Source organism: Heterocephalus glaber, unplaced genomic scaffold (genome assembly GCF_053883595.1).
Source record: "Heterocephalus glaber isolate CG9 unplaced genomic scaffold, H.glaber_assembly_v1.0 deba00001594, whole genome shotgun sequence".
Classification (NCBI taxonomy): Eukaryota; Metazoa; Chordata; class Mammalia; order Rodentia; family Bathyergidae; genus Heterocephalus; species Heterocephalus glaber.
In genome coordinates this window covers 5,132,145-5,420,502 of record NW_028258369.1, presented here as the reverse complement: position 1 = coordinate 5,420,502, position 288,358 = coordinate 5,132,145, and the positions used below count along the sequence as shown (strand labels likewise).

At 40.4% G+C, this 288,358-nt stretch overlaps 2 protein-coding genes, 1 long non-coding RNA gene and 1 pseudogene across 6 annotated transcripts in view; 3 read left to right on the top strand and 1 right to left on the bottom strand.

Annotated features, from left to right (window-relative positions):
• Positions 1–46,724, top strand: part of Pola1 (DNA polymerase alpha 1, catalytic subunit) — a 303,336-nt gene extending 256,612 nt beyond the window's left edge. Inside the window, exon 37 of one of the 2 annotated variants that reach the window (XM_004872235.3) lies at positions 45,518–46,724. In XM_004872235.3, coding sequence (XP_004872292.2) covers positions 45,518–45,663 — 146 coding nt within the window. In that variant the 3' untranslated portion in view covers positions 45,664–46,724. The remainder of the gene's footprint in view (positions 1–45,517) is intronic. The other variant, XM_004872234.3, reaches the window with a different exon arrangement.
• Positions 46,725–53,100: 6,376 nt separating this feature from the next.
• On the bottom strand, positions 53,101–65,809 carry Arx (aristaless related homeobox). Its single transcript, XM_087193609.1, has 5 exons — positions 64,592–65,809; positions 61,999–62,911; positions 59,352–59,397; positions 56,296–56,624; positions 53,101–54,283 (listed from the first exon to the last, which is right to left on the bottom strand). The coding sequence occupies exons 1-5, from the start codon at positions 64,785–64,787 to the stop codon at positions 54,043–54,045; spliced, it is 1,725 nt and encodes a 574-aa protein (XP_087049735.1). The 5' UTR covers positions 64,788–65,809; the 3' UTR covers positions 53,101–54,042.
• A 17,987-nt stretch (positions 65,810–83,796) lies between these two features.
• On the top strand, positions 83,797–258,296 carry LOC110347167 (uncharacterized). Of its 3 annotated transcripts, XR_015444147.1 has the most exons (4): positions 83,797–84,228; positions 90,406–90,500; positions 164,234–164,304; positions 257,706–258,296. It is a non-coding gene; the product is annotated as an uncharacterized LOC110347167 (long non-coding RNA). The 3 variants fall into 3 exon arrangements; XR_002391597.2 differs by lacking the exons at positions 164,234–164,304; positions 257,706–258,296 and adding an exon at positions 93,235–93,292 and having other exon boundaries at positions 83,801–84,228; XR_002391601.2 differs by lacking the exons at positions 164,234–164,304; positions 257,706–258,296 and adding an exon at positions 90,735–91,434 and having other exon boundaries at positions 83,802–84,228.
• On the top strand, positions 184,325–184,745 carry LOC110347166 (methionine-R-sulfoxide reductase B1 pseudogene; annotated as a pseudogene).
• Positions 258,297–288,358: the final 30,062 nt, after the last annotated feature.

The following is a 288,358-nucleotide window of genomic DNA, read 5'->3' as shown; positions in this document are numbered from 1 at the left end:
GACTGTCTAGAATAGCACTGTCCAGTTGAATTTTCTACAGTGATAGAAATGTTCTGTATCTATGCTGTCTGGTGCCATACCTTCAGCCACACGCAGTATTGAACACTTGAAGGTGGGTAGTGCAACTAACGAACTGAATTTTCAATTTTACTTAGTATTAAATAATTTAAATTAAAACCCTTATATGACCAGTAGCTACCTTATTAAGCAAATGGGATTCTAGAGTTCTTTCCTGTACTGCATGGTCTCTGTGTTTTATTCCTTTTAATAAAATTCATCAAACATGTTTCTGCAAGGGCTTCTCTAGTTACTTACCCAAGTGCCAAGCCAAGTATTCCATTGGGAGTCAAGATGTGTTGCATATTTTCTCTATCTGCGTAAATTTCCTCCTCCATAAAGGCTTTCATTGTGCACAGTAGCATTCTTGGTAACAAAGTCAGGGGTCCCAGTGATGAGAATATTATATACAGAATCTCCTGAGGTTCCTAGTTCAGATAAAGGGCATAATTAGAGGTGTGTCTAGATATTCAACACACATAAATGACCAAGACAGTCTTCTTCCTTATGAACTAGAATACTAGTGGCTGTTACAGAATCATGTAGGAAACTTACTATTCTCTGATATCTACCTGGTTTGAACTGGACAGGAGTGACGGTTACTTTCTCTGTCAATTAATATTTATCATTAAATCTAAAATAGCACTGACTTAAGACACATCCTGTTTTCAGAGATATTAAATTGTGAAGGAGGTGATTCAACTTAAAATTGGTGAAATAAGGTTTGTCAGTGTGTTTCACCTCCTTTTGGTCAGCCTATAACCAGGGACAGCATTGAAATGCAAATGTGAGCTCCAGCTTTGCCCTGTGATTAATTAAACCCTTCATCTTCACCAAAACAAGATCCCCCACCCCCACCCCATTTCTCACTACACTTTGGCTACCTCCTTCCTCACTAACTTATCTTGATTATGATTAATTAACAGAAGGAATTCCTGGTGGTTAGGAGAAGGTTTTAAACTCTCGCTAGTAACAATTTGATCACTTTCTTTAAACACCTCCCTATCCCACATAGACACAGATGCAGACCAGGATATTTTATTATCATAATACCAGAGCAAGCTTAACCAATCACTTTCTGCACACAGGCAACTCTGCAGCACTCCTTTTTAGAATACCCCATGCTGTAATTCAAATTATCACATCCAAACGCACCATTTGTTTTTAAATACTGGAGTGTTTACCTGAATTGTTCCCCCTTTTCATCTTCCTGCCCTACTTCACTGGTACATTGTCACTGCAGTGACAGGTTTATTTATGTGCCTTAATATCTACACATTCTGTTATTTTAAAAATATATACCTATTTCTTCATAATAGTCTTCTTGAACATCTTAAAATACTTAGCTATTGTGGAATAGATTTGTGTCTTTTTTTTTTCTTCCATGATACCCTTTTGAATCTTGCCTTTATTCAGACTTTAAAATATTTAAGCAAGCATTTCTAAACTCCTGTTTTAAAATTTTAGTACCCATTTTACTCTGGAAACTGAGTGTCCCTTCTGAAATTTTAACAGCCTTCAAAAGAAATTTGGGTGTTTGAGTCCAATGAAAATAGAAAAATATATTACCTGCAATAGAGCCTGGAACCTAATAATTACCATTTCAAGCTCTGCTGTGCAAAACCTCCAAATACAAAGCCATTGAGAGTTTACACTTGCATACAAAACTCAAGCATGAGTTTGGAAATGTCATTTATTTAGTGACAGAAATCTAAGTGCTTTGGTAGACATGTTGGTTTGAACCTTATAAAATTGCTGACATTTGACCATTGTTGACCTATAAAACATGGCAGCTTCACATGGTCCATCTTAATATTACAGTTTCAAACTGGACCAGCTTACATAAATTGTTTTCTCTACTTTTGCTATGTTCTCTTATTCTTTTTTCAGTTAGTACTTTTATTTCAACAACCTTCTCTTTGCTACCACCCCTTTGTATTTCTAAGTTAATAACATTTTTTTCTAGTACCCTTCTCTTCTCAACTAATTCCCCAAATCTATTTAGCCTCAGAATTAGTAACACAAAGAAGGCTAGTTGCATACTACCTCCATGATGCAATCAGTACTTACTACTTCAAGTGTTTGACCTGTTTTGAGATTTTCATTATCCTAAAAGAGTAGTGTCATTGAATACATTTGCTTCCCAATAAATAAGCCACCACACCATAGTTCCTTACTTTTCAGATGAAAAAAGGAGAAGGCAAAACAGCTACTTTTTTGTTCAACATTGATAGAAGCCATGCTATGTGATGTCTTTGTTATGACATGATTTGGCTAAAGTATCTCTAGAGAATAAAATTAACTAATAAGTACCTTTTGTTATATTCACCTTTTGTTCAACTAAATGTAAATTAATAAATTCTTCTAGTTTTGAATGGTTTATTGTCTTTGGATCTTTGTCTCAAAAAAGAGACAGGATATTTTACATTTTATAATTAAAAGCAATAAAGACATCAGCCATCACTTGCCTTGAAACTGTAGAGATCATACCACTTTTATGTTGTCCATTTGTAATCTCATTTCCAGGGTAATAAAATGAGTATTCATTTATTCAAACTCATCCACATTTTTCTATTAAGTTGCCATTTTTATTTAAAGAGGGCTTGTCAGTAGTTGGTGATAAGTAAATAAAAATAAAGAATTTAAATCTCTTTTTATCGAACCATTCACATCTCCATTTTACAGATATGAAACAGGTCAACTGAAGTTATTTTCTAGAACGGTAAAGTAAACCTAGTACAGACCCGTAACTGAAACTTGGGACCAGCAAACTCCAAAGAGTTTTTGGCCCCCCTGTCCTTCCTCTGTGGTATGCTTGTTGGCTATTTAAAAAGAAATTCTTAAACATCTGTTCAAATTTGTGTGTAGCAAATATTGATTGCCTACCATGTACCAGACATCCAAGGTATCGATTCCCATGGCACGTTCTACAGAACAAGAGAGAAGGAAAAACATTATTTCATATAGAACCAACCCCTAGAGCAGTGGTGGCAAACCTATGGCATGTGTGCCACAATGGGCTGTTTGCTATCTGAAAAGGTTTACCATGGCTGAACTAGAGTCACTAAAGTGAGCTGGTTTGATGGAAGTAAATAGGAAGTCCTAAGAAGATAGGTTTTGAGCGGAGCCTTGAATGTCAAGAAGCCAGCCATGGGAAATTCTGGGAGTAGGACATTCTATACCAAGGGAAAAGAGCCTGAAGCTAGAGCATCTTGCCACACCAGGGAGCAAGTGTTGGGGGCAACAGCAGGGGGAAGTGAAAGAAAATGCAGTTGGAGGCAGAGGCTCAGGGTAGATCTCAGAAGAAGAGTTTGGGAAAGGAGTGGGATTATTACCCTCAGTACAGTGGGAAGCTCTTCAAGGCTTGTGGCTAGGGGAGTGGCATAATCTGATGTAGGACTTATAAAAGAGCACTCTAGGGGATGGGGTGTAGCTCAGTGGTAGAGTGTTTGCTTTCCTTGCACAAGACCCTAGGACAGTGGTGGCAAAACTATAGTACTCATGGTACAATGGGCTGTTTGTGTCATTGAAAGCTCTAAAAGGTTCACCATCACTGCCCTAGGGCCTAGGCCCAATCCACAGCACTGCAAAAAATGAATAATTAAAAGATCACTCTGGCTACTGTCTAGTGAGTGACTATAGACCAGTTTGCATATATTTCCACTGTGATACCCTTTTAGAAGGGCCCCCTCCACCAAATGTCCAACTCCTGAAACACCCCATGTTTTTCCTCTAGAAATGATACATAGAAAGAAGCCTGGTGGAAAATACTAAAGCCTTCAGAGTAGTGTATTAATCAGGAAGATTCTGAAGAACTCCACAACTTTAAAAGGTGATGAGGATGATGCAACTTCATTCCCGCCCCAGCATGTTGTTTGTTGCATGCTCTGCTAAGCAGCTTCTGGGAGCCTGAAGACAAAGCATGACAGTGACTACATTTGTAAATTTTGTTGCCTCAGTATATAGTAGGGATGGACATCAAGAATAATAATCATACATAAATTCTTGCTAGATACTAATAATCAGTACTGGAGAACCTTCCACACTAGTTCTAAGACCTTTTGGTATTTGTTTTCCTTGGGTACATTTGAATATGTCACCAGCTTTTAAAATATATGTATATGTACACTTTTCATTTAAATTTGTCTTGAACTTTTGAGTGAGGGTTGAAATTTTTAGGAAAGAGATGTGTTTGGGTTTGTTTTTAATTACTACTTTTAGAGATGCATCGAGGACTTCTGGTAGTAGTAGGAAATATTAATTCCTTTAAAAATCTGGCTGTGTTGCTAGATCCGCACTTGCTTTTCTGTTTTTGTGAACAACTGATCAAAATTAGATTCGTCACTCTTGGCTTGTGGTGATTTGAAATTGAAATGGAATATATTAAAGCAGCCAACCACACTGATTACATCGCAAGCCTCATTTAATTTCATACATTCACACATTATAGTGAAAGGCAGCATTTTTTAATGCATGATTGTGACTATACCTTGAGCAACTCCAAAGGTCATCTGTAATGGGTGCGTAATTTGTTAGTGTTAGATATCTGATTTGTGGTAGGTGTTCCTCAGCCTGATTTGTACTAGTAGTAAATATGGTGAGTATCAGAAATCAAATCCGTAAAAAAAAAGTTCAGCCTGTAACATTTGGTGGTATTGTCTTATTCTTCATTGGTCAGTAGACCACAGTAAATCACAGAATAGCTGTCATCCTTAAATCAAGGTATCAAGCCCCTGTAGCACAGGGGTTAAATGAGCTATTGTTCTTAAAAGGGCAGGCTGGCCCAGGTGAAGGTTGTAGAGTATTACCAGCACAGCTAACAGCACTTACTCACAGCTACTTGAGCCGCAGTCCCAAAAAAGGCTTTAAGAGGACTTTTTCAGTTTCTAAGAGCTAGAACATTTGTGAGCTTGCTCTTTTTCCCCCTTTTCCATATTAGTAAGTTCTGCTAACTTCATTTCCTCTGCACCTTCTGTGTGGCAGGCACTGGGTTGGCTCCTAAAGATCCAAAGCCGGATTAAGGGTAGCCTTTGCCCTTAAGAAGAGGACAATTGTGTATCATGACCATTTGTCCCACTGCATGGTTTTTATGACATGAATTGTCCCTTACTCCTTTCTACAACTCAGGAGCAGGGGTTGTGTTGTTCATAACTTGGTCGCACATGGAGGTTAGCACTGTGCACAGGGACCAAAGCCTGTCATGGGCTTTTTGTAAGAACTCTCAGCTACTTTTGAGAGCCTGGCTACAAAGTTGCCTTTTAATTTGGCTATGACAGTAAAGACTTCTTCACTTAGATCTGCTGTTACTTGCAGGTGTAGATTTGTTGTTGGCTTTGGTCAACCAGTTTGTTATTTTTTAGCTTTCAGTAACAAGAAATACAAAAAAAAAACATTTTTGAGTTTTATTATTGAAATTCCTGAATGGAAAAAAAATAATAGAACAGAACCTAACCTCTCTTCTATTGGAAGAATTACTTTTAGTAACTTTTTCATAAAATATAATGCAAGATTTCCTAGGAAGGTAACATAGACAATGTTTACAGAGGAAATAAAAGTTAAAGAATCATTTTACTCATAGAAGAGCAGCATTCTCAGTCTATGTTCTATATAATTCTCGCACCGCTACTAGTATTCCTGGGCGTAACAAAGTTAGAAAAGCCACGTTTTGGGGCTGGAGATGTACCTCTGGTAGAGCACTTTTCCTAGCATACATGAGGCCCTGGGTTCAATCCCTAACACAAAAAGAGAGAGAATAAATGCTACATTCCATGTCCTCTGCCCCTTTGTTGTTTTAAGTGTGTATTGGCATATTTAAAGCTCAAAGATATCCTGCAGTAGAAAACTCTATTCCATTTTATTTATTTATTTATTTTTTATTTTTGGTACCACGGATCAAACTTGGGTCCTTGCGCTTGCGCAGCAGGCGGCGAAACCACTGAGCTAAATCCCTGGCCCTTTTTTTAAAATTATTTATGTATTTATTTTTATTTTTATTTTTCTATTCCATTTTAAACCAGTTCTCTCCATATTTACATGGCTTCAGGACATAGTTTGGAAAGTACCAGAATAGAATTTTGGCAGTTTCTTTTTTTTTTTTTAAACCTCTCATTAATAGATAAAAATTCAAGCCCCCCACCTTGTTTCCTGAAGTAACTTACCCAATATTTATTGAACACCTGTTATGCTCTTAGCCACCATGAGAGGCAGAAAATAAGTGTAAACATGATCCTGACTGAGCCCTGTAATTGGCACAGTGCACAGTAAGCCCACTACCATGATACATCAGTGAGCTGTGTGGAAAAGTGCCTTGGGCAGCAGCCTGCAGCAGAAACAGCCAGGTGGCTCTGGAAGCCAGAGTTTTATTTGCCTGGAAATGTCTATAAAAGGCCAAAAACATATGGGAGAAGCAAAGTGTAGCTATGAACTAGAATTAATAGTACTAAGGGATTATAGATAAAGAATAGAGCTAGTGAAGAAAAGACTGAGTCTTATGGGGGAACAGACAGGACCAACCTACATATGGGACACTGCCTGTGGGTGGTACCAGCTTATAGATAGCAGGACTCATGGACACCAGCATGCCATGCTGAAAGCTGTCACCTGGAGTGCTTCAGTGTTTTGTGGGGATCACAAACTCAAATCCCTCCGGGGAGTTGGGCAAGAAAGCTGATGAAGCAGACCAGGTGTAAGAAAAATAGTAGTAGATGGGACTGAGGTAAAGAGCACTTGCTGTTTTCATACAGAAAGCATGGGCTCTGTTTTTGCCAGACATTCTTATTTTTCAAGCAGAGCAAAAAATAAGGATGGTCGTGAAATTATCTGATGTTTAAACTCTGGTTCAAGTTTTTGTTTTGTTCTCTTTAATAAACACTGGGGAATGCTGGGTGAAGCCATAACAATTCTTTTATGTTTGCTGATGAGAGTAGTTGTTGTAAGAAATATGGCAATATTTAGTAAAGTCAAAGATGTGTAGAGGACCCAGCAATTTCACTTCTGGGTATATGCCCTGGAGACAGACCCCCAGGTACCAGGCCATAGATGTGTTTGCATGAGTGTCTTGGTACTACTTATCATAGTCCCCTGGGCTAGCAACTCACAAACAGAAAATACTACACGTGAGATGATTTATATAAATTTTATAAGTGACATTAAAGTAATATCTACATTGTTTATGCTTACACAAATATGTAGTAAAAATACAATATGCAGGTAGGAAGGAGACACATCAAATTCAAGAGAGTTGTTACCTATAGGAAATGGCAGTGGAGAAGCAAAGGGGACTGGAAAGCCATTGAAGACTTTAAGCAAAGAAGGGGAAATGACATGATCTGATGTGTGTGTAAAGATCACTCTGGCTGCCACATTATCAGGTGTTGTAGCTTATGTCTAGATGGCCCTCCCAATGCCTCATGTGGTCATAGGTGGGACTTTTTCAGAGGTAGCTGGATCTGGAGTGTGTGATGCTGGGATTGATTCATGGTGCAATGCTAGGTTAAGGGCACTAGGATTAAGGATGTGAGTGCTACCCGCCCTAAGTAGCCTGGATAAGGTAGAAGGGATAGAAAGAGCTGTGGTCGTCCCTTGTTGCTTTTGCTGTCTCTGCCCACCATGAATTGTTTTCCTTCTGATGCCACCTGCCTTGGAGCCAGCCAATTATGGACTGAAACCTCTACAAACTGAGCTAAATAAGCCTTTCCTGCCTTAACTTGTGGGTGTTGGGTATTTTGTCTCATCAATGAGAAAAGTCACTAAGACATAGGGAAACAAGAGAAGCAGGGGAGCACTCAGAATGTGTCACAGTCCTCTGGGTCCTAGTGGGAGAGAGCTGGCCTAAATTCCAAAATTTCAAATAGTGCCGGTTGACTCAACCTTGGCACTATTGACATTTTAAGCTGGGCAGTTCTTTATAAGGAGGCCTCTCATGTGCATTTGCAGGATGTTGAAGAGCACCACTCATCCCCAGCTGTGACACCCAAATAACTTCTGTCCAAAAGCCCCAGTTGAGAATTGCTGAAGTTGTATTGGGGAGTTCAGAGTATAAGTTTTGATCCATTTATAAAGGATTAGGTAGAACTCAAGTTAGTGGGGAAGGATTTCATGGAGGATATGAGATTTGAGGTGATCTTTGCAAGGAGATGGAACACTCATTCCAGAGACACTCAGCAACAGTGTCAATTGTCAAAATTGTTGAAAGTTTTAAAATTTAAGAAAACAGAAAACTTTTGTTTAATCTCCAGTTAGTTTATGCTCTGCTCCACTTCTTTACATCTAAGATTCTTGTGAGAGAGCTAAATACTTGCTGTACTTCTCTAGCTTTTCTTTTCTTTTATCTTTCTTTTACTGTTCACCTCTCTACCCTGTTTGTCTTTCATTCTTAAAATGATTTACCTTTACATAAAAGTGTAGACCATAGCTTATATTGAGACATTAATTCGTGTTACTATAATTTGTAAAGTTCTTCTGTATAATTAAACTCACTTTCACAGAACATATATAGTGTGTAGAGAAGTGTTACAGCATGAATTACAAAAAACAGGTTTCAAGTCTTTGTAGTCAGTATACTCTTACCTATAGTAACACACACACACCTACGTTAATGCACATCAGTTTAGAAAAAGGCTGACTGGCAACCAGTCTACTACTAAGCCATACCCCAGCCCTTTTGATTTTATTTTTGTGACAAAGCCTCTCTTAAGTTGCCCAGGCTCAGGCTGTCTTCAAATTTGGGATCCTCCTATCTCAGCCTCCTGAGTAGACAGGATTATAGGTGTGTGCCCTGTGCCCAGCTAATGTGTCACTTTTTTCATTGATGAGGCAGTATGTACTAAAAACATCGGTTTCTCTAGTTTTCCCTCTCTGCTCCTTCTCCATGTATGATCTCATTTGTATCCTACATGCCAAGGATTCCAAATCAGACTCAACTACTTAATAATCTCCTGGATATTCCACTTAGATGTCCTATGAACATGTCTCAAAATCAGCATGTCCCAAACCAAAGTCACTGTATTCCACTTTCCCCACCAGCTATTTATTTTGCCCTACCTTACATTGAGACATTAATCTCTGCATTGCTATAATTTGAAAAATTATTCTTCTGTATAGTACAAAAGCATTACAACTCATTTTTACAGAGCATGTATAATGCATAGGGATGTGTTATAACATGGAACCCATCAACTGTCCTGTCACCTAAGCCAGAAGTCATCCAACAGACTCTTCTTTCCCACTCTCTTCACATCAAGTCTATCTCCAAATTTGTAAGCTGATTCAGTCTACAAGTCCCACCTACAGCTCTCTCTTTACCCCCATTTTTCCTTGGTGCTGCCATAGCTCAGGCTGTGCTCTCAACAGGATTCCTAGGTAAGTCTTAATGCTCTTTCTACTTCTAGTCCTGTTCTGCCCATTGTGGCAGCTGTGGCCACATGAGCCTACTGGGCACTTGAACTGTGGCTAGTTTAAATTAAGTTGTGTCGTAAGTGTCAAATGTACCTCATTAGTATTTATATATTTGTTACTGAAATAATAATATTTTTAAATGTTTTGAATAAATGAGAGATTAAAATTTACCTGTCTTAGGATTTTTTAATGTTGCTCCTAGAAAATGCAAAATGACATGTGGCTTGTGCTATATTTCTAATAGACCACGCAGTGGCCAAGCATCTGTACCTTCTTTGATTTATCCTCCACACTGCCGTCAGAATTATCTTGTTGAAAAACTCCATGCACTATAAAAAATCTTCAGATGTCCTTTGAGATAAAATTTAAGGTTAGCTTAGCACATTGTGCCTTCCCTGCCTCCCCCCACCCTAGGACTGGGGATTGAACACAGGACTTCACACATACTAGGCAAACGCTCTCCCACTGATCTATGCTCCCAACCCTCAAACACTTCTGAGCTATCCAGCTAGATTATCCAGTTAGTAGGTTGCCAGTGTTCATCCCCTGATCCAATGACTATCTATCATCTCTTTGGCACCTTTACCTTCACATACTTCAATAGCTGTTAAGCAACTGATATGCTGTGAATATAGACTGAAGTGGAGGTAAGTGTACCAGAAAGTTCCCTGTATAATTTCTGTGCTCATAGGGTTTGAGCCGTGTATCTCAATGGTAGATCACTTTGCCTAGCATGCACAAGGTTCTGGGTTCCATCCCTAGCACTGCAAAAGAAATCTAGATTCAGGGCTGGAGATTTAGCTCAGTGGTTCCGCCACCTGCCTTGCAAGTGAAAGGACCTGAGTTCGATCCCCGGTACTAAGAAAAAAAAAAAGAAGAAGAAGAAATCGAGATTCATTCTAAACTAAGTTTCCTGCAAACTCATAAAGAATATATCTTTCTAGTAGGCAGGATTGTGATTGGGTGCTCTGGGGATACTGAAGTGGCTGTGAGAACCCAGCCTCCACTTATAGCTGATTGTAGGTGAACCAGCTGGGGACGGAAACTCCATTGAGTTGACTATCAGAAAGATTACAAAGAAGTTACTCTGAAAGACTGATGCCTGTGAGATGATCTTTCTTTGAGAGGGGGACATAAACAGGACATTGGATAAAATGCTCCCCCCAAAAAAGAGTTCTGAAATAATAAAATTAACGGTCATACCCTAACAGTACTTTGAATCTCTGGAGTATGTTTTGTCTATCAGTGTGTGTCTGAGATGGCCAGCAAACTTAGAGAATATATCTGGGATATTTACCAAGGGGGAACATTGCTAGGATGTGTCAGAGCTGGCACAGTTTGATAAATATGCAATGATGGGATAGCCACAACCTAGACAGAACTACAGTTATTTTCACTACTGTTTTTACTTTGGCTCTGATCTTGAACGACAGTTTAAGGCTTGCCTTTCCTATCAGTATGTGGTCCCCACCACCACTACCAGGGAACCTTAATATTTTTGCATCTTCCAAGACCAGTGATGTAATGTCCCCATGCTCTGAGGTGACAGGCACTTGCTGGAAGTTTTTGGCTAGCCCTTCCTTCATAATCTTGTGATCACTTCCATAAACATCCATTCCTACACAACTCCTTTTTCTCCTCCTGCTGCAAAACTACAGGCTTCAGAATACTGGTCTTTAGTTTGCTTGGTTTCGTTTTTTTTTTTTAATTAGTGCATGTTTGCAGTACATATTGATTACAGTAATCATGGGGAGTAAGATATGTTATGGGGGGGTACCTAACATATCTTAATTTTTATCTCCCTTCACCTCCTTTCCCCCTCCTCCTCCCTTAATCTCAAGGTCCTCTTCCCATTTACTAAAACTCTTATCTCCCTATTTCTTATTGTCTGTCCTTTCTTTTGCCCTTTAAATTATTTATACTTTGGGCTTCACATATAAGAGAAGTTATGTGATATTTAAGCTATGTGATTTATTTAACATTATGGTCACTTTTTCCTCATCTTGTTCAGGTGACATCTCTTAGGTGTTCGGAGCCCTACTGCTGTCTGTCTTTCTCCCAACTTCTAAAATAAGGAGAAACCTATTTACACTTTTCAGTGAATGAAAAGATTTCATTTATGATGCAGTTAATTACTCTTTCCAAAATTATATGTATTGTCAGCCTTAACTTTCTTTTCTCTTGGGAATGTTAGACGTTACCAAGTAGTGGTGGATTATATTTGTTCTATTTTTTGTGGTTTTTTTGGTATCGGGGATTGAACTTGGGTCCTTGCACTTGCAGGGTAGGCGGCAGAACCACTGAGCTAAATCCCCAGCCGACGGATTATATTTGTAACAGAGATAGTTTCCCATTGTTTCTAAATTCATGTAGGCCCAAATGCTAAAATCACACTTGGCTTCTTTCCCCTTTGGGTACCTGAGAGGAGTGAGAAGGAGCATCTTCTCTACTTCTCTCCTCCTGAGGGAAGCGGACTCACTAAAGCTCCTTCTGACCATCCCTGGGTTTTACCTATTCACAGCCCACCCTCCCACAAAGGCTCTCTGCCTCAAATGCTCTGTAAAACCTAACCTAGGAGGTTTCTTGTAACCCTAATGCCCAGCCTGGTTAAATCTTGACTCTCTGGAGAGGGACTCAGGAATCAGAATAGTTTAATTGCAATGTGCAGTGACAGTTGAAAACCACTGCTCTAAAGTTTTACCCACCTTCACATCTCTCAAAGCTTGTTCCTAGACTTAAAGTTTTTGAGAATGACCATGAGGTTCCATAGCGGAAACGCATTGTATTGTTTGCCATGACAAACTATAATGCTGCTACCCACTGACAGCTGTCATTTGTTGATCAGTTATGTGTCAGGCACTCTGCTATGTCTCTGTGTATGTTATCTTTACGTTTTTACTACATCTTTATATATATTATATTTACTTTGCATACTTTACTGTATTTTACTATGTTTAACCTTAACAATGAAATAGGTCTTATTACTATTTCAGAGAGGAAAAGGAAATGTTAAAGAGGATAAGTGATGTGATCAAAATCACACAGCCAGTATGCAAGAGGAAGCAGTTGGTAATATTGAGCACATATTAGATCAAGAACAAAGAAGGGGGAAACTAAAAATTTTTTGACTGTGTACTAACTACCATCAGCTATACCAACCATTTATCATTTGTGCTTAATCACAATATAGCACAATAATGATTATTATAAATACCATTAAATAGATGTTATATTGACTTGGGCAGATTATAAATAGGTATGGAATGAATAGCTATTAACCATAGTTAATATTTTATTGAGTGTTTACTGTACGCTGGGCATCCCAGTAAGTACTTTACATTCATTTCATTTAACCTTTAAAAGAAGTAAACTGAGGTCAGGTCAGTGATTATCATTAGAGGAGAGGAACCTTGGGCTAGGATAGGTTGAGTAGCTTGCCTGATAAACGCCATATCCAGACTTTCCAGCCATGAGACACAGTGGCCATACTGTTCACCTTTTCAGTTGTCCATCTCTGTATAGTATTTGCAAATTAATGGAACAGTCCAGGTGTGCTAAGCCTTTGCATCTCTTACTAATGCAGGCTGGTAATTATTCAAAACGTGTTTTGTTTTGTTTTGTTTTGTTTTGTTTTGTTGAGATAGGGTCTTGCTGTGTGGTCCAGGCTGACCTCAAACTCATGGCAATCTTCCTGCCTCAGCCTCCCAAGTGCTGGGATTACAGGCATGCACCCTCACACCCAGCTCAAAACTTTTCACAGGGCTTGTGAAATAGGTATAATTATTTTAAAAGTCTGTAAAATTGTTTCCTTCTATGTTATTAATAGTTTTAATTTTGAATATACCTAATAGTAACCCCAGGAAATGTCACTACTATAAAAGAACAATTTCAACTTATTTGTTCCTACTTTCCCTTGAATGACATAAAAACAACCTGTCTTCTTAGGTTAAATAGTAATGATATTATCATAATAACTTCCAGAGTCATCTTAGTTCCTTGAATTGTGTGTAATTCACTGAGGACTGATTTAGTTTGTGACCAGTTCAGTTTGCAACCAGAATTGTGAAATTAAGTTTGTGAACCGAGGTACCACTACAGAACCTTTCCATAGAAGTCATTTTCAAATCACTACAACCTAAAAGACTTGATATTTGAAGGAGTTTGTGCTGGTGTTAGAATATTCCCTGGGTGCTAATTGAATAAAGTTTTTCCTACATTATGATCTCATCCAAGGGTTGCAAACCTAAGTACTTCCATTGGTCAAATGTCAGGATGTCAGATCATAGGAAGTGCTGATTGGTGGGGAACTGAGGAAAGCATGCTCTACTGAAAGGCATTCATAATTTTTTAAAGTAAAGCGCCTGTCTATTCTAGCTAGACAGACAGACACACCTTCTAGCTAGATTTTGCTAAAGATCTACCAGCTCACAGATGTCCAGGTAATAAGTCTCTTATAATTAATTCCACCCCCAAAATGGAAATAGTTATATGCCACTCCATAAGTGTTAATAAATTGACTATATGTAAGAATTGAGCATATCAGAAAGTTCACATTCAATTATAGTTATTGAGGTTCAAATGAAAATGTTTTTATAACAACCACCCAAAGTGACTTCCTTATCTAAATTTTGCTGTTCTTATACACATCCTAGAGTTCTTAAATTTTATAAATGTGATTACGGCATTTGTATGTCTTAGTTTAGCTTATGGCCCTACATATAGTAGGCACACAAGAAGTGTTAAAAATAGGTTATTGACCCCAAATAAATTCTTAGGGCTTTTCACAACATGATATTATGGATTCTGTTACTTTTACTTATGAACATTATTAATAACTAGTGCACTGTTGGAGAGGTATTTTATGCTAGCTAGATTGCGTTCACTTAGACTAATTCTAGGTAGTGCCTCAAGATTCCAGGCAGAAAGGGTATCATTCAACTCTCATAATCCCATTGGCAGTTAATATATCAAGGAAAGGGCCTCACATTTGTAGCCATCCTCAGCCAAGTACCTGCTATTTGCTGGGCACAAAACAGGCCCATTTCATTTGTCTCAGTTGGCTCCTGACTGCTGCTAATGCTATGAGGCAATTTTGTCATTTCACATACTGCAGATACAGGGCCTCAGTGAAATTCCCATGTGGACAGTGACAGACTTTCCTGCTTCTAAATACTGTGCTGGTATGCTATCTAGACTGGAAAAATATTATCAATAAGGACATCAGTGAGTAGACTGGAGCAGTTGAATGAACCTAGTTAGCCTTGTGATTCCCCTCATGTCAGATTGTCACAGGGAAAGAGAGATTCACTCTCTTAAAATTCTCAGTGGGAAATGTGTACCCCCACTGACCAGTCTGACTGGATAGCAAACAGTCTGGAATCTGCATACTCCGTGTACAGAATCGATATATACTAGACTTACATACAACAAATTAAAAGCCTGCTCATTATTGAAAATGTTAACCAGGAAAGCTTGGTAAACAGAAAATTGGTACCTATTCTTCCCTAAGTTAAACTTCTGAATTTTCTTCAGACTGTCCTCCCACCTCTGTTCATGCTCCCACAGCTCAAATGTGGCTCCTTCCATGAAACCTTCCTGTGGGCCTGCAGGTGGAGTTAGACATTCACCTCTTCACATAACTCTTTGTGTGTTTGGTCACATCTGTTTCTTCCATGCATCTCTCTTCCACTAAGTGTGAGTTCCTTGGAGCCAGAATTAATTGCTTTTTCATCCTTGTGTTGCTAAGCACTGAGTCCAACAGTGTCTCATGGTAGATGCCAAGTGAATGAACGGATAAAACCAATAAAACTGCCTGACCTCAGCACCATTACTCTCACCCATCTTTTAGTTCTCTTGGCAAGCCAGAAAGTCAGACCTGTGGCTGAGCTCACAAAAGTCCAGCTATATTTTGGAAATTAGTACCTTTGCCTTCACGGTTTAGGGGGGAAAGAAGGTAGCCAGCCAACCAAATGCCTGCATTAAAAACAGAAAAAAAAAGGCCTGGGGATTTAGCTCAGTGGTTTTGCTGCCTGCCCCACAAGCGCAAGGACCCAAGTTCGATCCCCAGTACTCCCAAAAAAATTGGGCCGGGAATTTAGCTCAGTGGTTCCGCCGCCTGCCTCTCAAGCGCAAGGACCCGAGTTCAATCCCTGGTACAAAAAAAAAAAAAAAAAAAAAAACTAATCCAAGGAAAGTTTACTTTTTCTCCTGTATGTTTTTGCAGCATTTCTCATCATTTCCAAAATTGAATCTGGAATCCTTTCATTAAGAGTTCCCAGTTCTTAGGGCCGAGGATTTAGCTCAGTGGTGCCGCCGCCTGCCTCTCAAGCACCAGGTCCCAAGTTCGATCCCCAGTACCAAAAAAAAAAAAGCATTCCTGGTTCTTAAAAGAAATGAAGACACCAAGAAAAGTTCTCTTGCCTCTGTATTCTCATTTCTCTAATTGACAGTTCAAATGAGGAAAGCTTTTAAAACTACCTCAAGTAGATTGTAAGATGGCAAAAGCCCTATATTTAGTGTCTGAGGTTTGTTTTAATAATTGAGATAATATTCTACTTTGTATTATTATAAAGTGTTTATTCCTCTGAGGTCTCATTTTTAAATTAATTTTATTGGTACATTTTAGGTATACAATATAATGACATTCATCATTGGAGATTCATGCCTGTGCATAATCCATCTTGGTTCTTATTTTTTCCCCATTCTGCTGCCCTCCCTTCAACCCCTCCATCCCTCCCTATTTACAAAGACTTTGTTTCCATTTTTTCATTTTCTCATTAATTCCATTCCCTTCTTTCCTTTCCCCTACCCCTCCCACTTCCCCTTCCCCTTTGCCCCTTTTCTTCCTATTTCACATTATACCTTTTAGTCCTTATTTACACTTTCAGTTTTTCATACTGGATAAACTATTCGGTATTTACACATGTGTGTCCTATTTATTTCACTTAAAAACTAACTGTCTTGGGCCAGGGATTTAGCTCAGTGGTTCCACTGCCTACCTCACAAGCGCCAGGGCCCCGAGTTCAATCCCCGGTACCACGCACACACAAAAACAACAACAATTAAGTGCCTTAATCATTAAGCTGTATCTTTCTTCAACTTTCTAAAAACATTTCAACTTACCAGACTTGAACCCTTGAATGTTAGACCTGTCTAGTAATAAAACATGGTTTCTTTCCAGTGCCACTTAATGGAAGGTTACTTCGGGTTCCTCAGCAGACAGCTACTGTAGATGTACCAGAGGTATATTCTCATTTTCTAGTGGAAGGAACAGGAGAAAACACCACTGCTACCACTCTGCCCTTGAAGCCAGGTATACTACGGGCCAGGGATTTAGCTCAGTGGCACTGCGCATACCTGGCAAACACGAGGTCCTGAGTGCAATCCCAGTAAAGGGGGTAGGGCAGGTATACTAGAGAACTCTAAGTCAGACTTCCAACCCTACTCTCTGGTCTCTGGTTCCCCCCCCTCCCTTTGGGTTTATCAAATCTTTTTTTTTAGATTAGTATGACAAATGCTTAATGTTATAAAAGCTATATGCATATTTTTGATGTCAGAGTTACAAAATACATTTTAAAAGGACAGGAATAATCTGAGTACAGCTAGATAGCATGGCAAAGTCTGACAGCAATCATTTCTTCACTCCTGCCTCATTTTTCCTAAGCAAATACACTTAGGATACTCTTCAGTGATAGTGTGTATAAAGGCTGGTCTCCAAAAAGAGATTGGCAGCTTTAATTTGTTTGATATGTGCAATCATAGTCCGTGTTAAATTCAAAATGCTTGTCCAATCAAGGATTCAATATAGAAAAGAGGCAGTAACAAGCATGCTGCACACTGTAATAAAGGAATCTGTTGATTGAAAACAGTTTGTATATTTTGGAAATGATAGGGAATGTAATTGGTAAGAAAGAAAAGGATAGGGCTTCATAAATAATAGGAAATAGAGCATATTTTTTACTGATAATACTAACTTGATTTAATAACATTTTGGTGTTGAATTTTTGTGTTCCAGAAAATAAGAAAGGTGGCTTCTTTCTTGTAACTCTAAATGTCATGATTAACAGAGTGACCTTTTTTTGGTTTTGCTTTCATTGAGAGCAGCTTTAATGGGGTGAATCTGATGCAGCGGTGGATGATATGGTCCAGCTCTTTGAGAACATCTTTTTTTTTTTCATCCAAAAAGACTGGACATACTTTTAACCATTTTATAGGTACAAGTACCACATGAATGAATTTTTGTGGTGAAACCAAACAGTAGCAAGGTGTAGAAAACCCTAATGGGCATCCTTCCAACCTTTTTGTACATAGATACCAAGATAGAGATTTGTATGCTGACCATTTGGAGGGTTGTAGTACTGAGGAACTGGATTTTGCTTTCCACGTCATTCTCAGATTTAGTTTGTGTTTGTGTGCGCACGTGCACATTACTAGAGATTGAACCTAGGACCTTCACACTGAGCTATATACATACAACCCTTTTTATTTTTTACTTTGAGACAAGATCTCCTTAAGTTGCCTAGGCATGGCTCAAAGTTGCAGTTTTCCGACCTCAGCCTCCAAGAGTAGATTGCAGGCATATGCCACCATACCTGGCTTTAAATTTACTTTCTTAGGTCCACAGGTATTATAAATATATACATAAAATTACTCCCCAGAGGGCTAATAGTAGTAGCTCTCCATTAGAAACATGTTGATATGGACGTTACCATCTGTACCTGGCATGGATTCGCTAGCACCCTTTTCACCAACCACCACCCTAGGTTACAAGCATCCCTCTGGGGCTACTCAGCTCAATTGGCCAATATCCAATTTTGTCCTCTGAAGAATAAAATCACCAACAATTTAACTTTGATTAGAACTGCATTTATTTATTAGCACTTTTACCTGTCCCTGTTCTCCTGTTTTGCAGTTTCTTTCCCCAATAACTTAAAATCATGAGCCAGATGTGGCAGCACACTCCTGTAGTAACTCTGGAGACTAACGCAAGAGGATCACTTGAGCTGGAGAGTTCAAGGCCAGCTTGGGCAACATAGCAAGGCCCCATCTCGAAAAAGTGAAGTAGAATGAAATCCTACATTTTGATGTAAGGTTAGTCATCTCATCTTGTACACAAATCAGACTATTCAGAAAGTTCTGAGGCTGCAAGTATAGATCAGTGTTACAGGTGCTTAGCATGTGTGAGGACCCAGGTTCAATCCCCAGAACCAGAAAAAATTCTGACTAGAAGTTTTCACTGTACCATAGTGAAAGGTATTCGTAATGATAGAATACTACCTTACTCATGAAAGACATTTTGTAGAATATAGTTTTGTTATCGATACATTATTAACATCTTAAAATCTGGTCAACAATTCTTCATTATTTCTAGTCCATTTTCTGTTATTATTTTTTTAAAAACACAAAACTAGCTGATTTCTAAAGAATAAAAGCTTACTTTGGCTCAGAGTTCTGGAGCTGGGAAGTCCAAGAGCATGACACCACCATCTGGCCAGCTTCTCGCGAAGAGTAAGTGGGTGCGTGCAGAAAAGAGCAAATATGAGGAGCAGCCTCTCTTTAGAACAACCTGCTCTTGTAGTAACTTATCCACTGCCACAAGAGTGAGAACTCCGACTCCCTCAGAATGAACCCAGTCCCGCAAGAACAGCATCAGTCTCTTCATGGGGGCACACACTACTCTCATGCTCAGACACCGCTTAAAGGCCCTGCCGCCCCTCAACACCACTATCTAAGCAACCAAATTTCAGCGTGAGTTTTGGAGAGGAAAAACCACACGCAAACCATAGCATTTGCCTTTCCATTAACCATCTTGTTGCAGTAACCAAAATACACAGTTCCCTTCAGCTGTTCTCAGTGAACTGCATTTTACTTTGTAAAAGATGAAGTTACTAATAAAAGATAAAGTGATACATTTAGCATATGGCATCACATTAAGTGTTGGATATAAGAAAAGCCCAATTTATTGGCAAGCTCTTTTGTATTGGACTGCATTACTCCCTCTCCAGTCATCTAGCAATGTTTTGGGTTCATCATACTTTCCTCCGGTATTCAATTTCATTAAACATGTATTGAACATCTTCTCTATGCCATACCTTGTTCTAAGACAGAAGTAAGAGAGTGCTTTTGTTCTCTGAGAGTCCATACTCTTAATGATGGAGCGGAGGCCTGCACAGAAACAGTATTCTTGTAAAAAAAAAAAAAAAAAAAAAACCAAAAGGAAAAAAGATTCTTAAAAGAAACAAGATTCTTAATTCTGCTGAAATGGCAAAGTGCTTTATCTTCCACTTGTAACAGTGTGTCAGTGAAGAGGAAGACAAAGTAAGACTAGTCTGAAATCAGAGATGAGAAAACAGGCAAACCCCTAACCCCCAGAGATCCACTTCTAATGACAAAATCCATCCCTGAAGGGAGAAAGTGAACCAGAGTGCTATGCTATTCTATGCTTCAGACTGTACTCCGAAGTTTTAAATTTTCATAACTAGGGCCGGGGATTTAGCTCAGTGGTTCCGGTGCCTGCCTTGCAATCCCAAGGTCCCGAGTTCAATCCCCGATACCAAAAAAAAAAATTTCATAACTATCATTAGTCATCTGCCTATAAGTGTACTAAAACACTTGGCGAAAAATCTACTTGTAAAGAGAAAGGGTTTATTTTAGCTTATAGTTTCAGAGTTTTCATCCATGGTTATTTGGCCCCTTTGCTTTCGGATCTGTGGCAAGGCAACCCATCACAGCAGGAGCATATGGAGCAACCACTCACCTCATGGTGGAATGTTCAAAAGAAAAGACCAAGGAAGCACAAGGACCCAAGTTCGATCCCCGGTACCAAAAAAAAGAAAAAGAAAAGAAAAGACCAAGGGCCTGGAGTCCTGCAATCATCCTTGGGGCCTGCCCCCAATGACCTAAGGCCTCCAATAGGTTCTCCTTCCTAAAATTTTCATTGCCCCCCCCCATTGCCAAGCTAGGGACCAAACCATTAACACCTGGGCCTTTGGGGGCTCTTCCAGACCCACAGTATTCCAATATCCTAGCATTTGATTTCTTTTTTACTAAAATCTTTCCTACTTATATTTTTAATGTATATACTTATATAGGTAGTTTGAAAGAGCACCACTATAATCTTCCTGGGTAAGGTAGCTGATGGATCATACACAAAAGATGCCTTCGTAAGTGGATATGAGTGAGAAGCAGTTTTTTAAAAATATTTGCATACTATGTTCAGTACAGGCTTTTTTCCCCCCCAGAAAACTTGTAACAGTCCATTTTGAGAGGTTTAATTTAGTTCAAAACAAATTTGATGTAGTTCAAGCCACTTAGCTGGGCAAACAGAAACTTTACTGTGACCTTCTGTGCCGAAAGTGAACTAGCTTGCGGACCCTTCTGTCAAACCCTTGTCCTTTCAACTGAATGAAAAGTACAAAAAGAGAAAAGGATACTTCCAAACTCACGCTTCGGACCACCCTCAGGATCCACCCAACCAGTAAATACCAGAAAATCTTAGGCTCTTTGTTTTAGATTTTTTAAAATAAAAATACATAGAGGTATTACTCATTTCTATCCATGGCTCATGTAGCACATACATCTGAGGTACCATCAACACACAGACTGAAAGATGTACTATATAAGTTAGTTCACAAGGTTTGTGAGCTTCCATAGCTGTCCTCTGATTTCAAGATGCTTCTTTCCTGGTCATGGGCAGAGGGTCAGACAAGCACTGCTTGGAAAGGCTTAATGCAGGAAAACGTTGATTAGTCAATTCTGTCTTAATTTAAGTCCTCTCCATTGTGATACCCCACTGCTGGGAGGACATGTGTTTGCTCTGAAGCCTGTGGAGCCAGGGATGCCTTTCATACGTGACACACTTATAGCATAGACTGTCGTGTTCTTGAGTGAATGAAGCCGAGGTATCCATTTCTTAGCTGCTTTTTGTTGAAACTACCAAAAGGGGTTTGGCTTCTTTTGATGACCAAACACATTCAAACTACAGAGGTATATTCAGCTTGATAGTTTTATTTTATTTTTTTTCTGGTACTGGGGATCAAACTCAGGACCTTGTGCTTGCAAGGCAAGCAAAGCGCAACTGTGCTAAATCCTCAGCCCAGTTTTATTATTTCTAATGAGATACGACAGTGAGTGACATGTAACTAGTCCCCCCCCCCCAAAAAAAAACATAGTATAAATGGGTTTTGAGCATTTTCTTTGCCTCATGCTATCTTTCACAAGCTATTAAAGCCATCTTGGCAGTGCTACCAGCCTCCCCCCTACCAGGTACCTCTGAATCCATCTTCACCCCCCAAACACATACACCAAGCAGATATGCATTTAATCAATATGAGAATAAACCAGCTGGTTTTACATTTAGTAATCATAAGGTAAGTACTATCATTGTCAGTAAATCAAAAATTTTATCATTGTAAATTTTTACTAGTATGACTTACAGAATGTAAAGGATGGATTCATCTCCCTCCCCTTAGTATTACTTTACTACTCTAGTATGCAGGCCAACACATTATTCGGCATTTGACAGATAATCAGAGGAGAGATTTCATAAAGAAGGAAATCCATTGTGGAGGGTTTTTAAAAGTACTTAGACCTTAAAAGTTGTTTTGGAAGAACTTAAAAAAACAAAAAGAAGTTAAGGGACATTATGAGCATGGATCGTGTCTACAGTGAGATTTCTGGTGACTTTTCTGACCTCTTCTACCTCTCCACCCCACCTCTTTCTGTGCACCTGATCTTGTTGGACTACCACTGTGTGTGGACTCTTAGTTAGACATAACAGGAACCACCATGAGAGAAGCTCATGGTGAGGATCCAGAGACACTCAGGGCCAGGGAAGCCACCTGGCCTTGTTGCCATCTCCCACCTCAGCTTCTCTGTGTACATCAGCTTGTTCCCCCTTTTTCTTGAGATAGATGGACTTCTCTACTTAATAGGGCCACATATTGAGCAGAATATGCTCACTCTGCAGTTCTCAATCTTATATGACACACAGGCCAGCGACCTGAACTCAGAAAGGACCTCTTTCTCATTTTTCATCCTTAATATAATCCTTGGAAAAGGCTTGCAACATTACCTTGTACAAAATAATTGCTAGGGCCTTATTACATAGATGAAGGAGGAGACCCACTGTCCAGAAAAGGTTTCCTACAGACCTGGCTATCATGAGTTTGCAGATTACTCTTTATCTAACCATGATCTGGATAAATCCCTTTCTACCTTAGTTCTGACAGGATAAGAAAGTTTGTTGTTGTTTTTTTTTTGGTACAGGGGATCGAACTCAGGTCCTTATGCTTGTGAGGCAGGAAGCGGAACCACTGAGCTAAATCCCCAGCCCCAGGATAAGAAAGTTTTGCAAATAACCCTTCCTAAGAAGTCAAGTGTGTTGGTCAGGTTTTTCCTGTTGCTAGGACAAAATGCCTGACACAACAGGAAGAGAGGTTTATATGGCTCACAGTTCCAGTGGGTTCAGTCCTTGGTTGACTGGCTCCAAGGCAGAAATGACACACTGGGAGGGCATGGTAGAGAACCATGGCAGCCAGGAAGTAGACAGAGAAAGGAAGAAGGGAGGAGCTGCAGACAAGAATACTGTATACCCTTCAGGTTATGCCCTCAATGATCCACCTCCAACCAACCCCTACTTCTTAACAGCACATTGAGCTATGAACTGAATAAATCCACTGATGAGTATAGTGTCCCATGATCCAATCACCTTCCAAAAGCCCTGCCTCTGAGCACATGAGATTTATGGAGGGACATTTTAGATCTAAATCATAATGCCTAGGAATCTATAAGAGCCAGCAGACTTATAGGATGAATTCAACTTTTTTCATCAACGGTTAGCTTGCCTGGTGATAATTAGTTAGCAGTAGTAGACAAGGCATTCAGATCCTGATTTGTTTTCCTTCCATCAGCCACTTCTGGCCTAGATAATAGAGAAGGGACCCCAGACAAAGAAACTTAAACTTTGCCTGAAGAAAGTGTAGGGTGGGATCTGTGACCGACCATAGTAAGAAATTTCTAAGTTTTGTACCGGGGTCTGGGCCTCCTAGGTTGTCCCTCACTGGCTGTAGGCTGGTGTCTATACCAAAACAATTCTAGTCTTCGGGGTCCTTTCTGGGCCTTTGTCATGGTATATCTTCAGTAGGTCCTCCCTCTACCTGGAATTACCCAAGACCTGAGTGTAGAGCCTATAGTAAGCTGCTCCCTCTCCTCGTCTTCCACTCACTGATAATATAGTCATTCTCCAAATTGAAAGGCAGGCTCTTCCCTCTCATTGTTCTCAGCTGCCTTCTCCATGAACTCTTCCATGGTCAGGACTCCTCCGTTGGAGCCACCATCTTTCTTGGGCAGTCATCTGCATTGTATTGGCTGTTGTCACTAACCAAAAGCAAACCTGCATGTCCAGTTTCCCTCATTAGAGTCCCCTCCCCAGTGCGGTTACTGTCCTTTCCCCTGGGGGAATGCCTCTTGTTCTCCTGTTTTTAGGGCAGAGACACCATAAATTTGGTGTTTGAACAGTTCTTTCTTAGACCAAGATTGTCTTGAGTAGCTCATCCTGCATTCTCATTCTGGTTCTTTTTTCCCATTAAATCCCCATCTTCCCAGGAAAGTGGTAATTGCATTTTTAAAAAGCAGTTACCTGAAAAAAAAAAAAAAGTAGTCACCTGGCCAGATGTGGTGTTACATGCCTGAATCCCAGCGCTTGAGAGGCTGAAACAGGAGGATCACCATAAGCTCAAGGCCACCCTGGGCTGCATAACAAGACCCTGTCTCAAAAAACAGAAACAAAAACAAAAGTAGTCACCTATCAATTGCATGACAGAAACAAAGCCTCACCCTAAAGAAGAGTCCTGGTGGTTATTGGGCACTTGGGAAAAGTGAACTTTTGTAACAGAGAGAATGGTCATTTTATGTGAGTATGTAGTGGTGTGGGGTTCTCAACCAGGATGACTTTGTCTCCCAGACGATATTTGGCAAAGTCTGGAGACACTTCATTGTCACACTTAGGGGTGACAGGAAACTGCTATTGGCCTCTAGGTGAGTATGTCTACAGTGAACACAGGACAGCCAACCAATAAAGAATTATTGGTCTTAAATGTCAGCAGGTCAAGAAATGCCCTCTTGGGCTGGGGATTTAGCTCAGTGGTTCCACCGCTTGCCTTGCAAGCACAAGGACCCGAGTTCGATATCCGGTACCAAAAAAAAAAAAGAAAAAGAAAAAGAAATGCCCTCTTAGAGCTGGGGAAATATGTGTGAGGGTGAGCTGGTGAGGAAGGGCTTGGGGCCCCGATGCCAATGCTGAAGGACGCTGGTAATGATAAATGTAGCTATGATTTTCTAGGCATGAAGAAGGCAGCCTCTTGCTACTTTGCATAAGTGATTTTCTAGAAAGGCAGCTGTGTGGTATTGCTGTAGCACCAAGGTTTATTAAATAAATTGACCTTAAATTAATAATAAACTCATTACATGTTACCATAAAAGCCTATCTAATGAAAATAACTTTATGTCCAAAACAAAAGAAAGATGAGAAGAGGAAGAATTGCTTCACATTTCTGTAGATCTCTTTTATCTCTGCTTAACCAAAGGCACCCAATTTCTCATTGCTGTTTCTGCATTTGGTGTGTGACAGCAGCAGACATCATTTATTCCCAGAAACTCCACTGAAGGCTCATGAGAGAAGGAGAGTGAAAAGGTCAGGGCCAGTAATGTCTTAATATAATTTTTTTTTTAACCAGGGATCAAACCTCAGGACCTTGTGCTTGCAAGTCAGGTGCAGTGCCACTGAGCTAAATCCCTGGCCCTGTCTTAATATAATTTTGAAGAAGTTTTGACCTCGAGAATCCCTGAAAGGGACCCAGAGTCTCCCCAGAGACCCTGGCCCATACTCGGAGAACTGCTGTCCTAGAACCTAGGCGGTCCATGAACCAGAATGGGGAAAAAGTTATGTTTTTATTTTCACTAATCTCGTAACTGGAAATTAGCACTCTCTTCAGATATGGAAGGAGGCATCTATAATGCCTTACTAAGAACATACAATGGAGGGCTGGGGATTTAGCTCAGTGGTTTCGTCACCTGCTGTGCAAGCGCAAGGACCCGAGTTCGATCCCCGGTCAAAAAAAAAAAACATACAATGAGGCTGAGGATTTAGCTCAGTGGTTCCACTGCCTGCCTCACAAGCATAAGGTCACGAGTTCGATCCCCAGTACCCCCCCCCAAAAAAGAACATACAGCGATGCCTCGGTTCATGAACATTTTTGTTTGTGAACAATTTGGGTGGCAAACAGAAGTGTTTGGCAAAATTTTGTTTTTGTTTGCGAACTCTGCATTGGATGATGAACATGACTGTGACCATCTTCCCACACAAACAGGAACGTGGCCATCTTTTCCAGAATCATGGAACGAATTATGTTCATGAACCGAAGTACCACTATTACTCTACTACAACTGTGTTCTTTAAATATTGTGGTAAATGTATTTTAGTATAATTGCTTAACTTTGCAGTCCTGTGTATTTTATTTTACCTATTTAAAAACACTCTGAGGACCTGGGGATGTAGCTCAGTGGTAGAGTGTCTGCCAAGCATGCAGAAGACTCTGGGGTTTGATCCCTTGCATTGATATTAATGAATGAACAAATGAATAAACCTTCTCAGATGGGATCCACAGCACTGCCAGAGGTGTCTTTGGTATAAAACACCTTCAACAACTCTGGCCTAAAAAGTTAAAAAAACAAGTGCATTCCTTGGCCATTTGTGGAAGTCACTGACTCCAGAGCAAGGCAGCATCAGGGTGTATAGCCACAGCTTTAGATCATTACAATAAAGTGTTCATAATGGACACTCCCAACTTTCAAAAAGTTCAGCATTCTATAATGTATACATTTTGGAAAGGTTTCTTTTAGAAGGTCTCATAATTGGGCTGGGTATGTAGCTTGTTGGTAGAGTGCTTGCCTAGCATGCTCTAAGGCCCTGGGTTAGATCCCCAGCATCACAGGTAAATACATAGATAATAAATGTTCTCATAATTCACATAATAAACTCTACCCTCTCTACAAACTCAGCAACCCCAAGGGTCCCAGATAGCCAAGCTGCTTCTGTCAGTTTTACCAACTAATAAAGTCGCCCAGATATTCCTGGACAGACACAGAAGTGGAGGAAAAAAATGAGTGCTTTAGGGCCAGGGATTTAGCTCAGTGGTTCTGGCACCTGCCTCACAAGCACAAGGTCCGGAGTTCAATCCCCTGTACCAAAAAAAAAAAAGAGAAAAGAAAAGGGGTGGCTAGAAGGCTTTTTGTTGTACCTGTACATAATTTATCAGTTGTACCTGTACATCATTTTGGTTTTCCCACCTTATCTCTAAATAATAGGCAGTGAATGCAGTCTCCTACAATGGGAGAGGCAGCTTTAGCTCCCCACCTGCACCCCACTACCATCCCCACCCCACCGTGCTCTTCAGACAGGGATCACCTGATTCTGGCAGATTAGCAACCAATATTGGTATGCAAAAAAAAAAAATTGGCATGCACCAGTTCTTCCCCTGCTTTTCTAAACCTGCCCTTCACCCATTTCACACATCTTGGGTATTCTGGGCTGGTGGCCCTCAAGGCCAGATGCACAGCTGTTATCCTGGCCTTCTCCTATCACCTATTCAGAGTCTTTGTGTCCTAGATTTTGTCTTTTTTGTTTGCCACTCCCCTTTTGGGGAGAGGTAAAAGACATCTTCATTAGCTTCCTGAGAAAAGAATATGTGGCAGATGAAATTTTTGAGGCCTTTCTTATCTTCAATTGTCCTTAACCCACACTCTCAATCAGTAGTTAGATATAGCATTCTAGGTTGAAACTCAGCATTCCTCATAATTTTGGAAATATTGTTCTACTCTCTTTTTTTTCCAGTGTTGCTATTGAGAATTTGAAAGGCTTTGTGATTCCAAATCCTTTTGGTATGTGACCTTCTTACATTGTTTGTTGTTTTGGTTTTTTTCTTTTCTTTTCTTTTTAGAAATTTAGAGAATTTCCTTTGTACCCAGAGCATGGACACATTCCTGTTGTTTGTCTTGGTTGGGACAGTTTTCGTTCATTATGCTGCCTACTTGGTGGGTTCTTTCTGCTTAGAAAGTCAAGCTCTGTTTCCTTACCACCATTTCCAATTATGTTTTCTTTTTCTATTAATAATAATTAATACCTTTAATTTCTAAGAACTTTTTCTTGTTCCAGAAGTATACTTGTTCCATGGATGTAACTAGAGGTCATTTCTAATAGGCTGGTCAAACTCCCCAGAAAAGATCTCCTAGTCTCCGCAGAGAGGATTAGCCAGTTGCCAGCCACTGGGGGCAAAGGGGCTCAGCTGCGCACAGATAGACTTAGCACAGTGTGCCTGTGACCGCTCAGGTCAGACACCCTCAAGGATAAGCCTTCTCCCAGGCTGAATGAGGATCTGAGGTCTGTTTCTTAAACACATGCAGCATGATAAAAAAAAAAATACAGTGAATGTTTAATTTAAAAATTCATTACAGTAAAAGACACATTGTTATTAATCTCTCAAAATACCCTCCCTCACTTTGAACATGCTTATCTCATCATTATTGCCAATATGTCTTTTTACTATATTAAGATTTTTAAATTTTTTTTTTAAACATTCACTGTACAGTTTGATCACTCGTAATCCCAACGCGGTCTTTACCCATACTTCCAGAGATAGCTTGGAGCACCAACTCATGAACTCTGGGGAGTTCTGGGGGGTGAACCAGGCCTCCTTTCGACTCTTCCCACTCCCAAGTTACAATACTGATAAGATGTGTTAGTTCAGGGCCAGGGATTTAGCTCAGTGGTTCCGGCGCCTGCCTTGCCAAGCGCAAGGTCCCGAGTTTGATCCCCTGTACCAAAAAAAAAAAAAAAAAAAAGATATGTTAGGTAAATTATCTCTTAATCTTTCTACTTTGTAGCTTTTGCTGCTGGTACCAGTACTTCCTCCTTGGAGTTTATGTTCATTTTTTTTTTTAATCCCTCACTGTGATTTTAGTGAGGATTTAGGCATTTATAGAGCTAAATATGTGTAGTTAACATTTGTTTAACAGTAAGCAGCAGACACTATTTTAAGCATGTTCTATGTTTTAACTTATTTAATTCTCCTAGCAACTTTATGAAGTTGGTACTGTTGTTAATCTCTACATGTCAGATAAGGAGCTAGAGATACAGAAAGGTTAATAAAACTGCTCAAGGAAACACAAGTTAAAGGCAAAGTCAGAATTTGAGCCCAGATGATCTGGCACTAGAGCACATATTAAACTTAACTACTGTGTAGACAATGCTAATAGTTTGTAAATTGTATAAATAACTAAAAGTGATGCCCACAACTTTCTTGCACATATCCCCAAACTATTTTAATTGACCGGTTGTCATAACTTCACCAACATACAGCTCTTTTTTCCACATAAAACTTGCCAAAATGTCTTTAGACTAAGGGGAACATTTTTTAACTGTTTACTTCAAATAAACTATCATTAGCAGAGAATTGGTTGGTATTAAGATGATTGCATAAAACATGATTGTCATTGCGTGAACCCTAAAGTCTAAAATAGGATTAAGACATGTAAGTGATAAAACATGACAGTGTTTCTCTTTTTCTCTTTGTTAATAACTAATAATAATTTATTGATTACTTAATCACAAAAGATTACATAAGTGTTTTAGAAGAACTTAGATTTTCTTTACTAGGCAGTCATCTTCATTTTTATAAAACTGACGTCACTGTTAAACTGTTTTCACCTCAGGTTAAAATTTGACCTATTCTGTTGCTGACTGAGTCATACCAGGTCACTGAAACCTAAAATAAGTATGTTCTAAGCATTGGGTAAACATTATAACCTATTTAGAGCTAAGATCCACTGAAGTCATGTTGACTACTTTGCTACAACACATCCATCAAAAGTGTGCTGGTTATTCTTGCAGAGAAAGATGCCAGCAAAATGTACAGAAGTAAATTCAGTGGAATCTCTCAGGTTCAGAATTAAGACTATTGTTCTACATGTCAGCCCATGTGTTGCTAACAGATTTTTTTACAAAAATATGTTTTGTGATTTGATTTGACCCACAGTTCATCTGAATCTAGGCAATTATGCTTGTAAAAGGTTCTGCTGTCTTTTTCCCCAACCTGAGAAATGTCAGAAAATACATATTCTGCATCTTAAGGAAACATGAAAAACAAAAATAAGAATACTTAAAGAGAGCTTTCACTTCATTAATCAAGGGGTAGCTGCTGCCATTACTGATGAGGTGCTGCCCTATAATTGGCTTAGCCAGACTACGTGGGACTCAGAGCAGGAATTTGGAGTCAGACAATGAGTGGTGCTGCCTCTGTGTTGGGCTGAAAAAGCCACTTTGGCAAGTACGATGAAAGTGTACAAGAGTTGGGTGAAATTATAGGGGACATTTTGCCCCTTGAATTTGGGATGGAGAAATGACCTACACATCACTAGTGGTCATGTACTATGGAAAAGTTTAGGACCCTGTATTTTTTCCATTTCTTCCTCTTATAAGATGATAATTTTCCTTTAGAGATCTGGGTTTCTCTGTTACATCCATTAATAGGGAGATAGAAAGAAAGAAAGAATCATGAATTAAAATCATTTTGTGGTAAATGTCTATGCCTTTTCAACTCTGTGCTTCTCTTTGTAGAATTAAGTCGGGAAAATCATTCAGGTGAAGGCTATGCATTGTTGTGGTTTTTTGTTGTTGTTTTTTGGTACTGGGGATTGAACTCCGGTCCTTGCGCTTGTGCAGCAGGCAGCGAAACCACTGAGCTAAATCCCTGGCCCAAGGCTATGCATTTTGATGTTAACAGTTCCACTCTTATGGGATAGACAACCAGTTAACAACGTGAAATGAGGTGGTGATGATTTCTGAAGTGAAATAATATTGGATGTAAGCTTGAATTTCTCTCTGAATTTTGACCATACTGTAGAAAACCTAGGAGGAGGGGACCAGCTCTGCAAACCAGAATTACACACAGGGAAGAAAAATTAATCTTAAATACTAAGGGAGAAGCTTCTGTTTCTTGCATGATATTTAGCAGCAAGAGCAAGGAGAGGGATGTTACTTTCTTTGTGTAATGTGCAGTAGTTACAATAAACACAAGATTTCCAAATCTCAGAGGACTCTCTTGACAGTTGCTTGATAACAGCTTTTTTCATTCCATAGTTTTGACAGTTTGTGTGTGTTGCCATATCTAGTGTAAACTAAAACATCACTGTCATTCTGTTTTTCTTTTGTATGTGGCTTTTTTTTCATCTTTAGGATAATGAAAAAGATGGGCTTTTCACTTGTAGACTAGAGTAAGGCAAGTTGTGTGCAGAGATTAGCATGTGTTTATAAGTTTTGAAAGATTCAAGTTGACAGCAGAATACTGCTTTAAATTTTTTTTCTCCATATTGCTTCAGTAAAAGTATAAGTGGGATGTGTAAGTTTTCCCTTACTCTTTTGATAAATAGCAAATCTTCGGCATCTGTGTGGGTACCTATATTATTCATCAGTGCTTATTGAAAATGAATGAGTACCACAAGCATCCCTAGCGCTCCTGACTGCAGCCTTTGAGAAACTGCATGTACCTTATTGCTTATTGTCAGCAGGGCCTTGCCTGCCCCACCTTGCTGTTCTTCAGTACCCAAGGACACTTCCCTTTCCTTGATGTATCTCCCACCCACTTCTGGCAGGTTTATAGCTAAATTAAATCATTGGGTTGTTTTAGAAATAAGGAGGTGTTGTTGTTATTGTTGTTTATTTACCTGGTCTTTGTTTTTCTGGAGTAACTGAAAAAACTAAATTGCATCTGCACTGTTTGAGAGTCTGTGGGTAGATGATGGGCCAGAAGCACAAGTCAAGCTCAGAGCAGTCTTTACTTAGCAGATGTAAACTCTTGGGTTCCTCAGATCCGGAAGGGGCTGCATATCTGAGAGACCTTTCCTTCTCCACCCCAGTAACCTTTGATTTGTAGAAATCTCCCTGAGGTTATTTTGCCATCAAACCAAATTTGCTGTAGCATAGCAAAGCTCCCAATGCCGTCATCTGGCATGTTATAGACAAATTCCAATTACTTTTCTACTTTGAGCTATTGTTAAACACTACAAGCTAGCTGACAGTAAAATTATAAATACAGGTGTTGTCACACTACACTATAATCAGAATTTTAATTTGAATTTTCATTTGTAAAGCCTTTTTTTTTCACATGAAAATGGGAATAGAATTAGTTTTATTGACAGTAAAAAGACATTTTGAAAGCTTCCTAAATCATTACCTGTATTTAGCAGCAGGAAAAATTGTATATGTCCATGTAAAAAGAAGAGTTTTATTATCACATATTTACTCATTATATTTGGTGGTAAATAAAACGAGGAAGACATGTTTGACAAATGATTGACGGAACTCGCTAGGTTTTTGCTTCATCAGAACAATAGACAGACATAAATATATATTTTGTTTTTGTTTTGTTCTGCTCTTACTAATGCAGACCTGCAGACAAAATCATCTTCGAGCAAATTAAGTACAGCCTGTTGGGAGTCTACATGCAATGCTAAACTTTTTATTTGGCAATTTTCTCTTCTTACCCAGATTCCTCATCTGTGGCACTCTTTTCTCTCCCTTTGCATGGTGGTTGGAGTGGGTTCCCCCTTCTCAAGTCCTTTTTTTTTTTTTCCTCAAGGCATTTAGTGTCGTGTCTGCCAGATTTCAGTGATGAGCAGCGAATTGCTTTTAAAGTGGGCATTATGCCAGTTCAGCAGCACAATGGAAAACCAATCTTCCACCATTCTACTTTTGATGCTGTTATTGTAGCATTTTAGATAACTGCTGCCACAAAAAAAAAGAAAGAAAAAAAAAGATGTGCTCAATTGCTACCAGTTAGTCAAGTTAAATCCAGAGTAGCATTAAAATTACTCTGAAAACTGTTTGTCAGAGGTCATGTGCATGTGCCATCTGTGGCTGCCTTACATAGGACGGATGTTCTGTTCAGGTGGAGGTTTTTTTCCCTTTATTATAACTGAGACTGACCAGCTCTCTAAATAGCCCTTCACTCCCTGTTTACTTATTGTCTTCACCTCCCTGTTGAAAAAATGTGTCAAGCAGAAATGTTGAAAAGTTTCTTTAAAGCGCTGAAAATAGCAGGAGAGTGAGTTGTTCAGGGTGCTAGAGTTTGTACAGTGTGAAAGCAAAAGAAAAAAAAACATAGGGGGAGAGCAAGAATATAATTCTCTGGTTTCTGTAGCAAGATTACTGTTTTCTCCTTTTTATCTTCACTTTTCAACTACTGGGTTCACTATTGTACTTTTTTTTTAATAGCACAAGTGGAATTTATCCTCTCTTCATCTCAAGCCCCTCCCCCCACTGGCTTTGCTTGTGAGTGAAAAGGATGCTTACCATGACTATAGGACCGATAGTAGCTATATATATTGTATGTGATGCATTTTGGAGCAAACCATAGTTTCAAATTCAGGACCAGTAGATGGTCTGTTTTGAGGGTAGCAATAACTGTACTTCAAGCCTGCTTCATTTCCTCATAATTTATTTAGATTTTTAAAATTATATAAATAACCTGTTCTCTATGTTCAAAATAATTTGAGTTATGATCTGTTAGCTGTATTGCAGTAGTAATAAAAGCGACACAGACTTCTGGACTGCCTTTCTTTTAAGGAGTTATGTTCCTTTGTATTAGTTTTAATGGATTTTTGTCTTTATGTTAATCATATCTAAAGTAATATCAAACCCTAAGCCTCGTGAAGGCAGGCAGTTTTGTCTGTTTTGTCCAACCCCATGGCTTAGAATAATATCTGGTATATAATAGGCACTCAGTAAATATTTGTTGAACGAATTAATAATTCTTCTGTGTGTGCATCAAATTTTAGTATATTTATTTGTATGTTTTTCTTTCCAGTTAAAATGCTAAACTGTGTGCCTGAAATATAGCAAGCATGCTTAGTTTTTTAAACTTGCCTCACATCCTATCCCAAATTGTACATGATACTTAGTACTCAATAAATAATGTGTTGAATAAACTAGTAGAGAAGCCAAACACAAGTTATTTGCTCATGAAGAATATGGTCATTTGGTGGTAGAGAGGAGGATAGATTAATGCCCCCACCAGTCATTACTTATGACGGGTCTACAAATTCTTAGCCATATATTATTAGTCCAGAGTTCTTTCCCAAGTATCATACTGGTTTTCTGAGCCTATTATAAGCACATTTAAGATCTATAGTTTTGTTCAGTATGTAGTTTAAGAGCATTTTACATTTGGCTAAAACATGGGAGAAAAGGCTCTGATAATGATGCACCCAGTATTTATAACAACCCCATTCACTAGTGCCACATAAATGAATCCACTGTGTGGATGGTCCTGTTGTAATGTGGGAAGGAAGCTACTCTGTGTAGTAGGATGCAGATGCGACAGCAGGTAGGCCTCTGGCACCAGTAGCCTTTTCTTGGATTGTAGTTTAGACATTCTGTCCTGTCCTCTACACCCTGCCTCCTGAAGCACTCTGCTTCCCTCTGAAAAATGAGGGTCTAGAGGCAGTTTAACAAGGTCATTGGCTTCAGAAATTCAGTGACTTAATCAGGAACTGTACCGTGTAAGACACACATTGCTTCCCTTTTTAATCATTGAGTCGTAAATGTGGCATAGCTTTAAATGGATAGCAACAATTTGCAAATCAGTAAGACCCATTTTGTAATTAGCTTTGGACTAAGCATTTAAAAGTATACCTTGGGCTGGGGTGTAGCTCAGTGTAGACCACTTGCCTAGCATGTAGGAAGCCCCGGGTTCCATCTCCTGCACCACCAAAAAGTGTGTGTGTGTGTACACATGCATACATTGAGGATTATGACAGTAAAATTGCAGAGTAGTATGGGCATTCTTTTTTGGCAGCTAAAAACATGGATATTAAACAAACAAGGTTGGTGAGTTTCTCTAGGCACTAATAATAGATTCCTTCAAAAGAATGCCTTGATAGAAGCCCCTCCTTTTTTTCTAAATAGCAGATAAAGGTTTTTCTTAAGTTTTGCTACAAGGGTTACACATTTCTTTGAGAAAAATCTGGACATTTCCTAACGTGCTCTTTTATCATCTCCGATATTATTTAACCTTCATCTAAGAAGAGCCAAAAAACAACCCAAAATAAAGATTCTGGTTTTTATTAGAGCAAATTTAAGCACATATAAAGTAGAACACCCTGTCTTTCGTGGCCTCGCATCCTGTATCAGCACTAATGAAATTGTGAAGACTCAGTTGCCTGAGCGAGAGATGAGTATGCTGAGACTTTGTGTCGGGGGGGGGGGGGTGTGATTAGGGACTGAACCCAGGGCCTTTGCACTGAGCTATATCCCAAATTCCTTTAATTTTTGAGATAGGATCTCACTAAGTTGCTCAGGCTGGCCTGGAACTTGCAATCCTCCTGCTTCAGCCTTCCAGAGTGTTGGGATTACAAGCATGCACTACCATGCCCAGCTGACCTTTGGCATTTTTAAAGATAAATCATGCTTGCTGGTGAGTAGAAGAGAATTTAGAGAAAAGAACATAAACTAGATGTGTGGCCTTACAGAAAGCCTCTCTAGTCTGGCGTCCTCATGAGTATAGTGGTTCTTCGGCTTAATTTATGAGATTGTTGTTAGGGTAAAATAATAATAGGATGTGTATCTTTTGTTTGGGGGAGGGAGTTATTTCGTAAAGAAAGTACAGACACAGATAAGTATGGTTGTATTTCAGTAACTTATTGACAAAACCACCAGACTAGATTTGACCTTCAGGCTATGGTTTACTAACCCTTGTTCTTAAATAATGAAACGTGTAAAACAAAATATCAAATATCTGTTTACTGCTTCTGCCAAGCAACCCCTAATTTGAGAATCACTCAAGGATATCATTGCTTGGCTGCCCTTGTAAAGAGGAACCCTAAAGGGAGCATTTCTTTCTAGAGAAAGCTACTTCAGTATTTTTTACAGTATTTCTAGCTTCCTAAGGTTTTGCTAAAAAACCTAGAGAGGATTTAAATTCAGTTGGGCTTGGATTTATCAGTGGCTTCACTTAGGCCACCAGTCTCAAAAGCCTCCAGCCTGTTTTCTAAGAAAGTCTTCCTTCTTTATGACAGTTTCCTCAGAGCCTTGATGTTAATCATTGTGGAGAAAGTATGCATGTATTAAAATAGCTAACTAAGGTGATGTGCTACCACCAATCACCTCCCCTGGATAATCCTTTAGTCTTTGGTCAAGGGAAAGAGTTGTCAGTGATATATCCTGTAATGTAAGGCACCACAGCCTTCAGGTTTCCAAGAGACAAAATCACATTGGTTCAATGGAGAATTCTAGACAATAGGGCTGGGGATTTATCTCAGTGGCACCCGCACCTGCCCTGCAAGTGCAAGGTCTGGAGTTCAATCCCCAGTACCAAAACAAAACAAAACAAAAATTCTAGATGATAAAGGGTACTAACCCTGATACCCTGAAAATACTGGTATTTCAGATTTTGTGGTTGATTCTCTAAGTGTCTGGATGGCTTTAATGTTTATTTAGACTGTGGGGATGGAACCCAGGGCCTCACACATGCTAAGCGTGTACTATTACCACTAAGAGATATCCTGAACCCGAACTTTAACCACTTACCAGGCCTTTTTTTGTTTTTTTCTTTTGGTACTGGGGATCAAACTCAGGTCCTTGTGCTTGCGGGGCAGGTGGCGAAACCACTGAGCTAAATCCCCGGCCCCCAGGCCAATTATTTACAGGATGACCAAAAATTGTATATTGTTATAAGATAATATAACAGGAAATATAAAGATGACAATTTTATTAAATTTATTCAGTACAAGAATTGACTGGTAGAAATGACACCTACCCGAACAACACTTGTGTTGTGGTCAGGGTTTGCAAGGGAAATAGATTTAATACAGGACACATAATTTATAGGATTATTTTATAATAGTCACCCAAAAAGTCAAATGCAGAAGAGTGCAAGAGATCTATCCACATACCAGAGACCCAAAGGATCTAGCCAAGGGCCTGGATCCTATAGCAGTGTTCCACACAAGTCCATCTAAAGACCTAAAGTCCAAGGCAACGTCCTCCATAAATCCAGCCAGTGGCCTAGAGCCCACAGCAATGTCTCATGCTTGTCCATGTCAAGGATCTTCACGGGGAAGGTCCAAAGGCCAGTGGTGGAAGCTAGAAAGCCTGCGTGGGTGTTTTGCACCAGGCTGAGGGATCTACACTGGAGAACAGCAGTCTTTCCCAGCAACAGTGAGGCCCCGAGCTCCTATGATGAGAGAACAGCCAAGTTTGCATCAGGAAAACCACCCATGGCAAGAAAATCAACAGCCCAGGATCTTCCTCTCCAGTTCTCTTTTTATACCATTGGCAGCAATCCTCAGGTGGGCCTTCCACGCCCAGGAGCACGGTGACTCAGTGAGGCTGGGCATTCCAAGTTGACCGTTAGTTAATCCACCACAACTTGGGATAGTCAGTATGTAAACAGATTCATTGCCTGAGTGATGCTGGGGGTAAACTGTTAAGTGGTTAATACATGCATTTTACATAAACATTAAATCCAGTGCAGCCAAAAAAAAAAAATGTGGTCAGAATTTGCGTTCTTAGATATTTCTTGGAAAATGGTTGTTATGATAAGCAGTCATTTAAAAGTCTGCCTTTGCCAGTATCTTTCTGCTTTCTCTCAGTGTTTGTTGTTTTTACCATGCCAGGGATCAAACCCAAAGCTAGTCAAGCACTCTACCACTGAGCTACATCCCTAGCCTAGTTCTCAGATTTCTTAGGACCTTAGATTTCCCCATCTCTTAGGTGTTCTGCACTGAGTTAATGAACTCTTTCTCAAACAGTGACCGTCCTTGATAGGCAGTTTCTAATATGGTACCCAGTGATCCCTGCCCGTTGGCATTCACTTGTGCTGTAGTTCCCTTCCCTTGAGTATGGGCTGAATCCAGTGACTCTTCCAACACACAAAGTGCAACCAAAAGCAATGCAATATCGCTTCCCAGGTTGGGTTACAAAAAATTGTGATTTCTCACTTTTTTTCACTGTCTTGCTCACTCTGAGGGAAACCAAACCAGTTGAGGCCTTTGTTCAGCAACCTGAAAGGAAGAGGAGTCTGCAAGAGAACTTGGAAGCTGATCCTTCCACACTTGAGCCCTCAATTGAGACAGCAGTCTGGCTGACACCTTGATTGTAGCCTTGTTTGAGGGCATTTTATTGTACAGCAGTAGTCTACTCATAAAATGCTTTAAAGTGCAGTGCTTATCTTATGCTTCTGTTTCTTATAGCTGGTTGTATAGTACTTTGCATATAGCAGGCAATCCATAAATATTTATTACTCAGTTTATACTAAATATATAGTCCTTTATTGCATTACTATTTTGCCAGAACACCTATTTGGTTGGATTAATAAAAATGTTAGCTTTTCTCTACAGTATATCTCAGCATCTTGGGGTATAACATCTACACATTTATGATACATAGTGGAGAGGGAATATGTACTAACAGTGAATGAATACAGAACCCAAGAGAGGCTCAGAGCCCATGGAATATTGTAGCTGTATCCATCTCCAGCATACAGCAGAGAAGGGGTGTTACAGGAGGCCTGCCTTAATGCCAGGATCTAAGCAGGCACAGCCTCTGCTCTATCCTCCATCCAAAAGGTGGTGGCAGTGGCTCATGGTGGAACGGCAAGGCCCTCATCGAGACTGCTCATAGCACAGCTGTTACCATCACATCCAATTATGGCCCAGCCATACTTCCAACCTTTTTCGTTGGTTACACCTATTCCCAAAACAGTAGCATAAGCTGTAAGAACGAGAGGCTCGGGAGAAGGGAAAATAACATAGAGTTGAGATATCCAGGTGAAGTCTAATGTTCTTACACCTCCATCCCCAAGAGCCTAGCTGGTAGTACAGCCTTTGGCCCCGGAAATGTAAAATCCATCCCCTTAGGTGCTCTTTTTTGCATATTTGCAGCACCTTGAGGCATTGGACCACAGCTTTGCCTATTATCATCAGTGTCATGGACTAACATTTGTTGAGCATTAATGGATCTGAGGAACTCCCAAGGCATTCTATTTCTGCAACATATGCATTCATTAAAATGAAAAATAAACAGAGGCTTGACATTCAGAAGTAGCCCAGAAATGAGTCCGGAATCTGATTCTGAGGCCAACACTAATCCCAAATCTACACTTACTGCATTTAACACATATGCATTTTCCCTTCCTCCCTTGGCCATCTTCCCTTCCTAAGATTTGTGTCCCAGCCTATGCACACACATCCCTCACCCTGTTAACTCTCCAGAGTGATTTCCAGATCCTGTGGGTATTGCATGACACCAAATAGCACATTCATCACTCTAAATTTTTTATGCACCAAGGTTTAAACACTGTGTAAGTAGAGATTAAGGTAATTAAACGTGATTAGAAATCATGTGAACAATAAAGATTGTATATAAGCCAGGTGTGGTGGCACAGGCCTGTAATTCCAGCACTCTGGGAGGCTGAAGCAGGAGAATTGCAAGTTCAAGCCCAGCATGGGTAACTTAGTAATTTAGTAAGACCCTGTGTCAAAATAATAACAGGGCTAAGGATGTAGCTCAGTGTAAAGGCCCTGGATTCAATTCCCAGCATAGCAAAAAGAAAAGAAAAGGGCCAGGGATTTAGCTCAGTGGTTTCGCTGCCTGCTGCGCAAGCACAAGGACCCTAGTTAGATCCCCAGTACCAAAAAAAACAAAAAAAAGATTGTACTTCTTGGATCTTGTGATTGTTCACCCAAGACTTGGCAAGTCTGAGGTCTTTAGGAAGAATGTAGTGGTGAAAAGTGTTATTTCAGCGGTATAAAGTTGTAAGAGATCATTGAAATGAGACTTGCCTGAAATTTTTACAGTCCTGGTTCTCAGTTGGAGGAAAAGGTTAAAATGATCAGAATCTGGGGACCTTTAAATAGCCAAGAAACAAACATGTTTCGCACCCTCTTTTTCCCCACAAAAACCCAAGAATGGGGTTGGGTGGTTAACACTGGATGGATATGTTGCCAAACTTCCCAGGGATTCTGCATGATTCTTTAAGTCCCCAATGCAGTTCTCTTTGAGCACCACTGACCTGGAGCTAAACATCTTTGGTTTTTTGTTTTTGTTTTTATTTTGGTACTGGGAATCGAACTCAGAGCCTCGAGCTCAAGCCGCTGAGCTACATCCCCAGCCCAGTATCTTTGTTTTTATCTGTCACCAAACATTAGTTAGACATTTAGAATATTCCCATTTTCTCAAGACTTCATGTGTCTTAAAAAGTAGTGTTCACATTGCATTTCATTGCAGTTGCTATGATGTCTGCCCCATTGGCTTTGATTAAATTATAAGTTTGTGCATGAAATGCTGTGAGGGGTTTTTGCAAATTGTAGTGATAGCCATGGTAGGAAGGCAAACATGTTCTCTGGGGCAGTCACTCAGGTCTCTAAGCCTCTGGCAGAGTTGATCCTTAATAAAACTTACTTTCTCGTTGGAAACTGCTTGTTGTTGAACATCAATATTTTGTTGCTACTTTTTCTGCCCAAATGCAGTATAGAACCATTTAGAGAATAAAATTTTGCTAGTTGTTCCATGCATCCAGAACAGAGTGCTGTTAGGGTGTACAATATTCTTGTATACTACAATGATGGCTCTTTTTAAACATTAGGGTAGTTTTTAAAGAAATTGCAATAATGTCATTGTAATTCATAGAACATGCTATAATACAGAGATACGTGTGAAATACAATCTGTGTACCTGATTGCAGGTAACAGAGTTAAATGTGCCAGCAATTTCAAGCTCAGTTTGATATTTCCTATAATAAAATATGATGCAAAAAAATTAAATATCCAATATCAATGGATTCTAAATGGTTTTGATATTTCTTTTTGTCCTTTCCCATGAAGAGTAATTTATTTCCCTTTTTAAAGTGTGGGCAGAATGATTACTAGCGCACTGTAATGTAATTGTGTTGCATTGATAAAATAAAAATTGTCCTTTATCTGTGTCCTGATAATGTTCAATTTACAGGCTGGCTTCTCTGCCACCTCTTCAGTGCTTTGAGTATTCCAGTTCTCCTCCCTTCCTGCTCTGAGAGCGCACAGAACTGTTTGAAATCCACTGGTACAATTGTCAAATCAATTATTCATTCTCTGCAATTATGCTCGCACAAAGAACATTTTGCTGGTCTGAATGATGATTAAATTAACAGCTATTCCAGCTGCCTGATAACATCTAATAGAATATTCATAAGCCCAAAATGGAATGAATTATCTCCATTAACTTCATCATGCTCACTTAATTACATGCTTGTTATTGTATTTACACCTTGTTAGATACCGCTGAAGCTGATCCAGTGGCTGGCCGGGAATTGGAAGCGTCTGTCATGGGGCAGTTGGAGCGCGTTTTGTAGGAAATGCTATTTATTTTAAATGCTCCACCTGCTGGGAGCCGAGGTTAGTCAGCAGCACTGAGATGAATTGGGAAACGGGGTGTAAAAAGAAATAATGTGCTTCTGACAGGCTCCGTGGCTTTTAAGTTGCTCTCATTCAGCCACTTCACAAAAAATTATTTTATTCCATCTCTCAGTGATGATGACATGATTGCTTTTGGGTAATCATTTACCATTCTGATTTTATTTTTTGAAGTAAATTGTCTGAAGTAATAGGTTCTTGGAATTACAGCGTGCCTTGCTTTTTTCTTAGAACTTTATTTAAGCTTGTCTTCCAGCATTTAACCCGAGTCCCCTCTTTCGTTTGATCTTCTAACTTTATTTATACAACAGTGCTTAATGATCCTGCACAATATGTTTTTTTTTCCCTCTCTGCATCCCCCCCCAAATTCTGTCCAGTATGGTTGACGGTACTTTTTATAACCTCAGCAAGGGGGCTGCATGGGCAATTTTCTTCCGACATGACAAATACAAACACCCAAAACCCAACCCTGATAGAATCGCTTCATTCAGTTGAAAGGAAATTTTTGATCTCTTTCAAGGTGACTCTTTCTCCCCTGAAACATGGTAAGGGGCATGACTCTCACCTTCTATTTTTCACTGTAGACATGGCATTCTTTACATCGCCTTACCCTGTATCCTCCCTTCTTTGTCGCCCTCTGCTCTTTTCCAAACTTCCGCTAGCCAGCGCTTGCTGGTGGTTGGGCCCCCGCAGCACCTCCATTTGCTTCAAGTGGGAAGGGTCAGCATTCACCACCACCAGGCTGCCTCAAGCCTGTGTTTATTGAACATGAACCAGACCAGTGGTGGAGAGAATTATAATCACACTTCTAAATACTTGTCAGATCAGCCTAGTAGAGCTCTTGAGCTAAACCATGGATATTTTATTCTGTTTGAAAGCTGTATTTTGGTATCAACAAAAAAGAAGGAAAAAAAGAAAACCACAGATAATTATTTATAAGTAGGAATGGAACTGAATAGTGGACTAACAGTCTCTTCAGCCCTCAGAAATATTTTTGCATCTAAGACATGATTTAACAGGCGAGAATGGTACTCTAGGCATTGGCTAGTCAATCACACACTATGTGTGCTTGGCACTGTGATTTGTGAATTCTTTTTCTAAATAAGAGTTGACTCAGAGATCTTTTAAAATTTATCTTGATTGAGAAATGTTTACATACTTGTCCTTAAACTTGGGACCCTAAATGTCTTTTTCTTTGAAGTATGGTGTCACTTGAGATCTTTCAGCTACTGTACCTTGCCCGAAACCACAAGACTCCCTTAAGGACTGACATTCAGGAGAAAGGCAGCCAGGCCAGATAGGTCGGATGGATGGCTCTAAACCGTAGAAAGCACAGAGAGAGGTGTGCTCTTCTCTCAAGATTCCTAAAGCCTCCTTGCATTCCACCCCTGCAAAGCTCATCTCAGTTGAGGGAGGGAGGCTATGGATTAGAAAAGGTGGGAGAGCTGAGAACTGTATGGTGGGAAGCCATGCAATTAAAAAACTGACTGAAATTATTACCTGATTTCATAATTGACAGAATATTTAATTCAGATATAGTAAATTGACACACCTCTACACAGAGACAATTATGACTGACTGTATAACACCTGACAGAATCAATTATAACTGACTGTTGTTTGATACCTTTGCACAGAAATAAATGAAACAGACATTCAGAACAGAGACGGCTGCTGCCTGTGTGCCTAAGCCTATCTTAATTAAAATAAAATAACCAGTAGGCGATGTAAAATGTCTTTGCCTTGTGGTTTCTAATTCAGTGTTTCTAAGTCCAAAAAGGATTTTATAAAGATTAAGGGTGAAAAGGGACTTTCAGTTACTGGGATGGAACTGAAATATGTGAAATGGAGATAATTCCCTCAGATGAGAAAATACTCCATTTTTTTCTCAGATAGTGCTAGCATTTTATTTGATCAGATGACTTTTAGATAAAATACTTAAACCAGCCTGTAAATGATGATCTAGTTGGTCCTAAATGGAGACTATTATAAATTGTACAATTTTAAGGTTTTGGATTCTAATTAATAAAAACCAACTTTTAAATTAGTTAGTTGTTCACTTGGTAATCTGATAAAATATTTTATGAATATTTTCTAGGCTTTCTGCCATTGTTGTCATAAGTTTTAGGGACAGAATTTTTTGATGATTACTTTAAAAGCATAAGGGTTCAGAGCATGTCAAAAGGACCAGAGTAGATAAGCATTTGATACATGTTCCTGAAAGGTTATTCTCAGTAAAAGTAAGAAAAGGAGATGAGCTTTGCTGGTGTGTTAAGATAAGTGACTTCTGAGTAGCACTTATAGCCATTAGAGTACCGTCTTGCTGGTGCATCTGTGTGTAGGAAGAGCATTTCCTTATTTCGAAGTTTGGGTTTTTGGTGCTGGTGGCCAGGACATCAGTAGCCATGGCCAGGGATTTCTCTGTGGACTGGGATGGGATGGCTGCAAATCTCTGCCTCTTGGCCAGTGGCCTGTTGGAATCTTTCTTAACAGTGTTGTCTTGGGTGCTAAGCAGCCCCTGCAGGGCTAGCACGCATACTGGCAGGCTGTCTTCAGAAGCCAGAGCTGGGGCTGGAGTTGGGGTTTCATTGGCCACATTAACTGGCTCTCGCCATTTCACATCAGTATTTTCTCTTCAGTTCTAAAGTGGTGAATGTAGTGTTGACAGAAACAGGGTAACAGTTTAATGTGAAGCCTAATGTGGGTGGCTGAAGTACCTAAAGAGGGAAGAGAAAACCAAGAAGAAAGGGTGACTCCTTGCCCTCCCAGTCCCTAGCTCCTATGTGGCCTGTGACAGCTTGTCCAGTTCTGTTTTCTGAAGGCCTTCCATACATTATTGATTAAATTCTCATTGGGGAAACAAGCAGGAGCTTTTATCTGCATCTCTAACCAACGTGGAATGGTGCCTGGGCCGTATTGACCGGCTATGGGATATGCTTGCCGTCACAGTTGTCTTTTACGAAGAAGAGCACCGAGTGATGCTGGTTGTCATTCTAACTCTGCTGTGTGGCAGCGTAAATAGTCCCCTTTCTAACCAACCTGGTGGGAAAAGTCAATATCCCATCAGCAGAGGAGGTAAACACATCAGGAGCTATGTCCTCTCTTCCTCCCCTGCTCTGTATTACTGCAGCTCTTTAAATGTGCTCTCCCCGGTCATCAGATGCATTTGTGTCATTCACATGCACAGGGTTGCAGGCCTGCAGTTCTGGCCTGCCGGGAGGCAGCTACACTGGTTGTGGCCTTTGTTGTATATTCCCAGACTCCGATAATTAGAACTTTCAAATTGTCTTTCTATAGTCAGTTAATGATGCGCCCCCTCCCTTCCCCGCCTTCGTTTTCTACCCTCTTTGGCCATTTAAATCCCCTAAAAAACTTTTTGTTGTTGTTTTTGGAAAGGCAGTGATGTAATTTAGAAAAGATTGTGGAGAACAAATGCGAATGTGTAGCTAAGGAACAAAAATCTTGAGACCAAGTTTTCGTTTTCCGGGGTTTTGTGGGCTTCAGTGCTGCTCTGTTGTTTCAGTGGGTTTTTGCTTTCAGTGATTGATGTGCTCTCCCTTCCATGTTTCCTTTCCTATTCCAAGGTGCTGGGCAGCCTCCCTCCCCTGAGGCACCTTGGCACAGGGGGTATCCGGGGCCCTCGCCTCCGGAACAGCTGGTTTCTGCGAGCAGCCCATCTCTGTGGAGCAGGGGCACTGGGGAGAGGGCACAGAGGTGAGCCTCTCCTTGGAGTATGCGCCAGAGGTCTGCTTACCTAAGTTTGCACATCTACATCCCTGATTACCTATTGGCTGACCTTGGGCAAGTAACTTAACCTCACAGTTTTCTCAGCCATAAAATTAAAAGTCAGCCTTGCCTATGGGGTTTGGGAGCGGCTTTGAACAAAGACATGTCATCTTAACCATGCTGGGCAGGGTTAGCTCCCCCAAAAGATCAGACCTGAGTATAGCAAGCAGCTCTACTGCTCCTTTAAAGGAACAAAGTGAAGAAGTAGCGGACTCTAGGGAGGGAAAGACAGAGATAGAGCCTTCTTAGCATAGGAAAGCCAGGGATGAATGGGTAGAAGAAGCAGGGTACAGAAACTGGGGTGGCTACGAGTTCACACCATGTGGACAAAGTCTTAGCAATGGACAGGTGCTCTCTGGGCAGCTCCCCTCTCCTCTTTCAGCAAAGGAAGTTTTGTTTAGCAGAGGGACACAGATGGAGAGACTAGAGACTGACTGGGCCCAGTTGATCTGGGACAGGGTATTTGCAGCCACATCCAGGTGTTACATGCAGTTGTAGACACAGGCTCAGAGTGGCCCCGGCCAGTGCACCTGGCAGTGAGGTGCTGGGAGGAAGGGACAGGTGGGCTGGCAGAGGAGAGGAAGACGGTCTTCTACTGAGTAATGAGTCTCAGGGTGCCCCTGGCATTGGACTGGCTCGGGGGTAGACCACGGAACCTTGGACATGGGGAGCTGTGAACAGCATCTGCATCCTTTTCTCCAGCACCTGAGGAATGCTAAATGGTCTTTCTAGAAGCTATCTCTGAGACTTCTAATCCTTTTGTTTTTATTTCACTTTAGATAAGTTGATGAAACAGTTTCTTACTCCCAAAGTTCGTCAGGACTACAAAAAACTCAAGAATACAGCAGAGCAGTTCTTGTCCCGGAGTGGCTACTCAGAAGTGAACCTCAGCAAACTCTTCGCAGATTGTGCTGTGAAGTCCTAAGCGGAAGGAGAAGCAAGCGAATGAGGAGGGCCTGAGGAGGGCTGGTTGCAGAATACAGCTTCCTGAGCACCTCCAGGAGGACCCTCCTTGTTCAGTGTCTCTTGTTTATGTGGATATGGGCTGGGAGGGAGGGGGGAATTGCAAAAATACAGATTCTAACAAGCACCAGAGAAAATCCAAACTGTCCTCTTAGGATATACTGCTCAGCTCTTCCCCAAGTACCTGAAGACCTAGCATGTTGGGGACTGGGTTTCTGGGAGAGGGAAATTGCCACTTGGAGAGTGGCTGGAATGTAAGTGACCCTAGGCTTTGCCCCAGGACTTTAGCAGAGTTACTTTCCAAAAGGGGGCTCCTGGAGCTTGAGGGAAACACTAACATTTTGCCTTTTCAAGAACCAGTTAAACCCAGTCTAAATCCTAATGCTTCCTCAGCCACTTGCTCTGGGAGTGGCTGTGCTTATCAGTCTGGTCTTACAAGTAGTGAGGGGGGATTTAAAAGCCTTGCACTCAGTAGATGAAACAGAACAAACTTGTTTGTTGACTTGCCAGTACACACTGAGCAGGTGTTTTACAGTCACGCACCTTTTTTCCCCTTAAATAGAGAGCTCTGGTAAAGGTTCATAAGACAGTGACACAAAAGCACATTTAAGATACTTTGATGTCCTAACATTTTGTTTAAAATGTGTAGGGCCAAGGATGTAGCACTTGTGACCCCCCTGGGTTCAATCCAGAGGACTACAGAAAAAAGAAAGAAAGAAAGAAAAAGAGGTCGGGGAAAGAATCACTGTGCTGCATCCAGAAAAATGAAGCAGGAAATGGTTAATTGGCCCTGGTGGTTCTTATTGTGTTCTCATTTCTTCAGAATGGTGTCCTCTTTGCTGGCAGCAAAATATTTCAATAAGTCAGTCTTTCCTTTCTTACATTATTTATAAGATTATACTAACAAAATATCTATTTCCCCTCATACAACTATGCATGTACTTTTTAAAATGTTTACCTGCTTTTATAAAGAAAAAATATGTTGTGCTTTTTACTTAAGAATAAAGTTTTCTAAAGGGAAAAGAGTTGTGGTGAATTCTTATCAGGTGCAAAGATTTGACTAGAAGGACAGCAGAAGTTTGACTAGAAGTTTGGCTAAAGTCCCCTTCCCAAATCTCAGCCCATTTTCTCTCAGCACCACCCAGTTCCAAACTCTGCTCAGAGGTTGTTCATGGGGTCTGTCCTGTTTTGAGTAGTTTTCAGTAGAATTTCCTTGGGTTTGGGGTCCTTCAAAAGATGAGCTGGGGGCCAGGGCAGGGGATGTAGCTCAGTGGGAAAGCTGAGTGTGAGCTTAGCATGTATAAGATCCCCAGCTCCAGTACCACTAAAAAAAAAAATGAGATGAGGTGTGTTTTCTGATGTTCTTTGCAGAGTTGGACAACCAAAGAGAGCTAAACTAAGAGCCCCTGGCATCTTTTTGAAGAGCAAAGCCCAGGTCTCCTGGGAGAAAGGTACCCCACATAGAGTGGCCCCTAAGGAAGGAGTAGTTATTTGGTAAACCTTTCGTCTGGTTTTGCCTTCGCTTTTCTCTCCCTGCCTCTCTCCTCAGGTTCTCACCCCACTCTTCTCTTTACACTCAAGTTCAAAGTAGAAACGCTTTGGGTTTAGGTTCCTGTCAGTTCATTAGCATTAAAAACTGCAGCAGGGGCCAGAGATTTAGCTCAGTGGTTCCACCACCTGCCTCCCAACCCCAAGGTCCCGAGTTCGATCCCGGTACCAAAAAAAACAAAACTGCAGCCTTCTCAGGTGGAAGCACCCAGGTTGCTTCAGGAAACTACGGGAATCATAAGGTTCTAGAAATGGCTCTTTGGTTTGTGTTTTTGGAGCCCACACCCTTGCTTGGCTTTCTGAAGAGAAGGCATGTTTTCCTTGATTTCTGGGTGCTAAGATATTAACTATAAACAGAATTATCCTAAACTGGGTCAGCAAGAAACTGGAAGGTGGGGCTGGGATTTAGCTCAGTGGTTCTGTCGACCGCCTCGCAAGCACAAGGACAGGAGTTCAATCCCCAGTACCCCCCCCCAAAAAAAGAAAGAAACTGGAAGGCTCAGTGGAGCATGGTGGTGCACACCTGGAATCCCACACTGGGGGAGACTGAGGCAGGAGGGTCCCCATGAGTTCAAAGCCAGCCTGGAATGCATAGCAAGTCCCTGTCCAGAATTTTATGGAAAGTTGAAACTGCACCTCTGTTTAAGAATTCCAGTGGGTCCCTGTTGGAAGAGTGGAATATCACCTCACTTTTCTCAGAGAAAAGTGTCTACTTGATTTGCCTAGGCTTGAAGCCATGCTGGGTAGAACTAGTGCTAAAAGGCCACCCGCTTCTTTTAAGGGGAGAGCATCTCCACATAGGTCCCCCTGGGCTCTGTAGCACTCTCTTAAGCTCAAATGCTAGAAGAAAAGGGATCAAGCTAGTCACCCTACAGAGTGGCACTGCCTGTCTAAAGGGAACAGCAGTGATTCTGAAAGGGACAGAGCCCACATGGTCCAGTTTTCAAGAGAAGCCAGGGATCTGAATAGCTCATAAAGTTTCTCAATTTCTAAACCTTGGCGACTGATTTTTTTTTTTTTAAGACAAAATCTTAACCACTGTGAGACCCAGGCTAAACCTCCAGGCATTACTGGAGCCGTTTGGGAAATGGTACCTTTAAAAGACCTTGCCTCTGAAAAAGGCACCTTTTCTGTTTAATTTAACAACTGGGATCTGACCTACAGTAGATCCTTGCACACAGGTTTGCTTTTGACACAAGTTGTTCTCAACTCTCATAAAGGCGGTTAGGGAAGGCCAGAAGTTGCAAATCCTACAGAATATGCCCCGTAAGATTTTATCTTGCCCAAAAAGTAGATGGAGTTAATCTCATCGCTGTTGCCCTGGTGGTGGGGGCTAATCAAAGTTGGCAGATTGGAGTTCTCTCAGGAGCTGTAGAAAGGGAATGGATTCACTGCCCCCACCACCACCTGCTTCTGCAGCCCTTGCCACCAACACGCGTGCACACGCGCACCTTGAGGTGCTTTTATAAACATATCGTTTAAAATGTGGCTTGCCAATCGCTTCTTGGCCTTTTGGCTAAGATCAAGTGTAAAATGAGGCTTGCCAGAAGATGAAAAGACAAGGAAACTCCCAAAACAGATTTCCCTATCTGTGTCAGGTTTTATGAAAAACATCAAACCCAGACCCTCTTCTCAGGATCCGAAACCCCTCGATTCAGTGCTATTCCAAGCTCCCATCCCAAACTCCCCAACTTAAATCCCCCCCCCCCGCCCCGTCTCTCCATCTCTCTCTCCCTCCCTCTCTCTCTCCTCACCTAAATATTTCTTAATTGAACAGTTTGCGGTGAAGCTTCCTTATAGCAGTTTAATAGATTAACTCATCTGAGCCAGCCTCAAATTTCAGATTAAAATTCCTCCATCCCGAAGGCAGCATTATCAGGTTGTTGGAGGCTGTTTTCAAACCTTGGTTTTGAATAGCAGCGGCTCTGCATTAATTTAACCACTAAGCTAATAAGTAGGTTTCGTTTTGTTATGCTAAGCTTTATTGCTTTTCTTTTGATCAGAATGGTGTTGTTGAGCAAAGCAGCAGACAAGGCATTCTTTGATGAGGGAATTAGCGCTCCATTCTTCCTCTATTATTCATAGCGCAGTGGAATATGTAAGTACCTGAGGGTGTCAAAGGAGCGCAGGTTCTATTGCAAAGTGCTCGCCTTGTTTCTCTCAATAGCTGACTATGAGATGATAAACCGCTTAATACACTGTGCTAATTGGATGAGAGCAAAAAGAGATGGGAATTAAGGCGAGGCAAAAGGAGAAAGTGCAACCAGCCTTCAATTCACTCTTTCACCACTTTAACAGCACCAAAGGAGGCACAAGCTTTCTATAAGCAGACTAGAGGTTTTGTGCAGAGATAAAATGAACATGTTAGTGGATTCAAGTAATACACTAATTATTGCACAGTATAAATACCACTACTGGTTTTATAACAGGGAGGTAAACTTCTTTTGAGAGGGTTATAGGATTGCTTGGCAGTGGTGTAGAACCTAATAAGAGCCCAGAGTAATAACCCCCTGGATTAACAAAATTGCTGCTTGTAGAAGTATGATTCAGGCTTTTACGAAGATTTCCGGAGAATGAATAAAAATGACTGAGTGACATTTCTTAATGTATAACTGGTAATCGCTCCCTTTTCTTTAAAGGAAAAAAAATGTATGCTTCAAACTGGACCGTTAATAACGTCCAGGGACAACACAATTTTTTCTTTGCAAAATGCTTTTTCCCAGCAGGTAGTGGGTTTTCTCCTCCCCGCCCCCCTCCAGCCAGGCTGCTACTATCAGTTAAATATGCAGTTGCTCTGGGGAACTGTGTGTTCCAAAATACCATTTAAGGCTCCATTTAAGACCCCTTTCATTCAGACACTCACTTTTGTGTACACACATACACATATCCTCATGTACACATTTTTCAGCAAATCGGGCTAACCTATGTATGATTTCCTCCAACAGCCCCTTTTTCCATTCTAGTGAGATCTCCGCACTCAAAACCACACTAAACAGAAAACTATAGGTGCTTTGACTCGGTATTGTAAATAAAAAACAACAGTAATAAATGTTTGTCCCCATTGGGAGAAGAGAGTAAGGAAAAAGGTGGGGAGACTGATGGGGCCAATACCTATAACTTTAGTTTGAGTTTCTCCTGACCAGTCTTGCTCCCTCACTCTACACCCAAAATGCTGGCCCTCATTACTGCCCACAGGCCTGGCCACGGGCATTGGTGAGAGAAAAACACGTAATATGCCAAGAGCTCCTTTTCTGCCTTTAGGGCCTCCTTCAGATCTGGCTAACCTGTCTGAAAATGTAGCAAATTGACTTCCCCTTTTCCCCTCAACCTTCCCACAGAGGTCAGTACAGAGCTCCCAATCACCCCTCGCCCCAAGATGCTGGGGGTGGCCCTGGGAAAGCAGGTGTTGGGCCATTCTGCCCTGGGTGTGCTAGGAGACAGTCCTGCCTTGAACGGACTCTCCCAAACTCCCCAGGGTTCCGCACGCACGGCCTCCTCCGTAGTGGAAGAGGTTTGCTTAAGGTTGGGGTGGGGGGGTCAGCCGCTCCCAGCATTGTGACTGCGTTCCCAGATATTGGGGCCAAATTGGGTTGCCATTCATTAATAATGCTCACAATAAGATTAAATCATTCTGGAAAATCTCATAAAATCCCCCTAAGTACGCTCCAGTGGCTCTTTCCAATCCCCATCATTCAGCACTTGGGGAGGTTTGGAAGGAGAAGAAAATTGGTTTCTTTGCTTTTAATGCTGCTTTGAAAAGATACTCAGAGTTTGTCATGCGTGACATGTCACATGTTTAATGTGGACTTGCTGGAAGTCAGGGGGTCTTTAGCGTGCGATATTTATGGGGAATATTAAGTGCAGAATGAGGTCCCTCCAGCTGGGGAAAGTTGAAAGAATAGGAGGCCCAGGACCGGGCTTGTTTGTGGCATCAGAATGACATAGGATTAAGAGTTTGTAAAACAAGGCGAGGGGTTCTCATTGGCCAGTAATAAATGTAATCCTTGGAGGTAATTTCACGCAATTTGCTTCTGCTCCATGGAAGGGTCAAATGAGAAAAAATGACTTAAAAAAAGAGTTCATTAACAGGAAGAATGGTACTGTTTCTCATATATCATCCAACAGGCAGCCTGGGGGGAGAAAAAAGAAGCCCTGCTAAACAATAAGCCAAAACCGTCGGAAAATTGATACTGCCCATCTAACTAAATAACTCCTTCCCCCTCGCCTGTCTTGCACTCTGAGGTTTCCTCCCAAATTCCCCAGCGCCCTGCCCACTCCAGGAAAGTGGTTTGCGCTCGGGGAGAGCCTGTGGAGTCTTGAGTGTTTGCGACTCTCAGCCTAGAGGAATGACCAAAAAGTTCCCACTGGGCCCAGTAAACCTGGGAAAGAAGTGTGGTGGGAGAAGTTGGTGGCGGCCGCTTCCCATGCCCCAGGCTGGGCCCCTGCCCGCGAGCACCACCCGGGCGAGTCCCGGGCCAGGCCAGGAGGGAGGGGACCCACCTGATAGCCAAAGTCCGAGAAGCAGCTGGCGGCCGACAAACCCCGGGGACACGCTCCTCGAGGCGGGCCGGGCCTCCGGATGCCTGGGCTGGGTGGGCAGCCAGGGGGGTCGGGCCGGCCAGAGCACCGCGGCTGCCAGGAGGGTTGGCCACCCCCCAACCCCCAGGGGGGCGCAGCGCCTGGACGGCGGCTGACCTCTGCCCGACCCCGTGCCTTCCCCCTGGGCCGCTCACACTTGCGCCCCAGGCCGCCAGGGGACACGGCCCCCTCCTTCCAGGGCGCGCGAGGAGCCCTACTGGCCTGGGCCCGGAGACACACCGCGCCCCCCGCGTCCACCGACTGGCCTTTGGCGTGGCGGGGCGGCCGGCCCCAGCTCAGGCGAGACGCTGGAGCCCCCCCCTCCGCCCCGCCTGCCCCTCTTCCCAAAGGTCCGGCGCTCTAATTACTGCAAATTGAAACTAATTAAGCTTCTCTTCCCTTTTCCCTCACCCTGGGAGCGTTGGCTACACCCAGCCCCCGCGGGCGGGCTTCCACCCAGTGGTCACCGAAGGGGCGCAGGCAGGGCCAGGGAAGGTGGAAGCTTCCGTTCCCGCCGCGGGAAGGGTGCGACGAGGGGGCTAAGGATCGCAAATCTGTTTGGGTCTCCTGGAGAAACCTGAGTTGTTTAGATTTTTAAAAATGTATACATTTCCCAATGCTTGGATAAGTGATGTAATGACATTTGTCGAGTTAAGACCTGCCACTTGGATACTCCTGGCTGCCTTTCCATCACTGTTCCTGCGCCTTCTCTCTTTCTCTCCCTCCTTCTCCCCTCCCCCTCCCCCCTCTCCCTCTCGTCTCCCTCTCCCCCTCCCCCTGGCTCCATCTCCTTCCTCCCAGCCTGTACCGCGGAGCCCGCCCCCTCGGAAGCAGCGCTGCGGCTTCTGGTTCTCGCCATTACCTGTCATCTCGGACTGCGCACTTCCTCGCTACGTGGCACTTTTCACGAACAGCTTCCTTCGCCTTCCCAGCTAAGACTCCCGCTCGCTTCAAACGTCTGACTGCACCGTCAGCAACGCCTACTATACACCCACCTACCCTGGAATACACCCCACCTCCGTAGCCCAGGACCCCCTGCTCTGGCTGCGACAGGACCCAGGGGAGATGAAGTGCACGAAAAGCACCTCGGCCAGGTCCTTAACCTTCGTAGGAAACCGGATCCCTGACAGAATCAGATTCAAACCAGGGGCCTCAACAGGGAAAATGCGTGTGCAGATCGATCCAGGCAGTGAGGGTGCCTGGCCCACCCCTGGCCCCCGTGGGGGGCCCTTCTAAGGTCCCCTAGGCACCCACAGCAAGCATCCACACTTCCTATTGTTAAACATATATTTTTTTTTTATTTTGAGCGTGACACTTCTCCACTAGATAGCAAGGAAAAGTGATAACAATTACACATTACACAAAAGTACTGTACCATTGCCTTTATCTTGAAGGTTTCGGAAGCCTCTACAGTTAATAAGTTAAATAAAGGGCTTGAGTACATAAATATTTGTCTAGGAACCCTACCGTATCTACAACACAGTAAGAATCTACAGGAGGACAAACTTTTAGCATACCACGCTGAGTGCAATTGCGTTATAACATTTCAAATATACAAAGCTCTGTTCTTTTTTTAATAACAATGGTATGTACAGGATCAATAATCACAGTTTGGTGACTTCAGCAGTCCATATTCTAGCAGAGTATTTCCCTTTGGTTTGATATAAAAACCTTGGTTGGTGTATGATGAAGAAGAGAACAAGAACAAGACGCCCCTTTCCTTTAAGTGCACTGTTAGCTATCTTACAGACTCGCATTCACTTCCCTGGCCCAGGCTTCTGGCCGGGCCGCGCTGGGGAGATCAACTTAGAGAGCCAAAATGCTATTTTAAAAAAGCTAAGTGGGGTGTCAGCAGGAAGAGGGGTTGGGCTTTTGAAAATTTTAACTTCAATAATCAGGCGTCTTGGGGAGAAAACCTCCCCGGTATTTTCAGCAAAGTAAGAATGGGAGAAAGTGGACGTTCCAGTTGGAACGAGGTTGGCAGTGGCGGGGACTGGGACGGGGACAGGGAAGGGGACGGGGAGGGTGGACAGCCAGCCGAGGAGCTGCCACGTCCGTTAGCGCCTAGGGCTGCCTTTCGCGCTTCCAGGCTGCTGCGAAGGCGGCTGCGCTCTCTCAGTGCCATCTCAGGAGTGTGCTGGTCCTCTGTTTCCATTTGGTCTTGAGTGGTGCTGAGTGAAGTGACCTTTCCGGGCGCGAGGGTGGAGGGCAGCCTTTAGCACACCTCCTTGCCCGTGCTCGTGCCCGGCAGGATGTTGAGCTGCGTGAGCTGCGCGGCGTGCTCCTTGGCCTTGAGCCTCAGCGCCGCTATGCTGGAGGCGCGTCTGTCTGCGGCCGCCGTGGCCGGGTCCGCCAGTGCGCCCGAAGCCACCGCGCCCTCCACGGCCGGAGTGGGCTGTCTCAGGAGCGCGGCCGCGGTCGACGCGCTGGTCAGGGGGGCCATGGTGGAAAAGAGCCTGCGGGGAAAGCAAACAGCGGGGTCACGGCCTCGGCGCGGAGCGCGGCTCCCGGGGCAGCGGTGCCTGCCGCCTCTCCCTAGGGCTGCAGAAGGCGCAGCCGCTGCGGCGCGGGCCTCAGGAGGGCAGCTAGCGGGGGCGTGGGCAGTGGCGGGCGTAGGGGCGGGAGAGCGATCGGAGGACTTCGCCAGAGCCGAGAACTGGCGGGAAAAGACCCTGGGACCAGAGATTCCAGAGGGGCCGGAGGCAGGCCCCGCGGCCAAAAACTCCTCGGTCCAGCTGCGCGGATCTGGCTTAAGCAGGGAGTGTGATCCAAGGCCGCGTTCTCCAATTAAACTATTTGCTAAGAGATCGTGTGGAGAGAGGAGAGAAAAAGGGGTGGGGGGAGACTGATCAAGACCTACACTACAGACTCTGAACTCTCGGGCTCCTTTTCAGCCTCAGACTCCCTTTGTCCCAGGCAAGCTGGCCTCGCTTGCTGGCCTTCCAGCCACCAACGTAGGCCCGGCCACCCTCCCGCGCAGGGATAAGCTGCCAGCCCCGGGCCAATGCCCGCAGGCTGGGAGTTGAGGGCGCCCGCCTGTTGATTTCCACTCTAGGGGCAGCGGTGACCTGCCGGCGGCCCCAAATCCGGGAGCGGCGACACTCTTTCCCCATCGCCCTCCAGCGCCTCTGCGACCTCTTGCCTCGAGACTACCGCACGCCGCGCCAGACGATGCTCAAGCCTGGGACCCATGCCAGGCCACCGCCTCCAGGCAGCCCCGGGATTGCTCTGCACCGCGCGTCACCCCTTCCACACAGGAGCGAAGACCTGCAGCTGAGGCCCGGGCTGGCCTGGGCTCCCACCCCTACTGCCTCCCAGGGCCCGCTGGGCTTTCCCAGCCGCCTCTTCCACGGTCCCGGCTCCAGGCCCCCGCGGGCCAATTCAGGAGTTCCACAATTAGAAACGAGCCCACCTGGGCTCTGGGAGCGCGTGCTCCTCCTCCCAAGCCTGCCACCCCCGTCCCCCGCCACTCCGTCTTCCAGACTGATCCCTCAGCCTGATGCTCTAGCCCTGCGGGTTCCCCAGGTTTTCCCAGTCATTTGTTGTCAAGGGGAAGAGTGGGGGTAAAGATACCCAAGATTTAAACTTTTTTTTTCAGAATGAAATGATAATGTGTGACGGGGGGGTGGGGGGGTGCGTAACATGCCTTGGTTCCATTAGGGAAACTGAGTCACTACACTTCAGTGCACTAGCTGTTTAAGCTTGTAGGTTTGTTACAAGAAACTAATTTTACTTCGTCTTATTTTTAATTTTCTGAAAGATGATTTTTAAGTGGCTGCGCAGTTGGATGATTCTATTATTTCTTTGTTCTCCCAATGAGAGATCGTTGAAGCTGCATTCAGTTTTATTTTCACTGCACTTCCCAACTTAATACATCCCTCCTTTGTTTCTTTGTGTGATTATACAGATTTTAAAATTTCATCATTTGATACTCATTTAAAGAAAGGGAGTTATCATATACGATGAACTTTCTTTTATTTCGTTGTCTTGTGTGCTATGGGGCTCTGGGGTTGTGCATGTGTGGAAACAGGTCACTTGAGTGACAAGGAATGTGTTCCTCAGGCTCCAGGATTTGGGCCCAGTAGGACTTTTGCAAAGCTTGAAAACTCATCCCTGCTCTACAGCCCACACCTGTCCGAATTTGCATTCATACCACTTAAGGCTGAGACGACTGTTCTTGCTTTCAAACGTACTTTTACAGCTTTCACCAGACAGTTGTCACCGTTGCTGTCACTGCCAACTGCCCTCCCCTTCCTGCTCAGTTCCAAGTCATTTCCTTCAAGTCTCACATTTTTTAAAAGTCAAAATTAGAGTATTTCCCTTGGCTAAGATCTCTTGAGGCTAGGCCAAAGGAAAAAGTGTGTAGCCCGTCTCTTGCTTTCTCCCTGACCTCCAGCCTCCTCAGCGTGTGTATGTGTGTATGTCAGACAGACAGACAGCCTGCCCGCCTTCCAGGGCTACACGTTACCTGCCGAACGCCGGGCTGATGAAGGCCGGGTGCCGGAACACAGCAGCTCCAAGGAAAGTGCTCAGGCCCAGCGGCGCCCCGCTGGGTGGCAGGCTGGCCGAGCCCGGAGGCGGAGGTAGGCTCGGGAAGGCGGCGGCGGCGGCAGCGGCGGCGGCCGTCCAGGCCGAGTCTAGCGCGGGGTGGTGCGGGGGGAAGGGACTGGCGTCCAGGTAGGGACTGAGCGGATGGGTGCCCGAGAGCGGCCCGGGAAAGGGCAGCCCCGGGGGGTGGGTCTGCGCGCCAGCCTTCTCCCGCTTGCGCCACTTGGCCCGACGGTTCTGGAACCAGACCTGAAAAGCGGAGAGGGCCAGGGTCGGCGCGGCTCCGCGTCTGGGCAAGCACCAGCCCCTTCCCTGGGCGCCCAGGGCCGCCCTCCCTTCCACTGCGGCCCGCGCCCACCTTGCCCCTCTTTGGCCTAGGGTTGCTCTCAGACACATCTGGGGCCAAACGAGCAGCGAATAGGAGCCCAAAGTTAAAGGCAAGGGGAAACAATGGCAAGCAAACCCTTTCCAGTGGATGTTCTAATTAGTCCAGTCTTCCAGGTTCAGGGAAAATGGTTGGTGTGTTCAGAGAGGGGGTCCACCAAATTTTAAATGTCTGCACTGTCCCTTCCTCACTGCAGGACTTTAGGCAAGTCACCTACACCTCTCTGAACCTCAGTTTTATAAGCTGTAAAGTGGGGATAGTAAGTTTTCTGTTGTGGGGAATGAGTAGAATAAGGCAAATGAAAGCACATATTGAATGGTGCCTCTAGAATGGGCAGCCACCAAGAGATGAATGACCTGTTTTGCTGCATATTAGTTATTGTCACCTATCTCAGGTTTACCCAAGCATGGGCAAAACCCCTGCTCTGTCCTGAAAAGGGAAGCAAACGATTGGGGGGTTTTTGCAGGAGTATTTATTGGACACCTAAATGTTCACCGTAATTAGCCAACAGGTCTACATTTTAGGGGATGAGTTGTCCATGAAATGAATTGGGGGGTCACAGGCTGCTCTCTGCAGGGGCCCTATGCAAAGGCAGGTTCTTTGCAGAAAGAAAACCACAGAGGAATAATGCAGTAAAACCTGGGTACACAGAAAGCAGAGGGCAGGATACCAGTAGACTTTTTCCCACCTTCATAGCTAACAGTCCTTTATTTCCTTTTGGGGATGTGGTTTAAATAGGTTATTCAAATAAGATAATTTTAGGTGTGGGGGAGGCTTTCAGCCCAAGGTATTTTCCTAATTCTTAATGCGAAGCAGTTTTTAATAGAGACCTTTGAAACATGGCAGCTACCATCATTAAAAATAACCCCAGGAGCATGAAATTATTTTTATGTGACCTGCTCATCACACCCACAGCTGAGAAGATATGCTCCTTCTACCCTGAAGGCATTAATATTTTTAGGGCTGGATTTATGACTGCACACAAATCTAAAAACTAAGAATGAACTCCAGGGCTATACAGAGTTATATTAAAATATAATGTACAAGATGCCTGAGGAATGTGTTAAAAATGTAAAGACGTTCATGTCTTTCAAATAGCCCTGGGGGAGAGGTTGTTGCTAGCACTAAGCAGCTAAGCTTGGTTTGACTTCTAGACAGCCAGCCAGGGCAAGAAAAATCAAGACTCCAAATCAGTTGATTACTTCAAATTCTGCTGAAAGGGGGCCCATCCATAAGACCCATCCCATGGTCTTCAAATAGTCTATTTGTGAACTGCAGAAACATGCCAGGGTGGAGACTGGGAGGTTTGAAAAAGTTAGGCTGTAGATGGGACCAGGCTGGGTGGGCAGCTTTTGTGCATGCAAATCTGTCTAGACGAGAATATCCGCGCCACTCCTCCATCACATTGAAAGGGGTAAAGGAGGGGAACGGGGGCAGTGGAGGCAGAATGCCCTTGAAGAACGTGGAAACCTTTTTGCAGACGATCCTCTCTCTGGCTCAACTGCAATTATCAAGATGTCCCCATGCAATTCCTCATTATTGAATTAATACCTCTGAGGCTCCCCAAAGGTAAACGAAAGGACTCTAATAATTCATATTCACTTAATTACATCTTCTCTAGTGAATAGGGGGAGAGGAGAAGGGGAGGGGGCGCTCTCTTTCTTTTTAAAAGTTATTTAACTTTCCCACGACTTGTTCCCCTGAGCTGAAAATGTGGAGTTGCTGTCACATCTCTGTTTGACAATGGAGAAATGTGTCAACAGAAAGGAGGGGACAGGCCTCATCATTAGCCCTCTAATGCAAGAAGCTGTTGTGTATTAAATGAGCCATATGGAATTTATTGTGCTTTATCAGTGCTTGATTTTGACTGTAAAGTGATTCACTCAGCTCCTAACCCAGGGACATCTGTTTTCTGTTGGCCATTGGGGCTGCCCAGTGTTGATCGTCTCTTTGGTTATGAGGCCTGGGTTCGGAAATGCACTCTGGTATGGGGCTGCAAACACCTTTAATAGCATTGCACTCACTCCCTATTAGATCAATGTGGGCTCATTGCTATAAAAAATGGGAAATCAAATAGCATTAGCCAGCTCCTTGTGCAGGGCGGAGGGGAAATCAAACAGCATTTTGCCTTCAAATGGCCCTGTTTGTTCTAGCACTAAGTGGGCTTTTATGAAGCCCGATTGGAGACTTAATCGCAGCCAAATACCTGCTTGGAGCTGAGCGGATTTGTCTAACAACCAAATCCATGCTCCATCCCATTATTTCAATCAGAAGTCCTCAGTGGATTGTTTTCTATAGGGGCTTTGGGACTGGGGGCTCCTGAACTGCAGTCTCAGGGTCCCTAAAAGCCCTGTTCTTACCCTACATCTTCCCTTCCCACCTCCTAAGTCTTAATTTTTAAATATCTTTGTGCGCGCTCGCACTGTGTGTATGTGTGTGTGTGTGTGTGAAAGTGCTTGGGTCTGCTTTTCTGATTCTGCTTCTCTTTAGGGACCGCCCTCTCCCCAGAGCCCACCGACCCACCTCGATCTCTCTCCCACTGTCCCCCCAGTCCTACCCCCTCCCTTCTTCCTTCTCCGTGTGCAGCTCACCTGGACTCGGGCCTCAGTCAAGTCCAGCCTCATGGCCAGTTCCTCCCTATAAGAAAGCAACACAGACAAGAGGTCACCTCGGGCCCCAGCCCCAGCGACTCCCTCCCTGGCAGGCCTCCTCTAGTCCCTTGGCCGCCTGCCCCATCTCCAAGTACAAGGACATCACCATCCATCCCCTCATTACTGCACTGCCTACTGTCTGACTGAAAACATGAAAACACATGTTGCCAGATGTAGAATATTATGTATTATAACATATTCAAGTGTGACAGGGCGGCTTCATGGGTCTATAATCCCACAAACCTGGACATGCAGATTCTCTCCCTCTCTTGGGTCAGAGGTAAGCAGGAAACATAAGCACACAGGCACACACAGTACTTCTGCTCTGTTTTGTCCTAATACTAAATGGGAGCAGAGCTCAGCCCTCAACTAAAATAATTTTTTCTACCTTCTTGATTTCCTTCTGCCTTTTTAAAAAAAATTCTCCCCTCTCCTCTTTCTGGCTCCCTTTACCCCCAACTCTGGATTTTTCTCCATTTCTCTCTCCCCTACCATTCTCCCTCACTCGCCCCCTTAGGTCACACTCCCCATTACCCTCTGGAGATATGTTAAGCTTATTAAGAGTTCATGGGGTAATTTTTCGATTAAACAAAATTCCGAGCACCTCCTGACTCCAGTGCCCACTACAAACCCTGCCCATCTCAGGGGAAGTCAATTTAGCTGAAACCCTACCCCGTCATTGCAGTTATTACTGCGACAATTAAGGCAAATAGAAAACCATTAAGATGCTGTAGAACGGCTTACGACCTGTTTACCGAAAATATGAGCGCGCCGAGAATAATTGGCTCTCGATTCGCTAATATGAAAGAGCTGGGGCTGCCAGAGCCTGGGCCCCGAGTCTGCGCTGCCAGGAGGCCCCGTCCACACCTGAAACTTCAGCACTAGGAGAAAATCGGTTCGCTGAGTGCCTCCCGTCGCCCCTCCCCTTACAGCGAGCACCAGCAGATCTAAAGCTGCAGTCCTGGCTGCCCCCCAGCCGCGCTACAGCCTAACGGCTCAGACACCTAGGCTGGAGAGAAGTGGGGGTGCAGAGGCGGAGAGCAGTGGCCCCTCCTGGCGCACTTTGGTCCCCCCTCCCAAGCTAAAAAAGGGGCTTCCCTGGCTCACTTTCTTCTTTTGAAATACATGTGTGTGATCAACACAAAAGCCGGTTGTCCAATTACCTATTTGATAGCACACACTGATTTTAAAATTCATTTCCTTTATTAAAGATAAGGAAGAGACTGGGTGACACAGGGGAGGAGCAAGTTTTGCTCAGGGATAACTAACTTTAGTGCCCTCGCCCCATTAAATACACTTAAATCCAATTGCCAGAGTTTGGCAATTGCTAAACCAACTACATTTTTGAGCTGGCTCAGGCCTTCTGAGTCCTAAATAGCGATTTCCCCTCTGGTTCAAAGGATCAGGCAGCTTTCCCCCTCTAAAAGACACATTGAAAAGCTGCACACGTCTGCTGCGAAGGAGCTGCCTGCGCTTGACAAGCCCTGTGCCAGGCAGACACAGGTCCCCTTCTCTCCTCCTCGTGGTGGTGGTGGTGGTGGTGGTGGTCTTGGGGGGGTGGGGGGGCATTTGCCCTAACCTTGGCTTCTTGCCTGAGCCCACACATTGATCTTGGGCTGGGAGAGAAATGTTCCTGCCCTGCCGGCGCTCCAGGTCCGCTGAAAAACCAGGGGCCCAGAGGCCCGGGTTACACCACCAGCACATCTTCCCCAGAAAAACTCTAGCCAGAGACAAGTGGAGTGTGATCACGCTGCACAGCCACCTTGGACACTCTTCCAAAGAGAAAATCCCCCCAACTGCTAGTCTACTGTCTGTCAGGCTTCCAGCAATCATTGGCTCACCCTTAAACCCGTTTCCAGTAAACACATGCTGGGTTTAATGTGTGTTGGGCTCGGAGGCAGGGGCGGGGGCGAGGGGAGGACAGAGACCAGAGGGCAAGATTCTGGCTGGTGCCTCTCAGGTGTACAGACACCAAACATTGACCAGTTCCGACTTCCTTCGGTTATTTTGGGAGCCCTCAAATGACAGAACTCAGATCTTTTTAAAGGCCTTCTTCGCAGGCACGGGCTCCAGCTTCGCTGCAAACAGCGTAACTGATACCCACCAGACTCTTGGGGCACCGGGCAGGGATGGCGAGCACACGATACAGTGGCCAAAAATAACCTCTGCGCTGCTCTGGCCAGGCGACTTCTCACAGGCTTCCTAGGCTTCGCCAGGGACCTGGCCCGGGACTCGGGGCCTGGGACAGTGCATGTGTGCGCCTCCCCGGAGTGGCACCTTCCCTTCGGGCGATCTTTGGAGAGGCTGCTTCTTTTTCTCTAACTAAAACTTGTAATTTGAAAACATTAAACTAAACCAACCTTGGGAAGTAAAGAAACTACCGAAGCCTGAACTTCAATTCGGAGGGGGGAGGAGGAGGAGCGGGCCGTTTATGGAAAAGCAAAGGTGGGTGTTCGGGAAGGTGAGCCGCCGCAGTCCAGGAGGAAAGTGCCCCGAGTTCGGGGGCCCCTGCCCACCCCAAACCCTGTCTGCAACCCTCGCGTGCCCTCCCGCCACGCCACTGCCACCGCGCCCGCCCCGCCAGTACCTGGTGAAGACGTCTGGGTAGTGCGTCTTCTGGAAGGCCCGCTCCAGTTCCTCCAGCTGGTAGCTGGTGAACGTGGTGCGGTAGCGCCTCTGTTTGCGCTTCAGCAGCCCCTCCTCCGAGTCGCTGCCCGCAGACAGGCACACGCTGTCCTCGCCATCCTTGCCCTCAGTGTCCTCCGGGTGCAGCAGCAGCTCTTCCTTGGGCGACAGCTCCCCGCCCTCGGTGGCCACGGCGGCGGCGGCGGCGGCGGCGGCGGCGGCGGCGGCGGCGGCGGCGGCTGCGGCCACCGCACCAGGGGCGGCCACAGCGCAGCGCCTAGGCTCCTTAAGCAGAGCGCGGGCATTGTCCTCCAGCAGCTCTTCCTCGTCGTCCTCCAGCAGCTCCTCTTCCTCGTCCTCATCCTCCTCGTCTTCCAGCAGCTCCTCCTCGTCGTCCTCCGCGCCCGTGCCGCCACTCGCCGCCGGGGCACTGCCCGGGCCGCCGGCGGCGCCGAGGCGCTCGTCCGGGTGCACGACGCCCCCGGGGCCGCTCAGCTCGTCCAGGGCGGGCGGCGGCGGCACGAAGGGCGCCCCGTTCTCGCGGTACGACTTGCTGCGGCTGATGCTCACCTGCGGCGCCTGGCTGATCTTGAGCGTGTCCCAGGCTGCGGCGGCCGCGGCGGCGGCGGCCACGGCGGCCCCCGCGCCGTCCGGCCGCTCCCCTGGCCGCACGGCTGGCGGTGGCGGTGGAGGGGCCTCCCCCCGCGGACCCGCGGTGGCGGTGGCCGAGGCCGCCGCCGCCGCCGCCGCCGCCGCCGCCGCCGCCGCCGCGGCGCCCTGGAGGAGGCGGCCCCCGCCGGGACCATACAGGCGCCGCAGCTTGGGCGGCAGGTGCAGCTCGGCCTCGAACGGGGCGCTGCTGCCCTTGGGGGAGCCTGCGGGCAAGGGACAGCGGTCAGCGTGCCAGCTCGCCCGGGAGTCCCCTCCGGAGTGGCCGCCCGCGCCGGCTAGCCGGCCACAGCCCCTCCGTGCCTAGGCCCAGGCGCGCGCACCTCAGCGGGCGCCCGCAGACTTCGACCCCTTCCCCACTTTTCTTGCTCTTTTTCTTTCTCTTCTTCTTTTTCTCTTTTTTCTCTCCCTCTTTTCCCCCGTTTCTTTCCCCCCTCCCTCCCTCCTTTCCCTCTCACTCTGCCCTTTATTTCCTTTATTCCTTCTCTTACCTATTTCTCTCATTCCCGCTTTCATTTTTCTCCCCTCTCTTCTTTTCCTCATCTTCCGCCTTCTCTCGCCTTTTCTTCCTTTCTCTTTTTGCGTGAATTCCCTTCCCCCTCTTCCCTTCCTTCCTCTTTCCTTTTTCTTCCCCCCTTGCTCACTCCCACTTTTTTTTCTTCCCGTTCTGAGGCAGAGGAGAATCCAAAATCATTCAACAACTTAAAAAAGATCACCATCACCCTGAAAACTCTGTGCATCTCTGCCCGCTGCTCCACCACAGGGGTGCCGCAGGCTAGCAAGAGGGGCGCTCCCCGCGGGGCGAAGTGGCCCTGAGCTTGACCTAGCCCCCAAAGCCCACCTCCGGAGGGGGCAGGAGTCCTAGCACAAAAGGCGGAATAAAATCATCCTAGTGAAAATGTGCCGGGAAAGGCCTGGGGTGGGGGACAGAAGGGGGTACAAGAGGCACAGGCCGTTCCTTCCCTTCGAGGAAGCGCCTGACACAGGTGCCACTGCAGGCTAAAAAAAGAAAGGAAAAAAGTCAGTTTTATTTTAAACGGTCATTTCTCCGCAGTCCACTCCTGTCTTCTCAGCAGCGTTGTGGCTGGACCGCTGTTTTTAGGATTTAAAAAAAAAACACAAAACTAGCAGTTCTTTCCCTACAACATCTCTGCGTCCAGCTCAAGGCGAAATTTGACTGTAACAGGTTCGGGACAAAACGATAGTTCTGGAATTTTTAATGAATAAACCCTCTCCCATATCTCTCCATTGCTCAACTCTTTTTAAAAAATAACAGCAGAGGAAAAAACAGTACCCAGCAGCCACACATTTCATACATTTCAAACACAATAAGGAGCTTTGGGGGAATCCCAGGGAAATGTTTTCTGTAAAGCTTGGGTTTAAAAAGTCACAAGTAACACACAATTTTAAAAAGATAGCAAACACTGCCTATAAAGAAATCTTCCAAGGAGGAAAGGCTAGGGCTCACCCTGCCTGGAGACCCCCATTCACCAGCCTTTGGGTTTCTCATCTTCATCAAGTTGTTGTACAAAGGTCTAAAAGGACAGGTACCTGCTGTTCCTCACCCACCGGCCCTCTTCACAGCACACCCAAGGCCGCCGAAAGCAGCAGTTAAACTACCTAACGACACTGAGAACCTAAGAGTTTCCAAGCCAAACTGGGCCTCTGCATTTTCTGGAAGCAGGGAGAGAGAGAAAGAAGGAGAGAGGGAGAGACAGCCCCTGGCGAGATGTTCAGAGCTCCTTTGAGGCACCAGGCCTCAGAGTTGTCCCCTCTCCTTCCCTGCTCTCCAACTTGACAAGCCTCAGGCCCCTGGCCCCCCAAACATAAAACATCCAAACCAGAGCCCAGCGCTCTTTGCAAGTGCCTGATAGGCACAGCCTTACCTTGCACGGCCTTTTCCTGGTCAGCGCGGCTGGCCAGCGGGGCGGGCAAGCTCTGCGCGGCTCCTAGCAGCCGCATTTTGCACGGGCTTCTCCGGCCCAGGATGCTGTCGATGCAGTAGGAGGAGAGCAAAGTTGGAGATTTACTTTTGCACTCCGGCCTGTCGGAGCAGCCCTCCTCCTGGTACTGATTGCTCATGGCTGGGGCTTTTTCCCGACACAGAGAGGGTCCGCTGGCTGCCTCTCCCGGAGGGTGGGGTGGGTGGGTGTGTGATGGGGCTGGGTTAGATGGTTGGTTATAACGGATATTACTGCGATCTTTGTGCCTCTCTGCCTCCCTCGGATGCCGACTGCTGGCTCCCTCCCTGCCCGCAGCCTGAGCTCGCCCCTCTCCGCGCTCAGGACAAGCTTTAACAAGTGTAGTGAGAAGCGGGCGCGGAGCGCTGGAGTCTCTCTCCTCCACGTGCTGAGAGCCGCAGTCTGATTGGCTCTCGCCAGAGGCCGGGCTAAATCGGGCTGTGGGCGCAGAGCAAAGCCCGGAGTGGATTTCGGAGGGGCCAGCGGGGTGTGTGGGGTGTAGCAGCAGGCACGCACCAGAGCCAATTTTTTTTTCTTTCTGTCTTTCTGTCTTTCTCTTTCCTTCTTTTTTCCTTTCTCTCTTTTTTAAACTAACAACTTTCCAAGTATACCATCCTTTTCCTACAGATCCTCCTGTAACTCTTTAGGGCTGGCCCAAAGCTACAGCTTATTCGAATGCCAGGCCTGTGGGTGCCACCTGGGCGTCGTGCGCTCCTTCCGCCAGTCCCTAGACCTCGCTCCCAGAAGGCAAAGCTCCGAGGCTCACGTTCAGGCCCACCTGACACTTTTCAAAGCCCACTGAGCTTCCAAAATAGCGCCTTGACCTCAGCGAGCGTCTCTGGTGGCAGCGTGCGGGGTCGCGAGCAAATACCTGCCATCTGGGAGTCAGGCTTTCTCTTGTGGCCCAACGCCCTGCGCAGTTCCACTTCGCCCCCAGCCTGGCTGTTATTCTCTTGCTAACAGCGTCTCAGGCGTACTCCTCTGGGTTTTTAACTCTGGAATGAGATGAGGCTCCCTCAAAGACAAAGCTCTGCCAGAGGCGCTCGGCCTTCTCTAGAGAACCGACAGAGCAGAAAGGGACTCCGGACTGTTAGCCTCAAGGAAGGAACTACTGGGACAAGCCTGGGAGTCTCCCTCATCTCCCAGGACTCTCCTCTTTCCTCCAAATTCATCTCAGTTAAGCCGTTACCACCAGGCTGTTGGGTCTCTAACAGAGCCTGGGGAGTGCAATTCCCGGGAACGGGGGCGGGGGGGGGTGGCTTCCGAGCACCCAAGGGTGGAAGGAACCCCAAACTCAGATTCAACCAAATTCATGCGTCTAAAATTCCGCATTCTCTTTACCTACTTTCCATTAGCAAAGGTGAGAGAAGTGAGCCCTAGGGAGAGCACGTTTCTTCTCTTTTAAACAGCTTCCTGTGCACCCAAAGCTGACAGCCAAGAACCAACTCTGAGAGAAGTTGGGTCCACCCCAGGCGAGGGTCTGCCCAAGGGACAGCCAAGGCTCTGGCGCTGGCCGGGTGGGGGCGAGGGTGGTGGGTGGGAGAGGGGTCGGGAAAGGGGAATCCACTTCGGGTTTTTCCCTTTCAATCCCCTCAGCGTGTCAAAGAGAAAAGCGTTTTACAAAGGATTATACTTGAATCACTTACAGTCAGTATTTAAAAATACAAGGATGCTTAACTGGAATTTTTCCCTAGCCATAAACATCTGCATAACTCTTGGATGTTAGTGGCTGGGTGGCAGACAGAACAGACTGGCTTGGCAGGCGCATTCAAGACACAACTTGAGGGGCATAAAGAGTTGGAAACAGACACATTAGCAATACTAATCCGAATGCTATACTACTACTACTACTATTAAAGGCAGGACCAAAAGGGTTTCTTTCTCTCTTCCTGTCTCGCTTTCTTTGCTTAGTCTCTCTCTCTCTCTCTCTCTCTCTCTCTCTCTCTCTCTCTCTCTCTCTCTCTCTCTCTCTCTCTCTCTCGATTCTAGCTGGATTCTCACCGGTTTTCGTACACTTGGATGATGGGAGCGGAGAGGGGGAGGAGTAGAGGAAAACCTGAGCTACCTGGACATTTGATTTTCTTTTAAACCCCCTTCTGTTCCAAGGCGCCTAGGATCCACTCTTGCCTTTCCTGCATTTTTTTTTTTCTTTTCGTCCTCACCCGTAGTCCGGTGGGACTTTTTATACTGTCCTATTGGGCTTTAAACTAACACTACGCGCGCTGATTCCCTCCCCCATCCTCTTCCGGCCCCGCAAACCCTTTCTGCCGCGCGGGTCTCTTCGCAGGCAGCCGAGAGGCACAAAGACTCATCGGTTTCCACCGAGCCTCCAGCCGCGGACCCTCGCCTGAGTCCCTGCGGCGGGTCGCTGGGGAAGACAGAGGCACTTTTCCCTCCCTGGCTGGCCCCGTGTCGGAAATCCACAAGACCCGGCTGCCAGGTGGCTCTGTGACTTCAGAGTCGTCTCCGCACACGCAAGGAGTGGGTTGAAAATGAGTCCAAGAAAGATCGTGTTGAACAAAAAGAGACACAAATGCACAAATCATTTCCGAGAGCGCAACGGGGTTTCAACCCTCTCCGTGGAAGACTTTTTGCCTCCATTCCCCTCCTCCCCCTTCTGCAGCTGTTCTTCTTTTAAAAGAAGTCGGACTTTCTGCTGGGGTGTGTTCTAAATTTAATCATCCACTGTAAAAGGGAGGTTAACATAGACTTTCAGATTCTGACTTAATGATCCCTGGAATTAAATCCAATTCTATGAGTGGACTATGAAGTGTTCCTTTGGGAGACCTGTCTGAAAATACTAGTTCTATTTGTTCTGCTTATTTTATGTTATTTATTTTTGGTATTTCCTAATCCACCTTCCCAAGTGAGGATGCTGTTGGAAAGGCACACCCATTCAACTACAGGAGAAGGGTCTGACCCAGCCCTACCCAGCAGCCCTGAGATTTGTCACAATTCAATACCCAACTTCAAAATCTATAACTGACTCTTGTGTTCCCCAGAGATTCAATTTTTTTTAAATTGCAGAAAACTTTTCTAAGGTACCGGATGAGCAGAGTCTGCTGTCTGTCTCCACAATATCTACTCAGAATATGGGTGTAAGATGTATGTGTGTTACCCTATATGTCATTTTAGAAATAAGATGGTACCTCGACTGTCTAGGAAGAATGTGATTGGTGCGCTGAATAGACAGACTTTTAAGAATTGGATACAGGACTTTGTGTAAAAGTATTTGTAGTTTAGATCAATTTAATATTTACTCTGCCAGTGAAATGACATTTCACTTCACTTTTCCACTTACTTTCTAATAAGAAATGACTTCATTTTAGTGATATTACTCATATTTATACTTTATTGTTTATAACTCCTGGGTCTCCTCTTTACATCTGTAACTGTTGGTTTGCTTTTCCTGGACTGGTTGGAAAACAGTGGCGTTTGGTTCATTTGCTTTTAAAATGAATCACTAAAATAAAAATGACAATCATGGCTGGAAGTGAGGGTCAAGAATGTTTAAAACTGTTGTTTATAGTAAAAAAAAAGGGGGGGGGAGCTTGTCCCCAGAAGTGGAAATAATAATTACTTAGAAGAGGTGAAGAAGAAACCCCTTTCTTTTCTGTGGTGAGAGAGCTAATTCTACATTGTAGTCTCAAAATTATATTTGCAAGAAATGCAGGATAAGGGGGTGGCAGTGAGATGTCATTATCCAGGGGGGGAAATGCTTGGAGGAGAGTTAACCTTAAACACTTTTCATTTGACATGTTTTAATTTATTGTGCAATATACACACAAATAAAGCTGTAATGGGCTTCCAGTCACACCGGATGGCTCAGGGCCCCTTAAATTATGCTCAACCTCTTCAAAACATATATTTAAACAATAGAAATAAACTTCATTGGAGTCTGGCGACCAATTTGGAAGCCATTGGAAAGGAAGACAATAAGTCCTGATTACACGCAAGGATTCTCTGTGATGTGATATCCCCTTTGCCAAGTCATTTTGCTGTTTTTTTATTTAATTTCTTTTTTTTTTTTTAACAAACTTTCATTCATTCATGGTCTTCCGCAACCTGCTAATTTAACACTGGAGCGCGTTATTGCAGTGTTAGGAGGAGAGAAAGAGGGAGAGAAAACAACAATACTTCAATGATCCAAATGATACAGTAGAATTATAGCAATTATAGTTCTACTTGTGGAAGAAAACCTTGCTGAGATCAGGCAAACAAACTGAAGCCTTGTGAGGATAACAAGCATCGGGATTGACAGCCGGTGCTGGGAAGAGCCGGAGGGCACAAACAGAAATATTTGCCTCCCCACACTCCCTTCACTCCAACCAGTCAAGGTTAACCTCCTCAAATGCTGCTTTCCGAGTCTTATCCACTTCAGGATATTCAATTTATGCACAAATCGCGACATCTCCTCCTGGAAGTCTGGTGATAGGAGGAAATGTAACATAATCCGCTTGGCTAGAACTTGTCCCTCGCCTTCTTTGCCCCCAGTTTGCCCTCCACTTTCTATCCCTGCTTCAGTTCTCCCCAGGCTGCCATCGGCGGATGGGGTGTTTGTTGATGTATTTTCATTGGAGCACCCTGTGGAAAGGTACTGTACAAAGGGGCCGATAGGGTGGATTTCCCGGGAAGATTCCCTCGTGTTTGCCAATGCTTCCCTCTTCGCTGTCCGCCTGAGCCGAGCCGTGAGTTCCATCATCAGGGCTCGGCTGGCCCGGAGAGCTCTGTTAGGAAGCAGCTTTTTTGGGAAGCGTCCCGAGGACCACGGCCGAGCCCTCAAGGTATGGACGTGTGGATGTGATTACTGTGTTAGGACAACTCCCTTTATTTGCAAACTTCGCCACTTTCTGTTACCCAGCAGCAGGAGGGGGAGCGGGTGGAGGAGTGAGAACTAGAAGGCAAACAGACACCTCTTCTTCTAACAGCCATCAGAGCAGCAACTCGGGTTTTTTCAAGCTTTCTTCCAAGCGTAAAGCTGGGCGAGATGGTCGCAGCCTCCAGTCTGCCCTCAGAATACCGGGCGTGCGTTCCCTCTAATGGGCGAGAAGCTAGTGGTTGGGTTCCGAGAGCTGTTGCCCTGAATCCTCCTGTAGCCACCGGCCTCCGCACCCAGGTCTCCAGACCTCAGAGGGAAACTTCTCGGCACCCTGTAATCACCGCCCTCTGCTTTCGTTGCTCTGGTACCTGACGGTTGGACCTAGGGGCAGCCTTTACTTTGTAGTTGCTGCTCCTGGCGACCCCGGACGGGGCGAGGGTGGGTGGGCACAGGTTAGAACTCCAGGAAGGAGCGACAAGGGACCCAATGCTAGTTTCAGTCCGGAGGCCCCTCGGACCCCGGCTCTCCGCGTCCAACCCCCCCCCCCTCCCAGCAACACCCCCTTCGAGCTCGGCTTTGTGCCACGGCCAGAGCGCGCCCCCTAGCGGGGGCTCCGGGTGGACCGGGCCCTCCCCGCCGCATCCTTTAGGGACTGAAGTTGGCAGATCCCAGTGATCCGGCAGGAATGAATGGGGGAAGAAAACAAAAGCCTTGGAAACATTTCCAAGTGTTCAATAAAAGACCCATCTGTACCTTTCTTCTCCAGCGCGTTCGTGGTTAATGTCCCCCCATGAGCGCGAGAGGGGAGATAATTACCGGGTGGATTCTTGCGGGCGAACCTCAGGAAACACTGGACCTAGAAGTGAAATAATTGGGGGTGGGACCAAGGCTAGCTCTGGGGAGGCGAAACCAGGCAGAAATCTGAGTCTGCAGTCTCCAGGGTGTTCCTGGAGGCCTGGCGGCCTGCACTTTCAGATCCCTCACTCCTTAGAGGTCGTCTGAACACAGCTACTCTGAGATTTCTTTTATTCGAAATCATCTCTGGGGTAGCCCGACACCGTGGCTCTGTGATTGCTCCCCACCTTGTGACTCTTGATTACTCCACCTTCTGATTGTAAGTTCCTCGCGTTCAGATTTTAGGGTCCCCACCTTCTGATTTTAGGATTCTCTACTTTCTATCTCCGATTTCTCCGCCTTTCTAAGCCCCCCCCCCTCCATTTCCGACTGGATGGCTCTGTACCTTTTGGAGAGACCCTGGCAAAACGCCCCCCAACTATCAGCATCTGCATGAGGGAATCCTCAAATCCCAGGTTCCTCTACTCTCGATACTCTTACATCATCTGCTCCTTCTTGATCTGGCCAGAAATCCAGAAAAGAGAAATAAATGTAAGATTGCTGCCCAACTACCTTTGATTTGTACAACCTGGAAATGACTGTGTTTCCTTGAAGTTCTTAACCTCTGGTTAAAAATGACCGATGAAGCTTTTTTACAAAGGCAAAAACTTCCTGTTCAAATCGATCTATAACTTATTACTTTTGCCCTATGTAAATCTCAACTCATTAACCAGAAAAATAACTTCTGAAGTCTGCAATCGCATGTCCTCAGACCTGTAGGCTTTTAACGTCATGCTAAGGCCAACAAAACATTTACTGGGTAAGGCCTAGAAGGAAGAATCCGAAAATAGGAGAGATAACAGTTCTTTAAAGTGCCTTATTTTGCACTGTCTTGCTAATTGGGAAGTTCAACCCGAGGCTTTCCCTGCCCATACAAGGCTGGTATTTCAGAGGGGGCGGGGGAGCAGACGGAAAGGGTCCTATGGGAAGGGAGGCGTGGGTGTTCCCGTGTTTAATTAAGAGTTGCATTGTGTGGAAGGGAGGAGGGAAGATGCCGGGGTTGCACAGAGCTCTGTTCCCTTCATCACAAAATAACCTGCAAGTGAAAAAAAAAAAATCCCGTGACTAAGAGGGAGCCGGCTCTGGAACAGATACCATTAGTACCACAGTGTTTCTGGAATAAAGATACCTCATTTCCTGCTGAGAAGCTCCCTTACCCGGTCAGAAAACACAAATAGCTCAACAGAAGGTTGGGGGTGGGGAGTGGGGGACAGAGAGAGACAGAGAGAGAGACCCTGGAATAAAAATAACTGCGCAAAAGGCTTGCATTTAACACTGCCAGCGACTTCTCCAGACCTGGGGCACTTCCGCCCTCCCCCAGCGGCTCCCACTGCGCCCCGACTTTCCAGCCCACCTAATATCCTTTCCCAGGACACCTGGCATCTTTGAGGAATGGGGGCCGGCTCCCAAGCGGAGGTTAGGAGAGCGAGACGGTGGCGGAGAACTGGAACACTCAGGGCCTAGGGGCTGCGTCCGCCCAGGCTGAACCGCCCGCACCGACGGCGAAACCCCAACCCCGGCCCAGGGCAGGGCCCTCCGCAGGGCACCGCTCGCCAGAGGCGGCCTCGGTTTGCCTTTCTCTGAGAGGGTGCTGGCACCTAGGGGCGTCCGTCCCGAGCTGCGCTGCGGGAAGGGCTGCCAGGACTCGGATGCCCCTTGTCTGGTCTCCTGGGTCTCAGGAGGAAGCAGAGGCAAGGCCAGCCCTGGGTGACCCGGGGGGCGTGGGTGACTGGGGTGGCTGGGGCAGAACGCCCACAAGGGGGCGCAGGCGGGGAGGCGGCCTTCGGGTAGGCTAGAGGCACCCAACCCAGAGCGGGCCCAGGTCAGAAAGGTTCCTGGGGCGCCCATTCCGCCTGCCCCTCAAAAATGACCAAAATGACCGTGGTAGCAGGTGCAGGGGTGGGAGTGGGGGGTGGAGGCGACAAAGAAGGAAGGAGGAGAGCAGATAATCTACTCGGATGCAAATGCACAGAAAGTGAGCCACAGCAGTTTTTCTTAGGAGGCTAAATGAGAAGATCTGAGATTTTGTTTTTGAGTGAGAAATCGCAGATTTCTCACAATCTCCTGAAATTTAGTGTAGCGGAGATTTATGCAGAGCTAAAGATGTTGATATACCTCCAATCAACACCACATTCTTTTCCTCCATTCAGACTTTGAGGGTCTTAGCACAGTTCCGGGCACCCGGGAGCAGCTTAGGAAATCTTTACTGAAAGGGTGAATTGCGTCGCGGCCGTGGGAGTGCAGAAGGCGCTTTGATTTGGGCAAATGGAAGGGAGTTTTCCTTTTCGTGGGGTGGGTACTGACGGATCTTTCTTTCTCCCCCCGCTATCCCTTATTTTTAGGCCTCATTTTCTTTCCTCAATTCTCCCATTACTTAATTGCTGTTGGGGCTATTTCATTGTTCGTTACTCCCCCGGTTTAAGGCTTGTAAGGGAATAAAAAGAAATTAAAACCAATGTATTTTTACTCAGAATCCCAGAAGGGCTGCAGAGAAAGGAGATTGAAACCCTCAGTTCAAGTGAAATTTAGACCTAGGAGTGTTTTTTACTTACTTCTTTTCATGGATAATAGAGAGTTGGCGTTATCTGTCACTGTACGCTCTCTCTAATAAATAGTTCCGAGACTATAATCTAACAGGTGTAAAATTTCCCTTTTCTGAGAAACCAGGAGACCACCAACACTATCTTTTAAATAGTACAAATAGAAAATGCTGTTGACAGTCTTCCACACTGTAGAATCAATTCCAAGGCTGCCCTCCCTCCCTCCCTCCCTTTCTTCCTAATGCCTTTTGGGGTAAGGTGATATGTACCCCACACAGTAAGCTGTAAACAAAGATGGTTGATTGAAATTCTGACCCCACCTTCACCCCCACAAAAATATCCAGAGAGGGCTTTTTGCTCTGCCAACTGCAAGGGGACTGACCATCAGAGAAAATGCCTGTCTTTCTTTCACCCATTTTCCTTCATTTCCTTCAAAAATAGGGCCTACTTAGGTATTAGTCATTGCAGGATAGGAGGGAAAGAGGAGAGGGCTATTTGAAGACTCATTTGAGGTCCCACTTCCATCTGGTGTAAGTTGAGTTCAGGCTTCCTCTCAGCAGGGGTCTTGTTCATGTTTCCTTCCTTCCTTCCTTCATTTCCAGGCACCTCTTCAACAACAGTCCCCCCCGCTTTCCAAGCACCCATCTCTCAAGATCGGCTCCCACTTCATAGAATGAAAAGAATATCTCACCCAGGAATGTTTTCTCAAACCCAGGAAATCCCGCCCTTCTGTGTTTCTCTCTACCCTTCTCCTTTCTTCTTCAGCTTTTAGGTTGAAGCATTTTGATGTTATTTATATAAAGGAAACGACGTTAGAGTAACCTTTTTATTGCATTGCACTAAGGGGAGATTGAACTATAACTTTGAAAATTGTGACATTCCAATGAGAGCTATATTAAATTGCTTAAAAACATTTTGAAGGCATCATTGGTATTGTCTGTAGTGGTAAGTGAAACAAAGGATTTCACAGCATGTCGAGTTTAATACTAAATATGCTCATATTTAAGTCTTTATGCTATTAAATAGAAGAGAGGAGAAAGGGAGATGGTGAAATAATAACAGAGGGGGATGGAATCAAGGCGCTACTTCGAAGACAATCCTAACAATAACAGCTGCCATGCATTGAGGATTTACTCCGTGCCAGAGGTTGTGCTAGGTGTGTTTTCACACTAATCAGTCAATTCCCCTGACAGCCCCGTGGGGATGGCTGAGTTATCATCTCTCTTTTACAGATTGGGAAACTGAGGCAGAGAAAGGGTGACCAATTCTTTCTGAGATTTTCCCAGCTTTCAAACTACAAGTCCTGTGTTCTAGGCAATCCCTCAGTCCTATGCAAAGCAGGCCAGTTGGTTAACATAAGCACAGAGAGAAGTAGTTTGTCCAAGGTCCCAGAGCTGGACTCAGGATGTGCGCAAACCCAGGCAGCCTAACTCCAAGTCTGCTGCCTCTTTTAGCCTATGTAAATCTCACCTGTTTCACAGACAGGTAACTGGAGCATCAGAGAGGAACTAACTTGGACCCACTTACACAACTTATTAGTAGTGGCAGAAGACTGCAGTCTACCCCTTGTGAGTCAGACCTCTTTCTACTCTCAGCTACCTTCTAAAAGAGTTTTGGTAGAAAAGTTGCTTTTTAAAGTCTTACTTTTTAGCTGAGTGTGGTGGCACATGCCTGTAAACCAAGCACTCTGGGAGCTGAGGCAGGAGATTGAGCCTAGCATGAACAACTTAGTGAGTTAGCCACACCCTGCCTCAAAATAAGAAAAAATAATAAAATAAAATTAAAAAGGGCTGAGGATGTAGCTCAGAGCAAAGGCCTCGGGTGGAATCCCTAGTACTGCTAAAAAAAGAAAAAGTCTTGTTTTTCATTTTGAGATGGGGGTTTTGTTTTTTTACCCAAGCTTGCCTCAAATTCTTACTCTCGAGTGATCCTTATGCCTCAGTCTTCTGGATAGATGTGACTACAAGTGTATCACCACACCCAGCTGGTTAGAAAAAAATATATATATATATATATATGTATTATTTTTTGGTTGTTTGAGACAGGGTCTCACTATGCAGCCCAGGCTGGCCTTGAAATCTCTACCCTCCTGGCTCAGCCTCTCAAATTCTGGGATTACAGGTGTGCACCACCACACTTGGCCCAAAATCATAGAGATAGAAGTAAAAAGCTACAAAAAGAAAGAAAGAAAAAGAAAAATGATAACATCCAAGATAGACATATACCACACTGAGCACATGTATCACTCCCTGGCAGTCACAGAATATGTAGGGAAAGGAGATCAGCTATATTCGAGACACAATTTATAATGAAAGACAATTTAAAAATTGCAATAAGCACACAAAGAAAATAATTATATGGAACATGTGGCCATTAGGCAGGGAACATTTTAACTCTCTGAAGCATTTGGTGTATTGTTCTGATACCATTATTGTTCAATAATGATGATCATTGTTCTACCTCATAACGTCATCAAAACTAGCAGCCCCCTGCAGCCTACAGTGTTTCCAAACAGCTTCTCAGGGGCTCTTTGGACAAAAATGCAAGAGCCAATTCTATTCTTTGAATCCAGTTTGTAAGCAGGTTGCAGAGCTGGTCATTGGCCAGGAGAGAGTATGTGCTCTTGTACTACAGCTCATTGTAAAAAGGCAGCTTGACATCAATAAAAATAATCACTATTTGATGTATTTCTTATAATTATGGGTCATCTCATGGCAAGGCTTCGCAGTTAGCAAAGTTGTGATTTGGCCTCTGTCACACTTCTGCGGGAGGCAGCTAGGCCCCGGTGCCTCTCGGAGTCCTGGCGAGCATCCTGCAAGCAATAAGCTTATGCACAACTTCAGGGAAGAAAACATTTTGGAAATGATGAGAAAACTGTGAGGGAGTTGTAACCATAAACAGCAAATGTGCTAAAGAGGGGAGACTTATGCAGAGCTAAAATAGGGCAGGTGGAGCATATTCTCAGTTTTTTAAATGTGAAGAAAACATTGGGCTGACTCCATTCTGGTTCCACAGAGCTAAAATGTGCCTTAGCGATTGTTGTTGTTTAATTTAACACAAGCACCCCAGGCTGTGTGAGGATCAGGGCTTGACGAGCCAAAGGAGTCTGAGAAAAAAAGCTGAACAGCTGTGTTCCTTGTCAAATACCAACCCTTAATCATTGCCTAATCATTCTCCCATATTGGACATTTGTGTCAATTTAGTTGTTTTGCTGTTACATCATTACAATGTAGCAAAAACTTCTGTACACCTAACTTACTCTTTTGCATCATTGCCTTTAAGTAATTTCTCAAGTGTCAGATTACTCATTAAAAAGCATGAACATTTTAGTGTTCCTTGAAATATTGCCAAAAATGTCTCCAACTGGTTGAACCAATTTTCACTACCACTAGCCATCTATGAATGTACCAATTTTGCTACAGCCTTGCCAGCATTATGTGTTATAGGTTTTTCCTCCTCAAAATTTGGTTGTTTATTTGTGTTGCAGTACTAGAAATTGAACCCAGGGCCTTTGCACTAAACTATATCCCTGGCCTTTGTTTTATTTTTTAAATTTTGTGACAGGGTCTTCCTAAGTTGCCCAGGCTGAGATTGAACTTTTTTGATCTTCCTGCCTCAGCTTCCCAGAATGCTGAGGTTATAGACATGTGCCACCATGCCTAGCTGGCCAGGTGTGGTGCACATACCTGTAATCCCAGAACTCAGGAGGCTGAGGCAGGAGGATTGTCATGAGTTCAAGGCCAGCCTGGGCTACATGGTAAGATTTTTGTTTGTTTGTTTGTTTTTTGGTACTGGGGATCAAACTCAGGACCTTGCACTTGCAAGGCAGGCACGGTGCCACTGAGCTAAATCTCCGGCCTGCTACGTGGTAAGTTTAAGACCAGCCAGGAATACACAGCAAGACCCTGTCTCAAAAAAAAAAAAGTAGTTGATACTTAAATCTAGTTCTGACTTCCACACTCAGTATCTTCTCCGATACCGTGGTTGAGCTTAATTGTGTTAACTTGATTGGCCTAAGAGCCTCCTAGGACAGTGATGGGGAACCTTTTAGAGCTTTCAGTGATACAAACAGCCGGCTGTGGCACGTGTGCCATAGGTTCACCACCATTGTCCCAGGAGATTAGTAAAGCACACTTCTGGGTGTCTCTGGCTGGGTCACTGAGGCATGACCTTGGGTACTATACTTGGTCTCTGGCTCCTTTCCCCTCTGGTACTCTTCCCCTGCTCTGCTTCCCAGCTGCAGTGAACTGAACAGCTTTGCTCCATCATGCCTTTCCACCATGATGTTTCTGCCCTAGAGCCAGCTGACTATGGACCGAATCCCCTGAAACCATGAGCCACATTGAACCTCTCCTCCATAAGTTGCGAGTGTTAGATGTTGAGTCTCAGTGATGGAAAAGCTGACTAATACATCCCCTAACTCCAGGATTTCTCTCCCTTACTTTTGTTTTCTTCTTTTCCTCATTCTCTCTCTTCTCTTCCTCCTCCCCCTGCTCCCTCCTCTTTCTTCTTTTTTGGCAGCACTGCAGGCTGAACCCAGAGCTTTTGCCCTGAGCTACATCCTCAGCCCTTTTTAAATTTTTTGAATAAAGTCTTGCTAAGTTACTAAGTTGCCCAGGGTGGGTTCAAACTTGTGATCCTCCTGTTTTAGCCTCCCAGAGTGCTGGGATTACACGTGTGTGCCACCATGCCTGGATCTCCCTTGCTTTTCTGAATGGCTTGGAGTATCAGTAAGAGATGGCAAGGAGACATGAGAATAAAGGTAATCCCGAGGGATTGCATATCTGCCATGCTCGGTGAGGTTATTGAATTCTGGTGGCAGAATTTGCAGTGTGTAATGCCTTGGGCTCTGGATTCTGTGAGACCTGGCTTACAGCCCATTTTTTCTACCTCAGTGATAGAGAACTTAGCATGCATGAGGTCCTGTGTTCCATCCCTATCACTGCAAAAGAAAAGTTTATATTGTGTGATATGAAACTGAAATGCACATTATTTGACATATATTTTGGAATAATTTTACTTTTTTATTTTGGTACCGGGGATCAAACCCAGCATCTTGCGCTTTCGAGGCAGGTGGCAGCACCACTGAGCTAAATCCCCCCCCTTTTTAAATTTACATGTTTTTAAATGGAATATTGACTGAGGACAGGAATTGTCCCATTAAAAGGCATCTATATGTTAAACTTCAGAGGTTTTGTTTGTTCGTTTTGATACTGGGGATTGAACCCAGGGCTTTTGGATTTAGCTATATCTCCAACCCTCTTTTAAATTTTAAAAAATTTGAGACAGAGTCATGTTAAGTTGCCCAGGCTGGACTCAAACTTGTGTTCCTCTTGCCTCAGACTCTCAGTGTGCTGGGATTACAAGTGTGTGTCATCAGTCCTAGCAAAACTTCATAGATCTTTAAACAATGCCCTTGAGACAGATCATTCCTCTTTATACCCCTACAAACAACACTGATAGCGCTGGGGATTTTCTTTTTTATTAACTCATATTAATTATACAGAGCAATGAGTTTCATACCTGCATATACATACTTTGATCACACACAGCCCTCGTTTACTCTTCTTCACCTCTGCTCCCCTTTCCTCCTCTGCTTCCTTTTCTCTAATAATCTCTCACTGGGTATTTTCAATTGTGTAAAATATTGTTAGTTTAATGAAGAACATGTAATAGCTTACTATCCTTTTATGTCCAATTCTTTCATTATTATTGAGGTCAAATATTGTTTCCTTGTGCTGAGTGGTCAATTATATTTCCCCTTCGATGAATGTCCATTCTCAATTGCTTGTACTGTGCAGATTACTTCATCTATGGTTAGTATATTTTATTTTTTTTGTTTTTTCATTTTTTTTTGTACCAGGGATCGAACTTGGGTCCTTGCACTTGAACAGCAGGTGGCGAAACCACTGAGCTAAATCCCTGGCCTGATCAGTATATTTTAAAAGTTTGCTATGGCTTTATGAAGACCTGGCATGAGAATCACTGTGAGATTGTCATTTGTTTTATCCTAATTTCCTATGGGTTCTTTTCATGAATTTTATATAGCCATGACCGTCTCTTAGACTTTTAGATGGTTTGTCTTGAAGGGACATGAGACAAAGACAGCTAATTACTTCCAAATATCCATTCTCCTGGTGGTGCTTTAGAGAGGACTTTGCATTCTGTCACTCCCCTGACTGAGAAGGGAACTGTATTTCTCCTCTGCTTGAATTGGGCCTGGCACTGGGAGGAGTGCTTTGACCAGTAGAAGGTGGTGAAGTGCCATTACACCTAAGCTTTCGAGAAGACCTAGAAGATTCTTCCTTGTGTTTTTGGTCCCTTTTGTTGGAGAGAGGTTGAGTGGAGAGATCACATGGAGAGGCGGGACTGTGGGCATAATGAGAGACAGGCCCAAGAGTCCCGCATCTTAGTTGACTGCAACTGCATGAGGCCCTGAGTGAGACTGGTAGCACTGCGCAGCTGAGCCCACACAATCTACAGATCTGTGGGAGACAATGAGCCAGTTAATCTTAATTGTCAACTCGACTCCAGGAAGAGACTCTTGGAGAATTGTCTGGATCGTGGAGGTGCTGTTCCCTTCTCTGCTTCCTGGCCACCATGAAGTGAGAAACTTTGCCTTGCCACACCCTTTTGCCATACCATTCCTGCCTTAGAGCCAGCTGTTCATGGAATGAAACCTCTGAAACCAAGAGCCAAATTAAACCTCTCCTCCTTAAAGTTACGAGTATTGGACATTTTGTCCCAGCAATAGGAAACCTGGCTAATACAGATAATGAAATGGTTATTACGTTTATTTTTTGGTTGCTGTTACTTTAGGGTTGTTTGTTAGGTTGCAGTAAATAACCCAAACATCCCCTGTATCATTTAGTAAGTGAACTCTCATCTTTGTTTGGGCATATGGTAGTGCAGCTGACAGGCTACACTTCTTGGTTTTCCTTTCAGGAAGGTGTGGCTATTTGACTAAATTCTCGATAAGGACATATTTTGTGTGTTGCTTCCAGGATGTTACCTTAAAAGAGAGGCCCTTTTCTCCGTTTCTCAAATTTGCTATCTGGAACAGACATGATGGTTGGAGCTCTAGCAGCCATAATGAACCATGAAGACAAGAACCTCTTTCTAGGAATGGCAGTGTTTGGCCAGAAGGTACCTGGATCTCTGGTAACCTCATAGAGCGCTCATACTCCAGTCTCAAACTGCCGATTTCTACACATACTTAATATGAAAGGAAAGTATACCTCTTTTTTTTCTACTGTGGATTAAACCCAGGGCCTTTGAACTACATCCCTAGCCATTCAAAAATTGTTTTTAAATTTTGAGATAGGGTCTCCTTCAGGTGTAAGGAGACCAGTTGGCCAGGCTCCACCTTCCTCCCTCAGCTTCCCAGAGTGCTGGGATTACAGGCCTGTGCTATCAGGCCTGGTTTATATCTCATCTCTGATTAAAGCAAACCAGAACTTAATTCCAAATGACAGAGGACAAGACCAAATTTCAATATGAAGCATGTTACTTTGCCTTTGCAATAGGAACCTAAAGGGCCCCCGGGCACCGGTATGTGGGAGGGATGGTAGCTGAAAGGGCTCCTGAATATACAGCTTACAGGAAGGTTGATGACCAGATGGCTCTCTCCTCCCTTACATGTGTACAAGCTGGGGACTCTTAGGACCCTAGTGAGAGGAAAGATCGGTGACTAGAGGGCTGATGGGACACTGTCCTAAGAAATGGATGATGAACAACCTAAAGGGGCTCTTACTTCCACAGTATTCAAGCCATCGGTGGTCAGAATGCTCTTCAACTCCCCAGCTCAACCTAGGCTAAAATCTAGAAGGATTGGCTAATATGTGGCAGTTGGGCTGGCTGCTTGCCGAAAAGGCTACTGGGGTGCTAGGACACCAGCAGGCCAATGGCACTGAGGATCTCCAGACCAGGTCCCCAGCTCACAAGCAGACTGGTAACCTGGGACTTTCCTGCCACCAGCACCCTGGGACACCAGCTGAATTGGCTTTGGTTTAGCACAGGACAAGGTCATGCTGGGAGATCAAAGATTAGTAGAACCTGTTGTGTACTGCAAACATGTACTAAAAAAAAAAAAGAATCCTTTTGTGGGGATAGGTAGGTGGCTGGAAGAACCCTTAGGGCACCCATGTTCAGGAAAGATGGTGGACAAAATGGCTTTCACTTTTCCAGGTGAATAGCCTGTGGGCAGAAGAAAACTGTTTCCCAGCATGCAAGATGCTCTCAATAATACAGTACTTTGGCAGGAGAATTTACACAGTACTTTGGAGGCCTGAGGGTGGGTCTTTTAGCTCTATGCTCCTCAACAGGCCCTTGAAGGATCCACTGATACATGGATGTTCGGATGGCTAGTGCCTACAGTGGGCTCCAATTCCATCTATCTGGTAATCAGTGGGTACCTTGAAGGGTCCTTGATACACCAGCATAGAGGAAAGGATGGTGGCCAAGAAGTTCATACTTCCACAGTATACCCATGGCCTGGAAACGGAAGGCTCTCTGCTATGCAGTGGGTGAGAGCCATACAGTGGTCCAGAAAGTTCTCATTTCCATAACATGCAGCTTACTGATGGCTGGTTGGCTCTATTTCTCAGCACAATGGCAAGAAGGGTGGTGTTGAAACAACCCGTGGAACCTTAGCCAATATCCTGATTTCTATTCTTTTTTTTTTTTTTTTTGTGGTACTGGGGATCAAACTCGGGACCTTGCGCTTGCGCTTTTGAGGCAGGTGCCTGAACCACTGAGGTAAATCCCCGGCTCCAATATCCAGATTTCTGAGAGGAAAACCCTGTAGGATACCAGCACATGACTGGGATGGCAACTGGAAAAAAAAGTTCCTGGTTCCTCAAATTAAGCTGACACAAAGGCACAAAGGGCCCTTGGCCCTATGGCATGTGAGGCCAGTATGGTCTTGGTTCTTGATTGTACACCAATGTGCAGTAGAACTGCCTGCACGGACCTTATTCCACACTGTGCAGTGAGCCTAAGGGCTGAAATGACCAGTGGAACCCTAGCAAACAGCCAGGCCTGACCAGAAGGGCTCCTGGGACAGCAGCATGGGAAATTATGGTTGCCACAAGGGCTCTTGCTTCCATATCACTTGGAAGTCTGAGGCTACAGGCACGTTTAGTAGCCCTGTCCACTGCAGCATGGAGATTATTATTATTTTTGCTGTGCCAGGGATTGAAGCCAGGGCCTCACACATGCTAGTCAAGCCCTCTGTCACTGAGCTACATCTCCAGCTGTTAGCCTGAGGATCTTAAGGACCCATGAATGTGCGAATTTGGTTGGCTGGTGGCTGGGATGGCCTTCAGTTCCATTCTCTAGTTGGAAAACAGAAAGCAGCTGGAAGACTCTTGGTGTACCAGCATGGAGAGAAAGATGGTGGCTGAGAGGGCTCTTTCTTCTACAGAATGTGGGCACATTGTAGCAAGAAGGGTCCTTAGCTTTCCACTACGCAAAGCACAGTGGTCAGAAGGCTCTCTCATTTCCATAACAAGTCCATAGGCTAATAGCCAGTTGGCTCACAGTTCCCCAATCCCAGGAAGGCTGAAGTTGAAATGACTCGTGGAACCCTAATGGGTGGCTGTGTTTGTGTGTTTGTGGTCAGTGGGGCCACTCTAGCCCCTGTTAACCAGTGAGGAAGGACAACAGTTCAAAGGAGCTTGTGTTCATGGTACCTGTAGTTCGAGGCCAGAAGAGCCCTTAGCTCCCCAGCACACAAGGCCCATATGGTAGAGTTCACATTCCACAGTACATAATGGCTAGTTTTTCCCAGCATGCAGGCTCAGGGTGCGTGCGTGCGTGCGTGCGTGCGTGTGTGTGTCAGTAGAACACTAGATGGCGCCAGATTTCCTATGGGCAATTTCCTTGGGAAACCAGCAGGCAGGAGATAGCAGATGAGTCCTGCTTCCTCAAGACGTGGTTGGTGTGAAGTCAGGAAGGGTCCTCTGCTCTACAGCATAAGGGACTAATATGGTGCTCAAAATGGCTCTCAACTGCACAGCTATGGGCAGGAAAACAGTAAGAATTGTCCATGGGTTCCCAGCATGCAGGGAGGCTGAGGACTAAAATGACCTGTGGAACCCTAGAAGGGAGTCAGGTTGGTGACTAGAAGGCCCTCTGGGGTACCAGCATGCTGGGAAAATCCTGGCCAAATGCTGTCTGTCTTCCACTGCATTCTGGACCTAATGGGGATGATGGCATATCCCATGGAGATCATGATCTTTTATCTGGATGCAATGACCAGATAACACTGATGTTTTGTTTTCGTGGAGAGGATGAATATTGTCCATGTCTGAGACGAGGCATGACCAGAGGAAGGAATGTGGCAAGACTGCTTTTAACAATGTTATTGTTCTCTTCTTCCTGGGCCCTAGCTTCCCTTGAAGTTAAATGTGGCCATGTGACTAAATTCCGGCTAAATGAATTTGAGTGGATGTGATGTGAGCCACATCTAGGCCTGGTTCATTATAAACTTCCCATGTGCCATCTTTTTCTCTGTCCATAGTCCAGTGGAGAGGATTTTGTACTGTAGATCTAAAGAAAAGTAGATTTGTAAGCAGGAACCTGGCCCCGTGAATGACTCTGTAGAGTAGACCCCTCTCCCCAAACTTCTCTGGGCAAGTGACATAAGTGAAAGAAAGCCTTTTATTTAGTTAAGCCACTGAAAAAAAATTTTTTTTTTGGTATCCGAAATCGAACTCAGGGCCTCTTGCTTGCCAGGCAGGCACTGCACCGCTGAGCTACATGGCCCTGAAAATTTAAGTATTATCTCCTATAGCAGCTAAAGTTATTGAGGTAGGAAGATAGGCAGGTAGATAGGACTTCCCAGCTAAAGCTAATTGGGAAAGGTGTGGCAAAATCCCTGGACGCATGCGCAGAACCATTCCCAAAGCCCTGCACGTGGACTTCTCGCGAGAACTCAAGCAGGTTTTTGATAGGATGACGCAACGTGACCTCAACACAGGAAATATAAGGAAGGGGCAATTGCCATTAAACTCTTGCTATCTTGTCTTTTCATCATAGTCTACTCTATGGTGTCAGATATATTTTAAAAATTTGTTTCTTTTTCCTTTTACTTGGCCCAAACTCACTCTGCAGAGCCTGGTTTTTTTTTCTCCCCCTACCTTTAATGTGAAACTTTGCCATCGTTTATGCTTGTTTCGTTCAATTCTTTGTTCGGGGCAAAACAAAACCCTAGAAATCCCCTCTAGAAGTGTTACAGTTGAATGGGCCAAAAATAGTCCAGGTTCTTGTGTATGACGAAGAAAGAATTGACAAGCTTAAACCTCTTGGTAAGTAGTAGCTACATTTATTGAAGATCAGGGGACGGTAGCAGCAGAACAGGCAGAAGGGCAAAGGGCAAAAGCAGGAAGAGGAACCAGCAGTTTGTAGGTCATAGGCCAAGCTGCTGTAGGTGGTGGAGTTGACTCTGTGCACGAGTGGGGCTGGCACGGGGTGGGGGTGGGGGTGAGGGTGGGGGTGGGGGCTCCGGGAGGAGGAAGAGGAACCCTGTTAACTCAAACTTTCAGTATTTAAAGGGTTAGAGGGGCCGGGGATCAGCTCAGTGGTTCCACGCCTGCCTCCCAAGCACAGGGACCCGAATTCGATCCCCAGTACCAAAAAAATAAAAATAAAGGATTAGACACCTTTAAGTCCACGTGCCTCCTATTGTGGTCAGATACCTCTGATGCCAGGTGCCTCCTATCTATCTCACTGGTGTCGATGATCTGCTGCTTAGGGCATTGCGACGTCCTAAGCTTAAATGCCGATAATCATTAGGGTGGTGTTTTGCCCGTAGTCGAACGAAGGAAAGGTAGTGGCTCCTCCAACCTTTTTGTTTTTAACTGTATTAGAAGGACACCACCCCAAGGCCTGGCAACATCTTTTCATTAATTTTCTTTTCTTTCTTTACTTTTTTCCCTGGATATTAAACTCAGGACCTTTGCACTGAGCTACACCCCCATTCCTTTTCAATTTTTTTTTTTAAAGTGTTTAATTTTGAGACTGGTTCTCACTAAATTGCCCAAGCTGGGCTTGAACTTGGGATCCTCCTACCTCAGTCTCCCAGAGTGCTGGGATTACTGGTGTGCACCACCACCATATCCAGCTGGTGGTGTTACTGTAACCAAACAACTGGGCATTTAGGACCAGGTGAGTTTTCTGAAACCCATTTTTAGACTTTAGGAGCCTTGTGGTTGGATGTGGTTTGGAGGATCGGCCTCACACTGCCGAACCTGAGCCTCTGGTCTTTGTTGTTGACTTCAACTTTGGTGAGTCTCTCCTTGGAGCTATACTTTCTGTGCACTAAACCTAAAATAAGATCTTGGTGGGCCAGGGATTTAGCTCAGTGGTTTTGCCGCCTGCTGCGCAAGCAGAAGGACCCGAGTTTGATCTCCGGTACCAAAAAAAAAAGATCTTGGACCTAGGCTACTGTCTAGGCAGAGAGCATATCCAGCTGGATGTTTCAATAGCCTCAAGGGCTTGTCTAAAGGAAAGACTATTTCCTTTTTCTTGTTAAAGTCTTTTCCCTAGCCCCTTCATTTTTTTCATGTACTGTGAATCAAATAAGTCAAAATTGGTCTTTACCTTTGTAGAAATTACACTGTGCGGTGGAGACATGAAGCAGATGGCAGCATAAATATTTAATGGATAGTACTTGGGGCATAGATTTTGAAGTATTTTGTTCTTGGAGCATAAATAGCAGGGGATCTAATTTATTGTGGGGGTTAGAGAAGACTTCATTGAGGAAGTGATAGACCTGAGAGATGAGCAGGAGTTATCTGCACTGTTATCGAGACTAGTAATTCTTATACTTGAGTGTGCATCAGAATCATCTGGAGTACTTCTAGAGCACCCATGGCTGGGCCCCATCCCAGAGTTGCTAAGTCACTAGCCTGGGGTGGGGGTGGTGATTTCTATTGCTAACCCATTCCAAATGTTACTGATGCTGCCCTTCAGGGACCACACTTTGAGAACCACTATTCTGGGCCATATCTCCAAACAAGTGTGCTGGGCCACAGTGGTGGGAAGTAAGTTGTAAGTCAGCTGAGAAACTGTTCTCTTTGGTTTTCAAGGGTAGCCAGGCTTAGAGGCTGGGGCAGAACTAAAAAGTGGATGGTCTCATGAATTCTCCTAGCATGTGCTACAAGCATTGTACTTATTTTCTATGCTGGCCAAAAGGCTGTGATAGTTTGGGAAGGACTAAGTTGGTCAAATGAGGAGAGGTGGCTAAGTATTCAGTAGAGAGGAGTTTGTCTGAGGGCCTTGGATCAGGAAAGAATGCTGCATCTTCACAGAACTGAGAGAAATCCAGTGAGGCTGTAGAGAAGATCCAGGGAAGATGGTGGAAAATGAATTTAGAGGGTTGCATCATGAAGGGCTTGGAGAACCTCATTCATTAAGGGTGCAAAATAATGGGAAGCTATTGGAGAATTGTAAGCTAAGGAATGGATTGGAAGTATGCAAGTATGCATGTGGGAAGACCAGTTAGGAAGCTACTGTATAGTCTAGGATAGAAATGATGGTGGGATGGTCCACCATGGGTAAGTGAAAATGAAAGCATTGGAAAGATGTATTGGAGGTCAATCAACAGAACTTAGTGATGATTGGATGTAGGGGTTGAAGAATAAGGAGGTATCTGATATGATTTGCAATTATTTAGCTTAAAATTGTTGTGTTGTTTTAGCAATGAGCCACACTGGTGGTCAGATTTGGGAGAAAGAGCAGTATTAGAGATGCCCTTGTTTTCATCATTTACTTGGAGATGTTGGGTGGTAGCTGAATACACAGCCCTACACATCAGAGGATGTTACTATAGTTTGAGTCTGGAATGTCCCCCAAGGGCCTGTGTGTTAAAGACTTGATTCTCAGCTTGGTGAAATTGGGAGGCGAGAGAAACCTTTAAGAGTTGGGGCTTGGAAGGTTTTATGTCATTGGTCATGTGTCCTCAAAGGGACCATGGGATGCCAGTCTCTTCCTCTCTCTTTGGGTTCCAAGCTATTAGGAGGTGAGCAGCTTTTTTCTACCATGTGCACCCACCATGATGTGCTGCATCAGCATGGGCCCAAAAGCAATGGGGCCAGCTGCTCATGGACCAAACCTCTGAAACCATGAACCCAAATAAACCTTTCTTCTTGTAAAGTTGATGAGCTCAGGTATTTTGTTACAGTGATGGAACGCTGACTAGCACAAACATACAGGATATGTGGTATGTGGTCTGGACCTAAGAGGGAATGCAATAGGTGCATGAGTTTAGACTTCAGAAAATGTCAGGATTGAGAGGAAGGGGGATAATGGGATGTTGGATAATAGGTACCAAAACATAGATGGAAGGAATAAGTTGTGGTGTTCCAAAGCACCCAAAGTTCAATGACTATAGTTCACAGTAACCTATTATATATTCTATGAAGATCTGGAAGAGACGAGCTTGAAGGCTCCAAACCTAAAAAAAATTATAGGAGAGGGAGAAGCTAATTACTCTGATTTGGTCAGTGTACTCTGGGTGCACATATTGCAATGGCACACTATGCCTCATTAATATGGACAGTTATTACATATTAAAAGTAAAACCAGACATGGTTCCATGTGCCTGTAGTTCCAGAACTTGAGAAGTTACAGTGGGAGGATCAACGGAGTCTAGGAGTTCAAGACCAGCCTAGGCATCATATCAAGACTCTGTCTCAAAATGAATAATTGATAATTTGAAATAGGAAAAAAGGTCCAAAGATGAAGGAGTGAAGGGAGGGGAAGGGGAAAGGAAAAGAGGGAAAGGAAAAACTATGAGAAAAGAAAAAAAAATGGAAATGAAATCTATGTAAATAGGTAAGGGCGGAGGGGGTGAAGGGTGCACAGGTAATGGGGAAGAAAATAAGAACCAAGATATATCATGTACAGGTACAACACCCAATGATAAATGTAAATGAATTGTATACCTAAAATGTACCAATAAAATGTACCAATGAAATTAATTAAAAAAAAGACTGTCTCAACCTACAATGTAAAAATTTTTAGCAGCTGTACCTTAGACAAAGGACTACTATCTGGAATATATAAATAACTGAAAAAAATCAGATCCCCCAAATTAAAAAACCCAGTTCAAAAATGGGCATCTGAAACGAACAGATATTCCTCAAAGAATTAAAAGCAAATAAATATATGAAAAAATATTCAACATCACTGATCATTTGAGAAATGCAGATGAAAGCAACACTGAGATTCCACCTCACCCCAGAAAGAATGGCTGCTATCAAGAAATCAACCAATAACAAATGCTGGCGGGGGTGTGGGGAGAAAGGAACCCTTCACCATTGTTGGTGGGAGTACAGACTGGTGCAACCACTATGGAAATCAGTATGGAGATACCTCAAAGTACTAAGACTAGAGGTCCCATTTCACCCAGCTATTCCCCTGCTGGGGATCTTCCCCAAAGAATTAAAAGAATCATGCTACAGCGATATATGTACACCCATGTTTATAGCGGCACAGTTTGTAATAGCTAAAGCTTGGAAACAGGCCAAGTGCCCATCAACTGGAAACTGGATAAAGAAGATGTGATTTTTTTTTTTTTTTTTTTTTTTGGTGCTGAGGATCGAAGTCGGGACCTTGTGCTTTTGAGGCAGGCGGCAGAACCACTGAGCTAAATCCCTGGCCGAATATGTGGTTTTTTAATAAAATGGAGTACTACTCCACCATAAAGAATGAGACACTAGAGACACTTATAGCTAAATGGATTCATATTGAGGCCATACTCTTAAGTGAAATAAATAGGACACACGTGTAAATACCGAATAGTTTCTCTAGTGTGAGAAACTGAAAGTAAATAAGAATTAAAATGATTAAAACAAATAATTGATAATTTGAAATAGGAAGAAAAGGTCCAAACGGGTAGCGGTGGTGGGAGGGGAAGGGGAAAGGAAAGAAGGGAAAGGAAAAATTATGAGAAAAGAAACAAATGAGAACAAAGTCTGTGTAAATAGGGAAGGGTAGAGGGGGTGAAGGGTGCATAGGTAATGGGAAAAACGAACTAAGATACATCATGTACAGGTACAAGCACCCAGTGATAAATGTAAATGTATTATTTACCTAAGATGTACCAATAAAAGAATTTAAGAAAAAAAAAAGACTGTCTCAACATAAAATGAAGCTAGGCATGGTGCATGCCTGTAATCCCAGCATTCAGGAGGCTGAAGCAGGATTGCTGTGAGTTTGAGCCCTACATAGAGTTCAAGGCCACCCTGAACTACATAGTGAGAGCCTGTCTCAAAAAGCAAAATGCAAATAAACAAAAAATAAAATGAAAATAAAAATTAAACTAAATTAAAAAAAAAAGACCAAGCAAATGTTCAGCAGTTTTTAGTGTGCAGAGCAATGGTCCATGAGTCCATGGTAGGTATGTAGAGCAGAGACTGAAAATTCCAGTGAGGGGGCCAGGCAAGATTATACCTAAGTCAAGAGTTGGAGGCCAGCCTGGGCAGCCCAGTGAGACCCCCATCTCAAATAAAGAGAGCTGGGAAATAACTCAGTGGCAGAGCTCTTGCCTCGCATGTGCGAGCACCTAGGTTTGATCCTCATCCCTGCAAAAAAAAAATCTTACAATATAAATATGACAAGTTGATATGAAGTATCAGTATAGCATAGCAATATGAAGTTTAATGTTCCAGAATTTCAAGAACTCAACCTGGGCATCCCTAAATTATGTTTCCCGATACTTGCTTACTTATGGTAATAACGTGGAACAGCTCCAGTGAACTATAGAACTTACCCAAACCAGAGCACTCTGGAGTGTGAAAAGGAGGACTTTTAAAAGTGCTCCAGGGAAACAGGAAAAACCCAGAACTGTCCTGGCTAAAGTGGGTCACACAATCATTCTTGAGAGAGGTACACAATTGCACTGTCAGATCGAGTGGTGACAGAAGATCTTTGTATGCAAAAGTGATTTTCCCCTGAAATCTCATTCGCCTACATATACTATAATAATGACACCTCAGTTTCACAAATAGGAGTCTTAGGCTAAGTGAGAGAAAATAATAAATACAGAATTTACTGTCTCCAGTTTCTTTGTTCTAAAGGGCATTTAGAAATTCAGAAGGATTTGCTTTGGTGTAGCCTTTTTAATCTTAGGTAATTTGGGCTTGAACTCTTAGAGAAGAAGACTATGAGGGTAAAAAGAAGACCAGATAAGTCTTCACTGAAAAGAAATGAAAATATTAACTAGTGGAATTAGTACACAAAAGAGGTAGGTTCAGTAGGGTCGTATCCTAGCAAACTAATGTACAGTGCATTTATATTCTCATGCAAGTAGATGAGATTCAATGGTATGCACAGAATTTAAATGTTTCAAATGACTCATCTGGAGCTTAGCTATAAGATCTAGCTGGCCCCTTTAGGCCAGAATGATTTGGGGAATGGTAGGTGAGATTAACAGGACGGTAATTTACATGTTTTCATTTTGTGTTTTTTATCTTCTCAAGTTTGAGGTGGGTCTCATACCTTTGCTAGAAGTCTTACTGGAACGTGAGGCACTGTTAAAAGACATTGGTACAGATGGACATTTCTGAGTAATCGGGTAAGTAGGCAAGCTGGCCTTTGTTCTCTGCATAATCTGACATGCACACAAAAAGCAGCATGTCTGGATTGGCAAAGAGATCTTTATTTCTTTTCCACAATGCATCGAGAACAGGGAGAAAGGGAATCGGAGTGTGAATTTCTGCCTTTGGGAGTGTGTGCCAGCAGGTTGAGCATAGGAAATGCTAATGGAAGTTATTCCTTCACGTCTTGTGTTGTATTACATTTTGTGCAGGGTCAGAAGCGCAGCCTCCCACTCCATGGGCTTGAGTGGAGCTAGGAAAAGAACAGCTGCTTGGGAAAGGAAATGTATCCATCTTCAGTGCTGCTCAGCTCCTGGCTGAAAGGGATAGTGCCCTTACCCCAGGAGGGCCATGGCTTTCCCATTGAAAAGATTTTTCATGTCTAGAGAGGTAATTGACATAATAAAACTATTAACACACTAAGTTCTTGAGTGTGTTGAAAGTTGCTGTCTTAATATTATCTTTAAATAAATTGTGTTAGTGTAGCATTTGTTTTCTGGACCAAGATGCTGTATTCTCCTGTGTACAGGCAACCCTGCTGAAGTCAATGGAAATATTTTGGGCACATTTAGATATTGATGATGGGGTCAGCAAAATAATAGTCACTATCACCGTTTTGTGTCTATTTAGTAACTGAACAGTGAAAATAATGAATTCTTCCTTCATTGTGGTATTTAGAAATTTATTCAAACTACCTTAATTTGGGGTCATGATAATGGTTCTATTCAAACCTGTAGCATTTTGTTACTTCATGTGTCCTGGATGGTGATTCTTATGCTGAATGGTGGAAGTCTATTACTGCTTGTCCAATTTGAAATTGATTTTAAGGGCCCAAGTTCATAGCATGCAAAACAAAATTCTTTGAAACTCCTTTGCTCAAATCTCGAGGTTCCTTCAATAAGTTTAATAAAAAATGAGCATAAAGTTATGAAAGCATTTTCTTCTTTTCTTTTTTCTTTCTCTCCTTCCCATTTTTTTTTTTCTAGATGGGATGGAGATGGGGTTTGATTATGCTGCCCAGGTTAGTCTCAAACTGCTGGGCTCAAGCGATCTTCCTGCCTCAGTCTCTTGAGTGCTGAAACTATAGACCATGCCACTGAGTCTGGCAAGCGTAACTTTCCATTACCCTTCCAATGTTACGTTGCTTTAAAGATGTTTTATGTCAGAAACCTGTAGCAGTTCAGGGCAGCTCCTAAAGCACTTGATCAAATCCAAAGGAGGAACTTAACTCGGGAAACCACATCTGGGGGCGGGGCATCTTGGAGCCAGCATTTCTTGTACAGTGTCCAGGCAAGTGAGCTTTGAATTCTAGGATCTGGAAATGCAAGTGGGAAAATTGGGGCATCTTGTTAAGTACCAGATTGCCAGTGTAAGTGCAGCTCCTTCCTAATCCAGTCCTTGCTCGTGTTTGGAGCTCTGGGCAGGGAGCAACCGTTCATAAGAAACACGGGAAGTTTTAAAGCCATTTGTCTTTCAGCAAAGATATTTTTGTCTTTTATTTTGCATACAGAACATTCAGCACATACTTGTAAGAATCTTACTGGCTATTCAGACATGTAAATTCCTACCAAAAGGCTCTTATATTTGATATTATGTGTGGATGGGTCAGACTTAACTATGGTGTGATTTAGTTCAGTTCCTGGGGCTTCCATTTCCTCCTGCCTACTTTGGAAATCATTTCCTGGTGTTCTAATTCTGTATCTTGCCAAACAGCAAAAACACGGAGCAAAACCCCGGAAGTAGCTTATGGTTAAATTTCAAGTTTTCTGGCTCTTATCCAAACACTTGCGAGCTTCATTTGTGTTCACATATAAGAAAAGCCAACTCAGATCTCCTAATAATGCTTTATTTAGTGCTTAAACTTTAATTGCAGGGTATAAATGATACCATTAGGAACTGATATCAATACTAATGCCACCTATATTATTATTTACTCGGCTGAAAACTAAGCTTGTTGAAATATATTAACGCTGCACACTAGAACTACATGTTTAAAGCTTAATTCTGTGGCTGTTCATGAATTCTCAGGATACTACAGTGTCGAGGGCTTCCTAGCTTGAGCTAAATTCATTGTGAAATTTAAAGGATGAAATGTGTTTAGGGCATGTTTTTTTTAGGTCACAAAAACAAGCTGCTTTATTCAAAGGATGAACCACTGTGGAATCCTACCTAGCCCTTTCAGCTAACAAACAGTTAAATTTGGCATTTATGATGCATAAACTTTGCTCCTTAGCATCAAAATGTACCTTATTCATTCCGTAGATTTCTCTTTCAACCATGGCTATTGTTTGTCACTAACAGCTAGCTTTTGTGAAGTTAATAAATGTGCATAATAAGGACATAAAGGTATGGAGAAGTAATACAGTAATCCTTTTGTTTGGATAATCAGTCTAATGTATGCAAATTAAACCTTATTAGTACTAGGGTTTTGTGTCTGCTTATCAAAATGTGCCATTTTCATGAAAATTGGAAGTCCATTATATAAAGTTATTATTAACAATCATTTAGGAATTATATACGGTATGCAAATTAAAGTTGATTACAACTAATTAAGGGCTTTCTTTGTTATTTGACCTTGTCTGCTTTTTATGTAAATATGTTTCTTTTGGTCTGGCATATTTTTAGACTCAGAAAAGTATATTAAGACAAGTTACATTATGTATTTTTTAATATATCTTTGTATTGCCATTGTCTGTGCCCCTCATTTTGCAGATGCACATATGATATGTTAGAGCCATGCATCTTGCTGTTTGGGGATGTTTCTCTAGGTGAGTAGAATTTCAGAATCAGAAAACAATCAAATTTCCAGGTCCCTTCAATAAATTTAATGGAAAATGAGCACAAATCTAGTATAACATATAAACAGTCTTCATGCCAGAATACCCTTTTTTCCACTATTTATTGACTTCAGTAAATCTTGAGTTACAGATTTCTAAACAGAGCTATGCAATAAATGATCATAACTTGCTTACAAGGTGCCTTGCAAAACCTAATTGTTATATATGAAGATATTCAGCTAAAGATAAGAGACTTCACCACAGAAAATTTAACAGGTCCAGCACCTTAGACCTTTAGGAAGAACTATATGTTGCCGGTGAGAGTGGGGAGAGTTTTTCATTACACAAAGAGGAAACATTTGGAGTGAGGCTTTTCAACAGTTATTAAGTTATATCTTTCTGTTAGTGAAATTGTTGTAGTGGTTTTCTGTGTACAAAGAACCATCTTGATACAGTGGCTGGAGCAAAGGATCCTAGGATACTAGATTTAATTGCAGGATAAAAAAAGACCTGTTAATCAATAGCTTTTCAGTACCTAAATGCATATGAGTAGAAAAAGAAATGGGAAAATAATTAACCTCAGAAAAGGACCCAGGTTTTTGCAAGAGTGGAGAAAAACAGATAGTATCTAGATACAAAACGTGTCTAAATAAAAAATGTACAAGGTAGAAACTAAGAATCAAACTGAGGCAAGAGATTAGGGCATAGCCAGTCAGCTGGGCAAGTGAATGTGACCTGTCAGTCATGGAGATTCAGGAGACATGTGTGCAAGCCCTGTACCTGGGACCAATCAGAAAATGCTGTCTTGAGTTCTTCTGGTAGGAACTCAAGCAGGTTTTTGATAAGATAGCCTAGACCTGACATTAGCTTGGAGACTAGGGGATAAAAAAGAAAGCCATCATGGCTAGTGTGCTCTTTCTCTCCAGTTGCCTGTTCTCACTTTGCAGAGCATACTTCTTTTCCTACCTTTAATGTAAAAACCTTGCTACCTTTTGTGCATTTCTTGTCCAATTTTTTGTTCAGGGCAAGAATGTGGAAAGGACCCCTGGGAAGAGCAGAGCATCTCAGACCCCAGTAACAAAACTACCATTGAGTTCATCCAAATTTTTTGTTGGTTGGTTTTTGATTTTTTGAGACAGGGTCATGCTGTGTAGTCCATGCTGGCCTTGAACTCACTACAGAGCCCAAGCTAGCCTCAAACTCGTGGCCATTCTCTTGCCTCAGCCTCCAAAGTGGTGGGATAACAGGTGTGTGCCACCATGCCTGGCTGAGTTCATCCAAATTTTAAACATTCTTTTTTTTTCTACTTTAAAAAAATAGCAGTTTAATCTTTGAAAAATGTTATTTGATCTCATGATCTTTCTGTCTCAGCTTCCTGAGTGTTGGGATTATAGGTATGCTAAAAGCAACTATGTGCTGAAAGTAAACTTTAGTCAGAATGTAATATACAAACAACTGATTAACTTTTCACAAAGTCAGCACTCTGATATAACCTGGACCCAGATGAAGAAGTAGTACATTAACAGGACTCCAGTAGCCAGAGTATTGAGTGTGCCAGTCTATGAATATGGTATATCTCGTGTAAAGGGATGCTTTATGATTCAGTAGCCTCCCTGGAGAGTAAACAAATCAAGGTGACGCTAAGTGCATAGATTTCTCTGGGTATTGAGGGTCCCTGCTGAGAGCAGATGTTCTACTTCACCATATCCTCTAGAATGGATACAAATGTGCTCCTGGGCTTTATGGCGTGGTTAAAGGTTCCATATGGAGCCTGCAGGTATTCAACGTCTTCCTCCCTCCACAAAGGACTTCTTACTCACTTCTTATCACTTCTTATCACTTCTTACTCCACATATCACTTCTTACTGTTGGTCCAATTCCTCAGCTGACAGTTTTCAGTATAATACAGAGCACAGCTCCTTTGGTAGATGCTAGCTTTAGGTGCAGTGGTCTTAGCAAACATTTTTTTTGTTCCAAAAAGAAGCAGAGTTTGTCCTTAGGTTCAAAATATGCCCAGCTAAGATACATAAGCTATTACTTAGTTTCCTTGTATTTTTGAGGTCAAGGTTTTCTAATAGTTCTAGGCATTTTCTTTTCCCTCAGCAAAGTGTAGGACATTGGAATTCCCAATTCTGTGGATATTTAATAAAACCAAAAAGAAAAAAAACAAAGCAAAACCAAAAAACCTCATTTAGGCCAGGTGTGTTGGTACATGCCTTAAGCAAGAGGATCTCTGCAAGTTTGAGGCTAGCCTGGGCTACATAGTTCAAGACCAGCTTGGAATATATCATGAGACCCTGTCTCAAAAACAAAAAACCAAAACTTCTCATTTGCACCATAGCTCAGTAGGTACAAATGGAAAAAGGATCTCATGAGATGGGCCTCACAGATAATACAGGCTGTGTCTGTATTGTACTATAATAAAGGTGCTGCTGTGGGTGTAGCTTTCTGCCTTCTAGGAAGATCCTTTGCTCTTGTAGGTGTTGCTGGGTATGCCTGGAGAAGCTCCAAAAAGGTTAATGAGTGCCTGTGTAGGCAAGAGAGGGAAGATTGAAAGAGAACCCAGGAAATTCTCACAATGGTGCATGGAAAAGGAGGTAAATGCCAAGTCTCTAGTCAGCCTTGAGAACAATGTAGAGAAATATAAACACAAGGAGAGGTTTGGGTGACGCCCCCTTCTGTCAAGTGACTCGATGTGTAATCAGCACTTCTTTCCCAAGCGCTAACTGCCTCTGAGCCTGGGAATGGGAGGGAGGAACACAAAATGCTTTCACCTGGCCCTCAGCAAATGGCAAAACCAGACTGGGCTGACCACAGTTAAGCTGTATGAACCCTAAGAACAGGGTCCTCAAAGTTACCATCTTGCTTTAGAAGGTTTATCATTTTACATTTCTCAAAATAACACGGTAACATTATAGGCAACACAAGATTCAAGCTATGTGAGTCTCTTAATTCAGGCAGAATTTAATGTGTAATTAAGATTAATTAGACCATAATGGAATTGTAGACACATGATTATTGCATCATATTCCTTGCAGGCATACATCTTGCTTTCATATCATTTTCACTCTTCAGGATGAGAAGTGTGCTGAAAGGCAGAGCCAATGAAAGCCAGCTGCATTTTACAGGATATATTTGTTACAAGGTTGTTTTGGAAGTTAATTTTTGCCATCGGTTGTTTCAGAAGTGCTTGAAATGTGCTCAAATGTGAAGATCTTTAGAATACAGTATCTTGCTTTTTTGTTTGTTTTGAGAAAAAGTCAGCTTTAAAACATTTCCATCAGAAGCTGCAAGTATTTGTTTGTGTTGTTATCAAGCTTAGGAAATCACCTGAGTGTTTGGATTGTGTGTGAAAGTAAAAGGAATTTGTTTCTTGGCAATAAATTTAAATATGGTTAGGAGTTTGGACATGTTTTAGGATAGACCTCTTGCTGAATGAAAGAAGATGGGGTAATCCTTTAGGAAATTTTGACTTTCTATTAGAGAAAAAGAAATTCAAAGAAGGAAATTCTATCTGGTGCACACTTGTAATCCCAGATACTCAGGAAGCTGAGTTTAGTGTGGGCAATTTAGTGAGACCCTGTCCCAAATGCAAAGCAGAGGCTAGGGGCTGGGGATGTAGCTCAGTGGTAGAGTGCTTGTCCAGCATGCACGAGGCCCTAGACTGAATCTCCAGTACTGCCCCAAACCAAACCAAACCAAACCAAACCAAAACCAAAATAACAAAAAACAAAACAAAATGAAAAAAGGAGGGCCAGGGATTTAGCTCAGTGGTTCTGCCGCCTGCCTTGCAAGCACAAGGTCCCGAGTTCAAACCCCGGTACCAAAAAAAAAAAAAGGATATTCTTTTATAGACTATAGTACTTTATTTAAATATGTAACAAATATGGCAACTTTGAGTCAATACGTAAGCCTACCTAGTTAGACCTACAGTTTTTTTTAACTTCGATTTTGTTGACTTCCTCAGTACTAAAAGCGAATGTTTCTTAAAATTGAGTAAACTACATATCCTTTAATCCATACCTTTTATTATGGATGATTTAAAATACACATTGAGACTTTCATTGTGTGGAACTGGGGAGATACTGAAGGCCTTCGCACTGAGCTACCTCTCCAGCCCTTTTTTATTTTTTGAGACAGGGTCTTGCTAAATTCCCCAGGCTGTGCTTGAACTTGTGATCCTCTTGGTTCAGCTTCCCAAAGTGCTGGGATAACATGTGTGTGCCACTATGCCTGGCTTATTCAGATTCTTTGAAAAATATATTTTTTGCACTTTAATTTTTTTTTTTGGTACCGGGGATCGAACTCGGGTCCTTGCACTTGTGAGGCAGGCGCTGGAACCACTGAGCTAAATCCCCGGCCCTGACTTTAATGTTAATTCAAATTATTTTTATTATATGCTAACAAAAGATCAGTTATAACTCCTGCTTATGGCTCTTATACAAGTATAAAGTGTTATGGCTTGTGTTTAGATGTCCTCCTAAAGGCTCATGTAGTCTTTTTCAGAGGTAGTTGAATCTGGAATGTGTGATGCTGGGGTTAAGGGCATGTGGTTACTAAACCACTAAGATGAGTGATTGGTTTGGCACCACCCTAATCCCAGTAGTCTGGATGGGATAAAAGGGGCAGAAAGACACTGTTAAGGCCTCTTGTTGCTTTTGCTGTCTTCTACCTCCATGAACTGTTGTCCCTCTGCCATCCTGCCTTGGAGCCAGCTGATTATGGATTGAAACCTCTATGAAGTGTAAGCCAAATCTTTCCCCCTTTAACTTTGAGTGTCAGGTATTTTGTCTCAGCAACAAGAGAAAAGTAAGACATAAAGCCAAATCAACATATAGGAAATACTAGCAAATGTCTAACTCACAATATTTAAATTAACAGAAATTTAAAGTAAAGGATGATGTCATTTTTCTGGAACTACTTCTTAAACCTTCCTTTTCCCGCCACTAGGTCACAGCAATACAAGCCATCCTACTCTGGCTGAAGTGATTATAAATCTGTCTGAAAACCAGAACTCTAAAATTGGATAACAGCCTTCTCTAATAAGCCAGACTGTCCAGGTGATTCAGATCATCTACTAAGGTGACCTTTTAAATTAGGGATCAAAGGGCAGGGGATTTAGCTCAGTGGTGCTGCCGCCTGCCTCACAAGTGCAAGGTCCTGAGTTTGATTCCCAGTACAAAAAAAAATTAGGGATCAGAAAATGTTTTTTGTAAAGGACAAGGCTGGACAATAAATGCTTTGTTTTGAGGGCCACACAGTCTCTCACAGCTACTCAACTCTGCCACTGTTATTGGGTTCTGGGGTGCTGAGGACTCCTTAATAGATACTTACTAGGTTCTTTCTGTCCTGAACAAAGAATTGGTCAAGACAAGTGGAAAAGGTAGTGAGGTTCTGCATTTATTAAAGATAGTAAAAGAAACAGGGTCTGCAGATTGAATGTGGGCCAATTAAAACTAGGAAAAGAAGGGGCCGGGGATTTAGCTCAGTGGTTCCACCGCCTGCCTAGCAAGTGCAAGGTCCCAAGTTCGAGAAAAAAAAAGTAGGAAAAGTACACTCTGCAGGGTGAGAGCAAACCACTACGAAAGAGAGGGCATAGTGGCCTCTAGGTTAATGGCGGCCATCTTTTGTATCTCCCACTCCTCAGGTTGATGTCAGGTCTAGGCCAGCCTATCAAAAACTTGCTTGAGGGCCGGGGATTTAGCTCAGTGGTTGCGCTGCCTGCCTCACAAGCACGAGGTCCCGAGTTCCATCCCTGGTACCAAAAAAAAAAAAAGGCCAAAAAACTGGTTGAGTTCTCACAGGAAGAATTGAAGTTAGTAATCTGACTAGTCACAGGTGCAGGGCTTTGGGAACTGTTTCTCTGTGTATTTCCTGTATCTCCATGATTGACAGGTCATGCCCACTTGCTCAGGCAGTTTGATGCACTCTAATCTGCCTCACCATTGCTTTATGAAATTGACCACAAACAGTACTTAAGTGAATGAATGGGTGTGGCTGTGTTGAAGTAAAACTTCATTTACAAAAAACAGGTAAATAAAGCTAGAGGGTTTGGCAACAGTATAGATACCAGTCCCTAGTGCAAATGATAACAAGGTTAAAAATTCTTTGAGGAATTTTTTTTTTTTTGGTACTGGGGATCGAACTGAGGACCTTGCGCTTGCAAGGCAGGCGCCAGAACCACTGAGCTAAATCCCCAGCCCTCTTTGGGGAATTTTGTATGCCTCTTTTTGAAAAACAATCTATACCCCAAATTCTAGGAGATTATGTGTAATGTTGTATGTATATGTGCATGTGTATTTTTAAAAAGATTTTTAAAAATTACGTGAGTAAAACTTTTGTTTTGTTTTGAGGTACTGGGGATTGAACCCAGAGCTTTTTTGCTGAACTACATCTCTAGCCCTTTTTATTTTTTGAGATAGAGCCTTGCTAAGTTTCCCAGGCTGGGCTCGAATCTGTGATCCTTTTGTCTCAACCTCCCGGAGTGTTGCGATTACAGAAAGGCACCACTACACCCATAAAGTATTCTTACTTTTGACAAGTGAAGTGCTTTAGAGATACAAAAAGAAATATTATTGGGGCCGGGGATTTAGCTCAGTGGTTTTGCCGCCTGCTGCACAAGTGCAAGGACCCGAGTTCGATCCCCAGTACCCCCCGCAAAAAAAATATTATTAACCTTTTCCCTACTCTTTCTGTTCATGTCATACTCAATGCTAATAGCTTAATTCACAGCTAATACTTTTCTATATGGTTGGACATATAAATATATAGGTTGTACCTCTATTCCCCTCTCCTCCTTTTATGGGTCTGTTCTATACATGTTTCTCAGCAGTTTTTAAAAAACCTAAATGAAAGCTGGGCATGGTGGTGCATGCATGTAGTTCCAGCACTCAGGAGGCTGAGGCAGTAGGATTGTTGCAGGTTTGAGGCCAGCCTGGGTTACACAGTTTTTGAGACCCTGCCTCCAAAACAAAACAACCTCCCCCTAAAAATACAACAAAAGGAAAAAGACTAAATGATACATCACATATCTAGGCCAATAGATTTGTTTTTTTTCCTTCAATTTTTATTGTGAAAAGTTGAAATAGTAAGATGAATTCCAGTATAACTTTTTTTTTTTGGTACTGGGGATCAAACTCAGGATAAGGCCTTGTGCTTGCAAGGCAGGTGCCGGAACCACTGAGTTAAATCCCTGGCCCTCCAGTATAACTTTTGTCTGGATTCAATCATTGTTAACACTTTAGTATATTTGTGCTTTTGCTGGCCCTCCTCATTAGTCAGGTTAAGCCATGTAAAATTGCCAATACATACTCTTACAAAATGGCAACTTGATTCAGTGCAATCTAATATTTATTTTTTCCTGAATCATTTGGGACAGCATAAATTGGACATTATAATGTGTCACTCATAAGTACTATGGCATGCATTGCTTAAAAAATAAGGACCTTTCCATTCATACCCACAAGACTGTTAATCATACCTTACAAAATCAACAATTTTCTCATATCTTTTTTTTTTCAGACAGTATCTTGCTATATAGTCCATGTTGGCCTTGACTGTGCTGGCCTTGCTATGTAGCTCAAGCTGGCCTCAAACTCATGAACCTCCGCCTCAGCTTCTTGAGTGTTGGGGTTACGGGTATGTACTACCATGCCCAGCTTCATTTTATCATTTTATAAATTATCTAAAAATTAAAAAAAATTAAATTTGTCGTGGTAGGGATGAAATTCAGGGCCTTGTATATAGAGGTGTTTTATAAAACTGAGCCATACCCACATACCCTTGAAATTTATTTTTTAACTGACACATAAAAACATAAAAATTGTACATATTAAATGGGGTACCATGTGATGTTTCAATACATGTATACATTATGTAATATTTATTTTATTATATTTTTTTTGTGGTACCAGAGATTGAACTCAGGACCTTGCGCTTGTGAGGCAAGTGGCAGCACCACTGAGCTAAATCCCCGGCCCCCATTATGTAATATTTAAATGGAGTTAAATATATTTATCTCCTCAAACATTTATTATGATAACAACTTTCAAAATCCTTTCTTTTAGCTTTTTTTTTTTTGGTACCAGGGATTGAACTCTGGTCCTTGTGCTTGCGAGGCGGGCAGCAGAACCTCTGAGCTAAATCCCTGGCCCTCTTTTAGCTTTTTGAAGCATACAATATATTATTGTTATCCAAGGTGACCTTTCTGTGCAATAACATACCAGAACTAATTGGCTTATATCTTATATCCAGTTTATATTGACATTTCCTCAGTTGTGCCTAAACTTCCTTGATAGTCACTTTTTAGAAGCAGAAGTCAATAAAAATTTCACACATGTGCAACTTACTACTTTGTGCCTGTTTACTCCTGTAATTTAGAATAGATCTGTACCTCTTTTCCTTTTCTCCTCCCTTCTTCCTTCGCCCCCCCCCCCACCAGATGGCACCCAGGGCCTTGAGCAAGCTAGGCAAGTGCTCTAGTGTTGAGCTACAAGGCCACCTCCCCTTCTTGTTTAATTTGGCCTTTGGAAGCGACAAGCTTAGTTGTCTTGAAGAATATCCCACATTCTGTATTTTTCTGATTGTTTCCTCAGGAGATTGTTTAACTTTTTCCTCTATTTCCTGAAAACTAGAAGGTAAGTCTAAAGATTTGTTTAGATTTAAGTTTTATTATACTTGGCAAGATGAGTTTGTGGATAATTCTGCATGTGTCTACTGAATAAGGTCAGGAGGCATAAAATATAACACTTTTATAGTAAGCAGTTTGATAACTTGGCTTGAGGTGGTGACTGCAGAATCTTTTCCATTGTAAAGGTATACTTTTTCCTTAATGTTCTTTTTTTTTTTTTTTTTTTTTAGATAGGGTTTCACTATGTAGTTCAGGCTGGGCTTGTATTCACTGTGTAGCCCAGGGTGGCCTCAGACTTGTGGCAATCCTCCTGCCTCAGCCTCCTGAATGCTTGGATGACAGGCATGCGCTGCCACACCTGGCCTTTTCCATAATGGTTTAAAATAAGTCTAATGTTATTTGTATAGCCTGCTTATATGAATAAACATGGATAAACAAATTACAGTTTATTCAAGCATTCATTTATTGTTAGAAATTCAACTTCTTTCCAGTTTTTTTTTTTGTCACTGAAATGTCACACTGAGCAATCCTGTATTTAAGTATTCCTAAGTATTGATGCTTTTATTTCTTTGGAATAGATTTCTCATTGTGGGTCACGAAGCTTGCATATTTTTAATTTTGACATTTTATTTGACATTTAAATTTTTTTCTGACATTATAAAATTTCCAGAAAACTTGTAACTTATTTCTACCAACAGTATATGAGAGTACTTGTTTTTCTAAAATTTGAACATTATTCACTATAATTACCTTCTAATGCTCACCCCTAAATCTGATGGGAAAAAAACCGCCTGTGTTTTATTTTGCATTTCCATGACTACCAATGAGGCTGTGCAACCTCTTACATAATTTATGTTTATCGAGATTTCCTCTTTTCTATTCCTATTCTTTGCCTATTTCCCCAACATTTCACCTTGTTTATAGGCCTTGTGCTATAAAAAATGAAGATTTAAAAAATGTAGTCAAATATGTCTCCCCTTATGGTTCCTGAGTTACTTATCTTGTTTCAGGAGGTCTTCCCACACTAAAATAACATGAAATCAGTATAAATTTTCTTTTCCTATTCTATTTATTACATCTGAGGTAAATGGCTAGGTTTTTTTTTTTCATTTTGGATAACTAGTAACTATTGTCAGTGTCATGTATATTTAAAAAAGATTGGGCAAAGATTTGAAATTCTTTGTTGAAATTATAGTAAAGATTCCAAATTTCATCTTTGTGACATTTCTTCTCATGTGGTGAGTTTTTTGTTTTGTTTTGTTCTGGCACTGGGGTTTGAACCCATGGCCTCATGCGTGGTAGGCAAGCACTCTACCACTGAGCTCCAGCTCCAGATTTTTTTTCTGCTGCTTTAAAAAAATTTGATACTGGGTGTTGAACCTAGGGCCTAGGGCACTTATCTACATCCCCAGCCCTTTTACAAATTTTTGAGACAGGGTCTCACTAAGTTGCTAGGTTGCCAGGCAGGACTCGAACTTGTGGTCCTTTTCACTCATCCTCCCAGAGTGCTGAGTTTATAATCATCTACCACCATGCCTCGCTCCTCAGCTCTTTTTTGTTTGGCTTGGTTTTAAAAATGGGGTGCTGTGTTGTCTAGGCTGGTCTGAAACTCCTGGGCTCAAGTGAGCTCTCACTTCAGCCTCCTGAGCAGCTGGGACTGTAGGTGCGTGCTGCTGCACCTGACTATAAATTCTTTCTCTTTATAAAGTATCTGCTTCATGCTAAGCATGGTGGTGCATACCTGTAATCCCAGTACTTGGGAGCCTGAGGCAGGAGGATTGTGAGATCAAGGGCAGCCTGAGCTACATGTCACAAGACCCTGTCTCAACCAACAAAACACAGTCAGGCGTGGTGGCACCCATCTATAATTCTAATAGTCTGGGAGGCTGAGGCAGGAGGATCACAAGTTCCAGCTGTGAGAAAAGTAGTCTTTTTCTGTCAAAAGGGATATTTAGGATAAATCCATTTTTTGTGAATCTCTATTTTTTGTAAAATGTACATGTGCTTGTTTCACCATTTCTCAGACAAATCGCCATGCACCAGTCTACCTGCCATAAATTTTGTGTGTAACAAAGAAATTCCTCAGTCACAGGATCTGTTCTGCCCAGCAACTACCACAATTTAAAAACTAGCCAATTGGGTTAGACTTTACGACCACTCCCCGCACCGAGGGGGCGAAGCTTAGTTCGGTGGATTTGTCAGGGAATAAAAACCCAACAGATTGTTGTGTGTGCTGATCAGCTTTGTTTAGCTCAGCCATGCACCCTTGTGCAGAAGTAAAGCCTTGCTGAGAAACTAACAAAGTTTCTTCCCTTGTTCTCCCTGCAACACTGGAAATTTTGTGTCAAACACAGCCCAGCCTGGGCAACTTAGTGACTTAGTAAAACCCTGTCTCAAAATAAAAAATAAAGGACTGGGGATACAGCCCAGTGTGAAGTTCCTGGGTTCCATTCCCACTTACCACACACATATACACACACAAGAAAAGCTGTCTGCAACCAAACAAAATAAAGCACCAAAACAAAATAGTACTTGTCTTAGGCATTTCATTATGATAATAAAAAATGGTTTAATAGACTATATATACATAAATACATAATAAAATATATTAATATATAATAGATTTAGAAAAAATTAACTTTTTTGTGGTAGTGAGAATTGAAACCAGGGACTACATCCCCAGCCCTGTTTATTTTATTTTTTTTGTTTTGAGATGGGGTCTTGCTAAGTTGCTAGGCTGGGCTCAAAGTTGTGATCTTCTTGGCTTGGCCTCCCAGAGTGTTGTGTGCCGTCACACCTAGCTTGAAATTAACTGTTTAATGTTGAGATGAATCCGTATATGTTTATGTATATGCATAAATATAGATCATATGTATAGATACTTTAGGAAGGATTGACATATTAATGACAAGCCACATGACATTGAAATGATAACAAAAGAGAGACTTGATCTTGGTGAATTTCTATTCAAAGACACTGTCCACTTACTGAAAGATGCCCAAAAGTCACAAAACAATCTAGAGTTTTAGTCCAGAAGACAAAATTAAAAGACTTAGATGTCATTGTAGTGCAGTTTTTTTGAATTGTAAAAGGTAGTGTTTTTGTGCCTGCTATGGGAATACAAGTGTATCAGTTTATTCTTGTAATGTGTCAGTAATGTATTCCCAGGTGTGCTTGGAAATCTGTCTATATACTATTAATGTCTTAGGAAAACCATTTCCACCTGTCACACTACAGTGTATCCTTTCTGTGTCACCCTCAACATACAAATACGCATTTTCTCACTTCAGATTGGAGACTTTTAGCACAGGTCAAATACTACTGCAGTGACCTCAGCAGGCATGTCAAGTGTTTCCTGTTTCATTTGGTACAGTGTGGGGATCACCTTGCCAGTTCACGAACCCTGTTGCTCACCACTCGGGCCGAGGTTGCCCAGCATAGATGCAGGACCATCTCAGGGAGCTGGCATTTCTGCTATCAGCAGCAGGGCTTCTCTGGCTGCAGCTTTTCCACCTCGAGCTGCTTGCCCATGGGGGCCACAAACTTTGAGTAAAGCACACAGGAGCTTTCAGTAGGAATTTAGCAGTGATAGAGTAAACTGGATTTATTAGGAAGTTATATGAATGTTCTTCTTCTTCCTTTTTTTTTTTTTTTTTTGTAGTACTGGAGATTGAACCCATAGCCTTCACGCTGAGCTGCACCCAAGCAATTAAACATTTTTTTTTCTTAATTTGGAGACAGATTTTTGGTAAGTCTCTAAATTGTCCAGGCTGGGTTTGAACTTGTGATCTTTCTGTCTCAACCTCCCAGAATGCTGGGATTATAGGTGTGTGCCATCATGCCCCGTTTGACTGTTCTGTTTGTAAAAAATAGAGATAAGCCAGTATGAGAGGAAAGCCAAGAACTCTTGAACCCACTGTATCTGAGTTTGAATCTCATTTCCACCACTCCCTTGGCAGTGCCAGCTTGGGTGTGTGACGTAAACTACCCAATGCTGCAGTTTCCTCATCCACAAAGTAGGGGTTAAAATGGCACTGAAGTCATAGGAATGTTGTGAGGATTAAAAATTTTATATATGTAATGCATTTGAAATTGTGCCTGGCACATACTAAGTACTTTGTAAGTATTTGCTGTATTATTATTGGTGTTTGTGGTGCTGGAGATTGAATCAGGGCCTTCATACTATGCTACATCTCCATTACTTTTTGTTTATTTTTAAAAATTTGAGACAGAATTTTGCTAAATCACTAAGTTGCCCAGTCTGGGCTGGAACTTGCAATCCTCCTGCCTCTGCCTCTCAGAGTTCTGGGATTACAGGTGTGTCCCACCAAGCCCAACTGCTGCTGCTGCTACTGCTACTGTTACTGCCACCGCTACCACTATTGCTACTACTACCACCACCACCACCACTACTACTACTCTCCTCCTCCTCTTTCTCCTCCTTCCTCTTCTTCCTTCCTTCTTCCTCCTCCTCTTTCTTATTCTTTCTCTTCTTGTTACTGTTGTTTTTACTGGTTCCTTAAAGGAGAAATTGAACACAAAGACTGTGGTCATAGGGAAGAAGCAGAAAGGAGAAAGGGTTTATTGGTCTTAGGTAGGTGGCTGGAGCTTTAAAAAAGGCTGATCCAGGAGACAGCTAGGGTACCAAGCAAGAAACTGAGCCAGAGCTACAGTTGTCTGGGAGACTGCTCCAGGGATGAGGAAAGAACTGAATTGCCCAGAGCTCTGTGTGCATAGTTATTTTCATAGCACTCTGGATCCTGGGTAGGTAGCAGTGTTACCAAAGGCACACCTGACCTGCTGAGGGATTAGCCAGGAATAACTGAGTGACTTCAAACTGAAGGGCATCAGTGTGCTGACTGACAGTATGTAGCAGAATGTAAATCAGTGTTCTCCTTTATTTTCTCACCCTGAATATTTTGAAGCAAATCCCAAACATCACTATATCTGCACCTCTAAAAGATAAGAACTCTCTTTTTTATTGTGGTAAAATATACGTAACATAAAATTGTCCATTTTAACCACCACAGTCCAGTGGTGTTAAGTCCATTCACATTGTTGTGTGGTCTTCATCACTGTCCATCTTCTCCCCAACAAAATCTCCATACCCACTTCAAGCTCTAATTCCTTATTCACCCTGCCCCTGTGCCTGATATCCACCAAGCCACTTTTTGTCTCTGAATTTGACTACTCTAGGTACCTCATGTGGGTGGAATCATACAATATTTGTCCTTTTTATGTCTGGCTTTTTTTTTTTTACAACATAATGTTTTTAAGGTTCATCCATGTTGTAGCGTGTATTAGGATTTCATTCCCTTTTTATTCTTTTTATTAATGGGTTTTATTGTGACATTTTCATGAAAATAACATACTCATCCCTTTTTAAAAGCTGAATAGTATTCCATTCTATGCATGGACCACAAAGATTCTTTTTAAAGCATAAGTACAGTATAATAATTATATCTATAAAACAGTATTTTCTTAAAACCATGAAATGTTCCACCCATGTTTAAATATTCTGTAAATGTAATTTTATTTTATTTTTAAAAATTTTATTTTATTTATTTATTTTTTTGGTACTGGGGATCGAACTCGGGTCCTTGCGTTTGCGCAGCAGGTGGCGAAACCACTGAGCTAAATCCCCGGCCCCCTAAATATTTTATTATTTTATTTTTTTGGTACTGGGGATCGAACTCGCGACCTTGTGCTTGTGAGGCAGGTGGCGGAACCACTGAGCTAAATCCCCAGCCCTGTAAATGTAGTTTTAAATAGTCTGATTATTCAGAAAAAGGCTATTCATTGCAGGTTGTTGAAATGTCTTTTATTTCTCTTTTAATTCCTATATTTACATTTTAAAAAATTCCCAATTTTTTTGTTGGTACTGGAAATTGAATCCAGGGTCTTTGCACTGAGCTACATGCTCAGCCCTTTTCAATTTTTTAAAATTTTGAGATAGTCTTCTTAGTTGCTAAGTTGTCTAGGCTGAGCTTGAACTAGTGATTCTCCTGCTGTAGCTTCCCAGAGTGCTGGCATTACAGGAGTACACTAGTATGCCTGGCTTGAAATTTCCAGTTTATTTGCAGAAGAATATGGGTTGTTTGCCCTGTAGAATTTTTCAGAGTCTAGATTTTGCTAATTCCATGCCCAGTGTCATTTAACATCTTTTGTTTCCTGTTTTTCCTGTAAATTGGCAAATTGGTAGTTAGATACAGAAGCTTGCTCAGAATCAGGTTTGATTTTTTTTGGCAGGAATGTTTCATAAATAGTGCTGTACACAAGAGGCATGGGAGAATCTGTTGGTTTCTCTTTCTGTGATGTTAGCAATAATTAATGATCATTGTTTAGGTTCACTAATTTGTTAGGGGATATTCCAATTCTGTCATTTCCTCTTTGTTTATTAGCTGGAATACTTCTATAAAAAGAAACTATTCCTCATTTACTTTTTGGCTCCCCTGAGGTAGATTTTGTAGAGAGGCAAGATAAATGCTTGATTTTTTTCCTTTATTTTTCAGTTTTTTATAAATGAATTGGTTCTTTCACATCCTACAAAGGTGATCAATGAAGGTTTAAATATTGTTTTTTTTTCAGTAATTTTAAATGAAAAAATTTTAACTTTATTAGTACATATTTGCAGTTCATGCAGTTTACAATCATCTTGGGAAGCCAGGGATCTAGCTCAGTGGTTCCACTGCCTGCCTCTCAAGCCCAAGGAGCCGAGTTCGATCGCTGGTTCAAAAAAGACCGAAAAACCAAAAACACATATAATCATCTTGGGGAGTGGTTATATGTACATACTTCAGCTTGTTTCTTTTCTTTTTAATCCTCTCCTCAACCCTCCTCCAGTTTCCCTATCCTATTTTTTATTCTTGTTGATGTTACTAATCTGAGCTCATATTGTGGCATATAATGTTTACATTCATTGAGGTCATTAGGTTCCTGTATATGGCGTATCTTCTACTTCTTCCCCTTCCCCTCCTCTTCACCCCTCATGCTTTTTCTGATGGACCACTTCTCTAGTGCAAGAGATCCATCCCCTTGTTCCCTTCTATCCATCCTTTGTTTTTTTTTTGGTACTGGAGATTGAACTCGGGACCTTGCGCTTGCGAGGCAGGCACTGGAACCACTGAGCTAAATCCCCGGCCCCCTATCCATCCTTTATTATTCTCTTTGTTTGTACTTTGCCTCACTCAAATGAGAGATACTATACCGTTTTTGCGGTACTGGGGATCGAACTCTGGACCTTGCACTTGTGAGGCAGGCATGGTGCCACTGAGCTAAATCCCTGGCCCTACTATGTGGTATTTAAGCTTGTGTGCCTGGTTTATTCACTCAACATTATATTTTCCAGGGTTGTGTGTGTGTGTGTGTGTATATCCATTTTCCTACAAATGTTTCAAATCTGTCATTCTTTATAGTAGATTAGTATTCCATTATATATAGATACCACATTTTCTTTATTGTTGATGGGTATACAGGCTGTTTCCAGGATTTAGCTATTAGGAGTTGTGCTGCTATAAACATTGGTATGTATGTACCCCTGTAGTATGATGATTTAAGCTCCTGGGGAAGATACCTAGCAGGGGGATGGCTGGGTCATGTGACATTTCTCATTTTACTTTGAGAAATCTCCATACTAATTTCCATAATGGTTGTACTAGTTTATATTCCAGCCAACAATGAAGGAGAGTTCCTTTTCCACTGTAGCCTCACCAGTATTTGTTATTGTTTGATTTCCTAATGATTCTCACTCTTTCTGGAGTATCTTAGTTACTTTTCTCTCATTGCTGAGACAAAATACCTGGCACCCAAAGTTATAGGGGAAAGAGTTGATTGAGCTCACAGTTCATAGAGGTTTCAATCCATAATCAGCTGGCTCCAAGGCAGAGTGGCACGTGGCAGAGGGGTAACAATTTATGGCAGTGGAAGACAGCAAAAGCAGCAAGAGACCTGAACAGCTGCTTCCTACCCCTTTTATCTTATTCAGACGATTTAGGGTGGGTAACACTCACACCCTTAGTCCTAGTACCCTTGAGTCTAGCATTGCACCAAGATTAAATCACACTCTAGATTCAGCCACCTTTGAAAAAGCCCCACCTACAACTGCATGAGACTTTGGAGGAACATCTAGACACAAGCCATAACACGGAATAAGATAGAATCTTAGCATTGTTTTAAATTGCATTTCTCTAATGGTCAGAGATGTTGAGCATCTTTTCATATACTTGTTGACCATTTGTATTTCTTCCCCTGTGAAGTGTCTGTTTCTTTCCCATTTTTTGACTGGATCTTTAATTTTAGGTGGATTAATTTTTAAAATTCTTTGTATATTCTAGATATTAGTTCTGTTTCAGGAGTAGCTGGCAAAATATTTTCTTATTCTGTAGGTTGTTTCTTCACTCTGATTCTTTTCTATACAGAAGTTTTTTAGTTGGATATAATCCCATTTGTTGCTTCTTGCTGTTACTTCTTGTGGATTTGAGGTTCTCTTTAGAAAATCTTTTCTGGGGCAGGGATTTAGCTCAGTGGTTTTGCCGCCTGCTGCCCAAGCACAAGGACTGGAGTTCGATCCCTGGTACAAAAAAAAAAAATCTTTTCCTACACCTATGTCTTCAAATGTTTTACCTATTTTATCTTCCAGTAGGTTTAACGTTTCTCTTTTAATGCTTAGATCTTTGATCCATTTGATTTTAATTTAGGACATGGTGAGAGACAAGGGTCCAGTTTCACTCTTCTGCACACAGATAACCAGTTTTCCCAGCACTGCTTGTTGAACAGGCTACCTTTCCTCCAACATATGCGTTTGGCCCGTTTGTCAAAAATCAAATAGCTGAATATGTCCGGGGAAGTTTCTGTATCCTCAGTTCTGTTCTAATGATCTGTGTATCTGTTTTTATTCCAGTACCATGCCATTTTTATCACTGTTGCTTTCTAGTATAGCTTGAAGTCTGGTATTGCTATGCCTCCTTCTTTGCTCTTGTTGCCCAAAATTACTTTTGCTGTTCTGGGTCTCTTCTGGTTCCATATGAATTTTTAGGATTGTTTTGTTTTCTGGATTTGTAGAGTATGCTGCTGTTATTTTGATTGGGACTGCATTGAATCTGTATAACAGTTTTGGGAGAGTGGCCATTTTGACCATATTGGTTCTGCCTATCCAGGAGCAGGGGACATCTTCCCATTTTCCGATGTCTTCTTCAATCTCCTGTTTTTTTTTTTTTTTTGGTACCGGAGATCGAACTCGGGTCCTTGTGCTTGCACAGCAGGCGGTAAAACCACTGAGCTAAATCCCCGGCCCTTCATTCTCCTTTTTAAGAGTACTGTAGTTTTCTTTGTGGAGGTCTTTCACTTCCTTGGTTAAGTTAATTCCTAGGTATTTCATTTTTCTTGAAGCTATTGTAAATAGTATTATTTTCATAATTTCTTATCCTGTTCATTGTTGGTGTACACAAATGCTAATGATTTTTGTGTGTTGATCTTGTATCCTGTTACATAGCTGAAGTTGGTTATTCTAAAAGTTTTTAGGTAGAGTTCTTTGGGTCTTCTATGTAGAGTATCATGTCATCTGCAAATTGTGATAATTTGAGTTCTTCTTTTCTTCTATGTATCCCTTTTATTTCTTTCTCTTGCCTAATCGCTCTGGCTAATGTTTCAAGTACTATGTTGAATAGAAGAGGTGATAGTGGACATCTTTGTCCTGTTCTGATTTTAGGGGAATACTTTTAGTTTTCCCCCATTTAGTATGATGCTGGCTATTGGTTTGTCATATATAGCTTTTGTCATACTCAGGTATGGTCCTTCTGTACCTATTTTCTCCAGGGTTTTTTTTTTTTTTTTATCATGAAGGGATATAGGATTTTGTCAAAAGCCTTTTCTGCACCTATTGATATGACCGTATGATTTTTGGTCTTGCCTCTGTTTATGTGATGTGTATTAAATTTTTGACTTATGTATGTTGAACCATCGTTGCATCTCTGGAATGAAACCTACTTGATCATGATGTGTGATCTTTTTGATAATGTGCTGCATTCTGTTTACTAATATATTGTTGAGGATTTTTGTATCTATATTCATTAAGGAGATTGGCCCATAGTTTTCTTTTTTGGTTGGGTCCTTATCCGGTTTTGGGATCAGGTTGATATTGGCTTCCATAAATGAATTTGGGAGCACTCAATCCCTTTCAATTTCTTTGAAGAGCTTGAGGAATATAGATGATGTAGCATCCTTAAAGGTTTTGTAGAATTCAGCAGTGAATTCATCAGGTCCTGGGCTTTTTTTTAGTTGGTAGATTTTTTTTTTTTTTTACGGGGGACTGAACTCAGGTCCTTGCGCTTGCGCAGCAGGCAGAGAAACCACTGAGCTAAATCCCTGGCTATTGGTAGATTCTTTATTACTGTGTCAATTTCATTGCTTGTTATTGGGTTGTTAAGCATATTTAAGTCTTCTTGGGAGAGTTTGGTAGTTTTTATGAATCTGGGAATTTTCCCATTTCTTCAAAACTTGGTAATTTGTTGGAATATAATTTTTTGAAGTAGTTACTATCTTCTGGATTTCCACAGTGTTTGTTGTGATTTCACCTTTTTTATTTCTAATTGCATTAATGTGAGTCTTTTCTCAGTTTCTCTTAGACTGGCTACGGGCTTATCTATTTATTCTTTCAAAGAATCAGTTCTTTGATTCATTGATTTTCTTTTTACTGTTTTTTTTTAGTGTCAATTTCATTGATTTCCATTCTTTATAATTTCCCTCAATTTTGTCCTTGTGCTGGTTTGTTGTTGTTTCTCAAGTATCTTAAGGTTTCTCGTAAGGTTGTCTATTTGAGCTTACTCTGTTTTCCAAATGTGGTGAAATTAATTGTGGTGAATTTTCCTCTTAGAACTGCTTTCATAATGTCCCAAAGGTTTCAGCGAGTTGTATGGTCATTGTCGTTAACTTCCAGAAATTTTCAAAATTTCTTCTGTGACTCATTGGTTGTTTAGGAGTATATTGTTAATTTTCCAGGAGCTTTTGCCTTTTCTGAAATTTTTTCTGTTATTGATTTTTATGTTCATTGTATAGTTCTGCTTCATTGTGAAGTTCTGTATAGTTTCATTGTATAGTTCATTGTATAGTTCTGATAGAATGTATGAGCTAATTTCTATTCTTTTATATTTAAGCAGGCTTTGTGGACTACTGTGTGATCTATTCTGGAAAAAGTACCATGTGCTGCTGAAAAGAATGTATATTCTGTTGTAGAGGGGTCAAATACTTTGTGTATATCCATTAACTCCATATGTTCAAGGATGTGGTTCAGCTCTGAAATTATTGATTTTTTGTCAATCTCTTTGTGAAAATGAGGTGTTAAAATCTCCTACTATGATTGTGTTAGTGTTTATTTAATTCTTTAATTTCAGAAATTTTTGTTCAATGAAGATAGGTGCTCCATTATATGGTGCATATATATTTGTCAATGTTATCTCTTGTTAGATTGTTCCCTTAACTAGTATGTAATGACCTTCTTTATCTCTTCTAATCAGTTTTAGCTTGAAGTTTACCATATCTGATATTAGAATTGCTACCCCCTACTTGTGTTTGAAGTCGTGCTGCATGAAATGATTTTCATCTTTTAATTTTTAGTCTATGAATATCTTTTTGGATTAGATGAGTTTCTTGAATGCAGCAGACTGTTGGAGTCTGTATTTTGATCCAGTCTGCCAGTTTGTGTCTTTTAATTGAAGAGTTGATGCCATCACCTTGAGAGATGATATTGAGATGTGTTGGTTACTTACTATCATTGCCTCCTCTTTTTTTTTTGGTACTGGGATTGAACTTGGGCTTGCAAGGCAGGCAGCTGGAACCAGTCCGGCCCCTTATCATTGCCTTCTTTATCTGTTGGTGTATCTTTTTTTCTTTTCCTGATATTTTTGTTGCTGTTTATCCATTAACCTCACGAGTTTCCTCTGTATTTTTAGCTATGTCCAATTCATTATTTCTGTTGAGAATATTCTTAAGTACTTTCTCTAGAGCTATTTTATCCCTCGTATATCTTCTGAGGTGGTTTTTTTTTTCATGGAAATACCTTATTTCTCCATCTATTTTGAAGGATAGCTTTTTGCTAGATAAGTTAATATGGGTGGAAGTTATTTGCTCTTAGGGCTTGAAATACTTCACTTCAAACTCTTCTGGCCTTTAGGGTTTGTGTTGAGAAGTCTGCTGTGATTCTAATTGGCTTACCTTTATATGTGAGTTTTTATTTTTCTCTGAGTGCTTTTAAAATTCTGGGGTTTTTTTTTGTTTGCTGAGTATCTGGTAATTTAATAAGGATATGCTTAGGTGACCTTTTTCATCATATTTGTTTGGTGTTCTACAAGCGTCACTTACTTGTATTTTAAACACTTTTCCTATACAGTATTTGAGAAATATCCTTCTATGATTTCTATAAACATGTTAGTGAATCCATCTGTGCTGTCTTCTAGTTTTTCTCTAACTCCAATTAGGCTTAGATTGGTCGTCTTGTCATCTAGTAGCTACTGGATAGTCTTGTCTTGTTCTCTTATTTTCTTTTTGGCTTCTTTGAGCTCTTTATCATAATTCATATTTTGTCCTTAATATCTGACACTCTGTCTTCACATTGGTCATTTCTGCACTGTATGAATTCTATACAGCTTTTTTATTTCAGGTATTTCTATTTGACATCTTTTTGAGGATTATCCTTGCTGAATTTGTCATTCAGATTTTGGACTGTTTTAGTTAGCTTGTCCAGTTTTTTTTTTTTTTTTATACCTATTTCCTTGAAATTCACTATGGGCATATTGAGTGAAATTGCTGTGAACTTTTGATGCATTTCTCTCTGAACTCATCTATTTTCTTCATCCCCTCTATGAACTTTTCATAGATTTTTCTTATTGTTTTCTTCTCCCTTTATGATCCCTTGTTCTGCCTTGGGAAAGTTGAGATCATCTATTTCCTTGCTTCCCCATTCTCCTATGTGTATCTGTGGGTTTTTTTTTTTTTTTGTTTGTGTGTATAATCTTTTAAAAAACATATATGCCCCCCTCTTTTTCCCCCTCCATTTTGGGGGATTACTGCATGTTGGGGACTAGAGAAGTGAGAGTTTGTGGCTTATATGGAGATTTTTTAATAGGATTTTGCCTCCCCAAGAATAATTTTCAGTTTTTTATGTCCAGTGCTAGTATTTACTGCTTCGGTTATCTACTTTAAGTGATTTTGACTCTGTCCCTATGTTTTGCCAAAAGAATTACTTCTGATTATAACAGCATCCACAGGTTCATTCTTACAGCACTTCTGTATAATAGTCTTTGAAATTACACTTCCCATCTTTGTCTATTCTTAGTGGACACTGTAGTTGTTTATTATTTGTGGTTCTGCAGTGAGGTAGGTGAGATGGGGTGGGAAGAATGGAAAGTAGTTGGATGAGGAGTGTGGTGTTAGACACTAAAGGGAAGATTTGAAGGGGGAAATAGTGGTAGATGAGAAGAAAAGGTTGAAGTGGGGTTTGATTTTATTGGGGTACTTTTAGTTGAGTTGAAAGGTTAGTATTTAGAGTTTTCAGAGGATATATTGTGAGGGCGAGGGTGAGATGTAGGAGAAAGGGGGTTTACTTGTGATTGAGTAAAGCTATGTGGTTGTCAGAACTTGCTGATAGGAAGGACAATAAGCTAGGCATGATATTGAAGAGCCAAAGGCTTAGGATGGGAATGATTGGAGATTAATACTAGAAAAGATAGGAGAGACTGTGAGGGAGCCAAGTATGGGGAATTTAAGAACTTGAGAGGAGGAGCTTACTTGTTTGGAAAAAGAGTAAAGAAATATGTTAATATTGTTTTAGGGGTTTGAGGTGAAACTAGATATGGAGCCTGAGACAAGGGAATGAACCTAAACACCTATTAAACCAGAGCCAGTGAAAGAACAAATACACAAAAGTAACAACCTAATAAACAAAAGAAACCATTAAAGACCATAACATAACCTCACATTACTACATAAATCAAGAAATAGGGCCAGGGATTTAGCTCAGTGGTTTTGCTGCCTGCTGCGCAAGCGCAAGGACCCAAGTTCGATCCCCGGTACCAAAAACAAACAAACAAAAAAAGAAACATACAAAACTTAAACCTATAAAACGTCTGATGGGAACACATTAAATATTCCAACAAGACATTGCATATGTGATTCCCCGGTACTACTTTGCCGGAGAGTCTGATTGCTCACACCCCAGTAACTCCTCTGATCCTTCCACTTTAATATTGAAGCTAACTCAGACTCAGGACTTCTTTCTGCCAGGTTGCAGGCGTTCTTGCAGAGTCTGATCCAGTTTGAGTTCTTGGGTTAGGAACTCTTGTGCTCTCTCTACCTCTGGGTATGATGCTACATTCGGTATACAGATTCACTAGCACAAAATTGTCCACTGAGTTGGGGCTTATTCCTATGCAATCTAATCAGCTACAGTAGTAACAGGCTAATCTGTTACAGTGGTATCTATCAGGGCTAGTTGTGAAATAACATGTGGTGAGAGTCTGTTTTGGGTCTCCTTTTAGCCTAGAGAAAAAAAATCCATAGTTATAGTGTAAGCATCATAACCCAAGTCTTGACCCACAGTTAATGTGCACTAAATGCAATGGTGATGTCTCCTCTAATGGTAAAAAAACAGCTTTCAACAGTAATTTTAGGGATTCATATATCTGAAGTTCAGAGGGCTGGGGACTGGGTAATGCCAGAGGGAAGAAGAGAAGAGGAAAGGAAAAAAAAGTTTTTTTAAATTTATTTTTTTATTTTTTTAAGTTTTTCTTTTTAAAGTCCTGTGCTCTGTGGTATGGGAAGGAGGAAAAGGGGGGCTAAAGGGTCCTAATGATGGTAAGGGAGGGTATGTTATATATTTAGAAGGGATATCAGGGAAAACTGGGTGCAAAATTGGTAGTGAGAAATGGGGATGGGAAAAGATTCTATGACTGATATGAATGTTAGACAAAAACTTAAAGGGAGACAAATGAAAAGAGCGAGAAGAAAGAAAAGAAAAATTGAATGAATAAAACACAGGAGAAAAGTCAGGTGAGGAGATATGGATAACAGTAGAAGGCATACGAGGGAACAAGGGAGAATTCCCTTACCCTCTATACACTGTATTGGAAGAAAAAAGGCAAGAGGAAAAGAAGCATACCCACACAGACATGCTCTCAAAAAAAAGGTGAAATAATGGAATGAAAGTGTGTACAGATGGAGGGAAACATCAAAGAATAAAAATACAAATAAAGAATAGTAAAAGGGTTTCTATGTTTTTGACCCATGGCTCTTCTCCTCAGCCCAAGGTTAAAGAGCAGAGCTTAAGCCAGGACGTATTCTGCCCCAAGAGTGGCGCTGGCTGGAGAGATCTGCTTCCAACGGGAGCACGACGCCAATGTAAACTTCTAATCCTGTGTAACTCACGCTGTACCTGGCTTCTTACTGCAGGAGCTGGGTCCATGTTCACCAGCCCCTGGCCCTCAGGGGGTCTCCCCCAAGTCTGCTCTCCAACTGCCGGCTGTCTCGATTGTCTTGCTCTCATCCACTCTGGAAACTTGGCAGCCACGGGGCTGCACTGGGACCCAGGCTCAAACACTCAGCCCTTCCCTATGGTGGCGTTCCCACCAGCTCTTGCTCCGAGATTGTGACTGTGCATGCTGAACCACGGTCACTCGCCAACTGTTGGCTGTGGAAGGCCACTCTGGAAGCAGTGTCCCGTGTTTTCCTTGCTGGTTCCAACTGCAGGTGATTCTTTCTGTTCTGACACAGGTCTTGGTGAACAAAATTCGTTAGTTTCATGTTGCCTCCTGGCTGGCAGCTGGGCCGCCACTGTCAGTGGCGCTGCCTGGTCTCTCCTCTGCAGTGCGATCCATTTCTTCTGCACCGTTTAATACTATTTTCTTTTCCCCTGCTACTTCCCTCGTGGAGAACTCCTTATAACCACCACTCGCTTCGGTTCCTCTCCAAGCTATTGTTTTCCAGACTCTAGACACATTGTCCTGGAGAAGCTGATTTGCTGGCACTTACTACTCTGCCACTTTGGGACCAGTCTGTTTTGTTTTGTTTTGTTTTGGGTACCGGGGATCGAACTCAGGACCTTGTGCTTGCAAGGCAGGAACTCAGTGGCGGAACCACTGAGCTAAATCCCCAGCCCTGTTTTTTGAGTAATTTTATGAACTTGCATATTTTTCACATTTTAAAATCTATTTCAGTTGTTGTTCTTATTGGTATTCAGATGATCCCTTCTTTGGTCAATGGGATACTCTTCAAGTTGGCTCACTAGTTCTTTGGACATAACATTAGGATTATTATAGTATGAATCTCTGAAAGGACTCTTTTTTTTTTTTGGTACCGGGGATCGAACTTGGGTCCTTGCGCTTGTGCAGCAGGCGGTGAAACCATGGAGCTAAATCCCCGGCCCCTGAAAGGACTCTTAAATAAATATATCCATAATACCATTAGGGAACCTAAAAATTTCTTCATATATCAAATATCTAGACTATTGTGACATTACTATGATTGTCTCATAAAATTTTTGTCTGTCCAAATCAGTATTCATGTCTGTATTGTGATTATTTATGTCTCTTGAATGTCTTTTCATCAATTAGCTCTTCCACCATTTCTTTTCTTTTCTGTTTTTTTGGTACCAGGGATCGAACTCGGGTCCTTGCGCTTGCGCAGCAGGTGCCGAAACCACTGAGCTAAATCCCCGGCCCCTCTTCCACCATTTCTAATTTTCTTTGTGGTTAACTGACTGAAGGAACTGGCTCATTTCTCAGTCTCATACCATTTCCCAGTCTGTATTTTCCTAAGTATATGCCCACTTGTAATTTAACATATTCCTCTATCCCTTATCACTTCTATAAATTGGTAGTGCTCGCTTTGGCAGCACATATACTTCTATAAATTGGTAGAGTGAGAGACTTAATCAGATTCTGGCTACACATTTTGTTTGGCTAAACTATTTATTTATTTATTTATTTTTTTTGGTACTGGGGATTGAACTTGAGACCTTGGGCTTTCGAGGCAGGCGCCAGAACCACTGAGCTAAATCCCTGGCCCTGGCTAAACTATTTTAGGAGCCACATAATAGTCTACTCCTTTAAAAAACTTTAGCTTCATTATTTTGATATTGTTGGCATATAATAAACTGTGCATGAAGTGTATGATTTGATCAATTTTGATATATGTGTACACTGTGAAACCGTAACTATAATCAAGATAATGAATACAGTTGGACAAGGTGGTGGATATCTGTAATCCCAGCTACTCAGGAGGCAGAGCCAAGAGGACCATGAGTTCAGGTCCAGCCTAGGCAACAGAGCAAGACCTTGTCTTAAAAAAAAGGGCTGGGGATGTAGCTCAGTGGTAGAACACCCTTGGGGTCAGTCTCCAGTATCACAACAAACAACCAAACACATAAGAACCTTTTCTTACCAGAGGTGAGTATTTCTTCCATGAACCTGTGGTTTTCCAATATTTTAGCAAAGAAATTTTTTTTTGTGATACTAAGGATTGGGATTGAACCTAGAGACTTTGCATTGAGCTATATTCCCCGTCCTCTTTTTTTTTTATTTTTTGAGAAAGGATCTTGGTAAGTCATCGAGTTTCCCAGGTGGCTTCAAACTTGCAATCCTTTTACCTCAGCCTCCCAGAGTGCTGGAGTTAGAGGTGTGGGCTGCCATGACTGGCTAAGTATCTTATGTTTATGTATACCTAATATTTATACTGAATTGCTAAATGTGTTATACTCAGTTATGTACTTATATGTTTCGAACTCAGGATATGCTATCATAAACATGAAGACTATAGTCAACAAGTCCAGATTACTGAAATCAAATAATATATATATATACTATCTATATAGTGTATATATGTCCTTCGTATTTCAAGTAAGAAAAGTTTACCTTATATTAACTTTTTTTTCTAGTGCTCAGATTGAATGCAGGGCCTTTGCCCTGAGCTACAGCTCCAGTCCCATTAAAAACATTTTTTTTTAGGGCCGGGGATGTAGCTCAGTGGCACTGTGCCTGCCTTACACGCACAAGGTCCTGAGTTCAATCCCCGGTACCAGAAAAATTTTTCTTTTCTTTCAATTTGGAGTCTTAGTAAGTTGTTCAGTTGGCCAGGCTGGGCTGGACCTTGTGATCTTTTTGCCGCAGTCTCCCGGAGTGCTGGGATCACAGGCATTCGTCAGCATGCCTGGCTGGAAATAATTTAAATGAAATTTTATAGAGAACTCTAATATATAATAGAGAAGATGAGAGATATTTTCATGGCATAAATATGTTTTATGAATATAACCTATTTTATATATATCAATATGTTTATACAAATATGAAGTAACCAGTATAACAAATTACAGTGGACCCTCAAGTTATGACCAGCCTGACTTACGAACAACTTGGGTTAATTAGGTGAATGGAAATAATTTATACTGTGTACACAGGGAAACATCCAGGTCTCAGCTGTATTGACTTACAGCCAACTAGTGTTCCGACCAGCTCTTGGGAGCCAATTGAGTTAATAAGTCAAGGATCCTCTGTATTACTATTGATTTAATCATATTAAAGTATTATTTATATAAAATATTATTTGTAGATTAATGTGTATTTTATACCATAATTAGAATAAAACATTTCAAATAGGTAAACTTAGTCAATTTTTAATTGTTGTAAAATGCACATAACATAAAACTCTTAACCATTTCTAACTTTATAGTTCAGTAGTATTAAGCTTATTTATATTACTTTATATACATTCTCTAGAACGTTTTTATATTGCAAAACTGAAACTCTGAAGGTATTTTTCTTGTCTGTTATTTATCAATGATGAATTTTTGCCATACAAAAATGTTTGCATTTTATGTAGTTAAATTTAGTCCTTTAAAAAACTTGAAATTCTATACTCATTAAATAACTCCCCATTTCTTCTTCCCTTCATACCTGGCTCTCTTTTGTTTTATTGATACATATATTTATAAACAAGTATTGATTGTAAAAATGGATGGGTCTCTTGTGCTCGCTTCGGCAGCACATATACTAAAATTAATGGGTCTCACTGTGACATTTCCGTACATGCATGCACTTCTATTTTTTGTTCAACATGAAAGGAGAATTGTTCCCCTTTGGGGACTATTCTACTTTCTGTCTCTATAAATTTGACTACTCTAGATGCTTCATATAAGTGTAATCTCACAATATTTGTCCTTTGGTGTCTGGCTTATTTGACTTCGCATAATGTCCTTAAGGTTTATCCATGTTGGAGCATGTGTTTGAATTTCCTTTCTTTTAAAGGCAGGATTGTGTGTATGTATGGGCCACATTTTGTTTTCTCGTTCTTATATTTACAGTTGCTTGTGTTGCCTCCCCTTTTGGCTATTTTGAGTGCTGATGCTGTGAACATGAGTGTTCAGTTATCTTTTTGAGACCCTCCTTTCAGTAGCCAGTTTACTTTTGTATTTTGCTTTAGCTATACAGTATAAAAAAATCTTAACTCATATAAATAGTTGCCAATGATAACAGTTTATAGTAGTATCCTATGGAGTCTTATGGCTCATCCAAATGTAAATTCCTCTAGACTCATGTAAGAGGAATTAAGAGCTAATTTAGTTCCAAGGTTAATCATTAGTAATATCCAACTGGTGCTTTTCTTTTTTCAAAGAGTAAGTATACAATTTGGAAACTCAATGAAAGTATTTCTAGTCAGTTAAAATTTGTGTCTTACATTATGACACAATTTGTGATGTCTTTTATTTTTTCTTTCTAGTATTGAGGATTGAACTCACCCCGGGCTTTCACACTGAGGTACATCCTCAGCTCTTTTTAAAATGTTTTACATTGAGGGCCGGGGATTTAGCTCAGTGGTTTCACCGCCTGCTGCGCAAGTGCAAGGACCTGAGTTCAATCCCCCGTAGCAAAAAAAAAAAGTTTTATGTTGAAATAAGTCACTTCATTGTCCAGGCTGGGCTGAAACTTGTGATCCTCCTGCCTCAGCCTTCCTAATAGCTGGAATTACAGGCGTGTGCCACCACACCTGACTTTGTGATGTCATTGAAAAGAATCTTTGACCTCTCGCTATCCCTTGTTGTAGGATATTCTCTCAAATTTTCAGAGCCACCAAATACATTTTGTTCTTTTTGAGGATTCTGAACTTTGTTTCAGTTTCCTTTTTGACATTTATCTGCAGTTTTAAAACTTGGTAACAGTGTAACTCTGGATTGCTAAACTGGTTGCTCAGAATACTAAGCATCTTTTCAGCAAATATTTATGGGCTATCTCATGCCAGGTCCACAATTCAGAAATGATGAAGAAAACAAATATGATCCTTGGCCTCATGAAACTCCCAGTTTACTAGGGTTGGTGAGTAAAAATCTGTGTTTCCCTGAAAATAAGTCCTAACTACAGTTTAAAAATGTCAGCCCCAATCAACCTATCCTTGCCTCCCCTGCCATTAGAGAGTAGCCACTGAGCAAGAGAATAGTGACTTCTGCATGACAATGGCCATCCCTATGGAAATGACCAGCTATTTATTATGGATGAAGTTTATTTTCCAGTTAGGTTGTATTTTTGGGGAAACGCAGAACTAAATAATTATAAACTATGGATGTTTATGTTAGAAAAGAATGGTGTACTATGAGAGAGAATAAAATTGGGTGTTTGCTTTAGGTTAGTTGGGTAGGGAAGGCCTATCTGCAAAGATGACATTTAAGATACAGGCCGATACCGAGAAGGAAGCTGCCATAATTCAGGAGAAGACCATTGCAGACATTGGAAGCTGCACAGACAGTGGTTCTACAGCATGAAAGAGCATGACATGTTTCAGGAACTAAAACAGACCTGGGCACAGTGGCATGCACCTGTAATCCCAACAGTAAGAGAGGCTGAGCCAGGAGGATCACACATTCAAGCCCAGGCAGGGCAATTTTGTGAGCCCCAGTCTCAAAATAATAAATAATAAAAGGGGCTGGTGATGTAGCTCAGTGGTGGAGCACACATGGGTTCGATTCCCAGTGTTAAAAGAAAATTAAAAAAAGAAAAACTGAAACAAGATCCACATGGCTGAAAGAGTATACAGTAGTTTCCGCTTATATCTACCATTTCACTTTTTGTGGTTTCAGTTACTGTGGTCAACTACCTTCCAAGAACATTAAATAAAAAATTGCAGAAATAAACAATTCATAAATTTTCAATTGTGTACCATTCTGAGTAGCATTATGAAATCTCACATTAGTCACTTAGTAGCCATCTTGGTTGTCTGATCAGCTGTGGTGGTGCAGAGCATGTGTTCAAGTTATCCTCATTTTACTTTTTTTTTTGTTGTTTTTGAGACAAGGTCTTGCTATGCAGTTCAGGCTGGTCTTGAACTTGCAGTGATCCAGTCCCAAAGCACAAGAGTAGTGAAGCTGGCAAATTTATTACTGTATATTATTATAATTGTTCTATTTTACTATTATTGTTGTTAATTTCTTACTGTGCCTAATTTATAAATTGAACCTTGTCATGAGAATGCACGTATAAGAAAAAACATAGTATTTGCAGGGGTTGGTACTCTCTGTGGCTTCAGGCATTCACTGGAGGGTCTTGGAATGTATCCCCTCATGAGTAAGTGGGCAGAGTACTGCATTCATTTCCTCTTGCTTCTACAACAAATGATCACAAACTTAGTGGCTGAACACAACACAGATCTGTAGAGGTCAGAAGGCTGACCTGACTGTTGTAGGGCTAAAATCAAGGTGTCATCAGAGCTGGGTTCCATCTGCTGGATCTAAGGGAAAGGATCAGTCTCCTTGCCTTCTCTGGGTTCTAGAGGCCACTTACATTCCTTGGTTTACCGACCCTTTCTCCATCTTCCAAATCCATCATTGCAGCATCTGCTTCTGTCCACCCATCTCTTCTCTGACTTTGTTGCCTTCCTATTTTAAGAATTCTTATTATTGGGCCGGGGATTTAGCTCAGTGGTTCCACCGCCTACCTCACAAGCACAAGGACCAGAGTTCAATCCCTGGTACCAAAAAAAAAAAAAAAGCTTATTATTGCATTGGGCCCACATGGGCAATTTAGAATAGACTCTCCATCTCAAGATCCTTAATCGCATGTCACAAACAGTTTTTTGCCATGTGAGGTAGCATTTGTAAATTCTAGAGATTAGGACATGGAAGTTTTAGGGGGGTTGTTTTTCTGCCTGCCACATTCAGGGAGTGGAGAAATAAACAAAACTGTGTGATTGGCCGGGGATTTAGCTCAGTGGTTCTGGCGCCTGCCTTGCAAGCGCAAAGTCCTGAGCTCGATCCCCGGTACCAAAACAAACCACCCCCAAAGAACTGAGTGATGTACTATGTTCTGTTTCAGTCAGAGGAGTTTTTTTTCATTAGGGTTTAAACTGCTCTAACAAGACCCTGCACTGTTTTCGATTAAGCAAACTATGTTTTTTTCCTTCCTGTAATAGCCCTAAGACAGCCCAAGACTGGAAGGGTAGCTGTGTTCTACAAGACCATTCAGAGGTCCAGGCAGATTCTGTCTTATTGCTCTGTTAGCCTCAGCATGTGGGTTCCTGATCATGGTCTTAGAGGTTATAGGTTCACACTTCAGCTGGTGGGAAGGTGGACAGGGACCACAAGACAATATACCCATTCCTTTTACATCCACAACCCAGAAGAGGCATATAACATTTCCATTCACATCCCAGAGTAGAAATGAGTCACACAGTTGCACTTGATAGCAAAGGAGACTGGGAAATAGTCTTTGACTAAGTGGTCATGGGTCCAGCTAAAACTCGTGTGTTCCATTATTACAGGAAGATAGGGAAACCAGTAATCTGTCTCTACAACACATTTCTTTATTTGAAAAACACTGATTTCTTGTTTTAAGAATTGATGCTAGCTAGCACCTTGCCTGGAGCAGCCATTGGCCTTCAGTATAAAAGAAAAGAAATTATGATACTTGCTGCCCATATACAGTACTTACAAAGGTTCTGAAAAGTATTCAGTTTAAGAAATGCTCCTTAATAAAATTGGTAATTTGGATGGCGTTATTCAACCTTATTTTGAAAGATGTAGACGTGTTGCTAAGGCTTAGAGCTAGTCTAAATAGAATAAGAGCTACTACAGTTGAAAGCATTGTGTAATCAGCATTGATACAAGTTGCTACTTCTCCAGTTATTCAGTAAAGTGCCCATTACTTTATTATTAACTTTTGATAATAAATTGAACCAGTATACTCAATGATTATGTTCCTGTAGGACAAGGGACAAGTGGCTTATATACTAAAAGAATTCATAGTGATCAGAACATATATAAAAACAGGCAAGAGAAATGCACAGACTTATGCTCTTATCCTGGTGAATTGCAGACATCACATAACACAAGCCCTTGAATAAATTAATCAGAAGTGCATACTAAACTAAAACCAAAAGGAATGAAAGATCTAAATATTAGAACAGAAACACTAAACTGGCTGGAAGAGAGGTTAGGTAGAACTCTTGAAGACATTGGCATAGGAAAGGATTTTATGAACAGAACCTTAGTTGCACATGAACTAGCACAAAGAATCAACAAGTGGGATCTCTTCTTATTAAAAAGCTTCTGCACAGCAAGAGAAACCACCAACAGCATGAAGAGACAACCCCCAATGTGGGAAAAAAATTTTACCAGCTATTCCTCAAAGGTCCACTATCTAGAATCTATAAAGAACTTTAAAATCAGACCTCCCAAATTTAAAGATCCAATCCAAAAATGGGCATTTCAAACAGACATTTCTCAGACAAAAAAGTAGAAATAGCAAATAAAAATATGAAAAAATTTCTAACATCGCTGGTCATTTGAGAGATGCAAATGAAAACAATGCTAAGATTCCACCTCACCCCGGAAAGAATGGCTGCTATCATGAAATCAACCAATAACAAATGCTGGCAGTGCTGTGGAAAAAAAGGAACCCTTCTCCACTGTTGGTGGGAGTGTAGACTTGTGCAACCACTGTGGAAATCAGTATGGAGATACCTCAAAGAACTAGGATTGGAAGTCTCATTTGACCCAGCTATTCCCCTATTGGGTATTTTCCCAAAAGAATTAAAAGAATCATACCACAGGGATATATGTGCACCCATGTTCATAGCACAGTTTGTAATAGCTAAAACTGGGAGGGCCGGGGATTTAACTCAGTAGTTTCGCTGCCTGCTGCACAAGCACAAGGACCCGAGTTCTATCCCCAGTACCAAAATAAATAACTAAAACTTGGAAACAGCCCAATTGCCAATCAACTGGAGACTGGATAAAGAAAATTTGTTTTTAATAAAATGGAGTACTCAGCCATAAAGAATGAGAAAGTAGAGACATTTATAGCTAAATGGATGCACATTGAGGCAATACTCTTAAGCGAAATAAATAGGACAGACGTTTATATACTGAATAGTTTCTCTGGTGTGAGAAACTGAAAGTGTAAATAAAGATCAAAAGGCATAATAGATAATGTGAAATAGGAAGAAAAAGTCCAAAGGGGAAGTGGGAGGGGTAGGGGAAAGGAAAGAAGAAAGTGGAATTAATATGAGAAAAGGAAAAAATGGAAACAGTCTTTGTAAATAGGGAGGGGTGGAGGGGTTGAAGGGAGGGCAGGGGAATAGGGCAAAGATAAGAACCAAGATATATTATGTAAAGGTACAAATTTCCAATGATGAATGTCATTCTGTTGTATACCTACAATGTACCAATAAAATTTAAAAAATGCATGTCCTTGGATTCTATTTCCACTGTTTCAGATTGTGGTACTAATGTATTTGAAGCAGTTGTTTATCTACTGATCATTGTATAAATATCAGTTGGGCACCTACTGTATTGACCAGCTTTCCCATTCCTGGGACAAAATGCCTGGCATTCTCAACTTAAAGGAGGAAAGGTTAATTTTGGCTCAGAGTTTCCAAGATTTCAGTCAATGGTTGGCTGGCTGCAGCTCAGAAATAACGTGGTGGGAGGGCAAGATGGAGGAAAGCTGCTGACTTCATGGCAGCCAGGAAGCAGAGCACATGGGAAGAGCTCCAGAGAGGAAGGGACCAGGGACCAGATACAGTGTCCCTCCACCCCTGCCCCAGGTCATGTACCCATGACCCACCCAGAAGTGTGCTTTACTAATCTCTCAAGCTAATTGAGTTGAAAATCAAGATTAACCATCACAGTTTGGCCTTGTGGTCGGACATGGGTAGCAGCATCCAGCCACCGCCCCCCCCCCCCTTGCATCCAGGAGACCCTGAGGACAGTGGCCCTCAGGCCTCCAGCTTGGCCACCCGGGCGCACCTGTAACAACAGCCAGGTCCCCCGCCCCGGCCACCTCTGGCCTCTTGGCTGTGCAGCTACTTGGTTCCACACTACAGAGGCACGGGGGGACATAAAGGCCATTGTCCTGAGCTGCAGAAGTGAACAACAGACAGAGGGCCTCTCTCAGGCTCCTTGATGAAAACCGAAGCCCACTGGAAAAGTGAAGATAATCTCTGCAATATAGGCACACCAGACCACCGTACTTGGTAAGTTGGAGGGATCATCACCTCCCATTTGATCCTGGACCATTTTCAGGGAAAAGACAGCTGGAACCTGTAGCAGACCCTTGCAGAGTTCCGCCCTGTGGGAGGGCGGGGAGCTCAATTTGGGACTTGCAGCCGGAAGTCTGTCTGAATCTCACGGGTCTGTGACTGGCTTACTGGGACTCATTGACTTACAACTGACAGTACCAAAAACAAAAATGAAAAGACATTTAAGCAAGTCACAAACCCAGGTTTCCACCCCACAAAAGGCAATTTCTGGGGAAAATGAAGTGGAAAAGTCTGATAACCACCTGGACACCCTAAACTGATAGCACAGGAAGTAATAAAACAGATGAATGAGGCTCTAGAAAAATTCAAAGCAGAAATAATCTCCCAGATAACCACAGAGATGGTGAGCAGAGTGAAAGACATGATTAGAGGCTCTAGAACAGAAACAGATAAAAAAAATAGATGAGCTCAGAAATATGCTGGAAACCATGAATGCCCAGCATAAGAAAGAAATAGAAACCATCATTGTGCAACATAAGAAAGAAGTGGACGGGCCAGGGATTTAGCTCAGTGGTTCTGCTGCCTGCCTTGCAAGCGCAAGATCCCAAGTTTGATCCCTGGTACCAAAAAAAAAAGAAAAAAAAGAAATGGAATCCATGAAACAGATTCAAACAAACATATTTAGGAGATTAAAAACTCCATTGAAAGCATGCAGAGCAGATTGAGGGAATCTGACGATAGAATATCAAATATAGAAGACAGGATTGCAGTTAAGGACAATGAAAACTGAGATTTCTTCAAAATAGTAAGGGACCATGAGAAATCAATCCAGCAGCTGCTAGATGATGCAAAGAAGAATAACATAAGACTGATAGGAGTCCGCAAAAGACAGGAGAAAATACAATTGACATAAAAAACTGTTCACAGAAGTAATAGTAGAAAACATCCCAGACAGAGGTGGAGAATTGGACATTCAGACAAGTGAGGCATGTAGAACTCCAATTAGCCATGATCAAAAAAAAAAAATCTATGCCTAGACACACATAACAAGATCCCAGAAACCCAACAGAAGAACAAAATCCTACAGGCAGAGAAAAGAAACAAATCACCTATAAAGGAAAGCCTATCAGAATCACAGCAGACTTTTTGACACAAACCCTCAAGTCAAGGAGAGCCTGGAGTCAAGTATTTCAGGCCTAAAAGAAAATAACTTCCAACCTAGACTATTGTATCCTGCAAGATTATCTTTCAAAATCAATGGGGAAATTAGATACTTTCACGACAAAGAACACCTGAGAAATTTCGTGACTACCAAACCAGCACTCCAAACAATCCTAAGCAATATCCTAGAAAAAGACAATGGAGATCACAACTCCATGAGGCCCAACACAGGGAAGCCACCAGGCAAGGTAAGAAATTAAGCGAAAGAAAAAACAAAAGAAACACCAATAATAAAACATCATGACAAGGATGAGTCAATATCTATCAATTATAACTATCAATGTTAATTGCCTCAATTCACCAATCAAAAGAAATAGACTGACAATGGATTAAGAAGCAAAATCCAAAAATATGCTATATACAAGAAACACACCTAACTCAAAAAGAAATACGTAGACTGAAAGTAAAAGGATGGAAAGCAGTTCTTCATGCCACAGGAACCCAGAAAAAAACAGGGGTAGCAATTTTATTTGCAGACAAACTAGATTTCAAACGAAAATTAATTAAGAAAGAGAAAGATGGTCACTACATCCTTGTGAAGGGAACAGTCCAAGAGGAGATGACAATCAAATATATATGCACTCAATACGAATGCCCCTAACTATACAAAACAAATATTAATGGACATGAAAAACCAAATAAGCTCTAATACAATTGTAGTGGGGGATCTTAATACCCCTTTATCACAATTAGACAGATCATCTAGACAAAAAACGAAATTCTAGAATTGAACCAAGCTATTGAACAAATGGACTTAATAGATGTTTACAGAGTGTTCCACACCACAAAATCAGAATACACATTTTTTTCAGCTGCACATGGATCATTCTCTAAAATAGACCACATGCTAGCTCATAGGACATGTCTAAGTCAATGTAAAAGAATTGAAGTTACCTCCTATATATTTTCAGACCATAGTGCAATAAAATTGGAGATCAATGACATAAACTGCAAAACTCCCACAACCACATGGAAATTGAATAACACCCTCCTGACCAACCAGTGGGTTGCAGAGGAAATTAAAGAAGAAATTAGACAATTTCTACAAGTAAATGAGAGTACCAGTACAACATACAGGAATCTATGGGACACAATGAAAGCAGTTCTCTGCGGGAAATTCATAGCAGTGAATGCCCATGTTAGGAAAACAGAGAGGGCTCAAATTAATAACCTAATGCAGAACCTCAGGCTCCTAGAAAAAGAAGAGCATAACAAACCCAAAGCTCGTACAAGAGAGGAAATTATAAAGATCAGAGCAGAAATCAATGCAATGGTGACTAAGAGAACGATACAAAAAAATCAATGAATCAAAGAGTTGGCTTTTCGAAAGAATAAATAAAATAGATAAACCCTTAGCCAACCTTAGCAAAAAAAGGAAAGAAAAGGCTCAAATCCATGCAATCAAAAATGAAAAGGGTGAATTCACAACAGATCCAGGAGAAATCCAAAGCATCATCAATTCTTACTTCAGGAACCTGTACTCTAATAAAATGGAAAACACAGAACAAATGGACAGATTCCTAGATACATATGAGTTACCAAAGTTAAATGAAGATATAGAAATTCTAAACACCCCAATTACAATGAGTGAAATTGAAAATGTAATAAAAAATTTACCAACGAAGAAAAGCCCAAGTCTTGATGGCTTCACTGCTGAATTCCACAAGACATTTAAAGAAGAATTATCGCCATTACTCTTTAAACTCATCAAGGAAATTGAAAGGGAAGCAAGGCTTCCAAATTCATTCCTGGAAGCAAGTATTACTTTGATTCCAAAACCAGGGAGAGACCCAATCCAAAAAGATAACTACAGGCCAATCTCCCTAATGAATATTGCTGCAAAAATCCTCAACAAGACACTGGAAAACAGAATACAAAGGGTCATCAAGAAGATCATACACCCTGACCAAGTCGGATTTATCCCAGGGACGCAAGGATGGTTCAACATTCATAAATCAATAAACGTGATACACTATATTAATAGACTCAAGGACAAAAGCCATATGATCATCTCAATAGATGCAGAAAAGGCATTCGACAAAATCCAACACCCATTCATAATAAAAAACCCTACAGAAAATTGAAATAGAAAGTCTTTATCTCAACTTGATTAAGGCTATCTATGAAAAACCAACAACCAACATCATACTAAATGGTCAAAAACTGAAAACTTTCATGCTAAAATCAGGAAGAAGACAAGGATGCCCACTATCACCACTCCTGTCTAATATTGTTCTGGAAACATTAGCCACAGCAATTAGAAAAGAGAAAGAAAAGGAATCAATAGGAAAGGAAGAAGTTAAACTGTCATTTGCTGATGATATGTTACTTTACATAGAAGACCCAAAATACTCTGCCAAAAGACTTCTAGACTTAATTGACAGATTCGGTAGCGTAGCTGGATATAACGTCAGCACTCAAAAAACAATAGCCTTTTTATATACAAATAATAGACTCACTGAGAGAGAAATTTGGGAAACAATTCCTTTTACAATATCATCCAAAAAAAAAATGAACTATCTAGGAGTCAACCTAACAAAGGAAGCAGAAGACCTCTACACAGAAAACTAGCACTTTGAAAAAGGAAATTGAGACTATAAGAAAATGGAAAGACATCCCTTGTTCCTGGATGGGAAGAACCAGTGTAGTGAAAATGGCCATACTTCCAAAACTATTACATAGCTTTAATGCAATCCCGATTGAAATTCCAACAATATATTTCACAGAACTAGAGAAAGCAATCCAAAAATTCGTTTGGAACCAGAAGAGACCTAGAATAGCAAAAGAAATTTTAGGCAACAAAGATATGGCTGGGGGTATTCCCCAATTTGAAACTATACTACAAAGCTACTGTGATAAAAACATCGTGGTATTGGCAAAGAAACAGACCTGAGGATCAGTGGAATAGATTAGAAGACGCAGAAACAACTACAGATATGCTCAGCAACCTCATCTTTGACAAAGTAGGCAACCATCCTCATTGGAGGAAAGATAGCCTATTTAATAAATGGTATTGGAAAAACTGGATTTCAACCTGTCAAAGATTAAAACTTGACCCATGCCTATCACCATGCACTAAATTAATATCAAAGTGGATTAAAGATTTAAATATTAGGAGAGAAACACTAAATTTGCTGGAAGATAAGGTAGAAGTCTTGAAGATATTGGTATAGGAAAAGACTTTATGAACAAAACCTCAGTGGCACGGGAACTAGCACAAAGAATCAACAACTGGGATCTTATTAAAAAGCTTCTGCACTGCAAGAGAAACCACCAACAGAGCTAAGAGACAACCTACAATGTGGGAAAAAAATTTCATCAACTGTACCTTAGTTAAAGGACTACTATCTAGAATATATAAAGAACTGAAAGAAAATCAGACCCCCCAAATTCCAAGACCCAGTTCAAAAATGGGCATCTGAAATGAACAGACATTTCTCAGACAAAGAAGTAAAAGCAGCAAATAAATATACAAAAAAAATATTGAACATTATTGGTTATTCAAGAGATGCAGATGAAAACAACACTGAGATTCCACCTCACCCCAGAAAGAATGGCTGCTATTAAGAAATCATCTAATAACAAATGCTGGCGGGGGTGTGGGGAGAAAGGAACTCTTCTCCATTGTTGGTGGGAGTGCAGACTGGTGCAACCACTGTGGAAATCAGTATGGAGATACCTCAAAAAACTAGGACTAGAGGTCCCATTTGACCTAGCTATCCCCCTGCTGTGTATCTTCACAAAAGAATTAAAAGAATCATACCACAGTGATATATGTGCACCCATATTTACAGCGGCACATTTTGTAATAGTGAAAGCTTGAAAACAGCCCAAGTGCCCATCAACTGGAGACTGGATAAAGTAGATGTGTTTTTTTAATAAAATGGAGTGCTAAGCCATAAAAAACCAGAAACGAGACATTTATAGCTAAATTAATGCATATTGAGGCCATCCTCTTAAGTTAAATACATAGGGGACACGTGTAAATACTGAATAGTTTCTCTAGTGTGAGAAACTGAAAGTGTAATTAAGGATACACACGGATGAAATGGCCTAATATATTTCTCGGATTGTGTTTCCATCGTGTGTCATATGACTGTATGGAAATTTAAATTAGGGAGAAGTTTGGCTTATGTGGAGTCTGCTAACTAACTGGAGTTTTTTTCCTGACCACTATTTGTTCAGTGTTGGTTTTGGGGATCTTTCTCAAATTACATCCTCTCGTGTCTTGTTGGTGCTTGAGATGCCTTTTTCAGTTATATGGAAAAATGTTTAAGTGCTTTTCAGTTTTGTTTTGGTTGAGTTCTACTGTATTTGAATATTATTGCAGTTTTTTCCCCTTGCATTGTTCTTCTTCGAATGGTTTTAATTTTTTGTATGTGTGTGTGTTTGATAATGATGTTATTAAAAAGATTAACCATTACGTTGACTGTGTGTCAGACACTTGTAGGACTAGGTGTTCGGCGTACATTAATGATTAAGAGAGACAAATATCCTTCCCTTCATGAGATTTTTGTTTGTGTTGTAATATTGGCCAATCAGGATTTACTAAGCATTTTAAAAAAGGTGAATTTTTTCTTTTATTTAAAAAATACATTTTTATCTTTAATTGACACATAGTAATTGTACTATTTACAGGGTTTGGTGTGACATTTCAATACATGTATAGAGTGTATAATGATCAGATCAGGGTAATTGGCATATCTGTCACCTCAGATGTGTCGTTTTTTTGTGTTGGGAACATTCAAAATCTTTTCTACTAGCTATTTTGAAATATTCGGGGCTGGGGATTTAACTCAGTGGTGGTGTGCCTGCCTGGCAAGTGCAAGGTCCTGAGTTCGATCCCTGGTATCCCCCCCCTAAAAAAAAGATTCAATTAATTATTGTCAACCATGGTTACCTGACAGTGCTGTAGAACATTAGAAGTTATTCCTCCTGTCCAACTGTCCCCCTGTGCACAGTAATCATCCTTTCTCCATTCATCCCTCTCCACCATCCTTAAAACTGAATTTATGTTGACATATGCTATATATACAGAAAACTATGCAAATCATAAAGTCTGAAAAGCTTGATGAATTTTTCTAAAGTGAACAAGTTAGAGTGTCTAGAACCCCAGATGCCCTCTGTGCAGTAACTCACTCCTGATTTCTAACACCAAAAGCTTTTCCTGCTTTTAAAATACATTTAAATGGAATCATGTAGTACATGCTGTTCTGTGGCTGGATTCTCTCTTTCAGCATTTTGTCTGAGATCTGTCAGGTTATTTTGTGTACTTATAGAACATTTATTTTTCTGACTGTATAGTATTCCATTTTATGAATATACCATATTGTTCTGACTCATTCCACTGTTGATGGGCATTTGGTTGTTTTCCATTTTTGGCTATTATGGATAGAGTTGCTATAAGCATTTTTTTTTCCTTTTCTTGAGACAGGGTCTCACTGTATAGTTCAGGCTGGTCCTGAACTCACTATGTAGCCCAGGTTAACCTTGAACTCAAAGAGATCCTCCTTCCTCTGTCTCTGGAGTGCTGGGATTACAGACATGCACCACCACACCCAGCTAACTATAAACATTCTTGTACATGCCTTTGAGTAGGTATTTGTACATTTGTGTCTGGAAGAAGGCATGGAGTCATGGACTTATGAAATGCTTATGTTCAGATTTAGCTATTCATAGTTGTCCAGAGTGTTTGAGCTAATTTGTCTTTCAGCGATATAGGAGAGCTTTATTTTTGAAAATTAAATTCAAAAAAATTATTAGAATATGTGATACATGATAATTGCATTCTTCTTGAGAAATTGATACACACACACACACACACATATATATATGTATATATTGCATCTTGTTCATTGTTGCTCCTCTTCCAGCCCTGTCTTTTCCTCCCTTCCCAGGATCCTTTCTCATCTCCATAAAGTCTTATTGTCTTTTGGTTTTTTTTGTTTTTTTTGGTACCGGGGATCACACTCGGGTCCTTGCGCTTGCGTAGAAGTCTTATTGTCTTATCTCCCTGTTTTCTACCATCTCTCTTTTATTTTGCTCTTTAAATTATTTGCATTTTGGGTTTCTCATGTAAGAGAAACCATGTGTTATGGTGTTATGGCTTTTATCTAGCTGTTCCGTAAAGGCTTGTGCACTCATAGGCAGGGCTTTTGGGAGGTGATTGGATTATGGGGGTTTATAGCTGACATGCTGTGAGGAGGTGGGGCCTGGTTGGCAGAGAAGAGGCACTGGGTGTGTGGCCTGGAAATGTTAGGGTTAGAGTTAGGGTTATTTTTTTGGAAGGAGTATTTTAATTGTTCCAAATCCTTGTGAACACTTGGTAATGTGTAATTGTTTTGATTTTAGCTATTCTATGGATGTGTAGTAATATAAGATTACAGTTTTATTTATTTATTTTGGTACTGGGGATCAAACTCAGGACCTTGCACTTGTGAGGCAGGCACAGCACCACTGAGCTAAATCCCTGGCCCCCATAACATTACAGTTTTAATTTGAATTTTCTTGATAGTTAACTGGGGCCCCCTTCCCTATTTTTCTTATACTGATTTGGATATTCTCTTTTTTGAAGTGTCTGATCAAGTCTTTGGCTCATTTTTCGATTGAATTGTTTACTTCCTTCTAATAAGCTTTTCTCTATATGCATCATGGCATCTTGCTTTGAAAGATCCTATGTGTATTTATATAATCAGATTTAAATTTTGTTTGCATAATTTTTCCAATAACATTAAGCTGTTTAATTTATGCTGAAAGAACTAAGAGCCTTATTTTTATGCTCACTGTATGTTATTTCAAAATGATGTTGTAACTTGGCAAGGACCGCAGAACTATTTTGAAAAATTTTGCTGCTTCAACTATGCTGATGACTCGTGTACTATTTTAACATGATAAAAGCTTAGTGCCTATAACAAATTCAGCCACCATTTTATTTTACCTTTAAATGACATTGCGAGAGCATTTTAGGTACATTATTTTCATTTTATGTACTGCCAATTGCTAGAGAAAGATTCATTTGATTCCAATGTGCTATTTTTGTTGTTTCATCTGTAGCCCAATCAATCTCATCACCCCTATCAGTGAGTATTTGTTTAAAATGTCCTGTTTTTAATCTGAAATCATTTCCAGCTTTACAGGTGATAATTTCAAACTATCTGAAAAAATTGTAAATAATAATAGCTCAGAGAGACTGTCACATACAAAGTGCAGTTTGGTGCTTTATGTTTTAACTCATTTAACCCATATGGGGTTAGGTGCTGTTATCAGCTTCATTTTACAGATGATGAGATCAAGGCCCAGGAGAAGTCACTTGGCAAAGTCACAATGCTGGTAAGTGGGAAGCAAAAGATTTGAGCCCTGATGCCCAGCCCTCAGTGCCCCTGGCTGCTTTCCCTGGCTCTGTCTGCTTAATATGACAGATTTCCTATTACCAGTATCCTCATGATGTATTTTACATTTTCCCCCTTTGCTGATAGCATTATTAGGTGCATGGAAATTCTGCTATAAGCAAATGTTTGAATTGTCTAGATCCTCAAGGTTGGCCAGATGTGTCACGCATCGCATTTGCTGAAGTCCTGTATTCAGAGGTCAGATTCAGACATGTTTTTTCTTATTCTTTGACTGCAAAGCTTGGGCAACACATCTGCACTCTTTTGCCTCCTCCTTCCATGTATCAGACCCTGGCCTTCTTGCATATTGTGTTAGAATCCAGGCTTTCTGTCTCTTGTCTCACATTTGAATTTGGGAAAGATAGAGACCCTTTTTTTTTTTTTTTTTTGGTACGGGGGTGGGGTGGGGGTGGGGTGGAGTGGGTGGGTGGGGATTGAACTCGGGTCCTTGCGCTTGCGCAGCAGGCGGCGAAACCACTGAGCTAAATCCCTGGCCCATAGAGACCCTTTTTGAAGCTTGAGTTTCGGCAGTGCTCTCTACCGTAGAAAGCAGAGCTCTGTATCAGTATTTTGAGCATAAACCCAGCTAATGACAAAACTGTACTGTGACCTCCCATCTGCTGCTATTCCTAATGTAAATCTCAATGGGATAGCAGCAATGTTTTGGTCCATACAAATGATGCTGGGGTTATTAAATATGATTTTCATTTAGAAAGTAGAGCCCCTGGGTGGCTCTTATCTTTGTTTTGGGAAACAAATTGGCCCTTCTCTAGTGTTCTGAATATTAAAATAGAATTGGGTATGGAATTCTGTCTTGGACCTCATCCAAAGGATTCTAATTATCAAGGCATGCTAACAACCAGGTATAAAGTAGTTTTGCCAAGGTGGTCCTATGGTCTAGACTCCAATCATAATGTTAGACTAAAGCTTTGGATTTTTTTTTGTATTTCTCATAACCATGACTTCTTTGGGAAAACATTGATACTTCTTTCTTTTGCTGTGATAAAATGCCAAACACTTGAAAATATCTACGTTTTTAAAGAAAGGGGGGAAGGGAAATGCAGTAGGAAGAAAGATATTTTTTCCTTTTAACCTCAATAAATTGGAGAATATTTTGGCCTGTTTTTTTCCCAATTGCAGCACTGATGGCCCCATTCAGAACACAAGTAACTATGAGTTCGTCTAAATTGTATTCAGTGAAAATTATTAAGTGGAGACCTTGAGAGTCAGACTCACTTTCTGGAATTTGCTCTCTAACCTGCAGTGGTTTGCTAGCATTTTTATGAGCTGATTAGTTCCATAGTGTTCAGTCTATGAGCCACGTTTTAAAATATTTATTTGCCAGAGACCATGTCCTTGGAAAAGTGTGGGTGGCTTATGTTATGAGAACTGAAATCCTGACAATGACAAACAAGGAGTTTATCCAGAGCCATTTATTGTCTCTGGATATTGAATCTTTTTCACTTTTAATTTTTCGGAGTCAACCCAGTTCTATCAAGTGTTTAGCTTTCATGAATGATAGGCACGAGTTCATGAATTTGATAGTAGAAGAGCATTATCTTTACCCCATCAACTCTGTTCTGATCTTCTCATCTACTCTGTTCTTTGTTAATGGACTTTGGGTGGGGGATAAATTACTGTGATGGCAATGTCCCTGCCTCCCACCTACTGTTGGATACAGATAGAAGTGTGTTAACAGCAGGAATCCAGAATTCCTAGTTCAGAAAGAACTGTCAGGTTTCATACAGCTGGTTCTTCCTTAAAAGGATTTCTCATAGTCATTAGGGGGAGCCTTGTGTGTGCTCAGGAGCCATGATGCAGTGTCAGCCATGTTGTTTTTCCTCATGTTCTAAGCCTTTCTTGTTGATGGGTTTTGCTCATGACACTGCTTCATGATACCTGTAGTTGTCATTGTGCCATCTCTGGTGCCTCTTGTGAGAATGCCAAGGGAGTTGGCTTGAAGCTCACCGAAGCACTCACCTTCAGGAGCCATGGTGGGGCCTTACAGGGTACAGAGACTATCCCTTTCCCTGGTTCTGCATTGTGTTTCCTCATTGGAGAGACCCAAGGATTGCTTTTGTTCCTCCTAAGGCATCCCTCAGAATTTTTTTTTTTTTTTGATACTGGGGATCAAACTCCGGTCCTTGAGCTCGCGCAGCAGGCAGCAAAACCAGAGCTAAATCCCCGGCCCTGTTTTGTTTTGAAAAGAGATGGAACAACATTTATTTCTGTATGAAATACATTTAACTCTATCCTGCAACAGATCCATAGAAGTGTTGCCGGTCCTCTGAACTTGCTTTTGATTCTTAGCTCAGATCTCAAGGATTGACTGAAAATTTTATTTATATAGTCAACAAAGGTATCATGTCACTTGTTAGAATCTTTAATGAAAATTATTCTTGTAGTTTCTCTCCTCCTCCTCCCCCTCATCTCCTCCTCCTTTCCCCCTCCTCCTCTTCCTTTTCTCTCCCCTCTTTCCCCTTCTCGTCCCTCTTTTTTGAGACAGGGTCTTGCTGCATTGCCCAGGTTAGTCTTGAACTCCTGGGCTCAAGTAATTCTTTTGCCTCAGCCTCCCAAGTAGTTGGCACTATAGGTGTGTACCAGTGTACCTAGTTTCCTCTCTCTTCTCCTCCCCTGCCCTCTTCTCTCTTCTCTCTCCCTCATTCTGGAAATCAAACTCAGGGCCTTGTTTCATGCTAGGCAAGTAATCTACTACTGAATTATACTCTCAGCTCCTGCGCTTCTCTTGATTGGAGCCCATTGAGGAGCTAGTACTTAAGACATTTTCACTTGTTACTCATTCCTCTCGTACCATGGCTTAATAGCCCTTCCTACTTTATTAAAAAAAATGTGTTGGGGCTGGGGATTTAGCTCAATGGCACTGCACCTGCCTCGCAAGCACAAGATCCTGAGTTTGATCTCTGGTACCAAAAAAAAAGTGTCAACATCCAAATATACTACTGTAAAGGGGGCTGTGCTGGTCTCCCAAGCTACATGATCTAAGATTGATCGGGGGCCCATGTGGTGGCTAAGCATGCTAGATCAGAGCTCTTCTAGATCCCTTTGTTGGGCCTGGGATTTAGCTCAGTGGTGCCATGCCTGCCTACCAAGCACAAGGTCCTGGGTTTGATCCCAGGTACAAAAACAAACAAACAAAACCCCCCAGGTTCCTTTGTCAAAATCTTCAGGCCTTGAGAAGTAGTAAATATTGAGATGAACCCTGAAAACTTCTATTATACACCCTCTGAGTAGCCTGCTTGGCTGCCCTACCTGCTACTGTCTTTCTTGATTCTTCCTCTCTTGTTTCCTCTCTTCTTTTTCATAGATGAAGCATAAACTTTGGTGAAAGGTGTTATTTTTTTACCTATTTTCTGCTTTGCATCAGTGAAAGTTAGTATTTCCCCCTACCCTGTCCTTTGAGCATGCATTTAAGAATCAGCAGATTACACTGGAAATATTTTGAACATGACTGTCACAATTCATGTGATGCTGCCTTACTCTTGTTGCCTATAATGCAAGGCAGGCTGGGCTACAGTGGTTCTCATATCTGGTTATACATTAGAATATTCCCAAGAGCTCGAAAAGAATGCCAGTGCCTAGGCCCCACCTCCTCCAGAGGTTCTTCGATTTGTCTGGGGTTTAGTAAGGACCATGTGTCAGACCAAGACTTGATGCTAAAGAGATGGAGCATCTGAAAGAACCCTGACTTTGATCCCAGGGACTGCTTCATCCCTCAGAATCACCACACACATTTAACATTGCCTCTTCATGTGTTTTACAAAAAAAAAAATTCTGGGAACAACAAAATAGCTGGTCTAGACTGAAACTGCTGGCATCTAATTTAGCATACTTAAAACCATTTCATAAACACACAAGTTTTCCAAATTTCATTCTCATTATCTTCTCTCTCCAGTTTTTTTTTCTTTTCTGTGGAGTAGAATATTCTCTGACAACTCACAAGATTGGCATGAAGATGAGATTAAGAACATCCATATGCACAAGAATATGACATTTTCTGGGATTTAAGTTTAAATTAACACACCTGCAAAAGTGTCAGAAATAGGCTCCCACCCAACAATAATGGCCTTGTACATAGGTCATTATTGCAGCTGAATGCGGTGATTCTTACACAAAAAGGCAGTAGGGATTTGCATAGGGAAAGGTGAGGCCAGTGTGGGTCAATGACCACCGCCCCCCCCAGTCCTGAGAGTTCTGAATGTTTGCCTGGAGCGTGAGGTTGACGTGCAAGGACATTGGGAGCTTGAGGTGTTCTGTGGTATAGCAGCTCTGTGGGTCTTCTTGATATGTACATGCACATGTTGACACGGCAAGAACAACCATCACAACATTAACTCAGATTGTGATATAATTATGACTTATTCATAGCACTGCAGGCCGATTACAATAATGATTACATTTCTGTAACAGTTTCCTTCCATCCTCCTTCCTGTCCCTAGGAAGCCTAAAGAACTTTACTCATTTATTTTCATCACATGCCCATAGTTTAGTTGCATTTGTTTCTTTAAAACCACGAAGGCATGAACTGAAGAAAAAAACAAAAAAGAGTTGCTCAAATTCTTGAAATAAGACAGAATTAAAATGGTCCTAAGCATCATTTGCCTTATACCTGCTTATATTTTATTATATCATGAGAGAGTCATAAATGATCACATACTGTAAGTTCCTTTAAGCTGCCCTTAGGAGTTTCAGCAACAGAGAAAGGGTGATTGGAAGATGTGGGACCAGTCCTACAGGAAACATTGTGTGTTGTTAGACTTCTCTTTACAGGAACATAAATTAGTGAGAAGAGTTAGTGCTGGGAGCACATTAATGTCTGCCCTTGGAAATTGCAAACAAATAGGGGAATATACCCACTTGGAAAAATGGTTCAGTGGTATTTACTAAAGCTGAATATACATATACACTATCATTTAGAACTTCTATTTCTAACTACATGCCTGAGAGAAATGATTGCACATGTCCCCAAAAGACATGCACTGCAAGAATTTTATAGTAGTCTTATTCATAATAGCCTCAGAATGGAAATAGCCTAAATGCCTATTAATAGGAGAATAGGTAAGTGATTTATAATATATATGTAGAATGAAATACTACTCAGCCCCAAACAAACAAATTCTCATAGACATTATGACAGAAGCCAGATTTATTGCTAAGCTCAAGAACAGGCAAGCTAGTAGATGGGGATAGAAGTCAGAGTGGTGGTTATCTTTGAGGGTGAGTATTCTTTTTTTTTTTTTTTTGTACCAGGGATCCAACTCGGGTCCTTGCGCTTGCGCAGCAGGCGGCGAAATCACTGAGCTAAATCCCTGGCTTGAGGGTGAGTATTGACTGAGATAGGGCATGAAAGAGCTTCCTGGGTGTCGGAAGTATTCTAGATCTCACCTTGGTGGTGGCGAGCCAGGTAGATGCATGTGTCAAAATGTGTGGAGCTGCACACTTAAAATTAGAGCGCATTCTATACTGTATGTATGTTGTACCCCAAATGAAAACGAAGATGAAAATACAGAAAGGATAGTAGATAGGAAGAGGCATTGATGTTGAAGCATCACATTAAAAAAATCAAGAATTATATGTAGTAAAAAAGTAAAGGTTGATTTTACTCTTTGTAGTGAAATAATTTTATTTCAATGATGACAAATTATTTTTATGTGTTGGTAATTATTAACCCTCAAAATGATCAACTGGTAGGCAATTAGTAAAATCTGTGTTTTTCCTTATCTCTCTATCAGAAGATGCTCATCTGATTTTGCATTTATTGTAAAGAGATTTTCATCAGACTGTTCCGGTTGACTACCTAGCAGGCATTCTCAACCTTTTATCCTTTGTAGATTTCTTATAGATGTTGGAAAAACCAGATTCACTTTCTCAGCCTCTTTTGCATCTTGCCCCTTGATGCTGTCTCATGATGAGAATTCGTGGACATGTTTTGCAACTGTCATCTGCAAGTGATATCAATTATTCATTTAACTAGGAGAGATGGGAAGTGAAGTACAAGTTCCCTAGGTTCCATCATGCCTCTGTTTTAAGTTTTGGCCTGTAGACAGTTTTATGAGCCATTAAGCAAAAAAGGTGGGGGAAAGCTGTGGGGGAGGCAAGCCAACCGTGTCTGCCAGAGATTTTTTCCCCTCTTTTTGTTGGCCCAAACATTAATGGGTCAAACAAGAAGCTCTTTACAAAAAGGGATAACAGACAATGAGTAGAATTTTGAACAAAGAAAACCACATTTCTCTATGGAGAATTAATGCACTCTTGCAATTAAATAGCTTTAGAATTTGCGTAATTTGAGGGATGGATAAAATATAAATAACTTACATCTCTGGGATAATTGGATCATACTCATTGGGCTATTAAAAGAGAAGGGTCCCCACATTCCTTCTCTTCTCTTCTTAGAGCAAAACAAGCCAGGGTGGGCCTCGCAGCTCTTATCACTTTGTGTAAGAAGGCTTTGAACATAAAATCTGCTTAAAAACAGACAGAAAAAGTATTCATTCATTGGAACATTTAACTGGATAGAAGAATTTAGGGTGAAAGGAAAGATTTTCCTGAAATTAGAAAGGAAAATCGAGAAGTTTGGAAAGACAAGAACAAATCCATAATTAGATATTTATAATTAACTTGAAGTAGTACAGTATAGGATCTTACCTTATATTTAGTAATTATATAGAACTTCAGCCAGGGATTTAGCTCAGTGGTTTCGCCGCCTGCTGCACAAGCACAAGGACCCCAGTTCGATCCCCAGTACCAAAATAAATAAATAAATAAAATAAAAATAAGAAAAATATATAGAACTTCATGGTATATGCTTTTTTTTTTTGGTACCGGGGATCGAACTCGGGACCTTGCGCTTGCAAGGCAGGTGCCAGAACCACTGAGCTAAATCCCCGGCCCCATGGTATATACCTTTTCAGATTTTTTTGCATTAGTCTAACATCTATATACAGAAAATTGAAAAAATTGTTCTATGAAAACCCACATATCCATCAGCTAAATTCTACAATGAACATTTCAGTATATTTATCGTGTATCTATCTGCTTATTGATCCTGCTATCCATAAATCAGGTTTTTTTGGGTGCATTTTAAAGTAAGTTGCAAACAGTATAATTCCATGAGCACTTCAGCCATTTATTTTTTTACTTTTATAGAAAAGGCAGTTTGGGCAGAATTAGGTGTTTTTACTGTTATTCAGCTAATATTCTGAGGCATTATCATAGAAGTTATGATAATTGACAAGTATTGAGCACATCCTAGGTGCCATGTACATAATTCTTTGCAAAAATTCTCTGAACTAGACACGATTACTATTTTATAGATGATGACGCTGAGATAGGAGTTAAATAGTTGCCCAAAGTTGCATAGCTAGAAAGCAGGGGAATTGGGACTTGAACCTTTGCATTTTACCTTGAGAGCCTGATCTCTGAACCACTAAGAGGAGTAAGTAGGATTGCAGACATTGTGGCTGGGAGGAAAGGGCTGCTTTATGGTTTCCAAACCTGGTAAGAGTTCACCTTGGATAATGCACAGTACTGTTTTCATCCCTTGTATACAAGAGGGAACTGTATGATGCAGGAAGGATTTTTCTAAATCAGAATTGTTAGCTTTCTATTTTGGGGAGGGGTCTGATTTTCTCCTTGTTTTTGGCCACTATATAGGTAGTTCATATGTACATTTACTACCAAATCCTATGAGCAGGTGTTAGATTTTTTTTTAGTTCTTTTATTGGTACACTTTAGGTATACAATTCGTTTACATTTATCATTGGGTGCTTGTACCTGTACATGATGAATCTTGGTTCTTCTTTTTTTTTTCCCCATTACCTGTGCACCCTTCACCCTCTCCGCCCTTCCCTATTTACATAGATTTCATTTCCATTTTTTTCTCTTTTCTCATAGTTTTTCCTTTCCCTCTTTTCCTTTCCCCTTCCTTCACTCCTTCGTCTTTGGACCTTTTTTCCTATTTCAAATTATCAATTATTCATTTTAATCATTTTAACCCTTGTTTACACTAGCAGTTTCTCACACTAGTGAAACTATTTGGTATTTACATATGTGTGTCCTATTTATTTCACTTAAGAGTATGGCCTCGATATGCATCCATTTAGCTATAAATGACTCTAGTTTTTCGTTCTTTATGGCTAAGTAGTACTCCATTTTATAAAAAAACCACATTTTCTTTATCCAGTTTCCAGTTGATGGGCACTTGGGCTGCTTCCAAGCTTTAGCTATTACAAACTGTGCCGCTATGAACATGGGTACACATATATCACTGTGGTATGATTCTTTTAATTCTTTTGAGAAGATCCCCAGCAGGGGAATAGCTGGGTCAAATGGGACCTCTAGTCCTAGTTCTTTGAGGTATCTCCATACTGATTTCCACAGTGGTTGCACCAGTCTGCACTCCCACCAACAATGGAGAAGGGTTCCTTTCTTCCCACACCCCCGCCAGCATTTGTTTTTTGTTGATTTCTTGATAGCAGCCATTGTTTTTTTTTTTTTTTTTTTTTTTTTTTTTTTGGTACTGGGGATCGAACTCAGGTCCTTGGGCTTGCACAGCAGGCGGCAAAACCACTGAGCTAAATCCCCGGCCCAATAGCAGCTATTCTTTCTGGAGTGAGGTGGAATCTCAGTGTTGTTTTCATCTTCATCTCTCGAATGACGAGTGATGTTGAACATTTTTTCATATATTTGTTTGCTGCTTTTACTTCCTTGTCTGAGAAATGTCTATTCATTTCAGATGCCCATTTTTTTTTTTTTTTTTTTGGTACCAGGGATCAAACTCGGGTCCTTGTGCTTGCAAGGCAAGCAACGGAACCACTGAGCTAAATCCCTGGCCCTCAGTTGCCCATTTTTGAATTGGGTCTTTGAATTTGGGGGGTCTGATTTTTTTCAATTCTTTATATATTCTAGATAGTAGTCCTTTTGTCTGAGGTGCAGCTGTTAAAAATTTCTTCCCACATTGTAGGTTGTCTCTTAGCTCTTTTGGTACTTTCTCTTGCAGTGCAGAAGCTTTTTAGTACAATGAGATCCCAGCTGTTGATTCTTTGTGCTAACTCCTGTGCTACTGAAGATTTGTTCATGAAGTCTTTTCCTATGCCAATGTCATCAAGAGTTCTACCTAACTTATCTTCCAGCAAGTTTAGTGTTTCTGTCTTAATATTTAGATTTTAATCCACTTTGATCTTAGTTTAGTGCATGGTGATAGGTATGGGTCTAGTTTCAATCTTTGGCAGGCTGAAATCCAGTTTTTTCCAACACCATTTATTAAATAGGCTATCTTTCCTCCAATGATGGTGATTGGCCCCTTTGTCAAAGATGAGGTGACTGAGCATGTCTGGAGTTGTTTCTGCATCTTCTAATCTATTTCACTGATCCTCAGGTCTGCTCCTTTGCTAGTACCATGCTGATTTTATCACAGTAGCTTTGCAGTATAGTTTCAAGTTAGGGTCTGTGATACCCCCAGCCATGTCTCTGTTGCTTAGAATTGCTTTAGCTATTCTAGGTCTCTTATGGTTCCAAATGAATATTTGGATTGTTTTCTCTAGTTCTGTGAAGTATATTGTTGGAATTTCAATTGGCATTGCATTGAATCTATACAGGTGTTAGATTTTTATTCGTTTCCTAGTTTTGCTTAGAAGAAGCCCGTTTTTTTGTTTTTTTTGTTTTTTGGGTTTTTTTGGTACCAGGGATGGAACTCGCTTGCGAGGCAGGTGCTGGAACCACTGAGCTAAATCCCCGGCCCTGAAGCCCGTTTTTATTGGAGTATGATACACATTCAGAAAAGAATACTCATAACAAATTTAACACTCCCATGTATGATGATAACAAAGACATGACATATGTTGATACCTAACCATTTATATACAGGAGTTCTGCAAATTATACTACTCCTTTGCTGTCCCTACATTTTAAGTGGAGACCAAAGCAAATACTTCTTTCTGAACATTGATTACATAATCACTAGGGTTACTTATTAAATGGATAAGCACTGATAATATTTATGGATTAACATTACTTCAGATAAGAAATACACATTAGTCACATGTAAAAATCAAAGCTCTCTAGACAGAACTAAACCTGTGTTTTATTCAGTTTCTATTTTTTATTTGTCTTTATTTTTCTGTTCTTGACATTTTCTATATTATGTAAAACTGTTTTACCCTTTTACTTTCTATATTTCTAAGAACATTAATAAATAAAAGATGTGAAAACCAAATTGCTATTCAAATTCAATTGTTTCCAATTATACCAGGAACTAAACAGAACCCAGCAATTCATAGTTTCTTAGGGTGAAAGCGGCTCCACACTATTCAGTCTTGCATAAAAGAAATAAAGAAAAAAGGGGGAAATTCAGAGATACGAAAACACGAAGGCAGCTTAGTATTGTGAAGAGCAGATGGGCTTAAGAAGGCTCTGAAAAGTCACTGTCCACATTTGATATTCTGTGTTCCATGTCTGGTGTCATCAAGGCAACCATCTTATGGATGCTTCAGTTATTTTGTATTCATTTCTTTGTCTTTCTTTGATCAGGTAACAATCCATAGTATCCTTACATTGTATACACATATCAGGACTAACTATGACAGCTGTGAATACTTCTCATGTATAGAGGGAGGTAAGTCTTACAAGACTGGTAAGTCTCAGCGTTGGGGATTCTGAACCACCTCAAACAATTGAGTGTGTCAAAAGGTTTTATGAAATAAAACTGTTGTTAGCTTTCCTTTCTATAGACATTTAAAGGAGAAAAAAATATTCTGAAATGACTGCTAGAGGTACTTCTGCAGTTATTCAGGGGGAGGAAATAGAATGCTATTTTCAGATGAACTTGTGTAGCATTGCAGATTTTGATGAAGCTAGGTATCTCTTTTTGGTTGTTTGTATGTTTGGAGCAGAGATGGACAAGTGCCCTGTATCTTTATGAAGTCTTGTGGTTTGGAAGTTACAGAAAAACCTGTTGATGCATTGGATTTGGAAGATTCATTAGGGAACTTTAGCTGCAGTAACAAGTAATCCTAATATTTCAGTGTTAACAAAAATACTTCTTTATTTATCATCCATGGGTCTGCTGTTTGGCTTTGCTGTGCTAGTTTCAGCTGGGCTTGCTTCTAGGCTTTGGGCCTGATTCATGTCTTATGCATGTCCATGGGATTAGGGCTAAAGAATGACAGTTATCTGAGACCTGGTTTTTTGCATAGTGAATGACAGAATCATAGTAGTTACTGGAGGAAGCTTGCCTTGGCTCTTCAGGCCTCTGTTCATAACAGATACACTGTCACTTCTATCTACATTCTATGGGACCAAAAAAGTCAAAAGGCTAGGGCTTAAGCCAATTGGGTGGAGGTATTTACTTTGCAAACTCTTAAAAATGGCAAAGACTGTGGATTTATAATCCTATTGCAGGGAAGGGATGAGGAATTGAGAATAAACATTCAATGTAGCATAAAAGGCCACCATTAGAGAAAAGTCTTTAATGGAGTATGATTTTTTCCTTTTCCCCTTAGCTTAGATGATCTGAAGTGAAGTAAGTGACTTTTATAAGATTTTTAAAAATTTGTCAAGCATATTTAGGAATACTAAGATTTATACTAGCTTGAATTTAAGATGAATAGCTTGAAGCAGTTCATAGAGTGGACTTATAAAGAGTGAATTAACATGGATTTAGTAAGTGCTTACTGCTGCTCATCCTTTGCTAGATCTAGACAAGGTGGAAAATGTAGAAGAGGGCATAGAGATTTCTACGTCCTCTTAGAAAACAATTTGAGGTTTCAGTCCCGAGAAAGGGTCTGAAGACCCATCCTACCACACTGCCAGTGCACTGCCATGACAAGCCATTCATTTGGTGGGAACATGTCTCCACTGAAGATGGTCCCATGAAGATGATTGTGAGCAGGGCTCACTGAGTCATCCATCTGTGGCAGTATCTGTATCTCAAACTTATGCAGGCTCTTTACCAGGCAGGTGGCAGAGAAGAGCTTAGTTGGTGTGGTGTCTGTTGAGAACTGGACCTCTCTTCCTTTCTTGTGCTGAAATAAAGACACAACATCCCTTCTCCACTTTTCTTTCTTGGGGAAAGAACTAGCATTTCTCTTTTCCCTAGAGATGAGTTTTCCACAAGAACTTGAGTTCTTCCCACATGGTGAGCAGTTACTGCAGGGACGAGAGAGCAGTGAGTGCTAGTGATTAGTGGATCATTCTGCAGTAAGATTGCAAAGTGAGATCAAGCCGTGGGCTTGCATGAGACTTGGAAATCTCTCTTGAATTCCTATTTGGAAAATGTTCAGTTTGCCTAATGAATGTGTTTAAAGAAAGGTATTCCTGCCAGGTTTTCAGAAATGGAATAAATGACCTAATTTCTATTTGGACTACAATCAGACTCCAATCCCTGTTGGTAGAAAAATGAGCCTAGAAGAGACCTACAGCAGCCATTTATTCACACTTCTGTTTCTAAACAGGCGGTCTCTGTGCCGCTGTGCACCAGGCCTCTGTGGGTTTATCATGGATTTTCTGCTGGGCAAGGCACTGCACAGCTTGCCCTGTAACTGCTGCAAAGTGGGTTTAATACCCCTCTCTGAAAACTCAGCTGTGCTTTGTGTGAGGCCATTGTGTGGATAAAGAAATGGACTCTTTCTGGAGGCAGTGAGTTTTAGAGGCAGGTGCAGATGAACAGCCATCATCACATATATTGGGACATTTCCTGCCTTGATCTGTTAACACTCAGTTTGAGCTGGGGTATTGTATTTTCTACTTAGCCTTCCTTTTAGTTAGGGTTTTAGCCTTATTTGGAATCAAGGACTCCTTTAAGACTAATGAAAGACACGGCCCCCAAATGCATGCACATACATGCTTTAGACATTTTAATGTCAGGGGTTCACAGGACTCCTTAAGTTATGGTCCCAGATTAGGAGTCCCTACTTTAGATTCTCCTATATGATGGTGCTCATTTTAGGCTATTTGATGTATAGGCATTGTTTAATAAAAGGACAAGGTGGAGACACTTGGGCTCTAATACTGAAGCCATTATGTACTAGCCCCAGGCCCTGCGGAGCCTGAGTTTTTTCCTTTGTAAAATGTGGAGCATTGTAGCACCTTCTCAGGGTTGTTGTGAGAATCAAATGAAGCCATTTCCCTGGCTTTTGAGTAAATGGATGTTCAAGAGAGAGCAGCAATTGTTGTATTGATATATTAACACTCTTATGTTGGGGAGCTGACACATGCAAACTGCATCTGAGCATCTCATAGCAGAAGTGTGAATCAAATGATGTTCTCAAGGTTGCTGCCTTCTCTTGGGGCACCCAGTGCACTTAAGTTTATGCATAATTCTTGGTGTCCTCTTCTATGGCACCCTGCCAGGCTCGCATCATCTGTAAACACTTAGTTAAGCACTTATGGTGCATAATAGATGTTCAATAAAAATTCTTATGATTACTAGTATTGTCACTGTTGTCACTATTACTGTTGCAGATTCATAGGGTATTGTTCAGTGAAACTTTAGTTTTAGGGGAAAGAGGGTCTAAAGATGAATTTTTTCAAGGAGAGGAATATCAAAGTAATTGTGATAAGAGGAGCAAAAAAAGCTCCTCTCTCACTTTTTTCAATGTTAAAAATTTATGTCTTAGCCTTCCACTTACTTATTTCATTCAAGGTAGGCTGAAATGCAGAGACTTAGCAACCCCTTACAGAAAAATAACTAATTAAAAATGATGGGTTCTAGAGTAGAGCTTGGCAAAACAAGGAAATGTGCCAATCACATCCTCTCCAGTGCTGAGTGGGGCTAGCTGTAGGTTTTCTTGGCCAAGAAGACTGTGTGTTTAGGGGCTTTCTCCCCTCCTCTCTGGCTGTTTATCTATAGGCTCTCATTTCTCTTACTCCTTTAAACACAAATAAAAGGGTAAGAATTTACCATGTTTTTTTTTTTTTTTTTTGTGGCATAAGGGATTGAAGCTAGGGCCTTCACACGCACTACATCCCCAGTCTTTTAAAAACTTCTTCTTTTTTAAATTTGAGACAGGGCCTTGTTAAGTCACCAAGTTATATAGTTATTGCCTAGGCTGGGTTCAAACCTGTGGTCTTCCTGCCCCAGCCTTCCAGAGTACTGGGATTACAGGCATGCACCACCATGCCTGGCTTGTATTTTAATCAGAAATTAATCAGTTTAGGGCCAGGGATTTAGCTCAGTGGTTTCGCCGCCTGCTGTGCAAGCACAAGGACCCGAGTTCAATCTCTGGTACCAAAAAAAAAAAAAAAAAAAAGAAATCAGTTTAGGATTATGTCTTTGTGCACCTGGTGCTTGGCAAAGCCTCAATAAATATACCATGAACAAGATAAAGTAATTCAAATGGGTGAAATATTAGTTGTTAGTCTATGGGAATTTTTATTTCTGAAGGGCAAGGGATACTTTTTGGTGCTCTTGAAATCTCCTTATTTTTTCTTAAATTTTCTGGTTGTGGAGTTTTGGATATACTCTGTTATATGAACTTGAAACTCTTTTTTCCTTCTGCTCTAGGTTAGCCTAAATTCACTAATCTAGTAAGCTTTTTTCAAGGTGCCAGAGTGTGATAAGGGGGCTGGGGATTTAGCTCAATGGTTCTGGCGGCTGCCTTGCAAATGCAAGGTCCTGAGTTCAATCCCTGGTACCAAACCAAACCAAACCAAACCAAACCAAACAAAAAAAACCCAAAATCAGAGTGTGATAGGGTCTGATTTAAGACACCATACTGGTTAGATACTGCTATATAAATACTTCCTTCAAATATAGTGCCCTCAAACAAGATACACACACATATATACACATACACATACATATATATTTCTATTTCAAGTTTTTACAATCAGCTAAGCTTAGGTGGTTCTTCTGCTGAATTTCCAGTATTTAGTCATATGGCTGCATTCAGCTGGTTGGGTGTCTGGGGAGTAGGTGCAGTTGGAAACATGGGATTACTAGGCTTTTCTCATTCTCTCTCTTTATGGAGCCTCATGTTTTCTGCCTCCTGTGTACCCTGTCCACATGGTCTTTCTAGCAGGGCAACTGGACTTTCACAGGATGGCTCGGGGCTCGCAAGAACACACAAGTGGAAGCTGCCAGGTCTTCCGAAGGCTTAGGCCTGGTACTGGCACAGCATCATTTCTACTGCACCCCAGTAGTTGGAAATTATGGGACCAGCTGAGATTTTTTTAAGATGAAGGAACTACATAAAAGTGTGGATACAGCAAAGTGGTTCACTGGAGCCTACCTATACATCAGACTACTACAGACACCTAGACTTTTCTGCTTGGAGTAGAGGTATAAAGAATGCAGAGGCCGGGGATTTAGCTCAGTGGTTTCGCCACCTGCTGCGCAAGTGAAAGGATCTGAGTTTGATCCCCGGTACCAAAAAAAAAGAATGCAGAGAAAAAGTTCTCCAATTTATAGAGTAGGGACCAGGATACATTTTTTTTTTTTTTTTTTTTGGTACTAGGGATTGAACTCGGGTCCTTGAGCTTGCGCAGCAGGCAGCGAAACCACTGAGCTAAATCCCCGGCCCCAAGGATACATTTTTTTGTTGCCTTGGTTGTAAGCAGGAAGCCCATAAAAACCTTAAGGGGAGGAATATGAAAAGCAAAGTGCCCAGCACATGGTCTTTCAACTTTGATATGTTCAAGTCCACTCTCAAATGGTACAATACAGGTCTGTTTTTCACCCCTATGCAGCTTAATTTCTGATTAAATACTGGCTGATGTGGCTTTAGAATGAATTGAGTGGAGACCTTTCTGCTCTAACAATTGATACATTTTATCTTTACTTATGAGGGCCTAATATTTTTTATTGCATATATTTAAGGTACACAACATGATGTTTTGATATGCAGAGTGAATGATTATTGCATGTCAGTAAATTAATATATCCATTACCTTTTCCTTAAAAATAGTAAGTGTACCTAAAATATACTGTATGAGCAAATCTTCAGAATACAACACAGTGTCACAATGTACCTCCTGCCATCCATTAGATTATAGACTTATTCTATGTAACTGTATGTTTGTACTGTTTGACTTTCACATCCCCATTTCTTCTTCCTCCTTATGCCTGCTATTTTTTTTCTCTGATTCTGTATATTTGACTGTTTAAAAGACATATCAGTGAAGTCATGCGTATTTTTCTTTCCATGTCTGGCTTGTTTCACTTACTGTAATATCTTCCAGGATCATCCATGTTGTCACAAATGACTATGTATCCTTCTTTTATAAGGCTGAATAATATTCCGAACTATATGTCCACGTGTTTATGTACATATATAATGTTGTAATAAAAAGGGAGTGCAGATAACCCTATGAGAAAAAGTACTTGATATGCTTTTAGTCTTAATTCTTTTTAAGACTTATTTTGTGATCTAACATGTGCTGTGTCCTGGAGAATGTTCTGTGTATCTTTGAGAAGAATATGTATTCTGCTGTTAGGTGAGAAGTTCTGGGAATGCCTGAGTCCATTTGGTATACAATGTTCTCATTCACCATTTCTTTTACAAATATTTGTAATTTATTTCACAGCCAAAGCGTTTTTCTTTTTTATTGGTACATAACATTTATACAAGTTTAGGGGGTCTAGCATGCTAATTTAATACATGGATATAAGGTATAATGAACAAATCAGGGTAATTACACTTCCATCTTCTCAAACATTTACTATTTCTTTCTTTTTCTTTTCTTTTTTTTTTTTTTTTCAGTACCAGGGATTGAACTCAGGACTTTGCACTTGCGAGGCAAGTGTGGTGCCATTGAGCTAAATCCCTGGCCCTAAACATTTATTATTTCTATGTGTTGCGAATTTCGGACTCTTCTAGTTATTTTGAAATATGTCAGGGATTTTTTTTTTGGTACCGGGGCTCAAACTCATGACCTTGCACTTGTGAGGCAGGCACAATGCCACTGAGCTAAATCCCCAGCCCACATATCTTCATTTTATTAGGGAGAGTTTCTAGAGATTTATCTTGTTCTTTTTATTTGGAATGTATTTCCCTTAACACTCTGTATTGGTTTCTTTGTATTACATAAGATAATCACCTTTCCCAGTCTTGTCAGACAGACTTTATATAGGAGCTGGACCTAGCAATCAGTCCTGCCAGGGAGTCTAAGTGTCTCTCAAGTCTTTGTGTTTGACCAATCTGCTGTCTTCATTCTTAGTGGCCCCCAAGAGATGAGCATGTGCCAAGTCCTACCAGTGGTCTGTGACAGTAGAAGCCGATCTCTCATGAAGCACCTGGAAAAGATGGGTGTTAGATGTGTTGTAGCTGCTTCTGTACTCACAGAGAAGCAGTGAGCTGGAGTTTATCCACCATTTTCTCTGCACTAAGCCGGGGAGAGGATCTATGGCACAGCTATATTCTCATTTAGACTGCACGATCTCAACCTGGGGTGATAGCTTATGGAAGTGCACTGGTTTAAAAACTACCATTTTGAGGGCTGGGGATTTAGCTTAGTGGTTCTGGCACCTGCCTTGCAAGCGCAAGGTCCCGAGTTCGATCCCCAGTACCAAAAAAACAAAACAAAAAAACTACCTTTTTGGTAGTAGGAAGGTAGGTCAGTGGTAGAGCATTTGTGTGGCATGCTCAAGGCCCTGGGTTCAATCCCCAGTACCACAAAAAAACCATAAAAATGAATAAAATAAAGCTACTGTTTTGTTCTCTGCTCCCAGAGTGAAGCGCTTTATAAGCCAATCCCTTGGTGGCAGCTACAAAAGTTGAGGCACTTGATGAGTGCCCAAATTCCTTCCAGGGAGAATCTGTAGACCTGAATTTTTTGGAGGAGTCAGCCAGAAGCACAAAAGTACCAACACTCGGAAGAGCCCTTCAGACTCCTATAGATCTATTGTGTATTTCTCTGTTGGCCCAGATGTAGGCTAACCAGAAGCCTGACCATTGAGAAATAGCTGGAAAAGTCTTCAGACAAACCCCTTCCTGGGAGAAAATGGGAGCTGGGATTTTAGCTCTTTCTCTCTGGACCAATCCTGCAGGCCATGGCTGGTACAAGTGCTTATGCGCCCATTCAAAACTACCTCTTTGTTCTCTGTGGTCCAGGGAAGGTTTTGAATGCCAAGTCCCTTCCATTCCCAGGGTTTGATTTAAACGCCAAAGCCTCCAGGGCAATCATAAAAGTTGAGGTCCAAACCCTTCATTCCTCAGGGAAAAGCTGGGAGTTGGGGATCCCTTCCCACTTTTAAGGTGCTGTACATGGGGTGGCATTGTGTATGAGTATGTTTCATCTTTCCCTGCTTGTTATAGTATGGATGTTTTCTCAGTTTCCTGCTGTATGTGTCTCTTAACTGGTTTCTAGCTTTTTTTCTGAGGGAATTGATCCATGTATAGATATTTATTTGATGTGTCCATGAGAAAAGAGAAAGTAATGAGCTTCCTACTCTACCATCTTGCTTGTGTCTTGTCTTTTTTTTTTAGACAGGGTCTTACTATGTAGTTCAGACTGGCCTTGAACTTATTATGTAGCGCGCGCTGGCCTCAAACTCATGATGATCCTCCTGCCTTGGCCCACTGAGTGCTGGGATTACAGGCATATGCCACCATGCCTGGCTTCATGTTTTTTTAAAACTACAGTTTATTATTGTTTGAATTCTGTGTACTCAGAACTCTGATTGAGAATTGAGGACTTGGAAGCAAAGGTGTGTGTGTGTGTGTGTGTGTGTGTGGGAGAGAGAGAGAGAGAGAGAGAGAGAGAGAGAGAGAGAGAGAGAGAGAGAGAGAGAGAAAGAATGGGAGAACATGGAGTGCTTCTCCCTCATCCTTGCCTGTTGTGTAGGTGTCAGTGTGGGAATACATTCAATTAGCCCAACAGCTGGAGAAGGTTTAGGCTGTACCAGAAGTATAGAGAAAAAAAATATCCAGGTCTTGGATTTGATCCAGCACAGAAAAAGAAAATCCAAGGTAGCTCCTTGGAAGATCAAGTATCTACTTGCTCATACAATGAAGTATTTAATGAGAACTTGTATTTCAAGGCACTGTTCTAGGCACAGTTGGGAATAAATAGAGTTTATGATGTGAAACTCTCATTTTGTGTGTTATGATAAAAAATAGAGCAAACAGGATAATAATAAAGTGATGGTGGTCACTATTTTCTGTAAGATGGTCAGAGAATACCTGTGTATTAAAGTGATGTTTGATCAAAGAGTTGAAAGAGGGAGAATCAGAGCCAAGTAGATATCTGTGGGAAGAGTGTTTCTAGTACACAGAATAGGTAGAACAAGAGCCCTAGAGGCAGAGTGTGTTCAAATGCTAGGAAAGCCAGTATAGCTGGAGTGCATGTGAGGGAGGAAGGAGTGATGTGAGAAGACCATAGAAAGGTATGTGTATACATGTTGAAGAGGGTAGACCATGTAGCATCTGTACAACATAGTAAGAAATTAACTTGTCCCCCTGAGCAATATGGGAGCAGGGTCTCACTGTGTAGTCCAGGCTGGACTTGAACTCGCTGTGTGGCCCAGGTTGGCCTCAAACTTGTGGAGAACTTCCTGCCTCAGCCTCCTGAGTGCTGGGATTACAGGTGTGTGCCACTACACCTGATTAATTTCATTTATACTTTGAAAGGATTACTCAGAAATGGAAATCACATTTTTGTGAATATAACCCTGACTCTTAGAACTATGTAATACTGTGTTACACATAAGTCCCTCCCATAAAATGCATAATTAAAATAAATTGGGATATGAGGAGAATTTAAAACAACACAGACAAAGGGATAGTTACAAAGGGATCTACTTTATTACAGATTAGTAACATAACCACATTGTAGGAATGGGGAAGGCAAGAATTAAACAAGTGACTTTGAGAAACATTTATTTTGACTGTATAAGGCTAAAGACAAAAATGACTATCTAAAATACTATATTCTAGTTAGTCAATTTGCTTTTCACAGGGACGTGTTAACAATTTGAAAGTACTTCATGTGTACACTGGGTTTGAGCAAGTAAGCCAGCATATAGATAATGAGAGCTGGGTTTCTTCTTGTCAGTGTTACATATAGGGAAAGAGGGAAGTCTGAATGAACCTTGTGGGGTTGTATTGGAATTGGAGGATCAGTACGATCTTTTATTTCTTACTATAGATACAAGAGGGACAGATACAGAAATAATTAGTATCAATGAACGCATCTATATCTGTATGTCATTATTCAGTGAAAAAGAACCAGATTTCCCTGGAGATATGATTGATTCTCAAGCTAAGACAAGAAAATATAAGATTATCCTGGAAAATCTTGTGGTCTCAGAAAATAATTAAATGCTCACAAAATGATAGACAGATGTAGAAAGAACACGAGATCCATTGTGAAGGAGCTCCAAATGGTCAAATCTGAGACATAATAATAAATAATGATAGCAATGGATTATAAGGCATAAAATAAAATAAATATTCATGAATTCATAGTGATACTAATTAATGAAGAGAAAGGATGACCTTGACTCTATAGTAAAATTCCAGTTAATAAATGTGGACGGGATGAAGGAACTAGACAATAGACACTGGACAAACATCACAGTAATAATTATATTTTTGAGGTAGAGTCTGACTGTATAGTCCAGGCTGTCCTTGAATTTGCCATGTAGCCCAGGCTGGCCTTAAAGTCATGAACCTGCTTCAGCCTCTCAAGTACTGGGATCACAGATCTCTGACACCATGCTTGGCCAGTACATATTCTTTTTTTTTTTTTTTGTACTGGGGATCGAACTCGGGAACTTGTGCTTGTGAGGCAGGCACCAGAACCACTGAGCTAAATTCCCAGCCCACCAGTACATATTCTTGCAGGCAAGGATCATTGATGGATATTAAAATGTCAGTGGACAGAACATGGTGAGAAGTAGGTTATTTGCATTATCTTAAATCATCTCTCCAGTTAATTAAAAAGGAAAAACGGTATCTTACAGTGGAGAAACTTGCCAGACACCCCCTTTATCAAGTGATTGAAGTTGACATTACCAAAAAAACATACTTGCATCATTTACATCTGGTGTAATGCACTAAGAACACAACACTTCTGTGTTGTTCTTGCCAAAAATGCCTTTGTTCAATCTGATCATGGAAAACATCAGGCAAACCCAACTTGAGGGAATCTTTGAACAGTACTCTTCAGAAGTGTCAAGGACATGAAAGAGAGGACTAAAAACTGTTGCAGAGGCTAAGGAGACGTGATGACTAAATGGAACATAATATCCTGGATGAGATACTATATCAGAAACATATCTTAGGATTTAGCTCAGTAGTTCTGCTGCCTGCCTCACAAGCACAAGGTCCGAGTTCGATCCCTGGTACCAAAAAGAGAAACATATCTTATATCATGATATTGGTGGACAAAATGGTGAAATCCAAGTAAAGTCTGTAATTTAGTTAATAGTATTATATTAATGTACAGATGTTCATTGACTTTTGATCGTTATATCTTCATTATAAATTAAAAATATCGTAAGTTGAAAATGCATTTCTTTTTTTTTTTTGGTACCGGGGATTGGAACTCGGGACCTTGTGCTTGAAAGGCAGGCGCCGGAACCACTAAGCTAAATCCCCGGCCCAAAAATGCATTTCATGTAACAGCCAAGTGTTCTGTCTTAGCAATAGAATACACCGTAGAGAATTGGTTGTTTCCTTTCACGATTGAGTGACTGCCTGGGACTATATCTCATGGCTGTTCCCCAGTTTCTTAAGAGAATACTGCTTATCACTAGCCCAGGAAAAGATTAAACTTCAAAATTTGAAGTATGGTATGGTTTCTAGTAAACATACAATGTCTTCACACTATCATAAAGTTGAAAAATCTGAAGTTGAAATGCCACGATTTGGGGATTGTTTGTATATTTCTTGGTTTTTTTTGGTACCGGGGATCAAACTTGAGACCTTGCACTTGCGAGGTAGGCGGCAGAACCACTAAGCTAAATCCCTGGACCTATTTCTTGGTTTTGATAAATCAACTGTGGTTTCACCTTAGAGGAAGCTGGGAGAAGGTTATATGGAAACTCTTTGTACTCTCTTTGTGACATGGTTATAAATCTAAAACTATTTCAGAATCACTAAAAAAGTGAGGAATATACAGAACATACACTGTGTGTCTTTGTGTCGTGGAGCAAGGGCTGAAGTTGCAACCCATTTGTAATTTATTTTAAATTATCCAGGGAAGAAATTAGTGATTTATAAGGGGTGGTTGTAATAGAGGGATGAGATATTGGATGCTGGATATATTTGGAATATGTAGCCAACAGAATTTGCAGATGGATTGGTTTTAGGGAGAAGAAAAAGAGAGTTGAGACCACGTGGAGACCTCTTAGAAGGTATTTCCTTGACCGTCTCTTTCCTAGGGGACCCAGCCTCTTAAAAAATTCAAAAACTCTTGGAACAGGATACTTAAGTCAAGTGATAGGAGTGAAAGCCTGAGAAATAAAGAACCAATAAGCTGAGGACAAAAAATTGGCACTGTTGAAATGGAAATGCCAAGAATAGAAGGTATTTGCTACAATCTAAATCCAATTTTCATCTGTGACTGACACCGATCTCCTCCCTCTTACAAAAAGGACCTAATACAGTAATAAGAGGAAAAATGAGTTGAGAAAATAATGGCTAGTCAAACAGAGAAGGAACTTATCACGAGCCATGGTATCATTATTAGCCCACAAAACTAAAAATATCTGCTATATGGCCCATTACAGAAAAATTTTGCTAACCTGTACCCCAGGCAGTCAGGAGATAACACAAGTCACTATGTGTATGTGAATATGTTGTGTATGCTGCCTAACATGTTGTAGGGCAACTAACAGTGAGATACATGATGGGAAACCCTGACATTGAAAGACCACTTTATAATTCACCTCCATGAGCAACCTCTATCTGGTAGACAAAATCCTCAGCTCCATTGGCATCACTTTGAAGTGTCTATCCTTATTTCTAGGATAATCTCTCTGTGATAGAATCAAGACATCCATCTCCACTGTTGAACCTGTCACACTGTATTTATTTTCTCCTTATGCCTATTTTTGGCCCTCTTCTTATTTCTTTTCTATAATTTCCCCCTCCTTTGTTTAGTCTTTGTCTTTCTCCCTTAGATGCTCACCCGAGTTTGACAGCATGATTACTTAATACTTACCTGCCAAATTAACTGACTTATTTTACCAACTGGGTGGATATACAATACCTTGACACTTACTATTTGAGCATTTTACTGAATTTTTTTATATGTCCATGATGAATAAATAATGATACAAGTATTCAAATATTGGTAATTGGCCTATTTTGTATTAAAATATGCACCACAGTATATATTGTCTCACTATCTGATTTCAGTTCAGTGAAGATTAATAGGTTAATATTAAGATTAGTAATCCCCTCCATCCCTCTTTGCTTTCTAGACTCCCTTTTCATTTCTCTAAGTTGGAATGATTACAATGAAAGAGGAAAGTAGCTTTAGTCAAATGAGCACTGTAAATAAGAGTAATCCAGTTATTTGGAAAGAGAACATACTCTGATAGCTCACAAATACTGAAGTTTTGAAATGGCCCTTAAGTTTGTACCAAGCAAATATTATTGACAACCATCTGGTGGTGCTGTTTGTTTGTTTATTTATTTCATTAGGTTGAGTTATGCTTCCCGATACAAAACACACAGTGATCACTGAAACATATAAGACCCTTCCTTTGATCTTTCCTTCCCTCCTTCCCTGTCTTCTACCTTCCCTCCCTCCCTTGATTCTTTCATTCCCTCCTTCCCCTTTATCATCACTTACTCCTTACTCTTTCTCTTTCTCCTCCTGGCAGTGATTCCAGTGTGTCTAATATGTATATTCAAATTTGTATGTGGCCTTGAAGAATATGGATATTTTGTGGACATGTATTAAAGATTTACTGGAGGTTAGCTCAGTACAGTAAGTCCCCACCTTACGAACAGTCAAATTGGGAATTTTCACAGATACAAATGGACCTCGCATTATGGACGTTCGTAGATGTGAACAGATTGCAGAAGTAGCTCACGTGTCTGCTGGACATTGTCACAGTTGTGCTGCTGGGTGTTCACTGTACACTGTGGTAGTGTACAGTAGTACAGTGCTCAATAAGAGCCAAGATGTTTGCAAGGAGGAGGAAAAGCAGTGGTGATGTGGACAGGACTGCTAGGAAACTCAAAGAAGTACACATTGTATATTTGTGTCAAAGGTGTATAAGATTCATTTTGCTGGATTTACAAATATTCTCCTAGAATGGAACTTACTGTAGTAAAGCACTTGCCCTGGGTTCAGTTCCCTACCACCACCAAAATTTTTTTTATATTAATGTTTTTTCCAAAGAACCCATTTTGTTTCATAATTTTTTTTATTCAGAACTATGTCCTTAATATCTCTCCATGTTGTGTGTCTTAGTTACTTTTCTTGTTGCTGAGACAAAATACCTGACACTAAAGTTAAAGGAGAGGGCTGGGGATTTAGCTCAGTGGTTTCGCCTCCTGCTGCACAAGCGGAAGGACCCAAGTTCAATCCCTGGTACCAAAAAATAAAAATAAAGTTAAAGGAGGAAGAGTTTATTTGGCTTACAGTTCATAGAGGTTTCAGCCTATAGTTGGCTGGCTCCAAGGCAGAGTGACACATGCAGAGGGGCATTGCAGAAGAGAAACAGTTCATTGCAGGAAAAAGACAGCAAAACAAGCAAGGAAGCTTAACAGTTTTTTTTCCCTACCCTTTTTATGTTATATCTAGGCTACTAGGATTAGGGTGGTGCAAAACCAGTCACAGACAGATTTAGTGATCACCCACCCTTAATCCTAGCACCCTTAATTTTAGTGTATGTGCTGCTGACGTGAGCACATAGCACCCTTAATTCTAGCATTGGACCATGAGTCAGTCACACACTCTAGATTCAGCCACCTCTGAAAAAGCCCCACCTATGACTACATGAGGCTTTGGGGAGACATCTGACACAATCCATAACATTCTGTGTTTGCCTACTTTGTTGTATGAGCTGTTGCATGATATTTCACTTTTCCATTTTCCCCTAGGGATACAGTACTTAGGTTGCTCCAGATTCCTTTACACAAATAACACTCCTTATAAATGTCCCTTTTTGTGTTGTATGTGAATTTCTCTGAAATAAATTCCCAAAAGTGGCATTGCTGGATCATAAGGTAATGAATACTCTGATTAAATTCTGCCAGATTGCTCTTCATAATGATTGCATCAATGTGTGTGTATGCATGCATGTTCTCAGAGCCTAAGGTAAAATATTATACTTCAGTCAGTATCCTTGAAAATCCAGAGTCAGACTGGGGACCATTTTTTTGTGCAAAAGAAATGAAGGAATCACATTAGATTTTCTGCTGGAATTCAGTCTACATTCTTAGCATTAATAAGTAGGAAATAGATGTATCTTTGGGATACAGGAAGGGAACTGAAGGATGGAGGGAGGGGGATGGAAAGGGAGGGAAAATAAAAAAGGGGAGGGGGACTGTGAAGTGCTGTGTACATGCATCAAGTTCCTACAAGGAATGTGATCATCATGTACTACAGACACATATTAAAATACATATAAGAGAAGGGGACCAAGGGGTACAGGGAGGGGAGGGTAAGGTGGAAGGGGGTTAAAGAATTGAGAAATGTCATGTACATGTACCAACTCCCCATGTTGAATGTAATCAGAATGCACAACAAACATGTACCAGTAAAATAACTATCATAAAATGAACACTTAATGTGTACTGTTAACCAGAGCAGTCAGGCAGGAGAAAGAAATAAAAGAGATACATATAGGAAAGGAAGAAGTCCGAGTATCTTTATTTGCAGATGGAATGATCCTTTACATAGAGCCAAACATTCCACCAAGAGACTCATAGAACTAATAAATTTAGCAAGGTAGCAGGATACAAAAATCACACAAAAATCAATAGCATTTCTGTACAACAGTAATCAACCCACCAAGAAAGAAATGAGGGAAACAATACCATTCACAATAGCTTCAAGAAAATTTACTTAGTAATGAACCTAAAAAAGGGTGCAAAAGATCTCTATAATGAAAACTACAGTACTCTGAAAAAGGAGATTGAGGAGGACATCAGAAAATGGAAACATATCTCCTGTTCCTAGGTAGGCAGAAGCAATATTGTCAAAATGGCCATACTTCTAACACTGATATCCAGATTTAATGCAGTCTCAATCAAAATATCAATAACATTCCACACACAACTAGAGAAAACAATCCTAAAATTCATATGGAACCAGAAGAGATCCAGAATAACAAAAGCAATCCTGGGTAACAAGAATAAAGCAGGAGGCATCACAATCCTTGATTTCAAGTTATGTTACAAAGCTACAGTGATAAAAACATGGAATTGGTACAGAAGCAGACACGTGGGTCGGTGGAACAGAATAGAGGATGCAGAAACAACCCCAGGCACATTCAACCATCTGATCTTTGACAAAGGGGCCAAAAACATGCTGGAGGAAAGGTAGCTAGTTTTCCCAGTACCATTTGCTAAAGAGGCTATCTACAGGCAAAACACTGAATCTAGATTCATATCTCTCACCATGTACTAAACTAAAATCAAAGTGGACCAAAGATCTAAATCTTAAAACAAAAATACTTAGTATGCTGGAAGATAAAGTAAATAAAACTCTTGAAGACAGGCATAGGCAAGGACTTTCTGTACAGAACCCCAGTTGCATAAGAAATAACATCAGTAACCAGTGAATGGGATTATATCAAATTGAAAAGCTTCTGTACATTAAAACAACCAACAGAATAAAAAGACAGCTTACAGAACGGGAAAACATTTTTTTCTGGCTACTCATCAGATTGAGGACTAACATTTAGATATATAAGGAACTAAAAAAAGTTAGACCCCCCCCAATAAAAGACCCAATCAAAAAATGGGTAACTGAAGTGAATGGGTAACTGAAGTAAATTTCTTCTTTCTCAGAAGAAGAAATACAAGTGGCCAATAAATACATGGAAAAACTATTCAACATCTCTGGTTGTTAAGAGATATGAAAATTAAAAGAACACTGAGGCTGGAGATTTAGATTATTGGTTCCGGCTCCTGCCTCACAAGCACAAGGTCCTGAGTTCGATCCCTGGTACCAAAAAACCCCCACTGAAATTCCATCTCATTCCAGAAAGAATGGTAACCATCAAGAAATCAAATAATAACACGCAGGACGGGCTGAAGGGAAAAAGAAACCTTTTCACATTGTTGGTGGGAATGTAAACTAGTACAACTTCTGTGGAAATCTGTATAGAGATTCGTCAGAAAACTAAAAATAGAACCATTTAACTCACCTACTCCCCTTCTATTTTTTTTTTTTTTTTTGGTACCAGGGATCGAACTCGGGTCCTTGCGCTTGCGAGGCAGGCGGCGCAACCACTGAGCTAAATCCCCGGCCCTCCCCTTCTAGATATCTTCCTGAAAGACTTAAAGACATCATATTATAGTGATACATGCATACTCGTGTTTAGTACCACTCACAATAGCTAAATCTGGGAAGTGGCCTATATGCCCATCAACAGATGAATGGATAAAGAAACTATGATATTTATATGCAGTGGAGTACTATTCTGTTATAAAAAGGATAAATTTGAGTCATTTGTAGGAAATGGATGCACCTTGAGACCATAATGCTAAGTGAAATAAATCAGACACAGATGGTTAAATATCACATGGTTTCTATTATATGACAAACCCAAAGTATAAATTAAAGAGAAAAATAAAAGATAGATAATAGGAAACAGGGAGATAGATCTTTTGCAAATGGGAAGGAGACCAAGAGATGGAGGAAGGTAAGAGGGAGGGGAAGGAAAAAGACATAAAAAGAATTGTGTTGTGTTATGTGCATGTACCAACTCCCCACAATGAATATAATCATGATGAACTGCAAATGTGTACTAAGAAAAATTAAAACATACATGCTGTTATGATTTAGATCTAAAATGTCCCTCAAAAGTCTCATGTACAGAGGTGAGTCTTTTGGAAGGTGATTGATCATGGGAGTGCTATACTTAACCATGGATCTGTCCATTGATGAGTTCATAGCTGACTGTGTTGGTTGAACATGGGGCCTGGTTGGAAGAGGTGGGTCACTAGGAGGGGTGACCTGAAAGGGTATATTCTTGTCCCTTGTTTCTCCCTTTGCTCTCTGCTTCCTGGCCACCATGTGGTAAGCAGGTATTCTCTGCTTTGCAGTTCTACCATGCCATTTCTACCTTGGAGCCAGCCAGCCAGCCAACCAGCCTTGGACTGAACCCTCTGAAACTGTGAGCCAAAACAAACCTCTCTTCCTTTGATTTGTGGGTATGGGCACTTTATCCTAGGGACAGAAAGTGACTAATACATGTGCCAAGGACTATGCTAAGTGCTTTACATTCTTTGTCTTATTTAATTTCTACAGTAATGCTATAAACATAATTTTTGTTTCATTGTTGCAAAATCCTAGGTGAGAAAATTTTAGTGACTTGCTTGAACTGCTTTATTTCAGATCTGGGATGAAGCTCAGGTCTGTCTAAACCCAAAGCCTGTGCTCTTAATCACAATGTTACCATATCTTCCCTATCCTTTAGCCCAATAGACTTTCCACCATAAGTTGGTTTTGTAGGTTTTAGAACATCATGTTAATGGAGTAGTGTGGGAATGGGCAGGGAAGATTGAGAGATACTCTGGTAGACCACTGCTTCAGCCTTGGGCTTCTGTGTTCAGTATACCATAAGAGAATATATTTGGATTCTGTCTTTTAATGATACCAGTTTCTTTACTTTTTATAAGTTTTGATTTTTTATTGGCATATGTTTATGATACATAAATACATTCTTCATGAGGAATTGGTACATATACATATCTCATCTTGATCCTTTTTACTTCCTTTTCCCTCACCTGTATCCTGACTCCCCTCATCCCCAGATCCCCTTCTCATCTCTACAAAGTTTATCTCCCTCTATCATCTTTTATTTTGCTCTTTAAATTATTTTTACTTTGGTTTCTCAGATAAGAGAAACCAGGCAATATATTTAATGTTTTGTATCTGATTTATTTCACTTAGCAATATGGTCTTAAGGTGCATTCATTTTCATACAAGTGGCCCAAATTTTATTTATGACTGAGTGGTACTCCATTGTGTTTGCACACCACATTTTCTTTACCCATTCATCTGTTAATGGACATAGGCTACTTCCAAGATTTAGCCATTATGAGTTGTGCTGCTGTAAACATGGGTGTACATATATCACTGTAATGTGTTATCTTTAAGTCTTTTGGGAAGATACCCAGAAGAGATATAGCTGAGTTGAATGAAATTTCTAGTTTTAGTTTTTTGAGGAATCTCCAAACTGATTCCCATAGTGGCTGTATTAGTTTACATTCTGTTATGTTTTATACCTGGATTCCTCCCTATCAAGCTTTATGTGCTTAAAGGTGGGGCTTTTGAAAGGTGCTTGGATTATGGAGGTGTTATAGCTAAATGTGATGTTAGGAGGCAGGGCCTGGTTAGAAGAGGGTATCAGAGGGGGTGTGACCTCGAAAGGTGTATCTCCCTTCCTGGTTCCTCCTTTCATCCTCTCTGCTTCCCTACTACCACGGTATGAGCTCCTTCTCCTCTGCCATGCGCCTCTGTGATGCCACCCTGCCTTGGAGCCAGTTGATTTTGCACTGAGACCTCTCCAAACTGTGAGCCCAAATAAACCTCTCCTTCCTTAAGTTATGACTGTTGGGTATTTTGTCCCAGTGATGAGGGAAGTGAGTAAAACACATTCCCACCAACAATGTAGAAGAGTTTCATTTCCCCCACAGACTCACTAGCATTTGTTGTTTTTTGAGTTCTTGATGATGGCCATTCTTTCTGGAGTAAGATGGAATCTCAGTGTTGTTTTGATTTACACTTCTCTAATGGTCAAAGATGCTGAACATTTTTTTCATGCACCTATTGGCCATTTGAACTTCTTCTTTTGAGAAGTATCTATTCATTTTAATGGTCCATTTTTTGATTGAGTCTTTTATTTTGGAAGAGTCTGATTTTTTGGAGTTCTTTATATATTCTGGATATTAGTCCTCTGTATGAGGAGTAGCTGGCAAAATATTTTCCCATTCTGTAGGTTTATAGGTTAGTTACTGTGATGGTTAGCTTTAAGTGTCAACTTGAAAGTAAGAAATGCCTAGAAACCTGGAAAGGCCCTATTTTTGGGTGTCTGTGAGGATGTTTCCAGAGGAGATTAGTATGTGAGCTTGAGTAGACTAAGAGGGCAGGATCTGCTGTCAGTGTGAATAGGTGTCACCCAAACAGCCAGAGTCCAGGAGAGAACAAAAATAAACAAGTCACATGTCCCTATCTTACTGTTTTTGATGCTGAAATCTCAGAGGAATTTTTCATCAGAATTCTGACCTTAACTCTTAACGCATAGAAACAATAGCATTAAATGGCTCCTTATCACTCCTTAATGACATCCCCTTTGAGAATGTGGTTCTTAACTTTTGGAGGTCACATACCTCCTTGAAAATCAATGGACAAGCTGGAGTCAATGATGTGATGACACAGGTCTGTAATCCCAGTACTCTTGGGAGGCTGAGGCAGGAGTTTGAGCCTAGCCTAGCCTGGGCAACTTAGTGACATAGCAAGACCTTATCTCAAAAAAGATGGGCTGGGAATATAGCTTGGTGTGAAGGCCCTGGATTTGATCCTCAACACCACACACACACACACACACACACGCACACACACGCACGCGCGCGCACACCCCCCCCACCCCCCCACCCCCGCGTGCCAAATAAGAACTTTGGACCCTCTTCTCTACAAATACAATGCACATGGACTTTGCATATGCATTATGGGGAGGGGTTTTGGATTTCTTAAAGATATCCATGGATCCAGGTTGATTACCTCAGCTCTACTTGTTGCTGCATGGGAAGGTAGGAGGTCTGAGTTATTCTCCACCCTGCTATTAACCAGTTAGGCCACATCTGTTAGCTTTTTTGGGCCTGAGTGTCCTTATCAAGTAAATAAGGGGCTTGCCACATATTAATTGGTCACAGTCCAGTTCTACTATATAATTCTATTCTGACTTTCTAGTCATCTTTTATGAATAGAAATTTGGTTTCAATTTCAGAAAAGGCCTGAAATCCTTGTTTTTTGCTGGAAATAAGGAACAGTGGAAAGTGAATCCTGTCTAGAGACATTATCCTGTCCTGTCTTTTGTTAACATAAACATGTGTTGGGGGCCTGTTATGTGCCCAGTCATGTGCAAAGCGCTGGCGTCTCATGCATAAATAAGGCTTCATCCTTGCCTCTCAGAGTGGGGGAGGTTTCAATGCACTTACACGTACATTTTCTGTTTTTAAGAAGTGAGAAAAGACCAAGTTATGTGAGTTTCCCTGGGCCTGCATAAAAATCTGCTTAAATGGTCTCTATTCAGACTTTTCCTGGCAGCTATGTTTCTAATTCAGCTCTCTCCTTCAGGGGAAAAGCTAATGTATGGAGAACCAGGCTTCTTTGCCATTCTGCAGCTCAGTGCTTGCCAGAGACCAGATTTTAATTCTTAAAGGGACCAGGCCTTTCTTTGCAGAAGCCTTCGAAAACACCTCTTAACAGCACAGTTCACAAGTAGGCAGGCCATAGTTCCCTCACGCCCACATTGCTTTCCTGAGTTCCAAGCAGGCGGAGAAAGATCTGCAGGGTTGAGCTGGTTTATGAGGGATACAATAGGGCATTGAGAAGTTCTCATTTTTATTTACTTATTTGATAATTTGCTAGTTATTTTATTTTTCCTCTTTTGTTCAGTCTTTGTCTTTCTCCCTTTGATACTCACCCGATTCCGACAGCATGATTACTTAATACTTACCTGCCAAATTAACTGACTTATTTTACCAACTGGGTGGATATACAATACCTTGACACTTGCTATTTGAGTATTTTACTGATTGTAAAAAATGTCCCCAGTGATATCTTATCCAAAGGCGAAGCCCTAGGGCTCCTTTTATTTAAGGAAAAAAAAACCCCATTTGTTGCTTTTGTATTTATAAACTGCATTTGGTTATAATACATGTTCCACTATAAGATAGAGGCAACCAGTATTCTCTCTCTAGTTACAAAGGGTGAAAGATACATACATAAGCATATATTCCCATTGAATTTTGTGGAAATTGCTCTGCCATCCCCCCCCCCCCCGAAGAATATGGTTTTGTTCACAAAGATTCAGTTCCTGGATTGAGCCAATTAAGCTGTTTTTGTTTGACCTTTTTTTGTACACAGTCAGGCATGAATAAATAAAATATTTCCCAAATACCGTACACCTACCTTCTTTTGTGAGTAGAAGTGGGATTGATATTTTTTTTCTTTTTTTTTATCTTTCTGGAAAGATACCACTGGAGCACATATTTTTCCTAATATATATCTCCATTTCCTCAAATCTTAACTAAAACATGAGTCTTGAAATAATTACTCACATGTGGGGCTTGTAGGAGAATAGTATGTGGTAGTCAGCTTGTCTGACCTGTGGCCCACATGCGGCCCTGGACAGATAGTACTATGGCCCCACAAGATTATAAACTTAACATTATTATGTGATTTTTAGTGTTATTTTTCATGACATGATTGTGCAGTGCTCCATAGTAGACTGCATAGGTAACAATGGAACACTGTGTATGGGAAGCCACAGCGCAGCAGCGCTAACTCTGCCTTTTGTGCCTGCCATGGACAATTAGTTGAATAGGAACCCATGTGTTCCAGATGTCACATGGGCTTTTGTGACTTGCCAAGTAAAACAGGGTCAAATATTCTACTAGTTTTGTGTTTTTATTGCTCTCTTTTTTTAAAAAAAATAAAATAAAATATAAAAACAGTCATTTTGTTACTTTTATACATTAACTATATTATATATTTTGTTTGCTCAGTGTGGCCCAGGCAAGCCAAAAGGTTAGACATCCATGCTTTGCTTATAGATTTAGATATTTTGAATTAACATTTTTTTAGCCTTATCTGAGAAGACAGGACTTTAGTTACAGGTCCAGAAAAGATCAAGTGATGTGAATTTCCCCAGGACTGAATAAAATCTCTAAATGGTCTGCCAGAATTGGAGCCTTCCTTGCCTTGATTGATTTATTTGCAGCCATTTGTGTTTAGGCTTCTAGAAACAAGGAAGGAGAAAAACAGTATAGGAATATAAGAAGCTGAAGTGAGTCTTGGGGTCAGGTTGTGTGCCTTAGGGAACAAGGATGCTTTCTCTTTAATCCAGTGAAAACTAACCTTAAGTGAAATAAATATAATTCTTTAGTAGCACTTGGTGATCCTGGGCCTTCTTGATAAGCTTTATTGCCTCTGGATCTGATATGATTAGTGTGGTTTAAAACGCAAGATATTTGGGTATGGTGGCGCATTCCTGGAATTCCAGCACTTATGAGGCTGAGGCAGGAGGATCACTGAGTTTGAGGCCAGTCTAGGCTACATAGTGAGCTCAAGACAAGGCTGGAATGCATAGTGAGACCCAGTCTCACCCCCACCCCCAAAGCACAAGGTATTTCACAAAGGAGTATAGTGTAATTTAGACTTGATCTACCTGATTCCAAGAATCTATCGGCTTTATCTTTAAAAATTTCTATTTCCTAGAAATAATTTCAGCCTTTCCAATCTCTACTAACAGTGGTTCTCAAAGTGTGGTCCAGGGACCTCAGGGAGTCAGAAGATCTTTTTTTTTTTTTGGTACCAGGGATCGAATTTGGGACCTTGTGATTGTGAGGCAGGCGGCAGCACCACTGAGCTAAATCCCCAGCCCTGTCAGAAGATCTTTTGTGGGGCTATACAGCATAAAAACTATTTTATACTAATATTGCAGAATTATTTAATTTGTAAATTCTCACTTTTTAGTGTATAGTAGAGGTTTCCGCAGGCTTCATGATATGTGATACTGCAACAGACTAATTGCAGAAGCAGATATCTGAAGTAGTTGTCTTGTGTTAAACATTAAAGAGATTTGCAAAAAATGTAAAATAATGCCACTCTTCTCACTATATTTTGTGTTGTAAAATATAGCTATATTTCATTCATCACATTATTTATATTAAAATGTAATGGGTCTATTACTATCTTTGAATGAATAAAAAATACTTCAGTTCTCAGTTTGCATTTACAACATGGCAAATATCAATAGGTATACCCACATGAACCAAAGCTCTTTGGGATTCTTGTAATATTTGAGTGCAAATCAATAAATTTCAGAACTGCTGCTCTGTTATCATATATACGTGGTCTCATGCGGGGGGGGATAAAAGAAACAGATCGCAAGTTTAGAAAATCAACTAATGTGGAGTCTGAGGATATTTTTCTTCATAAGATGGCAATAACGTGTACATTTCAATGCTGTTGCAACTGTATGCATTATGAAGAATCATTGGTGTCTCTGTCATATGAACTTACTCAAATTTAGAAACTCAGGGCTAATTGTCATTGCTCTTTGTAATTTTTTTTAAAATATTATTTTATTGGTACATTTTAGGTATACAATATAATGACATTCATCTTTGGAAATTTGCACCTTTACATAGTCTCTCTTGGTTCTTGTTTTCCCCCCGTCCCCTCCCTTCAACCCCTCCATCCCTCCCTATTTACAAAGACTTTGTTTCCATTTTTCCATTTTCTCATATTAATTCCAGCTCTTTGTAATTTGATCTTTGTTGAGCAGGTGAAATTTTCTTCATTTGTCACTAAATTGGAATATTTAGCCATTGTTTCACAGGTGAATTAGTGGCATTTATCACTTGCTCTGTTTTCCCCATATTTTGTTGGTTCTGGAAGATAAACAGTATTTGGTGAATTGTTTAGTGCAATTATGTGTGATCATCTAAAATTCATAACTACTGTGTATTTGTTAATTAACTTAAAAGGTGGTAGCTTAAAAAATAACTGTTAATGGTGTTGATGAAACTGTAAAAAATTGACATTAGAGCTGGCACTCCATAATTCTTTTTAATTATGTTCCCTTTAATCTTATTCGCTTTTGTTCTTCCTATCCTTCAGAGGACTGTGTCCAGTTCTGAACAATTTAATCGAGAGCGTGCAGCATTTAGAGAGATATTTTACAGAAGAAAAGCTTAAATTAATTGAGTCTGTTTAGCCTGAAAAAGAGGACTTAACAGAAATCTTCAAGCATAGAGTGCCTTATTTTGCAAAGGATGAAAACCAGCTGTCCTTCAGCTCAAGGAGACTGGAATAAGAGGACATGGACTTAAAGTGTAATCAGAGGGATTTAAGACACAATGAACATGTTTCCACACAGCAAAGGCGAGTAGACCCTGAGTGGGGTCTCGAAGGCAGCTGTGGTGGGCTTTCTTTCTCCAGAGCCTTGGGAGTTTGACACTATTCTCATGTTGATCAGTTGTAGGCAGAAATTAGACGACTGCTTCCTAACTTCTTAAGACTTTGACACTTTGACATTTTGAAATTTTCATTTGAATATCTGAAAAGGGCAGATAGTCCTTCCTAAAATTGTATCTGAATATGATAATGAGGAGGGGGAAAGAAAGGGAACAGACTGCTAATACACAGAATTAAGCCACAGTGGTTTCTTCCTGTCCCCTTGCTTCCTTTCTTCTCCCAACAGTTCATTTTCTACCCAGCACTCACAATGATCTTTTTACTTATTTAAAAAATATTATGCCCAATATTTGTACTCTGATAAAATACACCATGAAACGGACCCTTTAGCCATTTAAGTGTACAGTTCAGTGACATGAAGTGCATTCGCATTGTTGCACAGTCTCTCTTCAGAATTTTTCCATTTTGTAAAACTCAAACTCTGTACCCATTAAACACTAACTCCTTATTGTCCCATCCTCCTAGACCCCGGAAACCTGTATTCTACTTCCTATCTCTATGAATCTGAAGAACCATCTTTTAAAAGGGCATATCACATCACATGATTTCCCTTACCTCAATCTTTGCTGTTGCTTCCCATTGCAATGACGGTGCATTCTCAATAGCTCCCTGTGGCTCTGCCTGCCTCTCTGGTCTTAGCTCAAGTACTTTCTCTCTTGTTCACTATGTCCCTTTACTTTGCCTTTATGTTTTTGGTCTTGCTGATGTTCCAAGATCATTCCCATTTTGGAGCCTGTTCCTTTGTTGGAGTGATTTTCCCCTGGAGCTTTGCATTGCTTCCCCTTTTCATTACTGGGGTGTCAGCTCTGGTCTGACCTCTTTGGAAGGCTTCACCTAAGTACTTAATGTAAAGAAGCAGCCTTTCAGTCCTCTATTTTCTATTGCTCTTATTTTTACTTTCTTTATTGTATTTATGAATCCCTGGAATTACTTTACATTCAAGATACAGTATATCCAGAACCTGGATGCTTCTTACCCTTCCACTCTTTTTTTGGTACCGGGGAATCGAACTCGGGACCTTCCGCTTGTGAGGCAGGCGGCAGAACCACTGAGCTGAATCCCCAGCCCTCCTTCCACTCTTAACTCCCCGCTCTAAGGTACCATCTGTCCCTAGGATGGTGATGGTAGCCTCTTCTGCCCTTGGTGATTTTTTTTCTCAACACATCAGCCAGTGAATTCTTTAAAAACAGAAATCAGATCACATGTATCTCCATTACTTTAGACTGAAAGCCAAAGTATTGGCCAATGACCTACAAGGCCCTCATGATGTGGCCCTTGGAGGCCTTTCTGACTATAGCTCTTATTGCCTCTGTCTCTTTCCTTGCCATTCCTTGATTGAGCCACTTGCCGCAGTCAGTGGTTTTGCACAGGTTGGTTCCTTTTTAACATTGTATAACATTTACTTATTTATCTGTCCTATTTATCTCTTATTTATCTCTGGAATATATGGATATATAGGTACAGAGTAGAGTTTTTTTTACCTATTTAACTTATTGCAGTATTTGTAATACCTAGAACAGTGCCTGCCACATAGTAGATGCGTATGGGTTGAGTTATGTCCCCCCAAAAGATAGATTGAAGTCCTAATCTCTAGTGGCTATAAATGTGATCTTATTTGGCAATGGAGGCTAATCAGGTTAAGATGAGCTCATTAAGGTGACCCCAGTCCATTGGGGCTGGTGACCTTATAAAAGGAAGAAAATGCTGTGCGATGACAGAGATTGAAGTGATGTGGCTGCAGACCAAGGAATGCCAAGGATTAACAGCCATCATCAAAAGCTAAGAAGGATAAGGATTGATTCTACAGAGTTGAAGGGGAACAAGGTCCTGCTGACACCTTGATTTTGCACTTCCAGAACTGTGACAGAACACGTTTCTTTTGTTTTAAACAGCCCAGTTTGTGGTACTTTGTTATGGCAGCCCTATGCAATACTTGAAAAGTATTTGTTGAATAAACATCTATTTTTACATGTTTATGACCCATCTCCTCCACAAGAAGGAAAGCCCATTAAGGACAAGGTCTGTGCCTTATTCTCCATTGTCTCCTTGGCATCTAGATTCATGCCTGGCATGAGGTTGCGTTTCATAATGTTTCAGAGCAGTGCATGGTGGGAGAAAGAAAGAATGCTGGTGCCAGTCATCATGGCTTCAGGTTCCAGCCCTACCACTTAACAACTGTGTGCCTTCAAGTATGGCTTCTGCAGCCCTGTCTCTTCATTTACAAGATGGGCTGCACACACAAAGCACTTAGAACAGTGCCCGAGTTATTAAGCACTCCATGCCTATTGTCTATCATTCTTATCAGCTGGTTTATACAGCTCAACAAGACAAAGATTAACAAAACCTACATGAACCGGGGAGTCAAGAGGCTGAGTATTCTCTATGGAACTGTAGGCAAGTGTCTCTCTCTTGGTACCTCTGTCTCCTCCTGTGCAGAGGAAAGTGTTAGATTGATGCTCCTAAGGTGATTTCCAGCTTCAGTCTTTTGTGAGTTATGCAGTGTATTGCACATACAATAGGCAAGACAGATGATACTTTCCAAAGTTAGATGGAAGGTATGTTCTATAGGGTTAGACACACGCAAGACTAAGACTTGATGGGTGTGTAGTTGAAGAGAGGTGTAGAGAAGGGAAAAGCTTGGTTTCCCCTCATACCCCCATCCCCTCAAGCAACACTCAAGTGCATCCTAATGTATTGGATGGAAATCCAGGTGACAATCGGGAATCCTTACAAGCTCACTGGGACAAGTTTATGCTGAAAATTATATTCTTGTGATTCCTTTTGTATTTTATCGATACAGACCCAATTTAACAAAGAACATCATCTTGGCACAGTGCACGTTACTGCTTTTACTTGATAGCATGCATGGACCATTATTATTATTATTATTACAATTACAAGACAGGTGCTGTAAATAGGTGCCAATGAGATTATGGATCACACAAAAGTCTTGTCAACAGTGGAACAAAGGTAGAATGCAGCACCTGTCATTTCAGGCTGAGACTACTTATATATCAGGCTGAAATATTAACTGAGCTGGTTAGTAATAGGTTAGTTACCACTCAGCTCATTCAAATAGTTAGATCTCCTTTGTGTGTAGACACATCATCTAGACATCCCAGATTTCAACTAATCCTCCCACTGGTACCATTGTTATCCTAGGTTTTATGCAGAAGGTTTATGAACAAGTGATAAATTTTCATATTACCATGTCAGGGAGAGAGAGAGAAAAAATTTAATAACCAAGTCAAATCCTATTAGATCACATTGCTTGTCCCAGAAGTGGGCAGTATCGTTGGGAATTATCAGTGGTAAAGGAAGCAGAAAAAAACATAGCTATAGTCTGAACATCTTGCCACTAACTTCAGGTGTGATCTTGGATAAGTCACTTAAAATTATTCATCTGTAAGTAGGTGGTGGAGGAACCTGCTTTACCTACTTTATAAGGTTGTTATAATCACAGAAGAAGCAGTATATGTGCTAGTGCATTATCAATTATAACATAATTAAGGCATTTAAACTCAGTGATGCATATGTGTAATAACCTTGTGACTTTATGGTGATTAGTGGCCCCAGGGCAACTTTAGGTGCAGTGGGCATTTAGAAAATTTGTGGAACTTTCAGTAGAGTAAAAGTTTCCTCCTCTCCTAATATAGAATTTTTTAACTGTGTCTTTTGTCCTGTGCCTTGTTGTCTTTGCAGTTTCTTCTGCATGTCTCATGTCTTCAACTGATGATGTTGGTTTGGCCATGGACTTGCTTTGGCTAATGAAATGTTAGCAAATAAAATGCCCTGATGTCCTTTACATGTCCCTGATGGTTTGGCTTGCTCTTTTGCATTTTTTGCCATTAAAAGAGCATATTTCCTGTAGTTACTGGTTGAAAGAGAGTGAGAAGTATGACTTGGTCTCTGCCTATAGCCTGAAGTCAAGCCTAGCCAGTTTGCAGCTGCAGAGATACCCAAGATGATCCTCAGAGCTATGAACATGAAAAACAAATCTTTATCAAAGGCCCCTGAAGTTTTGGGTTGTTATGCAGCAAAAACCTTCTTAATACATAGTAAAATAATCCATACTTTTTATAGCATGAACAAAGGGATCTCTATAAAATTGCCTTCATTGTTTTCCATGGTCATGAGAGGATTCCACCACCTCAATTAATCCACTGACAGCAGATTGACCTTCATAGCCACCATTTTCTTCTTTCTTCTTGTTCCCTTACAAGGGCTCAGGGTCTTTCCAACTTTTGCTGGCTTTGCAACCATCATAGTTGGGTCCTTGCACACTCATACCATCCCTAACCTGAGGCCTTACCCCACCATCCCACAAAATAGTTTTCTTCTAAACAATATCAGACATTGGCAATAATAATGTAATAGCAACTTTTGTTTTCCTTTTTTGTCTTGTAATAGGTTCTTAGGAAGAAAGAAAAATAACTCAAAGCAGAATTCAAATTATGGCTTGATTCATACAAGTACATGCTAGAGAAAGGATGATTATAGTTCTGTTGTACTGGTTGTCTATTGCTGAGTAATAACTTCACAACTTAGTGGCTTGAAAAGGTCACTTTATTTTGCTCACAGTTTTGTGAATCAATAGTTTGGGAAGGGCTCAGCTGGGTAGTTCATTTCTGATCCATGTGGTACCAGCTGGGGTAGCTGGGATGTGATGACCTATTTTGACATGGTTGCTTCACTCATATGTTGGGTACCTGGCTTGGGATAGGGACAGTTGATGCTGTCAGCTGGAAGCTGAGCTGGGATTGACATCGAAGGTGCCTATATACAGTCTCTTTATGTGGCTTGGGCTTCTCCTGCGATTGAAATGAAAAAACAAAAGACAAAGCAGGGACTAACAGTCTCAAAGCTTGGCAGAGACTGACGGTCTCAAGGCGCCCCTCCTGCTAAACCCATGAAGGTCACTGTGCCCGAAAGATGAACTGGCGAAACAACAGCTGCCTGTACGGCCCTATGTCTTAAAGATAAACTGTAAAAGCAACATCTGCCTGCACCTCCCTAGCCCTGCGCTAAGTTCTGCTTCTGTAAAATTCTGCTTGCTTCCCCACCCCGCCTAAAGAGCAAGATCGAAATGAAAACAAACTTAGAATCGGGGCTCAGGCTCTGGAAGGCGACTTCCACTGAGCCCGCCAGCGAATAAACCTGCCTTTCCTTTCAATTCTCTGAGCGCCGCTCTCTTCCATGGTCTGCCTGTCCTCCAAGTGCTGTAACAACATGGTGGCTGGATTGCTAGAGACAACATTCCAAGCGTGAGCGGTCTAAGAAACAGGAAATGGAAGCTACCAGACTTTTAGTGCCTAGGTCAAGAAGCTGACATGTCACTTATACTGTATTCTGTTGCTCAAAAGGTCACAGAGCTTTCCCAGATTCAAGGGGAAGGGACATAGACACTCCCTCACCATGAGAGATGTAACAAAGAATTTGCAGCCAGTTTTTATCACATGTATATGGACATTGTTTTCCTCAGAGAGATTTAAGAAATAAATGAGGGCTGGGCTATAGCTCAGTGGTAGACTGGTTGCTGGTATGCATGAAGGCCTGGGATTGATTCCCAGAAATGCGAGAGAGGGAGAGATACTGAATTGAGAGCTTGAGACTGGTAATTTGTTTTTGCTAATTTTTGAAGCATCACACTCCTTTTTATGCTTCCATCAAATGAAAACTTGGTAAACTGATAGTAAATTCTAATCCCTGTCAAATAAATTAAAGTAACATGCTAGCTGTGACATATAATCAAAAATATGATAAATGTTTAAATAAAATAATTAAAGTAAAACACACATTGCCCTTTTTCCCCCTCAAAATACTCTTCCTCACTTGGAACACACCTATCCCATTGCTCTTGCCACTTTCTGAAGCAGCTGTGGAAGTCTTTTTTCATGAGTGCCTTTAGTTGCACTGAGGTGCCTGCCTCGATGTCTGGAATCAATTCAAAACATTTACCTTTCATGGTCATTTTGACCTTGAGGAAGTGCCAGAAGTTACACGGTGCCAGGTTCAGTGAATAAGGTGGATGAGGACACCCTGTAATGCTTTTACGAATATGCCTTTCTGTTGGATGGCACTTGGCAGCAGCATGCACTATATTTTTGGTCATGCCTCATAAAGACATTTAGGGAAGTTATTTCAGAAAAACATTTGCATGTTTTGTCCCCTAGTTAACTTGAATTTTGTCTGAAGTTAATAATGCATTTATTGACTCTAAACCCCAAACAGCTTAAACTTGTTTTTTATCAGGGTCATCTTTTGGTTAAATGTAATTGTTCATTCTAAAAGAGGTATGTGTGTGTGTGTGCATATGTATGTTTGTGTGTAAATTTGATTCTTATAGTGAAAAAGCAAAGTTTCAATAGACAAATATAATGGAATCTAAAATCCTATTTCTGAATTGTTTCTGATGAAACTTTATATAGTGGCATAATTTATATAGTTCATATTTATTAACAATTTGCACTGCAGTTTCCCACCCCTTTGCCATTTGGAAATTTTAGGCTTTCAGGACAGCTGGCCACCTTTGCTGAGGCTGAGAAGCATGTTTTTTTGTGATTCACAAAGAAAACTGGTGTGTGGCCAGAATGGGCAGCGACAGGTGGGAGGCTCAAAGGTCACTCTTTGTACAGGTTCCCACCGTGACTGCACACACTCCACTTTTGTTATGTTAACCTTTTAATTACCCATAGACAGCCATGGGTGGTGAAGGAAATTAACTAAATTGACTTAGAAGGCTGCCTCACAGCCAGTTGAGACCCGTGGATGGCTCTATATAATTTTCTGCTCTGGGTGTAAACCTGAAATAGACTTCAGAGGATTCCAGAAATTCTAAAATAACTCAAAGGTTTGGGGATCATTTCTTAGAGCACAGCTGCATGCACCATTCATTAAACGGACAGATTTGTGCAACCTTCCTAAATGACCAAAAAAAAAATTTGGATTTTTCTAGTCCTTGGGTAATGTGTTCTTTGTTTAAGAGCAGGATATATATTTTTTAGTGTATGTATGTGGAAGTGGTGAGATTTATTATTTGCCAAAGGATTAACTTAGCTGGCAGTCTTGGTTTTAAGACAATGTTCTGTCATTAACATTTTTTTGTTCCCTTAGATTCAATACTGTGTTAAATTTATTCTTTGATAAAGGAGTTTGAAATAAATGACCTTCATCAAAGCAGACCAATTGCATATACTACCTAATATGAAGACTTTTAATGAACAATTTTCTAAAATTACTGAAGAATTGTTATAGTGATGCACCCTATACTCCAGCACACACACACACACTTATATATGAATCCTAATTATAATGTTATATATAATTTAAATATAAATCTCTAAATTAAAAATTTGATATTCTTGTTATTTTTTCAATAGATCTCTGAGAGGAACATTAATATTCATGAGCAAGGGGAAAATATACTCAATAGGAAATTTCTAGATTTCAAAAAAATCTTGGGCTGGGGATTTAGCTCCGTGGTTTCACTGCCTGCTGCGCAAGCGCAAGGACTGGAGTTCGATCCCTGGTACCAAACAAACAAAATCTTATAAAGTCAGATTTATCTTTATCTCACAGAAGAGGAAACTAAGGTGCTGAGAGATTGAGTAACTTGCCTCAGGTTGCAAAACATATAATGACCAGTTTAAAAAAATTGAATAGTGGAAAAACAGGGGTCCTGTTTTTCTGTCCAAACTATTCAGTTTTCTTTGTATTTCACTGATGGAAGGATCTGAGACTAAGGTATAAGATGGAAAATAAATTTCAGAAAAGCCTTCAGTATGAGTTTATTTAATAAGTCATGTGGAAAACCCTTGTTTTCCCACTTTTTGGGTGCTTGTGGTGTCTAATTGCTGGTTTGCTAGAGGCCTGGCTCTCTAACATAAATATTACCACTGTGAGTACAGCGAGTGAATGCTGTGGGCACTATTGATTTGTATCCTCTTCATAGAATAGTGCATCCAGTAGGAAGGCTTCAAAGTAAATTTTGTTTAGTATATATTTAGTCATCCATCCAACAGCTGTCCAGTAGATGAGGGTAGAGACACAAGGGTGATTTAGACAGTTCAGACCTTGACATGACCATAAACATGTACATAGACCATTCCAATAAGGTATATAATGGGAGCTATGACAGAGAAGCTAAACCCTCTGAGGGGAGATGGAGCAACTAATTCTCTTTAGAGGATTTATGGAAGGCTTCACAAGGTAAAGGCATTTTAGTGTGATTTTTGTTTTTTTTGTACCAGGGATTGAACTCGGGACCATGTGCTTGCGAGGCAGGCACCGGAACCACTGAGCTAAATCCCTGGCCCTTTAGTGTGATTTTTTAAAGATGGAGAGCTTGTTGGGCGTAGAAGAGAGGAAAGCAGAGGGGGCGAGGATGAAGTGCAAAGTATATCAAGGGGCATGAAGCATTTGGGGGAACTGTAAGCATTTTATGTATTTGAAGGTTACAGTGTGTCCATGTGTGGGACTTGGGGGGAGAAGAGCTTGGAGAGATGAGTTGAAACCAGCCAGTGAAGGGATGTCCAAGCAATGAGAAGCCGTAGAAAGATAGAGGAGGCTGATAAGATTTGTAGTTCAGAAAGTTGGGTGTGAGGAAAGGAAAGGAGTACTGATGAAAGTAGTAGCATTGGCGGGACTGAGGAGATGAGATACCCTAGAAACAACTGGGAGATACTGCTTGTTACATTTGAAAGTGAATTTTTTATTGTGGTGAAGGAAAATGTGAAGTGGATCTGGAGTTTCAGATTTTAGGCAAATCAATTGAAACGAGGAATTCCAGAATAAGATGGAGATTGGGAGAGGGATAGGGAAAACAAAGGTTTGATAGGTTGGGTTTAAGGAGTCTGAAATGGGGAGATGGAGATGAACAGAGGAATGTTAGAAAGTTGGCTCTGGAGCTCAAGAGAAAAAGGTTGCGTGGGATATCTTTTTCCATTCCCTTATTTTCAACTTACTTATACTTTTGAATTTGAAATGACTTTCTTATAAACAATACATAATTGTAATGAGCTTTTTCACCCTGACACTGTCAATCTCTACCTCTTAACTGGTATATTTAGACAAATTTATATTTATTGGAACAAATACAAATTTTTATTTAAGGTAATTATTTGCTAGGATTTAAGTCTTAAATGACTCTTGTTCATCTGTTATCTTTTCTTGCCTTCAATGGTTTACTTGAACACTTTTCTAAATTTTATATTTTTATTTTTGTTAGTACATGTTTGCAGTATATAATGATTGCATTCATTGTGCCGAGTTGCTACATGTATATAACACATCTTAATTCTTTTCAACCCCCCCATTTCTTGGTCCCTTTCCCATTTGCAACATTTCTGTCTCCCTGTTTCCTATTATCTGTCTTTTTTATTTTGCTCTTTATTTCTACTTTGGGTTTCTTATATAGGAAAAACCATATGATCTTTAACTGTCTGTGACTGGTTTATTTCATTTAGCACTATGGTCGCAAGGTGCATTTATTTTCCAACAAATGACTCAAATTTATCTTTTTTTATAGCAGAGTGGTACTCCATTGTATATAAATACCATGATTCTATTTTGGTTTTTAATAGTGTTTTTGAGTATATTTCTGTATAGTTTTCTTGGTGGTAACTCTGCATGTAGATGTGTCTTATCACATCCTACTTGTATCAGCAAATGAATATGTGGAAAATTTTGTTCTATTTAGATCTCTTTATATTTCTCACCCGTTTTTTTTTTTTTTTGGTAGCGGGGATCGAACTCCGGTCCTTGTGCTTGCAAGGCAGGCAGCGGAACCACTGAGCTAAATCCCCGGCCCATACATTTCCCACTTTTAAATATTGTCTTGAGTAGTAGATGGTTTTGGTTTGATTTAACAAACATGGTTTATAATAGTGATGAGAAAGATATTTTATTGCATGTTCCCATATTTCTCTCCTCTCCATGTTCGTTCTTCCTAATGCTTCAAGATTCCTTTTTTATCATTTTCTTTCTGACTGGAGAAGTTCCTTTGGCCATTCTTTAAGCATAGGGCTGCTAGTGACAAATTCTTTTAGATTTCTTTCATCTGAGAATGCCTTTATTTCCCATTCATTCTTTTTTTTGGCGGGGGGGGGTTGTTTTTTGTTTTGGTGCCGGGGATCAAACTCGAGAGCTTGCGCTTGTGAGGCAGATCCCGGAAGCACTGAGCTAAATCCCTGGCCCCTTCCCATTCATTCTTGAATTCTTGAAGTATAGTTTCAAGAAATCAGAGGACAGTTGTAGAAATCAGGTTTGAAAATTCTTTTTATCTAGCAGTTGGGAAGGTTATGCTACTTCCTTTGGGCTTCTCTGAATTTAGATGAGGTGTCGGTTGCAATTTGCATTGATTTTCTCTTATAATTTCTCTTTGGCTAATTTCAAGATTATTTGTCTTCAGTTTTTAGAAGTTTAATTATGATGTGTCTTACCATAAATTCACTTGGGATTATTTTATTTGAGGTTTTCTCAGCCTTGAATTTGTAGATTTATACCTTGCTCCAAACATTTGGGAAGTTTTCAGCTGGTACATTTATTAATACTCTTTTAACTCCATGTTCTCCATGTCTCTTTCTGGAGATGAAGGATAGGAATATTAGATCTTTTGCTATAACCCCACAAGTCCCTGAGGATCTGTTAACATTTTAAATCTAATTTCTCTTTGTGTATAAATTGAGTTCCAATGGTGTGTCTCTAAATTTACTGATTATTTTGTTTCTCCTCTCCATTCTGCTGTTCAGCGCGTTTATTAAGCTTTACATTTTGGTTATTGTGTTGTTGTTATTATTATCATTGGTTCTGGGGATAAAACCTAGGGCCATCCACATGCTAGGCTGTTTTTTACCATTCTAAATTTCGATTTGATTGTATTTTATAACTTCAGTTTCCTTGTTGAGATTTTCTACTTTTTCATATGTTGCAAGAAAAATTCTAACAGCTTTTTCAAGAATCTTTATCAAAGCTGCTTTAAAATTCTTGTCAGATAACTCCAACATTTGATTCACCTTGGTGTTGGCATTAGTTGATTTGTCTTCCCCCCTCAAATTGTGAGTTTCCTGGTTCTTGTATAATGGGTTACTTTTAATCCATTTGGAACATTTTAGGTTATTGTATTAGGAGATTGTGGATCCTACTAACTCTTTTATTTCAGCACACTCCCTATTTAGGTTATCATGCAGATTCTTTAGTGTTCTAGCATTTTTTTTCCTCTACTTTAATTTTTTTGTTGTTGTTTTTTAAAGACAGTGTCTCACTATGTAGTTCAAGCTCTCCTTGAACTCACTATATAACCCGGGCTGGCCTTGAACTCATGGTAGTCCTCTTGCCTCAGCCTCTTGAATGCTAGGATTACAGGCATGCATCACTACACCCGCTTTTCCTTTACTTTTTTTTTTTTTGGTGCCGGGGATCGAATTCGGGTCCTTGCGCGTGTGCGGCAGGCGGCAAAACCGCAGAGCTAAATCCCCAGCCCATCTCCTTTACTTTTAAATGCTGGTCCAGGGACTTGGCTCAGTGGTTTCGCCACCTGCCGCGCAAGTGCAAGGACCCTAGTTCGATCCCCGGTACCAACCCCCCCCCAAAAAAAACCCCACTTTTAAATACTCTTTTTTATGTAAAAGGGATCCACTGGGCTATAACATTTCAAAACCTAGACAAAAAATGGATAATTTTATTTAAAAATACCAATTAGCAAAAAATGACTTTAAAGGAAAATTTCAAACATGGAGAAACCCATACTCACTAAATGAATTTACTTAGTAGCCAAACATTTTGTCATAAAATCCCCCAAATAGCTTATCCTTCCCACCAAACATCGCATAGATACCAGGCCTGGGTGTTTTACAAATGAAGTCTACCAAGATTTAGAGGAACACATAATATCTATCTTGTAAAAACTATTCTAGAGGAAAGAAATCATGATAAAATTCTCCAATTCATTTTAAGTGGTTAGTAAGAAATGATGGGAAGGGAGTCTTAGCATAGAATAAAGCTCTGTGTTATATTTTGTCCATTTCTCAGTTGATGCATCAGTTTCAACCCCCCACATCTGCCAGTAATATCAACTGAAATTGTAGTACTGACAGTAGAAACTTCTTCAGATACCTGGTGTCATGCCCCAGGCTCTTTCTCTGTTGGGCATCTGGGGAAGCCACTGGTGATTGGATTGACCAGTGAATAATTGTGTAGCAGCCTTCTATTCTAGTGAACTAAAGCTTACACAAGGAAAGAAATGCCATGGTTTCTTCATGACTAAGGCCTACAGCTCTATGTGTCTCCTTGCCAGGAGAGTATTAGTTTCTGGCTTCTCATTGCTGGCTGTTGTATCTTCAGCTAACACTGTGACACTGTGTCTTCTGTTTTGCCACTCTATACTTTTGATTAAAACAAGTCTTCACTTGTATGAGACCTCATGGTTGGGATTGTTATTATTGACTTTAGAAAATGCAAAAGAGGAAATACATCCTATAGAAAATATAATGAATCAAATGGAAATTTTAGGGGCTGGGGATTTAGCTCAGTGGTTCCAGAGCCTGCCTTCCAAGCGCAAGGTCCCAAGTTTGATCCCCGGTACTAAAAAAAACCCAAACAAACAAAAAAAATGGAAATTTTAGAATTGAATAAAAGATAACCAAACTATAAAAACTCAGCAGGAAGCAGGGCAAGGTGGCACACACCTGTAATACTAGTATTCTGGGAGGCTGAGGCAGGAAAATTACAAATTCAAGCCCAGCTTGCACAATTTAGCAAGACTATGTCTCAAAATAAAAAATAAAAAATGGGCTGTGTATTTAGCTCAGTGCAAAGGCCCTGGGTGCAATCCCTAGTAACACACACACACACATACACACACACACACAGAGCAAACTGAAGAAGATAGAGGAAAGAATCAGTGGCTTGAAAATAGAAGGTTAAAGGCCATGTCTTTCTGCAGCTTCTTCGAGGGCGAGGTTTTCCAGAACCATTTTGAACCAGGTATCTATGTGTGTGCCAAGTGTGGCTATGAGCTATTCTCTAGCTGCTCAAAGTATGCACACTCCTCTCCATGGCCGGCATTCATGGATACTATCCACACTGATAGTGTGGCCAAATGTCAGGAGCGCAATAGACCTGGAGCCCTAAAGGTATCTTGTGGCAGGTGTGGCAATGGGCTGGGTCACGAGTTCTTGAATGATGGCCCCAAGCAGGGGCAATCTCGATTCTGAATATTCAGCAGCTCTCCGAAGTTTATCCCTAAAGACAAAGAAATTTCAGCCTCCCAGGGGCACTAGATGGGCAGCCCACACCCACCCCAGAAAGACACGCACTGTGACCTTAACCTGGCCATCACAACTTGACACTGGAACTCTAGACACTTAGATAGCATTCTGAACAGGGTCTGCACGGCAAAGCACTTGTTTGGAATAGTCCATAGCCTTTTGCTAGGATAGGCCTTGGGGCAGGGTACACGCTGCCGGCCTTCTTAGCCTCTGGCTTACAGTCTCCAGTCTGGCTTACAGTCTGTGAGCTCTGGGCTCAGCTCACCTTTGAAAATGTTGTGCTTCTACCTTTTCTATTTATCAGCTTGCTGCCCCTCTCCTTGGCTTTCTGGACCTCCCCCTTGGGGCCCTGGTCCTCACCAAAGCTTATGTCCATCTTCCCCAGGCTGTGCTATGACACAGAACTTAAAAGGGGACTGCCCTGGCCAGCTGCTTCAGCCCTGGTCACTGCATGATTTGCTCTGGATAAACCCCTTCTAGGCCAGCCAGGGTGGTGATGATCTGTGACTTGCTGGGGAGCGAGCTGATGAGCCACACCCTGGAGCATCGTCCTCTAGCAGAAGAACCTGAAGATGTTGCACAATCTGCAGATGGAGCTTGCTTCACTCAGGCTGGGGAAGCTGCTGTTGCACCATTATCTGATGAGCTCAGCAGGGCCTATGGGGTCACTCCCTCCAGTTCACACTTGCAGAGATGTATCTTCCCAAGATTTGCCTGCTGTGCCTTTCTGTGTCAGTGTCCAGAAGCTCTTGTCATCCAGGAGGGTGGGTGGTGCTGCCCTTCCCTCCCCCATCTTGAGTGCTTTCTGGAGTAATCAGGTAGAAATCAATAAACAGACAAAACCTGGAAAAAAAAAAGAAAATAGAAGGTTAAAATTATTCCTTCTGAATGACAAAGAAAAAATATATTGGAAATTGAGGACTCACATATTCATAGGACTGTACCAAAAGCTCTCAGGAAGAAGAAAGAAGATAGGACTAAAAAAGTAGTCATGGAAACAATGGCTAAAAATTCTCCTAATTTAGACATAAATCTACAGAGTTAAGTAGCTGAGAGTATCCCAAACTTGATAAACCTCAACAAATCCATAGCAAGCTACATCATAATCAAGTCTTGGCCGTGAAAAGCAGCCAGAGAAAAATGATACTACTTGTAGGAGAAAGAATTTGAATGATAAAATATTTCTCATTAGAAATCACAGAGTCCGGAAAGAAATGGTACATTTTTCAAGGGCTGAAAGATAAAAATTGTTAACCACAAATTCTATGTTCTGCAAAGTAAATTTCAGAAATGAAAGGAAAATAAAGACATTTTCAGACTCAAAAATAAAACCCAACTTAAAAGAATTTGCTGATAGAAGATCTACCCCTAAAAGTTGACTAACAGAATGTCTTGGAATGGAAAAGAAATGAAAGAATCTAAAGTATTAGGAATGAAGAAAAACCAAAAATATAGTTGCATAAAATAAGTTTCATTTCTCTTGTTGAATTTTGTTAACTATATTTGACAGTTGAAGCAAAAAGTACATAACATTTTATAATGTGGCTCTTGATGTACTAAAGAAAATATTTCAGATAATTATATTTTAAATAGGGGATGGTAGAAGGACTTAACAGGAGGTAAAATTTCTATGTTTAATTTGAACTGGTAAAATTTCTACATTAATAGACTGTTATGAATGTATCACGTAATGCCTAGAGCAACCACTGAAAATTTGTTTATGCATGCAACAACTTTCACAGACCTCAAGGGCATTATGCTGATGAAAAGAGCCATCTAAAAGGTCACATACTATGTGATTCCACTTATAAAACATTCTTAAAATGACACACTTAGATTGATGGAGAACAAATTACTGGCTGCTTAAGGGTAGGGCTGGTGGGTGGATGGATATGACTCAAGGGGTGGTGGCACGATGGAGGTCTTTGTGTTGATGGAGCAGGTCTGTATCGTGATTGCAGTGATGGTTACATGAATCCCCAGAGGAGATATAATGGCACAGAACTGTACACACATATTCAACCAATGGCTGCTTTCTGGCTTTAATATTGTACTGTAGTTATGGAGGATGTCGCCATTGAGAGAAATGGAGCGTATAAAGTATAGGAGTGTAGAGGACATGGGATACACTTGTTTTCCTTCTTTGCAACGTCCTAGAAATCTATGATTATTTTAAAATTTAAGAGATGTTAAAAAGAGAAAAAAATTTTACCATTTGTTTAATGAAAATATTTTGCTTTTATTTTTATTTTCATTTAATAATATCACTTCTTGGTCTTTTGGCTAAGATCAAGTGTATATTCATTTAATAGCTGTGTTTTCAAAATGAAATATTATTTCTTTTTTTTCTGTAATTGTGAAATTTGACTGTCCCATAGAAATCTTGGATGGCAGTAGCAAATTAAAACAGGAATTTTTTTCTCCTAAATGTTATTTTTCCATTTGAGTCTCTATGGTTTTCAGTTGGAGACTATTGATATCATTATTTATAGGAGAGGAGGATGACTCTCCCCTCCCTTCTGACTCTAGGCCAAGCAGGTCTGCTCTGTGGGGTTACATTTCAGTAGGAATGCTAAAAGGATTCAAACTCCTTACTATATCGGCCTTACCCAGTGGCCTAGTTTCATGAGCTGATTGACTATAGTCACAGTTACATTGGTGTCTGTGGAATGGAATTCTCCATGTACAAGATTAAGGTTAAGCAGCCTATATGATTCTCTTCCTTTTAACTTTGACTAACTGAACTTAGATTAACTGCAAGTTTTTTTTTTTTCTTGTGACTACCATGCTTTCTCCTAATTAATCAAAATTTCCGGAAGCTCTGTCTGTACAACTAACTAGACTAGATCTCTCTGCAGACATGGGAATAGAAATTACTCTGGGAATCTTGATTGTGTTACTGATTTGCATAGTATTAATGATTTGTATGTTAATGGGATGGGGCAGCCAAAGAACTGCATGTCAGTAGAACCTGTTTCCTATTTCCAGTTCTGGAGCAAGGCAGGGTCAACTTTGTCTTCTTTTGGGTTTTTTTTTTAAGTTCCTTTTTATTTATACTTTATAACTAGAATTAAACTTCTATCATTTATTCGAAAGATGACTTTGAGCTCTCGGCTACAGTGGCAGGTGCTTTTATGTATACCATCTCATTATCACAAAGAGCAATTATTTAACTAAGAATTTAATATTTAAATATTCCATTATGTTGGAATTATTTTTAAATGACAAGTTAAAATTAGAAATTTGAAGAATGTTGTCAAATGCATTTTATATTACACACAAAACATAAATTTAACACAGTAGAATTATCAAATTTACCTTAGGAGCCTTAATATCTTCTCAGTGCATACAGTGAAGGAAATTCAGGAACTATAGTCAAGAAGCTCATGTGTTGAAAAAATTTATACATAATAGAGTAAACCTGACATTGAACATTTTCATCTATTTGCTTACTTTATATTCCCAGTGTTCATCTTTGACTAAGTTTCTGTTTCAAGAATTATTCCAGAAGTAGGAATAAAGATGAGATGAATGAAAGCATATCCCAAGGTCTACGTAGTGGAGAAATAATAATGGAACCACTAAAGTTCAGTGTAGTAAAGTAAGCATGCTTAGAAATGTATTATTGTTACTATTATTATTATGACAGTATTGAGAGGGGCTCAATTAATTAATAAAAATGTAGCCAAATGTAGGAAAAAAGATGGAATTTGTAATAGGTTTATTACTGGTTTGCAGATGTGGTAGATAGCCCAGACGATGTGCTTGAAATGGTGAACTGTTCATTCTTCTGGTGATCTGTGACACAGGAAGTGGTATCCATATGCACATACCTACTTAGAGGAGGGCCTGGGATTTACCTCAGTGGCACCGCGCCTGCCTTGCAAGCGCAAGGTCCTGAGTTTGATTCCCGATATAAAAAAATCTAATATTTAGAGGGTGGAAAAGGGAAAAAATAAAAGCACATAGGTGAATGAGATTATAAAGCAGCAGGCTCCCAAATTATAAACCAGCTGTCAGAATACACTCACAATTTGGAGTTCAGTTTTGTCTCATTATAAATGCTAATAATGTAACATGGACTGCTTGTATTGTAATATATACAGTTGTAATAGTATAACTATAGACTTGTTTTTATTCAATAAATCTGCTCTTATGTAGCATGGTTGGCAGCTTCCAAGATGGTCTCCTGTAGTCTCTGCTTCATGGTATTCATGCTTTGGTATCCACTCCCCTTGAATATGAGCTGGACATATTGACCTGCATATCATGACTAGAATGTGGCAGAAGCAATGGGACACCACTTCTGAATTAAGTTATATACAAACTGTGGCTTCCTTCTCAAGGTACTCTGTCTTGGACTGTTTGTTCTGGGGTCTATTAGTCAGCTTGGCCTGCTATAACAAAATATCATAGGCTAGGTAGGTTAAACCATAGAAATTTATTTTCTCACAATTTTTGAGGCTAAAAACCCCAGTCAAGTTGGCAGCTATTCTTGGTTTGTAGGTGGCCACCATCTTGCCATGTGCTCACATGACCTCTTCTTTGTGTGCATACTAGGGAGAGGAAGGATAAAGGGAAGGAGAGAGGAAGAGAAGCAGAAAGGGAGAGAGAGGGAGAGAAAGAATGGAAGGAAAAGAGGGAGGGAGGGATGGGGGAGAGAGAATGAGAGAACATGAAAGTATGAGTGCTCTCTCCTGTCTTATAAAGACATTAAAGTCCTATCAGACCTGGCTCCACCTCATTTAATGTCAGTTACTTCCTTAGAGACCCCATCTCCAAATACAGGCACATTGGGGATTAGGGCTTCAGCATATCAATTTGAAGGGACACAAATAGCCCGTAACATGGATGTTAGTGAGCTTGCTTGGAAGTGGATCTTCTGTGGCCTGCCAGCAGCCATGGGAGTGACCTTTGAAGTGAGTTCTCTATCAGTTGAGCCTTGAGGTAACTATAACCCTGGCTGACACTTTGATTGCAATCTCACAAGAAACTGAACACCCACCCAGCCTAGCTGCTCCTGGATTGATTTCTGTTAATCAGAAAAACTGAGATAATAAACATTTGCTGGTTTCAGCTGCTAAATTTGGGATAATTGGTTACATAATAACTAACACATAGTTATTAGTTATCATAACTATAATAGTATTTAATATTTTACTCAATTCCTTTTTTTTTCCCTGTACCAGGGATCAAACTCAGGACCTTGTGCTTGTGAGGCAGGTGCGGTGCCACTGAGCTAAATCCCCAGCCCTTGACTCTTCAATTCCTTTATCAAGTAGGACATATTAAGAGAGCAATTATTAGCAAGGAGTGGAAGACTAGGGCATGTGGAAAAGAATGAACAACTTTCCCTTTATTTATAGTCTTCCAGAAATAATTTATATACTTTGTGAATATCCTCATGGCTATGGTGATTTTATTTGACTCAGGGAATTATGATGTGTTTTGTGGGAGTTACCTGTAGTCCTTTGACTCTGCAGATGCATTCTGAATAGATTGTATGGCAGTTCTTTGTTACTACAGGATCTCACAGATGCAATTGTCCTTGAGTGTAATTTTTACAAACCATCACCACATGATCTGCAGGGATCGGTGTTTGATAGCCAGTGGGAGGTAGAAGTTGGCAAATGAACCATTTACAATTACAATGCTGCCCAGCAACTCTCAGATTTCCTGAATACCCATCATAAGGTTCCATTTGCCTCAAGCCTCTTCAGGCTGTGGAGTACCCCTGCTCCATTGGCATTCGGGAGTAGTTACATTCCTAGCCAATTAGCAGGGTGGCACACACTCGGCCAAGAAGCCCCAGTCTCTATAGACCTGGTATAGAGAGTGAAATTAGCTGAGACAAATACCTGTTAATCCCCTGTTCTTGGCTGGCGTGGAGCGCCTACTGTGTAGTGCTAATAGTTCTGGGAAATCCCAATTCCCAGTGTCAAGAGTTGAACAGACTAAGTCTGTTAAATGAAGAAATTTACAGCACATTAGCTTTGATCAAGAAATTCTAGGTGCAAGTCTCTTAAACAAATGAAGCCTGCTTGGGAATACAGGCCACTCTTTTCTGGGAAGCTATTTTTGAAGGAGTTGATCTTCACTTTCTTTCCCATGCCAGAGGCAGGGCAGAAAAGTGGCAGTTTGAGTGTCTGGACCTGGGGCAGTAGAAAATAGTCTTATTTAGACAAGAGGAGAGAACTGAGTGACTATACCAGAGTTTTGTCCAAGCAGGCTTGGATGTAGTTTTCGAAAATGGGAAATTTGTGACAAAAATCACAGGCGGCCTTTACAGCGTCCAGGGAAGGCTGGTTTATACTTATATGTGTAAGACGCGCCCTCTGCTGGCTGGATCAAGTCATGTCGCTGTTCTCCCCCCGACTCCTTCCTGGGAGAAACGTGTTGTATGTTCCCATCGAAATTATGTTTTCAGTTGCATTCTATCAGCCTGTTGCTGTCTATGCAAAGAATGAAGCAAGCAGATTTTCAATTGTGGCTTGTACCATTACTGCCTGTCACTCAAAGCTCTGCATAGTGGTTCTCAGAGAAGGGCGAAGCATTTGGGAGTTCTTGGGGATACACTGTACAATTTCAGATTCTGATTTCCTTGGTTAAGATTGCAGACATTGAGATTCTTTTCTTTGTAGCATATCTTTTAATGTAACCTTTGTTCCACTGTGGAAGGCAGAAAAATCTTTTCGTAGTACCAGGAAATGCTTTCAATTGAAACAAGCATTTCATTCTTGCTTACATGAAACACAGTATATAAGAGAGTTTGACAATTGCCCTCAAGCTCTGGATGAAGGCAGTGAAAGAGAAGATGAATAGAATCACAGTGCAAGAGAAGGAGGGTGGGCCGATGAGACCAGCGAAGGGAAGAACAGATGATCTTATGCTCAAGTGTCATGTTGCCTGAGGTCCAGGAGGAAAGATGATTTACATTTTGACATGTCACTGAAGGGAAACCAAAAGAAGTTGTACAACTAACAATTTGTTATGAGCTTCTCAGGCGTAAAGCACTATCCATTTTTCTTCCAGAAAAGGAAGAAAGAAGTATCCATTTCAGGGAAAGCAGAGGAGAAAATATAGCCCTGTGACTTAAGATGAGTTAAGCCTGCCATGAGAGGTGGAGGTGGTAGATGGTGCTGTAGAATTTCATTTCTGGAAAGACAGATTGAAAATGTAGTTCGGGATGTTTGTGAAAATGAACCTATATTACCCTAATCCCTCTAGACACTGACATACATCATTTAATTTACCCCCACTCCCCCGCATAGAGTTGGTATTGTGTGGAGTAGTTGGCAGGACTAAGACCCATGACAAGTAACACAGGTGCTTTTATAAACTGAGATTAAATCACAATTAGCAGAGACATACAGCTGGGCTATTTGGATAACCCTTTCCCTCCTCCAGTTGGCTTTAGCTGATGAAAGCATTCCCTAATAACTGTGGTCACTGTATGCTCATTCTGTTGATCCCAATTCATAAAAATCAAATCTGCAGCAAAGGAGTTTCTATTGATGCCATGCCTTGGAAAACTTACTTTGAGGCTGAGGCCATCCACAGGGGATGTTAAGCCCTTACAACAATGGATTACAGATACTCAGTATTTACCAAGAACACGGGATCAGGACCTATGCTGTTATTCTACAATAAAATATTATGGCGATTACATGGGGACACTCCACAGACATGTCTAATCTGGAATCTGTATGCAATATAGTATTGCTGAAACTTTTTAGCTGCTATAAGCCCTGAGTAATAACAGATCAAGCATTTTGCTTGCCATTTTGATGCTAAAGATATTTTGGTAATTTTTCCTATATGTTCAGGTTAGTGGTTGTGCGATAATTCAATCCTTTTAATTTGAGAATTGTCCTTCCCCTACCGGTGTGTTTACCAATAACTCACTAGAGCAATAGTTCCAAGCATGGGTCATGGAGCCAAACAGTTCCGAATTTGACCTTAATATGTAATCTTAAATAACTCACTTCATGTCTCTTGACCTTATTTTTTTAACTATAAATGAGTGTAAGTATAGAACCTATTATGGAGTTCTAAGAATTTAGTTAAATCATGTATAAAAAGTTTAGCCAAAGCCAAGTATGGTGGAGCACAACTATAATCACAGCACTGAGGTAGGCGGAAGCAGAAAGATTACAAGTTTGAGTTCTACCTGGGCAACTTAGTGAGACTTTGTCTCAAAAAGTAAAAAGAAATAAAAAGGGCTGGGGATGTAGCTCAGTGGTAGAGTCTCGCCCCCATACAGAATAAAGAAGTTTAGGGGCCAGGGATTTAGCTCAGTGGTTCTGCTGCCTGCCTCACAAGTGCAAGGTCCTGAGTTCCATCTGGGGTACAAAAAAGAAAAAGTTTAGCCCAATTCTTGGCCCACAAAACTTCCACAAATGTTGGCTAAGTAACTGGTACATCAAATAGACAAGACTCTTCGGATGAAACCAGAAAACATCATCTTTATTTTTTTTTCTACCATTGTCCCTTTTCATTTTGTTTTATGAAAAGTTCTTTTCCAACTATGAATAAAAATTTGACCAAGCCCCAAGATTTCTTGGACACCTGTAGGAAAAAACAAGTTGTAAGGTAAATTTAGTTTGTAAACCCAGTCTCAATTCAGTCAGAATTGTTCATTCTGAGATCTTCCAAACCTGAATTAAACTTAAATTTTTTCCCCTTTTTGTCTTCTTTCCAAGCTTTCTACCCACAGTTTTCTGATGTCTTTGAAATTGGAAGATGGATGGAGAGGAGGGGAAAGAAGAGAAAACAAATCTTGCTGGCCCCGTTTCAGGGTGGCTTTGTTATCCCTGGTCAAATGTTTGAAGATGATGATCTCAGAGCATTTTTGTGGGGGTTCTGTGACCCCTCTTGATTTTAACAGTCTCCATCTCTTCTTCCCCCTCTGTTTGGTGACACACTACACAACCTCTTAGTCCTGGAGGGCTCCGCAGTCGGCAGGCTGCCATCTTGGGCAAAGTTGATATACAGTCTTTGGGATTTACACTACCGCTGGAGGGGGGGAGTGTGTTTACTTTCTAGATGCAGCCTTTTAATCTGATACCGCTTTCAAAATTATGTCAACATCAGTTCACTGTGTGCCACTTGCTGTTGAGTACACATGAAGCTCAGGCTGTGTCTGTGGAACCCATTTCACTCTACTTGGGGAAAAGAGGTAGTACTCCCACCCTAACCCAGCCTCCCAGAAATCACAGTGGGGGGACTCAAGATTCAGCTGTCTCCAAAAGATTAAAATTTGTCTTCCTTTCAAATTCTCTTAATTCTAACATTCTCCTTTTATGTCCTTGATATGGATGAAGTATCTAGCTGGATATATCTCCTAGTATGAAGTTTTCTCATATTAGTCAATCTTACATGTCCCTTTGGTATTCAAAGTCCTACCGTTTCAGTTGAAACTTCCAATTAAACACTTTTATAGATACTATGATCTACCAGTTATGATAAAAATGGTTAATGTTGAAACTTTAAAAATATTTGTTACAGTAAAAGACACATTGCCATTAACCCCCTTCAAAATACTCTCCCTACCTTCAGTAATACCCCATCATTCTTGCCACTTTCTGAATTAGTTCTGGAAGTCTTTCATGAGGAAGGACTCTTTTGTGAATGTCTTTAATTGTGCTGTTATGGCTGCCTCCAGGCCTGAATCAATTCAAAACATTTCCCTTTCATGGTTATTTTGACTTTGGGGCAGAGCCAGAAGTTTCATGCTGCCAGATCCAGTGCATAAGGTAGTGGGGACACACTGTGATGCTTTTATTTGACAGCAATTGACATAAATGTTTGATTAACAAGGGGTGATCATAAAATACAGTGAATGATACAGTGAATGTTGAAATGAAAATATTTATTGTGGTAGAAAACACATTGCCATTAATCCCCCTCAAAATACCACCCCTCATTTTGAATACACTTATCCTATTTTTAACCCATTGTGTCTTTTACTGTAAGAAGTTTTCAAAAAATTGAACATTAACTGTATTTTTCCATAACCCCTTGTATATGAGACATGTTTGATTATATTTGTACCTTTCTTTCATCTAATCCTCATTGTGACCAAGTTGTATATGCTTAAAGATACAGATCTTGTTCTGAGGATCTTAAGTTTCTAATTAATTAATCTAAATTTTTGCAATGCTATTGGCTGGCTGGTTGTTTTAATATTAGCCACAGAAAACAATGACATCTAAGGAAAATGTATTAATTTGCTGTATTTTCAAGATGTGTTTTGAGTTTTGTAAAATTTGAGTGTTTCAGAAATATGGAAGTACGGTATGTAAAAATGTCTGAAAGGATGTTCACCACATTGATGTTTATCACAAAGATGAAAGCAATGTAAATGCCTAAGTATAGGTTATGGTGTTGCTAATAATGGAATATTATTAAAATATTGGAGAGGAATATTTAATGACCTGAAAAGATGTTCATTTTTTATAACATATTGTAAATAAAAATGAAAATATGGGGAATAAAAAGGTGCCCACCTTATTATCTTATTTTGGTAAAAATGTGCATGTTTATACCTAAAAACGGCCATAAGGATGTGCACCAAAGTGTAAATAGTGTTCTTATATAAAGTTTTCTGTGTGATTATGCTTCAATAAAAACTTGAATATATCAATAGATCACATACCTTAGTATTCAGATTGTAGGCACTTTTTGTGTTTATGCTTATCTATATTTTTAAAGTTTCTTGAAGCGTATGCTTTTTATAATATTTAAAAGATGAATGTTGTTTTAAAATGATGCTTGGATACCTCTATGATGGATGCCCTGGTATAGGATTCCCAGACTGACAGGACACAGTGAACTAAGAAATGTTATCACAGTTTTGCTATGGGCCCCTCTGGGTCTGTGAGTGGTTTTCAGCCCTCAGAGGGTAAGCTCAGGTCACTCACAGCCATCATCCTAGGATACAATCTTCTAAGAATTAGTGCCTGGTACTGATTTATGGAGCTTCCCGCTGGATTTCTAAAACTGTGTGATAGACAGAAATGGCTCTGAGCATGTGTAGTACTCCATGCATCCATCCATCCATCCATCCATCCCTGATCATTGATTTTCAACCTAAGTGAAGTAGAGACTGAGATAGAACCAATGGTTTAGCCAGTTCTTTTGTCATTTTCTCAAGCCTAGTTCTCTAGCTCATGGAAGCTAGAGTACCATAATTCTTTTTTTAGCTCTCTACAATATCTACAGGACCTGTGAGGGAAAAGACTAAGAGAGGCTTGGTGGAAGCAGGAAGTTGATATGGACCAGGCTTTTGTGCACCTATTAATACCATATTGCTCACTCTCTGAAGACCTGCAAGTTCAATATTCACAGATCCAGAAATGGGGTGGGGATCAAGGTTGGTAACAAGGGGGCCCCAGGCCATGCTTAGGATTCAGGGATTTATAGAATAGGCACCCTTGAGGTATTTAAGCTGGGGAGTGACATGGTCATGTTTGTTTTTCATACGGTCACTCTGAATGGAAGAGGAAAAGATGAAGGTTTGAAGATCTGTTAGAAGGTTGTGGTAAGTCCATGCCTGGAGCAAGTTGGTGGGTTCAGAGCTGGAGAGCAAGGGGCAGAGGTCAGTAATACTTAGAGAATGAGGTTGATGAGACTTGGTCACTGAGTGTGGAGCCTGATTGAGGATGATGGGTCTAGGAAGACTTTAAGGTGAATTATGCAGAAAGAGGTACATTTCCTGGGATAAATGTAAATCATAGTATGAGTTTCATTCAATCTTTTGAAAATATGGAATCACTGCCATTTAGCAGGCATTGGGTAAATATTTGTTGATTCTGAATGAATTTTAGTCTAATAAAGGGGTGTAGCCAGGCTCTTCATACAAATGAGCTACACAGCATAATTGTAACTTAGCTATAAAACCAAAAGGGCTATTTTTAAAAACTAGTCTCCTTTTCAGCACAGTGGGTTTTGTATGCTGCCTTAGTTGGCCAAATAGGAGGAGTCCCTTGAATTTGAGGTAGTGATCCCAGTGGGTGGATGACAGGGGAACAGTGGAAAGAGCTTGTTGAAGTGACCACTTTCTTGGCTCACATTTAATTTCATCCCTTTGTGGTCACATTCTGCCAGCAGTATCGCTGTGAAAATGTAACAGTCCTGCTGAAAGTGGCTTTGTGTGTGTGGGCAGTGGAATAGAGAAACAGAAGACCTTTCTAGGAGGCCATTTCAACCATGTGAATGAACACCTGCCCACGAAACTGGAATCTAAAGAAGATTCTTTACTCCCTTCTCCTGAGTTTCTTGGGAATTAGGGTTTGCAAGATAGATAAGCAAGTAGTTTGGGTCAATATGGCGTAGCTCAAAGTGGGAATCTGAGGCCACTGTCACTGCATGTGTAAGTTGGAGCCATATTTACCCAGTCTGATTGTATGCAAGCTAACTAGGAAACTATCAAAACAAATGGGAACAATGACCTTTTCTATGTCTACACAGTGTATGTGTGTTCACCTGAAGGAATATAATTACTTTTAACCAAATGATAATGGATTAATTTAGAGCAGCCGGAGAAGAGTAATGAGTTCATTGTTTTGAATACTACTAACTTTCTACAGGGAGCTGCAAACACAAGCGGGGCTCAATTAAAACATTAATCCGGCTATAAGCTCTATTATTGAATATGAAAGGAAACAAATTGACAAGGTGGCTTGTTTTTGAACAAAGCAACTGACCCATGATGATATTATTTTGATGTATCTGGAATTATCATAATTGCAAAATCCAAAAAGAAATAGAGAAATGAATGGCAGTGAGAATCCAACAGAGACTGTTTCTCTTAGAATAGGAGTCAGAATATGCACCATTGTATTCACAGTATCATTAAAATATGAATAAACAGCAGCAACTTTTTATTATACAGTGAAAAAGTCTCCTACAGGGCACTGAAAATTGAGTGGTGTATGTTTAATAAATTAAAATCAAGAAATGGCTATTTACCAGGATGCAGGAAGGACTCAGAGAATAGTGGGGGTTTAGACAGGGACACACATGGAAATCATTTATTATTAGGTGGGATTTTAAAGGTTTAAAAAATTTTAATTTTATAGGAAAAGTTGGGAGGGGAGGAGAGAGAATGATGTGAGAGGAGACTGGAGTTTAGCTGGTGTTAAATTATGAAGAGTCACATTTTAATAAGTTATGATGTTTGGGCTTTATCTTGAGGGAATCTACTATGGCATTTAAAGGGGTAAAAGGGATAAAAAAGATCCATTTATTTTAACTGTATAACAAACTCTGCTAAAATTTAGTGACTTAAGATAGAATATTATTTATCATGCCTTTGTGGGGAGTTTGGGTTATTCTTTGGTCTAGGCCAGTTCAGCTGGGGTTTGGGTGGTGCAGGAGGACCTCCCAAATCCAGAACCTCAGCTGGCATGGCTGGCTTCTCTTTCCACATAGTCTCTCATCCTTCAGGAAGCTTGTTTTCATGATGATCAAGGGATTCCCAGTAGCAAGAGAGAATACATTTGGAACCAAGGATGCCATTTGTGTTTCTGGATTGAGCTTCTGAATGGAATTATATTTATAATAGTCCTTTGGGGATTCTTTACTGATAGATATAGATAGATATCTATATAGGTATATAGATTGTATTTAACATAGGCTAAGAGATTTAATCTCTGTTTGACCACCTAGTTAATGAGAAGAAATGGAATTAAAAGTATAGACCTTACAAGGTAGAGTAGATGCAAACAGCTTTCACCTATTCAGACAAACATGATGGTTTTCCTAGTCATTAATAAAAGTTCTGTGGGCATTGGTTGTATATCCTCTGTGGACTGAAGGAGTGGGCCATTGTATAGACAACTGGTTCAATTAGTTAACTACTATGGAATGCCCTGGATGCTTAAGTTATGGGCTAAGTCCTTAGGGAAGTTTGAAAAGACGCAAATCCTTGATTTGGTTCCATTTGTATTGGGGAATTAGCTAGGTTTATAGTACCTATGAAAAGGTTTGCCACAATTCAGAGTTTTAGGTAAGGACTAAATCGGGGGAATGACTGCAAGGTCTTTAAGTGTCCTGAGGAAGAAGCAGGATTCAGAATTCGGGCTACTTGAGTCAGAACTAAAAGGGTAGAATGCATATACTGGAAGATGAGTCCATTTTAAGTCTGTTTCTTAGAAAAAGTTGTTGTGTTTGGGCTGAATTACTTCCACAGCTTAGTTATGAGCAAAAGACTCAAATAGGTTTCTTTCTTTGTAGGACACTTTATCGCTAGCTCTTCTGCTTTTATCTAAACTCCTATATAAAAACTTCCTTAATAGTCTTAAAATGTTTTTCCTTGTAATATTTGTTTGTTATAGTGAAAATGTAGACCCCCCCCCCTTTTTCTGCAAATTATACAAAATGATGTGGAATACTGAAACAACTATCTGAGTAATTCAGCTTTTACCAATTTAGGTTAAAAAAGGTAACTAAGATTTTGTACAAAATAGCCAGATAATTAAGGCAAATATTTTTTTCTCATTTGGTTTTTCTAGATAGTTCTTATAAGGTTAGCATTGGATTAGAGCTTCCAATATGAGTTTGCTTTTCTGTTGTATTAATGTAGACATTTTTCATATTGAAAAAGTGGCTGGAATAAAAGTAAAAATGCTTTGGTATTTGTATCTGATGATTCGGGCACCTTTGTTTCACTTCCCAAGGAAAGACATTTTTACCATTCCAACAACAGCTAATGGCAGTGATAGAGAATTAAATAATAATTGCAAACACTTTACATGCATTTCTTCATTCACTCCTCACAGCAACCCTATAATATAGGAAACATTTTTTTCCTATTTTACAGAAGATGAAATTGAGGAACAGTGTTTAAGACCCTTGTCCAAGTTCATGTAGATGATTAGCAGCAAAATCAAGATTTGGAGCTATGGGAAATTGGATTTTTGTTCAAAAATACATTCTTACCCATACTCCAGGGAAGGACTATACTTGCTTACCCTCTGATGTTGGGCTTGGTTGTGTGACTTGCTTTGGTCGCATCATGGGTGGAGCGTATTTCGCCTCTCATTGCCTTTGAGTTTTGCCATGGACTTGGTTGGCCAATGGGAATGTAAACATTATGTCCTACAAATATGTACTAATAAGAAAATAATCTAAAAAATGAAATGATGTAGTCAGAAATGTGTGAATGTGTTCGTGTGACTGGTCTTGCCCTTTTGTACTTCTACCTTTGTCATGAAAAGAAAATGTTCCAATTAACCTTCTGATTAAAAAAAAGAGCAGGCCTAGGCCCAATCAACAACTTGGAGCCAAGTGCAGCTGATCCATTGATGGCTAAGCAAAAAGTATTGTTGTTTTAAGATGGTACAGTTTGTTATGTAACAGAAGTTAATTGATAATGAGTCGAAGCAGTCTAAATCTAAGAACCTATTAGATTTACTAGGTTCTATTAATCATATTTAGAATTATTCCTGCATTGACATTTCTAAAACAAATCAAGAAGTGCCAGTCATCTCAAATTATTAATTCTGTAATAGCATGTATAGATAGAATTATAGAAGTATTCTCCTGGGAAGTTACATGTTTTCATACCTTTTAATGGTATCTTCTAAAAATTAAGAATATTGACAGTTTTTTTTCATTGTCACACAGCTTACATGAACATTTCTTGACTCTCAGCTTCTAGACGTAATCTACTCATGAGTTAGCGCGTATGTCTGCCACTCTGAAACAATATCTGAGATGGATAAGTGAACACATCTTGAATGACACAAATGGTTCTCATCCACAGAAAAGCAATGACAGGGAAGGAAATGGAAAACTGGGTATTTACAATAAAAATAAGTAACAACACGAAGAGGTTTGTTCTGCACCAATGGGCCAGAGATGTAAGATTTAGATAGAGATGTGGACAATAGCTACCTCAGCAATGACAAGACTTTGTTTTTCACCTTTTAAGATGTGTTGATCTCTTGCATTTAAAACAGGGCTGAAAAATGTGGAAAGCAGGTCAAGGTCTTGGTTTGAGCTTGCTTATATTCCATCCTTGAGCTTTAGGGCATAAAATAGTGTGGGAGATTATAGTTTGGAAATGTAACATTTACCTACCCTGCTCCTGTGGACCCTACATTTATTTCACAGGATATTTTCTAAAATATATTCTGTGGGTTTGTGGTTTTGTGGGTGTATAGATTTTGCAAATGTATGATCACTAAAAAATTTAATAAGCTTTTTTATATAAGAGTTCTCCTAGACTTTAATGTACTAAGATACATTATAAAATCTTCCAAAAAAAAATCTTCCAACGAGTGGTAGAACATGCAGCATTTCCTAAGCTATTTGTCCACAAACACTGTTCAAGGAGTAACTCTCAGGGCTAGAGTTATATAGAATATGTGTTGGAGAACTTTCCTCTAACATGTTTCTGTAATGAAATCCTCTTGCTTTAGAGACCCTGTTCTAACATATTCTCACAACATCCAATGAGATAAATAGGCAATAAGCTTTACTGGTCAGTCTTGATGCAGAAGGGGAGGCTGGCTGCCTGAGTCTACATGGCAGTGAATAGGTTGTAAATTCTGGCATCTGACTGCATGGAGTAAAATTCTGGTTTTACCACTTACTGATGGTGTAAGCTTCATTGTCTGTGCTTTATCTTTCTCATTTATAAATAGGAACGATAATAAAGTACCCAATCTCATAAATTTGTTGTGAGAATTTAATGAAATAATAACAGGAAAACACTTAGCATAATATCTGGCAAATGATAGGCTCTCAATATAAACTATATTACAATTATTACAAGTATATATACCAATAAGGGACTTGTATCCAGAATACTATATACAAAAATTGCAACTCAAAAATAAAAGAACAAGTAATCAGTTCTCCAATTAAAAAAAGGCAAAGGATCTGAATATCCAAAGAAGATTTACAAATGACTAATAAATACATGACAAGATGTTTGATATCTCTAGTTATCAGAGAAATGCAAATAAGAACCACAGTGAAATGCTACAATTGTAGGATGGCTACAGTGAAAGAAACCCCAGATAATAACAAGTGGTGAGGAGGATGTGGAGGCATTGGACCCTTCATATATTGCTGGAGGGAATGGAAGGTGGTATAGCTGCTTTGAAAAGCAGTGTGGCAGTTCCCAAAGGTTAAACATAGTATGTGAGTCAGCAATTCTAGGCATATACCCAAGAGAAATGAAAACATAAATTCACACAAAACTTGTACATGATTGGTCATAATAGCCCCAAAGTAAAAACAATGTAAATGTTTGGGTAAATAAGATGTAGTATATCCAATATAATAAAATTTTATTCAACAATAAAAAGAAATGAGGTATAGATACATTCTACAAGACAGAAGAACTTTGAAAGCATATCCTAACTAAAAGAAGCTCATCCTAAAAGTCCACACATTGTATGATTCCATGTGTGTGAAATACCCAAATTAGGTAAATCTATAGAGATAGAACACTTGTGGTTGTCTGGAACTGAGGGAAAGACGGAAGATCTGCGAAGGACTAGGGAATGACTTCTAATGGGCACAGCATTTTGTTTCGGGGAGACATAAGTGTTCTAAAGTTAAATTGTGATAGTTGCACAACCCAATGAATACACTAAAAACATTGAATTACATACTTTTTTGTGTGTTGCTTTGGTCAAACCTAGTGCCTTACACATGCCAAGCAGAATTATATACTTTGAATGAGTGAATTGTGTGATATGTGAATTATATCACAATAAAGCTGTTAAAACTATAATGATAATTATTTAGCAGGATGGCCAGCACTAGGTTGTGGGATTTCTGTCCAGTTTATAGTAATGTCTAGTGTCAGTGGGATCATTCCCATAACTGCTAATTGTGTCGTGGAACTAAGACATTTCCAGTGGGGTCTGACAAATGAGTTGGAATAGCTGGAAAATTGCTTCCCTCTCTATGATTATGGTAGATCTTTGTGCTGAGGCCTGTCTGATTATAGTCTTGGTATCTGCTTGCTAAATGGGATGAGATAAGATGTGGACAAGGCCACAGTCATAGCCCACTGAGATGACCAGGTACCTTTGCTTCCCACTCCCTGGCCAAAGAACTCATTCTTCTGTCTAGATTGGCCTTTGGAGAAATTTCTCTTATAGAGCCCTCCTGGGAAGTGATTATCTCTTTTAGTGTGGTTATAAGGCCCACTCTTCTTTATGTGTATGGGAATGAGCTTGTTTTTTATGTTTTATAAAAAAATGTAAAAACTGCTTTTCAACCAACAAGCAGCATAGCTGAGCAAATTCTAGTATTGGTGTTAGATTTCACCTTCAGGATTAGAGAGGGACCATTCATATTCATTCATATATTCTCTCACTCTCTCTGCTTCCATCCCACCCTTTCCCTTTTGCCCTTCTCCTCCTCTTTCTCCCTCTCTGCTCCTTCAAATATATTATATTGTACTATTTGAAGCATTATTGTAGAGATTGTGACATTTTACCCTTAAATACATTGTCCTAAGAACCAAGTTACAGTATTCTCCTGCATGACCACAATATAATTATCATCCCCAAGAAACTTAACATTCATGAAACACTGTTATCTTAAGGGACAGACTATATTCACATTTACTCTATCTTTCTCTTCAGTTTTGTTTTGGCAGTGATTCTGGAACCTCCAAGTTTTATTTAGGTGGGTCATCTTTGTGTTTATCTTGCAGTGCTATTATTTTCTATTCACTTGCTATCACTCTGCTGGTCTTAGTTCATAGCTTTGCTCACAGTCAAAACCTTCACATAGGCTTGGAAACCTCTCACCTGTCTGCCTACAGCACCACAGAGTGTGCTGCCCATAATAGATGCTCAATAAATGCTTGAAGAATTGGATTGAACTGAATGTGCCAGTCAGGGTCCATGTTGCCCACATACACATTGGTCCTTGTGAGTGACTACTTTTAAAACTCACAGTGAGCTGCTAGTTACTGCCCTTCTTGCCTTTAGGTTTCTTGGCATTGCCATTAGTCTTTTGCACTGTGCTTCGTATTACCTTAGGTGTAAGTTTTGACAGCTCACGAAGTAGAAGTTGCAGGAGTAGAAAGGGAATAAGGTGGTGATGTAAGGTGAAAAGAATGAGATACTCGTTCTGTTCAGAGGAAATTGTTACTGCTAAGCTGGTGTGAATTGCTTCACTGGCAAAGACACAAAGTCACCAATGCTTTTGAGCAGCTCAGGTTGTAATTCTCAACCCTGCTCCCATTTTTTCATTGTCATCATGTTATGATGCCAGAATAATTCCTGGATCAGATCAAACTAGAAGCAAAAGATCCCAAAGGCCTTCAACTTTAGTTGTGTGGATGGCAGGGAGGTTCGTCACGGGTAACTAATGTGGTTGTCAGAGCATCTGTATTGTCTTGTTAGGAAGTCTGCAGGACTGTGACATCTTAAAGGCTTGTTAAGTTTACCAGAGCCACGAGCCATAGTTGTGTCAGTTAAATTATGCTTTAAGGACAAAGGTGATGAAGGAGTGCAAGACAGAGTGACACTTTGCTCAGCACATTTTTGAGAGCATATATACGTCTTATGTAACATACTCTGACAGGGCGCTCCATAATGTTAAGGAAATGATAATATTAAGTCCAGATATTCTGAGGTACCGTAGTCTGTGCTAGTAGAAACTACAGTCCAGTGTTTTCAAAGTCTAGCTACTTCTTGAAGTGGAGTGAGACCTATTTTATTTACTTCAGTTTTTACATACAGATATGAAGATCATGCCTATCACAATTTCTTGTAGTCTTGGATTGGTTGATATCTACAACATGGTATTAATAATATCAAATAGTAAATAGTATCAAGTAGTTATTCTGTAATGGAGATATGTTTCCTATTTGTAAATGAAGCATATGGGATGCTAAGTAGACATTAAAAAACAGAACTGAGAAGACTTTCAGTGTACTGTACAGTGGAGAAGCCACACTTATTAATATTTCCTTGGTTCAAATATTGAAGCAAGAAGTGTAATGAATATATGGTAGATATTTCTGATCTCTAGGCATGTGTAGTAGAGAACTGTCCAATTAGTTATGTTCAATGTTGCTCATTTAAATAAATCCTGATTTTACTGAACAAGTGTGAGCTCCTTTTTTTATCCAAATGATTTCTACAAAGATAATGCCTGAATAAAATTCATTTGGAAGAGCAAAGTAAATATTCATAAATAATTGGGCCAACTTCTGGATTTTCTATTTTGTTGCATTGGTTGTTCTATCTAGTACCATTAACACACTTTTTAAATTATAAAAGTTATATAGTATGCCTTAATACCTGGTTAGTTGTAATCCCTCTATGAACTGTTCTTCTGTTCTATTGTTGAAATTTCTTTTGTAGTACTGGGGATGAAACCCAGGACATTTACACTGAGCTACATCCCTGGTCCCTCCCCTTTTTAAAATTTTGAGACAGGGTCTCACTAAATCACCGAGTTTCTCAGGCTGGACTTGAACTTGTGATCCTTCCTAGAGTACTAGGATTACGGGGATGTGCCACCATGCCAAGCTTCACTAGTGTGCTTTTAAATTGCCATATGATAGGGGATTTTATTGTTTGATTTTGTGATTATTTTCTGTTACATCATTGCCTGAGAATGCTGCTTGTATTAGTCTTATTATTTGGCACTTACTTAATTTTTATGACCTAAAAGTACTCAGTTTTTGTGAATGTTCAAATCTGTTCTTGAGAGAAGCATTCTGTTACCAGGATTCAGCATTAAATATAAATATCTATAATATATAATAGGTATAAAATAATATATATCATTACTTCCTTGATTTTATTGTTTAAGTCTTCTATTTCTTTACTAATTTGTCCATTTGATCTGTTTACATTAAAAAAAGTGTGGACAGGGCCGGGGATTTAGCTCAGTGGTTCTGCTGCTTGCTTGCAAGTGCAAGGACCAGAGTTCGATCCCCAGTACCAAAAAAAAAAGTGTGGACATGTCTCATTCCTAGTGAGTTTCTGTCTAACCTTGCATCACTTATAGTTTTTGCTTTCTGAAAGTTGTTGCTATGTTATTAGGTGCATAAATATTAATTGCTCATACCTTCATTCTGCATTGTAGTCTTTATTTTTAGAAAGAAACTTTTGTCTCTTTTTAATGCTTTTTCGCACAAATTAGATATCAGGATTGTGATGCTTTTAAAAAATTGTGTTTAGTGTATTTTTGTCTACCCTTTTTAGCCTCCCTGAATCTCTTATTTTAGGTGGATTTCTTATACCCAGCATAGTATTAAATTTTGCTTTGTTGGCCAATCTGAAAATCCTTCATTGTCCAATGGGCAAGTGAAGTTGATTTACATTTATTGATTCTATCTATATTTGGCTTAAATTCTCTAACTGTTTCATATATAGCCTCCACACTCACACACCTACTCACATGCACATATAGTTTATTTTATCATTACAAATGGCTGAAACCAGATGAAGTAGAAGCCTACATCCACAGTTGTTTGGGGGACTGAATTTACATTTGTGGAGGTAACACACACATGAGTAAGAGGAAGGAAGGGAGAAAGAAGAGGAGGCCCCCTTCCTTAACCAACTTTTCTTTCTAGCAACATCTGGTCTTGGGTATGAGAGACAGATCTTTGGCACATGGCCTAGTGATAGAAATGCCAAAAGGTGGAACTTCTCAAAAGATTAGGCTTCAAGTAAAAAGAAGCCTGTTGGAAGTTCAGTTCCTTTTGTTCTCATACTTTGGATTCTACAGAGCCTCTGAAGGGTAATACCAAACAGGATTAGGAACAATTGAATGAAGGTGTATAGACTTCATTGAAGTCAGTAAGTAGGCAAATTAATACTCTGGCTAAGTTCATAACAGATGGATCTACTGTTTTCCTCTAGCAAATATTCAGGTAATTATTTGGAAACACTGTAAGTGTAGAAGGAAAACTCTTGAAGGTAAAGACCATACTTCTTTTATCTATGATAAGTAACAAATATATTCTTGTAAATGTTAAGAAACAAGAGAGCATAGAACACTAGAGGAATGGCGATTTGTAAGCTGGGACCAGGGTGTATTTATGAAATCATTTATGTAATTGTCTGCCTATCCAATAAGCACTTAGTCATTACACCATAGGGAGAAATACTATGAATGTAACAAATCTGGACAATTTTTTAAAAAGTTGAGCTGAGACATGATTTGAATAGCTCTCTGCTGCTTTGTTCTTTTAACTTTTTTAGATGGTGCCTTTTAACCCCTGCTTATAGGGTTAAAGGATTCAGGGTGGTTTTTAATTTGTTATATCCCAGAGAATTCACAATTCTCTTTGCCTGTTAGCTCCTACAGAACAGGCACTGTAACTTGGACAACTTAGAATCTCATTGAAAATGTTGAAGAAATTGACCTGGAATCTGAACCGAACAGTTTCAGTTCATGCTGTTGCAAACTAGAATTCAAATATGTTTGTAGAACAGAAATTTCAGCATAAAGTTCTGCCTTTTTGGCCAAGATTCAAGTGTTTTAATGGTGGTGGAGAAAGTGAATTGAATTTCACATTAGTATATACCAAGAGGTTGTGGAAATTGCCATTTTGGTCTATTTGGGTCTGGAGCTTTAGCTCTGTCCACTGTGAGTACCAGTGTAGAGTCAGCTAGGGACCGAGAGTTAAAGGAAAAAAAATATGGGTATCTTTCTAGCTGTCTGAGTTCGTAGTGGTAGTAAAGGGTTCAGGCTTAATTTGAGCCATGGTGGTTCTGAAAGTGTTTCTGCCCAGTGTTTGATGCATATTTAGCTAGGCCCTGTGTTATGTCTGTAATAGTAATAAAAACATCACATAAAAGTCATTGGATCCATGGAAATTTCCCACAGCTGAGCACTGCTGGCTCTTAATGCTCAACTAGGGTTGTATGGGGTTGTTAGGCATTGGTGTGTATTTTCTCAGTAACCCAGGCCTTTTAATGTACATAAGTAGGCCACTAAGTCTTCTGTCTAAATCCACCTATTTGTATTCTCTTTCCATTTAAATGTTAATTTTGAAACTTAGGAACTTGTATCTTCTTGCTTAGTTGTATAAGAGAAATATTACAACTGTGCTATGTACACAAAAATATTAGATGCTCAAAAAGTTGTCCAGGCCAATTTGGATCATTAAAACAGTGTCTTCCTTTGCCTCCCAGGGATACAGTAAAAATGATGTGCTGATAAAATTGCTTGGACATGAAGCCTTGTGTCTGATGGCCAGAGAAGTAGCAAATCTTCTGACAGGCCTGGACAGGGGAGAAAAAAACCCTAACCCATGCTGAAATATCTGTAATGCTGTTTCAGGGAAGTGGTATTTTTAAAGAAATGAAACACATTATTTAATGTTTGTGGATGTAATCCAGGCCTTTGAAGTTGGGAAGAAAATCTTAATTAGAAAGAAATGGAAAGATTGAATGCTTTCATGGAGAACCCGACTGTAAGAGGTATGTTTATCATAGATGCAGATGATATTTCTTGCACACTAGCTGCAGCCCTTCTTCGACAAAACCAAAGCCTTTAAAGTTGCTGGAGTGCATCTGTCCCAAAGTTTGTTCGGCATCTAATGAGCAGGCATTAATCATGTAAAACTTGGAGGCAGTTCATAAAAAGACAATGAAGATGATTTAAAGCTTGGAAAATAAAGCCTGTAAGGAGAGGTTAAAACAATTCACATTATTAGCTTGGGAAAAAAAATAGACTCAAGGAGTAAAGATTTCCAATCAGTGCAAGGTTATTCTTGGTGGGATGGCATGCTTAAGAATTTGAAATTTTCTCTTTTGTTAGTCTAGCTGGGGATGTAGCTCAGTGGCACCATGCCTGCCTGGCAAGAGCAGGCTCCTGGGTTTGATCCCCGGTACCAAAACAAAACCCAAAAGAACATTTATACAAAAAATTAGGAAGCACATATGAGGAAGGAGAGGAGAATGTATCCTAAAACCTGACTGCCCAGAGGGGCTTCACAAAGCTGACATGGAGGGGTTGAGCGGAATGTCTGAACCTAGGGTTTTCTTAGGTGGAAATTACAACATCCTGTTTTTTTGCAACATTTCCCATAATTGCAGCTAACTAATGGCTGTAATACTTGTTTGTGTAATGTATTTTTCTGGCTAGACTGTAAGCTTCATGAAGTTGGGAATCATGTTTATCTTTTCACTTCTGTGTTCTCAGAAACTATTTTACACTATAAATACTAATTAATATTCTATGCTATCACTTAAATGGCAACAATCTGTCCTGTCATATGCATGTAGGTTCAGATTCTTTTTTTTCGGTGCCAGGGATTGAACTTAGGACCTTGCACTTGCAAGGCAGGCATAGCGCCACTGAGCTAAATCCCCGGCTTAGGCTCAGATTCTTTTTTTTTGGTACCGGGGATCGAACTTGGGTCCTTGCGCTTGCGCAGCAGGCGGTGAAACCACTGATAGGCTCAGATTCTTAACCATTCCTCTACTTGGGGACATTTAAGGTGTTTCCATTTTTTTTCTATTTGCAATAGTACAGCAGTAATCATAATTGTAATTCAATCCTTCACAGGAACTTTTAAAAAGGAAATTTTTACAAGATATGGAAAGATGTTACTTACTGGAGGTCTTGAGAACATGGCAAATATTGATTTAGGCAGTGCTATTGTAGTCCTGTATGGGTTTGGTGACCTCAGGATTGAATCGTGCTTGAAACTGTATATGTATGTGTATCTCTGTATAAGGTACTCACATCCTCATCTTACTCCCTGGAATAGTGAGTTTGTAAAAATTATTTTGAGATAGGAGAGAAAACAAAGTATTTAAAAACAGGAATCACAGTATCAGTTTGCTTTTGTCAGTTATGATTTTTCAGCATCAGAATGGCTAACATTTTTTCAAAGATAAAAAGAGATTTTTATTTTTTATTTTATTTTTTTTGTACTAAACCCATATTGACTTTTTTATTATTCCCTATACAGTACAATTATTTATATAACATTTGCATTGTATTAAATATTATAGGTAATCTAGAGATGATTTAGAGGAATACCATTTCATATATGGGACATGATCATCCTCAGGTTTTGGTATCTACAAAGGTCCTGGAACCAATCCCCCACAGATACCAAGGGATGACTGTTTATCATACTTTGCATGGCATATTTTGATGCTATATTAGTTACATAAAAATTGTTATATTTTCTAAGAAATATGACTTAATATTAAATATCCCTAAAAAGAGATTTTTAGAGGTGTTGCTCTTCATGAGGTGCTGACCTTTTTATTTATTGACCTATTTAATTGTAAGGAAACCAGTTACTTCTAAAAAGTGATTCATAATGCAAATGTCTGTGTGCAGAATTCTATCTTTCTAAGGACTTTCATTGTCAAATTGGAGCTATGTTCTGAATTTTTTTGGTGTGGTACTGGGGATTGAACCCAGGGAGTAGTGAGCTATATATCTCAAACCCTTTTGTCTTTTTCATTTTGAGACAAAGTCTTGCCAAGTGGCCACAAACTCATGACCATCCAGTCTCAGCCCCTGGAATAGCTGAGAGCATAGATGTGTGTGACTGTTCCCGACTCTGAGCCATTTGTCTAAGAAAATGCATTCAAACATGGCTCTAGGAATCTATATACCAGATGCTATTTTCTCCAACATATATACCCTTTCTGTAAGTCAGGTTGGCCCTTGTTTTGGCCATTGTGGTTATGGCTAGGTTTGCTGTAATTTGTTTTGGCCTTACCCACAAATTTTGCTGGCGTATAACTCTACTGTCCTTTCTTGAGTTTTCTATTTTTCTCCTGTCAGACTTTAGGTTCCTGGATGCTATTTGGGAATGTTGGTCACTGTTCTCTTTGTCCTTTAAAGTATCTGTTCTGCCACTACAAGTCATTCTTGGACTGTTTTTCTCACCCTATAAATAACTTTTACATGTTTCTAAATTTGATATGAGTCCCTTTGGGATCAGTGGTTGGAGTTGAGTAAGGGAGACATTCGCTCTTTCTACCTTTATGGGCTCTCACTAATTTGGGCACTCTCTTTCTGTATGGGCACTCAGCTGCAAGAAGTGGTGTCATTCCAACAGTTAGAGTTTGGCAGAACAAGTTGAATAAGGCCAAGTCAATTTAAACATGGTTATCAAGGTCCAAGGCAAGGAATAGAGTTGAAGGAGACTGCTACCAGCTTCAGGGCATTTGCACTTGCTGTTTCTGCTGCTTGGAACACTCTTCACTCACTTATTTTCATAGTCTTCATCTGAAGCTTTTCAGATTTTACCCTATTTGCAAACTAACAAGTTAGCCTGGCATAGTTGCATGGATGCTGGTAGCAACCTGAGACTCTTGGATCAGAGATGAAGGACTTCATTATTCACAGCAATAGCAGTATTCTGAATATCAGATATTTCTTTTGCTAGTTCCCTGGATCCCTGTATTCGTCAGTGCTTACTAGAGAAACAGATTTAATGCAAGATATACAAATATGTAAGAATTTACAAGGTTGGCTTACAGTGACCGTCCACAGAGTTAGGTGTGGAAGAGTGCAAAAGGTCTGCCTGCGGGCAGGAGAGTTGAAGGATCCAGTCAAAGGCCTGGAGCTCAGTGTGGTGTCCTGTGCGAGTCCATATCAGGAGGCTGAAGGAGATGATGGAAGCCAGGAGATGACATCCAAGGTGAAGGGAAAGACGAGCTCCTCCAAAGATACAGAAGCGAGGCTTCCTTCTTTGTTTCCCTTTTATATCATCCAGGTGACAAGCCTACCCAGGGTGGGCCTTCTGTCTTCAGTAAATTCACCCCGAGCTATGCTGATCCAATTTAGTTGGGCATTTCTTACTCAAGTTGATACAATCGGTTAACCATCACAGTCCTGCTTCCCACAAGGAGATATGAAGAGGGCCAGGGCATACAGGACAGCAACACTTGTAGTGGGTTGTCTTATAGGAGAGGACCCCTGAGAGTAGGAAACTTTAATGACTTAAAGTGGGCAGTAGGCATGGCTGTCCTTTCTTCCAGAGAAGGCTTTGTCTTTATTATACTGGACAGTAAGTAAACCTGCTCTTTAATTTAGAAGGAGACATTATCTCTCTTTTCTATATAAACATTGTGGTGGATTAAATAACGGTCAACTTGTAACGCCCAGCTCAACTGAGTCATGGTTCTGGGTGTGGAAGACCTGAGGATTGCTGCCAAAGGCTTAAAAAGAGACCTGGAGGGGACGATAGCTTTCTGTTGATTTTTTAGGAGAAGCTTGCCGCAGGTGGTTTTCCTGATGCAAACTTGGCTGTTCTTATTGGAGGAGGAGCTGGGGTCCTCACTGTCACTGGGGTTGGCTGCCCTTTTCTTCCTTCAGGGGAGCTCTGATCTTTGCCTTGAATGTCACTTCCTGGCTCCAGTGCAGATCCCTCAGCCTGGTGGCACAGATCCTTCACCCTACCAGTGCAGACTTTCTAGTTTTTACCACTGGCCTTTGGGCCTTCCCGGGGCAGATCCTCTCTACAGACTTGCATGAGACATTGCTGTGGGCTCTAGGCCTCTGGCTGGACTCATGGAGGACATTGCTTTGGACTCTAGGCCTTTGGCTGGACTTGTGTGGGACACTGCTGGGGGATCCAGGCCCTCGGCTGGATTCTTCAGGTCCCTAGTGTGTGGACAGATCTATTGTGTTCCTCTTCATTTGACTTTTTGGGTGAATATTATAAAATAATCCTATAAAGTGTGTGTCTTGTATTAAATGTTCCCTTGCAGACCCTGACTACAACAACATCCTTGAAAAACTATCTAGAACAAAGGCAACCAGTGCCTCTGCTCCTAAATTGTGCAAAAATGAAGAGACCCAGGAGAATTGTTTTTCAACGATGACTTGTTTTCTCACTTCCTTTGGGTCTCTGTTCAAATGTTACCTTGCCCTGAGCTGCTTGTGTCAAATGGTCACTCATGATCACTTGTGTCTAATAATAACTCTGTATCATTGGAATACAAAACTACATATACGTATGTTTGTTGTTTTTGTCTTATATACATTTGTTGCTGTTTGTACTTGTTTGGTTGTTGGTGTAAGTTGTAAGGTCTGTGATGGCAAGACTTTGCTTTATGCACTGGTATATCACTAGCACAGTGCCTGGTACACAGTAAACATTCAATAAATATTTGATGAGTGAATGAATGAATCATCGCATACCCACCCGAGAAGCTTACCCAAAGGTCTGTTTTCACTTTCCAAATATAAAATTTGTATTAAACATGCTTTGTCTCCACAATCTGCCTGTCCCAGCTCTTGCTGGCAGCATTATTCTAAGCTTCCAGGTCTGTCTTAACTACTGGCTTTTTGACCTTTTCCTGGGCCTAGGTTGCTCCTGTGTGAATACTCCCTCCTGCACTTTCTTCAAGTCCCAAATCCTGACTCCTACCTTTGTGATCCTTTATCTGTCACTGCCTTATGTTCTAACACAAATCATGGCAACCCTTTAAAAAATCAGTCAGTGGTGTGCTGGAAAATTGGCTCCCAGAATAAGAACTCTGATTTCTGGTGTTTTCTAATTTTTGTGGTGTAAATACTCTCACCATTGCTGATTTTAAGATACTAAGTCTTTAATAACTGGCTTGCAGATTTCCTGAATATTTAACAATTGGGTTTCAGAAGCTAGTAGAAGCTCCAGCACGCCATCATGATAAGAGAGCATCACTATGCAGAGAGTAGCAGGATTATTTTTCACTTGGCACAGTATAATGCACATATATATGTATGTATTGTATATAATTAACACATATATGTATACATTTATTTGGCACAATAACAAAGGTTTAAAGAAATAACATCTGTGGGTCAGGAGAGCCCCTTACTCTGAACTGGTTTTGTCATAAGTTGCCCCTTTACTTCCATATTTTCGAGTACATTGTTTCTCAAATTACAGCATGTATCAAAAACCCCCTGGAAGGTTTCTTAAAACAGATGGCTAGGCTCCACCCATCCCAGAGTTCCTGAGCCCATAGGACAGGGTGGGTGGAGCCTGAGAATTTGGATTTTCCTTAAGTCTCCAGATGCCGATGCTGTAGGTCCCAGGAACATGCTTTGAGAGCCACTGCTCTACTGTGATCACATGCAAAGCGTTTTGCTTGAAGTTTGCTTCCCAGTGCTATGTAGAAAGAGGCAAATTTTGTAAATATTATATCTGGACCAAAGAGAGGAAAATCCTCAAAATCAAAAAAATGCAAAATGTAGTTATAAAAGTGTTAACGGATGGGAGCACTAAATGACTAAAGCTGATTGCTATAGGTCTTAAAGGAGGAAAGAGTGAGTTTCTGGGTGTGCATGAAGACATAATTTATTAGTTCATAATCCTGTTTTAGCCAGTTTTGTAGTATTGGATTCTTCTTCTTTGCATCATCTAGCAGCTGTTGGATTGATTTCTCATGGTCCCTTACTATCTTTAAGAAATCTCTGTTTTCATGGTCCTTAACTTCGATCCTGTCTTCTATATCTGATATTCTGTCTTCAGATTCTCTCAGTCTGCTCTGCATGCTTTCAATGGAGTTTTTAATCTCCTGAATATCTGTTTGAATCTGTTTCATGGATTCCATTTCTTTCTTATGTTGGGCGATCATGGTTTCCATTTCTTTCTTATGCTGGGCATTCATGGCTTCCAGCATGTTTCTGAGCTCATCTATTTTCCTGTCTGTTTCTGCTCTAGAATCATGTCTTTCACTCTACTTACCATCTCTGTATTTATCTGGGAGATTATTTCTGCTTTGAATTTTTCTAGAGCCTCATGTATCTGCTTTGTTACTTCCTGTGCTGTCAGTTCAGGGTGTCCGGGTGGTTGATTATCTGACTTTTCCACCTCATTTCCCCCAGAATTTCCTTTTTGTGGCATGGAAGCCTGCGTTTGTGCCTTGCTTAAATGTCTTCTCATTTTTGTTTTTGGTACTGTCCTTGGTTTAATTCTTGGGTTGATATTTCAAAATTGCTTAATGCAGGTATCTTTATTGCTTGTGTTTAAAACCCTTGTGGAATGATTGCTTTTCAGAGGTGTCTTCCAGATATGGCTTGTGTTTAGGTTTTGAGGCTCTAATGACTCTGAGGCTATTTTATTTTCCTTACACCAGGAAGGAAAACTGATTAGATCAATCACAACATGTTAGGCCAAATGTTACAATCAGCAATACCATAGCATCAAGCGCAGTTTAGGAAATGACAATTTGTGGTAGTTATTAATCTATCACATTTAACTATGTGGAGTATAATCCCCTGTGCCTCTGCTGTGTGGGACCAGGTAGCAGAAGAGCCAGAAGGTGGGGCGGGGTGGGGGGGAATAGAATTGGGCCTTGCAGGCGCCTGCAAGGCTAAGTTGAGCACCGGATGAAGGCGGGGCTCCAAGCTGCTCCCGGGACCTCGCTGTGCCTTGGGCAGGAACCGGAACATAGCCAAGGAGCCTCAGGCCGCCTGGCCCACCTTGGCCAGACATGGTGGCATGCTCCTATAGTCTCAGCACTCAGGAGGCTGAGGCAGAAGGACCACATAAGCCCAGAGTTTGAGACCAGCCTGGACAACATAGAGACCTTGTCTAAAAGTGCATTTCCAGGAAGTACACCTGTCGTTCACAACTCCACAGTCGCCCGCCAAGGGGAGCAAAATCTTGTAGTATTGGATTCTTAAAAGATGAGGCCAGGCTGGAAATAGTTTTGATGAAGGCACAAATTTTGAGGCTTGCTGGGTAACCACTCTTAAATGGAACTGAGCACTAGATCACTTATTTAAGGGCCTGCATTTCAAACAACCTTGAAAAAAATTATTTACCCATTACCATGTGGTGCTCATGCAAATAAGAGGGCTTGGGCAAAGAGGGAACACTTAGCCTTGATTAGATGGGACATATTAGCTTCCTGAAATTTTCTCACCTGTTTAAGCAGCTCTCAATCACAAATCCTGACAGGATAGACAGTCATTGTAGGAAGGATTAACAGGGCTCGGCTAAACCCAAGGGCTGTCACACTTATCCTAGATCTCCAGGGCAATGTACGGTTCTCTGTAGCTCTCCAAAATTCCAGCTGCTAGGGGCCTATTCAGTGGCCTTCGCCTTTGCAGTTCTTTAGGAGGACAATGCTGGAAGACATAGTACTCAGATCCTGGCATTTTCATAACCAATTTAACACCAGGCCTGGTTAATTTACAGAAGACAGAGGAAAACAAGACAAGAATATGATTCAACCAGGGACTCTTGGAGGAATAGGAGGACATTAAAGCCTGATTTTCCTGAGTTCAGCTCTTTTGTTTTGTGCTGGAGACCAAACTTGACCATGGTACTCAAGTATAGTTCACGTTGACAAGATTTATTTGAAATTGGTAGAGAGGACAGATAGTTCATTATCAGAAATCTTTTAGGTACAATAGCCTAGAGGAAGAAAAAGCCAATCCTCTATCTTATTGAGCTTTCTGTGATCTACTTAGAAAAGTCAGATAGGTTGTTGTAGGATTTCTATGTGCTATTGATTGAAACCACTTTCCTCCTGGCTACCTAATGTAATCACCAGCCCTTACCCAGCCCACTGAGTTTCTTTACCCTTTCTGAGGGACCGAACACCGGGGTGTTGGAGGATAGTGGGCCTCCGGGAGGAAGTCATTTACCATTTGTCTGCGGGGTCTGAATGTTGCTCTTTAGGTTGAGGGATCCTCTCATCCAGGACAGTTCCCGTCCCTTTGTAGATTTAACTGGTACCAACACTAGTGGGATGGATTTAACAATGCCTACCCCAGTGCTTCTTTATGTGTGGCCCTAGGATCAGCAGCTGCATCTCTGGGAACTTGTTGGAAATGCATGTTCTTGGGCCCCACTCCAGACCTGCTGGACCAGGAACTCTGAGGCTGGAGCTCGGAGCCCTCCAGGAAATCCTGCCACATGCCAAAATTTGGGAGCCGCAGGCCTATATGAACTTTCTCTCCTGCAGGTATTCTTTAGCAGCAGACAGCAGTACATTGAGGCATCTGGGATGAGCTGTTTCTTGGCAGCCATCCTTTCCACTCTGCATTTTAAATAATGCTCGTTTTTTCCCTGGCATTGCTGCTTAATGATAAAGTGGCACTCTGGCTGTTTAAAAGCTAAGTGAAACTGTTTCTTGGTAAGTATAGATGTAAAGGTTTATACATAAAAGTAGACAAGCTGTTTTGTATCCATCTTTTAGCTACTGTGATTGTGTGGCTGGGACATTCACTCTGATTAACTCACTCCTCTGCTCTAAACCAGAACATTTCACATCTGTTATGCTATATATTTTAAATTGGTTTGGGAGCCAGCCTCTGCATTGCAGAATGTTTTGTGACTGCAGCATGGTGGTAGGGTCTCATTTCTGTTGTGTCCTTTGGACCTGGACTAACTTAAGGAACATGTGGAGGAGTGTGGGCTATTGGTTATGGGCTCACCAAGCCCTAAACACCAAGGTATTTTCTCAAAGTTCAGACTGTTGTTCACGTTGTGAACCATAATACACACTGGTGAAATGCTGGCCTTGGCTGCAAGCCAAGCCACCCTGGCATTTAGGATCCATATGAGGGTGCACATGATTTTTTTTCCTCAAGAGAGTCTTAATAGACCAGGAATATAGTTAATGACAAAGTAAAAATTTCACAAGTTGGGAAATGAGTGTCTTTTAGAAGAGATGGACATTTAGAGCAAATGTATTTAATAGCTCTGTGATTGCGAGCAAGTTACTGAGCCTCTTTAAGCCTTAATTTCCTTATCTGAAAGGTGGGTATAATATAGGGATCTATGTCTTAGGGTTATAAAAACCTGGAAAGTCCTCAGTAGAGTATCTGCAATCATGTATGTGTCAGTAATCAAGAGCCATTAAAAATGTATTTAATTATACACACATGCACATGCAGAAGTGTTCATAATCATACATGTACTTACATATGTACACACATATACATGTATATACACATATAGCTACTCCATAAATTGCGATGATTAGATCAAAGTATACCTCAAGCCACTCTTTCTTTCCCCTGTCTGCATAGGCCCTTTCCTATCAAAGCCATGTTTGCCTTCAGGCAATCATCCCCATTGAAGCACTAATGTCCTTGGACTTAGTCACTTTCTGTCCTTCTGAGCTTTTTGGTGATTTGAGGTGGATGAGTGGGATGGGACATTGAGAACACCAGGCTGAGGGCCCAGTGGCTAAAGGAAAGCATTTGAGAGTAGGAGTGAGATATAGATTCAAACTGGTGCATGCTTCCCTCACAGTGTGCTCAGGACTGTCCCAGATAGAGGACTTGACTTGGTGGTATATGTTGACTCTTAGCAGGGTCTTTACTTTATCTCGGAATCATGCCCATCCACATATCTTTGGACACAGGCCTTCAGGGAGTGCACCTGGCCAGCCGCACAGTGCAATCTGGCTCTTGCCTGCCTCATGGCCTTGACAAGTTCCACCCTCCCTTTTGCTCTCTGTATTCCCACATCATGGGTCATATTTCAAGATGCTGCACTATCTCTAACCTTAGGGCCCTGCACATGCTGATCTTTCTTCTTGGAATGCTTTCCCCATACTCTTTGCCTAGCTACATCTTACCCTTCAGACATTAGGTCAGATATCAATTCATTAAGGAGACTTTGGTGACCTCTTCTAGACTAGGGTTGTTTCTCTATTCTGTGCTCTATAGTACTTTGTCCTGAATTCTTTAGCCCTTATATTCCCAGAGCTTCACAGTGCTTGGTACCTGAGACAAGTTGCTATTTGCTGTTGAATAAGCAAATGAGTGGTACGTGAATGGTGACAGCTGGGTGGAGGGAGAAGAAAACCAACATTGGATTCCTTTACCCACCTCTTCTCCAACCTGGTCAAAATGTATCCTTGAACTCTTGTGATAGGAGCTGTTCAAGGAAAGGAGGCTGCTACAGTTGGGGGAAAAAAGTGTTTCACAGTTCATGTGAATTTCTTTATTTTTCTTTAAATTCTATGGCATGATAAACTCTTACCCTATCAGCCCTGGGGGCTCAATTTTTTTTTTTTGGTACGGGGGATCGTACTCAGGACCTTGTGCTTGCAAAGCAGGCGGCAGAACCACTGAGCTAAATCCCCAGCCTGTAGGGGCTCAATTGTTAGCTTGAGGCTCTGTGAAATGTATCTTCTCCATGGTCTCAGTTGCAAAATGGGTACTCTATAAATCTTAGAAATAACACACTTTACCTTTTATATCTTAGTAGGTGGAGCACTAAGAATTTCTGGGGATTTAAACATTTCTTTCACAACACTATGCAGGAAGTGGTTTATCATTTTACTTTGAGTTGATGTTCCTGGTAATAACATTCACATACCTAGGATAGATGCGATTGTTTAGCTGTCAACCCCAAACTTAGTTATACCATTGATCTGACATCAGAAAGTAGTTATTCTATTGATCTAGTGTTAGATGGGTGGTATAATAGTAATAATGGGCTTTGATTGACAGTTTGAGTTGACAGATTATCAAGTCACATTTTCCCTCAGCCAAGCTGCTGACAGGGTTGGAACATTTCCTCGCCTACACAGATTCCCTTGACCTTTATCTTCTTGTTACATGTGCTAAATCCAGTCTACCTTCAATGGCACTGGAAATGCTCTCAAATCAGCTTATTTAAAACACATAGGCAGAGAATCTAGAATTATTTAAACTTAGCTGACAGCATGAAGAAAATGAGGTAAAATAGAAATATTTGTTGATTGGATAAGTGAATTTATATCTATGGTTTGTGTCTTAAGGAAGATGGTCAGGTGACATTGCTCATAGTATCTCAGGCATTCAGAGATAGAGTGTCACAGCAGCATGGACTAGCCTGTGTTAGCCTTGGCAAATATTCCTGGTCAGCTGGAGAAAAAGACCAGAAAAAGAAAGGAAGGCAAGCCCTTTTGTGGTTTGAAATCAGGGGTCCCAGAGAGGAATCTATGCCCAAAGTCCTACTCCATGCTGTTTAGTTCTATGGTTTTAAGGCTTGCTCCATGGTGTTTTCCTAGACCAACATTATCAACATCCCCAGGGAGCGTGTGAGAAATTTATTTAGTTTTGGTACTGAGGATTGAACTCGGGAACTTGTGCTTGTGTGGCAGGTGGTGGGACCACTGAGCTAAATCCCCAGCCCTAGAAATTTAAATTTTCTTTTTTCTTTTTTTATTAAATTCTTTTATTGGTACATTGTAGGTATACAACACAATTACATTTCTCGTTGGGAATTGTACCTTTACATAATGCATCTTGGTTCTTATTTTTTCCCCATTCCTAGCGCTCCCTTCACACCCTCCACCCTTCCCTATTTACAAAGACTTTATTTCCATTTTTTCCATTTCTCATCATTTTTTCCTTTCCCTTCTTTCCTTTCCCCTGCCCTTCCCAATACCCCTACCCCTTTGGACCTTTTCTTCCTATTTTGCATTATCGATTATTCATTCTAATCATTGGTACATTTTAGGTATACAATATAATGACATTCATCATTGGAAATTTGCACCTTTACATAATCTCTCTTGGTTCTTATTTTTCACCCTCGCCCAGCCCTCCCTTCAACCCCTCCAGTCCTCCCTATTTACCAAGATTTTGTTCCTATTTTTCCATTTTCTCATATTAATCCCATTCCCTTCTATCCTTTCCCCTAGCCCTCCCACTTCCTTCCCCTTTGCCCCTTTTCTTCCTATTTCACATTACCTATTATACATTTAGTCCTTATTTACACTTTCAGTTTCTCACACCAGAGAAAGTATTGGTATTTACACATGTGTGTCCTATTTATTTCACTTAAGAGTATGGCCTCAATGTGCATCCACTTAGCTCTAAATGTCTCTAATTTCTCATTTTTTATGGCTGAATAGTACTCCATTTTATAAAAAACCCCCACATTTTCTTTATCCAGTCTCCAGTGGATGGGCATTTGGGCTGCTTCCAAGTTTTAGCTATTACAAACTGCTCTGCTATGAACATGGGTGCACATATATCCCTGTGGTATGGTTCTTTTAATTCTTTGGGGAAGATCCCCAGCAGTGGAATAGCGGGGTCAAATGGGACTTCCAGTCCTAGTTCTTTGAGGTATCTCCATACTGATTTCCATAGTGGTTGCACCAGTCTACACTCCCACCAGCAGTGGAGCAGGGTTCCTCTTTCCCCACAGCCCCTCCAGCATTTGTTATTGGTTGATTTCATGATAGCAGCCATTCTTTCTGCAGTGAAGTGGAATCTCAGCATTGTTTTCATTTGCATCTCTCGAATGACCAGTGATGTTGAACATTTTTTCTTGTATTTATTTGCTATTTCTACTTTTTTGTCTGAGAAATGTCTGTTCATTTCAGATGCCCATTTTCGGATTGGGTCTTTAAATTTGGGAGGTCTGATCTTTTTAAGTTCTTTATAGATTCGAGATAGTAGACCTTTGTCTGAGGAAGAGCAGGTGAAGATTTTTTCCCACATTGTGGGTTGTCTCTTCACACTGTTGGTGGTTTCTCTTGCTGTGCAGAAGCCTTTTAATAAGAAGAGATGCCACTTGTTGATTGTTTGTGCTAGTTCACAGGCAACTGAGGTTTTGTTCATAAAATCTTTTCCTACACCGATGTCTTCAAGGGTTCTACCTAACCTCTGTTCCAACTGGTTCAGAGTTTCTATTTTAATATTTAGATCTTTAATCCATTTTGATATTAGTTAAGTGCATGGCAAGAGATATAGGTCTAGTCTTAATCTTTGGCAAGTTGAAACCCAATTTTTCCAGCACCATTTATTAAAGAGGCTATCTTTCCTCCAGTGAGGGTGTTTGGCTCCTTTATCGAAGATGAGATGGCTGAGTGTGTCTGGTGTTGTTTCTGCATCTTCTAATCTGTTCCACTGGTCCTCAAGTCTGTTTCTTTGCCAGTGCCATGCTGTTTTTATCATAGTAGCTTTGTAGTAGAGTTGCAGGTTGGGGATTGTGATACCTCCTGCCATGTCTCTGTTACCTAGAATTGCTTTTGCTATTCTGGGTCTCTTCTTGTTCCAAATGAATTTTTGGATTGTTTTCTCGAGGTCTATGAAGTATGCTGCTGGGATCTCAATTGGAATTGCATTAAATCTATATAGCAGTTTTGGAAGTATGGCCATTTTCACTATATTAATCCTTCCTACCCAGGAGCAGGGGATATCTGTCCATTTTCTGATATCATCTTCAATCTCTCTTTTCAGAGTGCTATAGTTGTGAAAGGCATTATTTGCCCTATTTCTCTCAGTGAGTCTGTCATTTGTGTAGAGGAAAGCTATTGATTTTTGTGTGTTGACCTTGTAACTAGCTACTTGACTGAATTTGGTTATTAAGTCTAGAAGCCTTTTGGTGGAGTTCTTGGGGTCTTTTATGTAGAGTATCATGTCATCTGCAAATAATGACAATTTGACTTCTTCATTTCCTATCTTTATTCCTTTTATTTCTTTCTCTTGTCTAATTGCCGTGGCTAATGTTTCCAGAACTATATTGAACAAGAGTGGTGATAGTGGACATCCTTGTCTTGTTCCTGATTTTAGTGTGAAGGATTTCAGTTTTTGACTATTTAGTATGATATTGGCTGTTGGTTTTTCATAGATGGCTTCTATCAGTTTGAGGTAGAGACCATCTATTCCAATTTTTTGTAGGGTTTTTATCATAAATGCATGTTGGATTTTGTCAAGTAGTTTTTCTGCATCTATGGAGATAATCATATGGTTTTTGTCCATGGCTCTATTGATATAGTGTGTTACATTGATTGATTTGCGTATATTGAAGCATCTCTGCATCCCTGGGATGAATCCCACTTGATCAGGGTGTATGACCTTCTTGATGATCTTCTGCATTCTGTTTGCCATTATCTTATTAAGGATTTTTGCATCTGTGTTCATTAGTGAGATTGGCCTATAGTTCTCCTTTTTGGTTGGGTCTTTCTCTGCTTTGGGGATCAAGGTGTGATGCTTGTTTCCAGGAATGAATTTGGGAGTATTGCTTTCCTTTCAATTTCATTGAAGAGTTTAAACAGTAGTGGCAGCAGTTCCTCTCTACATGTCTTGTAGAATTCATCAGTGAAGCCATCAGGGCCTGGACTTTTCTTAGTTGATAAGTTTTTCATTACATTTTCAATTTCATTGGTTGATATTGGGTTGTTCAGAATTTTTAGGTCTTCTTCGTTCAACTTTGGTAATTGATATGTATCTGGGAATCTGTCCATTTCTTCTGTGTTGTCCATCTTATTGGCATATAGGTTCTGGAAGTAGGTATTGATGATCATCTGGATTTCTGCTGGATCTGTTGTAATTTCACCCTTTTCATTCCTACTTGCATGGATTTGGGCCTTTTCTTTCCTTTTTCTGACAAGGTTGGCTAAGGGTTTGTAAATTTTGTTGATTCTTTCAAAGAGCCAACTCTTGGCTTCATTGATTTTTTGTATCGTTCTCTTAGTCTCCATTGCATTGATTTCTCCTCTGATCTTTATAATTTCCTTCCTTGTATGAGCTCTGGGGTTGTCCTGTTCTTCTTTTTCTAGAAGCTTGAGGTTCAGCATCAGGTTGTTTAATTGGGCTCATTCTGTTTTCCTAATATGCGTATTCACTGCTATGAATTTCCCTCGTCAGACTGCTTTCATTGTGTCCCATAGATTCCAATATGTTGTATTGTCATTGTCATTGAATTGAAGGAACTGTCTGATTTCTTCTTTAATTTCCTCTGTGACCCATTGGTTATTCAGAAGTGTGTTGTTCAATTTCCATGTGTTTATGAAATTTTTCGAGTTTCTTTTGCTATGGATCTCCAATTTCATCACACTATGGTCTGATAATGTACAGGGGATAACTTCAATTCCTTTGCACTTACTTAAACATGTTCTGTATGTGAGTATGTGGTCTATTTTGGAGAATGACCCATGTGCAGCTGAGAAGAATGTGTATTCTGATTTTGTGGGGTGGAAGACTCTGTAAACATCTGTTAAGTTCATTTGTTTAAGAGTTTGATTGAGTTGTAGTATTTCATTACTTATTTTTAGTCTAGTTGATCTATCTATTTGTGACAGTGTGGTATTGAGGTCCCCCACTACAATTGTATTAGTGCATATATGACTTTTCATGTCCGTTAGTATTTGTTTTATATAGTTGGGTGCACTAGTGTTTGGTGCATAGATATTTATGATTGTCATCTCTTCCTCTTGGATTCTTCCCTTTACAAGGGTATAGTGTCCTTCTTCATCTCTCTTAATCAGTGTTGGTGTGAAATTCACTTGATGTGCAAAGAGGATAGCTACTCCTGCTTTTTTTCAGGTTCCTGTCACATGCAGTATTGTTTTCCACCCTTTAACTTTCAGTCTATGAGTTTCCTTTTGAATTAAGTGTGTTTCTTGTATGCAGCATATTGTTGGATTTTGCTTCTTGACCCATTCTGCCAGTCTATTTCTTTTGATTGGTGAATTGTGACCATTAACATTGATGGTTATAACTGAAACGTATTGACTTGTCATTGCCATGACTTTTTCTTTTTGTTGGGTTCTCCCCGTTTCCATTGAATTTCTTGTCATGCCAGATGGGTTCATTCTGCTTTGCTTCCTGGGGTTGTGATCCTCAATGTCTATTCCTAGGCTATTGTGTAAAATTCTTTGGAGTGCTGGTTTTGTATTCACGAAGTTCCTAAGGTGCTCTTTGTCATGAAAGTATCTTATTTCTCCATCCATTTTGAAAGCTAGTTTTGCAGGGTAGATCAATCTGGGTTGGAGGCTGTTTTCTTTTAGGGCTTGGAATATGTCACTCCAAGCTCTTCTTGCCTTGCTGGTTTGTGTTGAGAAGTCTGCTGTGATTCTGATGGACTTTCCTTTGTATGTGATTTGTTTCTTTTCTCTGACTGCTTGGAGAACTTCGTTCTTCTTTTGTGTTTCTGGAATCTTAACAATTATATGCCTATGTGTAGATTTTTTTGATCAAGGCTCTTTGGAGTCCTATATGCCTCACTTATCTGTATGTCAAGCTCTTTTCCCCTGCTTGGGAAGTTTTATGCCATTATTTCTGTGAAGAGGTTTTTTATGTCATCTCCACTCTCTCCTGTTTCTTCATTGAGCCCAATCAGTCTTATGTTATTCTTCTTTGCATCATCTAGCAGCTGCTGGATTGATTTGTCATGTTCCCTTATAATTTTGAAGCAATTTTTCTTTTCCTGATCACTAATTGCAATCTTATCTTCTATATCTGAAATTCTGTCCTCACATTGGGTCATTCTGCTGTGTAGACTTTCAATGGAGTTTTTCATGTCCTGGAAATCTATTTGCATCTGTTTTATGGATTCTATTTCTTTCTTATGTTGAGATTCCATCATGTTCCTGAACTCCTCTCTAGATTTATTAATCATGTCTTGCAGTAGGGGCACAATTTCTCCTGTTATCTGAGAAATTATTTCTCATTTCATTTTTTCCAGATCCCCTTTTGTTACCAGTTCAGTGGGTGCAGGTGGTTGAATATCAGAGTGTTCCATCTCATTTCCCTTTGGGGTTTCTGTAGGTGATCTGGAAGTCTGGTTTTGAGACTTATTTACGTGTTTTCTCATTTTGACTGGGGCAGGGGGCTGTTAGCACCTGCACAGATTACCTCCTCTGAGCTGGGAGAGGTGGGACAGGGGCTGGGAGCAGCGGTAGGGATGGTGACCCAAAAGCCCTTTCCTGTGGGCTGGGAGCAGCTGGAGGGATGGTGGCTGGGAAACCCCTTCCTCTGGTTCAGGAGCAGTGGGATGGCAGCTCAGAAGCCCCTCCCTCTGGGCTGGGAGCGGTGGGAGGGATGGTAGCCTGGAAGCCCCTTCCTCTGGGCCAGTAGCAGCAGGAGAGAAGGTGGCCCCAAAGCCCTTTCCTCTGGGCTGGGAGCACCGGGAGGGATGGTGACCGGGAAGCCCCTTCCTCTTGACCAGGAACAGTGGGATGACGGCTCAGAAGCCCCTACCTCTGGTCCAGGAAGAGTGGGACTCAGTACCTTGGTCTGGTGGTCTGGTGTCCTCTGAGTCTTTGTAGTGTGGAATCAGGTGGCTGCCTGTCTGCAGCAGAGTGACTCGGTGTCTTCCGCGTGACTCAGGACCTCAGTATGGCGTGCAGAGACCTGCCTGTCTGCAGCGGGCTGACTCGGCATGTGTTCTGTGCGACTGGGGACCTCGGTACAGTGTGGGCAGACCTTCCTGTCTGCAGCGAGGTCGAAATTTAAATTTTCTGCCTCCACCCTAGTCTTACTGAATGAGAATCTGGTTTTGAACAAGATTCTTAATAAAGTTTGAGAAGTATTTAAGAGTTTCATCCCTTTTCAGGTGCAAATGTATTTGTTTTCAGCATTGGGAATTGAACCCAGGGCCTTTGCACTGAGCTACACACCCAGCCCTTTTTTGATTTTAAATTTTGAGACAGTTTTACTAAATTGGTTAAGTTGCTGAGGCTGGGCTCAAATTTGCAATCCTCCTGCCTCAGCCTCTCAGAATGCTGGGGTTATAGGCCTGTACCACCAGAACCATCTAGGTGCAATTATCTTAAAGGAAAAATTTTCCTAGGATGGTAGTAGTTTAGGTTTTAAGTTTGTAACCTCTACATATGATTTTTAGAAGGCCAAAGTTCTTAGCTTTAAGCAATAGAAACATTCTTGGGCTGAGATAAGTGATTTACTACAAAAACTGTTGAGTAGCTCTCAGAAAGACTAGCAAGGATGGGGAACTAGGCTGAGGAACTGTAAGAAGGGCTGCTAGTTAGCTAGGGCTTTAGCCAGAATTATAGCTGAGAACCAGCTTGAGGGGTTATTGCTGTCACTGTCACTGAAGCTGCTGTTGTTAACCTTGAGGCAGTGGTGCACTAGGGCAAGCTGGTACCAGTTTATAAGGGCCAGTTTCCTGCCTTTCTTCCCAATTCTGCAGTCACTGATGTATAGTCTATTTGGATGCTTGAAATGAGTTGTGATGGGAGATTTTACACCACAAAAATCAGCACATGCTAAAAATCAAGGCCTTTCTTTGAGAGCTGGTTTATCAGCACACCACTGTACCACTGAATCCATTTACTAGTAAGAGACCAGTGGCCCTGCTTCCCCTGGAAACTGGATGTTATTGCTACAGCTGATACCAAGGTGGATACTTGTCTGTCCCTTATTTATTTATTTTTTTGTTTGTTTGTTTGCTATCACTCACCTGAGGAAAGTATCACGTGATCTGGTTCTAGATTCATGTTTTCTGTTTTTTTTTCTTTTTTCTTTTTTTTTTTTTTTAGCAATGATCCCCTTTATCTTGGAAATTACACAACTTAGCCAAGGTCATGAGCAAGCGGCAGAGTCACATTTTAAAATCTAGGCTTTTGATGCTAAGTGACTAGGACTCTTCAAAAAACAGTCAACTTTTATGAACTGACGTGAACTTTACGTGAAACGTCTTCAGGCCCTCTTCTAAAACATACCAGTCATCCCTTTCAGACGTGACCACACAGCAGGCCTTGACCCCCCCCCCCCCATGTTTCTCTCCATTCTCTCATCTGTGCCTTTCATCTCTCCTCCTCCCTGGCCAAGCCAAATCATGTCTTCACCCCTCTGCCCAGGCATCCACATCCTAACCCCAGGTCTTGTGCTGAGGTCTCCTGAACTAGTTGCTCTCTTTCTTTCTTTCTTTCTTTCGGTACGGGGGATCGAACTCATGACCTTGCGCTTTTGAGGCAGGTGGTGGAAAAACTCAGATTCATGTTTTCTACCTTTGGTTACAGAGTGGAATTACCTAGAGAAGTTAAATGACTAACACTTGACTTTTTTTTTTTTTGCAGTACCAGGGGTCGAACTCAGGACCTTGTGCTTTTGAGGCAGGCACAGTGGCACTGGGCTAAATCCCCAGCCTGACACTTAACTTCTAACACCCAAAATTCTAATATATTTTCTTTGGGTGAGGGATTATCAAAGTATGGTCCCTAGACTAGCAGTAAGGAGGCAGCAGATTAGGGTGTGGCCAGCCAGCTGGGAAAGTGGGTGTGATCAGTCTGTTAATCACAGAGATCCAAGACACAAGCACAGAAAAATAGTTTCCAAGCCCTGCATCTGGGACCAATTAGAAAATGCTGTCTTCACTTCTTCTGGTGTGAAATCAAGAAGGTTTTTGATAGGATGGCCTAGATCTGGTGGCATCCTGAAGAATGGAGGTATACAGAAGATATTAGCCATTAACCTCATGGCCACTGTGTTCTCTTTTACAGTGGTCTGCCTTCACTCCGCAGGGTCCTTTTCCTACCTTTCATTGACCTACGCTTGCTCTGCAGAGCATATTCCTTTTCCTACCTTTAATAAATATAAAACCTCACTACCTTTGTACTTGTCTTATCCAATTCCTTGTTCAGGACAAGAACCTGGAAAGATTTCTAGAGGGAGCCTACAGTACCCCAGACCCCGGTAACAGTACCAGCATAACTTGAGAACTTGTTAGAAATACAAATTCTTGGGTACTACTCCAACCCTGCTGACTCAGAGCCTCTGGAGGTGAGGCCCAGCATCTGAATTGTAGTAAGTGTCCAAAATGGTTCTGATGAAGGTAAAGTATGAGAACCATTGGCGCCCTGGTGAACTTTGGGCATTTAGACTTATTGGATTCTGAGAAATCAAACATATGCCTCTCCCCCCTTTTATTTTTGAGACAGAGTCTTGTTTTGTATGTAGTCCAGGCCAGTCTTGAACTTGCTATATAGCCCAGGCTGGCCTTAAGCTCGTGAGCCGCCTCCTTTAGTCTACCCAGTGCTGAGATTACAAGCATGCACCACCATGCTTGACTCATATGGACCCTTTAATGAACTCTTTTGTGGGATCATCAGTAGAGCACTGCCATTGGAAAGTGTTTGACTTAGTAGCTTTCAAACACTATGACTCATCTGAGTTACAGGTCAAACCATCTGAGTTACAGGTTAGAATGCAGATTCTTGGGGCCCACTTCCTACTGAATGAGATTCTAGAGGGTGGGATGGGCAGAGTCTGAACAGCTACCTTTTGCAAAAGTTCCCCATGCCACTTTTGCCAACACATTTTGCACCACTGAATTAGTCTAGGCAGGAGGAGGGACTTGACAATTATGATTCACATAAACCCAAGATGGGGTATTTTTGGTTCAGGCCTCATTTTTTGGACTGCTTGTAAAGCTCCCACAAAAGTAGGTTCTAACAGGGTTGGAGATATAGCTTAGTGGTAGGGTATCTGCTTAGGATACATAAGGCCTTGAGTTTGATCCTCAGCACAAGAAAAAACAAAAGGTTCTAACAAACTACAGAGGACATATTAGAAAAGCTGAGAATTCCAGATAAACATTCAACATACTCCTAGACTTGCAAACACCAAAAAGCTATACTAACTAGGAATGTTTAGGATCTCTTTCCTAAGTATGTTTAGCTAAAATAAGGGAGAAGAGAAATGGAGAAAAATGTGAAGAGGCAATTTTATTTCAGTTTTTATTTGATTTAGTATAGCTGTCATTGAAGGTTAAATTCTGGCAACTTTTGTTCAAAAGTGGTTGCAAGACACAGTAGAGAAGGTAGTATTGGGAAGATTTTATCAATGTTTTAAAATTAATAAGATAGCCCAATTTCAAGAGAGTTATGTGCTCTTTTTGATGCTTTCCGACAGTTTGGGGGAGGTAAGAATATTTATCCCCATCTCTAAGATGAGGAAGATCAGACAATGAGTAAATTGTCTATACTCTTCTGTGGTAGGTTTGAGAAACAAATGTAGGATTTGTTTGTTTAAGATAAATTTTAGAGCTGAGAATGTAGCTCAGCAGAAGTGCACTGCCTAGCAGGTATGAGGTGCTGGGTTCTATTCTCGGGGCAGTAAAAAAAAAAAACAAACAACAAAAGCCAGAAAAACAAAAAGAAAAAGATAAACTTTAAGCTCAAAATTTACTCGCTATGCCATTTTTTGATTGAGAAAAAATGACAACAGGAGTGTTTTTCTGTAGCGAGATGGTAGAAGTACACTACAGGAAGGAACAAAGAAGGAAGACATCACTGATGAGTCGGTTGATGAGAAGGACAAATGATGTGATTTTGTTCATAAGTGGTTTAAGCAGAGTCAATAAACCATCAGTGGCTATGAGAGAGACAAGCTGGCAGCTGAGGAAATAATTCTGGATGTAGTTTTAATGTTAATTGGCTTCTGGTCCCTGGAGATATAAAGTCCAAGAATGGCTCAGGCTGAGTTAGATCAAATAAAGTCTGGGGAAGTAATTATGTCTAGTTTAAGCAATGACTGGTCATGCTTTAAAGGTATGAAAAAAATTAAACCCTTTCTTTTAAAAAAACCCTGAAGCCTTAAAGTTTGAAGGGCTTTATTTATTTGACATACTGTTTTTTTTGGAGGAAAGACAAGTATGATATTTTACAGAGAGGAAACTGAGACTTAAGAAGGTCCTAGAATTTGCCCAATGTCACAGAGATGATGGAGTAGCAGAGCCGATTGGCATTTTCTGACTCTCTTACTACAAATACCTACCTGTATGTGGGGATTTATTTATTAAATTTTATTAATTATAAATTGTGTATCTTTTGTATTAATTGCTGCTAATAAGGATTTATGTTTATACTTAGTGATTTAAATACCTATTTATTGATGTTTTGGTCCCAGCTCAGAGGTTCTGATTTAGTTGATGTGAGATGTGGTCTGGGATTTGGGATTTTTAAAAGGTGATGCTGATGTGCAATAAAGTGAGAACTACTGGACTAGAAAATTCTTCCTGTCTTGTTCTATTATCTTGCCCTTGTCCTCTTTTGGGAACATTTTTGGGAACATGAGGCAATAAACAAAGCACCTCATTAATCTGTTAGCATAATAGCAGGCCAAGGAGTAGCCTGGCAAACTCACACTTATAAATGAGAAACATAAATTTCACACCCAGTCAAATTTGGAGGTTAGCTTTGTCTTTCATTCATCCAGAGACCTTCCCTAGCCTGTCAGAGCTAAAGATCAAATGTTGGCTGGTTTCCACCATCAATGGTGAGGCTTTTATTTTCTCTTTGAGTGCCACGGCTGTTGAGACCTTATTGTGATGAGAACCTAGTGGATGCAATAAGAAAATTGTTCTTGAATTTCTACAAATATGTTTGTGCTTAACTTCCAACACCTGCCAAATGGGGACAACAGCATCAACCTCCTAGGGCAGTGATGGCAAACCTTTTAGAGCTTTCAATGATAACAAACATCTGGCTGTGGCACACGTGCCAAAGTTTCGCCACCACTAGAAGGAAAGTTAGATGGAATAAGTTTGTGTATAGTGCCTAGAACCATCCCTGGCACAAACAGTAGTTCTTTCCTATTTGCTGGGTATTACAGCTAGTCTCCTAACTTTGTTTTCCTTATCAGTCTTAGAGGCTCAAGTAAGACATCCAGAACTTAAACACCCCATGGAATCATAAGCTTTTACTCTAAAAAGTGGTTCGTGTGCAAAATAATAGTATAAAGTGCCCAGATTTAACTTATATGCCAATTATTCTTTTTTTTCAAGAGATGTATCCAAATATTTGTTGAACTGAAATAACATTGGCCAATTTAGCATTATCTTAATATCCTCAATATGAATTCTACTTGCAGTCTAGAGCTATAATAAAAATAATGCTAGGTAAATTTTTCTTTATTTTAGGTTAGAGTTAGCTAATTTAGCTGCATAGGCATAAATGTAGAACCCTAGGTGCATTAACTTCTAATCCTTTCCCTTACAGGATTTTTCCTCCTTGGAATATGTTCACAGCTGTCAGGTGATGTTTAGTTTAATTCTGCTCTAGGTATATTGTTATTATTTTTTCAGTGTTCCTTTTCTTGGTGAAAGAGAGCTGTTTGAAATGTGTGCTTTGAGTAAAATAGAGATTCCTTCTCTTAGAAGTGAGGGCAAAGAGAAATCAAGAAATATTTCCTTTTTGACTCATTTACTTTTCTTCTGAGACTCCACAACAGTAAATAAAGAACATTGGAAAAAAAAACAACAACAAACAAAAACCCCCTACCACTCTAACATGTCTTGTCACATTCTGCTCACCCCTACACCTGATTTCAAATGTAAATTGCACGGCATTTAGCACTAATGAAAATAGTGAAGGAAATTGTTAAGATTTTCTGGTGCTCCCCTAGGGGTAATATTAAAACCCCTGTTACTAACATCTCACTCTGAGAAGACAAAAATGTGCACTGAGAATACAAAAGCCCTGTTGGCATCTAAATGTGGGCCGATTAATTTGCTGTTACCGATGCGTGGATTTACGAGATGTAAAAGTAGGGCCCAGGAAAGCTATTGAGATCTCCGTATCGCAGGGCTCCTTGACCCTGGATTTTTCAATGCTTGCTTAATCATGACATTCTGCTTTCTATTTATTTATACAGTTGCTTCAATGAACAAATTAATAATTATACAGCACATTGACAAACATGCCGGGTAATATTTGCCAGATTTTAAATTAATTTAATTCAAGGGCCACTTCATTTACAGGATTCATCCGCACATCAGGCGTCAGCCTTACCTCGTTGCTATTCATGCTACACCAAGATTTGTCATCATTTTCCTCCTTCTTTTCTTCTCTGCAGACAAAGACAGCACAACTTGCCACGCCAAATAAATAGACACTAACAGGCAGGTGGAAGACAGATAGATGACAGACAAATAGGAATATAGATAAATGCGCAGATGACATAAATTTAGAAGGGAGGATAATAGCTGTTACTATGATATGTAGAAAACAATTAGATTCCACTAAAATCTTGTATTTATTTTCTCTTTAGCTCCAATTTGCAATTTATCTTCTCTTGTTTCACACCCACAAGCCTTCTTCACAATTTACAGACTCGAAATTCAAATGAATAGCTTATAGTTCCAGAAATGATCAGTCTTCTTAGGAATAGGAAAAATCATGTAAAAATGAAACTTTTTGGGCTTGAGAGCCACGCAGAGTTCTGGTGTGCTTTGTGTATCAGTAAGAGTTGAGTTAAAGTTGATGAGATTAGATTGTGTAGAAAGGGTCAGCTGCTTTTAGAAAACTTGCAATTGAACCATCAGACATGTTTGTATTTGGATTTGTAAGAAAGAAAAAGGGTACTAATTCAGTTGTGATATGTTAACATTTATACAGTTACGGATAAAGATGAAACCTTGGGCTATAGGAGAGAATAACATTAAGAAAATTAATGAGTCAGTTTTCATGTGTGTGCCTTCGGCACATATGTCAACATATACTATTGACTGAGCCATGGTTTTTGCCATTAAAGGAAGGCATAGAGACCAAATATGTTATCTTATATTCATAGACAGTAATGAGGTCTAATTGAGTATTAAGAGGTTGGTTCAAGCAAGAGAACCATAAACTAGACCTCAGTTAGCTAGTTTGTGAATTATCTTCTACGCTGCTGACATTCCATGATTCCAGGTATTGGTTGATTATAGTTGGCTTGTGGGCTTTATAAATGCATATAAATCAGTTGGCAATTCATTTATAGGGGAGATAAATTTTTTCCTACAAATATGGTTCATAAATTATTATGTATTCTGATAAGGATCAATATCTATAACAAGATTATGCTAGGATGAGTAACCATTTTGAGTGAAGCCAACATAAAATATAGTGCCTAATGGTATCTGTCACTGAAAATACAGACATAGACAAGTGCTGTGTGTGTGTCCATGCTATACTCTCAAGAGATAAGAGATATTGACTTGAATGTGTTTCTTCATTACAGTAGGTTTAGGTTTTGTGGGGAAGGCAGTGGGAGTAGGGAATCCACAGGGTAGTGTTGCTAAAGGTAAATCTTTTCTTTTGGGGGCGGATCAGTCGCTAACCTAAGATTATATTCCAGAATCAGAGAATACTCTGCAGAGCTATTATTGTATCCAGGGTAAATTATTCTTAGAATACTGTATTTTCATTTTCTAAGCAGACGAAGACATTTAGGTACAATGCTATAAGGTGGCTCTTTCTTTTCTTTTCTTTTTTTTTTTTTTGTAAATGGAGCAACCATTTAGAGAAAATCAGGGAAAGACTAGGCAGATAATTTCAGTGCAAGCAGGCTTTTGCTTCAGTACCCGAGATAATTGTCTCAATCTCCTTTTTACTCTGCAGGGTCACAGATGTCAAAAGGCATTCCCACATGCAAGTGGAAATTGTGCAATACAGCAGAGCCTAGAAATTATGTGTCTTTTACTTAAAAAAATCAGGTAGACCTATATGCCATAATAATTATAAAAATTATACTAGCATTTATTTGGTTATATTAATATGGTATTTGTATTAACTAGTTTTACTAATTACCTAATTACTGCCCGCTAGGGTAATTACTCATTTTGATTAAATGAATGTCGAAAGGTGAACTCATAGGTATGAATTTGATAATCATTTTCCTATCTAGAATAATAATGGTGAGGGCAGATGTTCAATCCACTTAATATTCTCGATTGTAGAGCTAGAAGGAGATTTTGAGGTGTAGTTCATAAAATCAATGTAACTAAATAGAATATTGAAGCAAATAGGTATGCATTAGAAGTACTTAGTGATATTTTCCGTGATAAAAAGGAGCATTAATATACATGAATGATTTGAAAGTCATTTTAAAAAAGGGGTAGTGAAAAAAGCAAAGATGTTGGCACTAGATGGACTTGAGTTTGAATCTTAGTTTCTTATGGCTCAGGGAAAACAACCTTTCTTCTCTGAGTCTCCTTTTCCTCATCTGTACAATGTGGATATTGCATTCAGTATCAGCTTCTAGTGTTGTGAGGACTTAATGCTTGTTCAATGTCTGGAACTGAGGAACCATCTTTTAAATCTACCATGTTCTACTCCAAGATTTGGGTGTTATAATCTTGGCATATTGTTTAATAATTTAATTTTGAAATAGTTACTAGAATGACTAGTGATGTGAATAAGAAAATGGATTCCCATAAGCAAATGTGCCTCAACAGCTAAATCTAGTATCACCAGCCCCCAAAATGTCCTGATTATGTAAGACTGGTCTGAATTTCAACATGGGTGCCACCTGTGTGAATATAAGTATCCTGAAGGTATAGATATGGTCCCTTTTGTTTGTATATCTTCAGGATTTAAAATAAACTCAATTAAATCTACTTAAAATATTTGTTGAATGGCTGTCTTATGTTCGCATAACAAGTGCATCATATCCCTTGTGATCTCCATGGTTCTGAATGGGGAATGCATTTGTGTTCCAAAGACCATAAGACATTATCTCGGTGGGCAACATTTGCACATGTTAGCAGCTCTGATGGACTGGTGTGGTAGACATTGCTTTTATCAACATACTCAAGGTGATAATGTGAAATAGGAAGAAAAGGGGCAAAGGGGAAGGGGAAGTGGGAGGGGTAGGGGAAAGGAAAGAAGGGAATGGAATTAATATGAGAAAAGGAAAAAATGGAAACAAAGTCTTTGTAAATAGGGAGGAGAGGAGGGGTTGAAGGGAGGGCAGAGGAATGGGGCAAAAATAAGAACCAAGATACATCATGTAAAGGTACAAATTCCTACTGATGAATGTCATCATATTATATACCTAAAATATTTATTGTGTACCAATAAACTTAATGAATAAAAAAAAATCTCAGGAAGCATAAAGGCAACCCTTGAATGTCTTTAAAGGAAGAGATTGCTAGGGGTATAAGAGAAGGGCTAGAGCAGTAGGTGTCCTTGAAAGGGTCTGCACCATTGAGAACCCTCCATGCCAGCCCTCTCAAGGATGTTAATCACAAGAAAAATGCAGAAATATGAATATCAGTAACTGTAAATAACACTCACAGTGTAGTGCAAAGTTAACTGTGAATAACACCAACAACGGTGAAGGTACATCAACAAATGCAAATACCATTTACTCTGATGGATGGGAATTTGAAATAGAACAGTTTGGGAAGTGATTACTTGGCTAATTTGTGAATGAAATTTTCTTTTATCATTCTTTTGTGCCTTTGGTGGAGACAGGGTTACATTTCAGTGACAATTCAATGACACACTGAGATTCTAAAGAGGTGCACACCCACCAAATTCCCTGAATTTTTGTCCCATAAAAGGTCAGAGAGGACCCACAGACCGTAGAGCAGAAACACTGCTGGCTCTTAGTTTTTCACTTAACCTGCTGAACTGTATTCAGTCTTTGGTTCCAGCATTCACACAAGCAAACAAACAAAATGTCCTTATAAACAAAACCTTATAATTTTATGTAATGCAAGCAGAAGATGAAGAATTATTCTATTCTTTTTTTTCCAGGAGCTTTTGGATAAGATTCTAATCATTTCTAATACCATTTAAAAGCCTTTTAAAGAGCAGCCTTCTCTCCCAATAATTGATAGCCAAGACAACACCATGGGGGGAAGGTAGGTGGAGGGAACTGAGTTATAGATGTACTCAACTGAAAGAGCCTCTAAATTATGTTGTCAAAAAATTATGGCAACATTATTTCAAATGCTTTTACTCCTAATGCTCTTTCCTCCAATCCTAATGTCTTCACTTTTGTTTGTTTTGTGTGATTCACCTACAGAGTGAGGTTGTGTTGTATTTTGTTGGTCAAGTCTTAACAGTGTTTGATGGAGAGGCCAATACTCCAGGAGCAGAGTGTTGGCTGCCAGTGTAAGAGACAGTCTGTGGCTTATCAACTCTTCATGTGATTGCAGAAACTCTTCTCTAACTGTGCTGAGCTGTTATTATTTTGAAAGAACTGTACTTTAAACTTATAAGGCAGTTCTGATTTGAATTCTCCAAGCATGCTTTCCTTGGACAGTTACTTGGAAAATATGGGGAAGCAAGAGAAATAGGTAAACTAAGGTAGCAGAAGCTTCAGAATTCACTGCATTGACAGACTATATGATTGTAGCTTAGAGGTCAAGGCATTCCTCAGTCAAGAATGAGCAACTCCATAGGAAGATTTAAACGAGAAATTTTTTGGAGACTCAGCAACTGAGCAAAAATGTTGTCATCATTCTGACCTTTAAGTCAAGGCATTATGAAAAAGAAGGATGTAAGAGGACGAGGGTGCTACCAGCTATTTTTTTTCACATCCTCAAAGATTCTAAGGCGCAGATTCTCTTAGGGATGGATGAGAGACCTGTGGACTCAATGTCAACCTCAGGGAGTTGCTAGTTAAGGTTTCAGGCACTTGTCCATCCATTCATCTATCCATCCATTCAATCCTGAAACACAGTGTGTTAGGCTTTATGCTGTGTTTTAGAAGCTTATAATTTGTTTTTTCTGGTACCGGGGATTGAACTCAGGACCTTGTGCTTGTGAGGCAGGCACAGTGCCATTGAGCTAAATCCCGGGCCCAGAAGCTTATAATTTTGAGGTTTAAGGACATCACACATTTGGCTTTTGCTAACAAAAATTCAATTCTGGTCCTCTCTTAATGTCTCTTTGGCTTATCAGTTTATTTTCCTCTTGGTCATTCCAACCCTTCCTCACCCTCTTCAAGCTCACTCCCAATATCTGAGCTTGCACATTTTTATCAAACCACCATTACATTCGTGCTCCCCTTTTATATCCTTGAGAAAATCGAGGCCAAGAAGTTTGTGGCAGAGACTGGTTAGTTATTCACCAAATCATTTCTCATTTCCTACAGGAAACAGGCTTTCTAACTTGACTTGCAGTCTGGTGTGGCCTTATGGCTGAATTCCAGCCAATGTAATGTGGGCAGAGATGATGTATTTCACTTCCAAGCCTGGTTCATAAAAGTCTTCCAGATTTAATCCTCCATTCTTTTCCTTTTCTTCCAATGAAATGGAGAGGACTCCTCAGAATCTAGAAGCCAAGGCCGTAAAATGAAAGAAGTCTGGGTCCTTGAGTCACTGCTTGGAGGAAGACTGTCTGGGGATACCTACATTGAATACTGTGGAGAGGGATATAAATGTTTATTGTGTTTATACCCTAAAATTTTTGGGTTTTTGTTGCAGCATTTAATGTACTGTACCCTAACCCATTCAGGATATGGTCTCCCTCAATTTTCCCCCACAAAGTCTACTAGTTCTTTCATCCTTAAATCATTTTCCTCATCTTTCCTTGTACTAGAATTCAAACTCCTGGAGAACAGGGATTTTTGTTTGTTTTGTTCACTTGTGAGCCATAGCACTGAAAACAGTGCCTGGTGGTACTTAGTGTGTGCCCAGGAAATATTTACCAAATGGGTGACTGGGTCCTAGAATATAATTTCTTCACTATAATTGTACTTCATTTTCTCTGGGACTTCTTATCAAAAATTCTTTCTCTATATCATGTTTCTTTCATTTTCCCTTTTTTTGAGGAGCAATTTCTTATATCTTTATTATTTTCTTGACTAACATGTATTAATTGTACCATTTCCCTTTTCTATTGAGTATATTCTCTCCTCACTTGGTCTCCCCCATGTTAAAACCTTCTCTCTAGACCATATATATATATATATATATATATATATATATATTTTTTTTTTTTTTTTTTTTTTTTGTACTGGGGATTGAACTCGGGCCCTCGCGCTTGCGAGGCAGGCGGCAGAACCACTGAGCTAAATCCCCAGCCCCACCATATATATTTTTGTAGCCATCACCCTAGGTACCTGTCTCTCCCTCCATGCTGTTCTTATTTTAAAAAATTGTCTGCAACCACTGTCTCCTCCTCCCCATCTCCTACTCACTTTGCAAGACACTGCATCTCACTGAACCTGCTATTTGTGAGGTCACACTAGGTCATTTGTTTGTTTGCTCTCAGATCCATTCTTTGCTTTCTTCTGCTCAACTTTATTTTGTAGGGAACAACTGCCACTGCCCTTGGCTTTCAGGCAGGTTTAGCCTATGGGGTTCCCTAGAAGACTGGGATAGGAGGAGGAGAGTGGCCTGAGTGTGCCTCCCTCCTTCCCTCCCCTCCCCTCCCCTCCCCTTCTCTCTCTCTCTCTCTCTCTCTCTCTCTCTGCCATGTGAGGACACAGTAAGAAGGTGATTATATGCAGGCTAGGAAGACAGCATTCACCAGAACCTGACCATACTGGCACCCTGATCTTGGATTTCCAGAAGAGCGAGAAAATAAGGGTCAGTTGTTTAAGCCATGCAGCCTATGGTATTTTGTTACGATAGTTTGAGCTGCGTGATACATCTGGAGTGGGTGCTCTTTTCCCGATCAAACCCTAACTGATACAGTTACCAATAATTTTTAGTTCCTACTTCATTACGTTGCATTTAACATTGTTGAAAATTACTTTTTTTTGAGGTGGGGGAAGGATAGGGTCTTGCTCTGCAGTTCAGGCTGGCGTTGAACTCGCTCTGTAGCCTAGGTTGGCCTTGAACTTGCAGCAATCCTCCTGTCTCTGCTCACCCAGTGTTAGAATTATAGGAGTGCACCCGCCCCCCCTGGCTCAGAAACTACTTTTAAATAGTACCACTTTAACTCCTTTTCCCTGGATTTTTTTGTTACTGAGGATCGAACTCAGGTCCTTGCGCTTGCCCAGCAGGTGACGAAACCACTGAGCTAAATCTCTGGCCCTTCTCTGGATTTTTTTCTTTGTCATTTTCAGTTTTTCTATCTCTCAGACCATTTCTTTTCAGTTTCCCTCTGGCTTCTCATCCTTCACCCTCCTTTGCACGTTATATGGGGTTACCTTTCTCACTTACTTTTCTTGGGTCGTGTCACCAGAGTCAGTGGTGTTAAATCAAGTGATTCTCAAATCTGAGCTTCACTTCTAGACCTGTACATCCAACTAGAGAGGTTTTAGCTATCTCTGTGTGGATGCCAGACTCAGCATTTGCAAAATGCTCACTAATCTGTCCACCAAATCTTCTCTGCCTGCATTTCCTTTCCTTGTGAAGGAAGCCTCACAAAAAGGAATTCAAAGGTTACTTAGGGCTCCTGACTCCTACCATACTCAACCATGTTCTTACGGGTCTTTACTTGTCACTCGAGTCTTTTTCTTATTCTATATTCCCATTTCCAATGATTTAGTTCAAATGCACATCTTTCTTGCTTTTACTGTTTCTCAAGTCTCTCTTGTTCTTTCTGCGCTCATTCTTGCCCCACCTCTTCATCCATGCTTTCTATTGCCATCAGAGTGATCTTTCTTAAAAGCCAATCTGATCATTTCTTTGTATAAACCATTCAAAGGTTACGCATGGCATCATGAAAAAATAATGAGTGGCAGACAACATTTTCAATTGCCAATATTTCTTGGTTACTGGAATTACAATTATCTCCCAGTATCTCCATCAACAATTATGACACAGAGAGGACTCTGTTCCATGCGTTTTGGGATCTGGTTTCTACTGTTTTCTGGGTCCACTCCCCCCTAGTTCTGTGGACTTCTTTATATTTATCAAGATGATAAATGGGGAGAGAGGATGAGGGTTGAGAAGGCTTTTATGGGTCAGGTCTGGAGTGTTGCACATCACTTTTGCTTATATTCAGAATTATCATCTGACTGCAGTCTATAAGGGAGGCTGAAAAATGCCTTCTGGACATGTTATCCCCAAAGAAGAGGGACACTAGTGGTTTGTGCCACAATGAACAAAAGATAAACAATCTTTGCAACATTGTTCTTTACAAATGTTTTCAGGAGTAACTCCTCCCAGCCTTTCCAGCCTGGGCAGGAACTCTATCCATTGTTATTCCACTGTACCTTACTCATCTCCACTGTGGTACCTACCTTGCTGTGTTTCACTTATTTCTTTTAGTTTGAGATCTGTTTATTAGCTTGAGTGTAGTTCGTGGTGGATATATAGTAAACTTCAAGTTTTACACAAGTAGTTGTGTTCATTGTGTATCAACTTTATCTCAATGAAATTATTAAAAACATGAGTCCAATGATAGCATATTATGAAGCAAATATCAAGACTAATCTACTTTTATATAGTTGATATCCAAAGGAGAGGGAGTAAAAGTAAGAAGGAGAGAGAAAAGGACTGGGAAGAGGGCAGGGAAAAAAAGAGAAGATTTTCTCTGAAAATCAGAAACAAGCTCAATATACATAGTAACATGAATAAATTTTAAATTCCTTATGCTGAATAAAAGAATCCTATTTCCAAAAAGTATCTACAGTATGATTACAATTATATGACATTCTATAGAAGGCAAAACTATGGCTACTATAAAAACTGGTAGAATTAACTTCAAAGGGGCATGAAGGAATTTGGAGGGAATAATAGGAACTATAGTGTATCTTATTATTTTATAAAGGTAAGTTCAAACTACACTTAAAGAGTAAATTTACTGCCTATGAATTATATCTCGATAAATTTGATCAGAAATAAAATACTCACAGGCTGACCCTTTTTACTTTAACCTTGAGCTGTTGTTTTGCCTTTGCCTATACTGACTCTTTTAAAATATTGAATTGACAAGAGAAAAGAAAATTTCATGTATATAGTGTGTCTACTTTTCTTTAAAAAGATTTGATAATATTGTGTCTATGTTCTGACATAGTAAACCTGCTCGATGGCTAACTAGGTGGCTGTTGCTTTGCAAGCATGCACTGTTCATGGCATATGATCTGTCCCATCCCTATAAATCTCTGAGGTAAATCCCTGCCTTAAACCTATGTCAACACCTTTACTAGCATGATCTATTCCCCAGCCATGATTAAATTTGCCTATTGGAATGGAACACACGAAAGAGTGGTCCGTAATTGCTGGTTGAAAAGAAAATAAAGAAGACCAGTAAATGAAAGATCTAAGAAGGGTCAATGGTGCAGGTACAAACTCCATGCAACTCACAAAGGGCCCAGTGATAGAAGGACCCCATGCTTGATGAAACACTCCACTTCTGTCATCTTGAAATTCTCAATAATTTTTAGCAAAGCGCTCTTCTGCACTTTCAGTTTGTAGTAAGTTCCACAAATTATGTGGCTTGTACTAAATCCAGGAGCTTTTGGAGCCATTCCTAAGCTTTTTGTAAAGGAAGATAGCGAAGAGGACTGTTTTTGATATAATGGCATGTACAGTATTTGACATTGTTGTAATGACCTAGGTGACAGAGAGAAGTATAATTCCAAGTTATAATCCTAACTGGGAGCAGAATCTGTGGACAAATCACAGCAGCAAAAGGTAGACCATAGTGGAGGGTAGTGATCAAACTCATTGGCTGTTTTTGAGTTGATGGAGCAGACATTCCAAGGAGAAAATGCTTATTTTGACTCCTGGTTTCAGTCAGTGGTTGCTTGGCCTTGTTACTTTGGACCTATGGAAGCACAATACACGATAGCAGGAGCATGCAGTAGAGAAGGGCTCTTCACCTCATGGTGCCCAGAAGCAAAGAGAGTCACTTATTTCTTTACATGAGTGGTAGTGGGGGACTTAGTTGAGTGGGGACAAGGACAGTATCTTAATATAGTGCCTAGACCAGTGATGGCAAACCTTTTAGAGCTTTCAATGATACAAACACCCCACTGAAGTACATGTGCTACAGGTTTGCCACCACTGGCCTACACCATAGTTGATGTTTAATAAAAATTTCTTGAATTACTTAGTAAATTAAATAATTGTAAGTTTTTCCAAAGCATTTTTAGCTTGCTTCAATAGAAAGTATCTTTCTAAATGAGTACATTTTACCAGTTTCTATCAAGTCACTGTTGATTTTGTTTTTGTATTAAGCCTTCCTTTGGGGCCTCATAGCCCATCAAGATAACATGATTTCCTCCACCTTAGATCTCTAAGCTTCAGGACTAAAGGGCAAATGCAAACATGTTTTAGCATTCAGGCAAAAATAAAAAAGCCAGTAATAAAGGCAGCTATTGTCAGTTGAGCAAGGAAAATGCTGGTTCAAAAGAGGCATCAGCATAAGCACAGTTCTGAGCAGAGATCACCGAAGATGAATGAAGGCTTATCTGCTGCCAGGTTCACACAGCCTGCAGTGGCCAGCCACCTTAAGGCCAGTGGGAATGGCAGCTGGGGAGATAATCAGAGTCTGCCTGGGCCACAAGTGCTCCAGGCCCTTTGTAAGAGCAATTCGTTTAGTGCTCTTCAAAGGACCTTCTCCTGTATTCTGAGCTAGAGGCAGACTGCTTAATGTAGAGAGTGAAATTGTTCTCTTAATTGCTCAGTGTGCTTAATCTTTTCTGGGCAGAAAGGTTGGAAGTATGTCTATAAAGTGTCTTCATAAGATATTTGCCTTTTAAAGATTTTCTCTGTTTAGCCTTATAAGACACTTAGGCCACAAGGGACTTTAGAAATCACTTGGTCTGCTGATCTTCCACTGAGGCCCAGGATTCAGCAGAGGTGGGTTAAAGGACTTGATTGGTGTGGAGGGGAAGCAAGGGGATGGTTTTGGTGGATAGGTCTGGCGCAGCTGTCCAGATTTAGCTATAGCAGCTGCCTTTTAATTACTTTGGTATATTGGGTTCTAGCAACTCTATTTGGACAAAAAGGGTTTTACTGCTAAAAATGCGTTAAAACCTACTGATTTTATAGTCCCTTGTTTTACAGATATGAAAACAGGCTGACAGAGTCACTACCTAGTTGGTGATGAGTATGGTGGAAGCCAGGTTTCCTGTCACCCTGACCAGTGACATTCCCCAGATTACCATGATTTTCTATGGCTGACATTTAGAGCAAATGAGTTTATTTTAGGAGGACAGTACTATAAATTTATATGCAATATATCCTTATTTCAGATCATGGGCAAATAACTCACAGCTATTCTAGAAAAAAAAGAAAAAGTTATACCCAATGGTGAGCAGAATTTAAGCCCTTGGCAGCCATGAGAGGAAAATTTTAGCCTCATTTTTAAATTCCCCATAGAGATTGCATCCAGCACCGTAAGCTATGAAACTTTAAAAAGATAGTGACTGTGGAACTTTACAAAGCTGAGTTGCTTCTTCCATTATGGAGAGTGTGACTCTGTTCAATAAATGCCCATTTAGTGCATTCAGAAATGAATAAGAAGCAAGTTTCCAGATGCCAGGGGCTGGAGGGGGTGGAGGTCATTGTGCCTCTTTCCCTTCTGTGGTCCGAGAAATGCTCCCTTCAGCAATTAGCCACAAGGTGGCCACAGCGCACACAAGGCTGCTGCCCTCCTCCCTCTTACTTGAAGAGAATTTTAAGTACATTAAGCAGTGTTTTTGGAAGACAAGAATACATATGATTTCATCTTTAATCAGTGAATTTATGGTTCTTTATGAAAGAGCTGAATGAAAAACAACAGATAATATTTTCAGCTGAAAACGGATATAGTAAGTCTGTTTTTTTTTTTTTTTTTAAAGTTCACAGGCAGTTTTATTGGGCTGTTTTGTTTTTCATCCTGAAATGGGGAAAGGAGATGATGCTGACATGTTATGACAGGAGATAATTTTATTAAATTTTTTTTTTCAAAGTGGACACTACGGTAAAGGATAGTGATAACAGGGTCAGGATCAGCAAATTCACCTCTAGCAATGGATTGCACTTCTTAGGTGCTCGATTTGAGATTCTAAACCTCTATAGACCTTTCTTTCTGTCTGCTTAGGGTAATAGTAGCATTGTGTGCAGTTGGATCCCACAGACATAAGTGCAAAGCCTGGCTCATAAATGCTGGCATTGGAGGTTATTTAACCTTGTTGAGCTGCCTCAGTTCTATCACCTGGGAAATGGAATAAGCATTCTTTCCTCTCAGACTTGTTTTAGAGATTAAATTGATAACTTGTGTGAAAGCTGGCTGTGAGTTTCGCCTATTGAGTACACAGCAATTTGAGGTCAGGTTGTTTAAGGGAAATTGTACTATATAATATAAAATATTAAGTAAGCCACAGTGGATATGAAAATAAGACCAACAAGAGGCAGATTTCTCTGGGCTTTTGTATTTGCTCCAGTATTAAGATCCTGTATATACAGCAGTATAACAACTTTATTTTAACCCCTTACCATAGGATAAAATGAAATCACAGTTGAACGTGCCCAACAAAAAATTTGTAAAAAGACTAAATAATTTTTCTAGAGAAAGAGCCAACCAGGATTGGGTGTGAGGGATGATGCAGGGAGTGGGAGTGGGGGTGAGGAGTGTCACCACACAGCTGATGGCTAGGTATCATTGTCACCAAAAACTGTTGCATGGGTGGTCACTGAAGTGTCAACACAAGAAAATGGCTTCTGAAAGTAGGACACATTTTTGTTGAAGGGACTAGTATTAGGTTGAACAATATGAAATTACCATTTGAAGGTCAAATTCCATCAAATATTGGCAATTTCAACTAATTCAACCTAATATTTTGTCCATTAGGAAGACAAACATTGGAACAAGTTGCTACAGGGAGGCTGTGGGCTTTTACTCCTGAAACTATTTGATAAGAGTCTAGAAAATGATTTGTTCTGAGTGATTTAGATGTTGAGTTCCCTGAAAGATGGAGGTGAGAAAGATGTCAAGATAAACCTACCAAAGGCTAGGGTGTGGCTCGGTGGCAGAATGTTTGCCTGGTATGTTTGAGGCCCTGGATTCCATCCACAACACCAGAAAAAAAATTGCCTTTCTGTCTCCTTAAGGAGAACAACTCTGTTCTTCTAAGATGCTAATGAAACTGTGGTTAAAATCTGTGCCATTATGGGAAAAAAATCCATCAATACTTCCCTCCTCTGGTGTTTTAAGAAGGGGGCATTTCATTAGATCAGAGTTTCTCAATCCTGGCATTAATGACATGGGGGTTGGATAGTTATTTGTTATGGGGCTGTCTTGTGCATTGTAGGAAGTTTGGCAGCATCCCTGGCCTTGACCCACTAGATGCCAGTAGCAACCTTCTATTCTGTTGTAAAACCCAAAAATCTCTGTCAGCATTGCCAAATGTCCCACAGGGGTCCAGAATCAACCTCAACTGAGAACCACTGGTCTAGATAGCCATTTCCAACTTGAAGACTTGTCCAGTTAATTCCTGAAACAATTTAACATCTAGTCCTCTACCTGCCCTGTCTCTTTTTCCTGCACTGGCATCTACTTCTTAGCTGTTCTTGGCCACTTTCATTGGGGCAACAACATGCTTACAGATTCCAAAATGCTTACTTGAGTTTTTAGGAAAACTTGATCTGGGGATGGGGAAAGATGGGAGGGAAAGGGAAGTCAAAATGATTAAGATGCAATGTGTACAAGTACCAGTTCTGGAAGATGAATGTAATCATTAGGTATCACAAACCTAAAGGGAAATAAAACTACACTTTAATACAAAAATTTTTAGTGGTTTACTATCATTAGTGTCATTGTCATCTAGTATATGTTACATATTGCATTCTGAGGCTCTGGGACATGGCATTATTGCTTTTCCTCTTTTTCATCTGTGTAGCAAACCTGCCCAATCAAGTCACTGTTGTTCCATTTATTGGTGGAGCAGTCTCCATTAAGCAGGCCTGCAAAGGCCCCATGCACATGCACAGAACTAAGAATCCTCTGAAAGGTTGCGTACAGGCACAGAAATTCTGTGGTGTTCTCAGCTAATTTAAACCTTTATGGTTTCTGTCTTGAGGGTTGAACTTCCTGAGCAGTTGCTTTTACCTGCTGGCCCAAGAGGACTTAAGTTGTGTAGACAGTTAGATGATAGTATTGCTGAGCCATGGGGAGGAGAGGCTGAGCTCTGATGCAGTTGAAAGCCTCTTTTATTTTTTTTCCATTTATTTAGATCATTTTTATTTCTTTCATCAGACTTGTTTGATTTCACATAGAAATCCTACACATGTGTTTTTATATTTATGCTTATGTGTTTTTCAAACTATTTAAAATCATATTGTGCTTTCAATTTTGGCTTCCATGTGTCTGTTTCTCTTTTTTGTTTTTTTTTTTTTTTTGGTACTGGGGATCGAACTCCGGTCCTTGCGCTTGCACAGCAGGCGGCGAAACCACTGAGCTAAATCCCTGGCCTACGTGTCTGTTTCTCATACATCAAAATACAATTAATTTTTTATCATTAAGTTTATTGGTATAATTTAGATATAGTAATCACATTCATCATATGGAATTGTACTTGTACATGATATATCTTGATTCATATTTTGTTCCCATTCCTCTCCCCTCCTTTCTATCCCTCTTCCCCTTCTTATTTACAAGAGCTTTGTTTCCATTTTGTCTTTCTTTTCTTGTTTTTTTCTTTTCCCTTCCTTACTTTGCCTCTCCCCTTCCCTTGTGCCCCTTCCCATTTGAACAATTTTGTTCCTATTTCACAATATCTATTATACATTTTGGTCCTTATTTATACTTTTGGTTTCTCACACCAGAGAAACAATGTGATATTTACACTTGTTTTCAATTTATTTCATTTAAGAGTATGGTCTCTAGGTGCATCCATTTAGCTATAAATGTCTCAAGTTTATCCTTTATTGTCCAGTAGTACTCCATTGTATTAAAAAATCTTCTTTATCCATTCATTGGTTGATGGGCATTTGGATTGTTTCCAAGATTTAGCTATTACAAACTGTACTGCTATGAACATGGGTGTTCATGTATCACTGTGGTCTAATGCTTTTAATTCTTTTGGGAAGATATTGAGAAGGGGGATAGGTTGGTCAAATGTAAGCTCTAGTTATAGTTTTTTGAGAAATTTCCACGTATAAAAACAGCATGATACATTCCTATATGTTGTACTGGCATTATCATTTACTTGTAGAAACTGTTTAATTTCTTCTTTAATTTCCTCTGTGACCCATTGGTTGTTCAGGAGGGTGTTATTCAATTTCCATGTGTTTGTGAGGGTTTTGCAGTTTCTTACATTATTGATCTCCAATTTTATTGCGCTGTGGTCTGATAATATACAGGGGGTAACTTCAGTTCTTTTACATTTACTTAGACATGTCCCATGAGCTAGCATGTGTTCTGTTTTGGAGAATGACCCGTGTTCAGCTGAAAAGAATGTGTATTCTGATTTTGTGGGGTGGAACACTCTGTAAACATCTATTAAGTCCATAGGAAGAAAAGGTGCAAAGAGGTAGAGGAAGTGGGAGGGGAAGGGGAAAGAAAAGAAGGGAAAGAAAAAATTATGAGAAAAGGAAAAAATGGAAACAAAGTCTTTGTAAATAGGGAAGGGTGAAGTGGGTGAAGGGAGCACAGGGAATGGGGAAAAAATAAGAACAAAGATACATCATGTACAGGTACAAGCACCCAATGATAAATGTAAGTGTATTGTATACTTAAAATGTACCAATAAAAGAATTTAAGCAAAAAAACAAAAACAAACAGCATGATACAGGCAAAAAAAGACATGAGGATCAATGGAACAGAATAGAAGATGCAGAAACATACTCATCCACCTTATCTTTAACAAAGGGGCCAAACACTTTCAGAGGAAGAAAGCCTCTTTAATAAATGGTGCTGGAAAAACTGGCTTTCCACATGCTGAAGATTAAAACCAGATCTATGTCTCTCACCATACACTAAACTAAAATCAAAATGGATCAGAGATCTAAATATTAAAACAAACACTAAATCTGCTGGAAGATAGAATAGGTAGAACTCTTGAAGACATAGTTGTAGGGAAAGACTTTATGAACAAAACCCTGATTGCACAGGAAGTATCACAAAGAATCAACATCTGGGATCTCATCTTACTAAAAAAGCTTTTGCACAGCAAAAGAAACCACCAACAGATTGAAGAGACAACCCACAGTGTGGGAAAAATTTTTTGCCAGCTGTTCCTCAGACAAAGGACTAATATCTAGAATATATAAAGAAGTGAAAAAAAATCAACCCCCCGAAATTTAAAGACCCAATCTAAAAATGGGCATCTGAGATGAATACGCACTTCGCAGATGAAGTAGAAATGGAAAATAAATATATGAAAAAATGTTCAACATCATTGGTCATTCAAGACGTGCAAACTAAAACAATACTGAGATTCTACCTCACTCCAGGAGGAATGGCTATTACCAAGAAATCAACCAATATCAAATGCTGGCTGGGCCGTAGGGAAAAAGGAACTTTTCTCCACTGTTGGTGGGAGTGTATATTGGTGCAACCACCGTGGAAAGCCTCTTTTATTGTCTTTCTCAACTGGAGTTGACATAGGATTTCCTCTGTTGCCCACTGGAGACCCTTATTTATCTGCCAAGTTCAGGAGAAGATGGTCTCAGAGTAGCTGAGCCACTTAAAGTTGTTGAAGTGATGTCTAGACCTCTTGAGGCATCTGCTTGTGTATGCCAGGGCCTGAGGGATGTCTAGGGAACAAGTATGCCAATGACCCTGTGGTGGCTGCTGCCAGTGTGAGTAGAAGAAAGTGCAGCTTCTCCTTGCCATTCTCCAGGGGCATTCCGTATCCTGAGGTCAGGGAAGGAAAGTGTTGCTTGTACAAAGCCAGCTCAGAGGGTGAGCAGGGACTGTGAAAAGGGCTGGCTGCTGATTATTTTTTTCAGTGCTGTTGAAATAAAAGCAATTTTCCTGCCCTGTGCAAAAGCGTAGCGGGGTTGACAGCTGAAGAATGTATCTGTGAATACTTTGGAGGCAAGAGAACACCACATCAGAAAGAATCAAACCTCCTCTTCGAGGTCATTTATGAAGCAGTCTGGAATGACGTCCTCCCACACTGCTTTTACATCAAGGGTTCCTGGCCTGGATACACATTTGAGTCATTTGGAGAGCTGGTGAATAATTTGGATGCTTAGACTCCATTTCACACTAATTGGATCAGAATCTCTGGCGATGGTCCAGTCTGGCATTAGTGGTTTTAAAGCTCTACAGCTGATTTTAATGTGCAGCCAAGGTTAAGATCATTAGTTTTTTTTTCTTTTAAAAACTAACCCAACAAGATTCCTTCATTCCTCTAGGTCAGTGGTTCTTAAACTTGAGTATGTGTCAGAATCCCCTGGAGGAATTCTTAAAATTGTTTGCTGGGTCTTCCTGCAAGAGTGTCTGACTCAGTAGATCTGGGATGAGGTTTAAGAATTTGCATTTCTAACAATTTCCTAAGTGATGCTGATGCTGGTCCCAGGACCACACTTTGAGAGCCACTACTTTGTGTCTGTGTTAACTCTGATGACCTCTCCTATGAAGAATTTCTGGCAGTATCCTTTGTCCTTGATTTCCACTGCAACTACATTTTCCTCCTATTTCTTATTCCCTGGCAATGATAAACCCTTTCCTTTTAATTTTCATTAATTTATTCATCCATGTGCAGACAAATCCTGGGCATCGGATACACATCAAAAGCAGTCTACCTGTCTTTTCCTTTCATTTAGCATCCTTTTTACAGCTATGGGCATTATTGGCAAATAGCTGCTTTGATGCTGCCATTGCTATTCTTGATTTTGTCTTTGCTTTTATGGGTTGATTAATTTGGTGTCTTTTAATCACTGCATATTAGTTATATAGAACAATGGGTTTCACTTTGGTATATCTGTACATGCATATATCATACTTTGATCATGTTTTTCCCCCCATAACCCCCTATGCCCTTCCTCTTTTTATTCTCTTCCTCTGCTCTAATAGTCTCTGTGGGATTTTGACATTGGCATGCATTTCAGTTAGGCACTCACAGTTACCTGCTGAGTTTAGGATTTTATTTTTCAGGAGGCATATTTGCTTCCTTCATCTTACTGCACTTAGGAGCTGTACCTGTGGGCTCTTTACATGGGAAAGATACAGAATGGTGGTTTGTCATCAAGGAGCAATGCTGGGGCAGGGAAAACTTTTCTGAAATATACCTTAGGTCTTTTTCTACATCCTTTGCTTTTACTACATGGAAAGGTAAATGGGGTGAGTGAAAGTGAAAACACTTGTTCTAATTTATGCTACTCATTTCTTTGTTTTTTTGACTCTCATGAGTTAGGGATCCCCTTTGCAGAAGGCTTCTATATCACTGTTAATTTTTCATGGCTATAATAATTTTCTACTGCTGCATAACAAATTACCCCAAGCTTGGAGTCTTAAAACAAAAGTGATGTATTATTTTATAGTTTCTGTTGGCCAGAAGTCTGGGCACAGATTAGCTGAGTTCTTTTCATTGGGTCTTACAAGTCTGACATCAAGGTGTTGGCCAGGCTGAATTCTGATCTGAAGGCTCCACTAGGGAAACATCTATTTATTCCAAGCTCGCATGGATGTTGGCAAAATGTATTTAAGGGGATAGTATTCATGGAAGCCTTAAAGTCAGCAACATACACAGAGTCTCTACTACTTTAACTCTGTGGTCTCTAGACCCTCTTTTAAACCTGTCATCTGATTAGGTCAGGCCCACTCCAAGTAATCTCCCTTTTGATAAATGAAGTCACCCGATTAGGGACTTTAATTACATTTGCACCATCCCTCCATCTTTGCCATATTCTATTGATTAGATGTAATTTATAGGTCCTGCTCCCACTCAAGGTGCATAGATTATAAAGGTACATAGGTTATTGGGAGTCATCTTAAACTCTTGCTTTCTTTTTTTTTTTTGCACTTTATTAAATTCTTTCATTGGTACATTGTAGGTATACAACACAATTACATTTCTCATTGGGAATTGTACCTTTACATAATGCATCTTGGTTCTTATTTTTTCCCTAGTCTTAGCCCTCCCTTCACCCCCTCCACCCTTCCCTATTTAAAAAGACTTTATTTCCATTTCTCATCATTTTTCTTTTCCCCTCTATCCTTTCCCCTGCCCCTCCCACTACCCCTACCCCTTTGGACCTTTTCTTCCTATTTTGCATTATCGATTATTCATTCTAATCATTGGTACATTTTAAGTATACAATATAATAACATTCATCATTGGAAATTTGCACCTTTACATAGTCTCTCTTGGTTCTTATTTTTCACCCTTGCCCAGCCCTCCCTTCAACCCCTCCAGTCCTCCCTATTTACCAAGATTTTGTTCCTATTTTTCCATTTTCTCATATTAATCCCATTCCCTTCTATCCTTTCCCCTAGCCCTCCCACTTCCTTCCCCTTTGCCCCTTTTCTTCCTATTTCACATTATCTATTATACATTTAGTCCTTATTTACACTTTCAGTTTCTCACACCAGAGAAACTATTTGGTATTTACACATGTGTTTCCTATTTATTTCGCTTAAGAGTACTGCCTCAATGTGCATCCACTTAGCTCTAAATGTCTCTAATTTCTCATTTTTTATGGCTGAGTAGTACTCCATTTTATTAAAAAATCACATTTTCTTTATCCAGTCTCCAGTTGATGGGCGTTTGGGCTGTTTCCAAGTTTTAGCTATCACAAACTGCACTGCTATGAACATGGGTGCACATATATCACTGTGGTATGATTCTTTTAATTCTTTGGGGAAGATCCCCAGCAGTGGAATAGTGGGGTCAAATGGGACTTCCAGTCCTAGTTCTTTGAGGTATCTCCATACTGATTTCCATAGTGGTTGCACCAGTCTGCACTCCCACCAGCAGTGGAGCAGGGTTCCTCTTTCCCCACAGCCCCTCCAGCATTTGTTATTGGTTGATTTCATGATAGCAGCCATTCTTTCTGGAGTGAGGTGGAATCTCAGCGTTGTTTTCATTTGCATCTCTCGAATGACCAGTGATGTTGAGCATTTTTTCATGTATTTATTTGCTATTTCTACTTCTTTGTCTGAGAAATGTGTGTTCATTTCTGATGCCCATTTTCGGATTGGGTCTTTCAGTTTGGGAGGTCTGATCTTTTTAAGTTCTTTATAGATTCGAGATAGTAGACCTTTGTCTGAGGAAGAGCAGGTGAAGATTTTTTCCCACATTGTGGGTTGTCTCTTCACACTGTTGGTGGTTTCTCTTGCTGTGCAGAAGCCTTTTAATAAGAAGAGATGCCACTTGTTGATTGTTTGTGCTAGTTCACAGGCAACTGAGGTTTTGTTCATAAAATCTTTTCCTACACCGATGTCTTCAAGGGTTCTACCTAACCTCTGTTCCAACTGGTTCAGAGTTTCTATTTTAATATTTAGATCTTTAATCCATTTTGATTTTAGTTAAGTGCATGGCAAGAGATATAGGTCTAGTCTTAATCTTTGGCAAGTTGAAACCCGATTTTTCCAGCACCATTTATTAAAGAGGCTATCTTTCCTCCAGTGAAGGTGTTTGGCTCCTTTATCGAAGATGAGATGGCTGAGTGTGTCTGGTGTTGTTTCTGCATCTTCTAATCTGTTCCACTGGTCCTCAAGTCTGTTTCTTTGCCAGTGCCATGCTGTTTTTATCACAGTAGCTTTGTAGTAGAGTTGCAGGTTGGGGATTGTGATACCTCCTGCCATGTCTCTGTTACCTAGAATTGCTTTTGCTATTCTGGGTCTCTTCTTGTTCCAAATGAATTTTTGGATTGTTTTCTCGAGGTCTATGAAGTATGCTGCTGGGATCTCAATTGGAATTGCATTAAATCTATATAGCAGTTTTGGAAGTATGGCCATTTTCACTATATTAATCCTTCCTACCCAGGAGCAGGGGATATCTGTCCATTTTCTGATATCATCTTCAATCTCTCTTTTCAGAGTGCTATAGATTTCAGAGAAGAGGTCTTTGATTTCTTTTGTTAGGTTGATTCCTAGGTATTGCAGCTTTTTGGATGCTATTGTGAAAGGCATTATTTGCCCTATTTCTCTCAGTGAGTCTGTCATTTGTGTAGAGGAAAGCTATTGATTTTTGTGTGTTGACCTTGTAACTAGCTACTTGACTGAATTTGGTTATTAAGTCTAGAAGCCTTTTGGTGGAGTTCTTGGGGTCTTTTATGTAGAGTATCATGTCATCTGCAAATAATGACAATTTGACTTCTTCATTTCCTATCTTTATTCCTTTTATTTCTTTCTCTTGTCTAATTGCCGTGGCTAATGTTTCCAGAACTATATTGAACAAGAGTGGTGATAGTGGACATCCTTGTCTTGTTCCTGATTTTAGTGTGAAGGATTTCAGTTTTTGACTATTTAGTATGATATTGGCTGTTGGTTTTTCATAGATGGCTTCTATCAGTTTGAGGTAGAGACCATCTATTCCAATTTTTTGTAGGGTTTTTATCATAAATGCATGTTGGATTTTGTCAAGTAGTTTTTCTGCATCTATGGAGATAATCATATGGTTTTTGTCCTTGGCTCTATTGATATAGTGTGTTACATTGATTGATTTGCATATATTGAAGCATCTCTGCATCCCTGAGATGAATCCCACTTGGTCAGGGTGTATGACCTTCTTGATGATCTTCTGCATTCTGTTTGTCATTATCTTATTAAGGATTTTTGCATCTGTGTTCATTAGTGAGATTGGCCTATAGTTCTCCTTTTTGGTTGGGTCTTTCTCTGCTTTGGGGATCAAGGTGATGCTTGTTTCCAGGAATGAATTTGGGAGTATTGCTTCCCTTTCAATTTCATTGAAGAGTTTAAACAGTAGTGCCAGCAGTTCCTCTCTACATGTCTTGTAGAATTCATCAGTGAAGCCATCAGGGCCTGGACTTTTCTTAGTTGATAAGTTTTTAATTACATTTTCAATTTCATTGGTTGATATTGGGTTGTTCAGAATTTTTAGGTCTTCTTCGTTCAACTTTGGTAATTGATATGTATCTGGGAATCTGTCCATTTCTTCTGTGTTGTCCATCTTATTGGCTTATAGGTTCTAGAAGTAGGTACTGATGATCCTCTGGATTTCTGCTGGGTCTGTTGTAATTTCACCCTTTTCATTCCTAATTGCATGGATTTGGGCCTTTTCTTTCCTTTTACCAACAAAGTTGGCTAAGGGTTTGTCAAATTTGTTGATTCTTTCAAAGAGCCAACTCTTGGCTTCATTGATTTTTTGTATCGTTCTCTTAGTCTCCATTGCATTGATTTCTCCTCTGATCTTTATAATTTCCTCCCTTGTATGAGCTCTGGGGTTGTCCTGTTCTTCTTTTTCTAGAAGCTTGAGGTGCAGCATCAGGTTGTTTAGTTGGGCTCATTCTGTTTTCCTAATATGCGTATTCACTGCTATGAATTTCCCTCGTCAGACTGCTTTCATTGTGTCCCATAGATTCCGATATGTTGTATTGTCATTGTCATTGAATTGAAGGAATTGTCTGATTTCTTCTTTAATTTCCTCTGTGACCCATTGGTTATTCAGAAGTGTGTTGTTCAATTTCCACGTGTTTATGAAATTTTTTGAGTTTCTTTTGCTATGGATCTCCAATTTCATGGCAGTATGGTCTGATAATATACAGGGGATAACTTCAATTTCTTTGCACTTACTTAAACATGTTCTGTGTGTGAGTATGTGGTCTATTTTTGAGAATGACCCATGTGCAGGTGAGAAGAATGTGTATTCTGATTTTGTGGGGTGGAAGACTCTGTAAACATCTGTTAAGTTCATTTGTTCAAAAGTTTGATTTAGTTCTAGTATTTCATTACTTATTTTTAGTCTAGTTGATCTATCTATTTGTGACAGTGGGGTGTTGAGGTCCCCCACTACAATTGTATTAGTGCATATATGACTTTTCATGTCCGTTAGTATTTGTTTTATATAGTTGGGTGCACTAGTGTTTGGTGCATAGATATTTATGATTGTCATCTCTTCCTCTTGGATTCTTCCCTTTACAAGGATGTAGTGTCCTTCTTCATCTCTCTTAATCAGTGTTGGTTTGAAGTCTACTTGATCTGCCAAGAGGATAGGTACTCCTGCTTTTTTTGGGTTCCTGTCACATGGAGTATTGTTTTCCACCCTTTACCTTTCAGTCTATGAGTTTCCTTTTGAATTACGTGTGTTTCTTGTATGCAGCATATTGTTGGATTTTGCTTCTTGACCCATTCTGCCAGTCTGTTTCTTTTGATTGGTGAATTGAGACCATTAACATTGATGGTTATAACTGAAACATATTGACTTGTCATTGCCATGAGTTTTTCTTTTTGTTGGGTTCTCCCCCTTTACATTTAATTTCTTTTCATCCCAGATGGATTCGTTCTGCTTTGCTTCCTGGGGTTGTGATCCTCAATGTCTATTCCTAGGCTATTGTGTAAAATTCTTTGGAGTGCTGGTTTGGTATTCACGAAGTTCCTAAGGTGCTCTTTGTCATGAAAGTATCTTATTTCTCCATCCATTTTGAAAGCTAGTTTTGCAGGGTAGATCAATCTGGGTTGGAGGCTGTTTTCTTTCAGGGCTTGGAATATGTCCCTCCAAGCTCTTCTTGCCTTGCTGGTTTGTGTTGAGAAGTCTGCTGTGATTCTGATGGGCTTTCCTTTGTATGTGATTTGTTTCTTTTCTCTAACTGCTTGTAGAACTTTGTTCTTCTGTTGTGTTTCTGGAATCTTAACAATTATATGCCTATGTGTAGATTTTTTTGATCCAGGCTCTTTGGAGTCCTATATGCCTCACTTATCTGTATGTCAAGCTCTTTTCCCCTGCTTGGGAAGTTTTCTGCCATTATTTCTGTGAAGAGATTTTTTATGTCATCTGCCCTCTCTCCTGTTTCTTCATTGACTCCAATCAGTCTTATGTTATTCTTCTTTGCATCATCTAGCAGCTGCTGGATTGATTTGTCATGTTCCCTTATAATTTTGAAGCAATTTTTCTTTTCCTGGTCACTAATTGCAATCTTATCTTCTATATCTGAAATTCTGTCCTCACATTGGGTCATTCTGCTGTGTAGACTTTCAATGGAGTTTTTCATATCCTGGAAATCTATTTGCATCTGTTTTATGGATTCCATTTGTTTCTTATGTTGGGATTCCATCATGTTCCTGAGGTCCTCTCTAGATTTATTAATCATGCCTTGCAGTAGGGGCACAATTTCTCCTGTTATCTGAGAAATTATTTCTCATTTCATTTTTTCCAGATCCCCTTTTGTTGCCAGTTCAGTGGGTCCATGTGGTTGAGTATCAGAGTGTTCCATCTCATTTCCCTTTGGGGTTGCTTTAGGTGATTTGGATGTCTGGTTTTGTGACTTATTTATGTGTTTTCTCATTTCAACTGGAGGGGGGCTGTTAGCACCTGCATGGATTACCTCCTCTGAGCTGGGAGAGGTGGGACAGGGGCTGGGAGCAGTGGTAGGGCTGGTGGCCCCAAAGCCCTTTCCTGTGGGCTGGGAACAGCGGGAGGGATGGTGACTGGGAAACCCCTTCCTCTGGTTCAGGAGCAGTGGGATGGCAGCTCAGAAGCCCCTCCCTCTGGGCCAGGAGCAGTGGGAGAGATGGTGGCCCGGAAGCCCCTTCCTCTGGGTCAAGAGCGGCGGGATAGAAGGTGGCCCCAAAGCCCTTTCCTCTGGGCTGGGAGCAGCGGGAGGGATGGTGGCCGGGAAGCCCCTTCCTCTGGACCGGGAGCAGTGGGACGGTGGCTCCGAAGCCCCTACCTCTGGGCTGGGAGCAGTGGGACTCAGTACCATGGTCTGGTGGTCTGGTGTCCTCTGTGTCTTTGTAGTGTGGAACCAGGTGTCTGTACAGAGGAGTGGGGTGGGGTGTGTCCAGTGGATTGTTGCTGTGGCGCGGGCTGATTCAGCGTGTTCCACGGGGCTCGGGACCTCGGTAGGGCATGCGCAGACCTGCCTGTCTGCAGCGGGCTGATTTGGCGTGTTCCATGCGAAAAACTCTTGCTTTCCGCAATGGATACAGTGGAATACTTGTCAAAAGCTGCAGAATCCCACAGGTGCTGTAGAACTATAACTACAAGGCCCTTATGGTTAAATTCATCAGTACAGTGTTGGAGACAGTATCTGTTCCTTGGGAAGCAGTTCTGCAAGCCACGGAAAGTAATTGATTTGGCAACAGAATCGTTTTTCCCTTCTGCAATAAAACAGACTCTTGATTTATGCTTCTGTGCTGCATTCCATTTTTTATTTCCAGTAGATTTTCTAAATAACCAATTATAAGTTGTATTCTTGTCAACAAAGACAAAAAAAGTGAACTAACCCTTACCCATTTATTCGAAAATAAATGGGGTCTTTAATCAGAAATAACAAAGCTAGTCAGACTGAAGCCCATCATAAATCACATCCCTTTGGGTGTATGTAACCAATGGAGTGAGGTATTATGTTAAAAACTGCTCCACAAATCCTAGACAAGATGAAGTGCAGGAGGGGCCATTCACTTACTAACGGGAGAAGTGTTACTGGCCTGTTATGATTTGTATTTGTATTTTAAATGTCCCTAAAAAACTTAAGTGTAAAAGGCTTGGTCTCAGCTAGTGGCACTTTGGGAGATGGTGGAAAATTTAAGGGGTGGAGCCTACTTGGAGGAAGATGGTCACTGGGGGTGTGCACTTGAAGGGTATGTTGGGACCTTGCTTCCTCTCCCTCTTCTTGTCTTTCTGGCTGCTATGAGGTAAGCAGCTCTGCTCCACAGTGCACTCCTTGACATGATATTTTGTCTCATCACAGGCCCAGAAACAATGGAGCCAGCTGACCATGGACTGAAATCTCTGAAACTGTAAGCCAAGAGAAATCTTTCCTGGCCGTTAGACAGATACAAATTAAAACAATGCTAAGATTCCATCTTACTCCAGAAAGAATGGCAATCGTCAAGAACTCAAAAACAACAACAACAAAAAAACAAACAAAAACAAATGCTGGCATGGCTGTGGTGAAAAAGGAACCCTCCTGGATTGTTATGAGAATGTAAACTAGTACAACCATTATGAAATTCAGTATAGAGATTTCATTTTTTTTCCATTAAGTTTATTGGTACATTTTAGGTATAAAATACAGTTACATTCATCATTGGGATCCTGTACCTTTACATGAGTATCTTGGTTCTTTTTTTTCCCCTTCCCTTGCCCTCCCTTCACCCCCTCCACCCTTCCCTATTTGCAAAGACTTAGTTTCCATTTTTTTCCTTTTCTCATATTTTTTCTTTTCCCTTTTTTCCTTTCCCCTACGCCTCCCACTTCCCCTGCTCCTTTAGACCTTTTCTTCCTGTTACACAATATCAATTATACATTTTTAAAATTACATTATGAAGACCTAGGAGACATTATCACAGATTTTACAGAATTTAAAAGGATATAGAAAGCATATTACAAAAATCTGTTTTGAAATAAATTTGACAACTTCTACGAAGTACCTTGGAAGACAAATTCATGAAACTAACTCTGAAGGAAATATAAAATTTGAATAGCACCTATTAAAGAAAGTATATTCCTAGCTTGAAAACCTACCTATATGACAACAGCAGGCTCATATACATTTTAACTGATAAATTATATCAAACAATTAAAGCAGAAAAAGGGAACACTTCTCCCCTCATTTTAGGAACTCAACATTGTGCTAATCCTAAAACTGGATAAAGATAATAGAAGAAAAAAGTATGAACATAGATAGAAATTTGTTTAACAAAACAAACTATTAGAAGTCAGATCTGGCAGGATGTAGAAAGTGGTTTTGTTATAGGGATGGCAGTGTTGGTTCAGCATTGGAAGATCCACCCCCAAAAGTCATCATTTTAACAGAGGAAAGGAAAAAGCCATATGATCCTGTCACTAGTTGGAGAAAAAGTATTGGACCAAATTCTACAGCTGTTCATGGTAAAAGCTATCAGGAGACTAGAAGTAGAACAGAGTCTTCTCAACAGATTAAAGACATGTACTCCATACTTCCAGTGAGAACGCCTTATGTGAATGGAGAAGATACAATGCTTTCTCCTTAAGGTGGGGAACAAGGGCAGATATGCTTACTGTTTATCTGTCCATTAAACTTTGAAACCTAGGCCCCACCAAAATAGTCTGGCAATAAAATGACACAATTAGGATGGGATTGGCAAGGTAGAAGCAAAATCTTTATGTGTAGATGAAATGGTCATCTACAGAGAAAATACTAAGAAATCTCTAGGAGCCCCTAGAACTTGTATTTGAATTTTGCAGGATTAGAAAACACAAGGTATATATAAAAATTCAGGTCTGTGTATACTTGCTATAAATGAAGAATTGGATATTGAAATTTAAAAGTTATGTAGGAGTACAAAGGACCTAGAAAAGTTAAAAACAAACAAAAGCAGTGTTGGAAGACGTTTAGTTCCTAATTTTAAGACTTCTTCTAAAGCTACAGTAATCAAGGCAGTGTTGGTGTAAGGAAAGACATATAGATCATTTGAATGAAACAGAGAATCTAGAAATAGAACCACACATATATGGTCCACTGAGTTTTGAAAGATTATTTAACATTAGCATTTTATAGACTATAAACTCAATTCAAGAGCCGAGGAAGAGATAAATGTTTTCAGCAAACGGCACTAGAACACCTGGTATCCATATATAAAAAATTAACCTCAACCCTTTATTTCTATACATGAAAATAACTTGAATGGATCTTTGAACCTGAATATGAAAGCCTAAAGGTATAAAACTTTAAGAAGAAATTATAAGGGAAAATGTTTATGAATTCAGGGTAGGCAAGAACTACCTAGTATACAAAAGACATAATGTATAAAAGAAATAAATTGATAAATGAGATTCCATCAAAATTTAGAACTTTAAATGACACCATTAAAATGAAAAGTAGTCCTTAAACAGACCATATTTACAATGCATATAACCTATGACCAGAATATATAAAGAATTCTTAGAGCTCATTAATAGACAACCCGATTAAAAAGTAGACGTAAGAAGATGATAAATAGCCAGTACAGCACAAGGAAAGGTATGCAACTCTAGAATCAGCAAAATACTAATCAGTACAATAACAAGATTGAATTATACCCTCATTAGGGAGCTGAAGTTAAAAGTTTTAAAAGCCTTGTCATGACTTTTTCTTTTTGTTGGATTCTCCCCCTTTGTGTTTAATTTTCATGCCCAATGGATTCATTCTGCTGGGTTTCCTGGAGTTGTGATCCTCATTGTCTTTTCCTAGGGTATTGTCTAAAATGTTTTGGAGTGCTGGTTTGATATTCATGAAGTTCCTGAGGTGCTCTTTATCGTGAAAGTATCTTATTTCTCCATCAATTTTGAAAGATAGTTTTGCAAGGTACGTCAATCTAGGTTGGAGGCTGTTTTCCTTTAGGGCTTGAAATACATCATTCCAAGCTCTTCTTGCCTTGAGGGTTTGCACTGAGAAGTCTGCTGTGATTCTGATGGGCTTTCCTTTGTATGTGATTTGTTTCTTTTCTCTCACTGCTTGTAGAATTTTATTCTTCTGTTAGATTTCTGGAATCTTAATTATTATATGCCTATGTGTAGAATTTTTTTGATCAAGGCTATTTGGAGTCCTATATGCCTCACTTATCTGTATGTCAAGTTCTTTCCCCCTCCTTGGGAAGTTTTCTGCCATCACTTCTGTGAACAGTTTTTTTTATGTCATCTGTACTCTCTCCTCTTTCTTCATTGACTCCGATCAGTCTTATGTTATTCTTCTTTGCATCATCTAGCAGCTGCTGGATTGATTTCTCATGTTCCTTTATAATTTTAAAGCAATTTTTCTTTTCCTGGTCACTAATTGCAATCTTTTCTTCCATTTCTGAAATTTTATCCTCACATTGGTTCATTCTGCTTTGCAGACTTTCAATGGAGTTTTTAATCTCCTGGAAATCTGTGTCTGTTTTGTGGATTCCATTTGTTTCCTATGTTGGGATTCCATTATGTTCCTCAGATCCTCTATTTTTTTTATCTGTGTCCTCTCTAGATTTATTCATCATGTCTTACACCATGAGCAAAATCTTTTTGCTGTTATCTGAGTAATTATTTCTGATTTCATTTTTCCCAGATCCTCTTTTGTTGCCAGTTCAGAGTCCAGGTGGTTGAGTATCAGATTGTTCCATCTCGTTTCCCTTTTGGGTTGCTGTAGGTGATCCAGAAGTCTGTTTTTGAGGCTTGTTTGTGTGTCTTCTCATTTCCACGGGGTGGGGGTGCTTCTGGCGCCTGCGCGGTTCACCTTCTCTGCCCTAGGAGCTTAGGATGGCAGTGGGGGAGCTACCTTCCAGGTGCTAGGACCAGCTCAGCTTCTCTGCCCTAGGAGCTTGGGATGGTGGTGAGGGAGTTTCCTTCCAGGTCCAGTATGGAGATTTCTTAAAGAACTTAAATTAGAATTTCATGTGACCTAGCTGTACTTCTTCTAAGTGTCTTCTCTGAAGAGCTTAAGATACCATACTACAGTGATACATACATAACTGTGTTTATAGCAGCATAATTGATAATAGCAAAATCCTGGAAATAGCCTGTATACCCGTCAATAGAAAACTGAATAAAGAAAGTTTGGTATCTATATATAATGGAATACTACTTGGCTATAAGAAAGGACAAATTTGTGACATTTGTAGGAAAATTGATGCACCTGGAAAATATAGTTTTGGGTGAAATAAACCACACACACAGACTTGAATACTGAATGATATCTCTCATCTGAGTAAGGCAAAGTACAAACTAAGAGAAAAATAAAAGAAGGATAGAATGCGAGAAGGAGATGGATCTCTTGCAAATGGGAATGGGTCCAGGGGACCAAGGGGGAGGTGTGAGGGGAGAGGATGAGAAAATAGGTAGAGTGAAGGTGTACCAGGTGCAAGGTCCTAATGACCTCAATGGTCATGGACATTATATGCCATAACATGAACTAAGATTAATAATATCAACAAGAATGAAAAGCGGGAATGGGGAACTGGAGGAGTAGGGAGGAAGGGGGAGGGAAGGGGATTAATAAAAGAAACTGTAGGGCCGGAGATTTAGCTCAGTGGTTCCACTGCCTGCCTTGCAAGCACAAGGTCCCAAGTTCGATCCCCAGTACCAAAAAAACCCCCAAACAAACAAATAAAAAAAGAAACTGTATTATGCACTGACTCCCCAAGATGATTGTAAAAAGCATGTACTGCAAACATGTACTAAGAAAAAGAAAAAATTATTTTGCTTGGGTATTTTGTCACAGTAACAAGAAGCCAACTAACGCATGGCCCTGGAGTTTTTAGACTTAGAGCCAAGTGTAACCTGACCAATGTGAAATGTGATGAGCTTTCATGCTATTGACATTGAGGATAACATATTTCTTTAGTTTGTCCAAGAAAAATCATCAGAAGAGTGGAGTGAGAGTCAAGTATGGATGGGAAAAATAGGGAGGTGAGAAGGAGGCAGACAGGGAAATATGGTGGAACAAGGGAGAGATATGGTGATGTGGTTGGGAAGGTAGAGTCAGTGAGCTCTGTCCTCAGTTCTAGCTTTTCAGTGACCTATTTGAGCTTTCTGGACACCCCACCTTTAAGAGGTATTTCTCAAGTGAGTAGCCTGAGCATCTTCTGTCTCAAAGAACCCAACCAAAGAACCAGTCATTTGGAATTACCCCTCTCCTGGGTTTAACAGCATTTTGTTTTTATTGTGTAATTTTTTTTGTTTTTTTTTGGTACTGGGCATTGAACTTGGGTCCTTGCGCTTGTGCAGCAGGCAGGGAAACCACTGAGCTAAATCCCCGGCTATTGTGTAATTTTTAACTAAGGCATGAGAGCCAGCATTCTGTCGTATCATGTAACTCAGTAATGTAAACTGCAGTTTGAAGTTTTTTGTTGTTGTTTTTTGGGTTTTTTTTTTGGTATTGGGGATCGAACTTGGGTCCTTGCGCTTGTGCAGCAGGCAGCGAAACCACTGAGCTAAATCCCCGGCCCTGAAGTTTTTCCTATAAATCTCTGGACAAAACACCCTTCCAAATGTTTGTGGAGAAAGTGAGAAGTAATGTAAGATATTGTCCTAAAACACACATAAAATAAATTTTTGTTCCTTAGGCAAAGAGATTTAATTATAATAAAGTCCTGTGAAAGGGCATTGGAGTCTTGTGTATAGGTCTGCTTTACTTAAAGAAAGCTTGATGAGCCTCTGATCTAATGATTATTTATAAATATTACCAAAGAATCCTTTGTTGTTCAAAAGGATTCACTCAAGGGTTCCTTTAAATAGTGCCTTTAAATGTTTGTTTATAAACTATTAACTACTTGACATAGAAGCAGGGAAACTTAAACTGTTGGGAGCCACTGCCAGTTCAAGATTAATCCAAAATGTAGATAAAGCCACTCTCTGATTATAATGTAAGTCAATGAGAAAATATAATTAAATTTATAAAAATTTAATCACAGAACTCTTCAGGAGCATATCTTTTGCAAGAAAGGAGATACACCTGTGGTCGGTCTCTCTCTCTCTTTCTCTGTCTCTCTCTCTGCTCCCCTGCCCCCAGGCCTGCAAATTCTTCTAAAATTAATTGTTCCACGAATCTCTACTCAGCCCCCATAGATCTCATGAGTTTTGTTCATGTTAGCCAAGAATTCATTGCTTGCATTTTGCTTCCCTCACAGTACTTGGCAGACGGCCTGGGTCACAACAGGTTCCCTGGTAGGTATTTGCTGATTTGATGGGAAACATTCCTTCAATAGTGAGCCAAATATGGACATCACACATATGGCTTGTATAGGGTTGTAATAAGTCCTGCTGTGATTTCCAAAGTCGTTTTTGAAGCTGAGATGAGGATTTACACCTCTGGGCTGAAGGGACATAAACATCAACCTGAACTTAATAAATTCATAGTTCTCCTCTCAAGGACAGTTCTCACAACATTTCAACTCATGAGAAATAGAAAAGAAGGCAGATTCTTCTGTTTATTATGTTTTTGTTTACTTACACATTTTAACAGGAAAAACAGACACAGAAAACAGGATAAAACAAATATAAAGCTTGTTTTTTTTTTTTTTTTTTGGTACCAGGGATCGAACTCGGGTCCTTGCGCTTGCAAGGCAAGCGACGGAACCACTGAGCTAAATCCCTGGCCCAACAAATATAAAGCTTAATTGTGGTAAGGTCAACATTCTTTTAAATGCCACCCAAGTCAAGAATTAGAATTTTGATAATCACTTAAGAAGCCCCAAGGCCAACCAAGTATTCCTTCCCAACCACAACTACCTCTGTGTTCCTTATTGGACTTTTACAGTAATCACTGTCTTCTATTTCCTTATAGTTTTATCATCCAGCTGTGCATCTCTAAGCCCTGTAGTTTAGTTTTGCCTGTTTAAAAAAATACCTTTTAAGTTAGTTTTGACCGAAAGCTTCTCCCCTCTATCCCTACCTTTTATCCTCAAAATTTGCTTGTTGAAGGATCTATGTTTTTTGATCTTCAAAGTGTCCCCACAGTCTATATTTTGCTGATCTGATTGTGTCTAGACCTATGGTTTTCTTTTTTTTTCTTCTGCTGCTCTGGGGATTGAATCCAAGGCCTTGTGCATGCTGGGAATGCTAGACAAGCACCCTAGCACTGAGCTACATCTCCAGCCCTCATGATGAGTGGTTTTCAAGCAGGGGTGATATTACACAACTTCCTGTTTCACAGGAGACATTTGGCAGTACTTGGAAACATTTTTGACTGTTTACAGCATGATGAGTAGTGCATCTATTAGGCATCTACAATGTATAGGACAGTCCTCCAAAGAAAAGCATTATCCAGCTCCAGATGTCGTTAGTGCTGAGTTAGATAATACCCAATTTAGAAGTTTGTTCATGTTTAGGCTTATTTTGGTAAGACTGTAGGTGGCAAGATCTCTCAGCAGATGTGTAATGTCTGGCTGTCTCTATTTTTATGTTATTAGCAGCCTTTGATACTCAATGTTTAGATGAATGATTACAAAATATTTCTAATTCTTTAATTTCTATTTCATTTATTAGTTAGAAAACTTTAATGAAAGATTCTTCCTTTCCGTTATCATTTGTTTACCCACTTGTACAATTCATATACAAAAAGGTAGAATAAATTCTTGATTCTTCAGAATCATGAGAAAGGATAGGCTTTGAAAGTGGGAATGTATGTGAGTGTGAGAGGGTCAAATCTTGACCCTTGTATTCTCTAGATGCGTGATATCACATAAATTATTTAAACCATTTGAATTTCATGTTCTGCATCAATAAAATAGGTATAATGATATTTGCCATATAGGACTTAGTGAAGATAAAATGAGATAACATCCATTCTTTCACTGATTCAACAAATATTTATTGTTTCTTCTCTACTAGGTACTCTTCTGGGTCCTGAGTAAATATCAAGAAATGGTACTAGTGATGGTGGGAAGACAAACACATGTATATAAAGTAGTGTGTTTGGTGAACACTTTTGTGGTATACAGTGAAAGGGCATGCCGGTTTAAATAGGGTAGTCAGGAAAGATTTCTCTGGGAAGATGACATTTGAGCTAAAACTTTAAAAGGGTGAAGAAGAAAACATGTCTACTTTCAAAGCCTATCCTTTATTTCCTGATTATGAAAGAGGAAGTAGAAAGTGCAAAGTTCTTGAGTTGGGAGGACGAATGCTTTTTATAAGAAACAAGGAGGCTAATGTGATTCAAGTGGAGAGATTAGGTGAATACAGTGAGAGGTGCAGTCAGAGAAGAATTTGTAGGAGGGTGTCAGGGACGTGGCTTCAGAAAAAACTCTGGCTTTTATTCTGAGTGAGATAGGAAGCTATTGGAGGGCCTCAAGCAGAAGAATGATGTACCTTGACTTATGCTTTAAAAAGAATTGCTCTGGTGATAGCTCTGATGTAGCGGGGCATTGACAATAGCAAAGAGATATGGCAAGGAATAATGGTGGCTTGGACCATGAAGTAGAGAGGACTGGTCGGATAAAGAGTGGTTAGATTTAGAAGTAAAGTCAAGAGGACTTACTGATGGATTGGGCATGATGAGCCAGAGAGGAGAGAATTCAAGGTTTTCAGAATGAGCAATTGTATTGATGGAAGCTGCTATTTGTGGAGATAAGGAGGACTATGGGATGAGTGGATATTGGGGGCCATCTCAGGAGTTTAGTTTTAGATATGCAGATTTTGAGATGTATAACAGATATTTCAGTGGAGTTACTGAATTGGCAATTGAATGTAAGTATCAGAAGCTCAAGAGAGATGTCTGGGCCAGAAATCATGCTCTGAGGTCATTAACATAAAGATAGTATTTGAAGCCAAGACTGAATAAATAACATTATCAAAGGGTACGTAGTTAATAGATGAGATTATGGAGCACTCCAATATTTAGAGGTTGGGGAGATCAGAAAGGACTAGAAAAGGATATTAAGAAAATGTGGTTAGTGTGATAGGAAGAAAACTAGGAGTATTTGGTATGCTAGAAGGTAATGAAGATAATTGTTCTTTTCAAGGAGAAGGACTCTTAACTATGTTAAATGCTAGTGATAGGTCAAGAGAGATGAGTTCTGAGAATTGACCATTGAATTTAGCAATAAAAGGGTCATTTGTCACCTGCACAACCAAACTTTGAGTAGTCCATGCAGTAGTAGAGTTGGGATGGTGATCAAAGCCTGATTGGAATAGAACAAGAAATACTGGGAAAAGCAATGGAAAGAAAAAAAACTTTTCCAAAAATTTATTGCTATGAAATGGAGCAGTACCTAGAGGCGCATGTGGGTTCAAGAAAGATTTAAACATTTTTATTTTGTAGGATGTTTTTTGGCATGATTCAGTGTAAGGGGAAAACTGAGTGATGAAAAGGAGGGTAAAATGGCTGGAGAGATGCTATTGTTTCAAAGAGAGGTGGGATCTAGCATGCAAATGGAGGGCTTGACTTTTGATCAGAGCAAGGACAGCTCATCCATTATATCAGAAGAGAAGGTAGAATAACAGATGCAGGTGAGTGGGTAGGTAGGGTGGTAAGAGCCTGTGGGGATTCTCTTCAGATTGTTTCTGTATTTCCCATGAAGCTGGAAATAGAGACCTTAGCTGAGGATAGGAAGGAAGAGACATTGAGTTTTCTTTTTTGGGTACCAGGAATCGAACTCAGGACCTTGCACTTGTGAGGCAGGTGCGGTGCCACTGAGCTAAACCCCTGACCTGAGACATTGAGATTTGAAGAGGGAGGAAAAGATATAAAAGAAAGGTGTAGTGGAAGAGTGAGTGGATAAAGAAAATATTACATTACTAAGACCTGGTTGAGGTAATAATGAATTTAGGGTCAGATTTTACTAAGTACCAGCTTGAGGTAGTAATGGATTTAGAGTCAGACTGGTCATTATATTTGTTAATTTTCACCCTGGCAGTATTTAAGTTGCATGGATGCAGGTCTGGAGTGAGCAGACAACTGGATTTAACAAGGTGTGGGATTTTTCCTAGGCAATTATGATGATGAGAGAAAGGAGCAATGGAGTTAATGATGGATACAAAGAAGTGATTGATAATGGCCCATGAAGTTTGTGATGGGTGAGTAGGAGAGAGAGACTATGGTGCGGAGGTGAGGAACAGTGAAAAGGTGGTAGGACCCGTGGATTGTGAAATCAGTGGGATAGAGGGATTATTGGAAGGGTAGGTACTTGAGTAAATAGGAAAGAAGGAAGTTGTAGTCGGAGAGTAGAATGATTGAAATTAAGATAATAGAAGGGTGCTCTTGTTGATAATGACAGATCTTGGATATGGCCATGAGAGTATGTGATTGAGGTAAGGCAACAAGTTCAGTGCTTGGCATGCACTGAACATTATTTCTGTCAGTAAATAATTTGGTTCTTTTCCTATCCCTTTACTGCTATTTAATTAGAGCCCCACAAGTCAGGATCACTTCTTTGCAATGATCTCTCTCTCTCTCTCTTTTTCAATCCAATAGCCCTTTGAAATCCTTGACTTACACCCTTTATTTCAGACTGATGGTCTGTATTTCCTTTTAATAAATTACGGCACCACAAACTTTTGGTCCTGATACTACTTCTCCAACATACATTGCCGATATTGCTGATTGATCTGAACATGTTTTCTTTTGAATGTGGCCTCAGCATCTTTCTCAACAGAGTGTTCTGGTCTCTACTAACAACCAGTAGTTTCTTGGTGTGTGTGATATGCTCATCTTTGAGCTGCTGATAAGGTCACTTAGAAATCATTTTAGTTTATTGATTTGGTGAAACTAAATTCTTTCTAAATAAAGATCTTGAACCATATTTAATTTTCCAGCATGGGAATAAATGCTTTCTTAGGTGAGAAAGGAAAACAGTTTTCGATTTTGAGTAATGATGTTGCAGATGTATGGTTTGCACAGTGCTGTGCTTTCTCTAGGACAGCCCCATGGAAGAATGCTCACTCTCTTTTCAGATTAGCTTAATAAAAAGAAAATGGTAGGAAATTAGTTTCTCCAGGATACTTTTATACCAGATCATTATTATTAGTTAGAGTTTGTCCTAAAGAGTGGCACTAATTTGAAATGTTAGGTTTTGAGTGTGTATTTTAAATCTTTAAATTATAACTATTCAGATAATTGTATTGGATTATTTTAGTTTTATCAGAGAAAGCAAAATGAGTAATGCCTTAAAAACGATTCGTGTTTCAGAGTAACTTTGGATTCTAAGTGACTAAAAACATGAACTGTCTGAGTCACTTTGCTTTAACTATATTTTGGAGGTTGCTTGATTTATTTGATTGCCTTCAGCAGAACACATTTGTGTCCTAATGATGGCTCACTCTTCCCCTGCTTTCACGGGGATGGAGCACTTTGGAGATCCAAAGTAACTAATTTTTTGTTTCATCAGTCAAAAGGAATAGAATGAGAGAAAAAGCATTAACTTCTTTTTTCTCATCTTAAATTTCCAACAATCTCAAAAGATGACTGCTTCTCAGCAAAGAATATTGGTTGAGTTTACTTGATTGCAGAATTATTGGAATAATTGTTTTGAAGTTATCTTTGCAAAAGGTCCAATTAAATCTTATTTAATGAGTGAAAAATAATGCTAAATACTGTGGGGGTGGTAGAGAAGTATTCTTTACAGTTCTAGCACTCACTGTTTTAGTCTAAGACCCACTGTGTACAAAAAGTACCAAACATGCAAAACTGCAAACATCCAGTATTATCTATGCATGACTGATGGTGAAAAGTATAGGACTTGTAAAGATAGAGCCCTCATGGCTTGAGTAGGCAGAGGCTGTATATTTAGCAATGAAGACTTGGAACTGGGAGCCCTAGGGTCACATCCCTGTCCTCCCTCCTAAGACCTGTGAGAGCTTGTTTGACCTCTCTGGGCCTCATTTTTACTTTCTTTAAAAGGGGACAATAGAAATTTTTGTCTTATAAAGCAACTGTAAGGATTAAGTGAATTAATACAAATATCTCACTATGTATTAACTCAATTACCAGTGACACTAGGAAAGTAGTCAATAAATCTTAATTGTTGTTAGGGAGTACTACTTTCTAGAGTTGTTTTTTTTAAATGTTTATTTCATTTTAAAAATTCATAAAATGAATTTCTATTATCCAATAATTTTGAGGAAACCATAGCCTCCTTCTATCTCCATCTGATATTTAATGTTTTGTAAGAAATCAGCCAAGACTCCATGAGCATCTGTCCTGTTGCGTTGCATATGGAGTGCACTGCAGATGTTCCTGAATGGGTGAGAATGTTTTATCGGCCAGTCATCGAGCTGACTGCTCCCACTACTGCCTCCTTCTTCTTGACTGTAGGCTTTCAGGGGCCTGGAGCAGGGCAGTCAGCAAAGACAGCTTGTTTGTGTGTGTGTGTGTGTGTGTGTGTGTGTGTGTGTGTATTGGAGAAATTTGTACAGATACTTAGAGACTGTAGTTCATCAAGAAATAGAGCTGGGGATTTAGCTCAGTGGTTCCGCAGCCAGCCTTGTAAGCTAAAGGTCCCGAGTTCAATCCCCGGTACAAAGAAAAAAGTTAAAAGAAAAACAACCAGGTTTAAGGGTTCATTGTGTGAATACATCAATAGTGACATGGTATGCTTCAAGTGGAGGAGATCCAGCCTAGCTTCTAGAGTGATACCTGACTAGAAGTTTCTTTACATATTTTTCTTCTTGTACATATAATTTTCCACAAAATTACTTTTTCATCTGTATGGCTCCTTATCAGTAAAGATAACCCCTAAATTTAGGTTGAAATGATTTTATGATTCTTTATTGTGTTAGTGTTCCACAATAATATTGTATCCCTACTGATGGTCATTTGAATTGATTTTGAGTTTTGTACTCTAATGAAGACTGTAATGACAGTTTTGTGAATACATCTTTGTCCAAATTACAGATTATTAATTAGACTTCTAAAAGCAGAATTACTGGGTTAGAGACTGGAACATTTTTGAGAACTTTGATACATATTGACCAGTGATTTTCCAGAAAGTTGAACAAATTTGTAGTTCCTTACTAGCTCTGAGAAGTGTCTGCTCATCTTATTTTGTCAGCTATTGCTAATTTGATAGGTAAAAATGGTGTCTTATCATTATTTTAAATTATAAATTTTATCTTTGATTACTAGTCAGACTGAGTGTTGAAAAAATTTCAAGTAAAATAAATTTTTGAAGTCTATACTAAGTTGTTGTATATCATTTTTAAAAAAGTTTTATTTTTAAAAATTTTTAAATTTTTTTTTGGTACCAGGGATCGAACTTGGGTCCTTGTGCTTGTGCAGCAGGCAGCGAAATCACTGAGCTAAGTCCCTGGCCCAAAGTTTTATATTTTTAAAATTTTAAAGATGTTTTCAGCTTGACTGATATATACATGACTAATTAAATTCTGTAAATTCAAAGTGTACAATGTGGGCCGAGGATTTAGCTCAGTGGTTCCGGCACCTGCCTTACAAGCGCAAGGTCCTGAGTTCAATCCCTGGACCAAAAAACAAACAAACAAACAAAAAGTGTACAATGTGATAATTTTATATATATATTTACAATTATTTTCAAAAATAGTGTTTTTTTGGGGAGAGGATAGGGATGTAGCTCAGTGGTAGAGCACTTACCTACTATGCACAAGGCTCTAGGTTTGATCTCTACCACTAAAAAATATTTTTTTAAAAAAATATTTATTTATTTATTTTTATTTAAAAATAACTTTATTATCAAACACACACAGAAATTAAAACCATTCAAAGAAAAACAATGCAAGGGAAAAAAAACTACAATAATATTCAAATACAGTAGAACTCAACCAAAACAAAACTGAAAAGCACTTAAACATTTTTCCATATAACTTAATAAAACATGTCAAGCACCAACAAGACATCAGAGGATGTGATTTGTTTCAGAGAGATCCCCAAAACCAACACTGAACAAATAGTGGTCTGGATAAAAAACTCAGATTAGCTAGCATACTCCACATAAGCCAAACTTCTCCCTGATTTAAATTTTGATACAGTCATATGGCACGCGATGGAAACACAATCCGAGAAATATGTTAGTAGGCCATTTCATCCGGGTGGATCCTTAATTACACTTTGAGTTTCTCACACCAGAGAAACTATTCGGTATTTACACATATGTGTCCTATTTTTTTAATTAAATTCTTTTATTGGTACATTGTAGGTATACAACACAATTACATTTCTCATTGGGAACTGTACCTTTACATAATGCATCTTGGTTCTTATTTTTTCCCTATTCCTAGCCCTCCCTTCACCCCCTCCACCCTTCCCTATTTACAAAGACTTTATTTCCATTTTTTCCATTTCTCATCATTTTTCCTTTCCCCTCTTTCCTTTCCCCTGCCCCTCCCACTACCCCTACCCCTTTGGACCTTTTCTTCCTATTTTGCATTATCGATTATTCATTCTAATCATTGGTACATTTTAGGTATACAATATAATGACATTCATCATTGGAAATTTGCACCTTTACATAGTCTTTCTTGGTTCTTATTTTTCGCCCTTGCCCAGCCCTCCCTTCAACCCCTCCAGTCCTCCCTATTTACCAAGATTTTGTTCCTGTTTTTCCATTTTCTCATATTAATCCCATTCCCTTCTATCCTTTCCCCTAGCCCTCCCACTTCCTTCCCCCTTGCCCCTTCTCTTCCTATTTCACATTACCTATTATACATTTTAGTCCTTATTTACACTTTCAGTTTCTCACACCAGAGAAACTATTTGGTATTTACACGTGTGTCCTATTTATTTCACTTAAGAGTATTGCCTCAATGTGCATCCACTTAGCTCTAAATGTCTCTAATTTCTCATTTTTTATGGCTGAGTAGTACTTCATTTTATAAAAAAGCCACATTTTCTTTATCCAGGCTCCAGATGATGGGCATTTGGGCTGTTTTCAAGTTTTAGCTATCACAAACTGTGCTGCTGTGAACATGGGGGCACATATATCACTGTGGTATGATTCTTTTAATTCTTTGGGGAAGATCCCCAGCAGTGGAATAGCGGGGTCAAATGAGACTTCCAGTCCTAGTTCTTTGAGGTATCTCCATACTGATTTCCACAGTGGTTGCACCAGTCTACACTCCCACCAGCAGTGGAGCAGGGTTCCTCTTTCCCCATAGCCCCACCAGCATTTGTTATTGGTTGATTTCATGATAGCAGCCATTCTTTCTGGAGTGAGGTGGAATCTCAGTGTTGTTTTCATTTGCATCTCTTGAAAGACCAGTGATGTTGAGCATTTTTTCATGTATTTATTTGCTATTTCTACTTCTTTGTCTGAGAAATGTGTGTTCATTTCAGATGCCCATTTTTGGATTGGGTCTTTAAATTTGGGAGGTCTGATCTTTTTAAGTTCTTTATAGATTCGAGATAGTAGACCTTTGTCTGAGGAAGAGCAGGTGAAGATTTTTTCCCACATTGTGGGTTGTCTGGTGTTGTTTTTGCATCTTCTAATCTGTTCCACTGGTCCTCAAGTCTGTTTCTTTGCCATTACCATGCTGTTTTTATCACAGTAGCTTTGTAGTAGAGTTGCAGATTGGGGATTGTGATAGCCCCTGCCATGTCTCTGTTACCTAGAATTGCTTTTGCTATTCTGGGTCTCTTGTTCCAAATGAATTTTTGGATTGTTTTCTCAAGGTCCATGAAGTATGCTGCTGGGATCTCAATTGGAATTGCATTAAATCTATATAGCAGTTTTGGAAGTATGGCCATTTTCACTATATTAATCCTTCCTACCCAGGAGCAGGGGATGTCTGTCCATTTTCTGATATCATCTTCAATCTCTCTTTTCAGAGTGCCATAGTTTTCAGAGAAGAGGTCTTTGATTTCTTTCGTTAGGATGATTCCTAGGTATTTCAGTTTTTTGGATGCTATTGTGAAAGGAATTATTTACCCGATTTCTCTCCCAGTGAGTCTGTCATTGGTGCAGAGGAAAGCTATTGATTTTTGTGTGTTGACCTTGTAACCAGCTACTTGACTGAATTTGGTTATTAAGTCTAGAAGCCTTTTGGTGGAGTTTTTGGGGTCTTCTATATAGAGTATCATGTCATCTGCAAATAATGACAATTTGACTTCTTCATTTCCTATCTTTATTCCTTTTCTTTCTTTCTCTTGTCTAATTGCCTTGGCCAATGTTTCCAGAACTATATTGAACAAGAGTGGTGATAGTGGACATCCTTGTCTTGTTCCTGATTTTAGTGTGAAGGATTTCAGTTTTTGACTATTTAGTATGATATTGGCTGTTGGTTTTTCATAGATGGCTTCTATCAGTTTGAGGTAGAGACCATCTATTCCAATTTTTTGTAGGGTTTTTATTATAAATGCATGTTGGATTTTGTCAAATGCTTTTTCTGTGTCTATGGAGATAATCATATGGTTTTTGTCCTTGGCTCTATTGATATAGTATATTACATTGATTGATTTGCATATATTGAAGCATCCCTGCATCCCTGGGATGAATCCCACTTGATCAGGGTGTATGACCTTCTTGATGATCTTCTGCATTCTGTTTGTCATTATCTTATTAAGGATTTTTGCATCTGTGTTCATTAGTGAGATTGGCCTATAGTTCTCCTTTTTGGTTGGGTCTTTCTGTGCTTTGGGGATCAAGGTGATGCTTGCTTCCAGGAATGAATTTGGGAGTATTGCTTCCCTTTCAATTTCATTGAAGAGTTTAAACAGTAGTGGCAGCAGTTCCTCTCTAAATGTCTTGTAGAATTCAGCAGTGAAGCCATCAGGGCCCGGGCTTTTCTTAGTTGATAAGTTTTTCATTACATTTTCAATTTCATTGGTTGATATTGGGTTGTTCAGAATTTTTAGGTCTTCTTCGTTCAACGTTGGTAATTCATATGTATCTAGGAATCTGTCCATTTCTTTTGTGTTGTCCATCTTATTGGCATATAGGTTCTGGAAGTAGGTATTGATGATCCTCTGGATTTCTGCTGGGTCTGTTGTAATTTCACCCTTTTCATTCCTAATTGCATGGATTTGGGCCTTTTCTTTCCTTTTACCAACAAAGTTGGCTAAGGGTTTGTCAAATTTGTTGATTCTTTCAAAGAGCCAACTCTTGGCTTCATTGATTTTTTGTATCGTTCTCTTAGTCTCCATTGCATTGATTTCTCCTCTGATCTTTATAATTTCCTCCCTTGTATGAGCTCTGGGGTTGTCCTGTTCTTCTTTTTCTAGAAGCTTGAGGTGCAGCATCAGGTTGTTTAGTTGGGCTCATTCTGTTTTCCTAATATGCGTATTCACTGCTATGAATTTCCCTCGTCAGACTGCTTTCATTGTGTCCCATAGATTCCGATATGTTGTATTGTCATTGTCATTGAATTGAAGGAGCTGTCTGATTTCTTCTTTAATTTCCTCTGTGACCCATTGGTTATTCAGAAGTGTGTTGTTCAATTTCCATGTGTTTATGAAATTTTTTGAGTTTCTTTTGCTATGGATCTCCAATTTCATTGCACTATGATCTGATAATATACAGGGGATAACTTCAGTTCCTTTGCACTTACTTAAACCTGTTCTATGTGTGAGTATGTGGTCTATTTTTGAGAATGACCCATGTGCCCCTGAGAAGAATGTGTATTCTGATTTTGTGGTGTGGAAGACTCAGTAAACATCTGTTAAGTTCATTTGTTCAAGAGTTCGATTGAGTTCTAGTATTTCATTACTTATTTTTAGTCTAGTTGATCTATCTATTTGTGACAGTGGGGTGTTGAGGTCCCCCACTACAACTGTATTAGTGCATATATGACTTTTCATGTCCGTTAGTATTTGTTTTATATAGTTGGGTGCACTAGTGTTTGGTGCATAGATATTTATGATTGTCATCTCTTCCTCTTGGATTCTTCCCTTTACAAGGATGTAGTGTCCTTCTTCGTCTCTCTTAATCAGTGTTGGTTTGAAATCTACTTGATCTGCCAAGAGGATAGCTACTCCTGCTTTTTTTGGGTTCCTGTCACATGGAGTATTGTTTTCCACCCTTTACCTTTCAGTCTATGAGTTTCCTTTCGAATTAAGTGTGTTTCTTGTATGCAGCATATTGTTGGATTTTGCTTCTTGACCCATTCTGCCAGTCTATTTCTTTTGATTGGTGAATTGAGACCATTAACATTGATGGTTATAACTGAAACGTATTGACTTGTCATTGCCATGACTTTTTCTTTTTGTTGGGTTCTCCCCGTTTCCATTGAATTTCTTGTCATGCCAGATGGGTTCATTCTGCTTTGCTTCCTGGGGTTGTGATCCTCAATGTCTATTCCTAGGCTATTGTGTAAAATTCTTTGGAGTGCTGGTTTGGTATTCACGAAGTTCCTAAGGTACTCTTTGTCATGAAAGTATCTTATTTCTCCATCCATTTTGAAAGCTAGTTTTGCAGGGTAGACCAATCTGGGTTGGAGGCTGTTTTCTTTCAGGGCTTGGAATATGTCCCTCCAAGCTCTTCTTGCCTTGATGGTTTGTGTTGAGAAGTCTGCTGTGATTCTGATGGACTTTCCTTTGTATGTAATTTGTTTCTTTTCTCTAACTGCTTGTAGAACTTTGTTCTTCTGTTGAGTTTCTGGAATCTTAACAATTATATGCCTATGGGTAGATTTTTTTTGATCCAGGCTCTTTGGAGTCCTATATGCCTCACTTATCTGTATGTCAAGCTCTTTTCCCCTGCTTGGGAAGTTTTCTGCCATTATTTCTGTGAAGAGATTTTTTATGTCATCTGCCCTCTCTCCTGTTTCTTCATTGACTCCAATCAGTCTTATGTTATTCTTCTTTGCATCATCTAGCAGCTGCTGGATTGATTTCTCATGTTCCCTTATAATTTTGAAGCAATTTTTCTTTTCCTGGTCACTAATTGCAATCTTATCTTCTGTATCTGAAATTCTGTCCTCACATTGGGTCATTCTGCTGTGTAGACTTTCAATGGAGTTTTTCATGTCCTGGAAATCTATTTGCATCTGTTTTATGGATTCCATTTGTTTCCTATGTTGGGATTCCATCATGTTCCTGAGCTCCTCTCTAGATTTATTAATCGTGTGTTGCACTAGGGGCACAATTTCTCCTGTTATCTGAGAAATTATTTCTGATTTCATTTTTTCCAGATCCCCTTTTGTTGCCAGTTCAGTGGGTCCAGGTGGTTGAGTATCAGAGTGTTCCATCTCATTTCCCTTTGGGGTTGCTGTAGGTGATCTGGAAGTCTGGTTTTGAGACTTATTTACGTGATTTCTCATTTCGACTGGGGCGGGGGCTGTTGGCACCTGCATGGATTACCTCCTCTGAGCTGGGAGAGGTGGGACAGGGGCTGGGATCAGTGGTAGGGCTGGTGGCCCCAAAGCCCTTTCCTTTGGGCTGGGAACAGCGGGAGGTTTGGTGACCGGGAAGGCCCTTCCTCTGGTTCAGGAGCAGTGGGGTGGCGGCTCAGAAGCCCCTCCCTCTGGGCCGGGAGCAGTGGGAGGGATGGTGGCCCGGAAGCCCCTTCCTCTGGGTCAGGAGCGCCAGGATAGAAAGTGGCCCAAAAGCCCTTTCTTCTGGGCTGGGAGCAGTGGAAGGGATGGTGGCCAGGAAGCCCCTTCCTCTGGACCAGGAGCAGTGGGATGGTGGCTCCGAAGCCCCTACCTCTGGGCTGGGAGCAGCGGGACTCAGTACCATGGTCTGGTGGTCCGGTGTCCTCTGTGTCTTTGTAGTGTGGAACTAGGTGGCTGCCTGTCTGCAGTGGGCTGATTCGGCGTATTCCGTGCGACTCGTGACCTCGGTAGGGCATGCGCAGACCTGCCTGTCTGCAGCGGGCTTAAAAAAAATATTTTGACTTATTTTAGAAACATACAAAATCACCAGGCTTTGACTTCATCTTCTCCCCTATGGCCTGATGCTTATAATGGCTAAACAGTGACCCGTTTCTATTGCTTTCACACTTACAAATGTAATTACCTGTAAACAGATCATTTATGAAACTAGTTTAAACAAAGGGCATAGCTTGGAGAACCTTTTTAGTATGGGAGGAATGGATGGGACTCTTGTTAAGCCTCTTTCCCTATTTAGTATGTTCTAGTAGTGTGTGAAGGACCTTAAAAAGTTGGTTTTTTGAAACCTTAAGTGATGATTCACCTCTTTTAGGCTCAGCTACATTTTCCTAAACTTCATATCCTCAGGCTGAAAACTGTGATTTAAACCTGGCATCCCAATGAGTCAGAAAATGACTTCATTTCTTACCGAACTGCTTTTCTCTCTAATGGGAAGCCCTGAAATAGATGTGCCTTGCATCCCGGCTGCAAGCCTTTGCTGTCATTCAGAGGAGCTGTTGCTCTATCAGAACTCACACTGCGGCCTCTTATTCCAGGGAGACAATTTTTTTTTATAAAGAAGTGATTTGTTATTTTAAAACTTGGCAAACAAGTATATGAAGGGAAAAAAGTTCATTTGGAGAGATGGCAATAATTCTCTGTGAGGTGCGCTTCTACCTTACTTTGTTCTATTTTACAGAAAGGGCCAGGATTTGCCATGAGCTTTTGCTCATTGCCCTTGAAAATAAACAGCATTGTCTTTTCTACACTTACCTGTGATACTCCTTCTGTTGCTTACATGGGACACAGTTGGAAGAAATAAGCCAACAAAGTAGCACAAATGCCTGTGATCATAATCAGGAATTGGAAATGGACGTATGACAAAATAATTTGTACTAAGTTTTCTAGAGCCAGCAATTGCTGGCACTGACTTTTCATTTATTCAAAGTCTCATTGGAAGCAATTACAGACATGTTAGAACAGGCAGTGAAAAGAACAAGTCATTTAGACCAGCAATTATACATTATATGTTGTTGTCCTTTCTATTAGAAGATGACACTATTGATGCTACAACCTCCCCATGTTTAAAAAAAATGTGGCCGAAAGACTGAAATGTGACTGTCAGATTCTTCCCCTTGGATCATGCACGGTGCCTGTTGTTTTGCTGTGAACTGAAGTGGCAGCTTGCAAGCGTCCAGGCTTTTCTTCTCCACCTCCTGGCCCAATGGTCAGGGGCTAATTAGGCATTACGAGCAGGCAAAGAACATATTTACAGTATCCGCTTATGTGGGAAATGGGTTAGAGGTCTTCATGAGGGTTACGGGCTCCTGGGTAATTCTTGTGCTTTGACCCCACCAGAGGTGCAGTTAGCTTGGCAGGCATTTCCCTTGGGGTGACAAAACAGGGATGCTTTTTTGCTAAGCCCAGTGCCCTTCAGAACTTCAGATCATTCCATGTCTTAGTGGAAACTATGAAGACATAGGATTTATTTGTCAAATTTATATTTATGGAATGTGTCAATCTGTGTTTAATGTGTTTGGTTGATTTGCAAAATGGGCTGTCTCCTTAAAAAGTCAAGTTGCAAAAGCCTGTATCTTTCACTGAGAGGCTGAGTTAATAAGGAACAGCTGGGGCTGAGTGATGTCATGTGCCACCTGCATGAAAGGCCGCCCAGAGGCTCACACCAAAAGAGAGTGCTCCAGAGAAGTGGGCTTCAAACCTGTTATTATTTTTTGTAATTTTTTGCAACGAAACATTTTTCCTATTGAAATAATTTTCATACCCCCAAAATATATCACAAAGATGCAAGCTGACTTGCTGTGGGTGAAGTTACAATGGAGATACCAGGGCTCATTCAGCTTTCTATTGTAAGCAGCAGTCTTTGAAACACCACCTTGGAATTGTGGGGAGCAAAGATGCGCAGGAGTGTTATTAGTATTGGAATGTGTGTACTCTAGAGAGTTGAAGATTCTTTTGATTGTTGGAAGAAAATTTTAATAATTATATTTAAATTTATTTTCCCTGTATCTGTTAAAGTTCCTGTTTTCATCATATGCATGATATTATAATATAAATAAGCAACATACATTGAAGGAACATGCTGCATTTATTTTCCAGTTGAAACACACTATCAAAGGTATTTGGAGACTGCTGGTCTAGAAGTCAAAGATGTTTCATGGACAAAGTGTAGATGATTCATGGGTAGATTGCAAGAAAACTTGCTGAGTTGTTCTTGGCAGAGTAAGAAGCAAGACTGTCACCAGGGGGTGGGGTGGAGTTTCACATTTGGACATTGTAGAGGGCTGAATGGTAGCCCCAAAGACACCAGATTCTACTTCCTGGAATCTATTGGAAAAAGGATCTTTGCACAAGTGATTATGTTTACAATCTAGGAGATATTGGGAAGTAGGAAGAACATGTTCAAATGGGAAGGGGAACAAGGGAGAGGGGAGGGAGAAGGGAAGGAAGGAAAAAGGGAAAAAAGAATGGAAGAAAATGGAAACAGCTTTTATTAATGGGGAGGCGAAGAAGGGTTGAAGGGAAGGGAGGGGGAATGGGGAAAAAAAAGAATCAAGATACATTATGTAAGGTACAAATTCCCTATGATGAGCATGTTCATTATGTATGGCAAATATGTACTAATAAAAAGTATACATATGTATGTGTTTATAAATATATGTAAAATGAGATGATAACTAAATTGAATATTGAAAATAAAGAATATTGGACCAGAAAAATTTCATTAAAAATGCAAATATAAAAAAAAATCTTAAGATAATTCTGGACCAGTTAGATGATTCCTAAATATGATCATAGATATTTTCAAGAGGGATAGAGGGAGACTTGACATACACAGAGGAGAAGGTGATGTGAAGACAGAGGTAGAGATTGAAGTGATACAACCATAAGCCAGGGAATGCTGGCAGCCACCAGAACCTGGAAGAAGAAAGGAACAGACTCTACCTTAGAGTCTCCGCAGAGAGTGCCATTTTGCTGACACACTGATTTTAGTATAGTCGCACTAGTTTCAGACCTGTGATTTCCAGAACCATGAGTGTATGAGCAGATTTCTGGTTTTAAGCCATCAAGCTTGTGGCAATTTGTTACAGTAGCCACAGGAACTAATAAGCTCCCTTTCCTTTTTACAGCAGAAGAGAAGTTGGATCAAAAGCTCTCAAAGTAGTCTGCAAACGCAAACTACCAAAAGGGCCATGGAAGCATACACTATCAATTCATATTGTAGGGAGGGGTGGTTTAAGTAGTAAACTCGAGGGTAACATCGGCTCTGGTTAAAGATAAGAAAATTCACATGCTTTTTAGTGTTCTGTGCTGCCCAAAATAAATTTTACTTATTTTATCTTCCAGCAGGTTAAGTGTTTGTTTTAATAGTTCTTTGTTCTATTTTGATTTTAATTTAGTACATGGTAAGAGATAGGTGTCCAGATTCAATCTTTCACATGTTAATAGCTAGTTTTCCCAACATCATTTATTAAAGAGGCTGTCTTTTCTCCAGTGTGTTTTTGGCCCCTTTGTCAAAGATCAAATAATTGAATGTGCCTGGAGTTGTTTTTGCATCCTCTATTCTGTTCTGATCCTCATGTCTGATTTTGTGCCTGTACCATCCTGTTACTATCACTGTGGCTTTGATTCCCGCCCCCCCCATACTGGGAATCCAACTCAGGACCTTGTGCTTGTGAGGCAGGCATGGAACCACTGAACCAAGTCCTGGGCCCGTCACTGTGGCTTTGTAATTAATTTCAAGTCCAGGATTGTGATGCCTCCTGCTTTGCTTTTGTTACCCAGGATGCTTTTGCTATTCCGGGTCTCTTCTGGTTCCATATACTTTTTAAGCTATATTTTAAAAATATTTGTGATTTTTATGAACCAAATACTCATGTTAATTGCCAGCACAAAGAAATAAAACATTAACAGTACTATAGAACTCACCCTCCGCATGTCTCTTTCCATTAGTAACCCCATCCTTCAGGAAGTAACTAACATCCTGCTTTTTTTCTTTTTAATTAGAATCATTTTCTTGATTTTCATTGTAGGTTTCTTTTTCTTCTTTTGCAGTGCTGGGGATGGAACCCAGGGCCATAGGCAGGCTAGACAAGTGGTCTACCACTGAGCTACATTCCTAGTCCTCTTACATTTTATTACCTGTATATATTACCTGTATACCTAAAAGTGTAGATTTATCTCTTTTTGAGCTTTATTTTAATAAAATAATACTGTATATATTTCTGTCTTGCTTTTTCTGCTTAACAGTGTGTTTTTAAGATTCATTTGTATTCTCTGGGAGCTGGGGATTTAGCTCAGTGGTTTCGCCGCCTGCTGCGCAAGCGCAAGGACCCGAGTTCGATGCTTGGTACCAAAAAAAAAAAAAAAAGATTCATTTGTATTCTTGTATTTAGCTCTAATTCATGAGTTTTCATTGCTTGGCAATATTTCATTGTATAACTGTACCACAATTGTTTCTATTGCTGACAGTCATTTCTAGTTTGGGGCAGTCATAATCAATGAATCATAAATAATGAATATTCATCATATCCTTGTTAAGGAAGCATACTTTCTGCATGTTTCTAGATAATGTGAAACTGTTTTCCAAAGTGTTTGAACAATTTTACACTTTTACCAGCAGTACGTGATAGTCTTTATTCCTCCACTTCCTTGGTGACACTTGCTGTTGTGGAACTTCAAATTTTTTGCCTAAGTGATGTGATGTGATGTCTCACTGTGGATTTAATATATATTTTCTTGAATTACTAATGACTTTAACCAGTGCTCACTTCAGTGGCACATATACTAATGACTTTTACCGTATTTTTATTATATTAAAGTATGTATATGTGTGTAAAATATATGATACATATATGCATACATGTGCATATCATATATCTTTGGTTATTTCAATTCCTCTTTATCGAAGTGGTTATTTAAGCCTATTTTTCTATTGGTTTATTTGCCTTTTCCTTGTTATGTGGGAGAGTTCCTTTTATATATGTTGCAAAATATTATCTCCCATTTTGTAGATTGCCTTTTTATTGTTTTAATTATATCTTTGATGAACAGAAGTTCTTAATTTGAATATAGTCAAGCTTATAGATCTTTTATGCTCCTTTTTGGGTCTTTTTTCCTTGTTTCCAAAATTATATGTCTTTATCAGAGAGTCTTTAGAAATACAGAAGCAATAAATAGCATATATTCTGTCACCCAAGGACAACCACAGTTAGCATTTCATCTAATCACTCTTTTTTTTTTTGAATAATAAAAAATATTTTACTAAAAGATAAGATTTACAGAAGTTTCCAGACAAGCTATACAAAATGGTCACAAGCTTTTTTTGAAGGGGGGAATCTACACTTGACAGCAAAGTCTCAATGTTATTAGTGAGGGCTGTGATGTTTATTTTTTTTTTTTTTAGTTCTTTTATTGGAACATTTTAAGTATACAATTCATTTACAATTATCATTGGGTGTTTGTACCTGTACATGATATATCTTGGTTCTTATTTTTTTTCCCCATTACCTGTGCACCCTTCACCCCCTCCACCCTTCCCTATTTACATAGACTTCATTTCCATTTTTTTTTCTTTTCTCATGGTTTTTCCTTTCCCTCTTTTCCTTTCCCCTTCCCCTCCCTTCACTCCTTGGTCTTTGGACCTTTTTTCCTATTTCAAATTGTCAATTATTCATTTTAATCATTTTAACCCTTGTTTACTCTATCAGTTTCTCACACTAGTGAAACTATTTGGTATTTACACATGTGTGTCCTATTTATTTCACTTAAGAGTATGGCCTTCATATGCATCCATTTAGCTATAAATGACTCTAGTTTTTCATTCTTTATGGCTGAGTAGTACTCCATTTTATAAAAAAACCACATTTTCTTTATCCAGTTTCCACTTGATGGGCACTTGGGCTGCTTCCAAGCTTTAGCTATTACAAACTGTGCCACTATAAACATGGGAGCACATATATCACTGTGGTATGATTCTTTTAATTCTTTTGGGAAGATCCCCAGCAGGGGAATAGCTGGGTCAAATGGGACCTCTAGCCCTAGTTCTTTGAGGTATCCCCATACTGACTTCCACAGTGGTTACACCAGTCTGTACTCCCACCAACAATGGATAAAGGTTCCTTTCTCCCCACAACCCTGCCAGCATCTGTTATTTGTTGATTTCTTGATAGCCATTCTTTCTGGGGTGAGGTGGAATCTCAGTGTTGTTTTCATCTGCATCTCTCGAATGACGAGTGATGTTGAACATTTTTTCATATATTTGCTGCTTTTACTTCTTTGAGAAATGTCTGTTCATTTCAGGTCCCCATTTTTGAATTGGGTCTTTGAGTTTGGGGGGGTCTGATTTTTTTCAGCTCTTTATATATTCTAGATAGTAGTCCTTTGTCTGAGGTACAGCTGCTAAAATTATTTTCCCATATTGTAGGTTGTCTGTTAGCTCTGTTGGTGGTTTCTTTTGCAGTGCAGAGGTTTTTTAATAAGATGAGATCCCAGTTGCTGATTCTTTCTGCTAGTTCCCATGCTGCTGAGGTTTTGTTCATGAAGTCTTTTCCTATGCCAATGTCTTCAAGAGTTCTGCCTAACTTATCTTCCAGCAAGTTTAGTGTTTCTGTATTCATATTTATATCTTTAATTCACTTTGATCTTAGTTTAGTGCATGGTGATAGGTATGGGTTTAGTTTCAATCTTTGGCAGGTTGAAATCTGGTTTTTCCAACACCATTTATTAAATAGACTATCTTTCCTAAAATGAGGGTGGTTGGCTCCTTTGTCAAAAATGAGGTGACTGAGCATGTCTGGAGTTGTTTCTGCATCTTGTAATCTATTCCACTGATCCTCAGGTCTGTTCCTTTGCCAGTACCATGCTGATTTTATCACAGTAGCTTTGTAGTATAGTTTCAAGTTGGGGATTGTGATACCCCCAGCCATGTCTCTGTTGCTTAGAATTGCTTTAGCTACTCTAGGTCTCTTATGGTTCCAAATGAATTTTTGGATTGTTTTCTCTAGTTCTGTGAAGTATATTGTTGGAATTTCAATTGGCATTGCACTGAATCTATATAGTAGTTTTGGAAGTATGGCCATTTTCACTATATTGGTTCTTCCTACCTAGGAGCAAGGGATGTCTTTCCATTTTCTTGTATACTCTTTGATCTCCTTTTTCAGGGTGCTGTAGTTTTCAGTGTAGAGGTCTTTTGCTTCCTTTGTTAGATTGATTCCTAGATATTTCATTTTTTTTGCATGCTATTGTAAAAGGAATTGTTTCCCTAATTTCTCAGTCTGTTATTTGTGTACAAGAAGGCTGTTGTTTTTTGAGTGTTGACCTTGTATCCAGCTACTCTACTGAATCTGTCAATTAAGTCTAGAAGTCTTCTGGTGGAGTTTTTTGGGTCTTCTATGTAAAGTATCATATCGTCAGCAAATAATGACAGTTTAACTTCTTTTCCTATCTTTATTCCTTTTATTTCTTTCTCTTTTCTAATTGCTATGGCTAATGTTTCCAGAACTATATTGAACAGGAGTGGTGATAGTGGGCATCCTTGTCTTGTTCCTGATTTTAGCGTGAAAGTTTTCAGTTTTTGACCATTTAGTATGATGTTGGCTGTTGGTTTTTCATAGATTGCCTTAATCAGATTGAGATAAAGACCTTCTTTTCCAATTTTCTGTAGGGTTTTTATCATGAATGGGTGCTGGGTTTTGTCGAATACTTTTTCTGCATCTATTGAGATGATCATATGGTTTTTGTTCTTGACTCTGTTAATATGGTGTATTACATTTATTGATTTCCGAATGTTGAACCATCCTTGCATCCCTGGGATAAATCCAACTTGGTCAGGGTGTATGATCTTCTTGATTCCCCTCTGTATTCTGTTTGCCAGTATCTTCTTGAGGATTTTTGGCTCTATGTTCATTAGGGAGATTGGCCTGTAGTTCTCTTTTTGGGTTGGGTCCTTCCCTGGTTTTGGAATCAAAGTAACACTTGCTTCCAGGAATGAATTTGGAAGCCTTGCTTCCCTTTCAATTTCCTTGATGAGTTTAAAGAGTAATGGCATTAGTTCTTCTTTAAATGTCTTGTAAAATTCAGCAGTGAAGCCATCTGGACCTGGGCTTTTCTTTGTTGGTAAATATTTTATTACATTTTCAATTTCACTCATTGTAATTGGGGTGTTTAGAATTTCTATATCTTCTTCCTTTAACTTTGGCAATTCGTATGGATCTAGGAATCTGTCCATTTCATGTGTGTTTTCCATTTTATTGGAGTAGGGGTTCTTGAAGTAGGTATTGATGATCATCTGGATTTCTGTTGAATCTGTTGTGACTTCACCTTTCTCATTCTTAATTGCATGTATTTGTGCCTTTTGTTTCCTTTTTTTGATAAGGTTGGCTAAAGGTTTATCGTTTTTATTTATTCTTTCAAAAAACCAACTCTTTGATTCATTGATTTTTTGTATTGTTGTCTTAGTCTCCATTGCATTGATTTCTGCCCTGATCTTTATAATTTCTTCTCTTGTACAAGCTTCAGGTTTGTTATGCTCTTCTTCTTCCTAGGAGCTTGAGATGCTGCATTAGGCTATTTATCTGAGTTTTCTCTGTTTTCCTAATATGGGCATTCATTGCTATGAATTTCATGTGTAGAACTGCTTTCATTGTGTCCCATAGATTTCTGTATATTGTACTGGCATTTTCATTTACTTGTAGAAACTGTTTAATTTCTTCTTTAATTACTTTTGTGACCCATTGGTTGTTCAAGAGGGTGTTATTCAGTTTCTATGTGTTTTTTGGGGTTTTGTGGTTTCTTATGTTATTGATCTCCAATTTTATTGCACTGTGGTCTGATAATATACAGGATGTAACTTCAATTTACATTTACTTAGATATGTTCTGTGAGTTAGCATGTGGTCTGTTCTGGAGAGTGACCCATGTGCAGCCAAAAAGAATGTGTATTTCAATTTTGTGGGGTGGAACACTGTGTAAACATCTATTAAGTCCATTTGTTCAATAGCTTGGTTCAGTTCTAGAATTTCCTTGTTAACTTTTTGTCTAGATGATCTGTCTATTTGTGATAGTGGGGTATTGAGGTCCCCCACTACAATTGTGTTAGTGTTTATTTGCTTTTTCATGTCTATTAATATTTGTTTTGTAAAGTTGGGGGCATTTGTATTTGGTGCATATATATTTAGGATTGTCATCTCTTCCTCTTGGATTGTTCCCTTCACAAGGATGTAGTGACCATCTTTGTCTCTCTTAATTAGTTTTGGTTTGAAATCTACTTTGTGTGCAAATAAGATTGCCACCCCTGCTTTCTTCTGGGTTCCTGTGGCATGGAGAACTGTTTTCCATCCTTTACTTTCAGTCTGTGAGTTTCTTTTTGAGTTAGGTATGTTTCTTGTATACAGCATATTTTTGCATTTTCCTTTTTAATCCATTCTTCCAGTCTATTTCTTTTTAATCAATCCCCCATCGATTTTGAAAGATAATTTTGCAGGATACAACAGTCTAGGTTGGAAGTTATTTTCTTTTAGGGCTTGAAATACTTCCAGGTTCTCCTTGATTTGAGGGTTTGTGTTGAGAAATCTGCTGTAATTCTGATGGGCTTTCCTTTGTAGGTGATTTGTTTCTTTTCTCTAACTGCTTGTAGGACTTTGTTTTTCTGTTGGGTTTCTGGGATCTTGACTATTATATGTCTAGATGTAGATTTTTTTTGATCATGGCTAGTTGGAGTTCTATATGCCTCACTTATCTGTATGTCCAATTCTCTACCTCTGTCTGGGAAGTTTTCCACTATTACTTCTGTGAACAGTTTTTTTATGTCAATTGTGCTTTCTCCTGTCTTTTCATGGACTCCTATCAGTCTTATGTTATTCTTCTTTGCATCGTCTAGTAGTTGTTGGATTGATTTCTCATGGTCCCTTACTATTTTTAAGAAATCTCTATTTTCATGGTCTCTAACCACGATCCTGTCTTCTATATCTGATATTCTATCTTCAGATTCCCTGAATCTGCTGTGGATAATGTCAATGGGGTTTTTGATCTCCTGAATATCTGTTTGAATCTGTTTCATGGATTCCATTTCTTTCTTATGTTGGGCGATCATGGTTTCTATTTCTTATGCTGGGTATTCATGGCTTCCAGCGTGTTTCTGAGCTCATCTCTTTTTTTATCTGTTTCTGTTCTAGATCCTCTAGTCATGTCTTTCACTCTGCTCAGCATCTCTGCAGATATCTGGGAGATTATTTCTGCTTTGAATTTTTCTAGAGCCTCATTCATCTGTTTTGTCACTTCCTGTGCTATCAGTTCAGGGTATCCAGGTGGTTGGTTATGGGACTTTTCCATCTCATTTCCCCCAGGATTTACCCTTGGTGGGGTGGAAGTCTGAGATTGTGCCTTGCTTAAATGTCTTCTCATTTTTGTTTTTGGTACTGTCCTTGGTTTAACTCCTGGGTTGATGGTTTGAAATTGCTTATGGTAGGTATCTTTGTTGCTTGTAATTAGAACCCTTATGGAATGATTTCTTCTCAGAGGTGTCTTCCAGATATAGCTGTTCTTTAAGTTTTGAGTCTCTAATGACTCTTAGGAAGGTTCATTGACTAGATCAATACCAACACCTTAGCCCAAGTGATACAATCAGCAACACCATTGCATCAAGTACATCTTTGAAAATGACATTTTGTGGTAGTTATTAATCTATCACCTTTAGCTGTGTGAATTAAATCAAGATCCAAGACCAACCCAACATATAGTGAATAAACTCTTCAATATAACAACTTTACCCTTTGGGATGGGGAGTTAGAAGGTGTTGGGGAGGGAGGGATAGATGGGAAGAAGGATAGGGGAAGGTTAGCAGTGTGGTCAGAGGACACAGGTGAGAAGGAAAAAGAGAATAATAGGAAAATAAAGAACTCCAAATGAGGAGCAAAACAGGGATAAAAAGGGAAGATGAACAATGTAGGAGAGCAAGAAAGTGAGTGTTGAGAGAGAGAGAGAGAGAAAGGAAAGAGAAAAAGAAGAAAAGAGAAAGGAGAGAAAAACAAATATTTGCAAAGAGTAGGGAAAAAATTAAAGATATGAGCAAGAGAAAAGAAAAGAGAAAAAACAAAATAATAAAACTAGTTTTGGGAATAAAATATAACCATGAAGATGAAGAGCCTCTTTCAGGTTATGTCTCTACTGTCACAATAGACAACGT

Coding starts and splice junctions, on each gene's coding strand:
- Arx (XM_087193609.1), bottom strand. CDS start 64,787: ATGAGCAATCAGTACCAGGAGGAGGGCTGCTCCGACAGGCCGGAGTGC. Junction 59,398..61,998: donor TACCCAGACGTCTTCACCAG/GTACTGGCGGGG, acceptor GCTTTCTTATAG/GGAGGAACTGGCCATGAGGC. Junction 56,625..59,351: donor TGACTGAGGCCCGAGTCCAG/GTGAGCTGCACA, acceptor TCCGCTTTTCAG/GTCTGGTTCCAGAACCGTCG.